Below are 288358 nucleotides of genomic sequence, written 5' to 3'. Positions count from 1 at the left end.
TAGAGTGTTTTGGAAGCAGCCGCAAGTGTCGCCACTCTTCTGCCGCGAACATAGCATGCCCGCAACTTCCTAACCCATACGTCTTTGGAATGTGGGAGTACCGGGAGGAAACCCACGCAGACACGCGGAGAACGTACAAGCTCCTTACAGACAGTGGCTGGAATTGAACCCGGGTCGCTGGCGCTGTAATAGACTTACGTTGACCGCTACACTACCGTGCCTACCCACATCTTAGACATACTGTGGACTCAGTTGATGCTGGAAAGACTTGGAGGCTATTTCTTAAAACTAATTGCTGTCCTCTAATGACAGTTGTCTCGTGGCTAAGTGAAGAAAGGTATTTGATTTCACTGAATATCATAAAAAGTTAATTTGGTGAGCATCAATGTAATATCTTATTTTTGGAAGTTCAAGTAGCCTGTCCTTGATGGAGCTTTTTCTCATTTTAGACATACTGCATTAACTCAAGGCTCTGTCCTCTCACTTCCTTGGTTGCCACTCTAATCTGCTCTCAATATCAATAACCTCCTCTATTCACTCGCTGCTTATTAATGTTTACGCACTTTGTTCTCCTCAGTGATTTTTTTTTGGACGGCACAATCTTTGTGCACATGCAGACATGTCAAGGCAGGCACTACCTCTCGATATTATCAAATACTGATGCCGCAACTGTGCTCATTAGACAGCCAGTCCATCAAAGTGCAAAGTAAGAAAACATGGCAACACAAAGAAATGTCAATGAAGGTATGAGTGTATAAGTAAAGAGAATGATTTAATTTATGTTTGAAACTATTATTTGCATTAAATAAAACTACTACAACCACAATAGGTTTCCATGAAGACTCACTATCATAAATGATGACAAGTATCAGCATCAAGTTGTGTAAAACTGTTTAAAATTGAATTGCTAATAGTACAATAACAGATATTAATTGGACTACATAGTATATATGACACAGAAATCAGTTCACGCACCCAAGCCTCCCCCTCATTTTTCTTCATCTTAACTCTCTGTCCACTGGTCCCTCATACACGTGTCCATTCTCTTCTCAAGTGTATCTATACATTCACTTCAAATCCTCCTTTGGGAGCGAGTTCCACATTCCAACCACTCATTGGTAAAGAAACTTCTTCTGAATTCCCTATTGGATTTCTCAGTTTATATTGATGGCCTCCAGCTCTCTCCCAGAAGTGGGAACATTCTCCCTGTATCCGCCTTTCAAAGACCTTTCATGATCTGATGTACTGGAAATGATTTTATGAATAGCCTCTGGTTTAAGCCTGGTTCCTGAGAACTGTAAGTTAGATAACCTCCTTCAGTGGGTGTGGGAACTGTCCCTAACTGACTATTACCACCTCTATGTTTGATGATTTACCAACTCTTTTTGGACCTGTTTAGTTGAAGTATTTGTTTTTCCAGTGTCATTAATAATGTGAGAAATGTATTAAATATTCTCATTATTGGTGTCCTGGTCATACGCTGCCCACTTTATTAGTGCTGCTCCAGATATACTCCTTGTGTAGAGGCACAAGAAATTCTGCAGATGCTGGAATCTGGAGCAATACTCAAAAAGTGCTGGAGGAACTCAGCAAGTCAGGCAGCGTCTGTGGAGGGAAATGAACAGTCGATGTTTCGGGCCGAGACCCTTCATCAGGACTGGAAGAGAAGAGGGCAGAAGCCAGAATAAGAAGGTGGGGGGCTCTTTGCCAACTGCACTGACTAACCACTGCTTATTACAAAGTCGAACTAGTCCCTCGTTTAAAGAACTAGGTTTGCGTAATTTCATTTTAAATTTATCACATGCATAAACCCTTTTGTAGCTTTACACCGAAGTGTGTGAGGCAAGGGTATTAAATAATGTAGGTTTTGTAAACAACAAGAAAGAGCTGGCGTTTGGCACCAGCTGCCACTTCCAAGTCGCCCACTGGGATAAGGAAACCAGGATGAGAACCTAACACTGTGTTCACCACAAGTGCCAAGGTTTTACAGCACTCTAAACCCCATGTTTCATCACCATTTAGGAAAGCAATAACAGCTTCCATTTTAATAGTTATATTTTGTATAATAAAATTCTATTGTGTAAATTGGCTGATGCATTTCTTATGTTGCAACAGAGGCTACACTCCGCAAAGTACTTCACTGGTTGTAAAGTGTCATGGGGTATCCTGAGACTCACGGTGGAAATCAATGCTCCTTCTTTCTTTCTTAGTGTTTACTGCTCAGCTGATCTGAATCCAGAGTGGTAAATCTGTTCTGACCATCTCTAGAGCCTTTAGTCCCTCCCTCTCCAATTCTCAAACTATCCAACTGCTTTTATAAATAATAAATACAACTGTTCAAAGAATATTCAGGAAGAGAAATGCAACCGCTTTAAAATTTCCCAATGACGTTTCTACCAAACATCTGGCTTCAGGATCCTGGAGTCCCACAGGACAACCTCAGAGGATTGGTTACCCTTCCTCTGTACCACTCCCGGTGTCCTCGGTCTCCTACCCAACCCCAGTGATGTCCAACGTGAGCTGGAGGAACTGCACCTCACCTCCCCACTGGACACACTGCAGAATCGCGACCACTTCTCCACCATTGTGGGGACACCCACGCCTCAGTGACTGCAGCTGTTCAAGAAGGCAGCTCACCACCACCTTCTCAAGGGCAACTAGGGATGGGCAATTAAACGCTGGCTCAGCCTAGGAAGCCCACACCCCTTGAATGAATAAAAGAAATAGTTTTTTCTCTTTCCTGATAACTTCAGATATTATTCTGCTTACGTGCCTCCCAAATATATTTTTTATTATCCTCTACCCTTTAATGCCACATTTCACCCATTTTGTTCCCTTTCCCATAATTCCCCTCCAGCCCCCATCACACATTTCCGTCCCTCCTCCCCCTCCTGCTTCCATCCACCCACCACCCACACGCTTCACCCACTGGATCATCAACCCCACCCGGTTCTATCTGCCCTTCATCCCTGCAGGTCAGGCAGCATCCGCCGAGGGAAATGAGCAGTCAACATTTCGTGCCAAGACCCTTCGAGAGAAGGCTTGAGAGAAGGGTCTCGGCCCGAAACGTCAACGGTTCATTTCCCTCCACAGATGCTGCCTGACCTGCTGAGTTCCTCCAGCATTTTGTGTGTGTTGCTTCAGATTTCAGCATCTGCAGATTCTCCTGTGCGCCCTTCATCTCTCTCTCAATGATTCCCGTTATCAGCTTCCTTAGTTATCAGATTCCAGCACTGATAGCCTTTGTGTTCCCACTTATTGGTATTGGTATTGGTTTATTATTGTCACTTGTACTGACGTCCAGTGAAAAACTTGTCTTGCATACCGATGGTACAGATCGATTCATTACACAGTGCAGTTACATTGAGTTAGTAGAGAGTGCATTGATGTAGTACAGGTAAAAACAATAACAGTACAGAGTAAAGTGTCACAGCTACAGAGAAAGTGCAGTGCAATAAGGTGAAAGGTCACAACAAGGTAGATCGTGAGGTCATAGTCCATCTCATTGTATAAGGGAACCGTTCAATAGTCTTATCACAGTGGGGTAGAAGCTGTCCTTAAGTCTGGTGGTACGTGCCCTCAGGCTCCTGTATCTTCTACCTGATGGAAGAGGGTTGAAGAGAGAATGTCCCGGGTGGGTGGGGTCTTTGATTATGCTGGCTGCTTCACCAAGACAGCGAGAGGTAAAGACAGAGTCCAAGGAGGGGAGGCTGGTGTCCGTGATGCGCTGCAGCCTCTGTCTCCACCTACACCCTCCCCCAAGCTGACTCTGCCTGCCTTTTCTCTCCTCGTCTGCTTCCAACTATCACCCACCTGCCTCTTGTCTCCCGACTCCACCCCTCGCCCTGCCCCTCCCCCAACTGGCTCCTTCTGCCCATCATCCCACACCCCTCCTTGGTCCACCTATCACCAACAGGCCCCAGCCTCACCCTCTCTCTCTCCTCTTTGTACCGGCCATCTTCCCTCTGCATCCTCAGTCCTGATGCAGGGTCTCGACCCGAAACGTCGACAATTCCTTTCCCCCCCACAAAAGCTAATCGACCCATAGATTTCATCCAGCAGTTTGTATTTTGTTTCACAATGTGTTGCCACCACTACTTGAGTCATTCAGTGGTCTGGCTATCTTCTCTCTCTCTCTCGCTCTCTCTCACTCTCACTCTCCCTCTCTCCCCCTTCTCTTTCTCTCTCCATAGCAGCTCCCTGACTTGTTGAGTGTCTCCAACACTTTCTGTTTTTCCAGAATCGACTTTAAGGGAGATGTGAAACATTCTTTTTCCCTCATAGAACCCCGTCCTAGAGTTTAAAGGTCAGTTCCTGAACTATTCCTGAAAATATTTAATCATTTTCGTTATAAAATTATTTTCTCATAACAGAAAAATCTGAAGATGATCCCAGATTGATTCTGAAACGATGTGTAGGATATAGCTCCATGTGGTACATTTACTTATTATGCAATAAATATGCAGTGGTTAAATTAACATTTTTATTTAAATTACATATTGTAACATTTATCTAATTTAATAGTCCCATTTTACCATCTGTGCATTTACTACCATTTGTACACCAACATAATTCACACCTGCCAGCCCGTAGTTGAGAATCCATTGAGAATATTTACTCTAAAGTGGCTCTATCGATCCTACTGCAATATTTTCGCACACTCCCAGAATTAAGGTTATTTTTTTCAGTGTTAAAAGGAGTTATTATTAACTATGAAGCAGAAAATTGTTATTTTCCTGCATTGAATCTAGCTGCTTCCTACCCAAATGAAATGATGGTGTATGATTGTGGAACCATCAAACTAATTTCATTAAATCATCCTGCAAAGTAGAGGCCACTTGGCCCATTCTGTTTGGACCGGCTCTTTGAAGGAGCTCTCCAAATAATCCCTCTCCTTGCATCTTTCCCCATGGACTGGAAAAAGATTCTACATCAAATACTTAACCAATTCCATTTTGATAACTAATGTTGAATTTGCTCCAACCACACTTAAGGGGTTGTGTACTCAATTGATAGCAACTCGCAGGAATTAGGAATTGGTTTATTATTGTCACTTGTACCGAGGGACAGTGAAAAACTTGCATACGGTTTGTACAGATCAACTCATTACACAGTGCATTGAGGTAGTACAGGGTAAAACAATAACAGAGTACAGAATAAAGTGTAACAGCTACAGAGATAGTGCCGTGCAAGTGGACAATAAGGTACAAGGCCATAACGAGGTAGATTGTGAGGTCAAGAATCTATCTTATCGTACTGGGGACATGAAGACGCTGTTGGAGTTCACATGGCATAAAAAATGCCGACTATTGGCCCAACATCCATTGCTGGAGAGCAGGAATTCCCTCCACCTTACAGATATGATTCAGTGTTACAGTCACCTTTCTCCCTAATCTCTTCTTCAGTGCTGTGACTTTGTATAGTGTGGAATTTCTGTCATTCTTTGCTACTGTATCGCATAATCCTCCAGCCTTTGGAAATGCAGCAGTGTGATTACACTGACATCTTGCTGCTATTGTTCAGCAAATGAGGGGAGGAAAGTACGGACCTTAACGGCCATTTAATGTTGCTTGAAGTCTTATTCAAACCTTGCAGCAGATGAAGTTCGAAGCAAACCAAGGAGTGACCTTCACACCCAGTGACAGTGCTGTCCAATAGTGCAGTAGATGCCACAGATCTCTAACTGGCTACAAGCCCATGGAGCCAATTCTCTGTGGTACTTGATGGACAAGTGTCTCAGGAGCTGCTGAGGTAGCTGGTGATGTGATTGCAGGTGTGGACTTCTGATCCCAATAGGACCTCTTTAACCTTGTATCACTCACTCAGTCTTGAAGGGTGATGCTTCTGCACTTCCCAGTTACACCTCAGCATTAATTTAACATTTCCACTGTCAACCTCTTTTGCACTTTCCTTGGAGAAACCTGTGCCACCATGTTGCCATGGTGACTGGGTGGGCCAGCACTTAGTGCCTCACAGCTCCAGCGACTCAGGTTCGATCCTGACTGTGCGGAGTTTGCACTTACTTGTGTGGGTTTCTGCGTGCGCTCTCTGGGTTCCTCCCACATCCCAAAGGTGTGCTGGTGGGTTAATTGGCCGCTGTAAATTAATCCTTAATGTAGGTAAATGGCAAAAGGAATCTAAGGGGAGTTGATAGACATGTGAGGGAGAATAAGTTTCAAGTCTACTGGGGAAAAAGAGAAGGGAAATGGGATTAATGGGATTGCTCTGCAGGGAGTCAGCATACACTCAGTGGGCTGAATAGCCTCCTTCTGTGCCACAATGAGTAAGTAACCAGTAAGATTTATGTACAGCAAAGTTTGCAGAATTTAAACAGGCCGATCGACCTTTACTGGCACTTATGCTCAGTGTAAGACCCCTTCAAGCCTCTTTCAGCTCAGCTTGCCAATACTTCCTTTTCTTCCTCAATAATTTCCCTTGAAACTCCCTCCGTGCTTCCCTGCTTCTCAATGAAGTTTTAAAGAGCCTGTCCAGTGAATTACAAGCCATTGACCATCATGGTTCCTGAGACACACCAATGGATCCATTGAAGGCTTGGCAAAAAAACCCTAGAATGCTGGGAGATACTCAGCAAGTCAGGCAGCATCTGTGAAGAGAGATAAACAAAGTTGCCACTAATAGGTCTGTATGCAATTTTTGTTTGTTAACATCCCCATGATGCATCTTGGGGTTCTTAATGCATGTTATTGGAGGAATTTTTACTCACTTACTCCTTCTTGGGTCTCTGTGGGTGACTGGGAAGGATGTCCATGTGGAAACACTTCCATCCAGGGATGGCACCCAAGAGCTGGATGTTCCTGAAGTTATTTTCAATGGGTACGGGACACTCTCTCCCCTCCCTCCCCAGAAAGATGGGCCAGCGTGGACATAGTGGGCCAAGGGCCTGTTTCTGTGCTGTGTGACTCTTGTTGTGTGCTGACTAACCACCAGGCCACCTGCTATTGGACAAGTCCAGAAGCCTAGGAGCCTGCCCAATTAAGTCCTGCAGCTCCCTGGGTTAACAGGCCTTAAGGACTTGAAACACTACAGGAGCAAATCAGTATGAAGTGTGAGGGAGAGCAATCGTCTCAATGCCTTTGCCATTGGAGACTGGAGCAGTAACCTCAAGAAGGGAAGGTATGGACGCAGTGATTTCAGCTCTCATTGGGCTACAGGAGTAGGGGTCCACTCACTCTGCAGAGGAAGATTCCGAGACTTTTCTCAGTATTCTGCATGCACAAAGATCCATCACCTCAAGGTCACCCGCATAATGGAGTTCTGCAGAAAATCACAGAAACTCACGTATTTCATGGAGTGCAACATTAAGATATCCATCAGCCTGTCATGCATTTATTGTGAGGGAAATAATGCATCAGTTGTCCGGAAGCAAAGCTAACAGACTAGCTGTAATGTTTTCTAACAAGTGTCATTTATAATTCCTCCCCTTGAACTAGTCCAAGCTTCTAAAGTGCTGCTTTAGCACTCCAAATGAGGTCCTCGTTCAATAAAAGAAATGACTCGCAATTATATAACACTTTTCACAACCACAGTGCATCCCAGAGCACTTCGCTGCCCACAAATTACCTTCTGAAGTGCACTCACTGTTGTTCCCGGGGCCAGTTTGTACACAGCAAGGCCTTGTGAACATCAGGTGATTGACAATAACTTCCTTTCCCACAGCACCTCCAAGAACATTCCAAGGCACTGCACATGTGTCCTCAACCAACAATTGGTGCCAAGTCACAGACCAGTGCAGATGATCAAAGACTTGGTCAGAGAGTAGGGTTTGAGGAGCAATATAAAGGGCTGGAGAGAATGGGAAGGTTTATGGAGGGAGTTCCAGAGGGTAGGGACTTGGCTGCTACGAGCAGGAATGGTAAAAAGTAAGGGTGACAAGAAAGGGGTATACAGCTGGAAGATGTTACAGAGATAGGAGGCACAGGGCCAAGGAGGGAATTGAAATCAGGGATGAATATTTCAAAATCGAGGGGTTACTTATTCAGGAACCTGCGGAGATCAGACTCCACAAGGTGATGCATGAACAGGACCCAGTACAAGATGTCTTTGAATAAAGCAACCTCACTGATTACACTGCAGAGGGTTGTGGACACAGCCCAGCATGTTACGGACACCAGCCTCCCCTCCTTGGACTCTGTCTTTACCTCTCACTGCCTTGAAGCAGCCAGCATAATCAACGACCACACCCATTCAGGTCATTCTCTCTTCTCTCCTCTTCCATCAGGTAGAAGATACAGGAGCCTGAGGGCACGTACCACCAGGCTCAAGGAAAGCTTCTATCCCACTGTGATAAGCTTATTGATCCCTTATATAATGAGATGGACTTTTGTCCTCACAATCTACCTTGTTGTGACCTTGCAGCTTATTGCACTGCAATTTCTCTGTAGCTGTGACACTTTACTCTGTACTGTTATTGTTTTTACCTGTACTACCTCAATGCACTCTCTACTAACTCAATCTAACTGCACTGTGTAATGAACTGACCTGTACCATCGGTATGCAAGACAAGTTCTTCACTGGACCTCGGTATGAGTGACAATAATAAACCAATACCAATACGCAAGAGATTACACCCACTTGGGCTCCAATCTCTGAAACTCAGAAGGCGATACAATGAATTGTTCAATGGTCACTTGAATCACCAAAGCGTAGGAGTCTATGGACCAAATGTGGGTGAATGGGACTCGTCCAGGTAAATAGTTGGCATGGATACGGTGGGCAGGGGGCCTGTTTCAGTGCTGGGTGGATCTCTGTCTCTCTGGGGTAAAGGGGAACAAATGGAGTTAAGAGAAACCATTTCTGGTGGGTGAGGATTCTGCAAAGGGAGCAGAGTATCTAAGGGTAAGAATCAGACTCTTCAGGAAACTCTCCAATATGCGGGGAGCAGTGATATTTGTAACTCACTTCTACGTGTTGAACCTGGGTCAGTCGTTAATCTTAAATCTTGGATCGATAGGTGTTTATCATTACAGTGCATAGGGAGTGCTGCACTATTAGAGGTGCAGGAAGGGCTCCCGTCTTCCTGGGTGTTGATTGTAGTGTGGCGGAGAACATTGGAGGCCGTGTCTGTTTTTATGCTGTTAGGTAAGGCACTATTCCCCCTTCCAGATGGCTCCCATTGTGCTTTGGCTAAACGTGGGTGTGAGGGTCACTGATTGGCTTTGATTTCATTGAATGGCTCATTTGTGTCCTTGGGTTGTTGTCCACGAAAGGCCCACACTTCTTCACAAGAACACAAGAACATAGGAACAGGAGTAGACCACTCAGCCCCTCAAACCTACCCCACCACCCAATATAATCATGGCTGATCTGCCCCATCTCCTTTTCTGTGCAAATTCCCCATCGCCCTCAATACCTAAGCCTGACATTCATTATTCCTTGCACTGGGGAGTCAAGAGCGTCCCTGAATGCCGCACTTCACAAAACTCGTAGGGCATGCAGCATTGATTAGATTAGATAAGATATCTTTATTAGTCACATATACATCGAAACACACAGTGAAATGCATCTTTTTTGCGTAGTGCTCTGGGGGCAGCCAACAAGTGTCGCCACGCTTCCAGCACCAACATAGCACACCCACAACTTCCTAACCCGTATGTCTTTGGAATGTGGGAGGAAACCGGAGCACCCGGAGGAAACACACGCAGACACGGGGAGAACATTCAAACTCCTTACAGACAGCGGCCAGGTTTGAACCTGGGTCGCTGGCGCTGTAATAGTGTTACGCTAACTGCTACACTACTGTGCCTGCTTCCTTGCAGGGTTCACACCTATTTGCTGCTCTCGGGGGAATAGCCTTATATCATAGGATTGGTGATGGGTGCTGGGCTCAGTGGGACCCTGGTGCTGTCGGCTGACACTGAACAATCAGGGATGTGGCCTCAAGTCCCAATCCAAAGACTGAGGCGCAACATTTCCAGGCCAACACTCTGGTGCCGTCCTGAGGGTGTGCTGCACTGTCGAAGGTGCTGTTGTTCAAATGAGAATTTACAGTAATGTGTTGGCTGTTCTCTCACGTGGATGTACAGGATCCCATGGGACTACAGTGAAGGAGAGAGGGGAAGTTAACGCTGGTGTCCTGGCGATATTTATCCCTCAATCCCCATTAGAAAGCAGATTATTTGATCCTTATCACATTATTGTTTGTGGGAGCCGACTGCATTCAAATTGGCTGCTGCTCTTACAACAGTGACTACACCTCAAAGGGGTGTGAGATGTCCTGAGAGAATGTGAAAGGAGCTATATAAATGAAAGTTCCTTTTCTTTCTCTCTCGATTTTGTTTCACGTGTGTGGGCATGGCACTGAAACTCTCCCCTAAAAGCAGCAGTATCAGACCTTACCCACGGTCAAGAGTCAACATAGTTTTACATGCTTCTTTTCCATGTTGGTCCTTGGTTCAGGTTAGTTGGGACGTCCTCTCGTAACACCTACGGCCATTTTAGTGACCAAAAATTCAACCAAAGGCAGGAGATGAGTTATTGAACTGAGAGAATCGCCATCCCCTGAGTCACTTACAATCCTCTGGTTTGAATATTGGGAATGATTGAACTGCAGCCAGTTGTGGTGCAGAATGCTCTTTTATCTCCGCATTTCATGTGTTTCTGTGAAATAAACCACATCCTTATTTTATCAGTTTTGGGGAAGTACCGGGTCCCAGTAGCAGTTGCTTCCCCCAGGAAATATTCACAGACACAAGCCATTATGGATAGATGCTCCACTGTGTACCTCTAATGACTGCACGGTGTCACTCTGAGCTACTTCAAAGTCAGCACTGTGTTATAATCGGAGTCAAAGTCAACTCAGCACTAGGTGTGGTCAAGCTGGGCTCATTTGGTAACCTTCAGGTCTCTTAATCCTTCACGTCAATACTGTGCTGGGGAGTAGAGCAGCAGTTAGACAGCTCCGGTGACCTGGGTTCAATCCTGACCTCTGGTGCTGCCTGTGTCGCCACCTCCTCCCTGTGACCGGGTGGGTTTCCTCTGGGGTGCTCCGTTTCCTCCCACATCCCAAAAATCTGTGGGTCAGTGGGCTTGATTGGCCAGTGTAAGTTGCCCCTAGTGTGTAGGTGAGTGGTAGAATTAGTTGGGGGTGGGGGTGGGGGGAGTTGATGGGAGTGTGGGGAGAATAAAACGGGTTAGGGTGGAATGAGTGTGAAAATGGATGCTTGTGGGTTGGCACAGACATGATGGGCTGAAGGGCCTGTGTACGCGCTGTACCTCTCTATGACTCTCTGAGTGCTGGCTGGTGGTGCCAGGAGGAGCTTTCTTTGCCATGGATTATAGTCTGACAGAGCACATTGGCCTTCCTTGCAGGATTTGTCTGCTTTTATGGTGTTGAACAAGGCACCTTAGCAAGACTGTGTTCCCAGTCCCAAGTGGCGCCTTTTCAAAGCAGAGCAGAGAGCTCCCTCAGTGACCCAGCCAACAGTTATCCCTCTGACCAACATTCAAAGCAGTGAACTGGTCAATCTCACTGTTGCTTGTAAGATCCTGGGAACAGACTTGCTACTGAGGGTAATGCAAAAGTAAAACACAGCAGGTAATGTAAGTCAGAAATTAAAACAATGTTCTGGGAACAACAGGACAGATAGCATCTGTGGAGAGAGAAAAACAGATCTTCAACATAATCTCTCATGCAATGGAAGGAGAAACTAAAATGAAGAGAAACGTGAGGAATAAAACAGAAAGACTGCAAATTTTACACCTGAGGGAATATGCTTCCCCAGTATGAACTATCATTGATGCAGCAGCCTGTAATTGTTGCAACATACTCCAAGCCAGTGGATTATTTCTGGTGGAAGTACTCATCAGTTACTGCGGCAAGATAAACAGAGTGAGTGGGAAGAGATTTGAACACACAGTGTTCTCTGCTTCTGTAATTTTGTTCCATTGAAGTCAAGGGAAGATAATTTTGGACACAGGGTTCAAGACCCACTCACTGCTATATCACACGCCTAACACACAAGGTCAGGGATGGATTTCTCCTGTAATGGGGACTCTGCTGCACAGTTGTACGTCAATCAGTTCTGAATGTTATCCTAAAACATTAACCCTGTTTCTCTCTCCACAGATGCTGTCAGACATGCTGAATATTTCCAGCACTTCCTCATTTATTTTTAGATTATCTCCATGACTTATTAGCCCATTAATTAATGGCATGCATTGCCAATATCTAATGGCAGAGGTGAAGGTATGCAGTGCATTCTCATTCATGTATAGGAGATGTGATTAACAAGTGCCCCTGACAGTAAGTGACATGACCCAAAAAGCTTCATTTGTATAAAAGACCGGCAGAGATAGATACTGCCATACAGACTGAGACATCGTGGCCCCAGTAATCAAAATACAATGGGCTTGGAGAAAACCTGAAATCATCATCAAAACATCTGCGTGCACAAACTCTCGAGATATTCGAGATATTTGACACATGAATGATAGAGAAATGGGGGGCTATGTGGGAGGGAAGGGTTAGATGGATCTTAGAGCAGGATAAAATGTCGGCACAACATTGTAGGCCGAAGGGCCTGTACTGTGCTGTAACGTTCTATGTTCTATAAAAGAGCATTCCCCTCACTTGATTGCATATTTCAGAATGCCATTTACAGCACTGGAGACCACCTTAAGTTGCTGGATTTTGATAAACACTTATGATAAGCATTCACCTGGATATATACAGACAAAACTTCTGCTATTCATGTATGAGAGAAATAACCCTGATTCACCTTCCCCATATTCCGACAATACCTCAATTGTTTTCAACTTTCATTCTAGTTCACAAATCCTTCCCCTATGTGTCCCATCTTCAGTTCAGTAATGGATGACCTCATGGGCTATGACCTCTGAAGTAACTGTGTTCCTGCAGTTCTGGCCTCTTAGTCATCATCTGCAGCCATATGTTTAGCTGCTGGGGCATTATGTTCGGGAATACCCCCCTCCCCCCAATCTTTCATTCTTCCTTTAAGACACTTTAAAGTTTAACTCTTGTGCCCTAATCTCATTTTATGTGGTTTAATGCAAAATTTCGCTTAATAATCCTTAATAGAATATTTGGGATGTTTTAGCATGCTAAAGGTGCTGTATATCCGCAAGAAATTGAGACGAAGGAATTCTCCAAATTAGAAGAAAATGTAGGGAAAGACAGGTGATTTACTGCCACCATGTGGCCACAATGTGTAGGGTGCCAGGCTTCAAGTTTAACTTTTGAGAAACTGGCATGGAAGTTTGATTAACGAAATGAAGAACAGATTCTGCAGAGAAAAGGATCAGTGCCTCCAGAGATAATTTTCCAGTGATGTTGATCCAGATAATGTCATTGGCATCTTTGCTTCTATAACTCATCTCCAAATTCCAAATACTCTAGGAAGTGTCTTGATTAATTTTGGTTATGTGTCCAAACGGCTACAAGTTCCTTCAAATGATGTTTACAGCTAAATAGCAGAGATATAATATTGCAGGGGGAACAAAATTCAGATTCAACTTGATTCAAAATAATTCCACGAGTAAGAGTTAAGTGAAAATAGGAAAGGGACGCAGGAGTAACCCTTGTGACCGCCCGTGCCTGCTCTGCCATTCAATAAGATCACTTCGCTGCACCAATCTCATATTTCCAAATTCCCTTAATATGTGAAAGATCTTTTGATCTCTATCTTCAATGCACTCAACAAGTGAGGCCCCACAGCCCTCTTGGGCAGAGAATTTCAACAATTCACGATCCTCTGGGTGAAGAAATTTCCTTCCAGTTCTGTTCCGAATGGCCAACTCCTTATTATGAGATTAAGGCCCCATTCCATCCCCACATTGACTCTGTCAAGCCCCAGAGGAACGTTGGACATTTCAATGAGATCATCTCTGATTCTTCTATGCCCTGGAGAGTACAGGGTCAGTCTGCCTAATGTCTCCACGAAGGACAATCCCAGGAATCAATCAATTGTAAGTACACCCTTCCTTAGGTCAGGAGCCTCTTCCTACACACGGTATTCCAGGTGTCGTCTCTCTAGATATAACTGAAGAAAGGCATCTATACTTTTGTATTTAAATCCTCTTGCAGTAAAGGCCAACATACTGCTTGCTGGACCTGTACCATAACTTTCGGTGATTTGTGTACAAGGACACCCAGATCCCTGCACCCAGAGCACCAACAATTTGCAGTCTCTCTTTGTTAAAACGATGCTCCAGTTCTCTATCAAGATTAAGGGAGGACTGGAGGAATGGAGTTACTTCAAAGGACATGAGGTCATTCATTACTAAACTGAAGATGGGATACACTGGGAAAGAGTTTGTGAAGTAGGATGAAATAAAAATACTCTATTATTTGGATGAAGTCAATAACTTCACATTTTGCTACATTATGTTTCATCTCCCATTGTCCGTATCCATCCAGTTGGCCTCTGCACTCTCCCCACAACTCTTGCTTCTTTTTGGAATTGGCAGCATTGGGAGGGAGAGGGTGGCAGGGTGCTGTGAAATTCAGCAATGGCAGAAGGCAGGGGCTAATTTGACCATGTGTTCTCTGTGGCCCCATCTGGTGGGATGTATAATGGACAGTCAGTCAGCTCACAGTCATTTTGTAACCTCACCATGGCTGAAGTTCATGCCTCCTCACTTGTGCAGCTCTCACCCTCTGTAAACCTTGGTCACTCCACTTCAAACAGCGAACAACTCTCTCAGCCTCTCAAAACCAGGGGTAGCCCACCCACCAACTCCAAACCCCAGAGAGCCCACCCAAAGTCTTTAAATCCTGGACAACCCACTCGCCATATGTAAACACTGAGAAACCCACCTGCCCTCTCTAAATGGGGCAATCCTTCCTCATCTCCACACCCTGGACAACCCACCCACCCTCTCCACACCCTGGGTAACCCACCCACTCCACCAACCCAAGCCATCACTGGGATCATTGCCACATCTCAGTGGGGCTGTGATTTGAGAATTAAACTGGTTACAGAAAGAAGATTGTAGGAAGAACGGAGAAGAAGGATCAGGATCAGTTTCTGGGTGATTAGTGCATGTTATTCTCCACTTCAAACTGTAGTGTGAACTGACGTCATAGATTCTAGTAAAGGAAATAAAATGTTCACTTGAAAAGGGAAAGCTAAAGCAATAGGGACAACAGATAAGTTGACAAAAATTGGCAGGACAGATATGAATAGGATGACTGCACAGGAACAGGACATTTGGCCCAAACCATCCATGCTGGTGTTCATGTCTGTCTCAAGTCTTCCCTCATCTTCCTCCACTTAAATCTATCAGCCTCACCCTCTACCCCCTTTCCTGATGTTTGCTCGCCCAGCCACCCCTACAACCACTGCCGGTTCCACATTCCCACCACTCTTTGGGTGAAGAGGTTCCTTTTGAATTCCCTATTGGATTTCCTGGTGACCATCTTGTGCTCTTCCCCACATGGAAACATTTACTCGGTATCCACTCCATCAAAACCTCTCAGAATTTTGAAGGCTTTTGTTGGGTCACCCCTCAGTTGCAGGTTCATTCCTGGTATGTTCTGGTCTTTGTAATCTGAGCCATCAGTAAGCACGTTACCTCAACGTTACCACATCCTCTAGGCAGTTACCCCTAGGTAGCCACACAGAAAGCACAATGTTCAGATCTTGCACTGACTGGTTTTCTTTTTGACTGCAGGTGTTAAACCAAATGACATCTCTTTTCTTTTCAACAAATAAAAGAGAAATAAACATGGGTGCAAAAAGAAATCATGAAAAACTGCTGAATTCATGAAGTGTGTGATTAATTATACGTATCCCAATTTCTCCTGTAGCTCGGTGCTGCAGTGAACAAGACACTTGCACTATATCTGTGGAACCAGGATTCAGTCCAACGTGATAAAAACGCTTTTGCACTTCTGTTTATAAAGAACCAACTTGAAATGTATTTGGCTGCCTACAACCGTGACTACACTTCAAAAATACTTCATTGGTTGCAAGGCACTTGGATCATGAATGGATGTACTTGACGCTGACACTGGTAAACTAAACACTAAGTGGTCCCATTCCCAATCCCCTCAAACTGAGCAGAAATGTTTTATTTAAATTAGACTTCGTTGCTTTGGTGATTTCAATATTTTGTCCACTCCTTTTATATTAATATCTTCCCATAAAATATCAAATCACTGCAGCTTACATTCAAAGGGAAATACAGTATATTCCCATATTTAGCCCTATCTTTACTTGCAATAATATCAAAGGCCTTGAAATTCAGCTGTGTAAACCAGAGTATACATTTCTGATGTATTCTTTTCTACTCTAGCCTGATTCATTGACCCGAAACGTTAACCATGCAATTCTCTCCATTGAATGTGACCCAGCCTGCTCTCTATTTCCTGCACTTTCTGTTTTATTTCAGATTTCCAGCACCTGCAGTTGTTGGATTTTCAATTAGTTTACATCTTCATCTGTTCAACTCCTTTGTCCTTTAGTCTAATAAAAATATGAGCCCATTTATTTTAATAGTTTCTTTCTCAATCTTTACATAACGTACTTTCCTAATTGCCTAAGTGTTTGCTGCTGCATTTAATGTTTAGTTGTCCCATGCCTTGGCCCATTACCTGTGTCATGAGCTTCAGAGAAGAGCTTCAGATGCTGTTGATGTGTTAATTTTGTAAGATTTCCATCTCTCCCAGTGGCAGCTTAAGAGCTGACAGCTTGGATTTTGAATCTGTTGCACAACTAAAGTTTTCCCCAGTTCTCCATTTACCTATAGAATCTTTCACGAGCGTTTGCTCAGCAGGATAGCGAGGCATTTCAGTACCATTTTTCAGAATGGCTCTTGCATTGCATTAACAGTGAGAAAGAGTTGGAGGACATATTGTTCTTAAATATCAGGCTTGTCAAATGGGTTAGAGGGCATGATCTACTCTTGTTCCAAGTTCAATATTTCATTTTTCATATTTTCCTACTACATAGATATCTTTATTAGTCACACATACATTGAAACACACAGTGAAATGCATCTTTTGCGTCGAGTGTTCTGGGGGCAGCCTGCAAGTGTCGCAACGTTTCCAGCGCCAACATAGCATGCCCACAACTTCCTAACCTGTGTGTCTTTGGAATGTGGGAGGAAACCGGAGCACCCGGAAGGAACCCATGCAGACACTGGGAGAACGTACAAACTCCTTACAGACAGTGGCCGGATTTGAACCCGGGTCGCTGGTGCTGTAAAGCATTACGCTAACTGCTACAGTACCGTGCCTGGCCATTGTAAATTGCCCCGAGTGTAGGTGGCCAAGAAGTAGGTCAATCAGCCCATCGAGTCAATACTGACCCTCAGTTATAATTATTTCCCTGTAACCTGTTCTCTCTCACACATCCTTCAACTTCACCCTGAATCTCTTGCGTCTGCCCTACACTAGGGTCAATTTACAGTGGCCAATTAACCCATTCCAACCAGCATGTGGGAGGGAGCCAGAACATCCATGTGGTCACTGGAAAAACTCCACATAGACAACAGCTGAGATTGGGATGGAACCCTGACACCAGAAGGACAGTTGCTCTAACAGCTGTGACATAGAGGTGCCCTCATAATCTGTTTTCTGCAGTCTTGGTACAGAATGTCACATTATAGACAACTCCCTATTTTAATCTCCGAGGCCAAAGTCACCAAAAGAGAGTTTCAGCAAAGGTGTCACAGTGTCCCACAAAGAGCGAGATCACAGAGAACCCAAATGCAGAACACCAGTACGAGACTGGAGTCGGGATGCTTCCTCAGGACCAAACACAGAACTGCAAACAGAAGGGATCTTGCCTCAGGGCTCTGAGACAGAGTCCCAACACAGAAAATGGGCTTTCTGGGAGAAACCAGGACTGCTCTAGAGTTGCCAGCTCTAAGCAGCCAGGAGACAAAGTATACCCTTAGACCAATAATCTGGCAGCAAGTGTTTGTGAAACCAGGGGTCTTATAATAGTCTCCTGATGGCACTCAGGTGTGTGTCATCAGGCAAATAGTAGTGCATGGAAACCATGTGCAGCACAACAAGGCCCCATCAATGAGGATAAGGGGCAGAATTGAGAACCAGCACTCGGAACCATGACAAAAGGTGGCAACACTGCCAGAGAAAAGACTCCCTCCTCCAGACTAGAAAGACTGCCCTAAATGAACCTGTTGTTCACAAGTTGTTCAGAGTTCTCTAACCACAGCCAGTGGGTTTCATTTATCAGGAGAGACGCAGGAGACTGCAGATGCTGGAATCTGGAGTAACAAACAATCTGCTGGAGGAACTAGTGGGTCGCGCAGCATCTGTGTGGGGGGGAATGGAACTGCTGATGTTTCAGGTCAAAACCCAGCATCGGGACCCTGCAACCCCACAGGATCTGGTGCAGGGTTTTGACCTGAAATGTCGACAATTCCTTTCCTCCCCACAGATGTTGCTCGACCCGCTGAGTTCCTCCAGCAGATTGTTTGTTACTTCATGTATCTGTACCTCTTTTGCTTGCAGTGCATATAGTTTTCAGATCAACTTATATTTTGATATATGTGATAGGAAATGCAAATTTACAAACGTCTGATGACACTTTTAGCTGTTACTGAAACCAGCATGATATTGAATGATTAAATGTTGACAATTTTATTGACTGCCAGTTTTGAATTTGCATCTCTTTCATGTTCATTCTCAGTATCCCTGAAAATACTTAGTAAATTATGTCCTGTTTTTGTGTTAAAACCATCATGATAATTAACTTATGTGGATTATCAGCAGGGAACATATTCATTGGAACAGCTGAGTCAGAAACTGACTCCCCATTAACCTGCAGTCTATTGTATTGTTTTAGTTCATTGCCTAATGGTCAGTCCCCTCTCCCTGTGGCTATATCAGTAGCTGATTCAGTGGAAGCTGATAAAACCCATAAAGTTGGTCTTTCCTGAGACAAATACATTGTCTGTCATTTCTGATGTGATGTCACAAGAGATGGTCAAAGATTGTTCCCCACCGCATTGGACAGAGGAACTGTAACAGCCACAGAAACTGACACTACCTCCATTACAGCCACAAATTCCTTCATGTCTTCTGCTGCTGTTAAAGTTATCTTATCGAACAGAGTAGGTGTCATTCTGGAGAGTTTTCTTGATAAATAATACTATTTACTTCTGAATTTGAAAGGTATAGTGTTGGAGATCTTGAGGCATTTATTACACTTAACTTTGGAATTGTCTCTCAAGGTGATATTGATCGAGGGATCTCCCTGGTGCCAGTGTGTTGAATGATACTGGTGATAAAATGTCTTTTGTCATCACTGATGTGTTCTACTTTCCTTTTATTTTACCTGTTAACATTTGAAAATGGTGCTAATAGGTACCAAAACTGTCACAGATTACAAGATTGAATCTATCTCACTGACAAAAGTAAATGGTTTGGTTTATACTTCTTGCAATGGAACAATTAAAAATCTATCAAAAACAGTTCAGGTGCCAGTTATGTAACATCACCAACTGCCTGTTCGATGATATTATACTGTTTGGTTCGACAGTCGTACTAACTATTGAATTCTCATTGAGCTTGTGGTTTGAACTCATTTAGTGCAGAATATTTTGGCATCATTCAAATCAGTGAGGTTGATTACACACTAGGCATTAACATCTTTGTTATCTTCAACTTTGCACTTCGTTGCTCCCTGTGATAATGCCATTAGTAAATATTGGCAACCAGTCATTCATGTCTTGATTCTGTCACTGATACCCTCAGACACACTCACTAATTGCTGAATTTCCATGTAGTGGAGTGGATACCATTCTAGGAACCAAGTGTGTTCAATGGTTCAGAATTATTCAGAAGAATTTGCCCTCTGATTTACAATTGCCATTCTGTTTTGTTTTTACCTTTCTCAAAGATTTATTTGGTGATTACAGCATCACATTATATAATACTTCAATGTACAACTTACATCAACAACTTCAAGTTACAACACAGTCATTTTTATCCAGAAAGCACTCCAGCCCCTGTGGCAACCATGGGTCCAGGAAGAACCCCACTATACCCGTGGATACCGCATGCTCCTTCTCCAGGGATACACAGGCACGGCCGTAATCCCAGAAGAGGGGCAGGCAATCGGCTCGGGCAGAACCCTGGACTGCCCGTCACCTATAGCCACTCTGTTTAATCCTTCGGACGATATTTGGGAAAAGCTGCCCGAACCAAAAGGGGTTTGGTTGTCAATGAGATTACATTTCTGTGACACCTAAGTTGTTGTTGGTGGATTCGTGTCCATGGATGTCACACCTCCTTGTTCATCAAATTCTCTGCTGTTGAAACAGTGACACTTAATGGCTCTGGTTTAGATTCTGTGACAGCTTTCCGTGTTTCAGTCTGAGCTGTGCAGATGTTATCAGATGGCATGTTTATCATTGTAAAGGCTACTTTAGACAGAACAGTTGAAAACATTTACTCTTTCAGTTCAGAGATTTTGTGATAAGTTGCATAGGCTCTGGAGAGATCTCCTTCATTTAATTTTGTAGACATGACTGAAGTTGACATATTAGATAAAACTCCAAGTAATTGAAGTTCCAATGCTGAATTTGATGCTTTTGAAGCCAATGATCCAAGAGAATTAAAGTTGATCTAGTTTTTGCAGTTAATCTGTCAGTGTGATTTATATTGACCTCCACAGATGATACCACTAAACCATTTAGATTCCATCCTTTCTCTGTTACTTCAGATTCAGGATGTAGTAGTTGATGCTGGAGTGTAGGAGGTGGACAAGATGCTGTGACCACGGGCTGATTTGTGGCTGTTGTGAACTCTGCTTTGCCTGTGGAGGATCTTTCTGATGTAGAATCCCATGGGGCTTGTGTTACAGTGTCTAAAAGCAAAAAACTGTAGATACCTGACCTGCTGAGGATTTCTGGCACTTTCTGTTTTTATTTCTGAATTCAACAACTTCCGATAACCAGCCTTTGCAGGGTGTGTCAGAACTGGCCAGTTCTGATGTAAGGTAACAGCCTTTCTCTCCCCACAGATGCTGCCTGACCTGCTGGGTGTTTCCAGCATTCTCTTTCACTTCAGGTTGCCAGTAAGTGCTGTGTTTTGAATCTCATATTTCCAGCAATCTTTTTACCTCTCTCTGCTTCTCACTCATCCCTCTCTATTTATACCTCCTTCGGACAGATCAGCTGAGATTTGTAAACTTTTTATCCCCCTCTCTCTGACAGCATCAACACCACTTGCGTTGCCTGGATTCTCTTTGTCTTAACCTTATCACAGGCATTCCTTCTTTTCTCTCCACACACCCCACCCCCTTCAATGGAACTTAAAACAAGCTTGTTTTCTCACTCTTCCCAGGTCTGGTGTAAGCTCATTGGCTTGAAACATTAACTCTATTTCTCTCTCCACATATGCTGCCTGACCTGCTGAGTATTTCCATTCTCTGTCTTTATTTCTGTTTTACAATATGCTGTGGTATACGAACTGGTTTTCCTGATTCTAATTCACCATACAAGAGATCTTTTATTTTTGTGTCTTTCTGTTGAGACTGGCATTGTTTCTGACAGGACTGCCAGTGCAGCAAACAAAATATAACTCATAGTCCCTGACCATTGAATTTTGAGATGGAATGGATATCAATTTAGAATCCAAGTTTATTGAAATATAAATATGAATCTGTGACAAAACATTCATGTCTAGACATAAAAATCTGCATCTGTTTGAATTATACATAAATATTATCAGCAAAACTTATCAAGAAAGTTTTGCATGGAAAATAATACAAACACATCCGTAGATTTTAATATCAAACATTAAGATCAATTGTGTTGACATCATATTTACTTATTAATGGCTAATTCACAGAAGTAAACATAAGGTGAAATTATTATCTGGATTATTTACAATGGTGTGAAATTTCTTACATTTGAATTCAAAATAATTTTCCAAATTCCAATTAATGTCATTGGCCATTTCCTCAAAACTTAGTTTAATAAAATCCATTGCACTGATTGGCTTTTAATATACCCAAGAAAATCTTATCAATAAAAAAACATTGATTGGTCAAACAAGTAGCATTCACTTCATGTTGAACTTTCATATCTCTGTCACTTGAAAGATCATATTGACCAGTTGCAATTGAAACAAGGCTCCAACCAACAGTTAACCAAAGGTTTAGTACTGGAACACTGTCCGTGTTATGCTATAATTAAAACTACAAGGACAGAAGAAGCCTTAACTGGCATGATAGAGCAATTCTGTCACATTTCTTTGATGGTGCGTCCCTTGGGTGATCCAGGAACAAGAACACCTCATTTCTTTGCTGTTCAGCAACACCATTCTGATTCCCCAAGTCTCGCTTTTCCTTCTTCGGTGCATTTTTGGGAGCTTTGTGTTCTGACGGGTCCAAGTGGAAGAATCCCTGTGCAACACATGGTAACTGGTGTGATCTCTTAGTTCTGAACATACAAGGACAAAACATTCACTTTAGGATCATTTCAGTGCAATAGTCTTGAACAAAACATTATAGTACAATATCGCCACCTTGTGATGCAGTGTATTATTGTGCACTGAAGAGAACTTGTTTTCAGGATTCTTATTTAGTTCTGTTTCTGGCAGACTGTTGTACTCTCTCCTTTTTCCACCAACATTCTTCACTGCACCTTTCTCTTCCAAGGGTGTTGACCCTCTTTCTCGGCCCAGTTTTCCTACCCAATGGGCCTTTGCTCATTTTGAACCCAGTAAGAGAACACCACCAAACACTCAAGCAATCCCAATCCTGTCTGCAACCATTGACCAGCCATGCATAGCACAACACAGACCACAAGCTGACATTCAGGGACAGGAACCCCCAACTCAGGGTCTTTTAGGTCAATTCATCACTTCTGCTATCACTCTGGATTAGATTAACTAACTCCCCAGACATAAGGATTCTTTATGATTATTCTGAACAGTGCTGGAAGCAGCTTGTGTCATTTTTATCTTGGTAATTTATATTTATTTTCTTTAAATGAAGTTAACTGTGTAAATAGTCCACCAGGCAAGGAACCCCAGCACTCAAAACCAGCCAACCTGTACAGCCTAGCTTTTGGTTGAGTTCTTTAATCAATTCTCCATACACTTTGGTTGATCTAAAGCACTAGGAATACAGAGTATAGGTAGTAAGCTACAGGAAAATACAAGCCTTCCAGTGTACTAGACCTGTGTAATATATTACCTGGTTGTCAGTGATACTTCCACTGTGCAACACCTTGTCAGTGAGCCTCATTATAAAATTCTAATGGGATAAGTTCACCTTTCGCCAGGTTTATGGTCCCCAGCTGGGGTCAACTCCTGACGCTCAGTTCCAATGAAGTCCATGGAACCAAAACCGAATTCAGCTCGCATGAAGGATTTAGTGCACCAGTTTTAATATGTTACACGGATGTTGTAATTTTGTTATCTTAATCATGTTACTTGCTTGTAAAATCTCCACTTTTATTATCTGAGCTCTGTTCTCCTGTGTTAACTCATAACTTTTGGTCCATTAAGATGAACCTCTCTCTGCTTTCTGAATTGCTGCCAATTTTGCTGTTTAACTGGACATAATTTTAAGTCAATGGCCTGTGTAAAAAGTAAGCACAGAAGAGATATGTTTGACATAAATGTCTCCAGTATGTCCTAATCCAATTATCCCCTTCCCTCTCAGTCCACCCCACCAAAAGATTACACTTGATCTTGCTTCCCACCTGGCAGGATACAAGAACTTTAATAGAATTAAAGACATTGATTTGATTCTCCTCTAGTTATCCAAGTAGCTTGTTTTAAGTGTGTTGGCTTCTGGCAATGAGATAACTCTGAATGAATCACAAAATACATGGCTTCATTACTGCTCAATGTTTCAATGAACCCAGGGGAATCACATAACCTCGTATCCTGCCATTATTTCTCACATGATCTGGATGTGCAGAACCATGTACAGTGTGGAACAGGGAATCCTGAGATGTCTTTTATCCAGATAATGTCCTGTGTTTCTCCACCCCTTCCATCTTGAATATATCAGCCTACAGAGGGCTCTGACAGCAGGCTGCTTGTCACCATATTACTTGCACTAAATGTACTTAGAAACCCTGCTCCTGAGCCCTGCTGTAGTCTCCTCCACTCTCAGTGTCTCAAAACTACTGCCCCGCTGAAAGCCAAACAAGCTCCAAGCTCTTCTAGAAACTGTGTCACATAATCTTTGATAAGTATATTACTTTGTTCCGGGATCCTTGGTTAAACACTCAAGTGATAATGACAAACCAGATTATATTGGAATCTAAACTCAGGCATACTGATGGGGTTATACAGCATATACTTGCCCATGAGTGTGGTCAGAGTCAAAGTTGAGTTTATTGTCACAAGCACAAGTACATGTATGCACAGGTACAATGAAAAACTTACTTGCAGCAGCATCACACCCACATAGCATCAGATAAGCAGCATTCACAAGAAAAACATAAATTAAGCACAATTTTTACAAGAAAGAGTCAATTAGAACAAAAAAAGGAGTGTGTGTGTATTTCTGTGTGTGTGTGTGTGTGTGTGTGTGTGTGCGTGCGTGTGTGTATGTGTTGGTGTGTGTGTGCGCGCGCATGTTTGTGTATGTATGTGTGCATGTGTGTGTGTCCATATCTGTGTGTGTGTGTGTGTGCGTGCGTGCGTGCGTGCGTGTGTGTGTGTGTGTGTGTATGTGTTGGTGTGTGTGCGCGCGCGCGCGCGTGTTTGTGTATGTGTGTGTGCATGTGTGTGAAGTCTGACAATGCTAACTGTGTGTGCAGAGATTGGTCTCCAATTCTCTTGGGCCAAGTCAAGTCCATGTGGTTTTCTGATCTGCTCAAGTCATCATTAAAAGAATTCCCAGACAGGCATCTTTCATTCCTCAGAACTGGTGGAAGCAGGACATTCCCCACCCTGAGGAAATGTGTGAGAAGTGGGAGTCAGCACCAACTTCTGTGGAAGACACAAGAGGCTTAACAATTATATCCACTTCCCAGTTGATACTAACTGTATAAAAACCATGCTCTGGAAATCATCCACACACCTTCCTTAGTACATGTCAAATATTCATCTGCGTTTCTTGCAAAATCACTCTGGGGAGGGTGACCATTGCAAGCTCTCTGTGCACATATCCACGTGATTGACTTCAGTATGGGTATATTTCCATTATGGCGGTTCCATTGGACCAGCCCCATTCTCTACTAATGGTGGGGGTGTTAACCTCATCAGAAAACACTGAAAGAATAAAGGTGAAGAGTTTATATCATCAGTGGTTAGAAAATGCCCCACAGAGAGACTGCAGCAATTCCTTATCAAATATTCTTATTGGCACTAGAAATGTGGCAATAAAATGAGGCTGAAAGAGAATGTACTGTGTGGGTATCGGCCAATATCTCCCATAAGAGAGATTCTAAACACCTTCTCTTGACATTCAACAGCATTACAATTGCCAAGCCATAAGAATTAGGAGCAAGAGTAATGCTGTGTAAGTATGCCAAATATTAGAGGGCATAGCTTTAAGGTGAGAGGGGAAAAGTTTAAAAGAGATATATGGGGTAAGTTTTTTAAAGAGAGTGGTGGGTGCCTGGAACAGGCTGCCAGGGGTGGTGGTGGAAGTAGACATGATAGTGGCATTTAAGAGGCTGTTTGACAGGCATGTGAACATGCAGGGACTGGAGGGATATGGATCACGTGCAGGCAGATAGTTTAGCTTCCTCAGGAGTCTAAAGAAATTTGGTTTGTCCCCTTTGACACTCACCAATTTTTATCGATGCACCATAGAAAACATCCTATCTGGATGCATCACGGCTTGGTATGGCAACTGCCCTGCCCGGGACCACAAAAAACTGCAGAGAGTTGTGGACACAGCCCAGCACATCACGGACACCAGCATCCCCTCCATGCACTCTGTCTATACCTCTCGCTGCCTCGGTGAAGCAGCCAGCATAATCGAAGACCCCATCTACCCAGGTCATTCTCTCTTCTCTCCTCTCCTATCAGGCAGAAGATACAGGACCCTGAGGGCACATACCACCAAGTTCAAGGACAGCTTCTATCCCACGGTGATAAGACTATTGAATGGTTCCCTTATACAATAAAATGGACTCTTGACCTCACAATCTACCTTGTTATGACCTTGCACCTTATTGTCTACCTGCAATGCACTTCCCTGTAGCAGCAACACTTTACTCTGTATTCTGTTATTGTTTTTACCCTGTACTACCTCAATGCTCTCTGTACTACCTCAATGCTCTCTGTACTACTTCAATGCACTGTGTAATGAATTGATCTGTACAATGGGTATGCAAGACAAGTTTTTCACTGTACCTCAGTACAAGTGACAATAATAAACTAATACCAATAATTTGGCATCATGGTTGGCACAGACATGGTGGGCCGAAGGGCCTGTCCCTGTGCTGTACTGTTCTGCTCGATGTTCTGAGTATGCAGGCCCTTGAGCTTGATCTGCAAATCACCTAGATCACGGCTGATGTTCTCCCTCGGTTCCATTTTCCTTCTCTATCTCTTGATTTCTCTCCTATGCGGAAATCTACCAATGTCTGTTCTGAATTTAATTTCTTGAGTTTATAGCTTCTGTGGGAGCCGCTTCTCCCTGGAACTAAAGGTGCAGTGAATTTTGCACACCAACTTACTCTGGAAATATATTACCATTCTTTCATTGTCACTGGGTCTGAAGCCCAGAATTCTTACCCAATGTCATTGTGGGTGTCATGAGAAACTGCAGATCCTGGAACATGGAGCAAAAAACAAACTGCTGGAGGAACTCAGCAGGTCGAGCAGCATCTGTGGCAGTGGGGTGGGGGGGGGGGTGGGCGGTGGAAGGAATTGTCGACGTTTCAGGTCAAGTCCCGATGCCTGAGAGGCGGACAGAGGAGTGGAGGGGAGAGGGCGGGAGGAGGGAAGAGGAGAAGGGGAGGTGGGGGACATATGTGGAGAGTGGGTGGAAGGGAGAAGGTAGGGAAGAGCAGAGGAAATGTAACATGGTTGGCAGGAGAGGAAGGGAGAGACCTGAGGCAGGAATATTTATTATTTCCGTTGGAATTTTGCACTCAAGTACCAATTTGTTTTGCTACCAGTTCCTCCTGACTCCACATCTGAAAAACACAAAGAGTAGAAAGGCTGAACTTGGTTTCTGCTGAAGTTCATTAGTGTGATGGGGGGATAAAGTGGTCGAACATTATGTCACTGTTAGTGTCTGTGTTGTCCAAGTGAAACTGTGCAGAATTTATTCTGATATCAAACAGGAGTCACAACCTCAATTCATGTCCTAAACTGACCACATGATACAGAACAAATATCACTCAGAAGTCAAAACAATCAATCAAGATAACAATCTCTGAAACCTAATATTTCCTTTCTTGACAATTTAGTTGATGCAATGTGGGATTAATGCCAATTAACTGTGTCTGTGGTGAGCCAACTTCACAATTCAATGAACCCAGTCCTCCTGCAGATAATCTATTGGAGTTCAATACCTGAGTGTCAAATCACAGTACAGGAGCTTGACCCCACCAAGAGTTCAGGTCTGCAGTTGGATTGCCTCCTGGACATTAAGAGAGGGTTTTGCCATTGCCCAGTGGGTAGTTTCAAAGGTATGGCCTCAGTGCAAAGTTAAATGTGTGAAGTCACAAACAGTCTTTCAGGATCCCAGTCACAATCTCACATTTGGACAAGGAGGTGTGCCTGCTCACTCCTACCATTTCCTACGGTGATGCTTCTTACTCCTTCTAATCTTGTCTTTACATATAGGAAGGTACACCAGGCACATGGAAGGTACAACAGGAAGATTCAATAGGTACTTTAATGGGACATTGCCCACTTCCCCTTCTACTGTCAAGAAATTGGGGCCCACAAGCCCATAATTTTCAATCCATTAAGATAAATGGCCAGAATATCGTGGATTCACAGTAGCTTCCCAATGGTCATCCCTTATAATGCAATTATATCCCATGTTTTTTTTAAATGGAGGCACAGTCCCATTAAATAGGCCTGTTAGTAGTTCTGCTAAGGTAATAGTTGATGAACCTCCTATAAATGGACTCGAACCTTCTACAAATACCTGCAACAGTAGATTCTGGTTTAGATGGTCCACAAGAGGAAGGAAACAAAATCCACTGCACCTGTGGTCCCAGAGAGAAGCAGCTCTCAAAAGGACGCCATTTGGCAACAGGTTTGTAGCTGGGACCCACCTCTTGGCCCCTTTATCAATCACGATGCAGAATTTCTGTAAAGATTTAAATTTAAATTTAAATTTTTTTTAATTTAAATTTTTAATTTTTTATTAATTTTAAATTTTAAAAAATTTTATTTACAGCGTGGTAACAGGCCCTTCCAGCCCAACGAGTCCGTGCCGTCCACTTTAAACCCAAATTAACCTACCCGTACATCTTTGCAATGTGGGAGGAAACCTGAGCACCCGGAGGAAACCCACGCAGACACGGGAGAACGTACAAACTCCTTACAGACAGCAACGGGAATTGAACCCCAATCGCTGGCGCTGTAATAGCGTCGCGCTAACTGCTATGCTACCGTGCCATGGGAGAAAATCAATGTCAACATTGCTTCAGAGAAATGTAATTGTTTTCTGAACCTAATGTAGATAACTACAAATTCAGCGTCCTTGGTATGATCACTGCACTGTATCCCCACTCACTTCTGTGTGACAAGGAACCCCTTCCTTTTCTACTCTACTGCGGCAAATGTCTTATTTACAGATTAACTGGGTTGGCAGCTTCCAGTGTCACGGGCTAAAAAGGATCAAGACCTCAAACCATTGTAATGTCACACTAACAAACACTGATTCTACAACATTACTAACTCATTTATTCCAGTAAATATGAGCTCTTACTTTTTTCCAGCTCTGTGGGGTAATTACATGCAATGCCACATGTTTACAACAAAGGCAGAAGGTGCATGGAAATACCACCACTTGCGGATCCCCCTCCAAGTCACAGATCATCCGGAAATATATCACTGCTCCTTCATCACTGTTGGGTCTAAACCCAGGAATTCCCTCCCCAGTCACACCATGGGAGCACCTTCACCAGAAAGAATGCAGCCATTCAAGAAAACAGCTCACCAACACCATCTCATGGGCAATCAGGGCTGTGCAACAAATGCTGGCCTTTGCAAGCAACGTCCACAATCAGAAAAATAAATTTTAAAAGTTCCAGGGAAAAATGGTTGAGAAGTCCAGGAACATGACACCGAGTGCTGTAAAGACTTCAGTGTGCCTGGGTGGTGGAGTGAGGACACACTCATCAGAATGAGGCATCTATCAAAGGACGGATTCAGGTTAGTTTATTGTCATGTAAACCAGGGTGCAATGAAATTCCTTCCTCATATGAAGCTCACAGAGTAAACAGTGTACATGGTAATAATAAATATAAAAGTAATTGCGACGTCAAGTGCAAAACAACAGATTGGTGCAAAGTATAATAGTGCAAACTGAAGCAATGCAAAACTAAATGCTAAATATAAGTATTTGCATAGACAGGGCCTGATTGGGGAGAGTCAATGTGGCTTTGTGCGAGGTAGGTCATGTCAAACCAATTTTATGGAGTTTTTCGAGGAGGTCACTAAGAAGGTCGATGAGGGGAAGGTGGTGGACGTTGTCTACAAGGACTTTAGCAAGGCCTTTGACAACGTCCTGCATGGGAGGCTGGTCCAGAAAGTTAAATCACTTGGCATTCAGGATTAAGTCGTCAACTAGATTCAATGTTGGCTTAGCGGGAGAAGCCAGAGAGTGGTAGTAGATGGTTGTCTCTCTGACTGGAGGCCTGTGACTAGTGGTGTGCCACAGGGATCGGTGCTGGGTCCGTTGTCGTTTATCATCTATATTGATGATTTAGATGACAACCTGGTAAACTGGATCAGCAAATTTGCAGATGACACCAAGACTGGGGGTGTAGTGGACAGTGAGGAAGGCTGTCAAAGCTTGCAGCGTGACCTTGACCAGCTAAGTAAATGGGCTGAAAAATGGCAGATGGAATTTAATGCAGACAAGTGTGAGGTGATGCACTTTGGGAGGACAAATCAGGGTAAGACTTACACAGTGAATGGTAGGGCACTGAGGTGTGTGGTAGATCAAAGGGACCTGAGAATACAGATCCATAGTTCCTTGAAAGTGGCATCACAGGTAGATAGGGTTGTAAAGAGAGCTTTTGGCACTTTGGCCTTCATAAATCAGGGCACTGAGTACAGGAGTTGGGATGTTATGTTGAAGTTGTACAAGACATTGCTGAGGCCGAATCTGGAGTACTGTGTGCAGTTCTGGTCAGCCACCTACAGGAAAGATATCAATAAGCTTGAAAGAGTGCAGAGAAAATTTACAACGATGTTGCCAGGACTTGAGGACCTGAGTTACAGGGAAAGGTTGAATAGGTTAGGACTTTATTCCCTGGAGCGCAGGAGAATGAGGGGAGATCTTATAGAAGTACACAAAATTATGAGGGGTATAGATAGGGTGAATGCATGCACGCTTTTTTCCCTAAGGTTGGGTGGGAGTAGAACTAGAGGTTATAGGTTTAGGGTGAAAGGGGAATCTGAGGGGAAACTTCTTCACTCAGAGGGTGGTGCGAGTGTGGAACGAGCTGTCAGCTGAAGTGGTAGACGTGGGTTCAATTGTAACATTTAAGAAAAGTTTGGATAGGTACGTGGATGGGAGGGGTTTGGAGGGATATGGTTTGGGTGCAGGTAGATGGGACTAGACAGAAAATCAGGTCAGTATGGACTAGATGGGCTGAAGGGCCTGTTTCTGTGCTATATGACTCTGTGACTCTAAAGTGACAATAACAGAATAACCGAGAGAGGCAGAGTTAAGAGTTCGAGAATATGGCAGCACCACCAGGAAGGGGACGTGAAAGAGGTGATTGGTTCAGAAGTCTGACAGCAGTGGGGAAGAAGCTGTTCTTGAATCTGGTCGTCTGGGCTTTCAACCTCCTGTATCTTCCCCTTGAAGGTAGAAGAGAGAAAAGGGAATGGCCAGGGTGGCAGGCATCCTTGACAAAACTCTTAGCCCTCCTGATTCAGCGTACTGTGAGGATTGATTGGATGGAAGGAAGTTGACGCGCCTGTCACGGGCTGGGCAGTGTTTACCGCTCCCTGCAGGTTCCATCGGTCCAGAATGAACCAAAAAGGAGTACGTCTGACCAAGACAGGTTTGTTCTTCCACGTCCCATATGTGGAGCAAAGTCTTTGCTGAAGACTTTGAAAAATATTTTTTGTGATGGATTCAGCTGAGTGGCTCCCAAGTGTTCCCAACTTTCCTGGCAGCCCTGGTGCAGTGTTTAAAAATGCACTGCAGAACTCTGACATTTTATGCAACCATCATGTTAATTCATAGGTTGCTTTTACTTCAATAATAAATGCAGAGCATTATAAAATATGAATATGTATCACTGATAGCTATGTCGCAGGTATTGCTGTTGACAATGGCCCCCTTTGTTAATATAATGCTGCCTTGCCACATGCTGCAATAAGCAGCCAGTGGAAGAGGTAATTTCCATTCTGATCAGTGGTGAGGGAATAGCTTGGGTTGGCCGCGAAGCTGTTTAATTACTCCAGAGTCCCTAAACCAACTTGGATCAAAATAAAGAGTGACAAACTTGATAAATGCAGCAAACCGTATCAAATGTTGTTTTTTGTGAGCGATGCTAAATTTAGATCCTGCTCCTGTTTTCAAATTTCCCCTATGCATTCTTTTCTCTGTCACTGTTGACTGGTCCGTGGGGCAGGAAGTGAGGAGAATCAACACGCATTTGCCGAAAGATTTAATTAACCCTTGTGTGACGCTGTATGCTTCACAGCTGGCAGTTGCATTGACTTTCTGTGGATCACAAGATGCTTTTAAAGCCTTTTATGATTATTAACATTGGAAGTTATTCAAATGGCTGGTTTAACGTTGGTTTGAGGTCATCTCCAGGTGCTCCCCAGGTTACGAACACCCAACCTATGTACAGCCCGTACATACAGGTGAACATTGGAGGGATCAGCGGGATGGATTTGCCGGCTGCTGCAGGGCTGTCAGCATCTTCTGCCAGGTGGGAACCTAGTCCACAGTGATATCATTGCGTCTTGCAGAGAAATCTGAACAGTTGAGTTAAACGTCCTGGTTTAACTACACGTTGCCCTTGGTTGACCAATGTTTTCATTTAAGTATATTGGCAGCGACAGCATTTCCGACTTACAAACTGTTTGAGTTACAAACAGTTCTCGGGAACAGAACCCTGTCATAACCTGGGGAGTACCTGTGAGGGTAATTCGGTAATATGTAGAGGACCACGTATCAAAATTGTGGTAGATGGAGCCAATGCAGCAAGAGATGATGGCACTGTCCACCTGAAACGGCAACTTGTTTTGTGCTACTTGTGCTTGAAGGCCCCTCCTGCCCTTAGATCCATGGACCAAACCCCTCTCCTTCAGTAATTTACTTAGGCTGCCACAGTCTCTGTGTATTTCACATGTGACGATTCCAGGGGAGAAACACATCCTCTGTGACAAGAGTGAAAGTCACAATAAGCTACACTTCCACAATCCTGTCCTGCTGCCTTCAGTAGATTCCGTAAGCAGAGCACAGCCACCACTAGCTGTGGGAAACAGGATTTCAAGGCACTTATACTTTTGTCAGTTCAATGACTTGTCACCTTGTCCCTGTTGAACTCTGATTGAGATTTTCTGGTTAAACCATGCCAAGGTTACAATTATTTTCACAGAGCAATGCTGATGAATCCTGATAGTTTCACAGGCATTACGAACACAGGAGCCAGGTCAACAATTAGATTCCAGCATTGGCAGTCCATTGTTTCTCTAGTATTACTGCTCCACTGCAAAATCTCTTCAAGGATGCCCACTTTGAAGAAGTTTTCTTCCTCTCTTCGACAGGAAGTTTGTGAGTCCCTCTCTCACCGCTCCCCCTCTGTGATCTTCTCTGCTCTCCGGCTCCTTGACCACGTGCTCACTCAGACTCGGTTCTGCAGTCACGTGACCTTCCTCGCTCTGTGTCTACACAGCCATCTTGTTCCATGTGGATTCCAGGTCCATTTCCAGGCCTCCCAGTTCGGCTCCAGCCTGGATCTCAGATACGTTCACTGTATCCATCGTTGCTCTGCTCTCCCCTCCTCCCCCACACCTGCCTATCACTATCTCTTACCTGCATCTACCTATCACCACCCTGTGCCCACCCCGCCTCCCCTCTTTTGTCCACCTATTGTAGAAGATAATGGGAAGGGAGCTCTGGTGAACAAAAGGTTACTCTCTCTCTCTACTGGTAAACAGCTTGAACCACCTGCTCGTGGCGTAATCGTAAGTCACTTATGAGGGTGTCGTGGTCGAGTAGTCTCTGAGATTACCTTCCAGTCCAGACATTCGAACAGTACAAGTAGCTACAGGGAATCCATATTCCTCCACAAGTTCCTGATCCAGGGTGGAGAAGGTTGCCCCTGTATCAATCAATGAGACTCCCTTCCCATTATCTTCTACACTATCACTGCTCTGCTTTTCCCTCCTTTTTATTGGGCTTCCCCTTTTCCTATCTCCAGTCCTGAAGAAGGGTCCTGACCCAAAACGTTGGCCGGATGCTTTTCTCCACGGATGCTGCCAGGCCTGCTGAGTTCCTCCAGCATCATTGTGTTTTTCATCTAGATCCCAGCATCTGCAGTCCTTTGTTTCTCTGACAGTTCAGCCGTTGAGCCTATGCCGGCTCACAGAGCAATCCCATTCCCCACTCATTTTCCCTGTAACCTACTCTCGTTCATTCCCATTAACATTCTTATTCCCACCGACTCATTTCCCACCCCCGGGGCCTCCAGATCCTACCACTCACCTGCACACTTAGGACAATATACATCGGCCAATTAACCTGCCAACCCACACTTTGGGATGCCGAAGGAAAGCAAAACACTCGGAGGGACACGACCTGGTCACAGGGAGAACATGCGAACTCCACAGACAGCATCAGAGGTCAGGGCTGAAGCTGGATAACTGGAGCTGTGAGGCAGCAGCTCTACCACTGTGCAGTTAGTTCATGGATACATGGTTAACTTCTGAGACTTTTAGAGCTGATGATTGTGTCACTATTCCGACCATTCAGCTCCCTCAAGCTATTTTACTTGGTGGAGTGCAGATTCCTTGCAATGTCACTCAGTAAGACCAGCATGGGACCACTCACATTCCCAGCTGTGCAGTCAATGATTTAAAGGATTAAAAATTTGGGAACAGACTCAAACCAGCTGTGCAAACTTACCCGGTCCAGGCAATCGACCCATTTTAATATGGATGCTAACTGACATTTTAGGCAGGAACTGCTCCAATGAATTTCAAGGGTGGTGGAAGCAGACACCCTGGAGAATTAACCTGAGATGTTCCACCCCATCCCCACCCTCCATAATGATCTCTTTCCCTGCCCTGACTTCAGGACTCAGCCTATGGGCGGTAACAACCAATGATGTAATTACAAAGCCGATGCAAAGCAGCTGCTGGTTAGAGAAGACTGTGTTGGAGGCCAACATTAAACATGACTGTACAGTGTGGGAGCTGATTGCAGCAAAGGCACCTTGTCGTTAAGCACAAAGTTGGGGAACCCAAGTGTTCGGATGTATCCAGCTTTCAAGGCACACTGAGCACTGGAGGAACTCAGTGGGTCAGGCAGCATCTATGGAGGGAAATGAACAGTCGATGTTTCGGGCTGAGACCCTTCATCTGGACTGGGATGAAGTCCAGATGAAGGGTCTTGACCCGAAACGTCGACTGTCCATTTCCCTCCATGGATGCTGCCTGACCTGCTGATTTCCCCCAGCACTTTGTGTGTTGCTCCAGGTTCCAACAGCTGCAGTCTGCTGTGTCTTCAAGGCACACTGGCTTGGTCCCTCTGTTATTATTATCAGATTTATAGGAAGTCAAAATTGCCCAGACTTCACTTGTTAACAGTAATCATTAACAAAAATTGCCGTAAACTGATTTTCATGCATAACAGGACCAGAGCAGCCAGATATAAAAAAGACTAGCGTTCTGTGGCAGATTTCATAGCCCAAGGCACCTCACAGTACTGTTGAGATGTAGTCACCGAGGTAATATTAGAGTTACACAGCAAGTTCCCACTAATAGTGGCCAGATAATCAGACTTAATGATGGTGATTAAAAGATAACTCTTGGCCAGGATCCTGGGGACAACTCTTCTGTTCTTCCAGTGCTACAGGATTGGGAGAGCTTGGATTAACATCTCATCTCTCTGATAGCACAGCACTGTCATCAAAAGATTTAGTGCCCCATTTTTGGACACAAACCCACAACCTCCTGACCTAGGTGCAGGGAGTGATGTGTCTCAGTGATCAGTGCTGGGCCTTGACACTTTATAATTTATATAAATGAAGGTACTAAAAGTACAGTTGCTAGGTTTGCTGATGACACAAAGAAAGGTGTGATAAGAGGACATGTGGAGGCTACAAAGAGATCTAGCTCAGCTAAGTGAATGGACAAAGATATAGAAAATGGAGTATAATGGGAGAAAATGAAATGATCCATTTTGGCAGGAAAAATAAAAATATCAAAATGGTGGGTGATGCAGAGGGATCGGGGTATTGGTGCACAATTGCAAAGGGCTACAACAAGTAATTAGGAAAGCTAATAGAAGGCTAGTTTTGTTGCGAGGGCAATTGAGTACAACAATAGGGAGGTTTTACTTCAGTTATATTGGGTGTTGGTGAGAGCACATCTGGATGTACGTTATTGGTCTCCTCACCTAAGGAGGGAAGAGAATGTGTTGGAAGCAGTTCAGGGAAGCTTTACTGGATCAGTACTTGGAAATGAGTGGATTGCCTTATGAGGACAGGCTGAGCTTGTGTCCACTGGACAGTGAGAGGGGACTTGACTGAAATACATGATACTGAGTGGTCTTATCATGGTGGATGTGGAGAGGACGTTTCCTCTTGTTGAAGAATCTGGAGCAGAGGGACACTGTTTAAAAATGAGGGATCACTTATTTAGAACAGGGATGAAGTGATTTGTTTCTCTCAGAAGGTAATGAGCCTTTGGGACTCAGGGTGGTGGAAGCAGCATCTTTGAGCATTTTTAAGGCAGAAATAGGTAAATACTTGATAAGAAAGTGGGATGAAAGGTCACTGAGGGCAGATAAGAATGTGGAGCTGAGGTGACAATCAGCTCGTCGACGATCACACAGAGCGGTGGCACCAGGATTGAGGGGCTGAGTGGCCTACTTCTGCTCCTAGTTCACGTGTCTGCATGCTCAGAGTCAGAGTGCTGCCAAATGAACCAACACTACTTTAGAGGGTTGATCAAAGTCCTTAGAGTTGGACCCTCCAGCCACAACCATTTCAGAGCACCAACCTGCACAGAGTGTGATCACTGAGGGACACAATATCTGATTCCTTTTAAACTTCAGGACAAAAGAGTGAAATTTATAGCTGTGTCTCAATGACATTCAGGCAATTTCGGCTCCTCCCTGTTGCATTGTTCGGGGGGGGGGGGGGGGGGGGGATAGGGGGTGGTGGGGGGGTGGGGTGGGTTCTGAAGAGTACATGGAGAACATGACCAGAGGCAATATGAGTAATTAAGGCTTGTGCTGTTGCCAGGAGCTCATTGCTTGAAAGTTGCACTGGAAGTCAACTGGATAAAAAGAAATCAGCAGGTATGTGCCTAAAAGTAACAGGACTGTGAGAAAAGGAGGAAGAATGGGAATAATTTGAACCAGCACAGCTATGATGGGCTGAATAATCTTCATCTGTGGTGCGTTACGCTATGAGATTTTGTGTGGGATTGCTGGGGAATTCTGAGAACATCATGAACATCTGGCCTGGGACTACTTGATGCAAACACTCCCTGAGGACAAAAAGAGAAAACTATTTCTGATCCTTGGGATTGTCACCTGTCATGCTGAGAAACATGAAATCTTCCTCCAACAAGAATAAAAATGAATAAAACAAGACATAATTTAAATGGAATGCAAGGTCCCGGTAGTGGCGATGCTCAAAAAGCCCCCAAACGCATGTCTTTTGTCAGTCCTTGGCTGGCAGCCCATGTACAATGCCGCATGGAACCATTCCAATTGCCAGATTGGCTTCAACTAGGATCACCAGTGTTATATCCTGGTCCCCGGTGAATGAGTTAATGTGCAGTGATGAGGCAAGCAAAGCAAGAACAGATTTCAGCTGTACACCACAGCAATAAATCTCTTCCTCGGAACAAAGCTCTTATACCCAGAACAGCCTGAGAGAGAGACCAATGATTCGGGAAGAAGCACCTTTGAAATTGATATCAATTGATTTCCAGGGAAAAGATCACCTCCCCCATTACAACAGGCCAGGAGGTTTGGGCCATTCAAATATTTATGGAGCTGTCAATAAATCACTGTAGGGGGGTGGTTATTCTTTGCAAATGGTCTCGAACAACATGGCTGGACTAATCTTTCCCACGAATTATAAAGACAGTTTAGAAAAGCCAGCTTCTTTCAAAGCTTTATTTATATTGACCGCACTTTGTTTGGAATTAGCAGTAATCTACCAAGCATTCTTTAGCTGGTCCATATAGCTTTTATATGTACCAGCACCTCAATTCTCCCCTTCTGAATCCAGAGATCTATATATTCAGGGAAAAAAAGCATTCAACATCTTTACCTGAAAATGCATTTTACAGGAACAGTTAAGCACTCTTATATTTCATTAATATTTTATGTACTATCTCTTTTCTTTTTCATATGAGGAATATGAACAAAACAGGCAAAGCCAGCATTTATTGACCATCTCCCATTGTCCCAAATCTTAAAGAGACTATTAAGAGTCAACCACATTGGTGGGGCTGGAATTCAAATGTAAGCTGGACTGGGTCAGTGGTCCCCTGGAGGACACTGACGAATTACATGGGCTCACTGATAAAACAATGAATTTGCTGGAAATCTGAAACAAAAGCGAAAAGTGCCAGAAACACTCAGCATGTCATGGAGCATGAACAGGGAGAGAAACAGATCTAATATCTCAGGTCACACATGTTTCATTTTCCCACTTTCCTAGTTCTGATCAGGGGCATTAACCCTCCCCAAGTGTTTATGACAATCCAGTAGTTTGAAGGCTTCATTGCTGAGATTAACTTTTTGTTTTAAATTTTGAATGTATTTATTTATTTGAATTTAAATTCCCCATCTGCAATGTCCAAGCCTCGAAACCACTACACTACCTGTAAGGCCACTACTCGCATGTAATAATTCAGTGTATATTTAAGTTACAGAAATCACGATGCTCTAATCATTTGGATGATATTATTACCACCATTCCCTGTATTCTCTGACCTTGAGACTGAGTGCTATAAAAACACGTTGTAAACAGCCCTGTAAACACAATGTATTCAGTATAACCTCCATCTATCATTGCTCTTTGGTCCCTATCATGGAGTCTGTTTTGAACTGCACCTCCTGTTTTCCTTGGATTCCACAGCCTGCCTGCCATATGAACCCCCGCTTTCATAAAATCCACACACACTACATCAAATGAAGAAGCCACACCAGCCTTCCTTCCCTTTCCTAAGTCCACACTCGCTCTCTTGGATTATCCATTCTAAATGATGACCCAATCTGTTCTTTGAAATCTGTTTCCATCTTTTACCCACCACTGATGTCAGACTGGTGGACCTGTAATTAATCAGTCTAGTTTAAACAATTAAACTGCATTTTCAGCCTTTATGTGCCACAGCCTGTAACCAAAGAGGACAGGGAAATGACGCTCAGGGCCTCTGCTATTTCCTTCCTGACCTGGGAAACATTTTGTCCAGGCGATTCAATCACTGTTAAAAATTGTAAACTCTTAGTATTCTCTCTCCCTCTGTTTAACTTAACAAATATTTCACCAACCACCTCCTAGAGTAGGCTGAGCTCTGTCAATTTTAAAAATACCTGCAGTTTCTGTGGGTAATGTGAAAGTCACTGCTCTACTACTGAATGCCAAGGGGTGGCGATCTAGATCAAATTTACAGAACCATTGGCAACACTGGCAGGAAGTTAGTGGTATAAAAACAGGAAATGCTGAAAATACTAAGCAAAGTCACGTCCCTTTGTCAGACCTGAAACATTAGCTCTGTTCCTCTTCCCACAAAAGCAGCCTGACCTGCTGAGTATTTCTAGCATTTTCTGTTTCTATTTTAGATTTCCAGCATCTGCAGTTCTGTTCTTGATTTTCAGGGAATTATTGACATCCTGGGTGTTCACTTCCTCCCTCTCACATCTGTTCCCATTGCCCAATCCCTCCTTCCTTCCACCCCTCTCAACACACTGCCAACGCCCAACTGGAGGAACTGCATTAGCTCAGTGGTGTGAATATTATTGCAACTAACTACAGGACAATTGAGTAGCAGATGGTGGTCCCAGAGACTATTAAGCATTAAAATCCGACACAACAGCTGCATCTGTAAGAATATTTTGCTGTGACAATAGTTTTAATTTTATTATTGTAACTGTTTGTAATGGCACAGAATAAAACAAAATGATGCTGCAGATCTGTTTAAATTAAAAATCATTAACTACTACAGATGATGCTGTAGAGCTATCATGGTAATCGTGTGGCATGAACTAGATTGTAATGGTGATGCCTGGACATTCTCTCTTCTCCCCTCTCCCATTGGGCAGAAGATACAAAAGCCTGAAGGCAGGTACCACCAGGCTCAAGGACAGCTTCTAACCGCTGTTATAAGACTATTGAATGGTTCCCTACTATGATAAGATGGACTCTTGATCTCACAACCTACCTAGTTATGACCTTGCACCTTACTGTCTACCTGCACTGCACTTTCTCTGTAGCTGTGACACTTTACTCTGCATTCTGTATTGTTTTACTTTGTACTACCTCAATGCACTGTGTAATGAATTGATCTCTATGAACAGTATGCAAGATAAGGTTCTCACTGTACCAACTGAGCAATATCTGGCACAGGATGTATTTTCCATTCATTCAAAATTCACAAGTGCTACATTAAGAGGGTATATTGGTACGTACAATTTTTTGATTGTAACTTTGTGAGCAGCTCTGATCTTGACCCTATAGGAAGGATGTGATAGCATAGGAGAGGGGTGCAGCGGAAATTTACCAGGATGTTGTCTGGATTGGAGGACTTGAGTTTTGGGGAGGAATTGGATAGGCTGGGCTTGTTTACCCTGGAGCAGGGTAGGCTGAGGTGTGATTGAAGCATGTGGAATTATGAGAGTAGATTGGCAAAATCCTGTTCCCATCATGGGGGTATCAAAAACAAGAGGTTATAGGTTGATGGTGAGAGGAAGGAGTTTTAAAGGGAATCAGAGAGGTACGTTTTTTTACACAGAGTGGTTGATTTCTGGAACACACTGCCAGAGAGGCGGTGGAATCAGATACAATTCCTACATTTAAGAGGCATTTAGGCAGACACTTAAATAGGCAATGCGTGGAAGGATATGGTCCTAATGCAGGCAAATGGGGTCAGTGTAAATGGGCAAAAAGGTCAGCATGGAGTGGCAATGCTTTTGATGTAATCTATGTGGATTTTAACAAGGTACCACATGGCACATGAGGCAAAAATGTGAAAGGCCATGGGATCCAAAGGAGAGTGGCAAAATGGATCCAAAATTGGCTCAGTGGTAGGGAGGGTAACGGTTGACGATTGCTTTTTGTGAGTGAAAGCCTCTGAGCTTAGTTCTGGTCCCTTGCCTTTTGTACTGCATGTGATGTGAGAGGTAGGATAAAGAAGCTTGCAGGTAGTTGTTGGCAGTGAGGAGGAAAGCTTCAGACTTCAGGAAGGTATTGGTGAACTGAACAGTGACAAATGGAATTTAATCTGGAGAAGTGTGAGGTGAAACATGGCAGGGGAATATATAACACACCAGAGGATGTTAAGACAGATGGAAGAACAGAGGTACCATGGAGTATACGTCCACAGCTCCTTAAAGTTGTAGGGAAGTCAGGTGGTTAAAAGGGCATAAAGGGATATAAGAACAGGGGTTATACCAAGACTACATACAACACTCTCAACCACGGCGAGAGCACTGCATACAGTTCTGGTCACCACATTACAGGGAAGTTGTAATTGCACTGGAGAGGGTGCTGAGCAGATTTGTGAAGATTTTGCTGGGACTGGAAAACTGTAACTTCGAGGAAAGGTTGCAAAATCTTGTGTTGCTTTCTTGGAGCAGAAAAGGCTGAAGAGAGACAGAACTGAAGTGTGTAAAATTATGAGGGGCCCAGATAGAGTAGACAGGAAGGGTCTGTTTCCTTCAGCAGAGGTCTTAAAACCAAAGGGCATAAACTTAAAATAATTGGCAGAAGGATTAGCGGCGAGAGATTTTTCTTCTTCCCGAGGGTGTTGGGGATCAGGAACTCACTGGGCAGGGAAGGCATAAACTCTCATCACAGTTGAAGAGACTGAGGATGTGTATTTTAAGAGCAGTTGTCTGCAGGATCATTAGTGCTGCAAAAGTGGGGATGAGTCTGCACAATTTTTTTATCGAACAACGTGGACAAGATGGGCTGAAGGGCTTCCTGAGTTGAACACTTTCCCTGATTTTTTTGATCTGTAGAAGTCCCACACGGTGGCACTGAGGACCAGTTAAAAATTAAAAGCCTGTATTTAAAACAACATCAACTGCCACAGGAGCATGGGCCCAGGGTTGGGGAGGATGCCGGCCATCAGGGCGAGGGAAGGGAGGGGGAATTGTGAGGGAGGGGAAGGATCCTGGGGGAAAGTGGACGTGAGGTGATGGGTGTGGAGGAGAAGGAGAGGGCAGATTGGAGAAGGGAGGGTGTGGAAAACCAAGTAGGGGAAACTGAGGGAAAGGGTGAACGAGGGAGAGCAGCTGAGGAGGAAACAGTGGGCAAGGATGTGTGTGTCTGCCCACTCTTTCCTCTGTGCGTGTGTGTGCGCATGTGCGCGCGCGCGCGCGTGTGTGTGTGTGTGTGTGTGTGTGTGTGTGTGTTCACATGCTTTTGTGTGTGTATTGTGCCAATGGACCAAGACCTTGTTCTGTCAAGCCCATGACTTAGCTGTTGTGCATAATCCTCTCCACATCACACACGGGCATCTTCTCATGAAGTTCTCAAAATGAAGTTCAGATCCTTCAACATCCCAACCTTCACTGATAACCTCTAGTCCTTTTTTTTAAATTTTAATTCATTTTTCAGGATCTACACTTTGCTGGCGAGATCAGCCTTTATTGTCCATCTCTAATTGTAAAGGTAACAGTGAGCTGTCTTCTTGAGCTGCTGCAGTTCCAGGATTTAGACCCAGCGATGTGAGATGTTTCCAAGTCAGGGTGGGGTACAACTGAGAAAGGGAACCCATGCATTTGTTGTCTTTGTCCTCACCACATACAAACACGTGTGCAAATGTATGAATAGCGCAGGGACTAGACCAATTGGCTGCTCAAGCTTGCTCTACCATTTGATAAGATCATGATTGATTCAACTGCAATAAACAACTCTACATTCCTATTTGCCCAGGATAATCTTTGCCCCCACCCCCCCCCCCACCCCCCTGGTTATCAAGTATATCTCTGTGTTTGCCTTAGAAATGTTCAAGGACTCTGCTTGAACTTAAGGAAAAGAGTTCTCAAAATTCATGATCCTTTGAGAGAAAAAAAAATTCACCTCATCCCTTCTTAAATGGGTGATGCCTTATTTTTTTAAATAGCGACACGTAGTTCTGGATTTTTCCACAAGAAAATCAATGTTGACAATCTCAAAGACCCTGCAAAGGAACCCTTCTCAATTACACCTCACAGAAAACCTGATGACTTCCAACCAACAGGACCCAGAAGGGCCTGGATTGCCCTTAAGTTCACCATAAATATCACGTGAAAAGACCCTAGCAGTAAATACCAAAACTGGTTTGATGAGAATAACCTGACATCCAGACTGACAACCCACAAACTCTTGGAGTGAAACCTTGCCTGACAACAAACTCACAACATAAAGAGCAGATAGTGGCTGTAAAAAGTGCAGGCAATCCAGCAGACACCAGACACCGTGACATATCCTTCAGCTCCTCAAGACCAAGCACACAAGGTCCATCCTGCTGAGAGACAGGATCAGAAGAGAAGTTACCAAGGGTAGAAAGGCATGACATGACCGTGTGGCTAAGCACAGCTCCAATCCCATATACAAGTTCGCCGACAACACCACTGTTGTTGGACAAATCACAGGTGGTGATGAGTCAGCATACAGGAGCAAGATGCAACACCTGGTTGAGTGGTGCCATAACAACAACCTCTTGCTCAACATCCATAAAACTAGAGAACTGATTGTTGACTTCAGGAAGGGGAAGGAGGGCAAACATGCCCCAGTCTACATTGGTGCATCAGCGGTGGAGAGAGTCAGCAGCTTTAAATTCCTGGACGTTAACATATTGGATGACCTGTCCTGGGCCCAGCACATAGATGCAATCACAAGGAAGGCACGCCAGCATCTTTACTTTCTTGGAAAGTTAAGGAGGTTCGGCTTGTCACCGAACACTTTAACAAGCTTCTACAGATGTACTGCTGCGAGTATCCTGACTGGTTGCATCATGGTCTGGTACGCCAATTCAAATGCACAGGAACATTAGAAGCTGCAGAGAGTGGTGGATCAGTCTTATAGCTGAGGGGTACAACCTGCCCTTCAGTCTGTGGTACGTACTTTCAAGCTTTTATATCTTCTGCCCAACGGAAGAGTGGAGAACAAAAGAATGACTGGGGTGGGAGGGATCCTTGGTAATGTTGGCTGCTTTCATGAGGCAGCGGGAGGTATAGACAGTATCAGAGGAGGGGAGGCTGGTTTGCGTGATGGACTGAGCTGCGTTCACAACTTTACATTTTCTTGCGGTCTTGGGCAAAGCAGTTGCCATGCCAAAGTGCGATGCATCCGGATAGGATGCTTTCTGTGGTGCGTCTGTAAAAATTGGTGAGAGTCATCGGGGACATGCCAAATTTCCTTAGCCTTCTGAGGAACTGGAGCAGTTCACAAGATCACAAGATAAGGGAGCAGAAGCAGGCCATTCGGCCCATCGAGTCTGCTCCAGTTGGTTGTTTTCACACACAGTTGGTGTGCTTTCTTGGCTGTAGTGTCAAAGTAGCTGGACCAGGACAAGTTATTGGTGATAGCTACACCTAGGAACTTGAAGCTCTCAAGCATCTCCACCTCAGCACCATTGATACAGACAGGGATGTGGGCTGCACTCCCTTCCTGAAGTCAATAACCAGCTCCTTTGTTTTGCTGACATTGAGGGAGGTGTTGTTGTTTTGACACCATGTCACGAGGCTCTCTATTTCCTTCCTGTACTCCATCTCATTGTTGTTTGAGATACGGTGGTGTTATCTGCAAACTTGTAAATGGAGTTAGAACAGAATTTGGCCACACAGTTGTGAGTACATGTGCAAATGCAGGGGCAAGCTCCAACTTATCGTAAATTCTTTGACTGAAGCATACAAGCAAATGGCCTTACCTTAAACATTTAGAGAACAAATGTTTTCCATCAATTTGGCCCCACTGCACAACACTGTCCACACCAATAAGCAAGACTCTGGAATAAGTGGATCAATCCCATATTTTGGTGGGCACATCTCAGAGAAGGCAGATATCAATGATGAAGTTTACTATGATCTCCACTGCATGAGGAAAAGAGAGTCTGAAGAAGATCTCAAACTCAGTCTAGCAGGTAACGGTGATGCCCACCCTCCTGTGTGCTATAGAGGCATCAACTATCTACAGTAGGCACCTCAAAGCACTGGGAAGGTACCACCAATGTTGTCTCTGAATCCATTCGCAGAATGAGAAAACCAACATTAACATCCTCTCCCATTTCCCAGACCTCAGACCCCAGGGAAATTCAGGCCCCGAAACAAAAACAGAGAACGCTAGCCACACAAACTGGTTCAGGGCAAATGGTACAAGAATTGTGGTGGTGGGTGGAACAGGGTCGATTCATGTTTGCTAGCTGCAGATGCAGTGATAAGTATTCTGCACGCTTTCATTCTGCCTCTTTTCACACTTCAGTTGGCCTCACATTGGTGCTGATCCTGTTCAAGTTACCAGGGCTTTGACTGAATTGCTTTTGGAATAATTGAACATAATCATTAACTGTAAAAGCAAGAATCACCGACAGCTTTTGTCATTGGTGGGATGGCATAAGGAAGGTAAATTCTTTGTTGCAGACAATAGGTAGTTGACCCACATCTCTCTAAACCTTTCCTATTCATGTACCTGTCTGTATGTCTTTTAAATGTTGTTATTGTACCCGCCTCGACCACTTCCTCTGGCAGCTCGTTCCATACACGTACCAACCTCTATGTGGGAAAAAGATGCCACCTCAGGTTCCTATTAAATCTTTCCCCTCCCACCTTTCCCTTCTCAGCCAGACTCGCTAACGTTGAATGTCGGCTTCCTGTCAGGATTGCCAATGCTTCAAGTATTACATTGTGCATACCCATTAGCTGTGTTCTGTAAGCTAACCCATCGAAGTCCTCACTGAATCTTCTTCAGCAGCACCTGTGCATGACTTCAGCAATCTGGCATCTGTGATACCCCTTCCCCACGGCAGGCACGGTAGTGTAGCGGTTAATGTAACGCTATTACAGCGCCAGCAACCTGAGTTCAGTTCCGGTCACTGTCTGTAAGGAGTTTGTATGTTCTCCCCGTGTCTGCATGGGTTTCCTCCAGGTGGTCTGATTTCCTCCCATATTCCAAAGGTGTACGGGTTAGGAAGTCGTGAGCATGCTATGTTGGCACCGGAAGCGTGGCCAGAACACTCTATGTAAAAGATGCATTTCACTGTGTGTTTCAATGTACATGTGACTAATAAAGATATCTTATCTTCTGTATTAATGGAGATGGCTTTTTACCATTGCCAACACTGCAGCAAGCTGTGCATAAAACCAAAGTACACAGACACTAAGTGTCACTATGTGCTCAGTTTCCACCTGGCCCCGGTGTTGCGAAGGATAGGCCTGACCATGTTGCCGTGCAATGTCCCATTCAGTTGGACATTGCTGCACCACCTGTCCTTTGTGGAAAAATTTTGACAAGTTCATCAGACGGTTGTCAGCACGGAACATCCTGCAGACACTGCAGGAGAAGGGTACGATGCTTCCTGTAGGATGATTCCCTGGGCAGGTTGTTAAAACCATTTGACAGAATGCCTCATCGCCAGAGCTCACCAACGAGCACCAAGGCCTCGCCTGGCTGGCAGTGAGAGAGGGACTCTCCCCGTCAAATTCTTTCTGCAAGGTCGGAGTCTCACTGCTAATGCATACTGCCCTTGGAATGGCTGCAATGAGGACGAGACGATCGACCACCTCTTTGTGGACTGTGTGCTTATAAAGGTCTGGAGAAGGATGCTAGGGTCCTCGTTGAGATTTGTTCTGAGCAGCTGCATAACAGAGGACATTCTGATTTATGGGCTGTTCCCTGCGACACATACCAAGATAGACATCAAGTGCTGCTGGTAGATCATTAACTCGGTGAAAGACACACTTTGTTCTGCCTGAACTTGTTGGTCATCTAGTATGACGAGATATCTGCAAAGGAATGCTGATGACTGGCACATTCCAGGCTGCAGGAGTGCGTGCTGAGGGACGCACTGAAGCTAGGTGCAGCTAATGCAAAGGCTCCATGGGGAAGGACTGCAGGCTAACATCCTTCTGCCACTGGACAGATCATATGCAACTAGAAATTCACCAATGACACCACTGTTGTTGCTAGGATCTCTGGTAGTGACAAGGAGGCGTACAGGAGTGAGATAGATTAGTTGGTTCAGTGCTGTCGCAAAACCAACCTCGCACTCAGCATCAGCAAGACCAAGGAATTGATTATGGACTTTAGGAAGAGGAAGTCAGGAGAACACACACCAGTCCTCATTGAGGGGTCAGCGGTGGAAAGGGTGAGCAGCTTCAATTTCCTGGGTGTCAACATCTTGGAGGATCTATCCTGAGCCCAACACATTGATGCAATCACGAAGAAGGCACACCAGAGGCTCTACTTCCTCAGGAGTTTGAGGAGATTTGGTATGTCACCAAAGACTCTGGCAAATTTCTACAGATGTACGGTGGAGACCATTCTGACTGGTTGCATCACACTCTGGTATGGAGGCTCCAGTGCACAAGATTGCAAGAGTTATAGACTCAGTCAGCTCCATCGTGGGCACAACCCTCCCCACCACTCAAGAGGCAGTGCCTCAAGAAGGCGGCATCCATCACTTAGGACCTTCACCATCGGTACATGCCCTCTTTTCGTTATTGGTATTGGTATTGGTTTATTATTGTCACTTGTACTGAGGTACAGTGAAAAGCTTGTCTTGCATACCGATCGTACAGGTCAATTCATTACACAGTGCAGTTACATTGAATTAGTACAGAGTGCATTGATGTAGTACAGGTAAAAACAATAACAGTACAGAGTAAAGTGTCACAGCTACAGAGAAAGTGCAGTGCAATAGGGTGCAAGGTCACAACAAGGTAGATTGTGAGGTCAGAGTCCATCTTATCGTATAAGGGAACCGTTCAATAGTCTTATCATAGTGGGGTAGAAGCTGTCCTTAAGTCTGGTGGTATGTGCCCTCAGGCTCCTGTATCTTCTACCCGATGGAAGAGGAGAGAAGAGAGAATGTCCCGGGTGGGTGGGGCCTTTGATTATGCTGGCTGCTTCACCAAGACAGCGAGAGGTAAAGACAGAGTCCAAGGAGGGGAGGCTGGTGTCCGTGACATGCTGGGCTGTGCCCACAACTCTCTGCAGTTTCTTGCAGTCCTTGGCAGACCAGTTACCGTACCAAGCCGTGACATATCCAGATAGGATACTTTCTAACTACCATCGGGGAGGAGGTACAGGAGCAGGAAGGCCCACACTCAACGATTCAGGAACAGCTTCTTCCCCTCTGCCATCAGATTTCTGAATGGTCCATGAACCCGTGAACACTACCTCGTTATTCCTTTTTTTGAACTATTTATTTATTTTTGTAATTTGTGTAATTTTATGTCTTTGCACTGTACTGCTGCCTCAAAACAACAAATTTCACGTCATCTAAATCAGTGATAATAAATGTGATTGTGAAGTCTCACACGTTGAGGAACTAAGTCCACTAAGCCTTGTGTAAAAGCCTCTCAAACAATAGAAGTTTTGTATCACTCAAAGGGGACCACATGGGTGACAATGGTGCTCTGTATACACGACATGCCCACACTACGTATGTAAAGAACTGATAACACTAAGAATGTATGGCCTGAATTGCACAATCAATGCAAAAGAATCCATACATTTTTTTTGTTTCTCTTGTGTATATTTTTATGAATAAGTTTCACTTTAGAAACAAAAGAACTGCCGGAGCTGTGGTACAGCCAATACCCAGCAGGTGGTGCTGTTGTAGATATTGGCTGAGTTTGACACAGGACAAAGAGGTCAGTCTCTCTGTGTTCTGATGGGGAGAGACATCCACCGGCTGATCAGTATGCCTGGGACTCGAGGCAAGTTAACTTCTAACAACAGGTCAGTTCAAGCGCTAGCACATTGTGAAGAGTGCTGAGTGCTCAATGCTGTTTCCACACTCACTGAATTGTGCAACTTGTGTTTGTCCACCATGTGTTGCCTCTAATGAGGATAGGACTGTTTCACAATTTTTCTGATGTTGTTCGAGATTACAAACCTGAAATTCTCAGCTTTAACGCCCTCATTGTTGGCACTTTGGTTGTTATTTTTGCTGAAAATACATTACAACTCTCAAAAAATATCATCTGAAAGAAAACATAATGCTGGCTTACAATCAGTTAACCAGCAGGAGAGAAAAATAACACAGATGGATGTATGCAGATGAAGAGCAGATATGTATTATTGCAACAATGAAGTAAAATTGACCTGAACGGCATACTGTACTTTGTTTTAGAACAGGCAACAAACTGTCAGTGTAGCGGTTAGCGCAACGCTACTACAGCACCAGCGACCCGGGTTTAATTCCGGCCACTGTCTGTAAGGAGTTTGTACGTTTTCCCCGTATCTGCGTGGGTTTCCTCCGGGTGCTCTGGTTTCCTCCCACATTCCAAAGACGTACGGGTTACGAAGTTGTGGGCATGCCATGTTGGCGCTGGGAGTGTGGCGACACTTGCGGGCTGCCCCCAGAACACTCGACGCAAAAGATGCATTTCACTGTGTGTTTCAATGTACGTGTGACTAATAGAGATATCTAAAATCTGTCACTATGATTAAACATCAACAGTTGAAAAAGCGGCAGAACCTTCTTTCGATTATAACAAGGATTATTACAATCCACGCAGTGTTTGTGTCTGGCAGTGCAGAGCCCGCCATCTGCTCTTTCAGACAAAAGATTTTGTATTCTATATTGTATTCTTCCCATTCCACACAGGAGACAGATGCAGCATTAGAGCAGGCTCGAACTCTTCGTCAAGCCCCTCCACGACATAACCATTGTTCTGTCTGTGTGCAACGCAAATTGGCAGACAAAATTCTGAAGGAAACTGGTACATGAACAGGACACTGACTAGTGCAGGCTGACACATTCCAGTCGCTACCCTTGAGTAAGCACAAGTTTGAGTTCACTGTGCAAGTCTAACGGCAGAACAAGGAGCCAGCATTTGCTCTGGGAATGCACAAAGAGGATTGATTCACCAGCCAGAGTGAGGAGGCAGAACTAATAGGTGATGGGAGGGGTTCATTGCCAGCAAGGTGGTGTTGCAGGAATCTTTCAGTACTTCATCTTTTAACGCTGTAGTGAATGGTTATTTTGAATGTGAAGCTCTATCTACTGAGTTATGAGAAACCCATATACTTGGATTTTATTGTCTATGAATTAATCTTCCTTTAATCTCACCTTGGCTGTTGAATTAACCTCAACTTTTCTCACATATGATTTTATTTGACATAATGTTGCAGATTTGTAACTTACATTCAGCAAAACAAAATTAAGACAGTCAAAGTAGTGTTTATTGTCATGTGCACAAGTACATGTGTGCACAGGTGCAAGGAAAAACATTTGCAGCAGCATCACAGGCACATCACATCAGATAAGCAGCATTCACAAGGAAAGCATTAAGCATAAATTATACACAATTTTTACAAAAAAAGAACACAATTAGAACAAAAAAAAGGTCCATTTTAGTGCAAAGTGGTCATAGTGTTGCTAAGGTTAAAATTAGGTTAAAAACTGAGCATATACACACGTCATCTCACACAACCTATGAAACTGGACTGTGCGAGATCTTCTTTGGAGGTTCAAAGAATGAGCAGTGATCTCAGTGAAACAGGAAAGACCCTGAGAGGGTGGATGTTCTCCCGCTAGCTGTGGAATCTATATCCAGGGGATATGGCTGCAGGAGAAGGGCTCAGACACGTAGCATTGAGGTAAGGAGAACCTCTTCATTTCATGAACTTGAGTAAAATGAAGGCACAGTTGAATTGTTTCAAGATAGTAATCAGCAGATGTCTGGACTTTTTGAGGATCTCAGCAGCAGAAGAGATAAAGAACTAGAAGATGTGATGTATTTAGACTTTCAGAAGACCTTTGATAAGATGCCACACCCAAGACCACTAAATAAAACTAGAGGACATAAGATTATGGGTATTATGCTGACAAGGACTAAGGATCAGTTAACGAACTTTTAAGGGCTGTGCAGCCTTGGTTGCCAAATACATTCAAAACAGAGATAAGGAATTTTTTGTTGATAGTAAGAGATTGATGGATATGGGGTTAGTGCAAGAAAAGGGCAGTGGGATAAAAATCAGCCATCATCTTACTGAATGGTAAGAATAGGCAGGATGGGCTCAATGGCCTTCTCCCATTTCTTATGTTCTTTAATAAAAGTCACTGATCCCAGGGTTTTTACATTCATATAAGCTCAACTCAGCACTGGGTATTTCCCTTTAACAGTGCAAAATAGGAAATGGTGGAAAGTCCCAGAGCCAGAGTCACGAGGTCAGACAGCTATATTGCATGATAAGGATATTTACCTGTCAAGGGTTCTTTCAAAGGATTGGTGCATTTGCAATTGGGAGTGGCAGCATTTTTAATGAAAATGTTAATATTTACACTGGACACTAGGATCAGTTAACATATCAGTTAACAGATCTCTGAAAAACAAGTTCTGAAAGATTCTATGTCCCACATCAACACAGGAAACCAACCAATCAAAGCGAGTCACATTGTGGTATGAAAATACATAAACAATGCCTGCTCTCACTCGCTTGTTCATTTTTACATCTTAAGCTCTGAGTGTACTACTGCCATTCCGTTGTCAACAGATAGAGCTTCTTTTGTACTATATCAGGACGTAGGTTGACATTATTCATGTTTTGAAATATTCTGGGCTTGAATGCTAACTGTAAGTGGAGCGCAGTGTGGGCGTATGTAGTGAGGGTTGTCCTGCTTTGGTTTTGCTTGGAGCCCAGAGCTGCTGCACTGTGAGGGTCATCCCTACGTGCTGAGGCACCTGAAGCTTGGTGCAGCCACTGTGAAGGCTCCGGGAGAAAAGGGCACAGCTTCAGGCAGTCCCGCCATTGTATTCTGAGGGGTTGTAACCTGTGCATAAAACTGTTTGCTCAATGAGTCACTGATAAACACTTTAAGAAGAATCTACCTGGGGAAGGTAAATGCCTTGTTTTCCTCGGCTGCCATGGTAAGGTCTGATCTGGTTCAAACAACACCAGAGCAAGTTAAGGCCCGCTTCAGTGAACAAGGCTAGGGCTGCTCATGGGCCTTGTTTGTGCAGGGTTAGGAGTTGGTTACAATTGGTGAAGCTTCCAGCAGATCTGAAACTGAAATCCAGAAGTGAGTAAGAGAAACATAAAAATGCAAGTGGATTCAATTATAAACTTCTCTGTCACGCAGCACACCAACATGCCTTGTCAGTGAGACTGGTTAAACTTGCTTGTGAAGAAAGCTGCAGAGAAAAGCTCATTCACTGAAATCTGGCCAGAGCCAGTACTTATGCAATGAAGTTTTGTATTTCTCTCAAACAGAAAGGACAAAGTCCTCTGTCAATAGGGAAAAGAATTCTCTGCATCAGAAGGTGAGTCACCACAGGCAACCAACTTTTGCAACAAATAAGATGGATGATAATGGATCAGGATCACATTCAACGACGCTGCCAGATTTCCTTGTTATTTGCAAGGAAACACAATTATCCATTTACATTATCATGAAGAGATAAAATTCCCACTACTTAATAATGTTTATAGTGTAGCGGTTGCTACCGCGGAATAAAACAAGACTCACTCGGAGGATTGCCAAACAGAACTGGTTTATTTTCCCGCCTTGCGCGGGCCCTTTAAGGGAGAAAACTCCCGCCCAAAAAACCGGCAATGACGTAAGTCCTACGTCATCAGGACTTTCCCGCGCGCGGGTTCTCCCCGTCGCTCGGAAAGACGAGGCCCGCTGCCATCTTGGGCCTCGTCGCTCCGACACCGCGCGACCCGGTTGCCGAGCCGGTTCGCCCGACTAGATGGTGAGTCGCCACACAACCCCCCCCAGAACCGGCGAGACAGTCCCCAAGGTCCGTGGGCTGTGCCAGCTGCCGCTTAGGGGGGCGGCCTCTGCGTCGCGGCGTGGCAACCTCGACAGGCTGTTGCAGATCCAAATGGGCCGGTTTGAGGCGGTCCGCCATGAAAACCTGTTCCCTGCCTCCAATGTCCAAAATAAAAGTGGATCCGTTATTCCGTATGACTCGGAACGGTCCCTCATATGGTCGTTGCAATGGCGCCCGAGGTGTGCCCCTGCGAACGAAAACAAACTTACAGTCCCGTAGTTCCTTGGGCTGGCAGGATGGGGCTTGACCGTGCCATGAGGTGGGAATCGGGGCCAAGGCGCCAAGCTTCTCGCGCAGTCTCTGTAGGACTGCTGGGGGTTGTTCCCCTTGGTCCCGAAGGGCAGGAATGAAATCCCCAGGGACAACTAGTGGCGCCCCGTATACAAGCTCAGCTGACGAAGTGCGGAGGTCTTCTTTGGGGGCAGTGCGTATGCTGAGCAGGACCCAAGGCAGCTCGTCAACCCAGTTAGGACCCTTCAGGCGGGCCATCAAGGCCGATTTTAGATGGCGGTGAAAACGTTCCACCAACCCGTTTGATTGAGGATGGTAGGCTGTGGTGGTGTGCAGCTGCGTCCCTAGCAGGTTTGCTAATGCAGCCCAGAGACTGGAAGTGAATTGGGTGCCTCTGTCTGAAGTGATGTGGGCCGGAATGCCAAAACGTGAGACCCAAGTTGTGAGCAGCGCTCGGGCGCAGGAATCAGTTGTGATGTCAGTCAGGGGGGTTGCCTCAGGCCACCTCGTGAACCGGTCCACGATAGTAAGGAGGTACCGGGCCCCTCTTGAAACCGGCAGAGGGCCCACGAGGTCGACGTGTATGTGGTCGAACCTCCTACGGGTAGGCTCGAACTGCTGTGGTGGGACCTTGGTGTGTCGCTGGATTTTTGACGTCTGGCAGTGCGGACAAGTCCTGGCCCACTCACTGACCTGTTTGCGCAGGCCATGCCAGACAAACTTGCTGGCGACCAGTCGCACAGTAGATCTGATGGACGGGTGCGCCAACCCATGTACCGAGTCAAAAACGCGTCTCCGCCAGTCGCAACGTCGCAAAGTAGGGTCCGCTGACCTGGACCAACCAAGAAATCTTGGAGCTGTAGACCCGAGACTGCAGTTCTGTAGCTGGGCAGTTCGTCGTCGGCTTGCTGTGCGTCAGCCAGGGCCGTGTAGTCGACACCCAAGGATAGGTTGTGGATGGTTGGTCTGGAAAGTTTATCAGCAACAATATTATCCTTTCCGGAGACATGTTGGATGTCAGTTGTGAACTCGGAAATGTAGGATAATTGTCTCTGCTGACGAGCTGACCAGGGATCGGAGACTTTGGAGAAGGCAAAGGACAGAGGCTTATGATCGGTGAAAGCGGTGAAAGGCCTGCCTTCTAGAAAGTATCGGAAATGCCGGACCGCCAGATACAGCGCTAGAAGTTCCCGATCAAAAGCGCTGTACTTCAGTTCGGGCGGTCTAAGGTGTTTGCTGAAAAATGCCAAGGGTTGCCAGCGGCCTTCGAGTAGCTGTTCCAGTACCCCACCCACCGCGGCGTTGGACGCGTCTACCGTGAGGGCAGTCGGGACGTCAGTCCTGGGGTGTACCAGCATCGTGGCGTCTGCCAGGTCGTCTTTGGCCTTAACGAAAGCAGCCGCAGCCTCGTCAGTCCAGTTGATGTCCTTGCCCTTACCAGCCAGCAGCGAGAACAGAGGGCGCATGATACGGGCTGCTGCAGGGATGAAACGATGGTAAAAGTTGACCATCCCAAGGAATTCCTGTAGGCCTTTGACTGTGTCGGGGCGGGCAAAATGGCGGATAGCATCCACCTTGGCGGGTAGGGGTGTTGCCCCGTCGCTGGTGATTTTGTGGCCGAGGAAATCGATAGAGTCAAGTCCGAATTGGCACTTGGACGGGTTAATCGTGAGGCCAAAATCGCGGAGGCGGGAATACAGCTGGTGGAGGTGGGAAAGGTGTTCCTGGCGGTTACGGCTGGCGATCAGTATGTCGTCCAAGTAAATGAACACGAAGTCCAGGTCTCGGCCTACCGCGTCCATCAGCCGCTGGAAGGTCTGCGCGGCGTTCTTAAGGCCGAACGGCATCCGAAGGAATTCGAACAGGCCGAATGGGGTGATAATCGCAGTTTTGGGGACGTCATCCGGATGGACCGGGATTTGGTGGTATCCCCTAACGAGGTCCACTTTGGAAAAGATGCGGGCCCCGTGTAAGTTCGCTGCGAAGTCCTGGATGTGAGGGATGGGATAGCGGTCCGGGGTGGTGGCGTCATTCAGCCTGCGGTAGTCGCCGCAGGGCCTCCACCCTCCGGTGGCTTTGGGGACCATGTGCAGGGGAGAGGCCCAGGGGCTGTCTGACCTGCGAACAATCCCCAGCTCCTCCATGTGACGGAACTCTTCCTTTGCCAGGCGGAGCTTGTCTGGAGGTAATCGCCGTGCTCGGGCATGAAGGGGTGGCCCTGTGGTAATGATGTGGTGTCGTACCCCGTGTGTGGGCCTAGAATTTGTAAACGAAGGTGCCAAAATCGATGGGAATTCGGCTAGGAGCTTGGCGAAATCGTCGCCAGAAAGGGAAATGGAGTCCAGGCGCGGGGCTGGTGGGCTGATTTCTCCCAGGGGATAGGTCCGGAGAGTGCTAGAGTGAACTAACCGCTTCCTTCGCAGGTCGACTAACAGGTTGTGGGCCCGAAGGAAATCGGCTCCTAGGAGTGGTCGGGCGACGGTGGCAAGGGTAAAGGTCCAGGTAAAACGGCTGCTGCCAAAGTGTAATTGAAGGGTACGGGTGCCGAAAGACCGTATCGTTGTACCGTTGGCGGCATTGAGTAGAGGACCTGATGGCCTGTCACGAGTGTCGCGGCCTGTCGGGGGCAAAATACTGACCTCCGCTCCAGTATCAACGAGGAAACGCCGTCCAGATTTCTTGTCCTGAATGAAGAGGAGGCTCTGTTGGCGGCCAGCCGCCGTAGCCATCAGCGGCGGTTGGCCCTGGCGTTTCCCTGAAACTTGCAGGGTGGGCGGCATCGACGGGCCTCCGCACCCCACCTCTGATGGTAGAAGCACAGCTGGTCACCCGTGTCGTCGTCTGCGTTCCTGGGGCGTGGCTGTTCGGTTGCTGGGGCCGGGCGAGGCGGGCGTTGGGCTCGCGGCCTGGTGATTTGACTGACGGAGGAACCGCTCTCGCGCTTGGCCCTCCACAGGACATCTGCCCGGGCGGCCACCTCACGGGGGTTGCTGAAGTCGGCGTCAGCTAACAACAAGTGGATGTCATCGGGGAGCTGTTCGAGGAAGGCCTGTTCGAACATCAGGCATGGCTTGTGTCCCTCGGCCAATGCCAGCATCTCATTCATTAGGGCGGATGGGGATCTGTCCCCCAGGCCATCCAGATGAAGCAGGCGGGCGGCGCGCTCACGATGGGAGAGGCCGAAGGTCCGGATCAAAAGGTCTTTGAAAGCCAGGTACTTATCTTCCTCCGGAGGCGACTGGATGAAGTCTCCAACCTGGGCGGTTGTCTCCTGGTCCAGAGAGCTAACCAGATGGTAGTACTTCGTGGAGTCGGAGGTGATCTGCGGAAGGTGGAATTGCGCTTCGGCCTGGTCGAACCAGACGCTGGGCCGAAGTGTCCAAAAGGTGGGCAGCTTGAGGGCCACTGCGTTGGCTGCTGCGCTGTCGTCCATTTCGCGGGTCCAAAAGCCGTTTGGACCGTCGGGGTCACCAATGTAGCGGTTGCTACCGCGGAATAAAACAAGACTCACTCGGAGGATTGCCAAACAGAACTGGTTTATTTTCCCGCCTTGCGCGGGCCCTTTAAGGGAGAAAACTCCCGCCCAAAAAACCGGCAATGACGTAAGTCCTACGTCATCAGGACTTCCCCGCGCGCGGGTTCTCCCCGTCGCTCGGAAAGACGAGGCCCGCCGCCATCTTGGGCCTCGTCGCTCCGACACCGCGCGACCCGACTGCCGAGCCGGTTCGCCTGACTAGACGGTGAGTCGCCACAATAGCTTAAACTTGCAGCTGCATGCCATATTCAACGGAACATAATCATGCAACCTGTGGCACACTGCCAAATTAAATTGGCATTTGGTAATTAAACTGGTTTCCTGATGTGAACTGGTACAGTTTTTGTTCCTTTAAAACAAAGAGCACTTCCCTCTCTCTTACCCATCTCAGCAATGACCCTAACAGCTGGTACTCAGCAGGGGTGGTGTTATATTTCCCAAAAATGTATCTTATTTATAATATATACAGTAAGTACAATTCGGGCACATCATTGTCTGTATTGTACCAGCAATTCAACACCTTCCCTTATCTTTCTTTTTTTTTGAAAATAAACTTTATTCACAACAAAATATATATACAAATGGTATAAACACAATACAAAACTCTACATTCTTAGTGTCATTTGGTCAATACATTCAGTGGTGTTAACACATCTTAACATTCAACACTTATTGCTCACAAGGCCCCCTGGGGTGATACACCCTTTCAAAGTTTGAGGGGCTTCCCCACTGGATGCAGCCCCCTCAGTGTTCAATAGCAGAAGGACTCCAGAATGCAGTCCTTCCCCACAGAGCCTTTGAGTTGGCTACACCGAGCTTCAGTGTGCTCCTCAGCACGTAGTCTTGCAGCCTGGAATAAAGTTGGCAGGATTCCCTTGGGGACATCTCGCTGTGCTGGAAGACCAACACGTTTCGGACAGACCAAAGAGGGTTTTTCACCGAGTTGATGATCTTCCAGCAGCACTTGATGTCTATCTCAGTGTGTGCCCCTGGGAATAGCCCGTAGATCAGAGTCCTCTGTTACGCATCCTTCGCCACACCCTCTTAGCAAATACACAGTCTGGAAAGAGGTGAGTAACCGTCTCCTCCTCAACACAGCCATCCCGAGGGCAGCGTGCATTGGGAGTGATATTCTGACCGTACAGGAAGGATCTGACTGGGGGAGCCCCTCTCACTGCCCTAATATTTCTTGCCCAAACACTTGAGAGGCTGTTACACTACATTCAACTCATCAGGATCCAATGGTGGCAGAGCTCTAGACTGAAGCCATTCACATTAAAGTGAAGTGGGGGGGGGGGGGGGGGGGGGGGGTGGTGGTGACAGCACATGCATTACATAAAGATCTTGCACATGTCATATCCAGCTAAACTCCTTTATATTATCCACGGTGGTCCTTGTGGGAAGTAGGGCAAAAATGCCTTAAAAACCCACGGAGCGGACCTGAATGCAGCTCCGGATCTGGTCACTTAACTTGAGATTTGATACAGTGGGATAGAATCATGCAGCATGGAAACTGGCCCTTCGGCCCACTGACTCTGTACTGACCATCAAGTGCCCCTTTATACTAATTCTACACTAATCCTATCTTGTCCTCCCCACTACAGTGTGGTGGACACTTTGAGATAGGGGTCATTGGATGGTATGTCCCATCTGGCTGCCATCAAATGCTCCCAATGGCCAATATTCAGGGCTAGTGCCTGTCCCCCCCATCTGCAGTGGATGTAAAGCAAATACAGAAGTACCCTTGTTAAAAAGAAAACTGGACATTTCCTTCCTGTTTCCTTAAGTTTAGTGATTCCCTAACTGACAGAAGATGCAAAAGGTAAACCCTGTCTCTGGAAACGAAACACTTCAGAACAACTTTTCCAATATTACACTCCTGCAGAGTGAATATAGGGAGTTAGGCAGAAGGTTAAAAAGTAGGACCTCAAGGGTTTTAATCTCTGGATTACCCCCAGTGCAACGTGCTAATGAGGGTAGGAATAGAGGGATAGGGCAGATGAATGCATGGCTGAGAAGCTGGTGCAGGTGGAAAGGTTTCAGGTTCTTGGACCATTGGGATCGCTTCTGGGGCAGAGGTGACCTGTACAAGATGGACGGGTTTCACCTGAACTGGAGGGGAACCAATATCGTGGGAGGAAGGTTTGCTAGGGCTAGGGAGTGTTTAAACTAGTCTGGCAGAGGGGTGGGACCCAAAGCAGTGAGGTGGCAGCTGGGCAAGTTGAAACAAATATAGATGCTAAAGCAAGCAGGTTCAGTAGGCAGGACAGACGGGAAAGACAGACCAAACTGCATTTAGTTTAATGCAAGAAGCCTGAAGGTAAGGCAGATTTGCTCAGGGTATGGATTGGTACATGGGACTGGGATATTATAGCCATAACAGAAACATGGTTGAGGGAGGGGCAGGACTGGCAGCTCAATGTTCTTGGGTACAGATGCTACAGGTGTGATAGAGGTGGAGCTAAGAGAGGGCAGGAAAGTTGCGTTTTTGATTAGGGAAAACAGCATGGTGGTACTTAGAGAGGATCTTCTTGGGGGATTGTCCAGTGAGGCTATACTGGTAGAACTTAGGAATTTAGAAATAAGGTGGGATGATCACTTTGATGGGATTGTAATATAAGCACCACCCCCCCCCCCCCCCCCCCCCAGCAAATAGTCAGCGGGAAGAGGAACAATTATGTTGGAAGATTGCAGGTGGCAGTAAGAATAATAGGGTTGTAATAGTCAGTGATTTCAACTTCCCTCATATTGAATAGACTGCCATAGTGCAAAGGATTTGGAATTTGTTAATTATGTCCAGGTAGGTTTTCTCAAACAGTGTGTAGATGGCTCCATAGAGAGGGGCATCACCCAACCTTCTATGGGGAAATGAGACCGAGCGGGTGACTGAAGCATCAAAGGAGGAGCACTTTGGAACCAGTGACCATAATTCTATTAATTTTAAATCAGTTATGGAAAAAGATAGGACTGGTCCGCACTTTAAATCCTAAACTGGGGTAAGGCAAATTTTGTAGGCGTTAGACAGGAACTTGGAAATGTTAATTGGGGGAGGCTGTTTGCAGGTAAAGGGACATCTGGTGCGTGGGAGGCTTTTAAAAGTGAGATAGGGAAAGGTCAGGGACAGCATATTCCTGTTAGAGTGAATGGCAAGGCTGGGTGGATTGTAGAACCCTGTTTGACGAGGGATATTAAGGCACTGGTCAGGAGAAAGGAGGCATATGGCAGGTATTGGCAGCTGGGATCAAGCAAATCCCTTGAGGATATGTAGGAGTACACAAGAGGGGTATCGGGAGGGCAAAAAGAAGACATGAGATAGCTTTGGCAGATAAGGAAAACAAGAATCCTTCGAGATTCTGCAAGTATACTAAGAGCAAAAGGGTAAGTAGGGAAAGAATAGGTCCTCTTAAGGATCAATCTCCTTATCTATGTGTGGAGTCATGAGAAATGGGCGAGCTGTTAAATGTATATTTCTCACCAGTATTTATCGTGGAGGTCATGGAAGCTAAGGAATTAAGGGAAATGAACAGTGATGTTTTGGAATATTTCTGCATTACAGGTGCTGGTGGTCTTAAGGTTATATTAAGGTGGATAAATCCCTGGGGTCTGATTGAGTGTATCCTAGGATGTTGTGGGAAGCTAGGGAAGAAATTTCAGGGGCCCTGGCAGAGATATTTGCATCATCTTTAGCCATGAGTGAGTTAATAGAAGACTGGAGGGTGGCTAATGTTGTGCCTTTATTTAAGAAGGGCTGCAAGGATAAGCCAGGGAACCACAGGTCAATGAGCCTTACATCAGTTACTGGAGGGAATTCTGAAGGACAGGATCCACTAGCATTTGGAAGTCTAAGAAATGATAAAAGATTGATGAGGGACGAGCAGTAGACATTGTCTACATGGATTTTAGCAAGGTCTTTGACAAGGTCCCGCGTGGTAGGCTAGACTGGAAGGTTGGATCACATGGGATCGAGGGTGAGCTAGCTAATTGGATACAAAATTGGCTTGGTGGAGGGAGACAGAGGGTGGTAGTAGAGGATTTTAATCAGATTGGAGACCTGTGACAAATGGTGTGCCACACACATCGGTGCTGGGTCCACAGTTGTTTGTCATCTATATTAATGATCTGGATGGCAACGTTGTTAACATGGTTAGTAAGTTTGCAGATGACACCTAAATTGGTGGTGTAGTGGACAGTGAAGGTTATCTAAGTTTATAACAGGATCTAGATGAACTGGGGAAGTGGGCCAAGGAACGGCAGATGGAATTTAACTCCGACAAATGTGAGGTTTGCATTTTGTTAAGTTAAACCAGGGCAAGACTTGCACAGTAAATGGTAGGGTCTTGGAGAGTGTTGTAAAATTGAGAGACCTTGGTATAGGTATATAGTTCCCTGAAAGTAGAGACACAGGTAGACAGGGCAATGAATAAGGCATTTGACAAGCTTGCCTTGATCAGTCAGGGCAGTGAGTACAGGAATCGAGACGTCATATTACAACTGTACAAGTTGTAGGTGAGACCACTCTTGGAGTATTGTGCTCAGTTCTGGTCGCCCAGCTATAGAAAGGATGTCATTAGGCTGGAAAGGATGCAGAAAGATGCACAAAGATGTTACCAGGACTTGAGGGCTTGAGTTATAAGGAGAGGCTGGATAGGTTGGGACTTGTTGCCTGGAGTGTAGGAAGTTGAGGGATGACCTTATAGACATCATTATGAGGAGCATAGAAAAGATGGATGGTCACAGTCTTTTCCCCAGGAATAGGGAGTCTAAAACTAGAGGACATAGATTTGTGAAAGGGGAAAGATTTAAAAGGGACCTGAGGGGAAAATTTTTCACACAGAGGGTGATGAGCTACCAAAGGAAGTGTAGAGGCAGTTATAATTACAATGTTTAAAAGACATTTAGACAGATACATGGACAGGAAAGGTTTAAAGGGACATGGGCCAAATGCAGACAAATAGGACTAGCTCAGACAAACATCTTGGTTGACATGGACAAATTGGGCCAAAGGACCTGTTTCCATGCTGTATAACTCAATGACTCTATCTATAACTCTGCATGTGTTATCTCAAACTGAGGTTACTTCAAACCGAGGAAACTCTAGGAGGAAAAATCTAGAAGAAGCACCAAGAAGAAGAAGCATGATTTATGCAAACATTGGAATATTTTATACACTTACCACAGATACATCTGTGCATTAGAAATACATCGTGTGACCCATTTTATATACCCTTCCATAACCTGCTTGTAAAGCAGATTTGGTGGGGATGACATCACACAGTGGTTTTCACCACTGGTTCCTTCCATAGGCCACACTTCATGTTTCACCATGCCCTCAGATGGCAACACCCAGTGATGAATAGCTCCTTCCATTATAAAACCAGTGGTTTTCAGGTGGAATACAGAATCTTCTTCATTGAACTTATGATATTGCTGGAAAAACCCATAGTACACTGAAACCTCTGTTATCAATTGCAGGCTAAATTGCATAAAAATAAACTGTATTAGCTGCCAATCTTATTCCTTGAATTGATTCCAATATGAAAGTGAGAGAACTTAATTTCAGAAGAATTGCAGAGAAAGGACACATACAGGTTCCTGAGTATTCCCGGTGTGTAAAACATTGTCAATGTACTTAGCACTTGGGATGCATTTCCAGGAGAAAGCAGTGGCTGTTCCTTGTGTTGACAGATCACTTGGACCTCATGGTCCCTGTCTCCATCAAGCTTGTCACCTTAGGGAAGTCTCCATGATGGCGAGTTCTGTAGAGCCAAACAAAACAGGGTTAGCTAGGCTGCTATGGTCACTCTTTCTACCCACTGGTTTGTACCACTTGCTCGCCCTCTGTCTGGATCCTCACTTTGTGTGTGTGTGTCCTCTCTCTCTTTCACTTCTCAGTTTTTATAGTACTGATCACCATGGGACATTTTCACTTGCCATTTGATCACAAGGCAAAGAGAAAGAAGATAGACTTAGAAATGAGCAATATTAAAACTACTGCTGATTTTACAGTTTCAACCTTCCTCAGAATCACCATTTCCACCAATTCTACAGAAAAAATTACCAATGTGAGTCACTTCTAACCAAAGTTTTGTGCAATTCTAAGGCTTTATACAATACAAAGTTAGATATCTTATGAGGAAATAATCTCACCCTGTGTAGCTTCTTGGAATGTTATTTGCAGATTAAATCTCTCTTCAACCTCTTTTGATCCAAAGATTAGAACTCAACCTCTTAAATATTTCCTCAAAATGAAAGTTCCTTTGGCCGAGCAACATTCTCATGGATTTCCCCAGCACCTGCTTATACGCTACCACATTCCACCCATATTGGTCTTGTTTCTTCCTCTAAGAATAATATAAATTGTGAACAGACTTGAGATGCTGTGGTATATACAAACTGAATCATGAACAGCTGAAATGAGGAACAGGAGTAGGTAACTTGGCCCCTCAAGTTTGCTCCACTATTTAACAAAATCACAGTTGATATGATTGCAACAACAATCTTGCACTCCTATCTACCAGTGGTACCCTTTCACCTACTTGCTTACCTAGAATCTATCTACCCTGCCTTAAGAATATTCAGCTATTCAGCTTTCATTATCCTTTGATAAGAGATCCACAGACTCATGACCCTTGAGAATCAGTTTCAACTTATCTGTCTTAAATGGGTGACTCCTTATCTTTAAACCCTGACTCCTTGTTCTAAATTCTCCCACAAGGGGAAACATCCACCCTGTCAAGACGCTGATATGTTTCAATTAAGGCCCCCCCCCCCCCCCAACTCTTCAAAATGCCGGTAGCTACAAGCCCAGCCTGTCCAACCTTTTCTCATAAGGCAACCTGCTCATACCAGGTACAAGTCTGGTAAACCTTTTACTTCAAGCATCTTTCCTTAAATGAGGAGACCGATACTGCATACAGCAGTCCAGATGTGGTCTCACCAACACCTAATGAAACTGAAACAACATCCCAACTTTGGTGTTCATTTCCAACCTTGAATTAAATAATATTATTCTGTTAACTTTTCCAATTGCAGTACCTTTATATTCACCTTTTGGAAGTCACGCGCTGGGTCACCCAGCACCCTCTGCACTCAGACTTCTACAATCTCTCACTATTTAGATTGAAGGCATTTTTATTTCATGTTTTCCTTCACGTTTTCCCAAATTATACTCTATTTTAATCTTTGCCTGCTCAGTTAACCTATGTCCCCTTGAAGGCTCTCTTTATAACTAACTTTTTACTGTTCTCTTTACAACTCACTTTCCTAACTCTCTTTGTCATGAATTACAAGGAAAAATTAAGAACCTAGAATGGGGTCAGCTTGGTTTCCATGAAAGCAGGCAAAATGAACAAGGCCCAGAAGCTGGCACAGTGAAATGTAAATAAGAACAAACACGAAGAGGGTCAATGGTCTGCAATTCAAAAGGACAGCTGGATGGGAGAGGAGGAGCAACTCAAATGACCCAGCAAAATCTCCTGAGAGGCCTATTTTTTCAGCCCTTGTCCCAGAACATCTAAAAAATTGATATAGTTTCACTTTCACCCGAGCTCCTTCAAGCCTGAATGTAAACAACTTCGTATTGCAGCTTAACCTTGTATGTTGTTCACAGATAAAAGCTGCACAGATATACCTCCTTACATCAAAGAGCAAAGTACAGGCGTTAAACATTCTGTGCTGCCTTGTTGGTTGACTTTGACTTCAGGAAAGCTGCAGCATATTGCAGCAAGAGTTTAAAGTAATATAGTATTATTCTCTTTGTCTTTAATATTTTTTCAGATCTTAACTATTTTTCACAGCTCAATTCCACTTTTAAAATAGAAAACTGCTTGGAAGCAAATGCATGATTCAGTATTTTTTGCATCAAGTATATTCATTAAACTAAATCCATGTTATTAGTACACATTCATCCTCTGCTGGGTTACACTGCTTTGGAATATTAGTTTGCTCTGAATTTCCAGTCTATAAGATTTTCTGGTACAGTTTTTAAAAAATCTATTCAGTGTTTGTGTCCTGGGAATAGTTCAGGATTTATTACTCATTCCGAACTAACCTTGAGAACGTGTTGGTAAATCACCTTCCTGAATAGCTGCAGTCCATCTAGAGAACAACGTTGCTGTGAAAGGGAGTTCCAGGAATTTAGACTCTGCGACGTTGAAGAAATGGTGGTGCACATCCAAGAGGGGATGGTGTGTGACTTGGAGAGGAATCTCACATGGTATGTTCCCATGAGCCTGCTGGTAGATGGTAAAGGTTGCAGGTTTGAGAGATGCTGTTGGAGTAGCCTGGGTGAGTAACTGCAGTGCATTTTGCACTGTGCATGGGTGGATGGGCTACTATTCAATCAGTCTGCATTTTGTCATGAATGATCTCTAAATCCTTGAGTGTTAGAGCTGCACTTATCCAGGCAAGTGTGAAGTATTCCATTATGCTCCTGACTTGTGTCCTGTAGATAATGGAGAGGTTTTCAAATGTCAGGAGCCCTCATCCGGGCAAGCACGGTAGTGTAGCAGTTGGCGTAACACTATTACAGCACCAGCGACCCGGGTTCAATTCCGGCTGCTGTCTGTAAGGAATTTGTACATTCTCCTCATTACTGAGTGGGTTTCCTCTGCATGCTCTGGTTTCCTCCCACATTCCAAAGATGTGGGCATGCTGTATCGGCGCCAGAAGTGTGGCGACACTTGCGGGCTGCCCCCAGCATATTCTACGCAAAGACGCATTTCACTGTGTGTTTCAAATGTACGTCTGACTAATAAAGAAATACTATTATTATCTTGCAACCACAAATTTACTTAGATGGCCCAATTGAGTTTCTAGTGAATGGTCACCCCAGGATAGTGACCACGGGGGTATCCTGACTGGTTGCATCATGGCCTGGTATGGCAATTCCAATGCACAGGAATGCAAGAGGCTATAGAGAGTTGTGGACACAGCCTGGTTCATCATGGGCACAGCCCTCCCTGCCACTGACAGCACCTACAGGAGGCGCTGCCTCAAGAAGGTGGCATTTATCATTAGATAGCTCTCTTCTTGATTCTACCGACAGGCAGGAGGTTCAGAAGCCTCAAGGTTGGAAACCACACCACCTGATTCAGAAGCAGCTACTTTCCTACAACCATCAGGTTCTTGAACCTACCAACACAACCCTAACCCCACCTCAGCAATGAAACACTACGGATCACCTCTTGTACTTGCATGGACTTGTATTTGATTGTGCCTTTTTTTTTGGAACCAAGTTCTTGATTTTACACATTTTTCCACTATATGGTATAATTTTATGCATAACTTATATTCTGTGTGTTGTCTGTACCTACATGCCTGTGATGCTGCTGCAAGCAAGTTTTTCATTTTACTGTACCTCACCGTACTTGTGCACATGACAATAGACTCATCTTGAATGAGCCTCACTGATCACATGCATGGAAGTCAAGTCTAAGTGTTCAGACTCTTGATCTTGCTTTGACATTTTTGTGGCTTGAAAGCTACTTGACACTTAGCAGCCCATGCTTCGCTGTTACTTTGGGTCTTGCTATATAAAGGTGTGAACTGCTTTATATGCTGAATACTTACAAGTAGGTTTAAGCGTTGTGCAGTCGTCAGTGAACATCTGCCCCTCCACCGCCCCCCACCACCATTTTGACTTAATTGTTGTCTTAAGAGCTGAACTGGTAGTCCCACATCCTGTAGTGATGTTTTAGGGCTGGGATTATGAATCTTCAACAATCTTGCAGGTGAGCAGCACAGACACTCATGCACAAGCAAGGCTTCCTAAAACACTTGAAGAGTAATTCCAAATGATTTGGATGGGAATTTGGCCAAACCTTTCTTAATGCCACAGTTTGTTAATCTTTTGCAAAAAAATTGCTTATATCTCTTACTTGCATTTGAAACCCCTAATTTTAAACTGTGAAAGTCTAATGATGTCAATGGAATACACCTCCACCTTTATTTTTTTCCAGACAATGACTGTTCTGCCATAACATAAAAGTCTGTAGTCTGATTTGCATAAATAAAATTTGGAAATTCCCCACCTCAGCTATATTAATAGGTTACAGGGAAAATGAGTGGGGAAGAGGATTGGTCTGTAAATCAGCATAAACTTAGTGGCCTCAAACATCATGAATGAAGTGCTTATGTCCAGATGAATCTGCCACCCCAACCGTGACTCCAGCCATTGTATGTACAGTCTCTGATACTCCCAGTCCACTTACATCTGGATTACTGGTGCTCCATCCATCTCTGCAACCCCTACTTGCTGACAACTGCAGGATTCTGATGCTCCCCACTAACCCTGTGGCAACAAGCCTCTGAACCCAGTCTTATGTTTTTAATGTTGCCAGGTCCTCAGTGAAGGGTGAATGATGGAAATTTCCAAGCACACATTCAGAGGTACAGAACAGTACGTACAGAAGGATGGCACAGTGGTGCAGCGAATAGGGCCGCTGCCTCACAGCGCCAGAGACCCAGGGCTCCTGTCTGTGTGGAGTTTGCATGTACTCCCTGTGATTGCGTGGGTTTTCTCTCACATCAGAAAGATGTGCAGGTTGGTTCTGTGTTGGGCACTGTAGCTTGTCCCTACTGCATGTGAGTGGCAGAATCAGGAGGGATTTGATGGGAAGGTGGAGAGAATAAAAATGGGGTAACTGTAATAGTGTAGATGGCTGATTGATATTTAGCACAGACCTGGTGGGCTGAAGGGCTTGTTTCCATGCTGTATCTCTCTATAATAATGCTACAGGATAGTCTGACAGTAATATTTGGCTGTATTTTGATAGATCAGAATCCTGAACTATTTTGGACTACCAATAAACTCATTTGTCCCATTTGTTCATGGAAAGTCGTGCTTGACAAACCTTTTAGAGCTTTTTGAGGAGTTAACCCAAAAGGTAGATGAGGGTAGGGCAGTGGATGTTGTCCATTTGGACTTTAGCAAGGCTTTGATAAGGTGCCACAAGCTAGGCTGGTCTGGAATGTTAGGCCCCATGGAATCGAGCCCTGGTCTGGAATGTTAGGCCCCTAGTTAGGTGGATTCAAAATTGGCTCGGAGGAGGGAAGCAGAGGGTGGTGGTTGAAGGTTGTTTAACCGAATGGAGGCCGGTGACTAGTGGTGTGCCATAGGGGTCGGTGTTGGGACCCTTGTTATTCATTATTTGTATAAATGATTTGGATGTGAATACACAAGGCTTGATCAGTAAGTTTGTGGATGATACGAAATTGGGAGGTGTTGTTGATCGTGAAGAAGGTTATCGTAGATTACAGGGGGGCCTTGATCAATTAAGAAGTGGGCCGAGGAGTGACAAATGAATTTCAATACAGATAAGTGTGAGGTGATGCATTTTGGAAAGTCAAATCAGTATGGGACTTATGATATGAATAGTAGGACACTAATGGAACAGAGGGACCTAGGAGTACAAGTGCATAGTTCGTTGAAAGCAGCATCACAGGTAGACAGGGTGGTGAAAATGGTGCTCAGCACACTGGCCTTCATCAATCAGGGCACTGAGTACAGGAGTTAGGATATTATGTTACAGTTATATAATTCGATGGTGATGCTGCACTTCGAGTACTGTGCACAGTTTTGGTCACCCTGTTATAGGAAAGACGTGGTTAAATGGGAAAGACTGCAAAAAGATTTACAAGAATGTTGCCAGAAATAGAGGTTGGCCAGGCTAAGTCTTTATTCCTTAGAACGTAGGAGAATGAGGGACGGCCTCATAGAAATGTTTAAAATTATGAGAAGCATAGATAAGGTGGATGGTAACAGTCTTTTCCCTCGGTAGGGGAGTCCAAAACTAGAGGGCATATATTTAGGGTAAGAGAAGAAATATTTAAAAGAGACCTCAGGGGCAATTTTTTCACACAGAGGATGGTAAGTACATGGAAGAAGCTGCCCGAGGAAGTGGTTGAGGCAGGTAAAATAGTGTTGTTTAAGAACCACTTACAGGGGCAGGGCTTAGAGGGATATAGGCCGAATGCAGGAAATTAGGTCTAGCTGGGTGGGCACCATGGTCGGCATGGACTCATTGGGCCGTATCCTTTCTGTTTTGCTCTATGACTGTATGACATAGGCAGATAGAAACAGAGATCTGGACCAAAGAAAATCCTGGAAAATACGACAAAGCAACATGAAGAAATATTAAGTTTTGGTCAATTTAGAACATCAAGATCCTCACTGAGTATAAATCAACTTAAAAATAAGCAGGCTCTGAGGAAAGATCAGGGAAGGGTGACCAAATAGATAGCTCTTTCAAAGATGTTACAGTACAACGAGCAGTGTCATACAAACTTCATCAATCCAAGCATCCAAAAGGTCTTCCTGTACCTGTACTTATCCAGGACACTGGAAGTATCCTGGAATTTCCACAAGGCAGTAGATGCGCATTCCATGGGTCTTAGGTGCCTTTCATGCCTTTGGTTTTCAGATCAACTCATTCAGCACATGCACATCACAGAACCATTGTAGAATGAAATGCACACACAGGAAAAACCACTTGGCTCATCTTCGCTGAAGTGTCCATGACAATATTAGTAAGCGTGACAACCGTGCATCATTTGGGGAGATGAAATAAATTGAGTTTTAAACTCGATTTTAATCGTGTGCCACAACTCAATTTCTGACATCCATTTGGTTTTAAATCTTGTTTCTCTATCCCCTCTATTTCTCAGTCCAGATGAAGGGTCTCGACCCAAAGCGTCGACTGTTCATTTCCCCCCACGAATGCTGCCCAGCCCGCTGAGTTCCTCCAGTGCCTTTTGTGTGTTGCTCTAGATTCCAGCGTCTGCTGTCTCCTGTGTCACCTACTGAATGATCGAGCAGGAGTGTGGCTCAAGCCCCTTAATCACATGCTGTCATTAGATGGTAGGTACGGTAGTTTAGCTGATTGCATAACGCTCTACAGTGCCAGTGACCCGGGTTCAATTCTGGCCGCTGTCTGTAAGGAGTTTGCACATTCTCCCCGTGTCTGCGTGGGTTTCCTGCGGGTGCTCCGGTTCCCTCCCACATTTCAAAGACATACGGGTTAGGAAGTTGTGGGCATGGTATGTTGGCGCCAGAAGCATGGTGACACTTGCGGGCTGCCCCCAGAACACTCTACACTAAAGAAGCATTTCACTGTGTGTTTCAATGTACATGTGACTAATAAAGATATCTTATCTTCTCAACTCTCACTGTCTTCTATCCTTTCTCAGGCTGCTCCTTGTTTAAAGTGCTGGACCAGCACCTCTTTCCCCCATCTTACTTGATTTCCCCACTCACCAAAATATGGTTTCATGCAGAGTAGAAGCAGAAGTCCAAGGAACTAGACTCTAATTAGCAACACCTTCTTTCCATGCTATTGTTCCATAGCTTCATGATTCTAAAGTCACTTTCTCTCCTATCACGCAATGTAGAGTGATCAGAAGTCTCAAAGTTCTGTACAAATTGTTTTGTATATTTTTTTAATAAAACTATACAGCTGTCACCATTTTTTCATAAGCAGAACTTGTGGCTAAGTGCAGGGATAACTTCATCATATGAAAAGTTCAACGCAATGCAGTTCTAACTTTAGTGTCGGATATTCTATAGAGCTGCGAAGATGACAAATTTTCTGACCCTGCAAAGCTGAATGCAGGTGCAGCTTAAGGGGTGCAGCTGGCTAAACGTTATAAATTTAGCTCTGAAACTTTACATGTTTTTCTGTCCAAAGTCCCTGTACTCCCACTAGATTTATGGGGACTTGGTTGCTCAATGTGATGAAGGTGGATATGATTCACCACCATCAACTGAGGTTTTCGAAATCTACTGAATGTTGCCGTGGAAGTTTTGTTACAAGAATTCTATCTCCAACTACTAAGCCTGGTTAAACAGCTTTTCCTGCCAATATTTGTACAATCAATACAATAAACTATTGAAATAATATATAATAGGCCTGGATTACCTGCCCTGTTCATTAGCAGTAAAGTCTGTTGAGTCTTGGATATTGAGCCTCAAATCTCATTAAAATAGATTTAGCTCAGCAGGATAAAAGTCCAGATGACTACTAGCATATCAACAGCACAGGAGTTAATGATTGGTTTCTGTGAGGAAAGGGAGGGAGGTGAAAGAGGTCACAAGGTCAAGACTGTCATTAGTGTTTCATATTAATAAAGACCTTTAACTTTTAAAGAAGATGGGACTGCTATGCTCCAGATACTGTTTCCTTGATGTTTATTGCATTGAAGGGAAAAGATACGTTGTGCACTTGCCTGCATTGACACTGTTCAAAGTCAAAGTCAAGTTTATTGTCATGTGCACAAGTACATGTAAGCACAGGTGCAATGAAAAACTTACTTGCAGCAGCATCACAGGCACATAGCATCAGATAACAACACCCACAAGGAAAACATAAACTAGACATAAATTATACACAATCTTCACAAGAAAGAAAACAATTAGAACTAAAAAAAACAAAGTCCATTTTAGTGCAAATTGGTCAGAGTGTTGCTAATACTATAGTGATTAGGGTTGTGCCAATTGGTTCAAGAACTGAATGGTTGAAGGGAAATAGTTGTTATTGAACCTGGTCATGTGGGACTTCAGGCTTGTGTACCTCCTGCCCAATGGGAGCTGTTAGGTAGGAGGCAAGGATAGCAAATTGAGAAGTGGAAAAGAGACATTAATTTGGAGGAGAGACATGATGCAGAGAGATGTTATGGAGTAAAGACATTTCTTCCTCTATCCTGACAGCCAACCATATTAAAATAGATATTCACTTCTGTTATCTCTGTGTAAAGCAACACCTGGATGAAAATTCTAAAGAAAATCAAACAAGGAGGATCCTATGCTAAGCTTTCTAGAGTTTCCTTTAATTAAATGGAAGGAAAGTTGTTCAGCCTCTTTAACAGTTGTAATCTCAACCCAACTGTTCCCTTTCTTATTTTCCTCCAGTTACTTATTCAAGAGCAGAAGTAAATTCCACCCTAAATGAGGAAATAACTTTGTTACCAGCAGGTTCAATCTTTCATTGCATCTCACCGAATCAGAGGCTGGGCCCAAAGTCTATTTTTTGGATGCAAAACTGAAACTATCACAGCAACTGATGGAGATGCCCTGGCTTAAAAGCACCAATGAAGCATTTCAGAATTATCATGTTCTTCTGTAAATTCATTTGTGCTCTGCAACATCTTAATCGGGTTACTGAATTGTGAAATAAACAGAATGTTGACTGAGAATCAAGTGTAAATTAATGAGGGGCATGTCAAGGCAAATTGGGTCTGGTTGGAGAAAGAGACATAAAGAAATCAGGGAAATGGCAGGTTACAGAGAGAGAGAGAGAGAATGAAGTCAAATGAAAAAGATCTTAAGAAATTTACTTTCACAAAATACACGAATTAAAAGAATACAGTCTGGAGTGAGTTTTTTTTTAAACTACATCCCATAACATAAAAAATATGAAATTCTGCTTTAACTAGACTTCAGTAAACTAACTTCCACTATCTTCAGTCATGGGGTCCAGAATTGGTTCCCACAGCTAGCATTTAAAATTGTCTCCATATTACCCCTTCCAACATGGAAACTCAGGACCTATTTGCCTGCTTGGTAAAATCCACTCTTAGGTATATTGAATGTAAAATCATTCTATCGTTACACAAAAAGTTACCTGCAATAACAACAATGACAACAACTTGAATTCATTAATCACATCAGTAGAGAACAATGTCCTGAACCACAACTGTTTTACTGTGGCCCATAATGGATGGAAAATTCTGCATTCAATGGGTCAGAAAGCATGTGTAGAAAGAGAAACAGTGTTAACGTTAAATGTTTCTCTTTCCACAAATGCTGTTTGACCTGCTGGGTGTTTCCAGAACATTCTGTTTTTATTTCAGATTTCCATAATTGGTTTTTTTTGTGCAAGTTTTAGCACATAACTTATATTCTAAATTGCTGGCTTTGTTTGAAGAAGATATAAGGTCACTCTAAATGCTTGACAAGCTTTACTTAATTTAACTGGATCATAAAGATATGCTGCAAGCTGTCAGGCTCAGTTTACCATGTAAAATGAAAGTCCAAACATCCCATATTGTCACTGACAATATTAAAAATGGGGTTACAAATTGAAATAGAAACAATTTTGGAACATGCACAAGAATGAATAAGAATAGCATATGACTCCTTCAGAATGATTCGATCGCTCCATTAAAATTACATAGCAGAAGAAATACACAAAGATAATTTAACCTTTCTTGACTTCCTTCATCGGATGTGATATTGCTGGAAAGGCCAGCATTTATTGCTCTTTCTTTATTGTTCTTGATTAGGTGGTGGCAAGCCTCTTTTCTTGAAACATTATAATTGCATGGGCTGTGAGATTGTGGCTTCAAGATTCTGACTCAGTGATAATGGAAGAGCAGTTAACATATTACTAATTAGTGATACATAACTTGTCTTAGTCAATGAATATCCAGTAAAGACCAAGAGAGTAAATTCCATAGAGATTCCACACCACCCACATGAACTTTGGTAGAACTTCATTCGCAATATGAGACTGTTCCTGTTTCTCTGTGTCGCACCAAGAGATTTGGAAAATGTTTGGAGAACTCCACCTTTCACAATATTTCTTATACAGTCAGCAATCTACTAAATTGTACTGGGGAATATGGAAATGGCATTGAAATTAAACTAATATTTTGTATCTACTTCATGGAAGATGACACAGAAAATGCAGAAATAGTGGAGATTTGCAGGTCTCGATTAAATGAGGAGCTCAAAGAAATTAGCAGTAATAAATTAGTATTAGAGCAATGAATGGAACTGCAAGGAGATAAATCCCCAGGACTTGATGATCTCCATGTCAGGGTTTTGAAGAAGTGGCTATGGAGATTGTTAAAGCATTGGTGTCACCTCCCAAAATTCTAGAGACTCTATAACGTCTCCCATAGATTGGAAAGGAACAAATGTAATCTCACTATTTAAGAAAGGACGAAGAGACAGAACACGGAACTGTGGATCAACCAGCTTGACATCAGTAAAGGGAAAATGCTGGAATATATCAGTAAAGAAATGGTAAAAGTGTGCCAAGAAAATAAAAAGTTAAATTGTGCAGAGTCAACATGAATTTATGAAAGGGTCTGAAAAATCTATTGCAATTTTTTGAGACTGTAATTAGCAGAATTGATAAGAATTGATGACATATTTACATCTTTAGGAGCCTTTGATAAGGATTTTAAACAAAAGTAGAGTGCATCTTATTGGGGGAAGAGGATAATCCATGGTGTGGATTAAAAGAAAGTGTATTATTTATAGGTTGGAAGGCTGTGACCAACATGGTGGCACAATGATTAGTGCTGGAGCCCCAACCGTTTCACAATTTCTATCAATAATATGGATGAAAGATCTATGTGTCATAAGTGCAAGTTCCCCAAAATGGGAACCCCAGATTCCTGAATAGGGAATGTCGCTTATTATCTGCACTCTATGCATCTTTTTTAATTATACCATAGAATACAGTTAACACAGAGCATGATTTTTATCTCCTTTTCTAATTTATTCATTTCCAATTCTGCTGATGACCCTTTCAATCTAAAATGACCGTAAGATATATATAGGAGCAGAATTAGGCCATTCAGCCCATCAAGTCTGCTCTGCCATTCAATCATGGCTGATTTTTTTTTCAACCCCAATTTCCCACTTTCGCCTGGTAACCCTTAATCCCCTTACCAATCAAGAACCTATCAATCTCTGTCTTAAATACACCCAATGACTCGGCCTCTTACAGCCCTCCATGGCAACAAATTCCACAGATTCACCACCCTCTGGAAGAAGAATTTCAGTTCTAAAGGGACGTTCCTTTATTCTGTGTCCTCGGATCCTAGACTCTCCTACCAATGGAAACATCCTCTCCACGTCCGTTCTGCCCATGCCTTTCAGTATTTAGTAGGTTTCAATGAGATCCCCCCTCATCCTTTGAGCTCCATTGAGTACAGGCTCAGAGCCATCAAATGCTCCTCATACATAATACCTTTCATTCCCGGGATCATTCCTGTGAACCTCCTCTGGACCATCTCCAGAACGAGCACGTCTTTCCTTAGATACGAGGCCCAAAATTGCTCATTATATTCCAAATGCAGTCTGACCAATGCCTTATAAAGCCTCAACGATACATCCTTGCTTTTATATTCCAGTCCTCTCAATATGAATGTTGACATTACACTTGCCTTCCTCGCCACCAACTCAACTTGCAAGTTAACCTTAAGGGAGTCCCGAACGAAGACCCCCAAATCCCTTTGCACCTCCGATTTCTGAATTCTCTCCCCATTTAAAAAATTGTCTGCACCTTTATTCTTCCTACCAAATTGCATAACCCCGCATTTCCCTGTGCTGCATTCTATCTGCCATTTCTTTGCCTATTCTCTGGACCTGTCCAAGTATTTTTGTAGACTCCCTGCCTCTGGAACACAACCTGTCCCTCCGCCTACCTTTGTATCATCTGCAAACTTCGCCACAATGCCGTCAGTTCCTTCATCCAGATTAACGTGTAAAGTGAAAAGTTGTGGTCCCAGCACTGATCCCTGCAGAACTCCACTGGTCACCAGCAGCTATCCTGAAGGGGACCCCTATATCCCCACTCTCTTCCTTCTGCCAGTCAGCCAATCTTCTATCCATGCTAGTACCTTACCTCTAACACCATGGGCTCTTATCCTGTTTTGCAGCCCCACGTGTGGCAGCTTGTCAAAGACCTTCTGAAAATTTAACTAAATAATATCCACTGACTCTCCTTTGTCTAACCTGCTCGTTACCTCCTCAAAGAATTCTAACAGATTTGTCAGGCAAGATCTCCCCTGTAATGATCTGTAGTGAAGCAACCTACTGTGGCAATTCCCTAATATTTCCAATATCATTTTACAAAAAGTTGATATCGAAAGTTCAAGGGAAGTTATTATTAATCCGGAGTTTTCAGGGAAATCTCTGGAAATGACTAAATAAAATTTAAGAATTTAAGGAGAAACTGTATTCGGGAAGATGATTCAAGAGGTTCAAGGTGAAAAAAAGGAAAGTGGTGGGACTGCCGAACCTAGAGCTTCCTAGATTATAAGGTCCATTTTGTCAGATACAGGGAACTTAATTCCACAAAATACCAAGTAGAATATATAATGTATAGCGCTGAAAGTAAAAGGGAAAGGAAGAAAGCAAAGATAGGACATGAAAAAATCTGCCAAATAAAATCAAAGAAAATCCAGCAGTCATTTATATGTAGCTAAAAAGCAAGGAAGAGTGAGGGTTGGGTAATTTATGTGTGAGGTTTTTTTTTGCATGCCACCCTTGCACAGAAGTCATGCTGATCTTCTCAGTGTCGTTCCAATTTTAGAGTATGTGCTGCCAAAGCATGCGGTGGTACTGCTGTTGATCTGGTTCTCAATGATTAATTTACAAAAGAAGGCGGGTGAAAGGGAGGTGGGGAGGGGGGTAGGGGGTTGATGCTAATGTGTTAGTTAAGGTAGAAGCATGTGAAATATTGGATTATTGGATGGGATAAGCATCACGTCAGTATTTAAGGGTTTAGCATTCTTGAAAGTGGATAAATTACCAAGCCTGAATAAAATGCAACCCAAGATGTTAAAAGAAGAATTGGAGGATATTGCAGACTCTGATCTTCTTTCCTCAAACACTCTTGCTGCAGGACTGCTACCGAAAGATTGTAGGACTGTTAATATTATACTGTTCTTTAAAATTGGAGGAAATTATAGGCCAATTAATTTAACTTCAATAGTAGGCAAATTATCAGAAACAATTCTGAGGGATTGCAAAAATCTTCATTTGGAGGGAATTAATCAATTTCAGTCATCATGAATCTGTTCAGGGGAAGTCCTGGCTGACTGAGAATTGGAACCAGGTTTATTATCACTGACATACATCGTGAAATTTGTTGTTTTGCGGCAGCAGTACAGTGCAAGACATAAAAATTACTGTCAGTTACACAATACATAAATAGTGCAAAAGGGAAATAGTAAGGTAGTGTTCATAGGTTCATGGACCATTCAGAAATCTAATAGCAGAGGGGAAGAAGCTGTTTCTGAATCGTTAAGTGTGTGTCCTCAGGCTCCTGTACCTCCTCCCCGATGGTAGTAATCCAAAGAGGGCATACCCTGGATGGTGAGGGTCCTTAATGATGCCTCCTTGAGGCACTGCCTCTTGAAGATGTCCTCAGTGGCAGGGAGGGTTGTGCCTCTGATGGAGCTGGCTGAGTCTACAACCCTCTGCAGCCTCTTTCAATCCTGCGCATTGGAGCCTCCATACCAGGTGGTGATGCAACCAGTCAGAATGCTCTCCACCGTACATCTGTAGAAATTTGCAAGTCTTTGGTGACGTACCAAATCTCAGCCTCTTAATGAAGTAGAGCCTCTAGCGTGCCTTCTTCATGATTGCATCAATGTGTTGGGCCTAAGATAGATCCTCTGAGATGGTGACACCCAGGAACTTGAAGCTGCTCACCCTTTCTACCGCTGACCCCTCAATGAGGACTGTTGTGTGTTCTCCCGACATCCTGTTCCTGAAGCCTGCAGTCAATTCCTTGGTTTTGCTGATGTTGAGTGCAAGGTTGTGTTTGTGACACCACTCAATCAGCCGATCTATCTCACTCCTGTACGCCTCCTCGTCGCCATCTGAGATTCTCTCAACAACAGTGGCGTCACCGGCGCATTGACAGCTGGACTTTGAGTTGTGCCTGGCCACACAGTCATGAGTGCAGAGAGAGAAGAGCAATGGGCTAAGCTCACATCCTTGAGATGCACCTGTGTTGTCAGCGAGGAGCTGTTATTACCGATCTGCACTGAAAGGATTCAGTTGCAGAGGGAGGTAGAGGCCCAGGTTTTGAAGCTTTTCGATTAGTACTGAGGGGATGACGGTGTTGAATGCCGTGCTGTAGTCGATAAACAGCAGCCTGATGTATGTCTTGTTGTTGTCTAGGTGCTCCAAAGCCGAGTGGAGAGCCAGTGAGATTGCGTCCGCTGGAGACCTGTTGTGGCGGTAAGCAAATTGCAGCGGGTCCAGGTCCTTGCTCAGGCAGGATCACAGTAGTCCTGTAAATGCTCCTCCGCCTCCCTTGACCATACCTTCGCGGTCCTCACCACCGCTGCTGTGGTCCTCAGTTTCTGCCTATATGCCAGGAGTAGAAGTACAGCCAGGTGATTGGACTTGCCAAAGTGCGGGCGCAGGATGGCACGGTAAGTGTTCTTGCTGGTGGTGTAACAGTGAGCAAGTGTGTTGGCTCCTCTGGTTCCGCAGGTGACATGTTGGTGGCAGTTGGTCAAAGACTTCTTCAAGCTGGCCTGGTTGAAGTCCCCTGCGATGATCGGGAAGGCATCAGGGTGCGCTGTCTTGTGAACGCTGAGCATGGTGCTCAGCTCCTCCAGTGCCAGCTTGACGTCTGCCAGGGGTGGAATGTACATTGCTACTAGGATGATGGCGGAGAACTCCCTCAGCAGACGACACTTGACTGCCAGAGGTTCCAGGTTGGGGGAGCAGGACTGAGACAGAACTGTCATGTCTGTGCAGCACGATGAATTAATCATGAAGCAAATGCCACCACCTCTGCCTTTACCTGATGCGGTGGATGGTGAAGCCTTTGGTCTGGAGCGCTGTGTCTGGAGTGGTGGGGGTGAGCTATATTTTAAGTTGTCTACGTGAATTTCCATGAAGCTTTTGACTTGCTACCACATGCCTGACTGGTCAAAAAAGTAAAGGCACATGTGATGCAAGGGAGAGTGGTATGTTGGATAGGAAGTGACAAGAAGCAGCGATGGACATTTTTGTGAATATTACCAGCAGGGTGCCACAAGGGTCAATGCTGAGTCCCTTGCTTTTCGTGTGTCTATTTATGATTTCAACTTAAATGCAGAGGCAAAGAAGTTTGCAGATGACTCAAAAATTGGCTGCATGGTTGATAGGAGGAAAGCGATTGACTAGGATATAGATGGTCTTGTCAGTTTGGGCAGAAAAGTAGCAGAAGCAAGTTAGTCCAGAGAAGTGTGAGGTGGTGAAAGAAGGCAAGGGAGCACTCAATAAATTGGAGGATGCTGAGAAGTGTGAGGAACAAAAGGGCCATGGTGTATATGTCAACAGATTCTTAAAACTAGCAGAATCAGTATAAAGAAGTTAAAACAGATATATGAGATACCTTTCTTTAGTAGTTGAAGCATGGAAGTTATGCAAAGATTGTATGTCACTCTTGAAAGGTCACAGCTTCAGGATGCTGTATAGTTCTGGTCAACATATTGCAGAAAAGATGTGATTGCACTGGAGAGGAGATTTATGAGAATGCTACCAAGACTGGAAAATTTTAGCTATGTGGAAAGACTGGGTAGGCTGGGGCAATTTTCTTTGGAACAAAGAGCATTCAGAGGAGAGGCTGAGGGGTCAATAATGAAGGGCATATATTTACAGTGATTCACAGAAGGATTAGAGGGGAGGTGAAGACATTTATTTTCACCCACATGGTGATGGGAGAATTCATTACCTGTGAAGGTGGTAGAGGCAGAAGCACTCAATATGTTTTAAAATTCTTGGCTGTGCATCTATTCTACAGCTGTGAAGGTGATGGCTTTTCAAGTGCTGGAAGGTGGGATTAGACAAAACAGCTGTTTTCAACTGGTACAGAAATGACAGGTCTAATGGCCTCCTCCTGTGTCAGAATTTTTCTATGTACGGATGAGTACCTACAAGATGCGTTTAACACAGAGTCTATTCGAAGGCAAACTGTGAATTTCCCCTTTCCTTCTAAACACTAACTTTAATAAACTTCCAATGATTTCTCAGACACAATCAGCCGTATGATGATATTTCACTTGCATTCAATGGCTCCTCTTCCAAACACAATATTTAATTAATGTTCTTTGAAATCCTTAATCGCTTTAAGATATCACATGTAAAACATATCACATGATAAAAGATGAGTTCATCTGTTTCTCTTTCTGACATGCACATGATATACATGTGACTCTCTCTCAAGATAAAAACAAGATTTTTATGTAATTTGCATAAGTTCTTGAATTCAAACTGGTTTAAGAAGAGCAGCAGGAAGACGAAGAAGAACAGCAATATGGAAGGGGACTCTTTATAGTCATCTTTTGAAGAAGAGACTCATTGTCCTGTGAATCCACTAAAAAAAATCAAACTCTGATAAATAGCATGTAACATTCGCAAGCACTAGGCAATAACAATTCTCCCTTGACATTCAATAGCAATAGTGTTAATGAACTGTTCCTCACCTCCAATTAACATCTTGGGGATCACAACTGAACCTGAAGTAATTACTGTGTCTGCAAGAGCTGATCACCCTGACAACTGCCTATCTGCATTTGATGAATAAACTCAGATTAAATCACCTTCCAAATCATATTTTTAAACTGAATTGAGCCAACAACACACAAAATCATGCCCTGTGTCTTTGTACCCTTGGCTACCCAACACACTAAAAATAAAAAAAATGTGCAGATGGTGAAATCTGAAAACAGAAAAGGCTAGAGACGTTCAGCGAGGTGAGTTAGCATCTGTGGAAGGGGAGAGAGACTTAATGATTCATATCTGGTCCAGTTCTGGTCGCCTCATTATAGGAAGGATATGGAAGCATTGGAAAGGGTGCAGAGATTTACCAGGATGCTGCCTGGTTTGGAGAGTATGGATTATGAGGCGAGACTAAGGGCTTTACTCTTTGGAGAGAAGGAGGATGGGGGAGGTATACAAAATATTAAGAGAAATAGATACACAGCCAGCGCCTCTTTCCCAGGGCACTAATGCTCAATACAAGAGGGCATGGCTTTAAAGTAATGGGTGGGAAGTTCAAGGGAGATATCAGAGGGAGGTTTTTTACCCAGAGAGTGGTTGGTGCATGGAATGCGCTGCCTGGGGTAGTGGTGGAGGCAGGTACATTGGTCAAATTCAAGAGATTGTTAGATAAGCATATGGAGGAATTTAAAATAGGGGGATACGTGGGAGGAAGGGGTTAGATAGTCTTAGGCATGCTTTAAAGGTCGGCACAACATGGTGGACCAAAGGGCCTGTATTGTTCTGTACTGTTCTTTGCTTCTTTGCATATCTGAAATAGCAAGACTAACAGTACAAATAATAACAAGCAGCACACTGGAATGTTCTTCCAAAGATAAAGGAAGCTACAAACTTGTTCCCAAAGCAATGAACCGCTTGCAGGAACAGGGGGAAGGAAGCTACATTTGTGAACACAAATGGTCCCAGAGGAAATGTAGTGACTAATAACAGGCCTATTAACCTTTGGAGGCAAATTATATGGATTAATTAAATATCTATATGGGACATTCTTTACCTGTGTAATTTTCCCAACTTTGCATTTGACTTACAAGGCTCAGATTAGTAATTGGGTTATTATTGTCACATGTACCAAGATACAGAGAAAAGTTTTGTTTTGCATGCTATCCATGCAGATCATTTCAAAACATAAGTATATCAAGGTAGTACAAAGGCAGAAGCAATAACAGAATGCAGTATATGTTAGAGAAAATGCAGTGCAGGTAGGCAATAAGATGCAAGAGCCACTACGAGGTAAATTGTGAGATCAAGAGTTCATCATTATTGTACAAGAGGTCCCTTCAAAAGTCTTATGACAGCAGGATAGAAACTGTTCTTGAGCCTGGTGGTGCATGTCGCATATATTCAAGCTTTTGTATCTTCTGCCCAATGGAAGAGTGGAGGAGGATGACCAGGTTGGGAAGGGTCTTAGATTACGTTGGCTGCGTTGCTGAGGCTGCAGAAGTGTAGACAGAGTCAATAGAGGGGAGGCTGGTTTTCATGATGGACTGAGCTGTGTCCACAATTCTCTGCAATTCTTGCGGTCTTGGGCAGAACCGTTTCCATACCAAGTTGTAATGCATCCAGATAAGATGCTTTCTATGGTGCAGCTATAAAAACTGGTGAGTCAATGGGGACATGCTGAATTGCCTTAGCCTTCTGAAGAAGTAGAGAACCTGGTGTGCTTTTTTGGCCATAGTGGTTATGTGGTTGCACCAGGACAAGCTACTGGTGATATTTACACCAAGGAACTTCATTTTGGTGATACTTACTCCTAGGAATGCTGGTCTCCAATTTCTGCAACAGTCACAGGAGACTCCAGTTAGTGATATTACCACATCAGACCTGGCTTCTGCTGCCATTGCTCTCTGGATTGATTTTGAAGTTGACCTTTGAGCAACACTCCCAGAGAGTGATTCTGAGAATGGATAGGATAGTTCCCAGTAAGCACTGCCAACAAACCATTCTCCAATTAAAAAACAAAGTATGTTGACAGCCTCAACTCCTGGAATTGCACCAATCTTGGGAGGCACTGTTGACAGATATTCCAAGTGCAGTAGAGTTAGCACTACATGCTGCTCTGAAGGTGGTCGTGTTGCTGATGTATCATCCTGTCTGTTTTTCACTGTACCTCAGTACATGTGAGAATAATAAACCAATTTACCAATTTTTCTTTCTGAATCTGCATTTGCAGGGGTGTGTAAAAAGTGATGGGGAAATCAACCAAAGTACATTGGGGAGGTGGAAGTTTTGAATTGAGAGGTTCAGAAAGCTATGCAAAAAAGGAGTAAGTGTTGTCCAAGAATTTCTGTGGATACTGGAATCTGGAGCAATACACAAAAAGTGATGGAGGAACTTAGCAGGTCAGGCAGCATCTATGGAGGGAAATAAACAGCCGATGTTTCGGGTCGAGACCCTTTATCAGGACTGGAAAGGAAGAGGGCAGAAGCCAGAATGTGGGTGGAGGGGGAGGAGTACATGCAGGCTGGGGATAGGTGAGTTCAGGTGATAGGCAAGTCCAGGTGAGAGGGTAGGAGAGGGCAGTGGACCATGGAATAAAAAATGGTGGAGGGGAGAAGAGGAGATGGGCAGGTCATCAAGGTGGGGGGAGAGAGCCACAGGAATAAGGGAAGACGGGGGTGGGGGGGGGGGGGGGAGAAAAAGAAGAGGTGGGATTACCGGAAGTTGGAAAAATTGATGTTGAGGCCATCGGGTTGGAGACTCCCAAGGCAGAATATGAGGTGTTGTTCCTCCAATCTGTGTCTGGCCTCAACGTGGCGGCAGAGGAGGCCGTGGATAGACATGTCAGTATGGGAGTGGGATGTATTGGTATTGGTTTATTATTGTCACTTGTACTAAGGTACAGTGAAAAACTTGTCTTGCATACCGATCGTACAGGTCAATTCATTACACGGTCCAGTTACATTGGGTTAGTACAGAGTGCATTAATGTAGTACAGGTAAAAACAATAACAGTACAGAGTAAAGTGTCACAGCCACATAGAAAGTGCAGTGCAGTAAGGTGCAAGATCACAACAATGTAGATCGTGAGGTCATAGTCCATCTCATCGTATAAGGGAACCAAGCAATAGTCTTATCACAGTGGGGTAGAAGCTGTCCTTAAGTCTGGTGGTACGTGCCCTCAGGCTCTTGTATCTTCTACCTGATGGAAGAGAATGTCTTGGGTGTGTGGGGTCTTCGATTATGCTGCCTGCTTCACCAAGACAGCGAGAGGTAAAGACGGAGTCCAAGGAGGGGAGGCTGGTGTCTGTGATGCGCTGGACTGTGTCCACAACTCTCTGCAGTTTCTTGCAGTCCTGGGCAGAGCAGTTGCCGTACCAAGCCATGATGCATCCAGATAGGATGCTTTCTATGGTGCATCACTAAAAGTTAGTGAGAGTCAAAGGGGACAAACTGAACTTCTTTAGCCTCCTGAGGAAGTAGAGGCGCTGGTGAGCTTTCTTGGCTGTGGCATCTACGTGATTTGACCAGGACAGGCTGTTGGTGATGTTCACTCCCAGGAGCTTGAAGCTCTCAACCTTCTCAACCTCAGCACCGTTGATGTAGACAGGTGCATGTGCACCGCCCCCTTTCCTGAAGTCAATGACCAGCTCTTTTGTTTTGTTGACATTGAGGGAAAGGTTGTTGTCATGACACCATTCCACTAAGCTATCTCCTTCCTGTTCTCCGACTCATCATCGTTTGATACGGCCTACAACGGTGGAATCATCTGCAAACTTGCAGATGGAGTTCAAGCAGAATCTGGCCACACAGTCATGAGTGTATAGGAAGTAGAGTAGAGGTCTGTGGACGGAACCTTGTGGGGCACCAGTGTTGAGAATAATCGTGCCAGAGGTATTGCTGCCTATCCTCACTGATTGTGGTCTATTGGTTAGAAAGTCAAGGATCCAGTTACAGAGGGAAGTATTGAGTCCTAGGTCTCGGAGTTTGGTGACAAGTTTGCTTGGGATTATTGTATTGAAGGCAGAGCTGTAGTCAATAAATAATAGTCTAACGTAAGTGTCTTTACTGTCCAGATGCTCCGAAGCTGAGCGTAGGGCCAGGGAGATGGCGTCCGCTGTAGACCTGTTTTGGTGATAGGCGAATTGCAGTGGGTCAAGATTGTCTGGGAGGCTGGAGGTGATGCGTGCCATGACCAGCCTCTCAAAGCACTTCATGATGGTGGATGTCAGAGCCACTGGTCAGTAGTCATTGAGGCATGTTACCTTGCTTTTCTTCAGTACTGGGACGATAGTGGTCTTCTTTAAACAGGTGGGAACCTGAGATTGAAGCAGGGAGAGGTTAAATATGTCCGCAAATACTTCTGCCAGTTGATCAGCACAAGATCTGAGCACACGGCCAGGGGTACTATCTGGGCCAGATGCTTTCCTCGTGTTCACTTTCCAGAAGACTGATCTTACGTCCTCAACGTTGATCACAGGTGCAGTTGCATTGGAGGCTGTCAGGGTGGGTGGTGATAATCCACTTCCCTTCTGTTCAAAACTCGCATAGAATGTGTTAAATTCATCAGGAAGGGATGCGCTGTTGTTAACTATGCAGCCCATCTTCGTCTTATAGTCTGTTATGGCATGTAAGCCCTGCCATAACTGGTCTGGGACTCTATTTTGAGTCGGTCTTGCCTCTCGGCATCCCTGACAGCTTTCTGAAGGTCACATCTCCATTTCTTGTACAGATCAGGATCACCAGATTTGTGTGCACCCCAGGGAGCCCCACGAGTGGCATCGGTGCTGTGTTTTTTTATATATAAAAAGGTAACACTAATGATTGATCCGGACACTAATGTAAAGGTTTGCACTGTTTTATTGTTGTATATAGTTTGTTTTTTATGATAAATAAAGTTTATTTTGGAACAAAAAAAAATAAATTGTATTGTGAAAGGTGCAAATACTGTGTTTCATCTTTCGGTTTTTTTATTAATCATAGAACGATACAGGCTCTTCGGCCCACAACCGACCTTTAAACCTCGCCTAATACTATCTAACGCCTTCCTCCCACACATCCCTGTGGAGATGTTTGGGGGAAGTAAGTCGGAGCTGCGGTGAAATGGAGGCAGAGCCTGGAGCGCGTCACCGCCAGACCCGTCCAATGATCGAGTGCACACGCACACAGCAAGCAAAACCGAGAGCGGCGAATGGTTTCCGGCATCCGCAGCCGTTTGTGCCTCTCTGCAGCTACTCCGTTTTCAATGTCGGCTCCGGTGTAAAGCGGCTTTCCGGGGAGCAGGGGGAATCACGTAACCGGCCGGGAGGATGTTCCGTCATCTCCGCAGTGAGTCAGTCGTTTTGAGCGCGGAGCGGCGTCGTCAGCGCCCGGTGATCGGGGTCGGTCTGACGGAGGGAGGGGACATGACGTCCTCCAGGGACCGCCCAGCTCCTATTCGTTTATTTTTACCTTTTTTTTTCCCCTGACGGTGGTGGAGAGCCGTTTTTATTCGGCATTGCCCTCGGCTGAAGGTTTCCACCGCCTGTCGAGAGCCCGTCCGTCCAGCAGCGGCCACCCCCGACCGCGGTTGTCAGATTCTGACCGTTGGCCCACGGCTCCCGCGCGCCCTCTGGCGGGCCGGGTACGCGAGCGCGCGCCCCCTGACGGCGGGAGGATTCGCGCGCCCCCTGACGGCGGGAGGATTCGCGCGCCCCCCGACGGCGGGGAGGAGTGGCGGTCGCTGGTGATGGACGGCCGGCCGCCCGACCGTTGTTCGAAGCTCCGCGTTCCTTCACGGCCCGCAGCACCGGACGGTGATTTCTTCTGCAGACTGCAGTTGTGCCAAACTATTCCGTCGGTGAAAATACAGCTGGCGCTGGGCTTGTTGACACTTTCTCCGTGGAGCCGTGTGGGGTCCTCAACGTTCTTCAGCTGCTGCGCCTCGGGTCCGTTCTCCCGCCTGGTCTCCATCTCCTCAGTCTCAGTTTTCAAAGCACGATAATTCCAAAGATTTATAACCCTTTGAACGAAGGAAATAGAAGCTGGAGTTGGCTTTTTGCACATGCTCTACCATTCCGTATGTGATTTTTTTTCATGAAAATAACGATGATGCTGGAGAGACTCAGCAGGCCAGGCAGCATCTGTGGAGAAAAGCAGGCGGTGAACGTTTTGTGTCAGGACTGAAAATAGGAAAAGGGGAAGCCCAATATATAGGAGGGAAGAGCAGAGCAGTGATGGGTGGACAAAAGAGGGGAGGCGAGGTGGTGATAGGTCGATACAAGTAAGACATAGTGATAGGTGTGAGGAGGGGAGAGCAGATCCACCAGGGGATGGGTCAAAGTTAAGGAGAGAGGAAAAAAATAGTAGAAAAAAGGCTAGGAAAGAGAAGAAGCAAGGTGGGGGTGGGGTGTTCATGGGGAGGTGGGGATTACCTAAATTAGGAGAATTCAATATTCATGCTGTTAGGCTGCAAGGTTCCAAGATGGAAAATGAGGTGCTGTTCCTCTAGTCTGCGTTTGGAATTCTCCTGGCAGTGGAGGAGGTCGAGGACCGTCGTATCAGTGATAGTGTGGGAGGGGGAGTTGAAGTGACTGTCAATGGGGAGATGCAGGTTGCGGTTATGGACAGAGTGCAGGTGTTCTGCAAAATGGTCACCTAGTCTGTGTTTGGTCTCACCAATGTAGAGGAGGCGACACTTGGAGCACTGAATGTAGGAGATGATATTAAGGGAGGCGCAGGTGAATCTCTGTCTCACCTGAAAGGACTGTTTGGGTCCCTGGATGGAGGTGGTGTAGGGGCAGGTGTTGCACCTGTGGTGGGGGCAGTGGAAAGTTCCTGGGGTGGGAGCAGGATGGGTGGGGGGGAGGAGTGAACTAGGGAGTCGTGGAGAGCGGTCCCTGCACAGGGCAGAAAGGGGAGGGGAAGATATGCTTGGTGGTGGGGTCCTGTTGGAAATGGCAGAGAATGATGTGTTGGATACGTAGGCTGGTGGGATGAAATGTGAGGACAAGGGGCACCCTATCCCTGTTGGGTCTGGAAAGGGTGGGGGTGAGAGCGGAGGTGCGGGAAATGGCAGAGATATGGGTGTGAGCTCTCTCGACCACAGTTGGAAGAAGCACCGGTTAGAAAAGAAGTAGGACATCTCGGAGGTTTTTTTTAACCTGAGCATCACTTTCCCATGCTAAGCCCATGTTCCAAAAGTCTATCAGTCTCAATTGGCATCTGAGCTTCCACAAGCCTCATGCATAAGGAATTACAAAAATTTGGTACAAAGATTCTGGATGAAGAAATTTCTCATTTCTTTCCAAAATGACTGCCCTCTGAGACAGTGATCCTTGGTTCTAGACAGTTGAGCCAGGGTAAAGATTATCCCTGCATCCACCTGGTTAAGCTCCACAAGGACATCCATTCGATGCAAAAAAAAATGAGGGAAGAGTGAACTAAAAATTTCCTTCTCCCATTCTTAAATGAACAACACTTTATCCTGTATTGTTATCCTTTATCCTGCAATGTTCAATAGCTCAAACCGAGGTTGCAGTTTGTCAGCATAAATCTCACTGATCAGTATCCAGTACATAGAATAGTACATCAGGTGAACAGGCCTTTCAGCCCACAATGTTGTCTGCTTCACCGCTAGGACATCAATGTAGGAATTTCTCAAGGGGGTGTCCCAGGCCCAGCTGTCTTCTGCTGCCTAATCACATTTTTCTTCCATCATAAGTGGTGATTTTCATTGACAAACAAAGCCATCTGCAACCTCTTAAAGAGAAAATGAAGTAGTTGGGGGTATAAGCTAGAAGATTTACTGGGTATCCTGTAATGATTGACTTGCCTCTTAAAGGCTGTCCACCATCTACAAGCCATAAAGCAGGAGTGTGATTGAAATATGTGTACCTTACTGGATCAGTATTATAGCAAGAAAAGCTTTGTAAATCAAAGACAAAGCAGTCTAATGGCAATGACTGTTAATCCATCCTCCACACAAACCAAACATTGTCTGTCGCCATTGCACTTTGTCTACAGTATGTACCATCCGCAAAATACTTTGTGAACATGTAACCTCATCACCAGGGAGGATAACACAAGAAGTAGGAGCAGCACCAGTCCATTCTGTCCCTGGAGCCTGCTCGTTCGTTGGCTGATCTTCCACTTCAATACTATTTTCCTACCCAACTCCATATCCCTTGATTCCTCAAATGTCCAGAAAACTACCAGTCTCAGTTTTGAATGTAATCAATGACTGAGCCTTCACAAACCTCTAAGGTAGAGAATCACAAGAATTCACCACCCTCTCTATGAAGAAATTATGGCTCACTGCATTCCTAAATGATCTACTCATTCTTTTGGGATTGTGACTTGTACTTCTAGACTCCTTAGCCAGGGGTAACAATCTTCCCAGATCTACCCTGTTGAGCCCTTGAAGAAATTTGTACATCTCAGTGAAGTCATGATATATTCTTCTGTGCTCTAAAGGTCCATCTCTCCTTGTGACAGACCCAGGATCCCATATGGTGACTACTTGGACTTTTTTGTTGATAAGGAGAACATAATTGCACGCCATCTCGAGGCGTGCTCTCACAAATGTTCTATATTGCAGAAATTCACCTTTACTGTGCTAATGTATTGGCGAGTTTATTTTTTTTCTCTCCTGAAAAGCACTAGGGTGACTCCATATCCACTCCCCCTCCAATAATTGGGCATAAAGTCATTCATAGTCACTGACGACAGCTTGTTTAATATGAAAATTACCCAACCATCCTGGCTGGCTGGTGTGTGACCATTTATCAATCCCTTCTTGATTGTGCATGTTTTTGTTTTTTGTCTCCCAAGGGTAATGTTGCACAAAGCAGATTGGAGAATTTGTAACTTGATGTACAAGCTTCACAGATTTCTGGAAAAGGCTGTTAAATCACTCATCCCTGTTCAACATTTTTGTGCATTTGTACTATTTTAGTTAGAGCTACAATGTATTTTTTCTTTTTATTTTAGGGGAAGGATTTTTCATTTGAAGAACTGGATACAATTTCATACAAATTTGTTGTATTTTATAAAGTATTACTACTTTACGCATAGGGAAAGGACCGTGAAACAGACATTTAATCTTCATAAAGAACTGATACCCAGGCAAGTGTAATTATAGAACATGAATAAGCATTGGCCTGTTTTAGTATGCCTTTGCAACTGGAATTTGAAGGATGTGATAGAGGGCAATAAAAGTTGATTGTGGTCAGGAATTGGGGAAGAGATGAGAAATAATAAATGCTGAAGGAGGTGTTGATTCTTCAGTACCCTCTGAAATGGCCTAGTCAGCCACTCATTTTAGAGAATGGAGGGATGGGCAATAATTGCCAGCCTACCTGGCAATGACTGGGCAAAGCAGTACCAGTGGTATAGATGTTGATAATCACAAAGTATTTAACTGAAGATAATGGGTCACCACAGGAAAAAAACTATAGTGAATCAAAATAATCAATGTTCCTTTTTGTACAAAAAATCATAATTTCAGCAAATAGTGCAAAATTTCTTGCTGTGATTTCTTGCTGTGAATTGTTCAAATCAAGTTTCAAGTTTATTGTCATGGGCATACATACCCAGGGTATAAATGCCATGAAAATTAGCTTTTTACAGCAGCAGAAGCAGAATACATTACAAACAAGACAGACATAAATTACGTAAACTTAAATTAACATAAATTATACACAACTTACACAACACATTACACAAAAATAATGTAACAACATTAGTGCAAGTTGAGGGAAGTATAGTCCGAGGTAGAATTAGGGTTTTTCAGGTCAGTTCAGAGCCTGATGGCAGTGGGGAAGGAGCTGTTGTTGAACTTTGAATGTGGATCTTCAGGCTTCTGTACCTCCTGCCTGATGGCAGCTGTGAGCAGAGGGCATGGCCTGGATGGTGAGGGTCCTTAATGATGGATGTTGCTTTCCTGACACACTGCCTCTTGTAGATGTCCTCACCTCATGTTAGTAAAGCTTTAACTTTTGGTGAATGTAAATGAATGCATGACCCCTACAGCAGGATGTCTTCCTGATGCAGCACCTTGACCCAAAACGTTGACCAGGCCTTTGCCTCCCATAGATGCTGTTTGCCCCGCTGAATTCGTCTAGCAGTTTGTTTTTTGCTCCAGATTCCAGCATCTTCAGTCTCTTGTGTCTTAGCTTTACAATCAAGTTTCAGAGAACTAAATTAATTCTGCACTTCATTATGTTACTTCACTTTTAGCTGTTTCACCGAAAGTTAAAGCTTTATTAAGATGAGGCGAGGACATCTACAAGAGGCATTGTAGATTCTTGTACATTGACATATCGAGGTCTTAAAAATGTCGCCTAATCCTCTTCTATTACTGCGTGCTCAAAAACTGAGCCAGTGTTACTTCACTAATTCTTTAACATGTACACACTATTGCATAGGGCATAGGAGAGGAGCCGTGAGAAAACATCGAGCCCTAGGAAAATGTCAAAGAAACCCGAGAGGAGGGAATCTTTGTGAGTAGGAGGCAGTAAATGTAAGTTTTATAGTTTGGCTAATCTCATAGCTTATTGTGCTTTATTGGACCTGGAAGCAAAGGTGACCTGGAACCTGGAAGCTTCCAGTAATTACTTGCAGGGGTATTTCAGGGGGATTGCTTGACTGACTAACCAATTGGAAAAGCTCTGAAGTTGTGTGCTGTCTTGTGTTGCAGATACTAAAGGATGTGTCCATTTCCAATGGAGACTGAGAAGTGGAAACCACTGCCTGTTATCCTAAAAATCTCACTGTTAACAGCATTGCTCATCATTGGATGGACATCTGTTGATCGTGAACATGTGTTCCCTTTCTCAGGTCTGCAGTTTATCCCATTTAGACACCATTTTCTAGACTAGTATGCTTTTGCACGTTTGTCTTCATATGTGTTCAGTAAATATGATGTGCTATTTTGATTGGTCAGTCAGCATCTATGGATAGAAAAACAGAGTTAAGGTTTCAGTTCAGTGACCCTGTGTCAGAACTAGAAAAGTGAGAATACAAGCACGTTTTGGGGTGGTGGTGGTGAGACCAAAGGAATGTCTGACAGGGTGGAGAACAAGGCCGAAAATATGGCTCTAGCTATTGAGCATACAACTGCAGATTTGTTGCAGACAGATAAGAACCCTATCACAAATGTTATTCGGGATTCATACTGAAAAGTCATGAAGTAAAACTTGCACAGTTCCTGAGTATCTTCAAAAAAAAATGGAATCAAGAAAAATTGCAGAACAATCAGCTTGCTGACCATGACAAGATAAAATATCCAATGTGACAGCATTAAGACCAATCAAGATGGTTTTAGATTCACATGAAATAAAGCAAATTAATACAAGTTAAATCTGATTTCAGAGCACAATAGCAATGAATAAATATGTACTTCTGCAGATAAATACGAAGAACTGTAGTTAATGTGTTGTGAGGAATCTGATATAGCAGGATTATTGAGGGCAGGCACGGTAGCGGAGCGGTTAGCATAACGCTATTACAGTTTCAATTCCAGCCTCTGTAAGGAGTTTGTACATTCTCCCCATGTCTGCATGGGTTTCCTCCAGGTGCTCCGGTTTCCTCCCACATTCCAAAGACATACAGGTTAGGGAGTTGTGGGCATGCTATGTTGGCGCCGGAAGTGTGACGACACTTGTGGGCTGCCCCCAGAACACGACACAAAAAGATGCATTTCATTGTGTGACTAATAAAGATATCTTTAAAAAAAATGGCTGCAGGAAAATCAGGACTGGGAATTGAATATTGGATGTTAACCATTTAGGAAAGATAGAAACGATTAAAAGTGCAGGGAATTGCTGTAGGTACTAGAAATGAACAATGATGGGGGAAGAAAAACTGCTGTAATCAATAATAATTCAGAAGTAGAAGGCATTTGGAGAATGATGTAGTTTAAAGATACCTATTTTTGTAGCAGGAGAATGCATCAAAATAGGAAAATGAGTTTTTAAAAAAATCCGTATTTCAATTACACTGAAGTTACTTGAGCAAAATAGTTAAATAAGGGTTATGATGGAATGGGGCTCCCACAATGAGTACAGGATGCAGGACACCTTTCTAATACTGTAGATTTCTGCATCTGGGCGAGCGTTGGAATATTGTGCGCATCATAATTGGAAAGCATGCAGTTGAATATATGGAAGTGTTTATAAACCTCAATGGCTTAGGGTCAGAGAATGGTGTTGTGAAGATGGTATGAAAAGGATTACAATTGTTTCTGGAGCTGTAGGTAAATTAGGCAGTTTACCTTTGTTAAGAGTTTATCAAGAGAAGGATATCCCTATATTGTGTGGATCTCGATGTTGAAACATGTAATAAGTTAATAAGCAAAAGATTCTAACAACACAGATGTTATTCAGATGAATCCTGCCACTATCCAAGATGCAAAGAATTAAGGTGGTGTAAGAATACAGCTTTGACAAGAAACAAAAGATATACAGAAAATGCAAGAAAGTCAAGTCTGCTTGTCAAATATCAGAACAACACAATTCACTGGATTGAAAGGCACTTTATGTTTTTGTCTTTTTTGTCATTTTCCTGCAGCAAATCTCAAGAATCATGTCTGGGACAGGAGGTTGCATGGATTGGAATCCATCGATAACCTAATAATGCTTAAAAGAAGAAATAGGTAAGCAGTTAAATGGATGCAGAACCACCGTTCCTCTGCAGTTGGGTGATATTTTTAGTCTGAAATGGCCTGTCCCTTATTTTGAGCCTGTGACCCTTCATTCTTAACTTCTAAGCCGGGGAAACATCCTTCTTGCAACTACCCTGTTGAGCCTTCCAAAAATTTTGTACTTTGCAATGAGATCACCCTTCATTTCTCTAAGTTGTAGAGAATAGAAGCCTGCCTTACTGAAACTCATCTGACGGACTTATCGTGCCAGGAACTCGTCTGGGGAATCTTCTTTACACTTCTTGTATAGCAAGTACAGATACCCCTATTCAATTTTTAAATTTTCACTATAATGCCACAGATTATTTAGGACATGTGTCCTTAATTTACAAAGCTTTTCTTATTATAAGAAAAAGTGGACTGATGACCACGAATAATGCATTTTGCAGTTCCATCCACACCATTTTGTCTTCATCAAAATCATCAACGTTGCGGTGCTCCACTTGTTCATAATAATCTATTCTGTGCATTGTTGGTTTCAAAACACCCCAGCAGTTCTGAGGATTGTATTTGCTCCAAAGAATCATTGCAAGCTATAATCAGTAATACTAAGCTGGATGCAATTAATAAAAGTGAAGAACATGAACATTTGGTGGAATCAACAGTTTGTTACATTTTGCATTGTCGATTATGTGAGCAATCATTAACAACATGGACCAAATAAAAGTTATCCTTGGATGTACGATATATGTCACGAAGGGCACTGGTGTTATAGTGAGACAATGGGGAAAAAAAAAGATTAAATGTGTCGTTAGAAGAGTTTCAGGGTGATGATTCAAGAAGAAACGAAGTTGTTATGGCAAGGCTTGAAAGAACATGCAGTAGGTAATGGATCTTCTGAAAGTGCCAATGCACTGTAGGCCAGCTATAACCAGTTTGAATGTTTCGAGAAATTTGCAAACTGCACATTATTTATCCTGTGGGGGAGGCAGCAAGTACACCCTGTGGCAGTGTAAAATTAGAAGTTGAAATTAATCATCAAAGAAGGTGGCTACATTCCTAAACATTTGTTTGATATGGAGCCTGTGGGCTTTTCTGGAAGAGGATGCTCTCCCACATATTCATCTTGAGGGATGAGAAAACCACTCCAGGCTTCAAGGAAAACTCCTCTTCTTGGAGGCAATGCCAAGGGTCACTGCAAGTTCAACCTGTCTCAATCTACAACTCAGAGAACCCAAGGCTCTGAAGGGATACTCAAAAGGCCAATTTCCCAGTGTTGTGCAAATGATGGCACTGCTCTTCCAAGATTATACCTTGTTATTTTTCCCATCTTCATCAAATACTATTGTGCAGGAAAAACTTGGACAACAGAGCCTTGCTCATCCACAGTGTTCCTGCAAATCTGGTTAACCGCGAGGACATGGCTGATAACATCCAGGTAGTGCTTTAGCCCCCTTAACACCATTGCAATGTTACCAGAATGTTGTTATGTTCAAGGCTGACTACCTGCAGCATGTAATGAAGCATGTCATTTTGGAGATGAGCGGCAGCAACAAACCTATTATTTTAAAAATCTGCAAGCAGTACCAGGTTGGCCATAGACAACATCAGTACCACTTTGGATAGTGTAACCCATGCAACAATGAACACTGTATGGAGGAAATTTTGACCAGAGTGCATACATGACTCCCATGGGTCTATGAACCTGAAAAGTCTTTGAGAAGACATTGTAAAATTGACAAACAAAGCTGCGTTTGATGAAGCAGATCAGGATGACAAAAGGTGATTGGAATCTCATGCCAAGGAGTTTGCAATGAGGATTGAGAAGCCACACAAAGTACCATTGCAACCAAAGCACCACTGCAAAAAGCCTTTCAGAGGCATTCTTCGACACTGAGAAACAATAGCCATCTTCAAAGATGACAGTTCTAATATGGAGCACAGGATGGGATTGGCCACACAATAAAAAATGCTGTGCTTTATTGTAAGGAACTTTATCAGATAAGCTGTCTAGCTTTCCAACATCTTTAAGCTTTGTTCATCAGCCACTCAGAAGTAGTCACAGGAAGCACCCTCCCCATCAACTTCAGTGTCACCACTGCAATCACCTAACAATTCTGTCTCCCATCTGCCCTGCTACTACCTTAGCATGCTAAGTGCTACTGCTACTTATGTATGAACATATTAATTAGGAGGAGTAGATCCCTCGGCTTCTTAAGCTTGTTCCATCATCAGTAAGGTTATGGTTGATTCGATTTATTACTTCAACTCCCATTCCTGCTTATTTGTGGAAACCATTCGTCCTCTTGCTTATCAAAAAACTGCTTCCACTGGCCTTTGAGGTACCTAAAGACTCTCAACCCTCCAAAAGAAAACAATTTGTCTCCTCGTCTTAAATAAGTGACTCCGTATTCTGTGGAAATAAGTGCTAGTTCCACATTCTTGCGTGAAATGAAACGCCCTCTTCATGTTCCCGCATCAAAAAACCCACTCAGTATTTTATCACTGGGTATGTACAGTATACCTTTATTATATTTTTAACAATTATATTTTAAATTGATATTATCTCATGCTTCTAATTTTTTTTAAGTGTTTAGAGTTTTATTTTGACCAAAATTCTTGTGCTCTGGAATGCAACTTGAGTTTTTGAGTCTAGTGGGAAAAGTCTACTTGTTTTATACATTTTTGCTTAAGGAAGCATTTTACTTGCATAAACAAAACTAAATACCTGTGGATCCTACCTTGGGTAAGGAGAACAAAACTCTGGCCTCATCAAGGCCCAGGAGAATTGTAATAAGATATATTTCCTCGGCTGAATGTGTTATCAAGTTTATTTTTTGTCCCTGCTGAAAAGCAACTGAGTGACTTTTATTTTCTTTTTTAATTATCAATCTTTGGCGAGCTAGTGAATTTGAATTCCATGAATGAAAGATAATCTGGAATTATTAAAAAAGCCATTGGAAAGGATAATAATTCTTCACCTTTCAATAGATGCTGCCGTCCATAGGAAACCAAGGAAGAGTGGGAGGCAGGGAGATCTCATTTTTTTTTCTTTTTCAATCTTTTTATTAGTTTTCAAATTAATACAGATTGATATATAGCATCAATATTTATGCATTTAATACAAAGAGATCAGGATAACAATCATAGCATATATTATAGAAAACAATAAAATATAAAAAAAACTGTTGATCCAATGATCTCTTAGTAAATGAATATGACATAAAAGAAAGGAAAGAGAAAGATTTATTATCTAAATTTTAAAAAAACCCAAATCAATAAAAAAAATTATAAACAATATAAACTAAACAAAAAAAACTTTTCAAAAGAAAAACAAACAACAAAAAAAAGGGGAAAAAAAACTGGGGTAAACTTTCTCAGTAGAAACAAAACAATATTATGTCGTCAAGTCCATTCCTCCAAGTTGGAAAGTTATTGAAAGGGGATCTACATCAGGTTAAAATATTGAATAAATGGACTCCAAATATCTTCAAATTTAAGCGAAGGATCAACAGTACCACTCCTAATTTTTTCCAAGTTTAAACATGATATAATTTGAGAAAACCATTGAAAAGTAGTAGGGGGTATTGGATCCTTCCATTTAAGCAAAATGGATCGTTTGACCATTAATGTAACAAAGGCAACCATATGGTTAGCGGAAGGAGATAAATGGCCAAACTCTATCCTTGGTAGTCCAAAAATTGCAGTGATAGGGTGAGGTTGTAAATCAATCTTCAATACATTTGAAATAATGTTAAAAATACCTTTCCAATATTTTTCCAGAAGAGGACAGGATCAAAACATATGTGTCAAAGAAGCCACATTTGGTTTACATCTATCACATATAGGATTTATATGGTTATAGAAACGAGCTAACTTATCTTTGGACATATGGGCCCTGTGGACTACCTTAAACTGTATCAACGAGTGTCTGGCACACATTGAAGATGTATTGACTAAATGAAGAATTTTCTTCCAAATCTCTATAGGTATAGATGTCTGGAGTTCACTTTCCCATTCATTCTTAATTTTGTCTAATGATTCTAGATGTATTTTCATAATTAAATCATAAATTATCGCTATCAAGCCCTTCTGATAAGGATTAAGACCTAAAATATTTTCCGTAGTTTCAATTTTGTAAGGTGTCGGAAAAGAGAGTATAGTAGTTTTTAAAAAATTTCTAATCTGCAAATATTGAGAAAAGTGTGATCTAGGCAAATTATATTTATTAGACAATTGTTCAAAAGATGAAAAACAGTTATCACTAAATAGATCCCGAAAACATACCATTCCCTTTGTTTTCCATATGGAAAAAGCTGAGTCAGCTCTAGATGGATGGAAGAAAAAATTAGATTGAATGGGACTTGACAAATTTATTCAATCCAAAAAATTTATGAAATTGAAACCATATTCATATTGTATGTTTAACAATTGGGTTAGTCATATGTTTACTTAACTTGGTAAGTGCAAAAGGGAGAGAAGCACCTAAAATAGAAACTAATGAAAAGTCAGGAACTGATTGTTGCTCAAGGCATACCCATTTGGGGCATTGAATTACATCAGAATCTTGTATCCAAAAAATTAAATATCTAATATTAATTGCCCAATAGTATAATCTAAAATTAGACAAGGCCAAACCACCATCCTTTTTTAATTTTTGTAAATATTTCTTACTTAACCTTGGGTTTTTATTCTGCCAAATATATGAACGAATTTTAGAATCAATTGTGTCAAAAAAAGATTTCGGGACAAAAATTGGAATCGCTTGAAATAAATATAAAAAATTTTGGTAAAATATTCATCTTAATCGGATTAATTCAGCCTACCAATGATAAAGACAGTGGAGACCACTTAGTAAATAATTGTTTAACATGGTTAATTAAAGGCAATAGATTAGCTTTAAATAAGTCCTTATGTTTCTTGGTAATTTTAACACCTAAATACATAAAATAGTCAGTTACCAATCTAAAAGGTAATTGGCTATAAATTGGGGTTTGCATGTTCAATGGAAAAAAGTTCGCTCTTATTAAGATTTAATCTATAGCCAGAAAAAACACTAAACTGATCTAGTAGTGACAGTACTGCGGGGATAGATTCATCCAGATTAGAAATATAAAGTAACAGGTCATCGGCGTAGAGAGATATCTTATGAATCGTCTGTCCGCGAGTAATGCCACATACATTTGAAGAGTCCCGAAGTGCAATAGCCAAGGGTTCTAAAGCAATATCAAATAATAAAGGGCTTAACGGGCAACCTTGTCTAGTACCTCGAGAAAGCCTAAACAAAGGAGATCTTTGATTATTAGTAAGTATCGAAGCCATAGGTATATAATAAATCATCTTAATCACAGATATAAATTTAGGGCTAAAATTAAATTTTTGAAGTGTAGTGAATAGATATTCCCATTTGACTCTGTCAAACGCCTTTTCAGCATCTAGTGAAACAGCACATTCCAGAATTTGGGACGAAGGAGTATATATAATATTCATTAATCTCCTGATATTAAAATGTAAATAACGATTCTAAGATCTCATTGTTTTAGCAAACAAATAAAGGAACAAGTTGGAAAAGAAAGAAAAACTTTAGCTTTAAAAAGAATACTGAATAAGTAAGAGGGAATAAGTTCTAGGGAAAAGAGCAAAGTAGTGAAATTGACTTAATTTCTCTTTTGAAAGACTGGACAGATTGTTTGCTGAACTGTAACATTCTTGGAAGGTACAGTCATTATTGGAGCATCTCACTGATACTAAACTTTAACTCTGTATTTCTCATTTTTCACAGGGATCAGCAGACGATCCAAATTTCAGCTGGTGTGGAAAAGCTAGAGGTGGTAGCCCCAACTCCACATGTTTTGCTCTTAATCATCTTGATTGTTACCTATATAATACGTCAAGAAAATTGTGAAGCATGGTCATTATCAGGTATGGGATTTCTTCCATATATTTCAGAAGACTATTTGTTCAATTAGTATAATTGTTCTCCATGAATACCAGTATGTATTTGATAAAATAAATTATTTATTAGTGATGTTCCATGTCCTTTTTGCTTCCACTTTGATGGTATTTAGATAGATTAAGTCTAAATATCCTGTTTCTGCTTCAGCTTTTTCCAATTTCTTCAGGTCCCAGAATTTTGCTTTGAATCCCTTTCTAGCAACTTATCCTGTCAATCTTAGCAATATGAAAATTAATTCACAATGAGAACCAAATCTGGCCACAAAGGAACTGCATAACGGCACGGTGACACTGCAGGTAATGCAGCTGTCTCCCTTTTCCAGCAACCCTTGTTCCATTCTGACCGCCAATGCTGTCGATGTGCAGTTTGCATGTACTCTCTGTAGCCTGTTTCCCTCTCGGTGGTCCTGTTTCCTCCCAAAGAGATGGTAGTTGTTAGGTTAATTAGCTGCAGAAAATTACTCCTGGTGTAGATGGCTGGTGGAAGAAGCAGTTTGATGGGTGTGTGAGAGTTTAAGTTGCAGGCAAGTGCTTGGACGAGTGGGATGGATGGAATTGTTCTGAGAATTGGCATAGATTCAATGGGCTGAATGACTGCCTTCTGTAGAATGTTGGACTTCCATCCTTATTCATTTATGAGATGTGGGCATACCAGGCAAAGTCAGCATTTACTGCCCACCTGATTGTCCTCAAGGACATGCTGAGTTCTTCAACCACCAGGTGACAATAAAGTCTATTTTTGTTGTGACTGATGGAACCTGCTTGCTACCACCAGATTGTTGAAGAAGGCAAAATGGAATCAACAGCTAATCTCTTTCATTTTGAATGGCAAATATCAACTCTTTTACAGCTCCGTTTCATGTATTGCCCTCAGATCTGATGTAAGGTTTTAATTTTTCTCCAAGGATTACAGGCTACCCACAGGTCAAGGAATAGAATAGTTTTATTGGCTCACAAAAGAATTGCAATAATTATAATTATTTCAAATTAATTGTATAAAACATATATACGACCAGTAACACATGACAGTTTGCTTTTCGTGGAATAGTGGACATGGGCAGAAAGGTGACCTTTTTGGTCCTCAGCTGATCAAGGTGTTAAGTCAAGACTAGCATGAAGGATTCATCTCAAAGAGCCGTCAATTATCTGCCTGTTTATTACCCACTGTGTATGAGCATAACTACCTATTTTGAAGGATTGGCAAATGCTGTCTGTCAATTACTATTCTAATTACCTAATCAATAAACAGATAAAAACAAACATGTACCCCAACCAATTTCTCCGTGATTAGGTAATGTGAATGTCATTCCCTTCATATCTCTGCCCTTATTCAAGTGGTCATGATGTGTCTTTTACCAACTTTCTATTACCAAGACCATACAACACTGGCCATATACTTGTCAGAGAGGAAGTGTGGTGGAGATTCACTGGACGGATTCCTGGGACAGGGGGAGTTTGCCATGATAAGAGATTGAGTACACTAGGTATTCTTTGCATATTGAGAGATGCTCTCATTGAGCCTTATATAATTCTTAGAGGTCTCAACAGGATCTTTGTAGGTGTAGATACGGTGCTTCAGTGGTAGTCTAGATGTAGATGTCACTATCTCAAAACAAGGGATGGGCCGTTTGAGACTGAGAAGAGGACAAACTTTTTCACTCAAAGCATGGTGAATCTTTGGAATTCTCTATCCTGGAGGGCTCTGGGGGCTCAGTCGTAGAGTTCATTTAAAAGAGAAATCAATGGATTTCTGGATATTAAGGGAATCATGGGATGTGGTCTGGATGATATCACTGAGGTAGAAGATCAGTCATGGGCCTGATGAATGGGCCAGATAGCCAACTCCTGGTCCTAATTCTTAAGTTTTGTCTAGTTATTTGGGTAATATTTTTGATTGATAACTATCTCGAACTTTATGATCATACTCCTAAGTAATCTATAATTCAAAACCTAACTTCCAGCATTTAAATTACCAAATTATCTTGTCTTGGAGCTTCTTTTATCATTTGGTTCTCTTGTGAGGCTCATCTAAATTTTTATTGGGTACTGCTTTATTGGTACCAAAAATAATACCACGGGTTAACTGGAGAAATAAGTATAAAGTCAAGAGAGATAAGAACAGCTGAAAACATAAGACCAGAGCAGAGAAGCAAGTACCAACACAGCTGACCTGTATATCATGCCTTTCACTGCCATGCAAACAAAGATCCACAGAACAAGCTGAGGAAAGCCCAGGAAACACTGATTGAATAATTTAAAGAGTGACTTGTGACTGTTGATGCACATCCATGTTGATTTAGGACCAACAACATGGATTGTTATATACAGTATATATATATATATTCAGATAACAGTTATCCTGAATACAAATGTATCTGTTTTACAAACTTGTGACCTTAGTACATCTCTCTACAGCTGTAGAAGTTCGGTCATGTACTCAACAGGTGGAGATAAAACAGCTCCCACCTTTGATGTCTCGTAAATAATCAACTGAGATCCTTGAGAGAACCAGCTACTGTTATTGCGGACTACACTGGACCCTTGAAGGCTGTGCTCTGTGACCAAATCAAGAATGGTTATGCTGCAGATTTGGGCTAAAGCTCTGGTATAGGGATGATGACTCAAGAAATTCAGAAATCCAGCCCATAGCTGTCCAACTTGGATAAACTGAGCTGAGGTTACAAGTCAGCTGGCAAGAAAAATGTACACAAATGTCTATTTGAATAGCAAACTTGTCGCCAGTAGGCTCAGGCACCAGTCCATCCTCTACTCCAGTGGCAAGCAGTACTGACTAACTGACCATGTTATGTCTCCTTTCATCAGTCAAGATGATGGACAACCAAGATGATAGCATTGTGATCAAATATTAACATTTAGATTGTTGAGCCATTTAAATACATAGAAACACTGACAGAATTAATACACTATCTTTGCTGCTGCTTGACAGATGAGAATTCAGCAATGGCGATTCAATAAAACTTTTAAATCAAGTTAGAAACAAGGTTATTTAACTGATAAAAACAAAATTCTGGACTTATTGAACATCTGGAAAGAGAAGCAGAGTTAATGCTTCAGGCCAATGTTATCATCAGAACAAATTCAACTTTATATGCAGAAACATATAAAAATGTGCATTAAGAATGGGAATCTTATTTAATATAAATAAATTGGAACATCATGTGTCTATAGAATCTAACGCACACAGCCTGTCGTAACAAGGAAATTCCACATTAACCCTAACTTTCCACAGTGTTATAAATAGAAATGTAGTTGTAAGTCTATGATAGCACCCCACATCTTTAAGTAGCATATAATATGCTTTATAATACAATGCCATGAATTTGACTCTGCCCGCCTAATAAAAAACTGAGTAGTTACATCGGCAAGGGAAACTCAACACCAGTGTTATGTTGCCTCCTGCTCCCCCGGGTGGATAAGAAGAGCACTCACCAGAAGCCTTTCTAATCTTTAGGTGCACATCTTGGACATGGAATTACAAACTTCAGAGTAGGAATATCAATATTTCTACATCTCTGGATAATTTGTAACTGGGAGGGAAACTTGAGCAAAAACTAACCTATTGGAAGAACTCAGCAGGTTGAGTAGCAACTGTGGAGGCAAGGGAAACTTGGGCTGCAACAGGATGGTCATTGCAGACAGCACAGATGCTTGGCTTAGCAGTCACTTAGCCTACACTTGGTCTTGCCATGTAGAGGATGCCACATCGCGAGTACTGAATCCAATAGACCAGGTTGGAAGAGATGCATGTGTATCTCTACGTCGCCTGGAAGGGCTGTTTAAGTCCTTGGAGGATGGGGAGAGAGGAAGTGCAGGGACAAGTGTTGCACCTTTTGTTGCAGGGGATGGGCAGGATGGGTTGAAAGGGAATCACAGGGAGAGTGGTCCCTGCGGAGAACAGAAGTCGGGGAGAGGCGAAGATGTGGTTGGTTGTGGGATCCCGTGGAGCTGGTGGAAGTGCCAAAGTTGATTTGCCAACTGCGGAGGCTTGTGGGGTGAAAGTTGAAGACCAGGGGAATTCTATCTCTGCTCTGTCTGGTGAGAGCTTGGTTGGTGGGGGGAAATGTGAGAGCAGACATGTGGGAAATGGAGGAAGTGCATGCAAGGGCTCCATCATCCACAGCAGGGTTGAAGCCATGCTTCCTAAAGGAGGAGGGCATATCAGAAGTCCTGGAGTGGAAACTCTCATCTTGAGAGCAGATGTGGCAGAGACAGAGAAACTGAGAGAAGGAGATGGCGTCCTTTATAGGAGACAGAGTAACAGGAGGTGTAGTCAAGGGGAGGGAAACTTGCTGCTTATATTTCCATGGTACTGTGCTTTAATTGGAAACAGGATAAGCAAAAATAAAATTCAATGGATAAGGCCTGAGAAGGGTTGGAAAGTAGCAAAGATAAATCCTGAGGGAGGTATTTTGATCTCTGGAACAATAATGTTGTGCTTCTGTGATCTAGTCCTTATTAGGAGTTCGAAAATTTGATTTTTTTTAAGTAATTGCAGAAATATATTTACATTATTGTTTTACTTTCAGGTACAAGAGATGACAAGTTCAAAAAGGTAAGAGTACATTACATTCTTTCACTATTGTACTACCAGTGAAAATGAATGTTCAGGTAATCAAGTCAAAATATAGCAAGCCCAGTCAGTTTCTTATTCTGTTGGTGCTAATAATACCTTCTTTCCTGTTAAATGAAAGGACTAAATTTGGCAAATATAAAACCATCTGATAGTGAGAGTATACTGTATCCTTTCAATTGATTATGGTCAGGTTATTTAGAATAACATCTTATGCATAAGTTAGACCTCCACTGCTCCCCAGATCCACAGATGAGGTGAGGTAGAAAGCCTAGAGTTATGACTGTGTAATAGACTGCAAATTGTGCAAAGAGTGAGAGTTTGGAGAAAACTGTCCTCCAGGAGAACCAGGACAAACTGGTGCAAGTTGACCCCATCTTTCTCCACCCGTTGTTGCTGCCTTGTGTAACATTTCAGGCGCAAATGATTTTCTGCCCAGCTGTCATTAAAATGATTTTTAAATTAATTTTAGTTTACAGATGTAGACTAATATTTGTGAAATTAATTAGTTTTTATTTAAACCCTTCACCATGTGTTTTCTACTCCTTTCAATACCAATTTTTTTTGTTTGGGGCTTCCACTTTTTTATCAGATAATTGATCTTTTTTTCTTGGTGGAATAGTTAAAACTAGTCATTTGTAGTGGGATTTTAATATATATTTGCTGCATCTGATTATCATAGCATCAGTTTATTGGTACACAATAGGGAGCATGATGTCAACAAAGCGTTCTGCAAATACCAGCTACATAATTAAAGCATCTCAAGCGCTGGATTCACTGGGAAAGCCTCTTTCTTGGTCAACTTCTTTAAGTGTCACACAACTATTTACTTTCCTCAAGAAACCAGTTTCTGCTGAAATGGCCTTACATATTCACGTGTGTGTGTGTGTGTGCGTGCGTGCGTGCGAGTGTGTGTGTATGGTTCAGAAAACCTGCTAAACTTGAACCAGTGACCAAGAAAACCAAATCACTTAACTGTTTTTCTCTCAAAAGCTACCAATAAGGAAACATCAGTTGCCACAATGCCACTGGTTAAATTGACCAAACAATTTTTCTTATGTTTCAGTGGTCATGATTTTTTTCAGTGGCCAGTGTTTGTATCAGAAAGCAGATTTGGGACTTAACAAATGAACCCTGTGATTAAAATAATATTTAAAAACAAAATCAGATCACTGTAGGTACTAGAAATCTGATATTGAAAAAACCACAAAATGCTCGAAATACTAAGCTGGGTAGGAAAGGTTAGGTGAACTCTGAAAGGCTATCGATCTGAAATGGTAAAATATGAGCAGGTGAGACAGCATTGGTGGAGAGAGAAACAGTGTTACTGTTTCAGGTCAGTGAGTTCTCATCAAACCCTCTGTCAGCATCTCTCCATAGATGTCACCTGACCAGCTGAGTGTCCCCAGATTTTTATGTTTTATTTGACATTTCCAGTATCTGCTGTGCTTTGCTTGTCAACTGGAAACATTTACTCTTTTTCTTTCCCAAAGACACTGCCTGACCAGCTGAGAATTTATAGCATTTTCTGTATTTAAATAAACTGACTTACAAGTAACTGGAGTAATTGTGCACTTACAGTGTTATGCTTTGCTATAAATTGTAGTTTGCATTAATAAAAAAATATCATTTCTGTTGAAAATCTGGCGATAATGTCACTGATTATCCTATGGAAAACAGAATTTTTCCTTTATTAGAACATAGGACATTACAGCACAGTACAGGCCCTTCAGCCCACGATGTTGTGCCGACCTTTTAACCTACTGTAAGATCAATCTAACCATTCCCTCCCACATACCCCTCTATTTTTCTATCATCCATGCGCCTATCTAAGAGTCTCTTAAATGTCCCTCATGTATCTGCCTCTGGCCAGCACCCCTGGCAGTGCCTTACACACACCCACCCCTCTCAGTGTAAAAAAAACTTACCTCTGATATTCCCCCCCGTACTTTCTTCCAATCACATTAAAATTATGCCTCCTCATGTGAGCCATTTCTGCCCTGGGGAAAAAGTCTCTGGCTGTCCACTCGATCTATGCCTCTTATCAACTTGTACACCTCTATCAAGTCATCTCTCATCCTCCTTCACTCCAGGGAGAAAAGCCTTAGCTCACTCAACCTATCCTCATAAGACATGGTCTCCAATCCAGGTAGCATCCTGGTAAATCTCCTCTGCACTCTTTCTAAAGCTTCCACATTCTTCCTATAGTGAGGTGAGCAGAACTGAAAGAATATTGTGAATATTCTTTAGAATAAGTGTGGTCTGACCAGGGTTTGGCTCTTGAACTCAATCCCCCGACTAATGAAGGCCAACATGCCAAATGCCGCCTTAACCCTATCAACTTGAGTGGACACTTTGAGGAATCTATGGACTTGGACCCCAAGATCCCTCTGTTCCTCCACACTGCCACTAACCCTGTATTCTGCCTTTAAATTTGACCTTCCAAAGTGAATCACTTCACACTTTTCCAGGTTGAACTCCATCTGCCACTTCTCAGCCCAGCTTTCCATCCTGTCAATGTCCCATTGTAACCCTCGACAACCTTCTACACTATCCACAACACCACCAACCTTTGTGTCATCAACAAACTTACTAACCCACCCTTCCACATCCTCATCCAAGTCATTTATAAAAATCACATAGAGCAGGGGTCCCAGAACAGATCCCTGCGGAACACCACTGGTCATCAATCTACAGGCAGAATACCCCCCATCTACAACTACCCTGTGCCTTGTATGGGCAAGCCAATTCCAAATCCACACAGCCGAGTTTCCCTGGATCCCATGCCTCCTGACCTTCTGAATGAGCCTATCATGGGGAACCTTATCAAACACCTTACTAAAGTCCACATGCACCACATTCACTGTTCTACCATCATCAGTGTGTTTTGTCACATCCTCAATCAGGCTCAGGAGGCATGACCTGTCCCTCACAAAGCCATGCTGACTATCCCTAATCAGACTTTGCTTCTCCAAATGCTCATAAATCCTGTCCCTAAGAATCTTTTCCAACAAGTTCCCTATCACTGAAGTCAGACTCGCTGCTCTATAATTCCCAGTGTTATCCCTACTCCCTTTCTTAAACAAAGGAATAACACTTGCCACCCTCCAATCATCTGGTACTACTCCTGTGGCCAGTGAAGATGCAAAGGTCATCACCAAGGGCTCAGAAATCTCTTCCTTCGCTTCCCATAATATCCTGAGATATATCCCGTCTGGCCCCGGAGACTTATCTATCCTAATGGTTTTCAAAAATTCCAGCACATCCTCCTTCTTAACATCAACATGTTCTAGCTTATCAGCTTGTTTTACGCTGTCCTCACAAACGTCAAGGTCTCTCTCACAGGTGAATACTGAAGAAAAGTATTCATTAAGAATCTCCCCTACCTCCTGCGACTCCAGGCACATGTTTCCTCCTCTATCCCTATTTGGTCCTACCCTCACTCTAGTCGTCCTCCTGTTCTTCACATACGAGTAGAATGCCTTGGGGTTTTCCTTAATCCTACTCGCTGAGGCCTCCTCATACCCCCTTCAAGCTCTCCTAAGTCCATTGTTAAGCTCCTTCCTGGCTACCTTGTAACACTCCAAAGCCCTGTCTGATCCTTGCTTCCTAAACCTTACGTAAGCTTCTTTCTTCTTCTTCACTGGATATTCCACATCTCTTGTCAACCATGCTTCCTTCACCCTACCATCCTTTTCCTGCCTTGTAATTACACACTGTAGAGTGAAATCAGAGACTTCATAAAATGTGCATTGAATCTTCTGTTTTTAAAAGAAAGTATTTTTCCAGTTGTATTAATTCCCATATTTAATTGTTTAATTACAGATTTTTTTCCTTCTTCTACTGGTTTTTCAACTTCCAATGATAACTGCTTGTGATCCAGGGGAGTATGACTATAATGGTGTCTGTTGTTCATTGTGTTCTGCAGGTAAGTGATGGCTAGTATTTTATACAATCATCACCTCAATGCAAACAGAAATGTTTTTCTTTAGCTTTCAAAGGTGGTGCAGGTAAGCTTTTGTTAAAGTCAAATACAGTAGCATGCAAAAGTTTGGGCACCTCTTGTCAAAATTTCTGTTACGTGAATAGTTAAGTGAGTAGAAGATGAACTGATCTCCAAAAGTCATAAAGTTAAAGATGAAACATTCTTTTCAACATTTTAAGCAAGATTAGTGTATTATTTTTGTTTTGTACAATTTTAGAGTGAAAAAAGGAAAGGAGCACCATGCAAAAGTTTGGGCATCCGAAGAAATTTGAGCTCTCAGATAACTTTTACCAAGGTCTCAGACCTTCATTAGCTTGTTAGAGCTATAGTTTGTTCACAGTCATCGTTAGGAAAGGCCAAGTGATGCAAATTTCAAAGCTTTATAAATATCCTGACTCCTCAAACCTTGTCCCAACAATCAGTAGCCATGGGCTCCTCTAAGCAGCTGCCTAGCACTCTGAAAATTAAAATAAATGATGCCCACAAAGCAGGAGAAGGCTATAAGAAGATAGGAAAGCGTTTTCAGGTAGCCGTTTCCTCAGTTCGTAATGTAATTAAGAAACAGCAGTTAACAGGAATGGTGGAGATCAAATTGAGGTCTGGAAGACCAAGAAAACTTTCTGAGAGAATTGCTTGTAGGTTTGCTGAAAGGCAAATCAAAAACCCTGTTTGACAGCAAAAGAGCTTCAGGAAGGTTTAGCAGAGTCTGGAGTGGTGGTGCACTGTTCTACTGTGCAGCGACACCTGCACAAATATGACCTTCATGGAAGAGTCATTAGAAGAAAACCTTTCCTGCATCCTCACCACAAAATTCAGCATCAGATGTTTGCAAAGGAACATCTAAACTAGCCTGATGCATTTTGGAAACAAGTCCTGTGGACCAATGAAGTTAAAATAGAACTTTTTGGCCACAATGAGCAAAGGTATGTTTGGAGAAAAAACGGTGCAGAATTTCATGAAAAGAACACCTCTCCAACTGTTAAGCACGGGGGTGGATCGATCATGCTTTGAGCTTGTGTTGCAGCCAGTGGCACAGGGAACATTTCACTGCTAGAGGGAAGAATGAATTCAATTAAATACCAGCAAATTGTGGAAGCAAACATCACACCGTCTGTTAAAAAAAAGCTGAAGATGAAAAGAGGATGGCTTCTACAACAGGATAACGATCCTAAACACACCTCAAAATCCAGAATGGACTACGTCAAGAGGCACAAGCTGAAGGTTTTGCCATGGCCCTCACAGTCCCCTGGCCTAAACATCATCGAAAATCTGTGGATAGACCTCAGAAGAGCAGTGCATGCAAGACCTTCCAAGAATCTCACAGAACTCAAAGCCTTTTGCAAGGAAGAATGGGTGAAAATCCCCCAAACAAGAATTGTTTTAGCTGGCTACAGAAAGCATTTACAAGTTGTGATACTTGCCAAAGGGGGTGTTACTAAGTACTGACCATGCAGGGTGCCCAAACTGTTGCTTCGGGCCCTTTTCCTTTTTTGTTATTTTGAAACTGTAAAAGGTGGAAATAAAAAAAGTAATCTTGCTTAAAGTATTAAAGGAATGTGTCATCTTTAACTTTATGCCTTTTGGAAATCAGGTCATCTTTTACTCGCTTAGCTATTCACAGTAACAGAAATTTTGACCAGGGGTGCCAAACTTTTGCATGTCACTGTATATGCCATAAATAAATTTTATATCATCAGTGATATTTGCATTATCATATGAAACATATATATAGCTGCCTTTCTCCCTTCTGTTTTGTTTATATTAAAGGTTTTTGGGGTGATACTTCTGAAAGGCAGTTATGTTTCTCATTCATATATGTAGCCAATTCTTGGAGGATTTAATGGTTAGACACGTTGAAACTCTCTAGTTTGGCACCCTTGAGACCTGAGCACCTAAATAACAAAGGTACCTTTGTCAAACTCCTACTTATTGACTATAGCTCCGCCTTCTATACCAGAATTCCAAAGAGACACATCTCCAAACTCCTAGACCTAAGACTCAGCACCTCCTTCTGCAACTGGATCCTTGACTTCCTGACCAACAAACCACAATCAATAAGGATAGACAGCAACACCTTCGCCATGGTTATTCTGAACAGAGGTACCCCGCAAGGTTGTGTCCTCAGCCCCTTACTTTACTCCCTATACACTCACGACTGTGGCCAGATTCTGATCGAACTCCATTTACAAATTCGCAGATGGCACCATTGTAGTGGGCTGGATCTCAAACAATGATGAGATGGAGTACGGGAAGGAGATAGAGAGCCTTGTGGCATGATGTCAAGACAACAACCTTTTCCTCAATGACAACAATACAAAAGAGCTGGTCATTGACTTAAGGAAGTGGGACAGAGTACATGCTCCTGTGTGTATCAATGGTGCTGAGGTGGAGAAGATTGAGAGCTTCAAGTTCCTAGGTGTAACTAACACTAATAGCTTGTCCTGGTCCAATCATGTTCACGCTATGGCCAAGAGAGCACACCAGCACCTCTACTTCCTCAGAAGGCTTGGGAAATTTGGCAGTCCTTGTTGACTCTAACCAGTTTTTATTGATGCGAACAGCTTGGTATGGCACCTGCTCTGACCAAGACTGCAAGATATTGCAGAGAATTATGGGCACAGCACAGTCCATCACGAAAACGAGCCTTCCGTCCGTGGACTCTGTCTACACTTCCTGCTGCCTTGACAAAGCTGCCAACATAAAGACTCCTCCCACCCCAGACATTCTCTCTTCTTCCCCCTTCCATTACCCAAAGATACAAAAGCTTGAAAACACACACCAACTGGCTGAAGGACACTTGTATCCCACTGCTGTAAGACTCTTGAACGGACCTCTTGTGCAATAAAGATGAATTCTTGAATTGCTCAGTCTACCTTGTTATGGCCCTTGCACTGTAACTGTCTACCTGCACTGTACTCGCCCTGTAACTGTATCTGTAACACTATATTCTGCATTCTGTTATTGCTTTTCCCTTTGTACTACCTCAGTGCATTTATGTTTTGGAATGATCTATCTGGATGGCATGCAAAACAAAGTTTTTCACTGTATATCAGTCGTCGTCGTCGTGGCTATCCCTCGAGGTTGAGGATGATGGTCTTCATTCTGTTGATCTATTTATGGGCTGTCAAGTGGCTTATGAGTCCAATCTTGGGAGAAGTAGCCCACAGAGCAAAGAAAACCTGTGCATGTATTTGTTTAACGTGTACTTGATGTTGCACTACAAAAAGCACATGATACTTCACAAATCAACCAACTAATTCCAATGGCATGGAAACCACGAGGATTGGAGCTGATGGATTTGTTGCAGCCTTCAGCCGCCTTCACAGCCGTTGAGTTCGAAATAACTTTGTCCGCCTGTTCCACCATTGAGGTCTTGGTTGGATTGTTCTTTGTCAGGGACCATACCATCGACCTTACCGCCATGTGTGACCCTACCAGGAGCATAGCTCCAGATGCCATCGCTCTCGGGATCTCAGGACCACACAAGCTTCTCCACCATGACCAGGTGACAATGCACGGAGAAGTGTATATCAGTACATGTGACAATAATAGACCAATTACCTCCCTTAAGTGGCTTCCCACTGTGAACCAGCAGCTGCAAGCATCAATAAAAGAGATTGCCTTGTCAGTTTCCAAAGCAAATCCCTTAAGTGACCGCCTGCTGTGAACTGGCAGCCTACAGAATAATGTCCTTGGTAATCTAGTTCAGTTCTTCGCACACTTTTTGTTTTTAATTTTTTTCACATAAATTCTGTAAGAGCATATTTTTATTCCGTATTTCAAGTTCTGCTAATACAGAAAAATTTTGCTCATGTAAAATGCTAAAACAGGTGCGCTGGTGGCTGATTTGCAAAAATGTCCATGCGGGACCACAGCTTCAACCTGTACTTTGAATAGTATAAATTAGTGGTTAAATATTTAAATAATGCTTTTTTTTCTATCCACGTATTTGCAATATCTTGCCAAAGTATACTTTGGAGCATTAATTTTCAGCTTTATGGTCATAGATTAAACAATTATGTGGAGGGTTCTCCCTGTTAACATATTTGCCAAGATTTTACAGTCTTTTGAATGGAGAATTGTTGCACTCAGGTGATCTGATTCACTTCAGTGCCTTCTACAATGCTGTGAACAGGACAAAATAGACAGTGCTCTAGAACCAAACAGCATGAAGAACCCTCACTGAGCCACACTGGTGGTTAAATTGGAGAATCCTGAAAATGGCCACAGCGATCACCATTAACTCGTGCCCTAAAAGTGCAGATGATGCACTGACCCCTTGCTGCTTGCACATTTTGGGGATTTCTGAGTCAGACCAGTGCTCTCCAAATAATAACTACAGGCATCAGCAGCACAACTTAAAGCAAAACTGAGAAAGACAACGGCATAATAGAGACAGTTAAAAGGGCTACATGATATAAGAAAAGATTTTTTGAATATATGCAGCACTAATTAATATTTGAAGGAATGAAAATTAAACTTTAATGGGTTAAGGGTTTCTATGGAAGTTACTATCACTTACCATAGTGGCTTGAGAACATTACTTCTTCCATATTACAGCAACTCAAACTTTTGCTGGTGTTGTTTATTGGGGAGCTATCTCTCAATGAAAGCAGATATCAGTGATGAAATTCACCATGTCCTTCAGTGCGCCGGTGTAACCTTTGGCTGTCCGAGGAAGAAAGTGTTTGAAGATCAAGGCCACACACCTGGCTTAGACTATGTGCTGCAAGAACGTCAAAGCACTGGATGTGTCTCTGAAAAATCCTCCAAATTCATTGGCAGGATAAACAATCTGATATCAACTTCCTTTCCCAGGCCAACACCCCGAACATTACAGTTAGTGGATGGCCATACATTTGCAGGTCCAACACTAGACTCCTGAAACAAATTGTTCTGTGGCAGTAAGCAAAAGAGGCTTGTCAACAATTTGTAAAGTCTCACAGACTAATGGGAATCCCTGGCTTGTGTCTGCTCAAAATGGGGAAGGAACATTCAAGTTTGAATTGAGAGCCTCAGGTCTATGCACACACAAGCCCAGTGTAAATGGCAGAAGGAGCACACCACCGCTCAAGCTATGGACCCATCCGCCCAATCACAAACATCCTGCCCGAATTATGGGAGAGTCTGTGGGGCTCACATTCGCCTTATCAGCTACCTCTGAACCCACAGAACTGAGTTTAACCAAATCATCCACATTATTGAGAGACTGCAAAAGAAAAAGACCCCAACCTTGCTGTGCTTATGCAAACAATCTCCCTGAATACATTATTGATATTCCTGAAATCCTGCTATTCCTGCTGAAAAACAATAATGGTTCTCAAGTAGGTTTTTTTTGCAATAAACTGCATTCTAACTGATTTCTTGAGAGCAGGATGAGCATTGTAATTCCTTGTCTCTTTTCCGATGCACATGTTTTGTTTTATTGCAGGCAGTTTTGTATCTAGACACTGCACTGTTCTGACGGGCACAACATGTAATCCATGTACAGCTGGAGAATATATTGAACATCCCAATGGACTAGAGAAATGTTTTAAGTGTAAAACCTGTGATCAAGGTATATATATAATAATATTGATAGAAAATATGCTGATTTGATTAAGCCATCATAGTCAGGGTTTCCTCTTACTCTTACTGATCTTATACGTGCAATATTTACCAAGTAATATTGATGCCTCTTATTGCTGTGACTGCGTCAATAGTGAAATCATGAGCTCAACTTCAAACCTGATATGGGATTTTCTGCCATTAGAATCTTGCTTTGGGACCTAGTTATGATGTGCTTAAACCTCAGTGAAAATGTCTTAGGCGAGAAGTTGCTTCATTTTCTTTCCATGTTTTTAAAACTACATTTTGTGTCGCCCCTTCACTCTTTGTGAAAGTTGACATGTTTCGACGTTTAGCCCAGCCAACCTGATCTCTGAAACCAGTTCTCAAAAGGACATATCGTCTATTACAAGCAGTGCTCATTCAGCTGCAGGTGAGCACTGCACTGAAAGAATGAATGCAGAAAGAATGTGGAGTTGGGAGAGTGCTTCCAGGGAGTCATTGGGAGCTGGACCAGGTGGTGAAAAACAGAGCTGGCAGGAGGCATGATCTTTGTGCAAGGGAGCCACTGTGCCCTTTCAGGACTACAGACATACTTTTGGCAGGGGGTTGCCAGGAAGGTCTCTGTAAGGACACAAATGCCTGTACTTGAAGCTTGGAGAAGTCTTCAACTCATGCCTGCTCCTCCCATGGTGTGAAGGAAAAGTGGATGAAATATACTCTTGCTGTGACCTGGGTAATACGTCAATGAGCAGCAAAGTCTGAGATGGGGCAGAAGTTAATGACAGCATCGTGGAATGATCTTGAGCCTAACAAGCAGAGAGTGACCGCTTCTGGTAAAGTAGTCAAAGCGACACATGGAGACAGTAGTTGAGGTTGCAGCAGTTTGTAGATCTTATTGAGGACAGAGAATGCAATTTGAGCCCATTAAACAGCAGGGGAAATGATTAGTAAGATTTGGTTGTTCTGTGAGGAAATAATTCACTTTTCACACCAATGAATTTCAAGGTCTCCAGTGAAATTGTTGTTGTCATTTCGAGTAGTTGACACTAGAAACAAAATAGCACTGGGGAAACATTATTCTGGTGCAAAAATGTTAGGAGTTAAACTTCCACACAGGAAAGAACATTTCTTCTTTCCCAGTGCCAATATCTCTGTTGTTCATCAATTAAATGGGCATTACTGTTGCATGAAGCTATCTTGATATATTTTGAGCAGTCATTGGTGGGAAGAGGGCATAGCCTTGACCGACATTTGGAGTCATAGAGTTGTTCAGCACAAAAACAAGCTGTTTGGCCCACGCTGTCTATGCCGACCATCATGCCGATCGATACTAGTCCCACTTGCCTGCATTAATTCCATATCCCTCTGTGCCCTGCTTTTTCAAGTACCTGTCCAGATGCCTCTTAAATGTTGTTACTGTTCCTGCCTCCACCACTTCCTCTGGCATTTCATTCCAGATATCAACGACTCTTTGTGTGAAAAATCTACCTCCCAAATTCTCTTTATACCTCCTCCTTCACACCTTAAGTGTATGCCCTCTGGTTTTAGACACCCTTACCACAGAAAATAGACACTGGCTATCTACCCTATCTGGGCCACTCATCATTTTAAAAACTTCTATCATGCCACCTCTCAGCCTTCTTTGTTCCAGAAAAAAGACCTAGCCTATCCAATTTCACCTGGTAACTCAAGCCTTCCCATCCAGGCCATATCCTTGTGGATCTTTTCTGCACCACCTCTAGCTTAATCACATCCTTCCCATTGTGTGGCAACCAGAACCGTACATAGTACTCCAAGTGCGGTCTAACCAACATTTTGTACAACTGTAACACAACATCCCATCTCTTACACTGTGCCTTGGACGATGAAGGCAAGTATTCCGTAAGCTTTCCTCGGCACCCTGTTTGCCTTGTTCCCATTTTCAAGGAACGATATACTTGTACCCCCAGGTCTCTCTCTTCAACAGCACTCCCCAGGTCCCTGCCTTTCACTGTGTAAGCCTGCTGCTGTCTGTAAGGCGTTTGTACGTTCTCCCTGTGTGTCTGCATGGGTTTCTTCCGGGTGCCTCGGTTTCCTCTCGTATTCCAAAGACGTACAGGTTAGGAGCTGTGGGCATGCTATGTTGGCACTGGAAGAGTGGCGACGCTTGCCGGCTGCCCCAGCACATTCTCAGTAACGCAAAAAGACGCATTTCACTGTGTGTTTCGATGTACATATGACTAATTGATAAATATCTGTCTTGTATCTTATTTCAACTTCCCAAAATCCATCGCTTTGCACTTGTCCAAGTTAAATTCCATCTCCCATTCCTGTGCGCACCTTCCCAGTTCATCAGAACTGTATGAGATATTAAAGGGTTAAATTATGAACAGAAATTACATAAATTTGATTTGTCTTCCCTTGGATTTGGCAGTTGAAGACTAACTTCATTAAAGTCTTTTTTGAGTCCCTTTATTATTTTAAAGTAGATACAGTAAAGTTCTGATAACCCACTATTCAGTTGTTCGGAAATCCCGACAGTTTAGCAGCTGGGTCTCCAGGTTCTGATTCCCACCTACCATTTAGCACATTGTGTCCCCAGTTCCTGCGCTCCCTGCAAACTCATTGGGACTCTAGTTCCCATGTTCCCTGGAAACTCATGAGGCCCTCTGTCCTATGCTCCCTTGAAACCCGCTGGTAGCCCGTTTCCCACGCTCCATTTAAACATACCAGGTTTGCTGGAAAATTTATTATATGACTGTGTAATGTCCAAAAAATATGAATTAAAATTGTTTTAGAGTATTAATTGGAATAAGATCCAGTAGTCCAATAAATATGCCAGTCCAACACCACCATTGTCAGAGTGTCAGATTAATGGAGTTTTACTGTATGTAGAAGAGAGAAAGGTATAATTTTCTTCTGATATTGAAATCTAGAAAATGGGACATAATAAAGTTAGAGTTGATACATTTAGCAGTGGAATCAGGAAATATTTCCTTCCATAAGGGTGGTGTGAATATTTAACTGCCTCCAAATGATCTGAAGTTTATCAAAAGATATGGAGGAAAGCAGGTAGAGATGTAGGGAAAAATAGGAACCATAATCTGAAGCAGCTTGAAAATTGAATGGACAGCCCTTTTTTATTGTCTTCCTCTACTGCTGGAGAACTGGGTAAGATTTTCAGTCGTAGTCAACAAATTTGCAGGAAAAGAATGCCAACAAAAATGAAAGGAGGTTAACCCACCAGCAGAGGATGAAGGATAGCCCTGATAGAACATAGAACAGTACAGCACAGGAGCAAACCCTTCAGCCCATGATACTGTGCCAAAATAATTAAACTAAAGAAACCCAATCCCTTCTGCCTGCACATGGTCCATATCCCTCCATTCTCTGCATATTCATGTGCCTATCTAAGAGCCTCTTAATCGCCTCTGTGGTCTCCATGACCACCCCTGGCAGCGCATTCCAGGCACCCACCACTCTCTATGTAAAACAACTTGCCCCGCACATCTCCTTTGAACTTTCCCCCCCTGACCTTAAATGCATGCCCTCTAGTATTAGACATTTTGGCCCTAGGAAAAAGATACCGGCTGTGTACTCAATCAAAGCCTTTCATAATTTTATAAACTTCTATCAGGTCTTCCCTCATCCTCCTACGCTGCTCCAGAGAAAACAACCCTTGTTTGTGCAACCTCTCTATATAGCACATGCCCTCTCATCCAGGCAGCATCTTGGTAAACCTCTTCTGCATCCTCTCCAGAGCCTCCACATTCTTCTTTTAATGGGTCAACCAGGAATGAATGCAGTACTCCAGATGTGGCCAAATTGGAGTTTTATAAGCTGCAACATAACTTCTTGACTCTTGAACTCAGTGCTTCGACTAATAAAGGCAAACATGCCATATGCCTTCTTTACCACCCTATCGACTTGTACAGCCACTTTCCAGGAGCTATGGACTTGGATCCCAAGATCCCTTTGTGCGTCAGTGCTGTTAAGGGTCCTACCATTAACTGTAAACTTTCCCTTTACATTTAATCTCCCTAAGTGCAACACCTCACACTTGTTCAGGTAAATTCCATCGGCCAGTTCTACGTCCTATTCTGCAGCTGATCTATATCCCACTGTATCCTTTGACAAACTTCTACACTATCCACAATGCCACCAATCTTTGAATTGTCTGCAAACTTACTAACCCATTCATCCATGTTTTCATCCAAGTCATTTATATACGTACATACACATCACAAACAGCAGAGGTCCCAGTACGGATCCCTGCAGAACACCACTAGTCACAGACCTTCAGCCAGAATAAGACCCTTCGACCACAACCCTCTGTCTTCTATGGGCAAGCTAATTCTGAATCCTAACAGCCAAGTCACCGTGGACCCTGTTTTAAAACTTTGAGATAAGGTCAGGGAAGAGAAAGGAGCTCAGCTGGGAAAATCATGATCTAGGGTCAGTTTGGGTGGACAAAGAAAGAGCAAGGGACAGATTGGTAAGAGTGTCTACAGACGACCAAATAGTGTCAATGTAAGGCATAGTTGAAATCAATAAATTAGAGGTGCATGTGGCAGGGGAAATAAAATAATCGTGGTGCACTTAAAGCTACGTCTAGATTGAGAAAGCTAAATTAGCAAGAAGTGGGGAGGACAAAACCATGGAGTATAAAAGAAATGGTTTTCTATTTCAGTACATTGAGGAACCCAGGAGGGAACAGGCTATTTTAGATCCGGTACTGTGTAATGAAAATTAGTAGTCTAGTAGTTAAGGGCTTTTGGGGAAGAGTGATCATGAGATGACAACATCTTAAATAAGTATTGAAAGTGATTTAAATCTAAACAGGTCATTAGGTCTAAACAAAACAATCAATACAAATATAGAGCATGAGTTGGCTCTGGTAAATTGGGATGTTGAATTAAAAGTTAGAAAATTAAACAAGCAATTGCTAACAAAAGAGTATCAAAAGCAAGAGGACATAAATTTAAGGTGAGAGGAAGGAGTTTTGAAGTGGGTCTGAGGGATAAACTTTGTACGCAGAGACTGGTTGATAGCTGGAATGAGCTGCTAGAGATGGTGGAATCAGATACAATTACTATATTTAAGAGGCATTTAGATAGACACTTAAATAGGCAAGGTGTAGAAGGATCCAGGGAAAAAAGGTCAGCATGGATGTGGTGGGCCATAGGGCCTGTGGTTGTGTTGTATGACTCTTTGACTAATTAATATACAATATAGAAAAAATGTCTCCCTTTGAGGCACAAAAATGGTCCAGGCATAAGTAATGAGGCATTAAAGAACATAGAACAGTACCGCGCAGGAACAGGCCCTTTGGCCCACAATGTCTGTGCCAACTATGATGCCAAAGTAAATTAAACCTATCTGCTTGTACATAAGCCATACCACTCCATTCCCTGTTTGTTCATGTGTCTGTCTAAATGCCTTTTAAATGCCACTATCATTTCTGCTTCCACCACCACCCCTGGCATCGCATTCCAGGCACCTACCACTTCTGTGTAAAAAAACTTACCCTGCACATCTCCTTTAAACTTAACCCCCTTTCACCTAGTATTTTTTCTTGATATTTCTACCCTGGGAAAAGTCTCTGACTATCTACCCTATCTACTCATAATTTTATGAACATCTATCGGGTCTCCTCTCGGCCTCCAACATGCCAGAGAAAACAGTCTGTTTGCCCACCTTCTACTTATAGCTAATACTCTCTAATCTAGGCTGCATCCTGATGAACCTCTTCTGCACCCTCCCCAAAGCCTCCATATCTTTTCTGCAATGGGGCAATCAGAACTGCACACAATCTTCCAAATACAGCCTCACAAAAGTTTTTTACAGCTGCAACATGACTGTGTGACTCTTATACAATGTCCTGACTGATGAAGGCAAGCATGCCCTACACCTTCTTTACCATCCTATCTACTTGTATTGCCATTTTTAGGGAGCTATGGACTTGTACCCCAAGATCCCTCTGTACATCATTGCTCTTAAGTGTCCTGCTATTTATTGTATAATTTCCCCTAACAATTGACCTCCCAAAGTGCAACACCTCACACTTGCTTGGATTAAGCTCCATCTGCCATTTATCCACCCATATTTGCAGCTGATCTATAATCCTATTGTACCCTTTGACAACCTTCTTCACAATCCACAATTCCACCAATTTTTGTGTCATCAGCATAAAACTATTATTAAATAAAAGGAATAGGCTTGTAATGTGGCCAGAAAGCCATGAAGGTGAGGAATGGGTTTTTTTCTGGAATTCGACAGAGGACGATATAGAAATTAACAAGAAGGCAGCAAGCAGAGTAGTAGATGCAGAAAATGAGACATAAAACCTTATGTAAAAAGGAAGCAAAATAGCAAAGAATAATCTGGATCATATATATGTTGAGACAGGATAATTTATGGACTTGGTAAATAAGGAAATGTTAGATAAATTAATATTTTGTGCCTGTTTTCAGAGAGGAGGACCCAGAAACCCCCCAGAAATAGTGGAGAACTATTGGTCTAGGGAGAATAGGGAGCTGAAATAAACTAGTGAAAAGTAGCACTGGAGAAATTAATGACGCTGATAACCAGTAAGTCATCAAGATTTAATGACCTGCATCCCCAGATTTTTAAATAGTTGGATGTTAATGTAGGAGATGCACTGGTTGTCACACAGACCAATTAGCTCGATATCAGTAGAGAGGGAAATGTTAGAATCTGTTAGTAAGAAAGTAGTAATAGGGCACTTTAGAAAAGAATAATTGGATTGGGTGGAATCAACAGGGATTTGTCAAAGGGAAATCATTTTGAGGTTGTAACTACCGGAGTAGATAAGAGAGAAGCAGTGGAGGGGTATATTTTTATTTTCAGAAGGCCTTTAAAATAGTGCCTCACAAAACATTGATAAGCTAAATTGGAACACATGGAATTGTGAGTAACATACGGGCATGGAATAAGGATTTATGAACAAACAGTTGGAACAAGAGGGTGATTTTTCTGGTTGGGAGGCTGTGATAATTGTGCCATAGGGATGAATGTTCACCATCGACATCAGTAATTTGGATGGGGGGATATGATGTAATTGACTGGAAACATTAATTCTCTATGTCAGTCCACATATCAGCTGATCTGCTTAATATTTGCACCAATTCCTGTTTTTCTTTCAGTTTTCCAACATCTGCAATTTTTGCTTTTTGAGCGATATGTCCAGATACAAAGCAGGTGGCAGTGTGAGTTGTGAGGAGAATATGGAGAGGCTTTAGGGGATACAGACAGGCTAAGTGAATAGGCAAGACATGGCGGATGGAATATAATGTGGAAACAAGTGCAGTCATCCACTTCAAATAATAATGGAAGAGTCAGGTATATTTCAAATGTTGCTGAAGCTTTCGTAAGACCGTACCTGTGATGTCATTGTACAGGTCTGGTCTCTTGACCTAGGGATGGACATATTTTTGAGAGAGGGAGGACAACAAGAATTCCTGGGATAAGGATTTGTCCTATAAGGAAAGACTAATTGGGCCCATGTTCTCCAGAGTTTAGGAGAAGAATGAGAGATGATCTCATGAAAACATACAAAACATTAAAAATTCTTACTAGGGTTGACAGGGTAGAAGCAGGTATAAAGTTTCCCCTTGCTGGGGTGTCTGGAACTTGGGCACATCCACTTTAAGTGATAGATTTTTGGATTTTGAGGGAATTGAGGGATATGGGGTTAGTGCAAGAGAGTGGTGCTGAGGTAAAAGATCTTTTTGAATGGCAGAGCAGGCACAAGGGGTTGAGCAGCCAAATCCTGCTTCAGATTTGCACCTTCTGTCTAAGTTGAAATAGAAAGCAGTTCATATTAATTCTACATGGATCTCATAAATGTTTTCTATTTACAGAGCTGGGACTTCAGATTAAACAAGAATGTACTTACGTTCGCAATACGATATGTGAGCCCAGGGAAGGATATTATTGCATTGACAACTGTCAGTTGGCCAGAAAGCACACAACATGCCCACCTGGTCAAGGAGTTAAAGAGAAAGGTAGGTTGTTGGAGTGCCTTTGCTAAGTGCTGTCCCCAGGGCAGGACAGGGGAAATCGAAATCACCGGCACCAATGGGAGTTTGTCCCTGGCTGGATGGCTGCCTGTTGCTCCCACCTGCCATCTGCAGCTTGTTGGATGTATTTCTGAGTCCTTTGCACATGTTTAGAATGGTCTTTGGATTTGTGTTTTAAGAAGCTGACTCATCCCACTATCTATTTTTACCCACTATTGGGCAGTCTTGACTTTCAGCCACTATTGTCCAATTTATTGCTTGACTGCACTCCTGACCACACACAGTCTGAAATTCCTCTCCTCCTTGGTCTGCACCAGTTCTTTGTTGAACAGCTCAATATGATTATTGTTCTGATGTTCCCTTGGCTACCCTCTTCTCACACTGTTATTCCAAAGCCTGCGCAAGTTCTTCTGCTGATATAGAACTCCCACACTATTCCTCCATTATTATAGCGTGCACTTGTTCCTTTCCTGTGCTCCCCAGGAGCTGGAAGTGCTATTTGTACAGTGGTGTGACCCAAGCAGTATGGGTGAACTTCTAGGCCTGAGTAACTGACAAGGTATTTGTAGATGTTAAAACAGGTTCAAATAATTGTGCACCTAAACACTGAGAACTACTCAGTGAAGTGGATTCCCTGCAGGGTTTGTCATTTTCAACATGCTGCAGGTGATAACTGATGGAAGTGGTAGTCCAAAACTGCAGGTTTATTTTGTTCAAATTTAAACATTGTTTAAGTGCAAGGAAAATTAACCATTTTTAACTGGAGTGCATGAAGAAGTAACAAGAGCTTTCTAACACCAGTATTACAGGCTCTATACCAGTTACCTGAAATGACATTGATTCTTTTATTTTTCAGGAACACATTTGAAAGATACAGTGTGTGGGGAGTGTCCTGATGGAACATTTTCAAGCAGTGATTCTTCAACAGAAGAGTGTAAGGAATGGACAGTGTAAGTACTTTAAAAACCCATAGTCATCGATGTTCAGAAAAGTCCTTGTTGATTTTTCTCATTTCTTCCTGTCATTCACAATCTGCCTTTCAGAAACAATTAATCATTTGCTCTAATGTAATGTTAACAAGTTAGAACATAGTTGAAATCCTGTCAGTTGAAAATGCTGTCCTGTGCTTTCTCTACGATCTGTTTCACTTCTTTGATTGCAGTAAAAGAGACAAACCTGCTGACCCACTGGTTACAAATGTGCATCTGCTAAGTATCTCCCTCCTTTTGCCCAGCCCTTGGTGGCAGATCTTTCAGTGAATTGTCTCATTGTCTAGATCTTCCTTTCCGTATCCCAAATATCAGTCACTCCCTTCAGGAATACCTGGGGGCTTTTGCATTTGGGTAGCAAGCCCCCAGATAGAACAATTATAATGACAGACTCATTTACTTCAGAGAGTTTGCTGGTCCTTACAGAGCTTCAAAAGACTGGAAGTACTTTTCTTCATTCCAAAGTTTCCACACCACAGAAAAATTGCAGATCCAATTTTCGTTCCAATTGTGTTCTTTTGTGTAAAAATTGTGTATAATTTATGTTTTTCTTGTGAATGTTGTGTCTCTGATGCTATGTGCCTGTGATGCTGCTGCAAGTAAGTTTTTCATTGCATTGTGCAGACATGTATTTGTGCATATGACAATGAACTTGACTTTGATTTTAACTTCAGCTAAATATTAGACATTTTAGGACCATGAATTAAGTTCTGCATGGTTAACCGCAGTTAACAGCTGCTCATTGTAGTCAACCTGCACATATAATTTCAATTAAGGTGATGCATTTCCATTTTGGGTATTTCTAAGTAAACTTGAAATTGAAAACCTAAATCATATGTTCTCTGCATAACTTAATTTAAGTGTAATTATATTTAAGCATAATCATGTCAATTGAATTATAAAAATTCCTTTAGCAAATATATTTATACAAGCATATTCTTTAACAAAAAAAGTGTTGTATTGTTGTTGTACACAAAACCTAGTCCAGTTTTACTCAAGACCATGGGGAGAAGGGAACTAAAACTGATGTCCAACATGCACATCATTGCATGTTAGGTCCAAAGTCCTGCAATCTTGCAACATGGCTGAAGCTCAGAACTCACTACCTGAACCAATGAGAACACTTTGAGGCAATCATGCCCTCAAATGTTGGGTAGGTTGTGGGAATGGGCACTATAGACACTCTAACCACTAATGAGGTTGTGCTGTTGGAGGTTGAGATACAGGGCAGGGTTCATAATGATCTTGCCTGTAATTCCATGATTTATTCTTTCCTTTAGGTTTCCACTATAAAGTTCTGAAACAACTCTAATCCATATTAAAAATGATGTAATGTCTGTCACTGTGGTAAATGTTTCTTTCACTTCATGTCAACTTCCCCACTGACTTTGACATCCTCCAGCTGTGTGACACTGCTCTCAGTTGTTCCATTCTTAACTTTCCAATGACAAGTAAGCAATCGACTGTACTGGCTTCCATTAGCATTCCTACTCCATTACCTCTGATGTGCCCCGTGTATTTATCTTTAGTCAAATATTGTACACTAACCTACATGCTATCCCTTGACAACAAGTTTGTTAAGTGTGTTCAGGAAGGTTTCTTAACACAATATGTAGATAAGCCTGCAAGAGGAGAGACTGTGCTTGATTTGGTATTGGGAAATGAACCTGGTCAGGTGTCAGGTCTCTCAGTGGGAGAACATTTTGGAGATAATGATCATAATTCTATCTCCTTTACAATAGCATTGGAGAGAGATAGGAACAGACAGATTAGAAAGGCGTTTAATTGGAGTAAGGGGGATTATGAGGCTCTCAGGCAGGAAATTGGAAGCTTAAATTGGGAACAGATGTTCTCAGGGAAAAGTAGAGAAGAAATGTGGCAAATGTTCAGGGGATATTTGTGTGGAGTTCTGCATAGGCATGTTCCAATGAGACAGGGAAGTTACAATAGGATACAGGAACCATGGTGTACAAAGGCTGTAATAAATCTAGTCAAAAAGAAAAGAAAAGCTTACAAAAGGTTCAGAGAGCTATGTAATGTTAGCGATCTGGAAGAGTATAAGGCTAACAGGAAGGAGATTAAGAAGGAAATTAGGAGAGCCAGAAGGGGACATGAGAAGGCCTTGGCGAGCAGGATTAAGGAAAACCCCAAGGCATTCTACAAGTATGTGAAGAGCAAGAGGATAAGACGCGAAAGAATAGGATCTATTAAGTGTAACAGTGGGAAAGTATGTATGGATCTGGAAGAAATAGCAGAGGTACTTAATGAATACTTTACATCAGTATTCACTATGGCAAAAGATCTTGGTGATTGTAGTGAGGACTTGGAGCAGGCTGAAAAGCTTGAGCATGTAGGTATTAGGAAAGAGGATGTGCTGGAGATTTTGGAAAGCATCAAGTTGGATAAGTCGCCGGGACTGGCTGACATGTACCCCAGGCTACTGTGGGAGGCAAGGGAGGAGATTGCTGAGCCTCTAGTGATGATCTTTGCATCATCAATGAGGATGGGAGAGGTTCTGGAGGATTGGAGGGTTGCGGATGTTGTTTCCTTATTCAAGAAAGGGAGTAGAGGTAGCCCAGGAAATTATAGACCAGTGAGTCTTACTTTAATGGTTGGTAAGTTGATGGAGAAGATCCTGAGAGGCAGGACTTATGAACATTTGGAGAGGTATAATATGATTAGGAATAGTCAACATGGCTTTGTCAAGGGCAGGTCCTGCCTTACAAGCCTGATTGAATTTTTTGAGTATGTGACTAAACACATTGATGAAGGAAGAGCAGTGATGTAGTGTATATGGATTTCAGCAAGGCATTTGATAAGGTACCTCATGCAAGGCTTATTGAGAAAGTAAGGAGGCGTGGGAGCCAAGGGGACGTTACTTTGTGGATCCAGAACTGGCTGGCCCACAGAAGGCAAAGGTTGGTTGTTGACGGGTTGTATTCTGCATGGAGGTCAGTGACCAGTGGTGTACCTCAGGGATCTGTTCTGGGGCCCTTACTCTTTGTGATTTTTATAAACGACCTGGATGAGGAAGTGGAGGGATGGGTTAGTAAGTTTGCTGATGACACAAAGGTTGGAGGTGTTGTGGATAGTGTGGAGGACTGTCAGAGGATACAGCGGGACATAGATAGGATGTAAAACTGGGCTGAGAAGTGGCAGATGCAGTTCAAACCAGATAGGTGTGAAGTGGTTCATTCTGTAGGTCAAATATGATGGCAGAATATAGTATTAATGGTAAGACTCTTGGTAGTGTGGAGGATCAGATGGATCTAGGGGTCCGAGTCCATACGACGCACAAAACAGCTGCACAGGTTGCCTCTTTGGTTAAGAAGGCGTACGGTGTATTGTCCTTCATCAATCGTGGAGTTGAATTTAGGTGCCGAGAGGTAATGTTGCAGCTATATAGGACCCTGGTCAGACCCCACTTGGAGTACTGTGCAACGGTGGTGGAGGTGGATACGATAAGGTCTTTTAAGAGACTTTTGGATAGGTAAGATAAAATATTTATTTATTAGTCACATGTACATCGAAACACAGTGAAATACATCTTTCTGTGTTACTGAGAATGTGCTGGGGGCAGCCCACAAGTGTCACCACTATTCCGGCGCCAACATAACATGCCCACACCTCCTAACCTGTACATCTTTGGAACGTGGGAGGAAACAGGAGCACCCGGAGGGAACCCCCGCAGACACGGGGAGAATGTACAAACTCCTTACAGGCAGCAGCGGAATTTGAACCCAGGTCGCTGGTGCTGTTATAGCGTTACGCTAACCGCTATTCGACTGTGCCGCACCGTACTGTACCATAGATGGAACTTAGAAAAATAGAGGGCTATGGGTAAGCCTAGTAATTTCTAAGGTAGGGATATGTTTGGCACAGCTTTGTGGGCCAAAGGGCCTGAATTGTGTTGTAGGTTTTCTAAGTTCTGAAATATTCAACCAATCTTCCTTCGATGTTGGATCTTTTGTAAAATCTCTCCTTGTTGACTAAAGTCAATAGTGAGAATATTTGCCAGCTTTATCAGTCTGGTACGTATTTGACTCCAGAGCCACAGCGATCTGGTCGACTCTGAACAGCCCTCTGAAATGTCCCAGCAGATCATTGGGTTCAAGGGAATTAGGATTGGGGATAAATGCCGGCCTTCCTATTGGTGCTTTTTGCTCTCAGGCAGTCCCTTGGCGTTGAGGATGGTTTGTTATCTAAACTTTAGCTAACTCATTCCTTCTTTCTGTTTGCATCAGGACCGGACATTTTTGACTGCCATCCCTCTCTTCCTTTTTCATTCATTTTTTATGCTGGCCTTTTGGGCATGTCCCAACATGCCAGACTGTACAAATTTTCTGGACTTGACAACATTAGCAACACATCACACAGACAAAGGAACTTAACTGCCCCTTAATGGCTACATTATTTCATCCCATCAGGTTTTCTGTTTTACTTGGAAATTTTTTGTTTTACTTAACATTGTTTATGCAGAAGTTGGCACTGGCACAGTGGATGCATCTTACCCTAGGTTGTTCAAGTCCAAGTTCAGAGACTTCATCCCCAGAATCTCGGCTGACATTCCAGTGCGGTGCCGTGAGAGAGATGTCACTCCAAGGCCTTGTCTGCCCACTCAGGTGGTGGTGAAAGATCCTGTAGATCATTAGCAGTTGACCTCTTCCTGAACTCTTCATAATACCAACTTAAACTCTGCTGGGGTTACAATAAGATTTGAATAACAGATCAATTACAACAGATTTATTGTAATTGAACTTGAAGCAACCGTTGTAGATGCTGGCACTGATTTATTTTTTTCTGTCTCTTCCCCAGATGTGAAAAGCTCAACCTTAAACAGGTTGAACCAGGGAGCACTGAAGCTGATGTGAAGTGTGGAAAAGTGCACAACCCAGCAATTGTAGCTTCTGCCGTCTCTGTTTCTTTGATTGGAATTGTTGTGATTGCCACCGTGACAGGTTATTTTTCTTGGAAACACAGACACAAAACACGTATGTGATTGATTTACTGTGTGCATCTTCTTATCATTTTCGACTTCAAAAATTGTTTTCAGCTAGATTGAAAATAACCTTCACTATTTTACAAATTTTACAATCATCAAACTACTGTGAGAATATTAATTTAACTTTGATCTTTTTGAAAGATCTAAAATTACGAGTTCTGCTTTTTGCCATCATTCCCATATCAGGAAAATGTTTGAAGCTGAGAGGAATCATTCTCAGCCTCTGTGTTGTGTTTCACTTAGAGCTGAGGTTTCGTTCACACGTCCACACCATTACGTCAACCTATATTCACCTCCAGCACTTAGCTGTGTCTTGCATCAGCTCACCCTTTGCTGAAATCCTCAGTAACCTCTTTACAACATTTCTACCTTTTTATTCTGCTGCCCTGCTTGTTGATTAACATCAGCTCCTGCTGAAAGTGCACTTCAACTTTTAAATAAGAAAAATAAGATAAGAGATCTTTATTGGTCACATGTACATCAAAACACACAGTGAAATGCATCCTTTGTGTTGAGTGTTCTGGGGGCAGCCTGCAAGTGTCGCCACGCTTCCAGCGCCAACATAGCTTAACCGCAACTTCCTAACCCGTACGTGGGAGGAAACCCAGAGCACCCAGAAGAAACTCACACAGTCACGGGGAGAACGTACAACCTCCTTACAGACAGCGGCAGGCATTGAACCCGGGTCGCTGGCGCTGTAATAGCATTACGCTAACCACGACACTACCGTGCCTGCCCCATCTTAATACTTGCTTTCAAGTCCTTCCCTGGCCTTCCCCAACCCCAATCCCTTCCTCTCAACCTCATGCAGGCTGCAGAATCTCCACATTCCTGATCATCCTGGAATTTACTCTCCACCATTCCTCTAAACTCTGGAATTTTCTCCCTGAGTCCTTCCTCCTGTGAGGTCCTCCAACAGTGCTACCTCTTTGATCCAGCTGATATTTGTGATTCATCGTCAAATGTGTCAGTAATTTTGCCAACACTCCAATTAAGTTTTTTGGAATATCATTCTCAGTAAATTCTTTGAGAAAGCATTCCTGTTCTGATAAATTGGCCTGTACTTCAGATGCATCTTGAGAAAGTGGCCCCAAGTTTAAAAGGAGTGGGGTGGAGGGGAAATGGTGTGCATAAGCCCCATACCAGGTAGCACATGGAGGGAATCCATGGAGGTGAACACCTGACCAATCTGAAGAGCAGGGTTTCATTTACAGTGAAGTTCTGAGAGTTTTCCCGAATACCTGAACAGATGCACTACCTGGAATGAGGGTAAATGCTGAAATTTGGCTGCAGATGCCACATCAGGAAATCTAAGGAAGCAGTATCTGGCACTTAGGAGGCAATCAAGCGGAGAATCACAATTTGCAGATACGATGGAGGTTCAAGGAGAACATTGAGGATCAGAGGAGTGGAGATGAAATAGGTGATCAGGGCACACAGATAAGATGATGGTTGGGGAAAGGCAGATACATATGGGGTCAGGGACTTCTAATGTGATTGTGCATCTAAGGATGCACAGGTGATTGACCATGTTGCATGTGTGATTGGGGATTGATGGCTACAGATGGACCCAGAAATCAGGGCTACTGTTCTGATCAGGATTGGGGATTGGTGCTGTTAGAGAATTGGTAAGTTGTAGAAGTGCTTGGGATTGGAAACTGCATTTTCAATTATGGTAGATGGATGGGATCTGGGAATCAACAGTGGTTGGAATTCTTTAGATTCCCCTGGGTTTCTTTGCAGATCTTGGGAGAAGATGTCCTTATCCACTGGCCTGCCTGTGGTTCTGAAGGACTCTGCCTTTTGTAAACCTTATCACTGCCCATTCAGGCCTGTTGGGCCCTGCTGCTGTAGTTCTACCATCAGACCTCAGAGATTGCAAACCTTGTGGAAATCCCTCTGAGATTTTGCATATCCCAGTGTCAATGTTATAGGAACATCGCTTTTCCATTTAAAACTGGTCCCATCTGGCTATGATGGGATCTTTCATCAAGCTGAAATGAGCCAAAGGTAGCAGTTGTGGTGGGAACACATCAAGGTCAAAGTTGAGTTTATTGTCAGATGCACAAGAACATGTGTGCACAGGTGCAGTGAAAAACTGACTTGCAGCAGCACAGGCACATAGCATCAGATCTGCAACATTCACAAGAAAATCATAAATTATGCACAATTTTTACAAGAAAGAACTCAATTAGAACAAAAAAAATGAAGTCCACAGTAGTGCAAAGTGGTCATAGTGTTGCTGTACTGAGGTAGTGATTAGGAATGTTTCTTCGGCTGGTGAGGTCGCTTTGGCTAAACATCCCTCCCACACATCATTGATGCTAAATTATGCTGGAATGTTATTGTCTTGTAAAACACCTAATAATTGCAGATAGTGAGGAAGGTTGTCAAAAGATATGGCATGATATCGATCAGGTCTCCAATTTGGGCAGAGAGTGGCAGATGGAGTTTAATCTGGACAAGTGTGTTGTGTTGCACTTTGGGAGGTCAAATGCAAGGGGAAAGTATAGAGTTAATGACAGAGCCATTGATGTACAGTGGGATCTTGGGTGCAAGTCCATTGCTCACTGAAAGTGAAAAGTGGTTCAGAAGTTGTACAGCACACTTGCCTTCATCATTTAGGGCATTGAGTATAAAATCTGCTAAGTCATATTGCAGCTGTATAAAACTTTGGTTAGGCCAGATATGGAGTAATTGTATACAGTTTTGGTTGCCACATTACAAGAAGAATGTGGAGGCTTTGGAGAGAGTGCAGAAGAGGTTCACGACGATGTTGCCTGAATTGGAGAGTATTAGCCATAAGGAGAGGTTGGACTAAGTCGGATTGTTTTCACTGGAGTGTCAGAGGCTAAGGGATGAGTCTTTTTCCCAGGATGGACATGTCAGATAGTAAAGGACGTTGCATTAAGGTGAGAGGGGGAAAGTCTAAAGGAGGCAAGTTTCTTCAAACAGAGGATGGTAGGTATCTGGAACATGCTGCCAAGGGAGGTGTTAGAAGTGGATATGATAGCAACTTTTAAGAAGCATTTAGACAGACACATGAACAGGCAGTGAATTGAGGGATATGGACTGTGTGCCTGCAGATCGGATTAGTTTAGATTGGCATCCTGGTCAGTGCAGACGTCGTGGGCCGAAGGATCTGTTCCTGTTCTGAACTGTTCTATGATCTGCATTCTAATTTCCTGTCAAAATATGGCAGAGTGAATGAAAAATAGAGGTAATTCAATTGAACATACTTATAAACTCACATTTTTGTTTTTGGCAGGTGAGCAAAATGGAGCAGTGAATCAGGTAAAAATATAATAGTTCATCATTAAAGGTCATGTGTGGTAACGTTGAAAACTGAATGCAAACAGGTTGGAGTTTAATTCAAATAATTTATTATGTTTTCTCTGCATATTCTTTTTACCTGGAAATAATGCGTAAGTTCACCGGTTCCAAAGCACGTCGAAGGGTAACATCAGCTGATAAGTGCCCTACAGTTTGTAGTGCTAAATGTTTAAGTACGTAAGATACAAATTACAATCTCATAAATAATCTTATTTCATGTGTGGTAAATGAACCTGGTCCACATGTATGTATTATTTTGCTTCTGATGTCCATCCCATAATAATCGTAGAGTCATAAATTAACACAGCATGGGAACAGGCCCTTAGGCCCGACTCTTCCATGGTGTCCACCTAAGCTAGTCTCATTTGCCAGCATCTGGCCCATGTCCCTCTAAACCCCTCCTGAACATGTACTTATCCAAAAAAAGAAAGTAGCAGCAAACGTGGGGATCAAAACCATGACCTTGAGATTAAGAGTCTCATGCTCACTGACTGAGCTTGCCGAGCTGTGAGAGTGGTTTTTGGTCTGGGGTGCCCGGTTAGTGAAAATCCATCAAATCCCAACTCTTTCAGCAAGTGGATGATGAGTGTCAGCATTAACTCTGACGCAATGCAAACTGCACATTGTTCCACTAGTGATTTTGACCTGGATCAGCTTACATGGTATATCTGTGCACTTAGCCTGATGGAATAGAGTCATAGAGCACTACAGCACAGTAACAGGCCTTTCAGCCCATCTAATCCATGCTAGCCTGGTTTTCTGCCTAGTCCCATCTACTGCACCCGAATTATAGCCCTCCATATCTCTCTCGTCCAAACATTAAGTGTTACAATTGAACCCACATCCACCACCTCTGCTGGCAGCTCATTCCACACTCGCACCACCCTCTGAGTGAAGAAGTTCCCCTCAGACTCCCCTTTCACCCAAAACCTATGACCTCTAGTTCTAGTCTCACCCAACCTCGGGGGGAAAAAGCCTACATGCATTCACCCTATCTATACCCCTCATAATTTTGAACACCTCTACAAGATCTCCCCTCATTCTCCGGCACTCCGGGGAATGAAGTCCTAACCTATTCAACCTTTCCCTATCACTGAAGTCCCAGCAACATCTGTGTAAATTTTCTCTGCACTCTTTCAAGCTTATTGATATCCTTCCTGTAGGTAGGTGACCAGAACTGCACAATACTCCAAGTTTGGCATTACCAAGGTCTTATACAACTCCAATATAACATCCCAATTCCTCTACTCAGTGCCCTGATTTATGAAGGCTGAAGTGCCAAAAGCTCTCTTTACAATCCTATCTACCTGTGATGCCACTTTCAAGAAATTATGGATCTATATTCCCAGGTCCCTTTGATCTACCGCACACCTCAGTGCCCTACCATTCACTGTGTAAGTCTTACCCTGATTTGTCCTCCCAAAGTGCATCACCTCACACTTGTCTGCATTAAATTCCATCTGCCATTTTTCAGCCCATTTTCCCAGCTGGTCCAGGTCACTTTGCAAGCTTTGATAGCCTTCCTCACTGTCCACTACACCCCCAGTCTTGGTGCCATCCTCAAATTTGCTGATGCAGTTTACCACATTATCATCTAAATCATTAATATAGGTGATAAACAACAACAGGCCCAGCACCGATCACTGCGGCACACCACTAGTCACAGGCCTCCAGTCAGAGAGACAACCATCTATTACCACTCTGTGGCTTCTCCAGCTAAGCCTATGTTGAATCCAATTGACTACTTCATCCTGAATGCCAAGCGACTTGACTTTCAGAACCAGCCTCCCATGCGGGACTTTGTGAAAGCCTTGCTAAAGTCCATGTAGACAATGTCCACCGCCTTCCCTTGATCAACCTTCCTGATAACCTCCTCGAAAAACTCTACAAGATTGGTTAGACATGACCTGCCATACACAAAGCCATATTGACTGTCCCTAATCAGGCCTGGTCTATCCAAATACTTACTGTATGTATCCTGTCCCTCAGAATACCTTCCAATAATTTACCCACAGCTGACATCAGGCTCACCAGCCTATAACTTCCCAGCTTATTCTTAGAGTCTTTCTTAAACAACAGAACAAAATTAGCTATCCTCCAGTCCTCCAGCACCTCACCCGTGGCTAAGGACGTTTTAACTATCTCTGCCAGCGCTCCTGCAATTTCCGTACTCGCCTGGCACAAGGTCCGAGGGGACACCTCGTTAGGCCCTGGGGAGATATCCACCCTAATTCGCCTCAAGACAGCAAGCACATCCTCATCTGTAATCTGGATACGGTCCATGACCTCATTACTTTTTTTCCCCAGTTCTATAGACCATGTCTGTCTCTCGAGTAAATACAGATGCAAAAAAATCCATTTAAGATCTTCCCCGACTCTTTCGATTCCAAGCATAGATGACCACACTGATCTTCAAGAGGACCAGTTTTGTCCCTTGCTGTCCTTTTGCTCTTAATATAGCTATTGAAACCCTTGGGATTCTCTTTCGCCTTGTCTACCGGAGCAACGTCATGTCCTCTTTTAGCCCTCCTGATTTCTCTCTTAAGTGTTCTCTTGGATTTCTCATACTCCTCAAGCACCTCATTTGATCCTAACTGCTAATACCTGATATGCAGCTCCTTCTTCTTTACCAGGGCCTCAATATCCCTCGCTAACCAAGGTTCCCCAAAACTGTTAGCCTTGCCTTTTATTCAAGCAGGAACATACAGATTCTGCACTCTCAATATTTCACTTCTGAAGGCCTCCCAATTGCCAAACTTCTCTTTGCCAGAAAACAACCTATCCCAATGCACACCTGCCAAATCCCTCCTGATGCCCTCAAAATTAGCCTTCCTCCGGTTTAGAATCTTAACCCTTAGACCAGTCCTATTTTTCTCTGTAATTATCTTGAAAGTAGTGGAATTATGATCACTACATCCAAAGTGTTCCCCAACACTCACCTCTGTCACCTGCCCTGTCTGATTCCCTCAGGGGAGATTCAGTATTGTGCTCTCTAGTTGGGACCTCTACATATTGATTAAGGAAACTTTCCTGAACACATTTGACAAACTCTATCCCATCCAGTCCTTTCACAGTATATGGGAGTGCCAGTCAATATGAGGAAAGTTAAAATCACCTACTATCACAACTTAATATTTCATATAACTGTCTGCTATCTGTCTACAAATTTGCTCCTCTAAATCGCGCTGACTATTGGGAGGTCTATAATATAGTCCCACTAACGAGGTCATCCTTTTTTATTCCTCAGTTCCACCCAAATTGCCTCGGTCGGCGAGCCCTCCAGTATGTCCTCTCTGAGCACTGCCGTGACATTTTTCCCGATAAGTAATGCCACCCCTCCCCCTTTAATACCTCCCCCTCTCTCATGTCGAAAACAACAGAACCCTGGAACATTGAGTTGCCAGTCCTGCCCCTCTTGCAACCAAGTCTCTCTAATGGCTACAACATCATAATTCCACATGCTGATCCATGTTCTAAGTTCATCTGCCTCACCTACAATACTCCTTGCATTGAAATAGACACAACTCAGAACATTAGTCCCACCACGCTCAATCTTTCGGTTTCCAACTTTGCTTGTGGTCATAACATCTACTTTCGGCACAGCCTCTCCACTTGCTGCCCTACCGCTGTGACTCCCATCCCCCTGCAACTCTAGTTTAAACACCCCCCATACCCCCCACCCCCCACCCGAGTAAACCTTCCCACAAGATTATTGATCCCCCTGCAGTTCAGGTGCAAACCATCCCATTTGTACAGATCCCACCTGCCCTGGAGGAGAGCCCAATGATCTAAAAATCTGAAGCCCTCCCTCCTGCACCATCTGCTTAGCCATGTGTTAAACTGCACTGTCTTCCTATTTCTTGCCTCACTCACACATGGCACGGGTAGCATTCCTGAGATCACCACCCTGGAGGTCCTGTCTTTTAACTTGGCACCTAACTCCCTGAACTCACTTTGCAGGACCTCATCATTTTTCTGCCTATACCATTGGTAGCAATGTGTACCACAACCTCTGGCTGCTTACCTCCCCCTTAGGAACGCTATGGACTCAATCCAAGACATCTGACCCTGGCACCCAGGAGGCAACATACCATCCGAGAGTCTCATTCTTGTCCACAGAGCCTCCTGTCTGCTCCCCTGACCAATGGATGCCCTATTACTACTGCTTGCCTGTTCTCCCCACTTCCCTGCTGAGTCAGAGTCAGACTCAGTGCCCGAGACCTGACCACTCTGGCTTTCCCTGGTAGGTCATTGGAAAAGGATATACTTGTTATTGAGGGGAATGGCCACAGGGGTACCCTGCACTGACTGCCTGTTCCTTTTTGCACTCCTGACAGTCACCCAGCTACCTGCCTCCTGCAGCTTAGGTGCGACTGCTTCCCTGTAAGTCCTGTCTATCAGACCTCAGTCTCCCAAATGATCCGAAGGTCATCCAGCTCCAGTTCCTTTACATGGTCTGAAAGGAGCTGCAGCCAGATGCACCTCTCACAGATGTCGTCAGGGACACTGGAGGTCTCTCTGCCTTCCCACATCACGCAAGAGGAGCAAACTACTGCCCTGGATGTCATTCCCACTGCTCTACTGTGCAATAATGAAGAAAGAAGTCCCTTCTCAGTTGGTCAGTCCCTCCCTCCCCCCCCCCCCCCCCCCCCCACTTCCCGCTCCACCTCCCCTCCCCCACCCCCTTAAATCTAAGCCTTAATTTTTTAAAAAATCTGTAGCTGCTGGAAATCTGAAATATAAACAGAAAATACTGCAAATCCTCAGTAGGGAAAGGCATTGTCAATGTTTCTGGTCAAAACCCTGCATCAGGACTGATCACACCATACACAAATAAATCACCAGTTTCAAAATGTGATTTTCTAAAGCAGCAAGTTTAATTACTTGTTTTTCTTTGTAGGTTGGCACTGCAGAAGAACAAAGTACCATGATCTGAAATGGGGAAGAGTCTCATGCAAGGTATTGGTATTGATTTACTATTGTCACTTGTACCAAAAAAACTTGTCTTGTATACTGATTGTACAGGTTAATTCATTACACAGTGCAGTTACATTGAGTTAGCACAGAGTGCATTGAGGTAGTACAGCTAACAACAATAACAGTACAGAGTCAAGTGTCACAGCTACAGAGAAAGTGCAGTGCAATAAGGTGCAAGGTCACAACAAGGTAGATCACGAGGTCAGAGTCCATCTCATCGTATAAGGGAACAGTTCAATAGTCTTGGAGTAGAAACTGTCCTTAAGCCTGGTGGTCTGTGACTAGTGTTGTTCCACAGGGATCCCTACAGGGACCTCTGCTGTTTGTGATACATACAATTGACTCAGATAAAAACATGGATGGTTGGGTTAGTAAGTTCACAGACGATACAAAGATTGGTGGCATTGTGGGTAGTGTAAAAGATTGCCAAAGGATACACTAGGATATAATCAACTGCAGATATGGGCAGAGAAAAGGCAGATGGAGTTCAATCCAGCCAAGTGTGAGGTGTTACGCTTTGGGAGATCAAATGTAAAGGGACAGTACAGAGACCCTTAACAGCGTTGATGTACAGAAGGATCTTGGGGTCCAAGTCCATGGCTCCCTGAAAGTGGCTGCAGAGGTTGATAGGGTGGTAAAGAAGCCTTATGGCATGCTCGTCTTGATTAGTTGAGCCACAGAGTTCAAGAGTCAGGAAGTTATGTTGCAGCTTCATAAAACTCTGGTTAGGCCACATCTGGAGTATTGCATTCAATTCTGGTCACCCCATTATAGGAAGGATGTGAAGGCTTTGGAGAGGTTGCAGAAGAGGTTTACCAGGATGCTGCCTGAATGAGAGAGCATGTGCTATGGGGAGAGGTTGTTTTCTCTAGAGTGGTGGAGGCTGAGGAGAGACCTGACAGAAGTTTAAGATTATGAGAAGCAGAGATAGGAAAGGCAACAACTAACCAAATCATACAATATCCTCTCGCATTCTGAAGCTTTCTTCCTCACTGTTAACCTAGAGTTAATTTTTCTATCATTTGCAAATTTCCTTAAAATGCCCCCCAAGTCCTGTGGAAGCCTATCGAAAATGGCCTTTCAGAAACATGACCATGTGTCAATCATTACCCTTTGCTTACTGCCACTGAGTTAGTTTTGAATCCAATCTGCTGCTCTTTCTGGGAACCATGGCATTTACTTAGGTACTTCAAAGGTTTTGCTAAAATCTATCCATTTTAAACCGAGCATTTTTGCATGTTTCATTAATCGTGCATGCCTGCATTATCATTTTTCTCCAGCTTCATTTAATTATATATATGTTCTATTTCTAGACCTCTGCATGGAAGTGTGGAGGTTCTCTTCTGTTCTCTTGTTATCTTTGCCCCTGGGTATTGATCTATAAAAGTTACTGCTAATTACCAAGAATTACCAGGCGTTGTACGTGTGAATGTCACATGACCAATAGCTTAACGGTCTTAACGGAGCTTTCCATTGCTTCTTACTAATCAGCACGTGTAAATCAGTTCACGTTCACTTCTAAATCATTTATAATGTCGGGCTATGTTGGTTTTCAATCTCCTAGTCTGTATTATCATTTCATAAAAGTCACTGGGAACTGTATTGTGTCACTTATGTGTATACCTTCTGATTCAGGAAAAGGGAGCCAAAGTTCATCAGAAATCAGTTTATCCCACAGCAAAAATGATGTAGACAGCTGGAATAGGAGATCTCTCTGGATTCTATTTTGATGAAGACTATCAGAAGGAGGAACAGGAGGCCATTCTGCTCCTTCAGTAGGATCATGACTGATCCAACGTTCCTCAAGTCTTTTTTCCTGCCTTTCCTCAATCCTTGATTTCTGTACTGATTGGAAATCTATCTCTCTCAATCTTGAAAGTACCCAAGATCTCTGCTCCCACAGCTCTCTTTGGCAAGCAGTTCCGAAGACTCACTGGAAGAAGAAACACTTCTTCATCTTAGTGTCAAATGGGCTCCCTCTTCTCTGAGACCATGCCTTCTGGTTCTGGACTCTCATGTGAGAGGAATCATCCTGTTCGAATTTGCCCTGTTTCTCCCTGATGTTACGTTTCAGTTAGATTGCCTGTCAGTCTGCTCAACTCTAGCAAGCCGAGTCCCAATCTGTTTAACCTTTCCCAATAGGACCATTCCTCCATACCTGGATTCAAACAAGTGAATCTTCTTTGAAGTGCCTCCAGTAAAATTATATCTTTTCTTAAAGAGAAGGACCAAAACTTCATAGGATTCTAGATGCACTCTGACTAGTGCCTTGTACATTTACAAAAAGATCCCCCTGCATTTACATTCTAACCCTTGGAATAAGGGCCATCATTTCATGAGCTTTCCTTATTACCAGCTGCACTTGCATGCTGGTTTACAGTGTTTTCTGCACAAGGATCCCTGAATCCCTTTATGCTGCAACTTTCTGCAGTCTCTCTTCATTTAGATAATACCCTTTTCTTTTCTTCCAACTTCCAAAATGAACAACTTCACATTTTCCCAATTCGACTCCATTGCCAACTTTTCACCCGTTCACTTAACCTGTCAATACCTCTCTGTAAACTTTTGTATCCTCATCACAACTTGCCTCCTATCTATTTTTAGTTCTTTGCCAATTTGGTTACTGTATATTCAGCTCTTTTCTCCATGTCCCTAATATATGTCATAAGCAGTTGTGGTCCCAGCCCTGACCATGGTGGTGCCCCACTTGTCACAGGTTGCCAACCTGAAAGTGACCCCCTTCTCCCCACTGGTTGCTTCCTGCCTGTTAACAGTCCTCCATCCATGCCATTACCTTGCCTCCAACACATTGGGTTTTATCTTGTTGCTAAACTTTTCATAAGGCACCTTGTTGAATGCATCCTTGAAGTCCAAATTCAACACATCTTCTGCTTCTGCTCCATGCTCCCTCATTGAGAGTTCCTCAATAATCCTAAATAAATTTGTCAGAAATTATTTCCCCTTCATGGAACTATGCTGACTTTGCTTGATTAAATTATGGTTTTTCCACTGTGCTGTTATTACATCCTTAATTCATCAATTCTGCCATTTTTTCCAACAACAGATGAGGTTTATCCACATCCAGCTACCTGCTTTTCTCTCCCTTTCTGTTGAACTGGCTGTTGCATTGGCAGTTCTCCAGTCCTCTGGTTCTTCTCCAGAACATAAGGACTTGTGGCAGATTGCAAGCAATGCATCCACTACAGAAATGGCCACTTCATTTAGCACCCTAGATACAGGTCGTCAGGGACTTCTTAGTTTCAGGCCCATTAGTTTGCCTGGTACTATATCTCCGTGATGGCGATGATATTTAAATCCTCCCAAGCATTATTCAATATTAATGGAATTTTCATAGTATTTGCTATTTTACAGCATTTAACATGTCACAAAGCCAAATATCTATTTAACTGCTTTGCCATTTCCTTGCTGCCCATAACTATTTTCCCAACCTCATTTTCTATATTCACATGGACCACTCTCTTTTATATACTTTGAATAACTCTTGTTATTATTCCTTATTAGTTTGTCCTCAGTTTATTTTCTGTTATCTGTAATATCCTCCTTTGTTGGATTCTGTATTTATCCCAATCTTCAGGTCTATAAGTAACTTTTGTTTCCTTGTATGATTTCTCTTTCAACTTAATACTCTCGTTAATTTTGTTGGATAGCCGTATTCCATTATCTCTTGCTTAGAATCTGTCCTCCTTACTCGGATGTAATGTGTCCGTGACTCATCAACATAATCCACATGCACCAAATTCATGGGACAACCAGAAGAAGAACTGTCAAAAACAATGCAGACAGAAGTTCATTGGAGTTGACATTAGTGAAATTGGCTGGCCTTCAATACACCAATAAAACAGAAAAACTCTTCAGGTAAACAACCTCTGTGGAAAGAGAAACAGAGTTAATGAGTCGTATTGAAAACCCTGTATCAGATCTGTTCTGACAAATGGCCTTCAACCTGAAATGTCAACTTTACATCCCTTTGCAAAGATGCTGCTTATTTGCTGAGTGTTTCTAGTATTTTCTGTTTTTTGTTGCAGATTTCCAGCATCTGTAGTTTTTTGATTTTCCTTCAATGCACTATTTATTTATAGCTTAATTTATGAATCCACAGTTTGACATAACTCTTCAGAATATTCGCAGTGTCTGACATATGACATTTATTTGAAGGTAACCAAGAATACCCTGAAATGCAGCCTTCAAGCCACCTCAAATCTTTTCATCCAATGTTGAAAAGTTCAGACTTTGCCATTCTGTCATTGAACGTGGCCCAGATCTTCCATCTGGTATCTTCAAATAATCATCCTTCAGATAACCAGCAACGAAACACTAAAGAACTCGTATGAAAGGAGAAAATTGATTTTGCGAGAAAACTTGTACAGATTTTTATAGAAGAATTTTTAAATAAATTTTTAAAAGGAAGAAGGTGACTAAGATAAGTTGGGACCTCTGGAGATTGAGGCTGGCAAATTAATTTCAGGAAAGCTGAGACCAACCAACAAGTGATGGGAGGCAGTGAGAGCTCCTGTACAATCTCCACTTCACCTCAACTTTGCCAACTGGACCAACTTGCCTTTTGAAAGGCCACAGCTTGCACATTTTCATGTATAGTTAAGAAATTTAACATTGAGATTTAACAATGTATATGTGTACATGTATAGACCAGGCAGCATCCGTGGAGAAAAGCAGGCGGTCAATGTTTCGGGTCAGGACCCTTCGTCAGGACTGAAGGTAGGAAAAGGGGAAGCCCAATATATAGGAGGGAAAAGCAGAGCAGTGACAGGTGGACAAAAGAGGGGAGGTGGGGTGGGCACAAGGTAATTCAAATGAACATTGAATTCTCCCACTTTAAGTAATCCTGACCCCCCACTTCCCCAAAACACCACCACCACCCCCACCCCGCCCACCATGCTTCTCTTCCCTTTCCTAGCCTACCTCTCTTTTCTCTACCCGCTTTTTTTCCTTTCTCTCCTTTGACCCATCCGCCGGTGGATCTGCTCTCTCCTCCTCCCCCACACCTGCCTATCACTATCTCTTACCTGCATCTACCAATCACAACCTTGTGCCCACCCAGCCTCCCCTCTTTTGTCCGCTTATCACTGCTCTGCTTTTACCTCCTATATATTGGGCTTCCCCTTTTCCGATCTTCAGTCCGAAGAAGGGTCCTGACCGGAAATGTTAACTGTCTGCTTTTTTCCACGGATGCTGCCTGGCCTGCTGCGTTCCTCCAGCATCAGTGTTTTTCATCTAGATTCCAGCATCTGCCGTCCTTTATTTCTCTTGTGTAATGTATACTGTAAATGTGCTGTATTGCCTTTATTTAGATGGAAATGTTTATGTACTTACTTTGCTATCATAAAACAACTATTGAGACATTCTAACTCAGTGAGGGTAAGTATCCTGTATGCCGTAACCATCTTATACACCTCTCCTACTGCATTCAGGGATCTGTGGACTTGAGGTCATCTCAACCCTTTTCAATTCATTTATCTGCCCACATGTGTTTTTATTTATAATTTGGTGTACGTGGTCCTGCAGGCCAATTAAAAATGAAAAGCCTTTGCTTCTAACACCGGCAACTGCAGGGGTGGAAATGTGTGTGTGTGAGGTTCTAATTTTTGGACAGGTTGAAACTCTCTAGCAGGCACCCTTGTGACCTAACTGATATAGGACCACAGAAAATCTGGACGACAGAAGTTGCCCCTGATAATTTTCCTCTGAGCAGAACTTTTCTTTTTAACTCTACAACTCTGGTTCATCAAAGAGTTCTAGAACTCTCCATATCCCAAAGTGACTGTAAGTCAGAAACACCTTTTGACACCCACAGTGCTGGAATTGCATGTGGTCCCATCACCACCTGCACTGCCCCTTTGCTTCTTGCCAATTTTCCCCTTCCTATCCAGGCAAGTGTGAGGTTTGGGAGGTCAAATGTAAGGGAAAGGTACACAGTTAATGACAGGACCCTGAACAGCATTGAGGTACGGAGGGATCTTGGGATCCAAGTCCATGTCTCCCTGAAAGTGGCAATGCAAGCAGATAGAATGGTAAAGAAGGTGTCCGGCATGTTTGCCTTCATTGCTCGGGGTGTAGAGTATCAGAGTCAGGAAGTCATGTTGCAGTTTTACGGAACTTTGATTGGGCTGCACTTGTGTGCAGTTCTGGTCACCCCATTACAGGAAGGATGTGGAGGCTTTGGAGAGGGTAAAAAGAAAAGGTTAAAAATGTCTGCAAATACTCATGCCAGCTGATCCACACAGGATCTGAGGACACAGCGGAAACTGCATCCAGGCCAGACGCTTCCTGTGGATTCACTCTCCAGAAGGACGATCTGACGCCTGCTATGGTGACTGTGAGTCCAGGGGCGTTGGAGGCTGTCGGGGCAGGTGGTGTCATTTCATTGCCCTTCTGTTCAAAACATGCATAGGATGCACTAAGCTCATTGGGAACGGATGTGTTGTCAGCGACAGTGCCCGACTTCGTTTTGTAGCCCGTTACAGCATTCAACCCTTGCCACAACTGACAGCTGGGCTGGGACTCTTATTTTGGACTGGTATTGTGTCTTGGCATCTCTGATAGCTTTATGAAGGTTGTACCTCGAAGTCCAGTCTTGCTCAGGGTCACCCAATTTGAACGCCACAGACCTGAACTTTAGTCGGGTGTGGATCTCTCGGTTCATCCATGGTTTCCAGTTGGGAAACACCTGGATTGATCTCGCTGTATGACTGTCTGTACTGGATCCTCATATTTTAGTTTCTGTCTGTACACGGAGAAGGAGCACAGCCTCATGTCTGTTTTACCAATGTGCAGGCAGGAATGGATTGGTAGGTGTCTTTAATGGTTTTGTTGCAATGGGCGAGAGTGTTTGGGCCCCTGCTGGGACAGGAGATGTGCTGGTAGTATTTTGGTGGCATACTCTTGAAGTTGGCTGGTTGAAGTCACCAGCTATGATAAACAAGGCCTCGGTATATTGTCTCAGGGCTGTTGATCATGGAGTATAGTTCATTGAGTGCAGGCTTCACATCCGTCTGGGGTAGATGTAGATGTAGACTGCCGTCAGGTTAGCCAAAGTGAATTCCTGTGGCACTTCACCGTTAGATATTCCAGGTCTGATGAGCAGGAACTCATTGACCATCACATCCGATCACCATGAGGACTTGATTAGGAAGTAGACACCTCCACCACTTACTTTGCCCGAGGACACCATACAGTCTATCTGGTGAATTGAGAAGCCCTTGAGCTGTATGGCACAGTAAGGTGAAGCCATGTGAGCCATGTCTGTAAGACAGCAAACACCAGTCTCTCAGTTCCCTTTGACAGATAAGTCCAGCTTTAAGTTCATACATTTTATCTTCAGTGGCCTGGACGATTGCCAGGAGTGTGCTGGGGAGGGTGTACTAGAAACTGTGCTGTTTCAATCTCGCCTGCAGTCCAGCTCTCTGACCATGTGTCCTGAGTGAGTGACTGCTTCTGGTTGGGCCCAGGGGTCCTGGTGCGGAGGGAGCTGAAGCAGAAGGTAAGTGGAAGCATTCAGTGGGGCCTTGACAACAGGCGCTCCCACGGGTCAGACCTTCAGTTGGGTTGAGTCTCAGGACTCGGCCTCTGGTGCTCCCGCGAATCGGGTCTTCAGATGCGTTTGGACTCGGCGTTGCGCGTTCCCGAGGGTCAGGCCTTCATCTCAGTTGGGCCTCAATGTTGGCTCTCGATGTTGGGTGCTCTACTCGGGCCTTGGCATCAGGTGCTCCAGTGGGGACCAGGAGTTGGGTCTCGTTGTCGGGGGCTTCATGGAGTTAGGCCTCTGGTCAGGCTTCCACGTGGACGGGACCGTCCTTGGCCTCGTTGGTCAGGCCCATTCGGGTCTGGGACTTAGGACGGTAAATCAGTCACTCCAGGAGGTCGGAAGATCACCATACATGTAAGCAGATTGAAAAGATTGTTAGTGATTCTTAAGGTCATAGAATTTAGGTTTTAAAGCATAGAGTGATTAAAATTGGTGGAATGGATCAATCTTGCAAAGAGTCACCACACTTTAGGGCATGAGCTGTAAGGAGAGGTTATACAAACTAGGATTGTTTTGTCTGGAGCATCGGAGGCTGAGGGGAGACCTGATAGAAATTTATAAAACTCTGAGCGGCATGGATAGGGGAGACAGAATCTTTTTCCCAGAGTAGAAGTGTCGAATTCCAGAGAACACAGCTTTAAGGTTGTGTGGGGGTGGTTAGGGTTAGAAGGGGATGTGCAGGGCAAGTTTTTTTTACACAGAGTGGTTGGTGCCTGATTGCACTGCCAGGGGTGGCAGTGGAAGCAGATACGATAGTGGCTTTTACACAGGCACATGAATATGGAGGGATATGGATCATGTGCAGGCAGAGGGCATTAGTTTAATTTGATATCATGCTTGGCACAGACATTGTGGGCTGAAGGGCCTATTCCTGTGCTGTGGTCTATCCCACCCCATCACTCCCTGTTCCTCGACAGGGACCTGTGTGCATCTCGACTCACACACTGGGCAGAGCCCACAGAGGAGGACGGGGATTTGGAATGAGATGCTGGAAACACTGTTTCTCTCTGCACAGATGCTGCCAGAGCAGTTCAAAGTTAATGTTTCAGATTGATGACCATCAGAACCAGAGAGGTTTTTAAAATAAGCCGGCATGTGTGAGATTGGAGAGGGGGAGCAGAGAACAAGGCAGTCTCTGTGATAGGGTGGGGACTGTGATGCACGTGGTGTTACTGGCTGAAGGAGGGTGATGAACCTTCTGGAGATGTGGAGATGAGTAATGGCAGAGAATTGAGGAAATTCACTGCTGCAACTGTGAGGTAGAACTTGCTGGAAATACCTAGCAAGTCAGGCACGTCAAATTGGTAGCAATGCAGCTGGCCAGTTCTGATATAAACTGGAAAGGTAGGATATCTGAAATTGCTGATTTCAGTGTTGAGAGCCGAGGGCTGTAAAGTGCCTCGTCAGAAGGTGAGATTCTGTTCATCAAGCTTATGTTGGGCTTTGGTGGAGCAGAGTGAAAGAAGTCAGAGTGGGAGTGGGATAGAGAATTAAAGTGACAGGTGACTGAAAACTTGCAGACTGACATGATGTCCTGCAAAGTCGTCATCCCATTTGTCTTCAGTTTCTCCGGTGTGGTGGAGAACACATCATGAGCAATGAATGCACTAAATTAGAAATGCAAGTGAATTGCTGTTTCACTTGGAAGATAGTCTGTGTCTCCAAATGATGGGAAAGGAAGAGGTGTTGCATCTCCCACAGTTGCAGGGAAAGTGTCAGGAGGAGAAGTGAGAGTTGGTGGAGATGGGAGAGTGAAGCAGGGAGTTGTGGAGAATTCAGCCCCTTTGGAATGCTGAAAGGGGAGGGGAAGATGTATCTGATGGTTGCATCATGTTGAACGTGGTGGACGTTATGGACCAAATAACCATTGGAAGTGAAGGGTAGGGATTTATTTGCAGTGCTTCTGATGGACAGGCCTTGAGCTGAAGACACCCACAGACTGATTAGTGAACCTGAAACCTGAGACTGAAAGTTTTGTAAAGTCAATTTGTGGAAATAAGGTTAGTTCCAGTGCTGTTTCATTGTGTACAGTATTGTTTTCACATTCACTAAACTTTGCCTCATCGAAACTTCAGTGGCCGGATCCGAGTTCACCAGCATACCCAGATAACAATCTCCACTTGTTTCAGTCCAATAACACCAAGTTCTGAATTGCTATTTTTGTATTAAAATACTTTCAATCTCACCTCTCCTTGTTAAGATCATAGTTATGTTACTGGGCTGACAGTGACCTGTAGAGCCCTGTAATCAAATCCTACCCGGGCAGCTGACATCTGGGGTATATGAGATCAATTAAGTAAATCAGCAATTAGGAAGTCAGTATCAGGAGCTTTTTACATGGTTGATGTAGGCACCATAGGCTGGCTGAAACCTGTGCCTCTGTCCCTCTTTATAAGTGTAAGAAAGGGTAACATTGCAGCAACTTGGCAAGGCATCTTTGACAATGTTTCTTGTGGATGCTGCATATCACAGCAGTAATGCTTCAGTAGTGAGGTGCATTAACACTGAAATTGGTGGATGAGCTGCCAATCAGACAGACTTGCTGAGTGGTGAGCTTCGAGCGTTGTTGGACACTCAACTCGCAGGTGGAGAGTATTCGGTCACACTCTTGAACTTTGTCCTGGGGATGGTGGAAACTATCTGGATGGATGAATGTCACCCTCCACAGAATACCTAGCCTCTGAGCTGCCCTGAAAGCCACAATGCTGACGGAACTGATTGAGCCCAGGGCATGATGCTGAAATAGTCCTGCACCGCTGATCTGGGGCAGAGATTGTTGACCTCACCACCCATAACCATTTTCCTTTGTGTTAGGTCTGACTCCAGCTTGTCCAGAGCTTTCCCTTTGATTCCCTTCCACAAAATTTACTGGGGCCCTGATGCCACACCGGGTCATGTACTACCTTGAACACAACAGCTGTCATTTTCACCTCATCTCTGCAGTTCAGCTCTTTTGCCCGTGTTTGCAGTTAACTGGTGTCAGTGAGCAGGTTACAGAAGAGTAAGTAATGCCAGGTAGCACTTTGACTGGTCCAAGGTGAGCCCAAACTGAGCATCAGTGAGCAGGTTGCAGGTGAGTAACTTTCTGCAGGGGCAGAAAAGGAGAATATACTCCTCCCAAGATGTGTAGTATGGAATAGATGAATAAACCTGTTACAGTAATATTGCTGAACAATAGTGCTTATAGTGAAAATGCTGAACAACATCGACCATAGTAAAATTGCCAGTTTTCGTTCCAGTGACCAGAGAGCGGAGAGTGCCGGAAATTGACGAGGAGCGAGTTTCTTTTTCTTTCTCGCATTCGGGATAGCGGCGAGTGACTGCGCAGGCACGTGACGTCACTCGGAAGCGCGCGGGCGATTTAAATAGCAGACCATCATATCCAGCAGGCAGCGTCGGAGCGGGCAGCTGAGTGAGGGGGAGCAGAGTGGGTTGGGCTTTGGCTCAACGGGCTTCGGCGAGAGCGGGTGAGAGACGAGACTAATAGAGAGGGGGTAAGTTATTAGTTTATTTGTTGAACTCAGTGATATTCAGCAATATGCATCTGGGATTGGTCTTATGTTTGGAGTGTCAGATGTGGGGACCCTGGGAGACTACCAGACTCCCCGATAACTACATCTGCGCAAAGTGCACCGAGATGCAGCTCCTCAAGGAACGGGTTGAGAGTCTGGAGCTGCAGCTCGATGACCTTCGGTTGGTTAGGGAGAGCGAGCAGGAAATAGACAGGAGTTATAAAGAGTTTGTAGACAGCACCTCTGTGGCGGTCCCCCTCAAAAACCGATATCTCATTTTAGATTCGGTTGGAGAGGATGACCTGATAGAGGAAGACCTCAGCAACCGGGACCTTGGCACCGTGCCTGGTACTGTGGTCCAGTGGAGGAAGCGAAATGCAGTGGTTATTGGGGATTCTATAGTAAGGGGTACAGATAGCAGATTCTGCGATACCGACAATGAGTCTCGGATGGTGTGTTGCCTCCCTGGTGCCAGGGTACGGGATATCACGGACCGGGTCCAGAATATTCTGAGGGGAGAGGGTGAGCAGCCAGAAGTCTTGGTACATGTAGGTACCAATGACATAGGTAGAAAAAAAGAGGTCCTGAAGGAGGAATACAAGGCATTAGGGAGAAGGTTGAGAAGTAGGACCTCAAGGGTAGTAATCTCAGGATTACTACCTGTGCCACGTGTCAATGATAGGAAGAATAGAAAGCTCTGGCAGATGAATGCGTGGCTGAGTGACTGGTGCAGGGGGCAGGGCTTCAGATTTTTGGATAATTGGGACCTTTTTTGGGGGAGGCATGACCTATTCGCTAAGGATGGGTTGCACCTAAACTCCAAAGGTTCCAATATCTTGGCGGGAATGTTTAATTTAGTTGTAGGGGAGGGTTTAAACTGATCTGGCAGGGGGGATGGAAACCAGGATGTTAGGTTACAAGATGATAAGGTAAGGGAGGAAGTTTATAGAAACAAGTCCAATGAGGATGGCAAGAAGGACAGACAGGTGAGAAGTCAGGATAATTTGCTGAATAATAGAAGTACAACAAGTCAGGATGTTAGGATACAGAACGTTAGGATAGGGGATGAGGTATATAGGAACATGTCTAAGGTAGTATGTAGTGAAGATGGTAAGAAGGATAGACAGGTGGAAAGCCAGGATAATCTGCTGAACAATAGAAGTACAACAAAATTCATAGCAGATACCGGACTAAACGTACTATATTTAAATGCACGTAGCATTAGGAATAAAGTAGATGACCTAGTGGCACAACTACAGGTTAATAAATACGACATTGTGGCAATCACCGAGTCATGGCTTTATAATGGATGTGATTGGGAACTGAATGTCCAGGGGTACACAGTGCATAGGAAGGATAGGCGGGTAGGCAGAGGGGGAGGTGTGGCCATGATGGTTAGTAGTGATATAAAATCAATAGAAAGGAAGGATATTGGGTCAGAGGAGGTGGAATCCTTGTGGGTGGAGCTAAGAAATAGCAAGGGTAAAAGGACAATAGTAGCAGTCATATATAGGCCCCCTAATAGCAGTCAGAAAGTGGACGATAAGTTGCAGTTTGAGATAGAAAAAACATGCCAGGGTGACAATGTGAAGATAATTATGGGGGATTTTAACATGAAGGTAGACTGGGAAATCCAGAATGGCGGTAGTACTCAGGAGAGTGAGTTTGTGGAATGTCTAAGGGATGTTTTTCTAGAGCAACTTGTTGAAGAGCCCACCAGGGGATCGGCTGTTTTGGATTGGGTGCTGTGTAATGAACTGGAGGTGATTAGGGAACTAAAGGTAAAAGAACCAGTGATCACAATATGATTGAGTTCAGTTTCAAGTTTGAGAAGGAGAAGCTGATAACTGGTGTATCAATATTTCAGTGGAACAAAGGAAATTACAGTGGTATGAGAGAGGAGTTGGCCCTAATTGATTGGAAGAGTAAGCTGGCTGGAGGGACGGCAGAGAAGAAATGGAAGGAATTTCTACAGGAAATAAGGAAAATGCAGGATAGATATATTCCAAGAAAAAAGGTTTTGAATGGAAAAAAGGCACAAATGTGAATAACGAGAGAGGTGAAGGCTAAAATAAAAGCAAAAGGGGCAGCGTACGAAGAAGCAAAAATTAGTGGGAAAACAGAAGACTGGGAAGCTTTTAAAAACCTGCAGAGAGAAACTAAGAAGGTCATTAGGAAAGAAAAGATGAATTATGAAAGGAAGTTGGCGGATAACATTCGAGAGGATACTAAGAGTTTTTTTAAATACATAAGGAGTAAAAGAGAGACGGGGTTGATATAGGACTAATTAATAATGGTGCAGGAGCTATTATAATGGACGATAGAGAGATGGCAGAGGAATTGAATGAATATTTTGCATTGGTCTTCACCGTGGAGGACATCAGCAATGTGCCGATTAGTCAGGAGTCTCTCAAAATGGAACTGAATTCAGTTAAGATTACTAGGGAGAAGGTGCTAGGAAAACTAAATGGGCTAAAGACTGATAAGTCTCCCAGACCAGATGAGGTGCATCCCCGGTTTCTGAAGGAGGTGGCTTTAGAGATAGTGGAGGCATTGGTGATAATTTTCCAGAAATCGATAGATTCCGGCATGGTTCCAGAGGACTGGAGGGTCGCAAATGTAGTTCTGTTGTATAAGAAAGGTGGGAGGCAGCATAAAGGAAATTACAGACCTATTAGTCTGACGTCAGTGGTGGGAAAATTATTGGAATCTATCCTCAAGGATGGGGTTACGGAATACCTAGAGGCGCAAGGCAAGATAGGTCCCAGCCAACATGGTTTTGTGAAGGGAAGATCCTGCCTGACCAACCTATTGGAGTTTTTTTTGAAGAAATCACAGGTAGGGTGGATAAGGGAGAGGCGGTAGATGTTGTGCATTTAGACTTTCAAAAGGCCTTTGATAAGGTGCCTCACAAGAGACTGATTAATAAGATGAGAGGTCATGGAATTACGGGTAGGATAACAGAATGGGTGGAGCATTGGCTGGTTGGCAGGAAGCAGAGAGTGGAAATAAAAGGATCTCGTTCTGGTTGGTTACCGGTTACTAGTGGTGTGCCGCAGGGGTCGGTGTTGGGACCGCTCCTTTTTACCTTGTACATTAACGATTTGGATAATGGAATAAATGGTTTTGTGGCTAAGTTTGCGGATGACACCAAGATAGGTGGAGGAGTAGGGAGTATTGAAGAGATAGGAAGGTTGCAGAGGGACCTAGACAGTTTAGGAGAATGGGCAAGGAAATGGCAGATGAGATTCAATGTTGAGAAATGTGCAGTTGTACACTTTGGAAGCAGAAATAAATGGGCAAATTATTATCTAGGAGGAGAGAAAATTCAAAATACGGAAGTACAAAAGGACTTGGGGGTACTCGTGCAGGATACCTTAAAGGTTAACCACCAGGTCGGATCGATGGTAAAGAAAGCGAATGCTATGTTGGCATTCATTTCGAGAGGTATAGTGTATGAAAGTAAGGAAGTGTTGATGAGGCTCTACGGGGCACTAGTGAGGCCTCATTTGGAATATTGTGCGCAGTTTTGGGCCCCACATCTTAGGAAGGATGTGCTGACGTTGGAGAGGGTTCAGAGGAGGTTTACGAGGATGATTCCAGGAATGAAAGGGCTTACGTATGAGGAGCGTTTGTCGGCTCTTGGACTGTACTCACTGGAGTACAGAAGAATGAGAGGGGACCTCATAGCGACATTTAAAATATTGATAGGAAAGGATAGAGTAGATGTGGCTAGGCTGTTACCCTTGGTGGGTGAGTCCAGGACCAGAGGGCACAATCTTAGAATTAGAGGGTACAGTTTCAAAACAGAGATAAGGAAAAATTTCTTTAGCCAGAGGGTGGTGAATTTGTGGAACTCCTTGCCACGTACAGCAGTGGAGGCCAGATCAGTGGGGGCATTCAAGGAGGAGATAGATAGATATTTAAATAGTCAGGATATCAAGGGATATGGGGATAAGGCCGGAAATTGGGATTAGAATAGGTTTTTTTTCTCTTTGCCCCATTCCCCATTTCTCATTTCTTTTTTCCCTTTCCTTGGAGCAGACTCGATGGGCCAAATGGCCTGCTTCTGCTCCCTTGTCTTGTGATCTTGTGAAAATTCTCCAACCTTCACTGTTCAGCCCTGGTCTGTCTACCTTCACAATCTCAAAAGCACAGAAACCTACATATGCTGCAGAGAGCTTGACCATTAGGTGCCCTTAAAGCCTCCTACATTTTCCACCCAGATATCAATGAACATTTAGGACCTTCAAGCCCTTGAGCCCTTTGGTTAGGTCACAGATGAGAGCCATCACCACTCTATTCAACTGCCTTAGTTCCATGAGCTTTTGGAGTCAGAAAAGTGTCCCTAGTCTCGAGTCTGATTTGAAAGGGTTAACAAGGTGAACAATACTATTAACTGCTATTGTCTGATTCAGATCTGCAGTTACTACTGACGAGATGTAGAAAATATTTCTGAATCAATGCCACCTCTGTCCAGGAGGGGGAGCAGGTGTCCATGCAAAAGATCCCAAACCATTGCTAAGATTGTCTGTTGTTCCTGTCAGAAAGATTAACATTTGAACATACTCCTGTTACAATCCTAATCCCAATATGTATGTTTCCTGCTTTTCCTTAAATTTTTGCTGTGGCTGATTTTTAATCTCTTGCATAAAAACTCCACGTGGGATTCACAGGTGTATTAACAATTCAAAATGGAAGCCAAGCCATGTATGGTACATTTTATGAAGGAACTTTAAGAAGAAGGTCTAGAGATGGGGCTCTTTAGGGAGGGAATTCCAGAATGTCGGACCCAGGCATGGCCATCAGTGGAATGAAGGAAAGTGGAAATGTTCACAGGCTAGAAATTAATAAATCAAATAAAGTAACCCTTAACTTCTTCCTGATTGCTTAACTTGAGAAGGCAGGATGTTTTTATACTACAGGATAAATCTGCAATGCTCAGTCTTTGGGTGAGAATGGAGATTCCATGGAAACTGGCTCAACTGGGAATAACGATGGCAACAACCTGGATTATCTCAGGACAGGAGAAATCGGACAAGTTTTCCACTACCGACCTCTGTTAACTTCCCCGCGTTGGAGAGTGTGTCTTAAGGCACAGATGATGGGGTCCTGTTTGGCTGAGACAACCCCTCCTATGCACGATCCAGTGATGCAGCAGTTAGTGCTACTCCCTCACAGCTCCAATGATCTGGGTTTGATCGTGAGCCTGGGTACTGTCAGTGTGGTGTCCACACATTCTCCCTGTGGCTGTGTGGATTTCTACCCAGTGGTCAGCTTTCCTGCCACATCCCAAAGACATCCCAGGGAAGAGGAACTAAAACTAGTGGGCGTAGGTTCAAGGTGAGAGGTGAAAGATTTGAAAGGGACCTGAGGGGCAACTTCGTCACATATGGGATGAGCTGCCAGAGGAAGTGGTTGAGGCAGGTACATTAACAACATTTAAAAGACACTTCGACGGGTACATGGACAGGAAAGGTTTGGAGGGATATGGGCCAAATGCGGGCAAATGGGACTAGCTTGGTGGTCAGCACGGACAAGATGGGCTGAAGGACCTGCTTCCATGCTGTACGTCTCTGACATGCTGGTAATTAATTGGCCATTCACTGTTACCCCTTAGTGTGGGTGGCATAAAGAACATGGGGTGGGGGGGGGGGTTGAAGTGCAAAGAGAGCGAATAAATTGCAGAGCTGCAAAGGAAAGAAGGGGAATGGAAGTGTTCTGCTGGGAGCTGGCATCAACCTTTTGGGCTGAATGGCACGTTCTGTCTTGTTATTCAAATGCTCTTCTACTGAATTAACCAAAGGCTGTTCTGGTGCATTGAAGGCAATGGTGAACTTTGTTTATGATGTCTGCCTTTGCCGATCGATGGCTCCCAATGTATGGGAAGTGGTCTGTATTTTCTAGAGTCTTGCTGTGAATGTTATTGTCAGAAGACAGTGTGGTGCAGCGGGGCGCAGGCTGGGAGAGGACTGTTGTCTTATGGGTGCCAAGTGTAAGGCCAATCCCCTCATATGCTGCCATAAGTAAGCCAATGTTAGCACGTAAACAGTGATCCTAACCTACGGGTCTACAACAGAGCCAGCTTCGATGAAACAAGCCTGAATCGTTGCCCAAACAACTTTTTTCTGTCTTTCTCACTGCAATGTTCCATCTCACCACTAACAAATCTCCCCTGGGAACGGAACTAATTTTCAGAGCCGATGCAAAACTCTTCAACCCACGGCAACATCGCTCCAGAACCAAGGTAACCCCAACCTCAGCAGTTGAGCTGCAGTATGCAAACACTGCTTGTGCTTATGCACGCTCTGAGACTGCGCTCCAAACCATCGTCACTCCGAGTACCAGGAAGGTCAAAACCATTGACTTCAATTTTCTTCATCACATTCAGTCCTGGCTGCCAGTGTTATTATTGCATGGGATCGTCCAAGAAACTGCTTCAAGGAGTTCTATCAAATCCCGATCACCTGGAGGGGCCCATCTTTCTAAAGAAACACGCAAAATGCTGGAGGAACTCGGCAGGTCAGGCAGCATCTATGGAGGGAAATGGACAGTCGATGTTTTGGGTCAAGACCCATAGATACTGCCTGACCCGCTGAGCTCCTCCAGCGTTTTGTGTGTTGCTCCAGATGTCCAGAATCTGCAGTCTCTTGCTTCTCCGTCTTTTAAGGGGTTCTCAGTTGTAAGGTAGGGGAGCAATGTAGCTAATTTTCACACCAGACCAGATCATAGAGGCAAAAAATATTCTTTGGTCACCAATGCTTACTACCTGCCAGGGTATCACAATACAGATGAATCCACTCCCGAACACTCAGTTCCATGAGCATCAGCAGAGGCGAGTCCAACAAGCCAGCAATACTTTGCATGGTAACCAAACCTTGATTCTCCCCTTGTTTCTCGGAGATGACTGCATTATAATGAACAATTTCCATTTCCTCAGCAATTAATTGCCGCCCTTCTCTCGCGACACCCCATGAAAATGTTGCAGAAAAACAACAACCTGAAAATTGTTTCAGTGGTTTATTTTTTATTGGTCAGGATGTTCCAGGAAGTAGAGAGAGAGCTGCTGAAAAACTAATTGTACAGGATTGTAAACAGGATGTTAAATCTGTGAAAAACAGGCTAATGGCAGTGACATCTGCATCAATTGTCTCCCTTAAGTCATATGGCATCCAAGAAAGTTTATAATATTCATGAACTGTGGTATGTAACATTGTGTGCATTTCTTTACACAGGATTTGCAGAGGTAGCTTCCTTGTACACACACTAAAATCTGAAGAACAGGTGCACAACAGAAATAAGGTGGCCTCTACTTGATTATATACAAAATTGATAGAGACAGAATCTGCCAGAGTCTGGACAGGAATTCGTACAATTGTGTTTGTGTAACAATCCTGTTGGTGTCTAGTACTGCTCAGTGAGGCTTTTACCTGCTCTCAATGTAAGTTGGTTTGGGCAGTGTGACTGCTGTAACTGGGGTGGGCAGTGGGAGGTCACATCTCGCTGGAGGACTACTGGTAGTTCCTTCACCAATTTCAAGACATGGAGTTGCAGGCTGCTGATAGCTTGATTGGCCGATTACCTGGTATCTAGGTTTACATATGTATCCTTCAGTGCAGCCCTAGGTTGTAAGGCTCAGTGGATGGATACCAGACTGTGGAAAGGCAGCATAACCAATCCTCGTCTGATCCTGCCACCTGAGTTGGAAACCCTGTTAGTTAATTTTTCCTCAGCTCACTCTGAATTGTTAGGCGATCTAGTGCAGACCTAGCTGAGATCAGCCCACCTGACAGAGATGGTGGGGGCTTTGTCTGGGGATACAGGGCATGGACCTTCCTGGTCTCTTTGCCTCAGTTCTGCCCTGGGCAATGCAGACACCAGGTGAGTCAACTCCTGCCTTGGTAAACCTTCACACTTCTGCTCTTCAATGAGCTCAAACTCAATTACTCAACATGTTGCCAGTGCCCAAAACTGCCAGCTGTGTGAGTTTATTTAACACTCCAGATAACTTTAAAACTGCATTGTTATTTTACAGATGGAAAATGGATTGATTTTATAGCTGGAACACGTGACATCATAACTGGGTTTTATTCTGGGTAGCAAATCTACAGACCACAATTACCATGATAGTAGAGAGCTTTTTCCATAGAAATCAAGCAATTGTCTAGTGAATACTTTGGAGCAAGTTGGGGATAAGAAGGTTAGAGTGAGGGAGGTTCAGGTGCAGACAGAAGCATGAAATATCTCCCTCAATGTTGGCTTGTGAATTACATGGGAGATACCACCCAAAGAAAGAGCTATTGACTACTAGTAGGCTGTGCTGTGGAGGCCCAGCATGTTTAGCAGTGAGCTGACCCTTGGGATCCATCTCTTACTGAACAGCGTGGTCTACACTACAGCAGAAATGAAAGAAGGTTCAAAGAGTCTCATTCATGTTTTGCTAAATCCCCTTTCTTCAGGATGAGCTGCCGCTGCCAAGGTGCCAGTTTTGACTCGTCGTAACCAAGAGTGCGCAGTTTCTCAGACTGCTCCTTAATTTTCTCCTCCTCAATCCTCTTCAGCTCCTCCTCCTCTTTCCTAAATCACAGGTAATCTGTTACTCAGTGATACGAACAACCATCTCCGAGAAAGATGCATGAAAGATATATGCATTCATGCATGAATACAATTATACAATGCATACAATAAATGCGTGCATGCATGCAATTACGCAATGCATACAATAGAAGCATGCATGCAATTATACAATGCATACAATAGATGCACGTATGCATACAATTACAATGATTATAAGGCAGCAGATACAATTACGACGTACAACATTTAAAAGGCATTTGGACAGGTACTTGGATAGGAAAGGCATACAGGGATACGGGCCTAAGGCAGGCAAATGATAGACAGAGATAGTGTAGCGTTTAGCGCTGCGCTATTACAGCACCAGTGATCAGGGTTCGATTCCCGTCACTGTCTGTAAGAAGTTTGTACATTCTCCCGTGTCTGCGTGGGTTTCCTCCCACATTGCAAAGACGTACGGGTAGGTTACTTGGGTTTAAAAATGGGCGGCATGGACTTGTTGGGCTAGAAGGGCCTATTACCACGCTGCAAATAAAATTTAAAAGAAAAATCACGGTGAGCATGGACGTGATTTGTTTCTGTGCTGTATGTTTCAATGATTCTATGAAATGGGTCTGAGTTCCTTTTATTAATTTCTTTTGAACAACATTGTTGTGAAGTAACTTAATACCCAATACCATTACCATCAATTTTCTCACCTCCTCTCCCAAAAGATGTATGGTTTAAGACTTCACCTGTAATGATTGCTCTCTGGTGCCTCGTTCAAGTCACTACAGTTACATGTAAAAGTTTAGCTGATTTGTAAATGGCAGCTTAGCTTTGGGCTGAAAAGATTGAGTGACTTTGGGCATCTGTTTCCCAACACTCTCCCTCACATCGTATTTATAATACCATCGAAGGATGCTGGCTCTCAGAGCAATCCCACCAGTGTCCTTTCCCCAATTATTTCCCTGTAACCTGCTCTCTCTCTCTGCCCATCAACTCCCCTCAATTCTCCTGCCATCCACCTCTGCTAGGGACAGGTTACAGTAACCAATCAACCTATCAACCAGCACGCCTTTAAGATGTGGGAGCGCCCAGGGAATCCAACACAATCACAAGGAGAACGTGCAAACTCCACACACACAGCACGAGAGGTCAGGATCTAACCTGGGTCCCTGGAGCTGTGAGGCAGCAACACTAACTGTTTCACCATCACAGTAACCAAGCTTCCTGGAGCATGTGGTTGGGTCTATCACAGACCAAATAACAGACTGAGTGCTGAGATTAGTCAGTAACCAGTCACTGTATCATGGTTATTGTATTGAATGATGGTTGACATGGCAGATCATGAACTAGCTGAAGTTACCCTACTTACAGTGGAAAAATTGTAACCTCTAACCCAGCTATTTTTTCCTATATATTCAAAGTTTCTGGGCACATATTCTCTAAGAGATAACTTTGGCAACAGGGAACCTGGCTGATTTTTTAGCTCTTGCTATTATGTACCTTCGCACTGAACAAAAATAGTTGTAAATCTGGAGTCATTGACCTTAGAATCATAAAATAATGAATTAAAGGGTTCCAAAGGGTACCGTGGGCAGGCACGGTGATGTAGTGGTCAGTGTAACACTATTACAGCACCAGCGACTCGGGTTCAATTCCGGCCACTGTCTGTAAGGAGTTTGTACGTTCTCCCCGTGTCTGCGTGGGTTTCCTCCGGGTGCTCCGGTTTCCTCCCACATTCCAATGACGTACAGGTTAGGAAGTTGTGGGCATGCTTTGTTGGCGCTGGAAGCATGGCCACACTTGCGGGCTGCCCCCAGAACACTCTACGCAAAAGATGCATTTCACTGTGTGTTTCAATGTACATGTGACTAATAAAGATATCTTATCTTATCTTATTAGCACAAAACCACAAACAAATCTTTTTTGTGTGTTTATATGTTCACAGTTTATTGGGTACAAGTTATGGTACAAACTACCTGTGAACTAATCACAAAAAAATCCAACAAAACTGAATGTGGCTCTTCATCCTCCCTCGACTGACTGTTGGTTATCTGCCTTGTTAATGGACTGTGGGTCAGTGGGGCAGGCAATGAAACCCTGTCCGAGTAAATCCCAAAGGGAGATTGGACCTTTACTATAAATAATTTTGTTCTGAGTCTTACACCGGCACAGAAAATTAGTAAAAGAACACTAACCTTTTCTGCTCCCTGGAAGAAAAGGGAAGAAAATAAAATAGAAGATTAGCTCTTGCAAAATACTTCAAATTGCAGTAAAATGTTGGACAAATGCTTCACTTTGAAATTCCTGCATCAAATACCTTTCCTCCTCCAGTTTCTTTTTCACTATATCTCTCCTCCATGCGGGCAGGCTGGCTAAACGAGCTGCTTCCTGCTCCTCCTGCACAGAAGAATTGGATAGATTAGCATCTCCCTTGCTGATTAAGTCATAGAATCTCACAGCTCAGGAGGGGACCATTCGGCCCATTGTATCTGTGCTCCTACTATTCTCTGATCTTTCTCTATTTGCATTCCTTGTTTCCTTTTTCAAGTATTTATCCCAATTATCTGCAGAAAGTGATGATTGGTCAACTTCCACTGCCCTTTCAGACAGCACGTTCCGCATCCTCACAATTCTCTGCATCGTAAGACTTCTCCCCTCCACCCCACAATCCCCATGAACAGTTGTTCTCTCTGTCTTTGCAAATAATTAACGTATCAGACACTTAAATCATGACTCCCATTCAGAAGGAAACTTCCCTCAGTTCATCGAAGCACCTGTTTTATCACTATCTCACCCCATTCATCCATGAATATTTCAGCGACATTTCCCACATCATGACAGTGATGATACCTTGGAAATATCTGGACTACCTTCGGGTGGGGTTAGGAGACAGGTGACAATTGGGCCAGTCTGTGCAAGTCCAACACAGTCCTCATTGTAATGCCATGGTCCCCAACCCTTCAAACATAGATGCAAAATCTGAGAGTCCCATCTCGGCAGGCTGTGCATTGCGGTGGATACTGGGCCCACACAGTGTCTCATCGTGGCGCGAGAGCTGATTCTTTGTATATTTAAATTTAGCTCTACACTGCACTTGGAATCAGACCATTCAGCAAGAGTTTCCCAGGAGACTCTGCAGTGAAACTGAGGCTGTAACTGCCGCCCCCCTTGAGGTGAGTGACACCCTCAGTAAGTCAGCAGTTGGAGTGCCCTCCCCTTGACCTCCAGACCCTTGGCCAATCCTGGCTCCACCTCCAGTCTTCCTGTCCAAATCCCAGCTCCTTCCCTGCACCTCCTAATAGTGGGTCAGAACTTCCTGACCCACACCATCCTCCACCCTCTTTCTCAACTGCTGACCTGTTGGCAACTTTGTTACTGAGTCAGCTTTATATTTTACGCCAATATCATTGCTGTTTGCTGGATTAGGAATACCTCCTGTGTCTCCTTCTACAACTTCAAGACCATAAACAAACTTCAATGGCTGTGAGAAAGAAATGTTTGCATTCGTTTAGCACCTTCAATGTGTTTCCAAAGTACTGAAAAGCTGATAGAGTGCCTCTGAGATGCCGTCACTTCTGTTATCTGTTCATCAGTTTTGGTTTCAATGACACGGTATACTGTGTAACTGTTGTGTGTTTGAGCTTTGATCCAGGTGTAAAACTCATGGTCTAGTGGGCAGCAGTGATCCCTGCCCTCCCACGTGTCTGAGACGAGACCACCTACAGCAGGAATCTCTAGGCATTGGAAAAACTCCTCTGATTCTGTCTCCACAAAATCCTCCAAACTCTCTGGAAGAGTAAGTGGATCTATGTCAGGGTCTTCTCCCAGGCTGATGAACCCAGCCCTGAGCCCTTAATTGTGCTCAATGGGCTCCATAGGGCAGATTCCCAAAGCAGACACACTATTCCGAGCTTGTTCATGGGAAGAGATTGGCAGGTAGATGGAGGAAAGGATTCAAGGATGTTCTCAAAGTCTCCTGGAAGAAGTGGATCATCCCCACTGACTCTTGAGAATCCCTGGCCCATAAGCTCTCAAAGTGGAGAAGGATCATTCAGTTGGCATTGAGAACCTCAAGATCATACGTCAGGAGCACACGTGCTCTGTGTAAGAAGTTTAACACGTCAAAAACAACCCAACTGTCAGGTACCTCCTGCCCCATCCATGGAAGAACCTGCAGTGGTCTCATTAGCCACTCAGAACCCACAAAATAGGACTGGAGATAAGTCATCCTTGAACTGTCTTCGAAGAAGAAGTTGTTCCCCGGTGTTCTTTGAGTAGGTCCTGCAGCACAGTAACAGACCATATATGGTGGAGTGAGTTTTTCAGATTGCAAAATGGAAAATTAAAAATTCCTTCAAACGGATCATCAAATTAGAAGATTCTAATGTCAAAGGTTACCATTTGGGAAAATCTAGAAACAACTTGCCTTTCATAATCTTTGGCATGTAACACAATTGTCATGTAGTAAACACAGCAGTTAATTAGCCCACAGTGAGCTCCCACTAACAGCAATGTGGTCAGTGAGCAGATGTTCTGATGCAGTGGTTTAATTGGGGGAGAAGTGTTGGGTAGGGCACTGGGACGATCCATCTGTCCTTCCTCAAGGCAATGCCTTGGAGTCTCTTCTGTGCATCCAGGGTAGACTGGGCTTTGTTTCATTGTTCCCATGTGGAAGATGGTACCATTGATGCTCCTCAATGAAGCACTGGAGCTTGGGGCTACATTTTGAGTTCAAGTCTTTAGAGTGAGGCTGTAACTCTAAACCATTCACAGAACTGCAGCCAAACTCTAAACTTGCCAATGTTAGACCCACTCCCTTTGGAGGTTGGTTAACAGATCTGCACACAAGATCTGGTTTTTACTGGTAATGTGGAGTTAGGAGCATAACTTGGGAACACGCCCGCACAATGAAAACATCAGCAACTCTTAATATTGACATCAGAAGGTTACAAATTGACGACACATTTATCACAGCAAACCTCAACACATTTCTCTGGGTTTTGCCACTATGTTTTCCACTCCACTGCCCATCTCGTCTCCCTGCCCTGTGTTGACACCAAGCTTTCTTACATTGGTAACACTTCTATCCTCAGCATAATTTAATAAATAATGTGGAGGACCCAGGAGACTGTATGAAGACTTGTATACAGGAATGTTTCAAAAGTTAATTCACTATATTCAGTAAATATATTAAGAACATATAATGCAATTTAACCAAATTCATTGTACCTTTATTTCAAGCATATATGAAATCTAAGCCCCTGCAGTGTTTTCAATGACCTAATTAATAGGAGCACTATAATTAATGAGATTGCTCTGAAAGATGAGACCTCGGTGATAAGCCATTATCCTGTGAGTACTGACTGACTCAACCTCACACTGCAGTAGCCAGACTTGGACAGCCCCCACTGTATTTTGATAGATTAATTGACAGTAAGATAAGCTGGGCTTTCAATAATTAATTATTCCCCTGGGAATTGCAATAATGTAAAAAAAAAGACTCAAGTGTCTGCCATGAGTGGGTTGGTGAAGGCCACCAGATAGGCTAGCTTTATTTCGAAATGAAAGTTACAGACCATGTTTATGTCGTGACAGTCACTTTGTTACAAGGCACCATGAAAACAATACCTCCTTCCTACAACTTCAGCAGGACATCTTCTTTATAGAATCATAATTGTTAGTTAAATGAAGGCTCTACATGCTTTCTGGAAATATACATTTTTGTTAAACAGCATAAAAACTACTTCCATTTAGAACAGCTAAAACATCCTAAGTGCTTCACAGGAGAGTTGTCAAACAAAATTAAATGAGAGACGCAAGAGGGTACACCAGGGCTGATGACCGACAGCCTGCTGACAGGCGTTAACGGATATCTTAAAGGGGGAAGGAACAATGGAGAGGTTTTGGGAGGGAACACCAGAGGTTAACTGAAGGCAATGGCTACCATTGGCGAAGCAAATATATTCAGGGATGTCCAAGGGTTCAGAAATGAGGGAAAGCAGAATCAGAAGGTTATGAAGTGCCCAGCCAACACGGAGACATCCAACCCACATCATAGTTCTCTTATTTATGGTACATCTTGATAAAAAAGGTATTTGTAAGCTTCAAAAAATTACCCAGAGAAATCCCAAACCTCATGTTCTTCTGTTCTGTAGAGAGAAGACACAAGAAACCGCAGATGCTGGAACCTGGAGCAAAAACAACCAAAGTGCTGGAGGAACTCAGCGGGTCAGGCAGCAGGAAATGGTCAGTTGACGTTTCTGGTTGAGACCCTTCATCTGACCTGATTGAAGAGTCTGCAGCCAAAACGTCGACTGTCCGTTTCCTTCCACAGGTGCTGCCTGATCCGCTGAGTTCCTCCAGCACTTTGTTTTTATCTCCTGCCACTCCATGGAAGGTTGCTTTGAGTAACAATGCCGCATCAGTTGTTACGCAGATGCTGGCTTTTGTTCAACAGTCACACTCTTGCCGTTGAGCCCACTCCAACGACTGGAGGTTAACATTTAGAACTCCGTTGCCATGCTGAAGGAGCGCTGCATTGTCAGGATCCCATCTGTCAGATGACAGATTCAACCAAGGTCCTGACTGGCCTCTCTTGCGGACAGAGGCTGCTGTGCCATTATTAAGGGCACTGTCCAATCCCTCAAATAACTGTTGTAGCTTAACAGGATCTTTGCTGCTTTAATATCTTCTGATATCCTTTAGTCCATTTAAGTTTGAACACTTCAAAGAATGTAGTCACAACTTTGCAAGTAAACAAATATTTCTAAGTAAGTATGCCAATCTGATGCCCATCTTTGTTCATTATACATTATATGCTAGTGATAGGAATCTCATAATGAAGTGAAAAGGATGGGTAAAAAGGATTGAAATATTGCCCTGTTGTATCTATACTGCTGTGCTGATAATGAGAAGAAGAGAAACATTATGATTCTAGGACCTATGTGGCTAAATCATGGCAAAGGTGGAGAAGTCCATACACAACTCATAGAGAAATGTAATCATTCACAGATGTCCCAGAGATTCCTACAAGAAGCTCCATAGAACAGCACCAAGGATTTCTGTCAAGCCATTGGGGTATACCAGCTCACGTTTTAAAGAGGATGCGATTGTTCCTTGTAGATATGTGTCGACTGACCTATTGAAAGAAAGAAATTGTTGGCGATTATTAATGAAAACCAAATTGTTTCTCCAAATAGTTTGAGGTGTGGTCAAGTACCTATTCTCTATATGATTTACAACTCCAGGAAATCCAAATAAATGGAAACCACTGGTAAAAATTGGTCTGGCACATCTCTGAACAGATTGCCCAGTTATTGAGGAAGAGTTTACTTGGCCGGAAGTTCTCTGGAAAAGAGATCCCCGACATTTCATGTTCTTTTAGGCAGGATGTTCTGCTTCATGTTCTCCACTTTCTTTCCTACAATTCCTCTGGTAAGACAGATATCCTTGAGATCCTCTTCCCCTTCTATGAACAGTTTGACTGAGGCAATAGCTCCAAAATGTTCCACCTTTTCAATGACCTCTTCATAGATAGGCTTGTTGAGGTCCTTCCCTTACTCTGCTCCTGCCGATAGAGATGGTCCTTCTCCTTGCATATCACAGAACTTGAAGAAATGATGCATGAGAAAAAACTTACTACCTTGTGCCTTTCCTCTCTTGAAAAGCAAAGACTGAGATGGAATAAGAGAGAAACTTCTCACCTGCACAAACTGAATCTGATCAGGTTTGTGTCGGGTTTACGGTCAAGGGTTCACGGTCATATGAACAACATAAACAAAGGAGAAAAGCATTTTTTTAATTGCAGGGACGGTAAGTATGTGGAACACATTTTCAATGCAAAATGTGAAATGAAGATCAAATCTGTAGAAAAGACCGACCAGGTTCTTATTAACAAGTGAGGTCTAATATCCACTAATTTATTGACCCCAGTCACCGCCAACCTGTACAATATAAAATGTCCTGAGTCGAGGTGATGTGCTGCAGTCATTGAATCACTGATTGTGTTGACTTCAGGTAACCACCAACCATATACAATACGATTCTGATGAAAGATCATTGACCCCAAACTATTTTACTCTCCACAGGTGCTGCCTGACAAGAACATCTCCAGAACTTACTGTCTGTGTCTTAGGAAATAGGATGTGATGCTAATAGAATCAGTGCAACAGATAATCCTGTCAGCAAACCTCACTGTGCTTGAAGTTGTTGTTAGCAATGTTATAGATCACCACATTAGCTAAAGGTGCTCTTGCAACCCATTGATGGGTAGCGACAAATGCCCACCCAATATTGTAGACAATATGTTTCAGGCCATGTGTGTGCCACGAATGTCTGGAAATAGATGAAGTGGTCTTTGTCGAGGTTTGTCCTGAGTAGCTATGTAACACAGTAGTTTGTGCCCCAGAGGCCGTTCCCAGGGACATACGCTGAGACTAACATCGATTTCTACTGGAAGAACACTAACTTGGTGTAAAATGCACTTTGGTCTGCCTGAAACCTGTCGATCTTCCAGTATAAGGTGAGGTCCGCAAGAAAATGCTGCAGACTGGTACGTTCCGAGATGTAAGAGTACGTGCTGAGGGACCCACTGAAACTCAGTGCAGCCACCGCAAAGGCTTAGTGGGGAAGGAGCACATTGTAGGGTCCTGCCGACACTGGACACTGAGGGCTGGGCCCTGTGTAACAGCCTCTCAAACGCTTCACCGATGGAAAGTTTAAAGAAAAAACATCAGTGGCATCGATGCATTGTAAGGGAATGTGAATTGTTGGGCACAGTGAAGGTAGCTCCTGTACTTATTATGGATAAAGCAAGTTTTGTGGGACCAAAATCATTGCATTGAAGCCAAAAATCATACCTGGGGGACTTTTTTTTTGTTACATGTGATGAATCATGAATGACATACATTGTTGCTCTGAATAAAATCTTTTTCTCCAATTTTCTCTCTCACTGACAGCCTTTGCTGTTACCAGGATAACTGGTAATTGGTTTATTATTGTACAGGGCTACAGTGAAAAATGTTTTGTATGCCATCCATGCCGATCATTTCACAGCAACAGTATATTGAGGTAGTACAAGGGAAAAGCAGTAAAAGAGTGCAGAATAAAGTGTTACAGTTAAAGAGAAAGTGCAGTGCAGGCCCTTCAATAAGGTGCAAGGGCCATGACGAGGTAGATTGTGAGATCAGGAGTCCATCTTTTTGGACGTTCAATAGTCTTATAACAGCAGGATAGAACAAAGACAGCAGCCTTCCCTCAATTCCATCTTTTCTAGCCAGAGTCACAGGATATCCACCTTACACTGAAATCTTGCCTGGTCATCCCTTCTGGCTCTAGGGATCCTAAGATTAATTAATTGATCCGGGGTAAAAAAAAGGGAAAATGTTGCAATTGTTCTTTGAATCCTCCCCTCTCTATCATCCAAGTTGTTGGGGAGAATGTCCAGGGGGCCAAGGTCCCATGCATCTAGCCTGCTGGTGGATGTGTGACAAGGTGGAGGACCCTCCCTCTCCCCCTCCCCAGTCAAGGACAGAGACCGTGTCTTACATTGTGGGCCTGGGAATCATTAATATAGTTGGAATGGAGGTTCCTGTGGAGGCACAGAACTCCACTCCAGCTCCATCAGGAGAATCCCGAGTCCTTCCCGGACTGAAGGAAACAGTAAATAAATTGTTCTTTAGCTCCTGAGGGAGTTGTAATGAATTTATATGAAGGTAACCAAGTGCCTCAAGATGAATCTTGGACTGTTTAAGAAACTCAGTGGGATTCGAGCCTGTTCACAGGTGGTGAAGTCAGGAATGCAGGTTGTCCTGGGAACGGGGCCAGTCATAGTGTGCTCAAGGCAGCAGTTCACCTGCACCCCCCATCGCTGACAAGAGTGTGGAATGTTAAAGCAGTTACAAATCACTCTGCACAATAAAGTTACTGTGCTCACGCATGGCCCAATCTGTTCTCAGGACCTTCAGCCCCCGGGCTCAGCTTCTTACGCATTGTTAACGTTTGGAAGCAGCTGTACACAAAAGCAGCCAGGGCTCTTTGTTATGAACAACAGAACATAGTGGAGACTTAGCCAGTTATCAAAGGAAAACACCAGATGGCAGCAGTGACACTGGTTGCCTGGACTGGAGCGAAGGGTACAATTGGTGAGTTCGACTCCGAACCTACTAACAGAAAGGAAATAATGCATGTGTGTGTGGGCATTGGGTGAGGACAGGTGCAAACTTCCCGATCTATAGCAAATGAACGCCTTCAAGCCTCACTCAGTTTGCTTTGGAATGGCCATAATTTTCCCATTTAAAATGTTTTTGTACCTTTGTATCTTTGCACCTTACACCCCACAAAATCTAACTTGAAACATTGTGCAGACATCTTTATAAGGCTCAAAGTAATTTTTATTGCTCAACTGTATGGACTTGCTTTTGGTCAAAGGAAAACTTTATAAAGTCAAGTTGAATCAGGAGAAATATCTTGATGTGGTACAAAAGTTACTTGAATGATGTATGATTAATCTTACACTTGACACACTTTAATAATCCCTAACTTTATATTCCAAAATGATCCATTTGACATACTTTCAAAAAACAAACATAATACATATATTTAAAATATTAATCAAAGGTCAGCCTTCCAAATAAAGAGACTTTATTATTTTACTTTATTTTACTTTATTTTACTTTATTTATAAATAAAGCAAACTTCTAAGCAATTCAAAACATGCAGTTCTGCTTAAAATCAGAATAAATTTGCAGTCAAATTATGATTTGAAAGCAAAACTCCCAGGAGCAGAAATTTGTCTTTGGCTGTTAATGCTACACACTTGTGAGAGCATTGGCCACTGGTTACTTTCATCTTGTGCATTCAGTTCTACTTCAATGGAATGAAGCGTGCAGACAGCAGTCCAACCAGAGGCCAATATTTGGTACCGACAACTAAAGACATATCTCTCTCTACAACTGTGCCTTAAATAAAAACAGACAGAATTACAAGCATGCAAAAAGGTACAACACAATGCAGATGCTGAATGCAAACACAGGAGGCTTCTATTTCACTGCTCCATTAACTTAGGTTCCTCATTTAATCCAATATAAAACTTCAGCAATGCGTCCAAAGTAAGGAATGAATGAATCATTCATTGTGGAAAGGAAATGATGAGTGGAAAACAGAGACAGGGACATGTATAGGAATCCTGAGGATTTGCACATCGGTCTAATTTATGTTACAATAATTGCATTAGTGCTCTTTTTTCATTTTATTAGTTTCCTTTGCCTCAAAGTCCTCCTTTCTCCTGCCTCTCTCCTATGCTTAGGGAGCAGGGATCTTTTGTTGCCTTTGACTGTGAGTTTTGACAAGCTGGTTGACATCAAAGTGTATTAGGAACAACACTAACCTTATTCTCACCTGAAGCTTGCAGAACTGAATTACTGGAGAAGCCTCTTTGTCCTATTAGTCATTATTCTCAGGAATGTGCTTTCATGAAGAAGGTCAGGAAGGGTTGTGGTGGTTTTTGTGGAGATTCAGCTATTGAAAAATCCATGACCAGATGCCAAGAGGTGCACCAATGCTTGGTGCAACTTTACAAAGCCTCAATTGGGGTAAAGACGCAGTTTGGAGCCCTCCTATCATTGTTTATCAGGGAGCTGGAATCAATGTAAAACCTTGAAAAATCTAATGTCATGTAATCTACACTGGAAGTGGAGTGAGACGCCTAGAATTTATGGTGTACTGAATTTTATTTAATTAATCTGTATTCATTATGTGAACGGCAACATTTAGTTTGTAATGTGGTGTACCTTTACACATTTTATGGATCAAGTATTTTTGAAACAAGTACTATATTTTTATACATCCATGCTATTTTTATATTCTTTTCAGCATCCATTGAGTGATGACATACACGACCAAACCAGCACTGCCATTGCGTTGGTTAGGAAGAAAAGACCCTACCTTTGCTGCATTTCACAGGGGAAGCCCTCAGATCACAAGGTCTGTTTCATTTGTTGGTCAATTAGTACGTCAAGAAACTACACCACAGCATTCATATCAAACTTCAACAATTACGGTAGTTTTCTTTAAACATGACAGATATGCTACTGTTTAAAAAAGTAAATTCCATTTGCACTGGATGGAAGACAGGATAATACCATTAGACCATCTAAGCTGCAAGACACATATGTTCACCAGATAGGGAATTCTGCAAGGCAGAGGCTTTACATGATTACATTGAGGTCCCTTTACCCAAAATGTGACCACTGCCTCAATGGTATAAACTTTAGTTGAGGTATCAAATCCACCAACAAAAACAGAAGGAAATCAAACTAGGAACTATCTGATGTTTGAATACTGAGAACAGTAGGCAAGTATACAACAAACACCGGCTTGGACTTTCACAAATCTTGAAGAAAAGAGAGAAGTTCGATAACTATCCCCTCACTTTCTATCAGGGTAACAGGAAGGTGCACAGAAGGGAATGCAAGTGAATCTTGCAAAGGGCTCAAGCCTTTGCACAGTGGGTGAAACAGTTCTCCAATCTCACGCCACCTGTTGCTGTGAGTCATGTGAGGACACTGACGGAACAACCAGTCAGCACAACAGATGAAAGCAGGATGGATTTCCACCACAGCTTTCAGGTGATCCCAGGGACTGCAGCAACGTGGGGCTAAGGGATGGAAGACCAGAGAGTTGTGATGAGATTGTTTTCTCGAACTGAGGGGAGGTACATAGTGGAGTTCCATAAGGTTCTGTACCAAACCTGAAACAACACACTGTGGAAATTTGTAGTGGACATTGAACAGTGGGGACTCTACTTAGAGGGTTTAGAAAGGTAGGTCACAAATTGGGAGAATGGTGTGGACACAGGGATGCAGTGGATTCAATGCAGAGGTGATACAGGTTGGTAGATAAACTGATGTTCTGGCAATTCTGACCCTCCTCCCAATAATTTCCCAATGCCCTCCCCTATCCCTGGGCCTTCTCTGTCACAACACCACCTGACTCTCTCCACCTGTCCTGCAGTCGTTTCCTACAGAAACCTGCCCATTCACAGATCCTGCAATTTCCTGTACTTGCTTACCAGAATCTGAATCAGTCTGTCTCTGAAATTATATCAAGGTCCACCCATGGGGCTTGAGCCTTTCTCTCCTGCAGTGCTACATCTGGCTACTCATTTCTCCCACTGTAAATGAGAAAAAAAACAGCAAATGTTGGAAATCTGAGATAAAAATAGAAAATGGTGGATACACTCAGCAGGTCAGGCTGCATCTGTGGAGAGAGAAACAGAGTTACATATCAGATAAAAGCCCCATTTGTCAGAATAGGCTCTGACCTGTATGGTTAACTCTGTTTCTCTCTCCACAGATGCTGCCTGACCTGCTAAGTACATCCACCATTTTCTGTTTTCTCTTTTATTTCATTTCTTCTACCGCTGCCTACCCAAAAAAGACCTGTTGCGGCTTTCTTCTATACATGACTGGGTGGGTGAGCTGACTCATGACTCTGTCTAGATTCAGTGGGATGCTGTGTGGAATCAGCATTCCACTCACTTCAGACAAGCCCACCTGAGTGGATGCTAACCCAATATTCAAAGGTCAGAAGTCTGGTCTCTGCACACTAGCACTCTCTGGAACACAGTATATTAATTGATTAGAAAGTGCGACGTAACACTACGATGAGGTTTTTAACTCTTATAAGAGGTCATGAATCTTATTTCCAAATGAAACAGGAATAAATAACTAGGCCTCATTTGTTTCAGACCACATCTAGTTATGTGTTTGCAATCAAAGCAGACCAAAGAGAGGAAGACAGACCAAGACTGTCTTTTCAAGTTCACTGTGACCATATGTGATGCCTAGTTACCAAGATAAACTGGCAAATTAATAGGAATAGTGGTGGATTAGAACAGCTGCAAAACTGGTTTGCCCAAGAAATTCTCACCAAACCAAGAACAAAGCGCATTTGTATGAACATTTTAGGGTGAGACTTAGCAGGTTAGAGACTTCTCTCAATGACAGGGGCTTTGTACACGTCAAGTGAACATAAAACTGGATATTTTACCACTGGTACTTGGTTTATCCATACAATGACAATTTAACTGTATGTTTCAATTAGTGTCTGGTAATAGAGTTAAAAATCACTGCAATATGTTTTTACTTAAGGTTAAACAAAATAAATTTTACAACAGTTTAGGATGGTTTTTATAACTTAGCTCAATGCACCAGGTAACGGATATAATAACACATAGCAATGGATCAGCCATTCAGGAGTAAGACAAGAAATTTCCTTAAGAGGGTAGTGAATCTTTGAGTTGTAGAAGCTTGGTTGCTAAGTATGTTCAAAGCAGAAGTTGGTAGATATTTGGACATTAAGGGCTAATGGGTTATTCCAGGGCAGTGGCACTGATGTAAAAGATCGACCATGATTTTATTCAATGCTGGGGCAGCTATCAGAGGCTGAAGGGCCCAGGCCTGCTTCTACTTCCTGTGGTCAGACTGCTTATAACCACATCTTCAAACCTTTCCTGAGCATTTCTACCATCATATCTAATCTCCCCTTCTTGAAAATTAACTGCCTCTTCCGTTACCTCATGAGCTACCTGATGCAAGACAAGAGCACCAAATATCAGTTTAAATATCAAATAACTCTGCTTCTTTCTCCTTCCAGAATGAAAAACTTCGATCAATATATCGACAAATCTCTTTGTTACAGAATTCTCCAAGTTCAGAGATGAGTTGAATTGAATCTTTTCTAACTTTGCCTCCTTCCATCTGTTCATCTGCAGTATTATCACTGACAGGGAAACTGTTTGAATTACTCATAAATGACTCCTGTCGAGATATTTCTGTCATCTTCATCTCTGCCTGCTTGTTCTGGGAGGTTGCACTGTGCTGGTGAGTACTATCTAATTCAACTCTATCTCCAAAAAACTGTTGCTTAATGTCTTCAAATCCATCGCTCCAATCTCGCTTTCCAGACTCAATCTCTTCCATGACTACTCTGTGAAATCTTCGAATCAGCTCCCATCGGTGGCTTCCCAGGCGATCAAACATCTCGTAGCAAAGAAGGTGGCGAAATTTCCGCTCAACTCGAGTCATGTTCATTTCCAGTAACTGGAAGTACCCAAGCATGAAGAGGTCAAGGCTCAAGCTGTTGTAATCAACAGGTGCGCCATTTACATGAGGAAGAAAATGCTCTGGCCAATATATCATGTGATGTCGACTCAATCGTCTGATTTGTCGAGTTGGAACCTGGGAGATAATTGTCCTCCAATGGCTTATCAGCTTCCCAACCACCTGCCTCTGCTTCATGAAGTAGAGAAGTCGATCATCATCAGTTCGTCCTCTCATTAGTTCAGACTGTAACTCCGAAGTATTATACAAAAGCCCATCGTGGTGCTGAATGTCTTCAAAATCCTCTGTTAGAGCACCTGAAATATTTGACCTCATTTGGTTTTGCCTGAAAGATTCCACAAATGTCCACTTCTTCCAGTGTTCGAGGAAGAGGAACACAATTCGTTCCTTCCTCATGTCTGTGTACTGCTGCACGTAACTGAGGTCTGTCTGGACTGGAAGGCTTCTGGTCATGAGGTCTGGACTGAATAAAGTCTCGTCATCTATAGATAAACACTGGTCTACATCATTCTTGCAGCTATCTATTGAATACAGTAATGGCATGTGCACTGGGACAATTAGTGGCTCTTCAATCATCCCTGACCCAAGCTTGCCCGGATACGGTTGCACTCTGCAGTCTGACTCCGTGTTTTTGGACACATTGGCATGAAAATTGCGGGATTGTCCCAGAACAGTTTCCATACCCTGAGGTCCAACAGGCAAAGATCTTTTCCTTTTGTAAACCCTGTGTTGTGCATCATCAGTCATTTTTGATTGCAGCTGTAGCTCGTAGTTTGCCTTTATGTTTTTGACTGACACACCACACTGTAGGATTTCTTTCTGAACCTCCTCTCTGGTTGAACTGAATGACTGCGACCTTCCTATGTACATATTTGTCTCTTTGGTCAAGGAATCCTTCTCTGGCTCAGCCACTGGAGCCTTGTGTTGGTTATGGGAAGACATTATATCAAAAATATTTACCTCCTTCCCTCCTAAGGTGGCCAGAAGAACAGCCATGCTTTTCAAGAGGATAGAAATCTTGTTGCACCAGGCAGGCAGGTCGTCTGCCTGACCGTGGACCTGCTTTGGGTTGACGGTAAAATGTTCATGTGCTAATGTTGTAGACACGGGTAGCAGTTGCTGAAGCTCAAGCTCCAGTTGCTCTAGTTCCGTCTCCACTTTCTGCACCTTGTGCATAACCTGGAGGTTTTCAATTTGCTTTTCTATACGGATTATATCGTCTTCTGTCATCAGTTCTCCAAATGGTCCCAGAATAGCATTGTGTGCATGGGAGTATTTCCACCCCTCAGGCTGGTAATAATTACTGTCGTGAAACTGCCTCAGGAGAAAACACAGGGGAAAAATATCTTTCTGAGCAAATGGGAGACCTAATTTTCTCTCCATTGATAATCTTTCACAGGGTTAGTGGTGCAATATGATTATATAACATGCATCTGATTTTAGTTTCCATTTTTAGCTATGTATTGTCTAATGTAAGGTAATTTACCATATAAATTAAATTTAAAAATTTGAACATTACTGTAAGTTAACTTATTAATCTTTGTACAGAGTGAACTGTTGTTGCCTGGAGTTCCATTAAAGGTATTTTATCCCTTTTGAGTTAATGTTCCATCAGCAAGATGTTCAATTGATGATAAATTTTGCCCTTAAAAACATTCTTTGCACCACTCACCATGTAAAACCATTTAAAGTTGCAGTACCCTTTTTGTATTCCTACAATCATGCACAAGCAGACAATATTTCAATTCGATTAAAATTTGGTATGTTGCAAATATGGCAAATTAGTTCAGGCAATACATTCAGATGATGTAGTGTATAAAGTGATCCCATTCTGTGAGGTGAATTCCAACGTTCACATCTTTTCAAAACAATGCAGTTTGGTCATTGATGCTTTAGGGCTTTCATTGTGCCTCCAGGTAACAACAAATTGATAGAATCTATGGTCGTATTCCAAAGAGAATCATTCAGTACTACTCTTGATCATCCTGAGAATTTTCTATCAGAAAATGATAGCATTCTATAACAACGTGAAGATATAGAATGACGAACTGTACTTAACTCAGTATTGGAACGGAGGGTATAGGTGTCAGCCTTTGGAAATTCAGAGGCTGAATTAAAGAGACGTAGATTGCAAATTCGGTTTAGGGACAGTCTCTAAGTCTCTGAATCATCATTTCCTTCATCCTGTCGATACACTTAACAGAACTTGTAACAGGAGTTTTTTGAACGACGTGCCTGATAAAGCGTCCAAGCATTGTTATACTGCCTTACAAAGTGCAAAGGTTGCTTCTCATGGACAATGGGAAACATACAGTGCCACCACAGATTCGCTTGTGATATTTCACATTGGCCTGAGCGAAGCAAGCTAGAAAATAAGGCAGGAGGCAGAGAGTGCCTCACTGACTTGAGCTGACATTAGATGTAAGCCTGACTCAAGCCCAGCAAAAGCCCAGAACTTCCAGGGCAGAGAAAGGTAGTAACAAAGCAAATCTATGTTTCTGATCTATTATCCTGAAATGTGTGCTCAAGATACTTGGTGATGCTAATGGACAAAGGTCAGGATATCCACCCACAGAGTTTTTTATATGCTAAGTTAAATCTTCAAAGTAAAATTTAGCAATAGCATTCTCAAGTGAATAATAAACCTTTTGGGCAGGATCTTATGATATAATCAAAGCAAACCCCACTGTATTATACATTCACATTTCTCTCACTTCTCCACTGTAGTGCAATGGTCAATGCATCTACTACATGGGTGCTTAGTAGTTCAATTTCAGAGGTCAGTTTAGTTGCTAACATTTTTCACTGCATGTACTTGATTCTGCTAGTGCCAGGTTTCATGGGGTTTGAGGGGCCTTCATAATAGTGGCGGGAACACAAAAGATGGAAGGCCATATGTACCACAATATAAAATGGATACTGCAGCTTTATTTCAACAACACCCCAAACAGCATCAAACCATCAAAATTCATGCAATGCAAACACATACACACACAATGTATTTTGGAAAAAAAACATTAAGAAAACAAATGCTTAGGTATTATGCCCTTGCACCTGGAAAGAGAATGTGAAGTAGACAATGGACAATAGTGGAATGCAACTTGATCTGCACTTTCCCAGATTCTCATCTGATGTTTCTAAATCCCTGCCGAAAGCAGCCCCTGTCTTTAGAATTGCCAGGATTGACCCAGAGTCTCCAAGAATTGAAGTTTAATCTGCGAGAAAAATCATCAAATTTCTTATCCCATTTTCTTTGCACCATATTGTTTTGGTTGGTATTAAAATATCGAAAAAGTGGGGAAATAATCTGTTTGACAAATCCTCTTGCAATTGCAATTGGCAGCCTTGCTCCTTTTACTCTTAACCCTATCTAATGTATATTTACAGAAACTAAATACAATTTTTGCTGAGTGTCAGTAATATACGAAATTAAGTTTAAGGAGGAAGATTCTTAAGCAAGGACTACCCTGCTGGAAGGGTGTTAGGCAACTCACAAGCCAATGCACGGCTAGGTCGTGAAACCATGTTCACTGCATCAGCAAGGTAATCCCCTGCAATAACGGTGATCCATTATTGAAGTTTACAGCAAATAAACAACTTAGATTTTTAAAGAGGGTTAAATTACAGCACCTATTATGCAATGTACACTCTAGCTACAGAGGTCTGAAATCCCGTCCCATGAAAATCTGAAATCATGAAGACTTTCTAATTTAGTGACCCCAAGTTATTAAAGCATCATAGTCTTGTCTACTTAAAGGATCATTAATAAAGAACATAGAGTCATACAGCATGGAAACAGGCCCTTTGGCCTAACTGGTCCCATTTGCCCGCATTTGGCCCATATCCCTCTAACCCTTTCCTATCCATGTATCTGTCCAAGTACCTTTTAAATGTTGTTAACGTACCCGCCTCAACCACTTCCTCTGGCAGCTCGTTCCATATACTGGACCACTTTCTGGGTGAAAAAGGTTCCTATTAAATCTCTCCCCTATCACCTTAAACCCATGCCCTCTAGTTCTTGATTCTCCAACCCCAGAAAAAGACTTAGTGCATTCACCCTCTCTGTCCCTCATGATTTTATACAGCTCTATAAGATCACCCCTCATTCTCCTACACTCCAATGAAAAAGTCGCAACCTGCTCAACCTCTCTCCATAACTCAGTCCCTCGAGTCCTGGCAACATCCTCGTAAACCTCCTCTGCTCTCTTTTCAGCTTAATGGCATCTTTCCTATAGCAGGGTGACCAAAATTGAATGCAATATTCCAAATGAGAGTTCACCAACATCTTGTACAACTGTAACATGACATCCCAACTTCTATACTCAGTGCCCTGACTGATGAAGGCCAGTGTGCCAAACGCCTTCTTCACCACCCTGTCTACCTGCAATGCCACTTTTAGGGAACCATGCACTTATATTCCTAGGTCCCTCTGTTCTACAACACTCCATTCACTGCGAAAGTCCTACCCTCATTTGTCTTCCCTAAACACAACACCTCATACTTATCCGAATTAAACTCCAGTTGCCATTCCTCCTTTACATAAAGATATAATCAGATTTTTATCCATTTATTAGATTACTGAAAAAGCAACACCTGAAAGACAGAATGCTGTGATGTTTGCAAGGCTAATCTGCTGCACAATGATACCTTCCCCTAACTCACCCACCTTTGGCATAGCCTATAAGGACATAGGGAGCAGCAGCAGGTGAAACAACCCATCAGGCCTGCTCCACTATTCGATATGTCATGGCTGATCTGATCCTGGCCTCTACACCTTTGGTTCCCATTGCCAAAGTATTCCTGTCACACCACCCTCCAGTGCTTACCTAGCTTCCCTTAAATGCAACTGTCCACTCGTCCTCTAGCCAGCTCTACAGACTAACCACTCACAGAATAAGAAACATTCTCCTAAACTCTTCATTGGATTTGATAATAGCTACCTCATTTCTGGACTCCTTCACAAGTGGAAGCCATCAGGGTGGAGATTTCTTCCTGTTTTATGTGTGCTAAATATCCAATGGAGTGCCGTATGCTTGCTTCTCAAACTTGTTTTCTTTGAAGCCAATGGCATGAATTTTATAAGTGGAATTCAACGTGCAGGAGTAAATACGTCACATATTTAGTGTGACCACAGAAAGTACATTTCTACCCCATGTAACTGATTGCTACCATTCAGAGAACCCTGGTCTTTTCAGTCAGTCTGACAGTGTGGACCATCCTAACTTCCATTCCCCAGTTTACGTTGAGCTAAACTGACTTGGAGGCACAGATGATGGAATAATTATTCATGCCACAAATGGCAGGGAAACACAAGATCAGCCAGTGTTCCCTATCAGATCACATAGAAGGTTGAAAGCCTGTTGTATCTCATGCTACTGAAACATTCTGCTTCCCCCTTGGCCCATCAGGGCTCAGCCTCGTGGGTTACCCCAGCAGCCTGTCCACACTCTACAACTTATATCCCCTCTGTTCCTCTATCCTCTCGTCTACTGAGTGTCACTTGTCCCCTTACTCACTGTGCAAGGCCTAACCAACAGCCCGAATTTCACCTGCACTTTCATCCATGCTGTCAAGCTCCTTGACACTACCCATGTCACTCAAAACCACAACCATCAACAACAACAACAGCAAGCATTTATATGTCTCCTATAGCCTAGTAAATGCCCAACAGCATTTCACAAGCATGTGACACCAAGCCATATATGTTATTAGAGCAGGTTACCAAAGACTTGGGCAAAGGGATAGATTAAAGGAGGAAAGTATTGTGTGGAAGACACAGGATTATGCATCCTGTGGAGCTCATTGTCTTCCTGGAGAGCTGAGACTCTGAGCTATAGCAAAGATGCCATTAAGTTGGAAAGAGTGCAGAGGAGATTTATGAGGATGTTGCTGGGACTCAAGGGACTGAATTATGGTAGAGGAGAATCACATCCACCCGGGGTCTGAAGACATCAGCTTGTTACTTCTGATTGGTTCCCGATGAATAGGCAGGGATGTCGCCCTGTACCTGCCACAGCTGAATGCTGATGGAACCCACTGGTGCACACACATGGGAAACCACCATTCAGGCCTGTGCTTTGTGATTATATCCCATTCGACGAGCATCATCGGGAGGTAAAGGGACAAAAACATGAAAGGAAGAACATTAAACTCAAATTATTGAAACAAAGGTTCTGGACAAATAAGGAATACATTAAAAATAGAACAAAAAAATGCTGGATCAACCAACTTATCCCCACAGCAACCCTGGCCTCACCATCAGAGGTATTCCTTTGTCCTTTCCAACCCTCCCCTATCCTTTCTGCCACGTAAGGCCAACTTGTTTTCTCTCTTTTCCAGTTCTGATGAGGGGTCTTCAACCTGAAACATTACATCCACAGGTGCTGCTTGAATGTTTCTAGAATATGGTGTTTTTCTTTCAGATTTGTGGCTTTTTTTGATTTTCAGGGAATAAATCGAAATGATAATAGTTGCAGAATAAAGTAAGATCTTTTCTACGTTCATTATCTACTTAATCACCAGGACATCGTGTGACTTCAATAATTGTTATCATTTCAGTTGGCTTCGGACTGTATCTGCCACCAATACATCAGCAGTAGCCCACACCACCCAGCAGCAAACCAAACTGCGATTTTAAACACTGCCCTGCAACAAGTTGAAAAGATATGGAGAGGTATTGAACACCTCAGGGCATTTCATTGCACTAAAGCTGCCATATAAATGCAAGTTGTTATTGTTGTACCTGAGTGCATTGTTTTTACTTCTGTTGCCAGCAGATTTTTCCACAAAAACATACCTCAGGTGTTATTATTAATTAAACTAAGCAAAAACATTTGGACCAGCGCCGGTGACCAAGCCGGCACTAGTGTTTACCCGGCATTGGCAGCCAGCAAAACCGTTCTCAAGGTTGTTGTTTTTAATGTGGATCAATCTGTTTTCATACACGCCAGCTTATTGATGATGTCTAGAATGGGATCCGGATCACACTCACTCTCCCCTTTGGGCCTCTGGCTTCCAAGATGGAAGGATTTTATTTTGGCCACAGAATCATTCCTCTTTAAAGTGACTTGGAAGCTTGTTGTCCAAGTCTATGAATATTGCAGGGAAGTTGCACGGATGGTTTCCAGATCACACTAAGCAAAGTGAAACTATAAACTGGCTTCTAATGAACAAGTTGACAACTATGCCACACTTATTGCACAGAGGAAATTCGATCCATTGCTATCAAAATGTGTGTCTGTCTCTCACACTGGATACTGCTTCAGGCAAACTAAATATTTTTACCTTTATATTAAGCACCAGTTTCAAGTAAACATGGGTAAGTTTTAGTCATCGTCCAGTCTGATTCTAGATCAGTGGTCTATATACCCTTTAGAATTGGGAACCTTTGTGAATCCTGAGTGTTCCCAGGACAATGTAAAGGTCCCAGATATCCATGGCAAATGTAACACATGTCCTGAGATCACCTCAAACCAAAACTCTCCCTGGGATCCCCTACAAATGTTAATACTCTCCCTGGGACCACTTGACAAACATTAACACACTCCCTGGGATGGCCTGGAAATGTTAACACACTCCCTGGGATGGCCTGGAAATGTTGACATGTTTCACAGAACACAAGTAACAGCTTCCAAAGAAAAGCCATAGCTACTTATCCATTGCTTAAAACATTTTGTATGAGTACAGATCAACAGAGATAGCCTGATATGGGAGCAAAGTTATGAAGCTGACAACAGCTGGACAAAAATCTGATGACATCACAGAGCTCCTTGGACAAGGCCTTCAGACAGAAATCCTTTCCTCTGAACCTATTGTACCACTGATCCTTCAGAAGAAGTGAACACCACCAAATAACTCTAAGGGCTAAATTTCTGCCCGGATTCCCAGCTTGTCTGTCAGAAACTTAGTATCTTTCCCGACTTTCTGTGATTCTTTTACTGCAACTACAGGGAATGTATTGGAAAATCAGGAAAAAAAATTTACACTGCACAGAACAACAAGTGGAATTAATGTAGGAGTCGCATAAATAGGTGGTTGATGGTTGTCACAGACCGGGTGGGTTGAAGGACTGTTTCCATGCTGTATCACTCTATGATACTATTTATGACTCCAATAAAACAGCCGTTTATCTCCAGTCCACCTTTTACATGGACATGTATTGTAGGTAGAAGCATAAGGGTCTTGTAGTGAATATAATTTAAGTGTACCTTTAAGAACTGAGTGTATTATGTGGTATCACTTGATACATTGTTGTTCCAGACACTGCCACTCAGTTGAGAGTTACTTCCTTCAATAAAGGGTGTCTGTTGACGGCTCTATCCACTTGCTTTTGCAAGCAGCAATACAAACGAACCTAAAGACACTGCATATTTAATCTCTCTATCAGAAATTTCCACATTAATTCCCTCTAATAGTATTCAAACAAACCACCGCAATATTTATCTCTTGCAAACCTTTGCTAAACAACCTTTGTATGTTGCATTCCAACCTCCTCATAGAGCTTCAAATTAACATCAGCACAGACTTACACCAGCCAAGAGTAAATTCATCTGGTGAAAATCAAAAATCTCCAGACACTAGAAATCCGAAATAAAGATCAGAAAATACTGAAATACTCAACAGGTCAGGCAGCATTTGCAGAGAGAGAAACAGAGTTAATGTTTCAGGTCTGAGGAATGAAGGGTCTTTGACCTAAAACATTAACGTCTCTTTCAAGAGATGTTGCTTGACGTGCTGAGTTCTTTAGCATTTTCAGTTTTTATTTTTTAGTTCATCTAGCATTCATATGCCAATCACCACAATATGTAGTCAATATTGAAGTAAGTTTATTATCAACTGTTTTACAGTAAGAAGTCATAAGTACTGTTACGGACTCAGTGAAAGTCCCTTAAGATAGAGAGTGTGTGTGTGGGGCGTGCTTACGTCAATAGAAGATAAAGGACGTAATGATGTTGTTGAAGAGGTTAGAAGAAGAAGAAGGAGAGAGAGAGAGAAGGGAGAGAGACACCAGCCTGCTTGTTTTCTCTATCGATGGATGAGAAACAATAACTGTGTTTGCCACTGAAACCCATGTATGGAAGTTGGAAGTAATCCGGTGGAGTTCACTTTGTTGCTGACCTGTAGAAGGAAACAGGTATTTGTGTGTGGACGACCATGGTTCGGATGCTTTCGGGGTGAGGAAGTCACTACCGAGTAAACACTGAAGTGTCGTTTGGGTTCCATCGTGGAACATTTGGATTTCGTATGTACTCTCTCTCTATGTTTTTCTACATCTACATCTTATCTTCAGACAACGGTGGTTGTTGAAGAAGCCCTTGCTCATGTTTCACCTTATGGCTTGCGGAACTGAACTTTAAGAACCATTCCGGAACTGGGAGTTTTGGACTTTGCCACCCACACACACACACGAAGAGTTTAGTTTTGGGGTTAACGTTCGAGGTTTAACATTTTTGAATTCTAACATACTAACATTTTTACTTTTATTTTACGTATTATCATAAGTAGTGATTAATAAAATAGTTTTTAACACTGAATCATGCTCAGTGTGCTTCTTTTGTTGCTGGTTCGTGACAGTACTAATCACAAGTAACTCCACTTTCTTTGTAAATTGATGACCTTTAGTTGCTGATATGTTTGTTGCTCCTGTTCCAGTAGGCATTGCCTTACATTTCTTTACATTAAACAACATTATTGTTCCTTAGACTAACTCCTTAATAGTTTTCAATCAGCTCGATTGGTTGGGGTAAACACACTACTGTGTTAATTCTTGGGTTGTGCCAGGATAACATGGATTACAAGACATTGTAATATGTCACAAGGAATGCTGTAAAAGCAGCTCAAAACTTATTCCATAATTTCTTACATTGTAAATCATGAAAGCAAGCGTGAGCTTATATTCTTACATCTACTATATTTTAACTAAGTATTTTTTCACACTTCTAATGCCCAAACATTGTACATTTTGATAAACATAATAGCTCTATCAAATCCTGAGGAGCTTATGTTTTCTGAATGATTCTTAAACATTGGATTTTAGATTGGTTTCCCAAGAGATCCTCTTACAAAAGCACAATGTATGGTCAGGTACATCTATATGTCACAGAGTTACAGCTGATGCAATGCATATCCTGAGAGGATTGAATGTCAATAATTTACAACTGGAACACGATGCAAGTAAATACGTCCTAATATTTCTGAGGTTCATTTAGAAAAAGGCATAAAATGGAAAAAGACATGCAATGTTGTGAAGATTAGTGGGAGACCAGAGAGATGGGAGATTTATGGACACCAGCATAAGTGAAACAATTTTTAAGGGGGAGAAAGAGTACGAGAATTCACCAGCAAATAATATAAAAACAGATAGTAATTGATTCCATGGATAAATAAAAAGGAAGAGAAAAGCTAAAGAAAGCTTTGGTCCTTTAGAAGATGAGATTAGGAAGCCAATACTGGAAAACAGAGAAAGGGAAGAGATTCTAAATAATTACTTTGTATCAGTCTTTTTGGTAGCAGATATGAAAAACATCTCAATAATAATAGACAATCAAGGGGCTACAGAGAGGGAAGAACTTACAACAACCTCTGTCATTAGAAATAAAGTTCCAGCCAAACTAATGGGGCTAAAGTTCGATGAGTCCCCTGGACCAGATGACCAACATCCTCGTGGCTTAAGGCAAGTGGTTGCCAAGATAATGAATATGTTGGTTGTAACCTGCTCATATTCCCTTGGTTCTCCAGAACTTCCAAAGGACTGGAGCGATGCTAATGCAATGCCACTATTCAAGGAAAGAGGGAGACGGAAAGTAGCAACTTATAAAGTAGTAGGCCAAAACTCCATCATTGGGAAATGCTGGATTCCATTATTAAGGAGGTTTCCATTATTAAGACATGTAGAAAATCGTTGGATAATCAAGTAGAGTTAACATCAAAGGGAAAGTAGATTTGACGAATTTTCTCGCGTTCCTTGACAATGCAACAAACAGGATGAATGAATGGGAACTAGTTGATGCAGTGTATTTGGATTTCCAGGAGGCATTTGATAAGGTGCCACATAAAAGGTGATTGCACAAGATAAGAGTGCATAGGGCTGTGGGAGTAAATATTGACAGGGATAGGGAAGTGGCTAATTAACAGTTGAGCAAAATGGATAATATTTGATTGGCCTTCAGTAACCAATGGGATACCACAGGGACTTGCTCTGGGCCCTCAATTATTTATGATCTACATTAATGACTTAGAAGTAGCCAAATTATTTGAAAATACAAAGACAGGTCGGTTGTGAGGCAGATACAAAGGGATATTGATAGGTTATGTAACTGGGCAAGAAGTTGGCAGGTGGAGTATAACGCTGGAAAAGGTGAGGTTGTCCACTGCGGAGGTAAGAATGAAAATGGAAATTACTATTTAACTAGGGTGAGTTCTGGTACAAAGGGATTGAGGGGTCGGAGTGCATGTAATACAAAGGGTTGGCATGTAGGTACAGCAAGTAATGAGGAAGGCTAACGGAATGTTTGACTTTATTGAGGTACAAAAGCAGAGAAATTTTGATGCAAATGTACAAGGTGGTGGTGAGACCATACTTGGAATACTGCAAACAGTTTTGGTCTCCCTACTTAAAGAAGAAAATATTTGCATTGGAGATAGTGCAGAGTAGCACCAGCAAGTTATTTCCTGTGACAAAAGTATGAAGAGAGCTTGTGTAGGTTGAGCCGATACTCACTGGAGTTTAGAAGAATGAGAAATGCTCTTAGTTAAATATACACGATTCTGAGGGGCATTGACAGGGTGGATGCAGGGAGGATGTCCTAGTGGGGTATCTGGTACTGGGGTCATGGGCTCAGAATAAGAGGTCCCTATGAGATAAGGACATGGAGGAATTGCTCTTTCCTGAGGGTCACGAGTCCATGAAATTGTCCAGAGAACAGAGAAGGTGCAGTCCTTGGATATATTCAGTACAGAGATTGGCAGATATTTGAGCCACAAGGGATTCTTGCAGTATGGGGAGAGAGCAGGAACTTGATGTTGAGGCCAAGATTGAATCAGCCATGATCTTATTGAATGGTGGAACTGATTGGCCTACCCTTGCTTCTGTTTGTTACATTGTTATGCAAAGTTCAGTACTTCAGATATCTCGCCACTGAAATATTACATACTGCACTGCAATCCAATTTGGACTCAAAACCAGCTATGCCAAGCAAACATTAACAAATCAATTCTCCATTGATTGCCCTATGGTCCATACATTTATCATGTGCCTTGATGATGGTTTGCCAATAATTTGAAGTTTTTATTCATTGCATTAACTGAAAAACAAAACAATGAATTTTTGGAAGTTTGTGACAATTACACAGATCAAATTGGTGTAGGTCGGTAAAAAACGATTGAGCAAAGTTATAGTTCTGTAAAGGGGCCACCTTGAAAATAAATCAGTACCAAAAACAGGACCATGGGCCAGAATTTCCTTCAAAACTTTGGTACAACTGCAGTGTATGAGAGGGATTATGCCAGTTTTAAAGAGGAAATTTTGTGTAACTGGCTTATATAGGCTTTACATCGAAACATCATTGGACATGAACTTCCTGAGTGTCCTCAAGATGACAATGATTTTTGTTTGGTTTTGGACTTTTTTCCTACTGAGGCATGGTTAACTTAACCTAATAAAACTCTCATCAAAGCCCAGTGAATCTGGTACTGTAATGTTCCCCTGAGGTCAGAACCTGGTTTGGGATCGCAAACCCCATTGACTTAACCGCTGCTGATAAACTACAGGGAAGCTCACATGCTGCAGGAACATAGAATCGCTGCTGGCATCAACACCAGAGACTAAGCAAGGACTCTAACATAAGAACTCTGGGACAGGAGGAGGCCATTCAGCCTTTTCCACCAAGTTGTGGAGTTGTATCACAAGCAGAATCTGCAATAGTGACTCCTGTACCTAGCGGAGAAGTGATTGCTCAAGTTCAGTCTCTGCTGGATACCAAACAGGCGGTCAGCGCAGAAGACAGCCATTTGGTCTGTCACTGAGCTGCTGGTTCAGTGAAAGAGTTTATCCACTTGCTCTTAGCTCTGCAGTTTTCATATCTATCCAATTTTCTTTCATGAATCACCTTTGAATCTGCTTTCATCACATTTAATGGGTATCAGAGTTAAGTGATTCTAATAAACAAATCTTATCTTATCTTACCTTTCCATACTGTGAGTTGCAAGGCTGCAGAGTTTACTTGCAGGGTTAGTGGTTTAGTCCAGAGCAGTGTCAATATTCCTTATTTGTTGGACCGGAATAAAGGAACAGTGGTTGTAACGATACAGAAACAAGGCAGATAAAAGTCTTATGGACCACAGTGAACAGGAAAGGCTGACACAAACAGGTTGGGCCAAATGATCTATTTCCATGTATAATCTCCACATGTAACTGGAACTGACGGGCATAGACTTGACAGGCCAAATGGCCTCCTTCTTATGTTGTAAGGAGATATGAATACAATTCTGCAACATCAATAAAGGAAACATTTGACAATTGTATGAGTTTACTTGGCATAACTGTGACCAATCCACTTCAGACAGGTTTGCCCCCTTCACTATGCATTCTGTAGCCTCCAATTTCAAATATATTTTGGTGCCAACAATTGAATGAAACTTAGGTTTCTCAAATCTCGAAGTTGATCAAAACCACAGCAGAGAGGGCAGTTAAATATACAAATGAGTAAAGGGGGTGTTATTTCTTAAAAACTCACTTTTCGTTTCTGTTCTTCCTCCTCCTGCATCTTAACCTGGAGTTTCCTCACCATCACCTGCCTCTTCCATTCTGGTATCGGCACTCCCTGCTCGTCGTGAGTCGGTACAAGTGACTCAGCGTCGGCCACAGTTGCCTGCACTGATGCAGCTCCATTCACACATGTTTCAGTCGGACTAGCTCCCTTGTGCTTCACATTTGTGTTTTCAGGCTGCAGTGTAAGAAACAGAACAGGGTAAGGTTCAGTGAGGCGTTGAGCTTTTATTGGATTTCAGATCAACAATGGCCATTTTATGTTTCGGGTATACTCACAATATTCCCAGAGCTTGAGAAGACCACAGTACTCCCCTTGCTCTGAGAAGTTGGCTTCAGATTTTTCCCAGCTTTGATCTCAGCCAGTAACTCAGCATTATCTCCAGTTGGGGACATCATATTGAAGGACTTTGTACCTGTGTGCATCAAATAAGAAGTCTTAGATGAACAGAAGACACTTTGCAAGCTGCTTAGTATTTTTTATTTCAAAGATATTACCTATTCAAGAAATATGTATATACACTGAACATTCATACACCACTATCTTCAGTATGAGCCTCGTCATTCCATTGACATTGTGCCAATGCAACATCAGTTTCTCTTCACATTCACTCGTTAAACTTCTCTGGCCATCTTCTCCAGGTTCCACTGGGGAGCGACAACACCACACCAAAGCTCCCTTATCCAAGTGGTTCTCTCCCCACTCGCTCCACAACAGCAACTGGGCGGGGGGGGGGGGTGGGCAACAGACATATTTTTTCCATGAAATATACCTTATTCATAAATTTTCATAAACTGACAGAGATTTCAGATCAAATTCTCAGGAATGCAAATAGTGTGGTACTCAGCAAGCCACAGTTCCACAGAAGGGAATGCAAATCACAAACGCTACATGACCCAGCACAATGAAACAGCTAAACACCTCTCCGTACTTTCTTTTTTGGGATAGAATATAGAACATAGAACACTACAGCACAGTACAGGCCCTTCTGCCCACAATGTTGTGCTGACATTTTATCCTGCTCTAAGATCTATTTAACCCTTCCCTCCCATATAGCCTTCCATTTCTCTATCATTCATGTGTCTATCTAAGAGTCTCTTAAATGTCCCTACTGTATCTGTCCCCACAACCTCTGCCAGCAGTGCGTTCCACGCACCCACCACTCTCTGTGTAAAAAAAACTTATCCCTGACATCTCCCTTATACCTTCCTCCAATCACCTTAAAATTATGTCCCCTCTTGTTAGCCATTGTCGCCCTGGGAAAAAGTCTCTGACTGTCCACTTGATCTATGCCTCTTATCATCTTGTACACCTCTATCAAGTGGGATGTGGGTGTTGCAGGCAAGGCCAGCATTGGTTGCACTCTCCAAGGTCCAGGACTACATGTTGAGGGATGCGCTGAAGCTGGGTGCAGTCACGTCAGAGGTTCTGTGGGGAAAGACCACGGTATAGGGGCGTCCCACCACCGGACACTGGGCTGGGCCGTGTGTAATAACCTCTCAACCGTATTGAAATGAAAAGCTGATGCCATGGTTTAGAGTAGAGAAAGTTGGAGAGATCCTGGGAGGGAATTACAAAGCAGAGGTTCAGGCAGCAAAAGCCACAACTGGTGATACAAACTGTACCAATGTTTTCTGGCTACTGCAGTTCCAAAGTATGGAAGCAAAGCAGCCCTGTGTGCACACCTGATTCATACAATGTTGAAGTGTAGCAAGCTGTGCCTCAGCAATGTTTATTTTACATAGTTGTATACTGATTTTATTACATGAACATATCAGTATTTGTACACAACCTCTCTACCATCGAAGGCCAGACTATTTAGTGGGAATATCAGCAACTAGACCAAATGAATTTTATGAAAACCCCAGGACTGCTGCACCATCTCCAGCAATGAGCTCCTCAGCCAAGTTCCGTTTTCTGACTATAGTCTTCACCCCATTTATTTCTGTACATCTAATGTAAGCAAGCCACAGTTCTCTATTTACACAGAGAGTGGTGGGTGCCTGGAATGCACTGCCAGGGGTGGTAGTGGAGGCAGATACGATAGAGGTGTTTAAGAGGCTCTTGGATAGGCACATGCATGTGCAGAGAATGGAGGGATGTGGACCTTGTGTAAACAGAAGGGATTAGGTGTCATTAGCTTACTTAGTTCAGCACAATATCATGGGACGAAAGGCCTATTCCTGTGTTGTACTGTTCTAGGCAGGCACAGTAGTGCAGCGGTTAGCATAACGCTATTACAGCGCCAGCAACCCGGGTTCAATTCTGGCCACTGTCTGAAAGGAATTTGTACGTTCTCCCCATGTCTGCATGGGTTTCCTCCAGGTGCTCCGGTTTCCTCCCACATTCCAAAAAGAGGTACGGGTTAGGAAGTTGTGGGCATGCTATGTTGGCGCCAGAAGCGTGGCGACACTTGCGGGCTGACCTCAGAACACGCTACACAAAAGATGCATTTCACTGTGTGTTCCGATGTATATGTGACTAATAAAGATATCTTATCTACGTTCTATAAGTCATATGACAGACCAGAAGGGGAGGTAATAAAACTTGAGAAGGCGAATTTCAATCCCTGATTTGTGGAATATCAAAATGTCTGAGAAAAAATAAATCAGGCCTTAACAGCATAAATTGAAGCTTTAAGCAGTAACTTGTGGCTGTTGAATACTCACAGTACAGCAAGGGGCACATTGCCCTGCTTGGTGCATTTATGTGTCTGGATAGGGACATCAGAGAACTCACTAGACAGACTCAGAACTCACTGCTGTCTGTTCTAACACCTGCCGAAGCCCACAGGCTGCTGAGACAGGAGCTGCTATGTCCAGTACTGAGCTGCTGATGGCCACTCAGTGGGTGCCGAGGTGGTGACATCACTGGTGCTCCTTGGAGGTCCTGGCATGGAGGGTGGGTTCGGAATCTTGAGGCACGAGTTCTGTCAGTGTTCCACAACAGTTGAAAGCTGCTGCCTGTAGCTCCTGCCAATGGCAGTCAGGGAGCGAAGGTGCGGTGTGTGACTAGTGAGGTGACTGGGTGCCAGAGGAACATCAGACATGCACACAAGTGAGCAGTCCAACTTCACGATGTGACCTTACCCAGGTTAAATCACTTTTATGCACCATTTGCACACAAAAGGCAGATGCGAATTGGTCCATGCCCACACCCATCTCCTGCCTGGCTCTTCCTCCGATGCCTTAGTAGGTCTCCCGGATCCCTCAGCACAAGAGATCTTCCTCCTGGCATTTCGCTCAGGTCTTACTCATTAAACCTAGTGGCTCTCACCCTCTCCCTTGCAGTTTCTTTGACCCCCCCATGGCAACCGCAGTCTGTGTTGCAGGTGCCCTGCTGGCTTGGTGAGTGTGTCTGTAAAACTGACTCCCTTTGGCTGACAGATTGGTGCACAGCAAGTTCTCAGAATATACACTGAGCTTGTCCTGTCAGAGACGATACAGGTCCTGCTTCAGAAACGGTTCTGGGTATAAATCTCCCTCACACTGTTTCTAACATATGCTTTGGCCATTTAAACAGCAAAGGTTTATCTTGCCAATAAAGGGTGAAATCTGATATCAAAAATCCAATTTCCAGGTGAACATCACAAAAGCAAGATGTACTGTGACATTTCTATGTGTACTGTCTAATTAAGTTGAGACATCAGTGCTCCTGAAATATTGGCACTTTGAATAATATTTCCAAAGAAATCCAGAGACACAAGAGATTCTGCAGATGCTGGAATCTGGAGCAACACACGAAAAGTGCTGGAGGAACTCAGCGGGTCAGGCAGCATCCATGGAGGGAAATAAACAGTCGACGTTTCAGGCCAAGACCTTCATCAGGACTGGAAAGGAAGAGGGCAGAAGCCAGAATAAGAAGGTGGGGGGAGGGAGAGGTGATAGGTAGAAGAGGCCAAGGATTGAAGGAGAAGGAATCCAGTACGAGAGGGCAGTGGACCATGGAATAAAGGATGGGGGAGGGGAGGAGAGGAGATGGGCAGGTCATCGAGGCAGGGGAAGGGAGCCACAGGAATGAGGGGAGACAAAGGAACTGGGGGGGGGGGAAGGGTGCGGTTAGCGGAAGTTAGAGAAATTGATGTTGAGGCCATCAGGTTGGAGACTCCCACGGCGGAATATGAGATGTTGTTCCTCCAACCTGCGCCTGCCCTCAACGTGACAGTAGAGGAGGCCATGGATAGACATGTCCAAAGAAATCCACCTGGGTATGCAGAAGAACCTTCCTGGCCCAGAGCGTGGTGAGAATGTGGAGCTCGTTCCCGCGGGCAGTGGCTGAAGTGAATCGTAGTTAAAGAGACATAGGAGCGTGCGGGTGCTGGAATCTGGAGCAACAATCTGCTGGAGGAACTCAGCGCATCAAGCAGCATCTGTGGGTGGGAAAGGAATTTTTGACAATCCCTATCCCCCACAGATGCTGCTTGACCTGCTGAGTTCTTCCAGTATTTGAGAAGAGGCAAGAGCAGTACATGAGGGAGAAGGAGAAAGAGAGTTAAGCTGATAGAAGTAGATGTCCCCACCCACCCGGGACATTCTCTCTTCTCTCCTCTTCCATCGGGTAGAAGATACAGGAGCCTGAGGGCATGTACCACCAGACTTCAGGACAGCTTCTACTCCACTGTGATAAGACTATTGAACGGTTCCCTTACACAATGAGATGGACTATGACCTCACGATTTACCTTGTTGTGACCTTGCACCTTATTGCACTGCACTTTTTCTGTAGCTGTGACACTTTACTCTGTACTGTAATTGTTTTTGCCTGTACTACCTCAATGCACTCTGTACTAACCCAATGTAACTGCACTGTGTAATGAATTGACCTGTACGATTGGTAGGCAAGACAAGTTTTTCACTGTACCTCAGTACAAGTGACAATAATAAACCAATACCAATACCATAAGGAGAGACAGGAGAGGAGTGGAGTGGAGCAGACATGCCGGCATGGACTGGTTGGGCCGAATGGCTGTTTCTGTGCTGCTTATCTCATAAACTGTGGGAAAGCACACATAAAAAGTGCTGGAGGAACTCAGCAGGTCAGACAGCATCTACGGTCACAGTCCTGATGAAGGGTCTCAACCTGAAACGTCGACTGTTTATTTTCCTCCATGGATGCTGCCTGACCTGCTGAGTTCCTCCAGCAGTTTTTGTGTGTGTTGCTCCTGATTCCAACATCTGCAGAATCTCTTGTGTCTCTGCAAACTGTGGGAAAGGATCCTTAGCATTTCAAAAACATCACATACTGAAACTTAGTATTTTAAATCTTAGTTCATCTATTAAGGGCTTTACATTAATCAGTGTAAGGAAACAGTGCAAAGCAAGCAATTATCGTTGACAGTTAACAGTTAATACTGGCCCTAATGGCAGCTACACACATTTATAAAGCTGATAGTCCTTGTTTGATTGTGTTAATGAATGTGCTAATCCATTTAAAATAAATAGCCCTTGCTAAAAATAATCAGCAAAGGAATTTTATGAACACAGGTTAGTGTGTCCATTACAAATATCACACGGTGCTATTCAATCCATGGATAGTGAGCTGTTGAATGCTAATTCAGGGAATGAAATGTATGTTAAATAGCTTAGTTACTGAACGAGTGCAAGCCTTCAACCCAATTTAACCAAAGCTCATTAACATGAGGATTAAAGAAAGCCTTCTGGTAAAAGGTAGCAAATTTAAACCACTAATAGTTCTGGATTGATTGCCTTTTGCGTGAATGGTAAGTTTGAAGCTTTTGTCATCTGAACGACCCAACAGAAACTGAGAAAGGGTTTGAAACATATTTAACAAATCCTGTCACTAGACTTTCAAAATAACCGTGTTAAGTGACAAGAGCCCCAACTTTAGTTTTGCAAACTACGATTCAAGTAGATTTTTACTAACACAATGTAGCTTGCCATCATGGTACAAGAAAACCCCATTTATACACACCGTCAAATACCTTGCCTTCAGATTGGTTTTTCAACTGTCAACTCCGTGTTCAAGCAGTTTCTAGACAGACTCATTCCTAAATACGTCGGAATATAAGGCGGGTGTCAACAGAGCTCTAGTTATTGTACAATGACTAATACAACACCCAGAGGAACAGGAGAAGTCATTAGGTGGAGGTTTATGATCCAATCTATTTAGAGTCAACAGTAATTGGAACAGGCATTGAATAGCTGCCAGCTTGCAGTGATGCTAAGCTGCTGTATAAATTATGCGTACATTAGCTCTGTGACAGGTGTGTCTGAAGTGAATAGTTCTGTGCAGAAGGATCACTTTAGTTTTGCTCTCCATGCTTTTGGCACTATGGATCAAGGATCCTTAAATTCTCAGGAGAGCACTGCAGTGAATCATTAAACATCCCCTTCTTCTCACTGCTGACGCCACTCCACGTAATCAGCCCCTTTATCACAGGTGCCATCCTATATCACACACTGCCAAGATTTCTTCGGTTCAATTCCTGATCTGTGATGATCTGGAGTCAAAAAGTCATAGACTTATACAACACGGAAAACGAGCCCTTTGACCCAACTCGTTGATGTCTGTCCAATCTCGTCCCATTTGCCTGTGTTTGGCCTCTAAATCTTTTCTATCCATGTACCTGTCTAAATGCCATTTACATGTTGTAATTGTACCTGCCTCTGCAGCTTCCTCTGGCAGCTCGTTCCACATACCCACCACCCTCAGTGTGATACAGTTTCCTCTCAGGTCCCTTATGAATCTTTCCCCTTAAATCTACATCCTCTAATTTTAGACTCCCTTACCCTGGGAAAAAGACTGTGATCACCTACCTTAACTATGCCGCTCTTGATTTTATAAACCTCGATAAGGTCGACCCTCAGCCTCATACGCTCCAGGGAAAAATGTCCCAGCCTATCCAGCCTCTCCTAATAACTCAGGCCCTCCAGTCCTGGTAACATGCTTTCTGCACCTTGTCCAGCTTCATGGCATTAATCTAGATGACACCATACTGAGTAGCTTTATTGATGTTAAAACTGGGCCAACAATTCTGGACTTGTGGTGAGTAGAGGGTGCTTGGGAGGAAAAATGCAAACATGGATGATAATTCCCAAGCTTCTCCACCACTGAGTTTTTTCTTCATGTCATTACTGGGCGTATTGTAAGCTAATTGAGAGGAGACTGAGCAGAGAGGCTGACAGACAACTCTAACATGATTGTGCTGTTCAATTGACAGGGTGGTACAAAGATAGGCTTTTCTGTATCCCCATCCAAGAGCTTATGGTCACTGTCCGGAGGAATGTGCATGTGGGAGTTTGGAGCAGATCTGGCCTAGATAGTTGAAGCACAAGGACAAGCCACCACTGAGGTGAAAGCCCACTTGGTTGGGGCACCAAGCCATCCTCAGCTGTAGGTTGCTTGTACCCCAGCCAGAAAGAAAAAAATTAAAATATTTTTAAGTACAATTCAATGGACATGAGGGTTCAGCAGCTTAGAGGCTGTGCTACTTTGCTGGCAATCTTCACCATTTGGATTCAGAGATACAAGTTCAAATCCCATTATAGCAGCTTAAATTCAGCTAACAATATATGTGGAATAAAGGACTGGGACCAGATAATGATGATGATAAAACTGAAAACGCCCAACTGATTCACAAATATCAAGGCTGTGTGCTTAACCTCCTGCTCTACACCCCATACACACACAATTGTGCGGTGAAGCACAGCGCCAATGCCACATACAAATTCACTGATGACATCACAGTTGTTGGATGAATCATAGGTGGTAATGAATCAGTGTACAAGAGCAAGATAGGACACCTGGTTGAGTGGTGCCATTGGTATTGGTTTATTATTGTCACTTGTACCAAAGTACAGTGAAAAACTTGTCTTGCATACCGATCGTACAGGTCAATTCATTACACAGTGCAGTTACATTGAGTTAGTACAGAGTGCATTGAGGTAGTACAGGTAAAAACAATAACAGTACAGAGTAAAGTGTCACAGCTACAGAGGAAGTGCAGTGCAGGTAGACAATAAGGTGCAAGGTCACAACAAGGTAGGTTGTGAGGTCAAGAGTCCACCTCAACGTATAAGGGCTCGCTCAATGTCAGTAAAAACTAAAGAACTGATCGTTGACTTCAGGAAGGGGAAGGAGGGTGAACATGCACCAGTCTACATTGGTGGATCAGCAGTGGAGAGTGTCAGGGTGCTGAGCCCAGTACATTGATGCAATCACAAGACGTGCCAGCATCTTTATATTCTCAGAAAGTTAAGGAGGCTTGGCATGTCAGCAAACACTCTAACAAACTGTTGCATCATGGTCTGGTACAGCAATTTGAATGCACAGGAATGTAAGAAGCTTCAAAGAGTAGTGGACTCAACCCAATACATAACAGGCAAATCCCTCCCCACCATCAAAAGTATCTACAGGAGGTGCTGCCTCAAGAAGGCAAGATCTATCATCAAAGATCCCCACCATCTGGGCCATTCCACCTTCCCGCAGCTACCATCGGGCAGGAGGTACAGAAGCCTGAAGTCCCACACCACCAGGTTCAAGAACAGTTACTTCTCTTCAACCATTCAGTTCTTGAACCATCCCTAATCACTACCTCAGTATCGCAACACTATGACCACTTTGCACTACAATGGACTTTGTGTTTTTGTTCTAATTCTGTTCTGTCTTGTGTAATTTTGGGTAACTTATGCTTAATTTATGTTTTTCTTGTGAATGTTGTGTTTCTAATGCTATGTGCCTGTGATGCTGTTGCGAGTAAGTTTTTCATTGCCCCTGTGCATACATGGACTTGTGCACATGACAATAAACTTGACTTTGACTTCCACTAATATCCTTCGGAGCGGTCCAGTAGAAGAGTGGCTTTCTCCCTGTGACCACATGGAGCTCCTCCCACATCCCAAAAACATGCAGATTGGCAAGCTCATTGGGACTGCAAATTTCCCATGGTGTGTACGTGAGTGGTAGGATGTGGGGGCAGTTGATGCGAATGGGTCAGAGGGAAGTAGGTTCCAGGAATATGAGCTGCACGGACTCAATTGGCTGAAATGGTCTCCATCCATGTTCCAAGGAAATATGGAAATATTAAAGGAAGTCTGGTGCCTTTATCTGTTCTGGTCCATATGTGATTCCAGACCCACCAATGTGGTTGACTCTTAACTGCCTTATGCAACAACATCCCTTCACTCAAGGGCAATTGAGGATGCCCAATAATTGTTAACCTAGCAAGCAACACCGACAATCCTTGAATAAATAAAACAAGAGACACAAGAGACTGCAGATGCTGGAATCTGGAGCAAAATACAAACTGCTGGAGGAACTCAGCAGGTCAGGCAGCATCTGTGGAGGCAAAGGGATGGTCAACGACTGATGCAGGGTCTTGACCCGAAACGCCGACCATCTCTTTGCCTCCACAGATGCTGCCTGACCCATTGAGGTCCTCCAGCAGTTTGATTTTTGCAATGAGTAAAACAATGACCAAAGGGAGTGGCTCAGTTAGCAGTATAACTCACCTGCCAGCTCCCACAGCTGACCAAGGTGCCAGCCTTTGTTCAGTGGTAGCACTCAGATCCCTGGGTGAGTGAGATGTGAGTAAAGAGCCTCTTGCAAATGATCGAAATGGAACAATTTAATGAACTGTGACTGTATGCAAAGTGTTTGTCACACCCTACCTTACAATAGTGATGTCACTTGCTTGCAAGAAGCTTTAGAATGGCCGGAAATCATGAAAGGTGTTTTACAAATACAGGCTTTAACCCGAGCCAAATTCTTGAAATATATTGTGTATCGTACAAAAATACAGTCAGTTTATTCCACTGCAGTCTCAACCCTCACACTTCTATAAACCTGCTGTTAGTACACAACTAAATAATTCATTCCTTAACCACTTTCAAATGCGATATTCAAAACAACCTGGTACCTGACTTAATTTGACAAGAAGTTGCTTTAGTTGTACAGAATAGAGCTCATCAATTATTTACTTGTCCAAAGATTGCAAGCAGCAGCCTCTATCCAACCATTATTTGAAAAGTTAATACAGAAAATGCTGGAAACACTCAGCAGGTCAGGCAGCACCTGCAGAAAGAACATCAAAGTTAATGCATCAAACTTAATCAAGAGACCTGATGCAGGACTTCGACCCGAAGCACTGACAGTTCCTTTCCTCCTACAGATGCTGCTCGACCCGCTGAGTTCTTCCAGCAGACTGTTTGTTGTTCCAGATTCCAGCATCTGCAGCCTCTTGAGTCATCAAAGTTAGTGATTGAGGCTGAAGACCTCCCGTTCAGGATTGAGATTAAGGATCTCTGACCTGAAATATTAGCTCTGGTCCTCTTTCCACAGACGCTGCCTGACCTGCTGAGTGTCTTTAGCATTTGCTGCTCGTATTTCAGACTTCTAGGATCTGCAGTTTTTTGATTGTCATTGATTAGATCTTTTAGTCATGGAGTCATACGCCACAGAAACAGGCCCTTCGGCCCATCGAGTCCATGCTGACCATTAAGCACCCACTTACACCAATCCTACACTAGTCCCATTTTATTCTTCCCACATTCCCATCACCTCCCCTCAGATTCTACACACTAGGGGCAATTTACAACAGTCTATTAACCAACCCACCCACACATCTTTGGGATGTGAGAAGAAACTGGATCACTGGAGGAACACTGAAGTGCGTTGAGGACTGTGTGCCAAACAGGACAATACGGGTGTTCCCAAACCAGAAACCATGGATGAACCGGCAGATCCACTCCCTATTGAAGTCGAGGACTGCTGCATTCCAATCAGGTGACCCTGACCTTCACAAGAAATCGAGATAAGATCTCCGTAATGCTATCAGAGATACCAAGAGACAATACCAGTCCAAAATAGAGTACCAGTCCAGCCTTCAGTTATGGCAGGGCTTACATGCTACAACAGGCTACAAAACGAAGTCAGGCTGCATCGTCAACAACAGTGCATCCTTTCCCAATGAGCTTAATGCATTCTATGCATGTTTTGAACAGAAGGGGATTGGTCTGTCACCACCCACCCTGACAGCCTCCAATGCACCTGAACCCTTGGTCTCCGCTGAGGACATAAGATCAGGCTTCTGGACAGTGAACCTGCAGAAAGCATCTGTCCCAGATGGTGTCCCTGGCCGTGTCCTCAGGTATTGTGCCGATCAGCTGTCAGGGGTATTTGCAGACATATTTAACCTCTCCCTGCTTCAATCTGAGGTTCCCACCTGTTTTAAGAAGACCACTATCATCCCGGTACCGAAGAAAAACAAGGTAACATGCCTTAATGACTACCAACCAGTGGCTCTGACATTCACCATCATGAAGTGTTTCGAGAGGCTGGTCATGGCACACATTAACTCCAGCCTCCCGGAAAACCTTGACCCACTGCAATTCGCCTACCACCGAAACAAGTCTACCGTAGATGCCATATCCCTGGCCCTACACTCATCTCTGGAACATCTCGACAGTAAAGACACCTACGTTAGACTATTGTTCATTGACTACAGCTCTGCCTTCAATACCATAATTCCAAACAAATGCATCACGAAACTCCGAGACCTGGGACTCAACACCTCCCTCTGCAACTGGATCCTTGACTTTCTGACCAACAGACCGCAATCAATGAGGATAGGCAGCAACACCCCCAGCACGATTATTCTGGTGCCCCACAAGGCTGTGTCCTCAGCCCTCTACTCTACTCCCTATATGCTCATGACTGTGTGGCCAGATTCTGCTCTAACTCCGTCTACGAGTTTGCAGATGATACCACTGTAGTTGGCCATATCTCAAATAACAATGAGTCAGAGTACAGGAAGGAGATAGACAACAACCTTTCCCTCAACGTCAGCAAAACAAAAGAGCTGGTCATTGACTTCAGGAAAGGGGGCGGTGCACATGCACCTGTCTACATCAACGGTGCTGAGGTCGAGGAGGTTGAGAGCTTCAAGTTCCTAGGAGTGAACATCACCAATAGCCTGTCCTGGTCCAACCACGTAGACGCCATGGCCAAGAAAGCTCATCAGCGTCTCTACTTCCTCGGGAGGCTAAAGAAATTTGGCATGTCCTCTTTGACACTCACCAACTTTTATCGATGCACGATAGAAAACATCCTATCTGAATGCATCATGGCTTGGTATGGCAACTGCTCTGTCCAGGACCACAAGAAACTGCAGAGAGTTGTGGACAAAGCCCAGCACATCACGGAAACCAGCCTTCCCTCCATAGACTGTCTATACCTCTCGTTGCCTTGGCGAAGCAGCCAGCATAATCAAAGACCCCACCCACCCGGGACATTCTCTCTTCTCCCCTCTCCCCTTAGGCAGAAGATACAGAAGCCTGAGGGGACATACCGCCAGGCTCAAGGACAGCTTCTATCCCGCTGTTATAAGACTATTGAACGGTTCCCTTATACGATGAGATGGACTCTTGACCTCACAATCTACCTCGTTACGACCTTGCACCTTATTGTCTACCTGCACTGCACTTCCTCTGTAGTTGTGACATTTTACTCTGTATTCTGTTATTACTTTTACCCTGTACTACCTCAGTGCACTGTGTAATGAATTGATCTGTACGAACGATATGCAGGACAAGTTTTTCACTGTACCTCGGTACAAGTGACAATAATAAACCAATTCCAATACCAATACCCCAGATGCTCACAGAAAGAACATGCAAACTCCACACAGACAGCACTGACTGAACCCAAGTCACTGTAGCCATGAGAAAGCAACAGTAACCACTGCTCCACATTGTCGCCCTGAGCCATTGAACCATTTAGATTGGCAGGATATCTGCTGCAAAAATAACAAGAGGATCCCACCCAGAAATCAGTGAGTCTGAATGTAAATATATTCCATAAGCCTCTAGGATGTTTCCAAAGGGTTTCAAAACTGCAAAGAGTTAGCACTCTCTGAGTGAAGAAATGACTCAACATCCCAATCCAAAGTGACAAGACCCATTCTCCTGAGACCATGATCCTTAGTTCTGGTTTTAGAAGTACTCATTGCACACATAATTAGTTGAAAAGCCCAGTCCCCAAAAGATTGGGACCATCATTCAAACTGGATTCAGGGAAGGAACTACCATTAGGATCCGACAAGACACATTTTATTAGACTATCCATCAGATATTACAGCTGGTAATGTTAGGATGACCTCAATGGATGTATTAATTATTTACAAAGGCCAGAGGAAGGAGGAAAGGGAACAAAGAGACTAAAAAAGGAAAATTTTGTCGTAGAGGCAAACAAACCTGTTCAGAAGCAAAATGCATTGAGTGTCTACATAAGGCAGGGTGGCCAGTTTTTAACTGGTAAATGAAAATGGCTTTTCTCCTTTTGTGATCTGTATTCAAGCCCAAGAGGAGGAGACAGCAAGAGCAAAAACAACAATGCCATGCATCTGTGTAATACCATTAATGCAGAAAAATATCCCAAGACACATTATAGGAAGTTAATAAATAAACTGTGACAATAGGCCACAAAAGCAGCGATTAGGACAGGTGACCAAAACGCTTAACCAAAGAGTAGGTTTTAAGGAGTTCTTAAGAGGACAGGTACAGAGGTGGAGAAGTTTGAATGGGGAATTCCAGCAATAATTTACATATCACATGAATGATGTTCTCTAACTTTATCCAATTGAAGAGCAAACCCAGTCATTCCCAGAACTTTCCTTCTTCCTTTGCCTACATTGTTGAAGAAATTCTGCTATCCTATTCCACTCAACATGAGATTGGGTTAAAATTGAACCGCACTGGCACACCTTGGCCGAGGCAATCATGATCTAAAATAAATACTGGTCCAAACAATGTACTTCCTATGTGGACCTACTCACCTGCATTTACCCTAGGCCTGTGCTAAACCAAGGTCAAATGTTCTAGTGGACACTTCAGAAGTTACATTGTGCATCTGGATAGGGAGATCAAACAGCTGTAGAACTTCGGCATACTGTGTTGTATGAGAAACATTGTATAAACTCACTTCAAACAAACAACCTCTCCTTCAATCATTATCAGTGCATCAACATAAATCTCCTGGGAAATTCATCACCCTTTATTATTGGTATGGGTCCTTCTAGTTTTTATGTCAGATGGTTTACACCCGACAACTTTTATTTGCAATAATGTCCAGTAATGGGACACAGGTACATAAGGTCACTGTGGGAAGTGACATTGTAAATGCCTTTAAGAAAATTGTTATTTTGGTATTTAGCAACATAAACAACAGTAATTTATAGAAAGGTTTTTGATCTGACTCTCTGCCAGAGCACACCAAGCCCAAACTTATTGTCCTGCCTTCTTCCCTTGACCTAGAACTTCCAAAACTTTAATTACTCGTTCACTTTTCCTTCAGAAGGTGGAATGGTTTGTGCCACAGCCTCTCTTTGTGCAAAAGTACTCCAAGCTCCAACCACCATTAGCGTAAAGAGGCTTTTAATCTCTCACAGCACTTTACAATTGATGTCTTTTCACGACTGACTCCCAAAATTCCAAAGAAATCCTAAGGACTGCCCTTCAAAAGACATTTACAGTTTCACTGGAAATCATTCAAAAGGAAATCTTTACGACTTATCTATAATCTCACTATATATCATTCCTCCCTCAAAACACACAGATAATATTGTACTGTTTTATATGAAAAATCTTTTAATCTAAAAAGCCTTTACAAAGAAAATAGTTTCCATGCATAGGTCAGATCTTTTAAAACATTTTGGTTATGTTACATTTGAAAAAAACATATCACAACATGTAACAGAAAATTCATTTTGAAATACTCCAACGCAACAAACTAAAACCTAATCTTCAGTTACCTACTGACTGCAAACATAATTCTTACATTGCAACGACTTAGTGAGGCAGTTGGAACAATGCATGCACACCAATCATTGAGAAGAACATTGCAAAACTTGATAAGAATAATATTGGCCAACATTCCACATCATTCTGTCACAAAACAAAAAAATTAGAATATCTACTTTGATTTCCACCCACCTTTGGTACAACAGGAGACCAGAACAGATTGCGTTAGCTCAGTGTTTCCTTTGGCTCTGGTGACGTGTACTCATCTGGTTTTACTGCCTTACTGAGGACTGACTAACACGAGGTACAACCACGATCAAATTACTTACTCTTCATTAACTTCTGTCCTTTGCCTTCTGGATGGTGCGAAACATCTAAGAGAGGAGAGGTAGCCACGGCAAGGGATTTGCCGGTTCCGTGCACACCGATCATTGAGAGAAACGTTACACAATAGGAAATCACATGGCAAGAGGCAGGAGATGCCGTGATCCAAAGCAAATGATGACACGAGGGAGCATTGTTTGTCAGTACAGTGTGGAGAGAGCAGGCAGCAGCAATGGAACAAATATACAACAGGAGAGAGAGAGAGAGACAAGAGACATGGAAGAAAGAGGGAAAAACAGTTAGAGAGAGCAAAGGCAGAGAAACATAAGTTGCAAAATTGATGAATTTTTGGAGAGAAGTGAATGTATTAAATAAATTTTATTTAACCAATAAACAATATTTTCATTTCTTTGCAAATTCCATCTTATCTTAACCTTTTTGACATTTCAGCAACAGTTGCCACTGAGTTATCTGAGAGTGATTCAATGGCATCGCCATGGGCCATATTTCCATAGGGACCTCTCTGGCCCTCTCATTGCCCATGGTTTTCCAGTCCTCCCCTTGCCCACTTTGTACTTTTTGTCCGTTCCTCTTGCAGACGAGGGAAGCACAGGCTGAGATGGATGGTGATGGACAAAGTTACACTGGAATACAAGAAACTGATGCCACTAAATCCACTCAGTCTTTTAACTCAACCTATCCTCGGATCTATGATGGTGCTGACCCTTTGGTGCTGACCTCAAGATCTGACCCCAAGACCCAGCAAAAAACAAAGAGAAACACCAGTGAAAATATCTTACTCAACGAATATATACTTCTACTTTGCTGATTTAGTGCCCTGATGTGTGACCGCCGTGTTTACATTCGTCAGGGAAACTGGATAAATTTCTCTGGGTGCAGAATGAAACTGGACAAGGGAAAACTACTGCTTCTCCTGGTAAGAACTTCTCATAGCTGCATCTTTCATGAATTTGCAAATCAGCCATTGTGAGGAGGTGGCATATGGTGTCTCTTCATGCCATGGCACTGCCTATCCATAAAATGTAAATATCCAGATGCTTGGCATCCTTACCCAGAATGCCAATGTACCATCTAGTCCCCGCACCAGGGTAGGATCATCTAACTACCCTTTGAGATTCCATCTGTCCCCCTCCCCCTCCCTCTCCCTCTCATGTCTTTATGACCTCAAATTTTGCTTTGGGCCTACAAAATGAGTCACGATCCCAAGGTTGGAATCCTTGGAGTACTCCAAGACGCTTTTTGCATGACTGACAGTGGAGGAATTTTATAAGCAAAAGAACTTACACTTAACTGAAATTTCCATGACCTCTGGATGCCCGTCACTATACAACCATTACATAATTCTGAGGCGAGTCCAGTGTTACCCATGACAGATGGTTTATGCATAGCAAGCTCCCACAAACAGGAGTGAGGTAATATCGGTAATCTTAATAATGATGGTTTGGGGATGTGAAATAGCCATAGGACACCAAGCAGATCCCTGCTTTGAATAGGCCCTGTTGTTTTTTTTAACCATCTGGTGTTAGTTGGGGCAGCAGTTCAGAACGAATGAACTCAACAACCCTTGGGCAAAAATACTGGGAAAATATTCATTTCTTTGCACTTGTGGATAACAACTAAAGTTGGGGTTAGTTCATAGAAGGGTGCTTCTCGTGAGTTATTGAAGGCAGGTGAATCAATTGACCCAACACCTTCAAGAAAGAAGAAAATTGGAAATAAATTTACAAAGTCAGATAAAATTTGCCACATTCGAAACGCTTATCACCCCAGCTGGTCTATAGTGGAGCTTACACTCTATTAAAGAGCCCTACCTCATCTAAACCTCTCAGCATATCTTTCTTTCCTTTCTTCCTAATGTACTTATCAGCAAGTATATGATTTCATATTTAAATCATTTTTTTCATAAACTTCCTTTTAGATTTATTTTCATATCTAAGATCCCTGGTTGTGGACTCGAGTCTATTTGTGCAATACTAATGCTATGTGTATTATGAGATTTATAACATCTCATTTCTGGTTTTAAATTTCAAATCTTATTTTTATCTTTTACACTTCCTTTGAATCCTTTTCTCAGTATTGAAACTAGAAATGAACAGAGGACACTAAATATAATCCACAGCAAACTTTGTGCAAGGCTTCCTGGCCTTTCAGTTCCAGAAAGAAGTCCGATATTTTATTGGTGCATGTCTTATGGTCCTGAAATATGCTTCACTTCTTTTAACAAATCTGAGTTTTTACTTCCCTTTGCTCTTCCCTTCCATATAACACCATCATTTCCCGATACAATTTAAAGAAATTTAACTTTTAGAAGTATAAGATTCACAAATTTCCATTTGAAAGGTAAATCAATATTACTTTGCAATAATGCTTTGAGCTTTGAAATACTGTGCAGATTCAACATCATGTGTAGTATTGAGTGTGTGTAACATGAAGCTTCCCCACAGTTATGGAAGGAGGGTGGTTCAAAATATATGTTACTCATGCACAACTTCCGGGCAAGGCTGGTCCTGCCTATTTTAGCATCAACACTGATTTACTCAAAGCAAAGCACCATAGCAAATAAGATGAATGATTCACCTCACACCTGCCTGCGGATTTCAGAAATGGAACAGATGACTCAGTGAATGCTCTGTACTTCAAACCATCAGGCTTCCCTTGTTTTCCTTAGTTTAGAAGAGGGACTGTATCACTTTTTACTTTCATACTGTATCAATTCTATCTTTACCTAAATATAGAAAGGAGTACTCTACACAGTAAGTACCTCTGGGTTATTCTTCTTTAAGTAACCAAAACCCCATCCGCATTTAAGTATATACATAGCATTTTAAGTATGTACAAAACCTTATTAAATTGGAGAAAGTCTCACCAGTCTTACCTTTGCTTCATTATATAATGTGAATGAGCACTGTATACTGATGCTCTGTGATGTAGTGTGAATGGGCATTGAGTACAGATAATGCACACACTTCATACCATGTTAGATTGCCAGAAATGAGAAAGTTCCAAATAGCAAAATCCTTTCTCTAACTGCCTGGTAGAATGCCTTTCATTTACAGAAGGGGTTTCATCTTCCCATCCAATAAAATAAATTTACATAATATTAAAAAGATAGTCCCCTTTCTTCCTTGTTCTTGTCACAATTTAGCAACATTAGCTCTGCTAAAATTGGAGCTGGCATCAGATAGGTGTCCAATGGTTGCAGTGGGTCACAGGGCCTGTTTCTCTATCATGTCTCCCTATGACACTGTGACTCTAATTTTTGGGTCCACTGGATCCAGTGGCATCAGGCAAGTTAGCATCCCATCTGAGAGGACACAGAAGGTGTAACAGCAAAGTCCCACAAACAGGAATGCAATAACGGCAGAGATCAGCTATTGTTTTACTGATGTTAGTTGTAGGATGAATATTCGCCAGGACACTGAGCAGAACGTCCCTATTCTTATTTGAAACACCCTCATGGGAAATATTATGTCTGATTAGACAACAGGGTTTAATTCTCATCAAAAATTCTCATCCCTACAAGGCAACTCAATCCTTCATGGGTACGTCTGTCCAGATTTTACACTCAAATCTCTGGAAAGGGACTTGAATTATGCTCCCCCTTAGAGCTACTCGTTAACCCATACAGGCATCTTCTTAGGAGATATTATACTATGTTACATTCTTCAAGAACGTTCATGGATAATAGTTTTCTTCTGGGAAACACTTTTTCTGTTTTGTGATTCTGCAATGTTAAATTATTGTGGCAAAACAACAAAAAACATTGAGTGTGATTACTTCAGAAAGAACAAGTTTAGTATTATGGTTATGTTGGTTTTAATCAACAGGTCTTTACAGAATTTCAAGTGGTGGCAGCGTACCCAGGCCAAACACTTTTCTTAACGAGAGGCTGTTTGATCCCACATACTATTTAGTAGGGTGAATCTCATTGCTAAATTTTTGATTTGAACTGATCTGAATTTTATTTTGTTCAGACTCAGGTTAGATCTTTAAAATAGTCTCCATTTTGGCCTTTCTAAAATAAGACAGGAAGATGCATCTGGTTAAAGCCTGGACCCCACACTTCCTTCCTCCATAAACATTAAGACGCAGTTAACCCAGCTACTTCAAAACTGGGCACGTGTTTGCACAGAAGATTGGAATAGTTAACTGTATGGGTGTGGGATTGGAAGATATAATCAACTAATGAAATGCTTAAACCTCATTTCATTTTAAGGAAAGTTCAGCAATGAACAGGTTTCTTAATTTGTGGAATTACACAGCACTTAGAGTGCTTATGTACCATGTGATCCTTCTCACCCCCTCTTTCATCTCACCCCATCTGCATCATTTTCCCTTCATGTACCTTAGTGCAGGCTTAGTGCAAGTTTCACATTCTAACCTCTTGTTCAGTAAAGATGTCTCTCCTGAATTCTTTATTGAATTTAGTTTTCACGCTTCTAGTTTTGGACTCTCCCATGAGTGGGAATATCCTCTTTGCACCTGCCCTTAACATTAAAGTCCTCACCACTCAACCATTTCTTCCACAATATCTGCCCAATTGGGCAAAGACATGAGCAAATACTCACTTCCTGCAGATGATGAAGGTCTTCGCTGGTTGCTGCTGGACACTGTGTTCTCTGTTGGCAATGGAGGTGGTGGTGGAGGAAGGGGGTTTGACACAGTTTCTGGGAGAGGGGGAGGGGGTGGGGGAGCGGGTATTTCACTGATGGGTTGGTTTTCTGGAACGCTTCCATTCCTAAGACCCGCCTCTGGTACGAGAGAGCCCTAGGATAAATAATTAGTGAACTGTGATTAAACATTCTGATCAGAATTGCTGTAAGTCACAGAATTAGTGTTCTTGCAAAGTTTACTATCTTTTCCAAAGTGAAGCAATTAGTATTTTGTTTTTGCCAGCCTGATTCTATCCCAGTTCAGAGTTGTCCACAATCCTTTCTAAATGAGACTGCCCCTGACATAGAACACCAGTCAGCCCATCAAGTCTATGCAGGGTCTCAAAGCACGCCCACTGGTCTTGTTCCCCTATATATTTCCCTGTAACCTATTCTCTCTCATACACCATCAACTTCCCTCTGTTTCTCCAACATCCCAACAGCACTAAGAGGTAATTCACAGCAGCCAATGACCTACCAGCCATGTGCGAGGAAGCCCAAAGTCACAGGAAGAACAAGCCAACTCTACACAGACAACACCAGAGGTCAGGTTGAAACAGGGGCAACGGCACTAACAGCTCAACCACTGTGACACCCCAGGGTGAGGACTGTCTACAGGGAAGAATCAAGCTTCCAGTTTAATTCTCCACCTCACTCTCACTCTGACCTTCCTGACTGTCGCTCCCCTGCACTGTTCCAACGAGCCAAGTGAATAACGTCTGATCTTCAGTCTGAGGCCAATGCGATTTTCAGGACTCAATATCACTTTCAAGTGCTTCAGGCAAGTTGCTTTTTCTGTTTGTTTCAGTACTGGCCAGTCTCTGCTGTAAGGTCACCCAGCTGTAATTGTATCTTGGGTTGTGTCCCTCCACAGACACTACCTGAACTGCTGGACATTTCCGACATTCCCCCCCTGGTTGCAGAAACAGCTGTCACCTACATTTCACAGCTTTGAAAAAATCCCTTTTTTTTTCTCTCTCTATCTATAACCTCACTCATTAACCAGGTAGTTCTATAAACACTGGGATCACCTCACCCTCTAACATATTTCCTTTACCCTGCCCATCCCTCCCATCCTCTCTGCAACTGAAAACTTTTTTCTTTTCACTTTTGCAGTACTTATGAAGGTCCTTTAACCTGAAACATTAGCTCTGTTTCTCTTTCCACAGATGCTGTCTGACCTGCTGAGTACTGCCAACATTTTGTTTCTTTTTCAGATAAATAATTTCTTCATATGTATAATTGGTGTATGTAATATACCGGATACCTTTTGTTAAGAACTTGTTTGTACCAGATGGTATAAATCTGCTACATTGTTGTATCAAGACACTGTTGTTCAGTTGTGAGTTATTGCTTCAGTAAAGAGCGTTCTTTTTCAGCTCTACATCTGTTTGATTGCTTAAGTCTGGCAGTAACATAAAAGACAGCCAGAGCCATTACAATAACGGATGAAACTCACCTCCTCATTAGGCGCCATCTGAGAGCTTTGCTGTGTGTTGTTTCCAAGGGACTTGTAATAATCAGCCGTGCTGGGTTCTTTGTTGAAACTTCTTGACTTTCGGTTTGATTCAACCCTCCTCAATCTGTCTGGATTTATTTCATTGGGATTTAACTGTATGTTGAAGTAAAGAAGACAGAAGTGATGAATGAAAGAAGAACCAACTACTGGTCCACAGAAATAATTTACTATAATGTAATTGTGTAGATTCAAACAGTAAAATTAAAATTATATCATTGGATTAGCTGCAGAGTATATATTTAATGATTTCAATTTGGTTTTAGGAAGTAGATCATACTACATCAATTGTCTTCTACTTCCTGAGATGATAGGTTGCTTTGAAGAAAGTGACACTTCAGAGTGGCATCTGAAATAATCAGTATTGGTTTATTATTGCCACATGTACCAAGGTACAGTGAAAAGCTTGACTTGCATACCATTCATACAAACACACAGGACTGCAGTGGTTCAAGAAGGCAGCTCACCATCACCTTCTCATGGGCATTAGGGATGGGCAATTAACTGCTGGGTCAGACTACATCTCTTGAATGAACAACAAAACAACCAGGTTCCCTTTCCTGAAGATCCTGTAGATTCAAGAGTATGGAGACATCTCAACCTTACACCTGAAACAGATTTCTTCAACCTGAAGGAAGTCATTAGCAAGTTGGATTACTAAATTCAATTTCTTAAATGACCATAGCAACATTTCAAATCACGACTGCTAGGGCAATACATAACCACACTACCCTGATACTCTTTAGAAGTGACAGCTCATGAATACTGAAAGCCCCAAGTAACAGGGCAAATGGAAGAAGATTGACTCCCTCATCAGCAGCACCATACCAGAGAAGGGTCAATGAGGTATGGCCAGGGCTTCAAGATTATATGTGGTATTCCTAATGATTTGACCAAGGTGTGTTTGCTGGGATTGTCATTTTCTGTTTATTATGGAATTTCAGTTAGCATTTATTTTGGAGGACCTGCTTTTGTGTTACAGTCTCCTCTTTTAGATGCTTTTATAGCAGCCAGACCTTTCTTTAGGATTATCCTGGGAAGAACAAAAGGAGCTTGCTCTGCCAAAGCGATTTCTGGCTCGTTCTCCTTCCACCTGTTCACTTGCCTTGTACTCCATTGTTTGAGCTTTCATTCTTGAAATGAAAGCAGGATTATAGAGAAGAAAATATATCGCGCATATGCAAAGGGCCATTACCCTAGTTTCAAGTTGGTTTCTGTATTCACACATAGCATTTACGTCACTAATCAAGATTACCACTTCTGGAAAAAGCCCTTTCAACCAATTCTGATATCTCCTCATTGATGAAGTGGGGACTGGGTGACACTGTGGTGTAGCTCGTAGAACGGCTGCCTCACAACACCAGAGACACAGGTTCAATCCTGACCTCTGGTGCTGTTCTTGTGGAGTTCTCCCTGTGGCTGCATGGGTTTCCCTTCCACATCCCAAAAAATGTGCAGGTTGGTAGGTTAGTTGGCTCCTGTAAATTGACCCTAGCGCATAGGCGAGTGGTAGATTCTGGGGAGCACTGATGACAATGTGGGGAGAACAAAAAAGTGGGATTAATGTAGAATTAGTGTAAATGGGTGGTTGGCATGGACTTGGTGGACGAAAGGACCTGTTTCCATTCTGTAACTCTTTGTGACTAATTTCTAGGCCCACTGGATCCAGCAGCATCAGACAAGTTAGCATCCCATCTGAGAAGACTCAGTAGGAAACAAATAAAACGTGACCATAATAAATCAGTAAAGAGTGTTCATGAGAAACCAATTTTTTAAAGCTGTTAGATAGTGGAACAAGTCATGCAGGGAATTGGAATCAAAGGGCGAATGCAGGGTAGATCTCACTGAGATAATATAGTTTACTTCTCTGTATTTGTACAGTTTGACAATTGATCACCAGAAATGGGGAAGCTCCATCAAAAAACACAGATGTTAAACCAACTTTGGAATAGGATGTAACCAACCAACTTGAACTCCATTGTTCCACTCCCTTTATCCCAATTATCAGCATATCATGTCCACAAAAAGTCAGGAGATGCGAATTGTACATCCTAAGCCTCGGGAGGGAGAATGTTTTGGTTATATTGTACCCTGATATGTTAAACCCAAAGTCATCTGGAAGGGAACAACTACTAACTATTTCCTCATTTCTAGATACAATACAAATCTACAAACTTTAATAAATAAAAAGGAAACAAAAATAAAAGGTTGAACAAAATCCTAATCCAATGCACATACAACTCAATCATTGCAAAACCACCTAGTTGCAATTTAGAGATTAACTGTCTCAGAAAAACACTGCAAGTCAGAGAGAAATGTGGGGAAGATTTCAGAACTTTTGCCTCTCAATGGAAAAAAGCAACATTCCCTTGTGGCCCCACAGCGGCAATGCCTGAAAATTGGTGGCAAATAAAAAGCCCCAGGAGGAGAGCCACCATGACAAATAAATACATTATATAAACCTAGACGAAAGAGGTGTTACTGCTTTGCAACTATTAAGCTTCACACATCTCGTGTGCCCCTTTGTGTCCTCTGGGTTGAAATTGTCCATGCGATTAACAAAATCAGAAAACTATCTGATGTAAAGTCATAGAGTCATACAGGCCCTTCAGCCCTACTCGTCCATGACGGCCAAGATGCCCATCTCAGCTCGACACATATTCCTCTAAACCTTTCCTATCCTTGTATCCATCTAACTATCTTTTAAATGTCGTTATTGTATCTGCTTCAACCACCTTCTCTGGAAGCTCATTCCATATACCCACCGCCCTCTGTGTGAAAAAGTTGCCTATTAGATCTTTCCACTCTCACCTTAAACCTGTCCCTCTAGTTCTTGATTCCTCAACCCTGGGAAAAAGATTGTGTGTACTCACCCTAGCCATGCCCCTCATGATTTAATACACCTCTATAAGGTCACCCCTCAGTCTCCTAGGCTCCAAGGAATAAAGTCCCAGCCTGCCCAACCTCTCCCTATAACCTGGTCCCTTGAGTCCTGTAGATCTTTTCTGCATTCTTACAAGCTCAGCTTTAGAATCTTGGTCTGGGAAAGGGTCGGCCACTTGGGCCTCCCTGCCTGCCCTGCCATTCAGTAGAACCTTTAACCTCAGCACCACTTTCCTGCACCAATCCCAAATCCTTTGATTCCTTCAAAATCCACAAATCTGTTGATCCTTTCTTCAAATCATTCCATAGCCAACCCTTCATGCTTATTTCAAGGATCTGCTACCCTCTGGATGAAGAAGTTTCTTTTCATCTGTCTCAAATGGCTAACCCCTTATTTTGAGACTGTGAACCCTGCTTCTGGACATCTCCAGAAGAGAAAATGTCACCTCTATATCTACCCTGTCAAGCAATGTAAGAATTTTGGTGGTTTCAATGACATCCCCTCTCATTATTCGAAACTCTTGAATGTGGAACCCAGTAAGTTTCTAAAATATATCCCACTATCATGTAAGGTACACACACCAGGACTGGGACCAGGACCAATATTGTTTACCCTTCAATCTCTTGTCTTGCTATCCTTCTATCCTGCTTTGAAAACTGACAACGGGCCAAGAACCCTGCTGATCACATTGCCCCTCAATTGATAACTGTTCTTGCATGGCTTGTGGTTCAGTGTTGGACTGTACCCACGATCATCACATTCTCTTCTGGCAAGCACTTTCTGAGTAACACAGTACAGGAGGTCTGAGTGAAGTGTAGTGGTTATGTTATGGCTCTGTAATCCCAGACTATTATTCTGTAGGTATGGCTTTACATCCAACCAAAGCAGCTAAGAATTTAGAAGATAGGAACATAAGAAAATAGCAGCAGGAGTAGGCCATTCAGCACCTCAAGCCTGCCCTGCCATCCAATATGATCATGGTTGATCTACCCCAGGCCACATCTCCTATTCTGTGCCAGCCCTCAATTTCCTTATCTACCTCCTCTTTAAATACCATTAATGATCTGGCCTCCACAACCCTATGGGGTAGAGAACTCCAATACTACGAATGTTAACTGTAATACTCCATGCTTTTTCTTAAAATCTCCATCTGGTTTCTCATACCATTCAAGGACATTAACTAATAAAGCCATTCAATTGTCCAGAAGGTAGCTCACTACTACCTTCTCCAGGTAATTAGTGAGCTACCTTCTGGACAATTGAATGGCTTTATTAGTTAATAAAGCCATTTATTAACTGCATGAACAACAACATACAAAGCTGTTTCAAACATAGATGTCAAATTTCCTCCCATGGAGTGTGTAGGGGACAGGAATATCTGAGCAAGTTTTGAAATATGCCTGGATATGGACAAAGACAAGGCAGAAGCATTTGCAACCATGTACAGCCAGAAGAGCTGACTAAATAAAACATCCTTGCTGCTTCCTGTGGTCCCCACCAGGTCAGATGCCGATCTTCAGCTGATTTGCTTCACTCCGCGCCATATCAAGGAAGGGCTGAGAACAACACTCCAGGTGTGGTCCTGAAGACCCTGCACTCCAGAACAAGCAGTGTCTAGAGCCTAGCCGTACCAGTACAGTCACAACACTGGCATCCACTCAATAATGTGGGTAATTCCCCAGCTATAGCAAGTTTACAAAGAGCAGCTCAAAATCAATCGGGTTAGGTCCAACTGATTCAGTCTACTCTGCATCATCAGGAAAGTGATGTCATCGACAGTGGTCTCAAGTGGCATGTACTCAGCAGTCACCTGCTCAGCGATGACCAGTTTGGGTTTCACCAGACTACTTGGCTCCAGATCTCATCACAGCCTTGGAGCAAAGGGCCAAATTCCAGGGGTGAAGGGAGAGTGACTGCCTTTGACCGAATGTGGCATCAAGGGGAAAACCCTCCAATGCCTGGCATTGGAGCCATACCTAACACAAAGGAAGATGGTTGTGATTATTGGAGGCCAATCACTCTTACGCCAGGATATCACTGCAGGAGTTTCATGGTGCAGTGTCCTAGCCCCAACAATCTTCAGCTGCTTCATCAATGACTTTCCTTCAATCATAAGGTTAGAACAGTTGCTAAAGATTGTACAACATTCAACTCTATTTGCAACTCTTAACAAATGAACGAGTCAGCGTCGGCATGCAGCAAGACTTAAACAACCTTTAGGTTTGAACTGATGAGTGAAATCTGTGCCACAAAAGTGTCAGGCAGTCACTACCTCCAACAAAGGAGAATCTAACCACCTAATCCTTGATATTCAATGGCATTACCATCATCAGGTCCTCCACTATCAACATCCTGGAGATCACCATTGACCAGCAACTCAACTCGATCAGCCATAAAAATATGTAGTTACAAGAACAGGTCAGAAAATGCTAGAAAAATCTCAGCAGGAAACAGTTGATGCTTCAGGTCGAGGATCCTTCAGCAGAATTGATACAGTATACTTCCAAAATACACACCATCCCGATTTGGAAATACATCACCTTTCCATCATCATTACTGGAGATGAATCTTGGAACTCCCTCCCCAACTGTGAGAGTACTTTCACCAAAAGTACTGCGGTGGTTCAACAAGGCAGTTCAAGGGTCAGCAATGATAGGATCCCCAGAAAATGAGTACAAATAAACTCAGTAGGTTGCATTTTTGTATATCAGTCATATGGTTATTGAGTTCAAGTCACACTTCAGAGGGCTAAGCACAAAAATCTCGGTTAACACCCTGGTGTAGGAGTGAACGAGTGCTGGGCAGCTGGAGGTGATATTTGAATGTGACATTAAACTAAGGTCCCACCTCTCTCTCAGGTGCAAGTAAAAGATCACCTGGCACAATTTTCAAAAACAATGAGAGTGCAAACCCCTGGGTCTTGACAATAGTTACATTTCAATCAACATCATTCAAACTGATTGACTATTACTGTATTTGCTTCTGGAATCTTGCTGTGCACAATTGGTCACCATGTTTCCTACATCACAACACCAATTATTCTGCAGAACTACTTCATTGGCTGCAAATTATTTTGAGGTGAACTGATAGGTGCTAATAGAAATCCCAGTCCTTTCTCCCCTTAGGGGACCAAAGGCTTCAGGGATCAAGAACTCCCTGGTGGAACTGTATCCTATCCAAGCCAGCACACCACTTCCTTGCTTCAGCATCTCTAACCTGTAAGGTGTGTCTTAATGCTGCAGCTTCTGCACTGCTGCTCAAGTAAGCTCCAGTCTAACAATGATAAAGTGGCAGTACAACTGCAGTCAGAATTTGACCTGCCAGAAACCTCCTGAGGTGGTCCCTCGGGATCAAGGATGACTTGTTTCCACTTCGGTTTTGTAAGTTCAAAGGCAGCTGACAATGTCAATGTAGGAAGTGCAGACTCTTTCACAAACGGGGCAGGAGGTATCTGACAGGACAGGTAACTTGTGAGGTGCTACAGTCCTTCCACCAATTACACCGGGCTTCTGTGTGCTCCCAATGCATGGACTCAAGGTTCTCGATACTATCTCAAATGCTCCTTCTCCACTTTGAGCCGTCATGGGCCTGAGATTCCCAGGAGTCAGTAGGAATCTTGCATTTCTTCAAGGATGCTTCAAGCACATCCTTGAACCTTTTCCTCTGTTCACTTGATAATCTCTTCCCATGACAGAAGTGTAACTTACAGTATAACTCCAGTCGGTTACCCTGCCTGATCAGCAAACTATGAGGAAGCTGGGGAGGGAACCAAAGGTGTGTCTAAACAAATTTTGAAATCTCCCCAGAGCTGTTCACAATGTATGGAGTCTGTGCACGAGTCCAGATTCACTCACTGAGGTTTAAGATGTAACATGGTATATCTGCAAAAATACTAGCTCCTTCCTGCACAAATCAAACACTGGTGCAAAGTTACTGGCATTCGGATGGTTACTGCCAATGTTACAGTTATTATTACAAATATGCAAATTACATTTCTAAAATATTCCTTCTTTCAGTGTTTCCTCTCCCACAATATATAAAGCAGAGGAGGCAATTTTATGTCAGAGAGCAAAATTTTGGCCGAGAATATAAGCTCATAAAGCAGTGTCCCATTGCACACTGTGAAAAGGTGCCTCATGTGTTTGGTAATAGCAATCAAATACATGACAGTATAATTTATATGATTAAGGCCTCAGGAGAGGACAAGTTTCAAGCAAAGAATTAATTGAAGTTAATTAGCATATGGATTAAATATTCATGAATTAATTACTATAGATTCGCACTGCAAACTGAGAAAACAAAAATCACATGATATATCACATGGTCCAAGCACCTAGCCAATGACATCCTTTAAAAGCCGCCGTAGAAAGGGTTCAATGAGATGCAATAAAACTGTCGGTCCTAAATCCCAGTTGTTTTGCAATGTCCCACCAGTCTTACCTCACTCACCCAGAGGAGGCTTCAGGATCATTGCTGCCAGATTCTCAGAGATAGTCAGCGAAGTGGAAGATTCAGTGGGAGGGAGAGGCTCAGGTGGTGTGAACTAGGGGTCGAGCTCGCACAAAAGATTTAATGATCTCATTTAGTCTTCGGAAGGAGGGGAGTCAAGGCAGAGGATTTTTGGGAGAGTTCCAGAGGGAATGGGAGTTAAAAGGTAAAGAACATCTGTCATGGAGGATGAACAGGAAATAAAAAGAGTGGGTGGCAGAATGTGTGGTGGAAGTGGTTCACTGCAGTAGGTCAGGGTAAGAGCAGAAGCCCTTAAAAGTGAGGGTGACAATGATTCATCAATGCATGTGATATCAGTGGATCCAGCTGAGGGGAGGGATGAGCGAGGGAATACCACCAGCCACAGCAGTCTGGTTGGGCTTGAGCCTGCGGAGAGGAGGAGGAGGTCAGCAATAGTAGGGTATGAAACATAGGGCTTGGACTGATAGAGGAACGAATGAGAGTTGGTGACCATCCAATCCGTGAGCACCGTGAGCACCAGGTGGTGCTGCTGCCTCACAGTTTCGGTGCCACTGTGTGTGGAGTTTGCACGTTCTCCCTGTGATCCTCTGGGTTTCCCCCGGGTGCTCCAGTTTCCTCCCACGTGCTGGTTGGAATGTTAACTGGCTGCTGTAAATTACCCCCAGTGTAGGTGATGGGCAGGAGAATCGGGGGGGGGGGGGTGGAGTTGATGGGCATGTGGGAGAGAAGAGGTTGCAAGGAAATAAGTGGGGGAATTGGATTGATGGGATAGCTCGGAGAGATGACACGGATTTGATCGGGTGAATGGCCTCCTATATTGTAAGAAATTTGAGAATGACCAGCACAGAGTCAGGTCATATTGCAAAAATGAAAATAGATACTGTTGGCAATGGAGCAGAAGTGGGAAAGAAGTTCAGCCTGAGGTCAGTCTCCATGCCGATAGGGCCCCTGTTGTCTGAATGGTATCTCCCCTCCACAATACCCTCCTGCTTCCCACTGAACCCTTGCAGTCCAAACCAACACACTGGGCTCCAACTGGGAGGTCCTACCGTCCAACCTCTGTCCCCACCCCCCGTCCGTCACTCCCCTCCCCACCCAACCATTGACCTTGCGGGCCCTGGCCTCTGTTGCAAACACCACAAACTCCTTTGCATGCAGAGGAAAATGAGCAACAAAGATCAGATAGTGTGTCACGCAGTGGCCACAATGCACACCTCTCATGGTGCAGGTCAGATACGAGGCGTAAATCTTTGTTGCTGCGGCTTCCTCCTTACTTTTGGCTTGTAGCAAAGGGTTTAGCCCAGAGACACCTCTAATGCAGTCAAGATGCTGGAGGTGGCTGTTGTGACGATTACCGCTGCAGATAAATTAGCAAAAAACATACCTTGCAGTGAGTGGGAAAGGATGAGGTTGGAGAAGGGAACGAAGGACCATTACAAGGTCAGCTAGTCTCATTCTCAGACCACGGCGACTGTCAGGAGAAGGAAAAATTGTTGGACTGTGATGGAAGGGATGAGTAGTGAGAAAGGTCGGATCAGAATGGTGACACAGCTGATACAGATCACTGAGCTCAACCCTAATGAACCACTTCATAAACTTGACTTGTATTCCCTTGGGATTAGAAGATTGAAGGATGATTTGATGGAGTTGTTTAAAATACTAAAATGATTTTGTTGGTATAAGTACAGAAGAATTATTTCCATAGAATCAAGAATAAAGGAGTCATTCACTTAACATTGTAGATATTTCCTTAAGGCAGAGAAGGAGGCCATTTGGCCCATTGAGTCTATGCCAGCTCTCAGAGTAACCCCATCACACCCATTCCCCTGTAACTAATTCCCTCCCACAGTCCACCTCCGATTCTCCCACCAGGGGTAATTTACAGGAGCCGATCAATTTATCAGTGCCTCCTTTGGGGAGTCGGAGGAAATGAAGCACCCAAGGGAAATCCGCAGGGAGAACTCGCAAACTACACCGGGACCAGAAGTCAAGATTAAAGCTGGGTGACTGGGGTCGGGAGGCAGCAGCACTACCTGCCGCACTGCTGGGCCACCAGTCAGCCTTTTTGGAGGGAAACCAACAGGTAGTTTTCCACAAAGACTGGGAGAACTCTGGAACGCTGCTCTCATGGAACGTTGTGGATGCCGGCTGACGTCTGGAGCTTCCAAGACTGACAGACTTTTGTCAGATCTTGGAGGGACTGTGCAGCTAAGGCTAATAAATGGAACGAATGCTTGGGAAAGCTTGAAGGGCTGAATGGCCTTCAAGTACTGGAGGCAGCTCTCTGGATGGAAAAACTGGAGCTGCCTCCATTCCTGATGTTACCTGTGGTTTTGGGTTCAATCAGACCCCTGACAGATAAAATATGGGGGCAGGCACGGCAGTGTAGCGGTCAGCATAATGCTTTACAGTGCCAGAGATCCAGGTTCAATTCCGGCCAACGTCTGTAAGGAGTTTGTACGTTCTCCCAGTGTCCGCGTGGGTTTCCTCCGGGTGCTCCGGTTTCCTCCCACGTTCCAAAGATGTACGGGTTAGGAAGTTGTGAGCATAATATGTTGGCGCCGGAAGTGTGGCGACACTTGCGGGCTGCCCCCAGAACGCTCTACGCAAAAAGATGTATTTCACTGTGTGTTTCGATGCACATGTGACTAATAAAGATCTTATCTTAAATCATTAATGCTACTATGATTTAACAGTGGTGAATTCCTAAGCTATTTCTCAAATAGAGGTGTATGGAGTGTTGGCCTTCATTAGTCGGGGTATTGAGTTCAAGAGCCGTGAGGTGATGTTGCAGCTCTATAGAACTCTGGTCAGACCACACTTGGAGTATTGTGTTCAGTTCTGGTCGCCTCATTACAGGAAGGATGTGGAACCTTTACAGAAGGTGCAGAAGAGATTTACCAGGATGCTGCCTGGATTGGAGAGCATATCCCACAAACAGAAACATGATTTTCAGTTTGGTTTTGTTCACTAGGGGCTTGTTGAGATAAACCTGATAGCTTCACATTGGACCTTTTCCAGCTGGAAGCCAGAAAACCAACGAGCCAACTTCTTGCATTCTACATCTATTCCAATATGTTAATGCAAGCTCCCAGTGAGAGATGGGTTGGATATTGAAATGTCTTTGCCTATTTTTCTGATGTGAAATGGGTGCAAAGCCTATTGATTTCAAAAGGGTTTGAATGAAACTGGTGCCTCAGCTAAACTGGTTGCAGTTTTTCATTGGTCATCCCGACAAGCACAACTTGGATCACTGTGTGATGAGTTCCACAGAATGAGCATGTGTGTGGGCAAGGAGCAAAGACAGAAATGGGCTGGGGGCTGATTATCCCCCCGCTGCTCCAGTGCCAAGCATCAGGACTAATCCACAGTGACCACCGAGGATAGCTCAGGGGACGTTTTCAGGGGAAGCAGAAACAAACCTGCTCATAGTATTCCCTTTATTTAAATATACAGTATCAGAGCCAATCCCTTTCTAAAGGTCAAGGCTGATGAAAAGCTCTATTGCATGCAGAATAAGCAGCATTCAAAGGGTTAAATCATCAAGCGTGGCTTTGTGTGTGAAAACAAATACAGCTGTCTCCTCCACTATATCCAGATCTCCCCAGCAAAACAATAAACTGAAAAGAGGAAGCAGGTTAAAAAAAAGATCTATACAATGCCTTTCATGATCTCAGAATGTCCAAAGCATGTTACAATCAGTGGAGTACAATAGAAGTCTAACCTCTGCGATAATGTGGGAAACATAGAAGCCAATTTTCACACAACAAGCTCCCTCAAATAGCAACAAGATCATTGACCAGGTAATCGGTCCCCTACTCTGCTTCACGTTGGTACCAAGGAACTTTTACATCCAGTGTGAGGACTGATAGACATAAACACAACCTTGTCCCGTCACCGGGATACCAAACACAAGCAGTCCCCTGTCATAGTTCGATGCAACAATAATTTGTAAAAGGGAATTTGCAGTTAGGCTGAATGCAGTGGTGAAAGTAACTTACATTTCTAAGTGGCATTGGCTGGTGAGTTTCTTAAAAATGACCTCACACAAAGATTAGGCTCTTTTCAGTTATCTGTTTCGTAAGGGTTATGTTCCTGAGAACTGTCTGTAAGCTGATTTCAGAAACATTCATTTTCTATCGTAACCCATATCGCATCACTTTACATACACTTGCCATAAATCTTGCATTTCATTGAATAATTACCCTAACACTACCCATAATTAAACTAATGGAATAAATACTGTATCCAGTCATTAATGAATGCCACAAAATATTTTGTTGTTACCATCTTGTAAAAAAGCTTTAAAAATGTATGGGAGAATTTGCGTAGAGTTGGATTTCTGTAATTGAGGTCATCTGTAACCTGAGGAGCTCCTGTATTTAAAGTGAGGTTAGTGACCCAAAGAGAGAGTGAATCAAATGTGTGGCTGTCCCTTCTCCTCATCTTTGGTCCAGTTATAGGGATTGTTTATAAAATGGCGCAGCGATACCAATAGGTTGAAGTAATTCTGTCCCAGTTTTACAATCTGATCAAAAGGGTAACAAGGATAATAGTTAGATATATGGGTCACTATTTTATCCTGTGATCAGGCACTTTGGGCTCTCAACCTGCTTAACAGTATTGTTTTCACATTATATCTTTCCCAATCTTTTCTCCACATACCCCAGCAAATGGTTTCAAGCATCAATCAAATTCCCTTTTGAGAGTAGCGATTAAATTTATCTCCCTTCTTCTCTCAGGCAGTACATTGTAGGCCAAACCTTCACTCCTCTTCACCTCACCTTCCTCTGTGGAAAGGTTATAACTTGAATGCATGGCCTTGATTTTATAGCAAATGCAGATAAGGAAAAACAAACAGACTAGATGTTAAAACCATTCCAATAAGCCAACATTATCAGGAGTGGGAGTGACAGCTTGTCACCTGCCTGACTGCATTTTATTCTTTAGTCAGTGTTCAGGGCCACTGCACAATCAGCTTTTACAATAGGGAACCTGATTTTGAAGGACAATTTGCATACACCTGCGGATACATCTATTAAAGAGGCCTCCAGCCAGGTGTCACGTTCAAGGTAGGATGCTGAAGTGGCTGTAAATTCAATGTCGATCCACTATAACCCACAAGTTCCAGTAAGAATGAGCTGTTCACATGAAACACATTGGTACATAAGTGTACAACATGACATGTTAAGCGGATATTCTGTGCTGGGAGATTGTGCCAACTTGTAATGTGTCCTGCGTTAGTATCTTGGACCAAATTCGAAACAGATGAGTGAAAAGAGCCTAATCTTTGTGTGAGGTCATTTGTAAGAAACTCACACTTAGAAAGGTAAGTTACTTTCACCACTGCATGCAGCCTAACTGGAAGTTCCCTTTTACAAACTATTGCTGCATCAGGCTATGACAGGGGATCCATGAGGCATTTCTAGGTGCCTGATTCTCATGGGCATGGGGCGGGGCGGGGCGGGGCAGGGCGGGGCGGGGTGGGGTAGAAAGGCCTAATTTTGGTTGAGCCTCACGTCCTCAGCTGAGACTGCACACACTCAGAATGCCACCTCTGTCTCTTAATCCCTTTCCATTTTTATGCCCACTTAAATGAAGGAAAGGTCCTCCAATAAACCCAGATCAACTAAAGTCATTCCCCACTCAAAAGCACACACAATCCTCATTTTTACTCCAACATGCAGTTTGTTAAATGGAGCGACTTATTCAATCAAATTCCACAAACTTTGGTAAAATAATTGAATGCTGAGAGTCCAAAGGCTAAAATTCTGACTAATAACAGTATGATAGAGAAATTTTAGATAAACATGGGGCATTACATGAAGCAGCAGAAAGTAATGCCTCTCATTAACTGCAGTCTTTGCTGATATCCTAACTGAAACATGTCCTGTTGGCCAAAGAAAATCTACTAAATATGAAACAAAATTTCCTCTGAAGCCTAATGTTACTGGGGATGTCTTTGAATGACAAAGCAAAATTGGGAGTAAGGACAAAGATTTCAGTTGGATGGGCTGGAAATTTCTGACTCCTATTTAAGATACATTTTTTTTCCTTTTTAAGCTGTCTCTAATCTAACAGAACTCAGAGACAGATATCTCCACATCAAATATAAGCAACGGCCAGGTTGAAACAAAGAGCAGGCTTGAAAAATGAAACATTCTACTTACCTGAGGTTGCATAAGCACGGCCAAGAAGATACAGATGCTACCCCAAGTATGAGGATTGCACTGTAGCCCAGAGTTGATACCTGACACACCACCTACACTCTGGCTAGCTTCTACTGTTACCATGACCTTTAATAAATTATATAAACCTATCAGCTGAAATGAAAATGACATCATTCACTGTCACTGCCCAATCGAGTTCCTCTGTTTCTGTGTGTGGGTTTTATTCTTTATATACTGAACAATAAGTAATGGTTAGATTATTGTCTCTGAGCTTGCTAAACCTCATTGATGGCTAAACATGTAGAAACCAGGTTCAGAGAGTAGGGAACAAAGGCCCAGTAACAACAAATTAATATGAATGTTTACAAAGTACTGGATGTCTTTTGGAAGTTGAACATCTGTTAAATGCCTGAAACGACTTTTCTGAAAAGATCTCAAAGAAGATCGATCGGTGTCCCTTCATGTCGCAGTTGAGAAGTCACCTGACCACTGCAGACAAGACCACTGGAGTCGGGAAACCTCCCTGTTTGATCTCTGGACAGTGCTGCGTGGTGACATGAGCCAGGGGTCTGAAGGATGGGGGACAAAAAGCTGTCAGGAATACCACTTCATTCCACTGCAGCGCCTCCGCCTGCCCCAGGGTCAGAAGTCTGTAGGTTGTGTCCCACTGTGAAGCTCAGGCACATTACTCCCAGCTGACCCCTTGGAGCAGTGCTGTACTGTTGGGGGTGCCATCTGATAGCTGAGACATTAAACTTCACGGGCTGGCAGCAGGAGACGTAAAAGATTCTACTGCACTTCTCAAAGAAGGACAAGGGTGTACCTCTGGTGTCTTGGTCACCTGACCTTCCATAAACAGATTGTATGGTCATTATCATACTGCATTTGTGGGAGCTTGCTGTGCATGCATTGGCTGGCAGGTTTCCAATATTTCAACAGTGATTCCAAAGTTTATTTCAGTAGCTCATAATGCTCTGGAAATTCTGGTGTTGTGGAAGGTGCGACACAACGCAGATCTTTCTTTCATCTGGAAACTGGGTAAGGAATAGTGAAGCTCTGCAGAGGTGTCCTCATGGTTGAATGGTCTACCACCGCATATTGTACTGCTTGCCATGTAAAGAATGGCAACTTGGATGAGGTATTGAGATGGATGGTGGCGCCTGTGGAAGGGCAGGAGGGGAGGACTGCCTTAGAGAGGCTGGGTTGGTCTGCTTGAAGCAGCCAATAGAGACAAATGCTGAGTAGCATCCCTATCATTTGCCTTTGTGACTTCAGTGCTCTCCTTGTTAACTTTCACTCGCCATTTATTGGAAGCTCAACTAAGATGCTCAGACAACTTACCCCTCTCAGCCATCCATCCTATCCTCACCAACCAACAGTGCTTATCCCCACCCCAGCTCATTGAATTTTCGCATCCTAGTTATTGCTCTGGAGTCCAACCCACCTTTGCAAAAGTCCCTCACGTGGATTTCATTGCTCCAAGTTCTGGTGCCTTTTCTTCTTCCCCATCACATGATGGAGAACTCAAAGCTATGGAACTCCCTCCCTAAGGCCAACACTTTGTTACATCTCTTTATCACTCTCAAGAGCTTGCTACCTTACATCTTCAACTATGACTTCTCCTCATTACCCTCTCAAGTTCTTGGGAAGTAGCTGGTCCACCTTTGCAGAGTGCCTTTTTCTAGATGCAAGTAGATAGTGTTGATGACCACCACAACTACATCCTTGATACAATTAGTGCTTTACTAACTAAACCAATGCCTACAATGTAGTCATCATCCATTGCACAATACAAACAGTGAAACTGCTGTGACTGAATATTCACACAGGACCCTGTTTAAAACACTTGCATTGTTTGCTTTCTATTTGTTTCTGCAGTAGAATTATTTGTGGAACTGAGACAACATTTCTCTCAGTGACAAGGATGTGCTGTACTATATTAGATTGTTAAAGAAGGCCAATTTTTTCTGTGCTTGATTTAATAAGGAAGAAAGACCATTCCTTATATAATGCCTTTCATCAGAATGTCCCAATTGTACCCAATGAATACTCACTCTAAATGTACTTCATTGAGTATAAGTTGCTTTGGGACATTCTGAGAGAAGGTATTATGTAAATAAATCTGTTATCCTTATTAAAGCCATCTGTTGCTCAAAATACTGGAAAGAGATAATCATTTTTCCCATCTAATACAGCAGCAGATTCCTGCCACAAAAGGTTGCCTCAATGTCTCAAGTCATTCCACAGCAGCCATTTTGTGCAGAGCAGTCCCCACGATCCCACGAGCAGCCACGTGACAATGACGTTAACCAAGGGATAAATATTGGCTCGGACACCCAGCCCTTCTTGATGGGATCCATTACATCTTCTTGGTTATTGTCTCACCTGCAGATGGCAATCTGGCCAAAACGCTCTGGTTCAAATGCAAATGTGTGACTTACCGAGTCACAGTTGGCACTAGAGAGAGATAGGCATGGACATCTAGGGATTACTCCAATTTGGCTGTGGTAGGACTGATATAAACAGACTCACAGAGCAACCTGTACTTTAGTTGAATGAAGAATACTGAGTAGACCATGAAAGATGCTCTCTGCTGTTATGTGATTGGCGCAGTGGGATCCTTCACATGGCCCAGATTGTGCTCCTTTTCTTCCAGCAGATCCAGAGAGAACAACTGACAAACATTAACACACGTGTCAGCGTATTCTGGGCTAGCATGTCCGCGAGTCACCTCCTCCACCACACCGACTGAGTCCACGGGGGGATCTCAGTTGTGCAGAGGCCAGATACATTTATTTGCCCCCTTTGCTCTAAGCTGGCCACAGCTCAGCCCCAATCAAGTCACTGAGCTGAATGGAAAGGGTTAATGAAGGTTTGTGGCTTGCGTTGTTTCCTTTACTTTATTAATATTAATGTTATACTGAACTTCTATCAGTTAAATTTGCTTTTAAATAAATTTACCAATTTTAATTTGCCACTATTTATTTAAATCTACCTTAACTTTATTGAATGTCTCTGATTATCAGAGAAATGTAGAGACAGTTAAGAGCCATGAGGGTGATTTGGAGGGGGTGGGGCTTCTACACCCCTCACCTGAGGCCTGGTTGGCAGTGGCGATTGCTGTAAACAAGACCTCCAGCCCAACTGGACCTGTAGAGGCTGTGTGAGGTTAATGTAGCTGTGGGGATTGCATGGGGAGGTGAACATGAGGTGTGATTTGGCCCAATAAGTAGACACGGTTACACCTTCACTCTCACTTAAAAGGTCCACTCACTATCATATGTTTGTAGGGCAAATAGCTGTTGTTCCATGCTGCTTAGTATGACATTTTCCCCATTGGTTCACAGAGTTATACAGCACAGAAATAGGCCCTTCAGCCCAAGTCATCTAAAGTGCCTTCCTCAGCTAGTCCCATTTGCCTGCATTTGGCCGATATCCCTCTAAACCTTACTTATCCATGTACCTGTCCAAATTCTTATAAACATTGTAATTGTACCCGCCTCTACTACCTCCTCTGGCAGCTCGTTCCATATACCCATCGCCCTCTGTGTGGAAAACTTGCCCTTCACTTCTCCTCTCACCTTAAACCTGTGCCCTCTCGTTTTAGACTCCCCTACCCTGGGAAAAGGACAATAACTATCTACCTTAGCTATGCCCCTTATAATTTTATACATCTCTATAAGTTCCCTCATCAGCTTCCTTTGCTCTGGGGAAAATTGTCCCAGTCTATCCAATCCCTCCTTGTAACTCAAGCCCACCAATCTTGGCAGCATTCCTGTGAATCTTTTCCACACCCTCTCCAGCTTAATCACACAATAGGTGTTGCTTATTTATGACAAATATACTAGGTTAGCATTGATCAAAAAGCACACAATTACAGATGGTGGACATCTAAATAAAAACGGAAAATGCTCGAGATACTCAGCAGGTCAGGCAGCATCTGTGGAGAGAAACAGTTAGCATTTCAGGCCAATGACTAAAGTAAATGCAGAGAGAAAGAAAGACTTGGGTTTATATAGCACATTTCAAATCCCTTTCAAAATGTGCCTTAGTTGTTGAAATACATTTATGTTTTACTGTTTTTAAAAATAATTGAAGAGCTGGCACTGTGGTAATGTACAAAATACAGCAGTCAATTTGTGGACTGCTAGCTCCCACAAAACAGCAATTTAATAATCAGATTTAAAGATGTTGAAAGAGGGGTAATTGCTGGCAAGGAGATTGGAGATCATCCCCATGCTCTCCTTTGAAATGAGATCACAAGATTTTTTTTACGTCCCCCTGACAGTGGACAGGGCCTTAGTCTAAGATCTTGTCCAAGATAGCCCAGTGCTCCAGGACAGCTGGTTTTTCTGCACAAATCTTAAGAGATGGATTTGAACCCACAACCTTCCCAACCACAGCAATAAGAGTAGGAACTCTTCCCACTGACCCCACCCCCACCAAACTGCTGGGCTGTTGAAAGGAGCTTGATATGTTATAGGTTTAATTAAACTTTAAAAAGAAATATCTAATTGTTTGCCTTATCTTTTATTTTCCCTCAGTAATCACTCTTGCTCTCTGCATTTGTTTTGCCCCCAACTTTGCACAGCTTTCTTCTCTAATGACCTAATTTGAAGGTATCTTTTTTCCCTAATAATGAATTGTCACCAAATACTTGGAGAAGGGAGCTTCAATTTTTAATGAGTTGATAGCAAGCTTGGAGCCATGATCAAAATCACAAGGGAAATACCAAGCCACGCAGAAAACAGATAATTAACCCGAGGACTAATCTGACCAAACATTGTTTTCAAGTGGATATTTAATCAAGTAGAGTGTTTGCAAAGAAAGGGGTTTGAACAAAATGCACCCCTTCTCACTAATCAGATTTTCTTCTCTCATTTAAAAAAGACATGCAGTTATATATTGTTTCAAAGTACAGAGAGTAATTTAAATGCAGTCACAATTGTAACTGAGAAAATCTAGAAACCAAACTCTGCAATGTCCTAATGCATAATGAGGAATATTTTCCAAGATGTGCAGGAGAATCCTGCTTTTCTTTGGAATATTCCATGGGATCATTGCATCAGCACTTTCTGACCACAATCCCTTTACCTCACAAAACGTTTTTGACCTAAAACATCATCACTGTTTCTCTTTCCATGGATGCTGCCTGACCTGCTGAGTGTTTCCAATATTTTCTGTTTTTATTTCAGACAAAGACAAAATATTTCCTCTTGTGGAAGGTTCCTAAAGAAGTGCTCACGATATTAGAAGTGTGGTCAGAGGGACCTGGGTGTCCTTGTGCATGAATCAAGAGGATTTGAGAACAAAAATTGCTGCAGCCCTGGTGAAAGTGCTCCTGGAATATTGTGTACAGGTACAGTCTCCCTACCTAGGATATACTTGCAACAAAGGGAGGGCAGCAAATGTTCTCCAGATTGATTCATGGGGTGGCGGGTGTGTCATACGAGGAGAGATTAAGTGCATTGGGCTACACTCACTTGAGTTTACAAGAATGGGAGGTGATCTCATTGGAAAGCACAAAATTCCTCCGGGGCTCGACAGGGCAGATGCAGAGTCAATGTTTCCCCTGGCTGAACTGAGTCACAATCCCAAAATAAGGGGTTGGCCATTCAGGACAGAGATATTTATCCACCCAGAGGGTAGTTAATCCTTGGCACTCTTTACTCAAGAGGGTTCAGAAACTGAGTATATTCAAGACGGATATCAATAGATTTTAGGATATTTAAGGAATCAAGGGATGTAGGTTAATGCAGGAAAGAGATACTGAGATTAAAGATCAGTCTTAACCTTATTGAATGGTAGAATATGCATGAGGCAAAAATTGCCTAATCCTGTTTCTGTTTCTTGTACTCTGGGACTGGAAATGGAGCACACCTCTTTATATAAAGTAGAAGTGAAATCTGGAACTCTCTCCGTTTAGAACATCTTGGATTCAGGATCAACTGAAGTCATAAATACTGAGATCAATGGATCACCTTGACAGAACTAAATGATAGAACAGGTTCAAGAGGCTGAATGGTCTTCTCCTGTCCCCTTGCTCCCTGCCAGTATTACTCCAGGTTTCTTAGACATCACTAATGGAGCAGAGTGGGGCTGTTGACTTCAACACACACGGAAAGGCATTGGAAGTAAGACAGGGAAAGTAATCTAGAGTCCTGCATTCAAATCCCACCACGGCAGCTGTGAAATTTAAACTCAATTAATAATCTGGAATTGAAGAAATAATCATTGGTACTGCTACCAGGCTTTTGTTGGTTAAACAAAAGATCTAGTTCATCAATGCCCTTTTGGAGTGGTAATCTGCCTTCCTTACCCAGTCTGGTCTACACTTGACTCCAAACCCACCAATCTGAATGACTCTTGGATGTACTGAGCAAGGGTCTAGTGAGCCACAACAAACGGGATGTGCATTAAATGCTGGCCTTACAAGTGACATCCAGAAGGTGCCAGGGCCAACTTGTCCTCACAGCTCTGGGCACAGCCCAACACCTTAGCCTCGTCTGTGGAGGAAAAAGATGTAACTAGAAGCTTTGGTTCAAGACCCTGAATCCATCCTGATTCAGGGTCTTGGCCTGAAATATCGACTTACACCTTTTGCCTCCACAGGTGCTGCTTGACCCACTGTGTCCTGTTCTGGATTCCAGCATCTGTAGTCTCTTCATACATTAACCTTGTCTGCTCTCTCAGAGATAAAACACCTAGCACTGAGACACTTCCTCTGATGTGCCTTAAACAGGTGATAGACAGAGACAGAGGTGATAGACAGACCTTTGAACTATGTTTCTGAAATTCAGAGCATGAATATAGCATGAAGAGTTACCACAAACAACATGGAAAGAATTACAACATTCTAATACTTCTGTTCCAAGATTAGGAGGGATCACTCCTGGTGATTAAAAGGCAAAAAAAACTGCAGATGCTGTAAATCTGAAATAAAAACAGAAGATGCTTGAAATACTCAGCAGAACAGGCAGCGTTTGTGGAGAGTGAAACAGAAGTAATAGTTCGATCATGATCTTTCATGAAAATAGTTCTGATGAAAGGCCATCGACCTAAAATATTAGTCTGTTCCTCTCTCTACAGATGCTGCCTGGCCTGCTGAGTGTTTCCAGCCTTGTTTTTATGTAGTTCTTCCATGTTCCTTGGCCAAACCAGTAGCTTGGAGTTAACTATGGACTAGTAGCTGGTGACTGGATAAATAGATCAGAGAGATGTGTATGATTCTCAATATAGGACTTGAGGAGTTTAAGTTCAAGTAAATAAATAAATCTTTAGCTTACAAAGACAAAAGATAATATCGGGAATGGGGATCCTGAGATTATTGGACTGATGTAAGAATGCATTTGGTTCACTCTTGTCGGGGAAGGAAATGCACCAGCCTTACTAGACTAGCCATAAGTGACTCCAGACCCACAACTTGTTAACCTTTCACTGCTTTCTAAAATGGCGAACAAATCCCACAGGAATGGTAATAAGTGCTGCCTTAGATAACAACACCCACATCCTGTGAATTAATAAAGCAAATCTATCATTGTATAATGGTAAATTATTATCACATTACTCTCTGTGGGAGCTTACTGTGCTTGCTCATTACAATGGTAACTATGCTTCATTAGCAGTAAACATTGGGATGTGAAAGGCACCATATCAATGTAAGATGACATTGCTGAACTGATTTTGTTCACAAGTGCAGTCTTGAAAGATAAACACAAACAAAGCAGCAAAAGCAAGCTAAAAAATACTTCTCTACAGATATAGATGGGACAAACAGCCAACATTCCCGGGGTGATTATTAAAAGGAATGAATTACTTTGTTACATTAAGATAGTCTTCAGCACCGGGTTTGACGCTCATTAAACAGTGAAGGTTTTCCCAATTGGACAGGTTAGTCAGTACTCCTCGATCAGTAAATAACAGCAATCAGAGAGCGGGTAATTGTGATCTCACACAATGGGGGCCCTATGCTTCCTTCAACACCTAATAAGTTTAATCAACGCTGAAGGGTTTGACACGAGCATTCAGCTGCAAAATGCATTTGTGATTGCTGCTTTTATAATTAGTTTAATTGCAACATAACAACATCTCTTGTTAAGTCTGCTCACAAAGGAACTAAGAAATCGGAGTAGGGTAGGCAACACAGCTCCCTCAATTCGCTCCACTGTTTCCGTAATTCCTTCAGACAGAAGAGGAGGCCATTATGCCCATCGTGTCCATGCTAGCTCTCAGAGCAACCCCATCAATCCCATTCCCCATTTATCTCCCTGTAACCCATTCCCTCTTATGTACCTATCAACACTGCATTGATCCTCCCATCAACCACCTGTACTAGGGGCAATTAACCTAACGACAAGCATATATTTGGGATGCAGGAGGAAAATGGAGCACCCAGGAGAAACCAGTGTGGTCACAGGGTGATCTTTGGTTTGGTTTATTATTTTCACGTGTACCAAGATACAGTGAAAAGCTTTTGTTTGCGTGCCATCCGGGCAGATCATGCCATACATAAGTACATCAAGGTAGTAGAAGGAAAAGCAGAATGCACAATATAGTGCTGTAGCTACAGAGAAAGTGCAGGTAAACAAATAAAGTGCAAGGGTCACGATGAGGTAGATTGGGAGATTAAGAGTTTATCTTTAGCGTATGAGAGGTCCATTCAAGAGTCTGATAACAGCGGGTGAGATTGTAACTCCACACGGACAGCACCGGAATTGAATCCGGGTCACTGGGGATGTGGGGAAGCACTAAACTGTGCCTCCTGTGGCCTGCTCACCTTCCCAAGCCTTTCGCCACATCCCCTGGTTCCTCAGTGACGTGAGTGGAAGGAAGAGGAAGAGGTTGCTGCTGGAAGATCATCAACTCAGTAAACGATGGATTTAGGTCTGCCCGAAACGCGTTGGTCTTCCTGCACAGTGAGATGTCCGCGAGGGAATGCTGCTGACGGGCACATTCCGGGCTGCGGGAGAACTTGCTGAGGGATGCACCGAAACTCGGTGTAGCCGATGCAAGGGCTCAGTGGGGAAGGACCACAGTCTGGTGTTCTGCTTCTGGACATTTGAGGAGCTGAGTCCCATAGGGAAGCCCCTCAAACAATGGAAGGGTGTATCACCCCAGGGGGCCACATAAGTGGCAATGGCGCCAGGTAAATAAATCTGTTCATGTCTTAACCAAATGGCACTAAGAATTGTAAAGAGTTTTGTTTTGTGTTAATTCTTTTTCATATATATATTTTATTATGAATAAAGTTTATTTTTTAAGTAAAAAGGTATTGGCTGCTGCTGGAAGGTCGTCAACTCGGTAAAAGACCCACTTTGGTCTTCCTGCACAGCGAGATGTCCGTGAGGGAATGCTGGCGACTGGCACAGCCCAGGCTGCAGGAGTACGTGCTGAGGGATGCACTGAAGCTCGGTGCAGTCAACGGGAAGACTCAGTGGGGAAGGACTGTTGTTTAAGCTCCTCCTTCGCCACCAGACATTGAGGGGACAAGCCCTGTGCTGAAGCCCCTCAAACACTTGAAGTGTTTACCATTGCAGGAGATCACATGAGAAGCAATGGAGCTCTGTGAGCAGAATGTGCTCACACTACAAAGGTATAGAACTGATTTTGTTCACAAATACTGTCATTAAAGATAAACTCAACCAGAGGGTGATGAACCTGGCAAATTCTTTACCACAGAAGGCAGTGGAGGCCAAGTACTGAAGAGATTTAAGAAGGTCACGTGTGGAATATTGCCTGCAGTTCTGGTCACCTGGGTACAGGAAGGATGTCATTCAGCTGGAAAGGGTGCAGAAGGTATTCACGAGGATGTGACTGGAACTATAGGGTGCTTGAGCGAGAAGGAGAGACTGGATTGGCTGGGATTGTTTTCCCAGCAGCAAAGGACTGACAAGATCTCAAGAGGACCCCTTTTATACAAAGGTAGCAGTTGTGTCTTCAGCGCTCCCTGAACCTCTCCACTTCTCTCCCCATATGGGATGGTCGTTAAAACCGTCTCTGCTCCGGGTTTGTCACCTACCCTGTAACACCTGTGTGCAGTGGCTTGCCCTGCATATACTGTGACGACTGAACTGGCTCATTCAGTACCTGTCTGGGACTAGTTGCACAGGAAACAAATACTTCGCTTCTCTCTGTAAGTTCTTTTGTTTAATAAAGCACTTTGTTGGTTTAACTTAACAGCTATTCTCCAGCTTCTTCAACAGAGATACATTTATATCCTAACATCGCCCTATAAGGCTTGGTGACAAATCTTGTAACAATCAGCCCCTGAAATGCACCTCCATTATAAGTTGGTTTTATTGCGTATTTACTGACAGAACACTCGTGGGGACCACTGAGAGAGTTTGCAAGGAACAAATCTTCACAATGGGAGGGTCGAGCACACATAGGCAGTGGGAAACAAAGATTTAATGTACTGCTGTGGAGTTACTTTATCCGCTGTCTGAAAGGATTTAAAGTAAGTCTATTAACTCCGGTATTAAAATAGCTTTGATCTGAATATACCTAGTATCTGACCTTGAGTTATCAAACGCTGCCTGAAAGGATGCTGGAAGCGGATTTAGGTGTAATTTTCATTGCGTGTGTACTTATAATGGAAAATAAAATTGGAGGGCTGTGGGAAAGGAAACGGCGAATGAGAATAAATGGATAGTTCTTTCAAAGAGCTAGGACCAGCACAATGAGCCAAATGGCTTTCTGCTCTGATTCTGGGAATGGCTGTAATAACTCCCAGAATATCATTTTTCACAGTTTATTTGCATTCAACGTCATTTAATATCACCAACTGCAGCCACCTGACGGAGCACACTGCTTTCTGTTTTGCCTCTGGTCATCTTGTAACTGGTGTCTACTTAATGTCATCTATTCTTCAGTGTTACCCAGTCAGCAACAGCCATAGCGCAAGTCCTTCATCTCCAGTCACCGATCAAGACATGCTCTGGGTATGGTTTCATGAGGGCGACTTGGCATTGTCATCTGTAACTTCAGCTCCACTCTGAGGAGCCTCCTGTATAAACCAATGGTCCCTCCCATTGGCCTAGTTGTTCTCTTTCAATGACCGGTGGTATTGGTTAAACCAGGCATTTGTGGCATAATGGGATCGGTTTAGATTGCCATCCTGGGCAGTGCAGACATGGTGGGCCGAAGGGCCTGTTCCTGTTCTGTACTGTTCTATGTTCTCATTGTAGAAAGTTAGAACTGATATGGCACAGAAGGAGGTCACTGAGATGATGGCTGCTCCAAGCAGAGTAGTTAACACCACATTGAGGGTGCTTGGATACTCAACCTCTGCACCATTCCCATTGCCATGACACTTCAGCAGCTGTCAATGTGCTGGGACAGCCTCCTGCCCAGCACCCCACCCCAACTGACACCAGCATCTCCTGCAAAGTGACCGTCTCACAACCCAGTCACTCCTCAGCATGTCCCAGGGTTTGCCCTCTCTCCCGAGGGTATCCGGCAGACACTGGTTTATCATGGCACCAGACCCAGCTGGGCTGCATCAATGCTATCAGGACCACACTCTTGCTTGTTTCAGGAGTACATTGCCCAACGTTTCAGGAGCACACCGCCCAACGTTTCAGGAGTACACCGCCCAACGTTTCAGGAGCACACCGCCCAGCGTTTCAGGAGCACACCGCCCAGCGTTTCAGGAGCACACCGCCCAGCGTCTCAGGAGCACACCGCCCAGCGTTTCAGGAGCACACCGCCCAGCGTTTCAGGAGTACACTGCCCAGTATTTCAGGAGTACACTTCTCAATGTTTCAGGAGTACACTGCCCAGTGTTTCAGGAGTTCACTGCCCAGTGTTTCAGGAGTTCACTGCCCAGTGTTTCAGGAGCACACTGCCCAGTGTTTCAGGAGTTCACTGCCCAGTGTTTCAGGAGTACACTGCCCAGCCATTCTGTAAAGCTCTCTCCTCTCTGTCAATGCGACAGGTGACATGGACATCCCAAGGTTTCGGAAACCCTTCCGGATGAATTACCACTGCATGTCCCCCCCTTGGCCAACGAGCAAATGTCTGGGTCCAGAGGCTACATCCTTCTCATTTCTCTTTGATCCCCTATAGGCCCTATCCAAATTCACCTTGACCCCGGGACCCAGCCACTGCTCTCACAGGACTGCTCCCTCCACCTCCTGCACCCATTAGTTATGGGGTGAAGCAAGTGGTTAAAGGACTGCACTAGTAATCCAGATGCTTGGACGAACAGTCCAGAGACCTCAGTTCAAACCCCACCACTGGCAAATGTGGAGTTTAAATTCAGTTAACAATCTGGTGGTAAAAAGACAACTAGCCTGAGGAAGAGTGGCTACGTGTGGCAGTGGTAACCATAGAACAATATAGCACAATACAGGCCTTCGGCCCACCATGTTGTGCCGACCTTTAAACCTCGCCTAAGACTATCTAGCCCCTTCCTCCCACATATCCCTCTATTTTAAATTCCTCCATATGCTTATCTAACAATCTCTTGAACTTGACCAATGTATCTGCCTCCACCACTACCCCAGGCAGCACATTCCATGCCCCAACTACTCTCCGGGTGAAAAACCTCCCTCTGATATCTCCATTGAACTTCCCTCCAATTACTTTAAAGCCATGCAACAGAAAGTAAAAGGTAATGTTTGGAACAAGTCAACATTAACTCATAACTCCCCGTGCGCAGCCGTGCCTGATGACGTTCAGCTTCCTTCTTATTTGGTTGGTCACAACTTATTAGGGTCGTAGAGACATGGAGCTGTGCAGCACAGAAACAGGCCCTCCGGCCCAACTTGTCCATGCCGACCAAGTTGCCTCCCTGAGCTGGTCCCATTTGCCTGCATTTGGCCCATGTCCCTCTAAACCTTTCCCATCCATGTACCTGTCCAAATATCTTTGAAACGTTGCAAATGTACCCGCTTCTACCATTTCTTCTGGCAGCTCGTGCCATACGCCCACCACCCTCTGTGTGAAAAACTTGCCCTTCAGATCCCCTTTAAATCTCTCCCCTCTCACCTTAAATCTATGGCCTCGAATTTTACTGGCCTGTACAGCTGCATAGTTACCAAGAGAAGATTTGGTCTGGTTGCCACATCTTAGCAGTGTGGAGAAACAGAGGGATCTTGGGGTCCATGTCCATAGATCCTTCAAGGTTGCTGCGCAGGTCGATAGGGTTGTTAAGAAGGCTTATGGAGTGTTGGCCTTCATTAGTCAGGGTATTGAGTTCAGGAGCCGCAAGGTGATGTTGCAGCTCTATAGAACTCTGGTCAGACCACACTTGGAGTATTGTGTTCAGTTCTGGTCACCTCATTATAGGAAGGATGTGGAAGCTTTAGAGAGGGTGCAGAGGAGATTTACCAAGATGCTGCCTGGATTGGAGAGCACGTTTTATGGGGATAGGCTGAGTGAGTTTGGGCTTTTCTCTTTGGAGAGAAGGAGGATAAGAGGTGACTTGATAGAGGTGTACAAGATGATAAGAGGCATAGATCGAGTGGACAGTCAGAGACTTTTCCCAGGGCAAAATGGCTAACATGAGGGGGCATAATTTTAAGGTGATTGGAGGAAGGTATAAGGGGGATGTCAGAGGTAAGTTTTTTTACACAGAGAGTGGTGGCTGCGTGGAATGCATTGCCGGCAAAGGTTGTGGGAGCAGATACATTAGGGACATTTAAGAGATTCTTAGATAGCCACACGAATGATAGAGAAATGGGGAGCTATGTGGGAGGGAAGGGTTAGATAGATCTTAGAGCAGGATAAAATGTCGGCACAACATTGTGGGCCGAAGGTCCTGTACTGTGCTGCAATGTTCTATGTTCTATGAAGGGCCCTCACCTCAAGTTTCTTTGGTGTTTCGTTCCCGACGTGCCGAAGGTTACTCCTCATGTGCACATACATTTCCGCAGAGGGCTCTGCCGCTGGGGGATGCGGTGCCGGGTAGCAGGGCGGAGGCGGCGGTGGGTTGGAGGTCGCTGGCGGAGACGGCGCTGGGAAGGCAGGAGGTGGCGGAGGAACTTTGTCTCCGGACGCCTGGGTTTCCTGAGGGCTCGCCTCTGGATTCAACATGTCCATGTAAGTGTCCATGTCCGTAATCGTTGATGGTCCTGGGAACAAGGAAGTTCAATCAGAATCCAAGGAAAACATAGGAACTATGGAAGGAAAACATGGGAACTATGGAAAAAAACCAGGCTATAACACTTTTGTTGTAAGGGGAATCCACCAGCTGTGTTAATGTCTCTTAGGATGAAAGGACACACACTAAATGCCATGCAATAGAAGTAACAGTTGCTAGAAATACTCAGCAGGCCAGGCAGCATCTGTGGGAGAGAAAAGCAGAGTTAATATCTTGGACATGAAACATTAACTCTCTCTCTCTCTTTCTCTCATTCTCCACAGGTACTCCTGGCCTGCTGAGTATTTCTTGTATATTCTGCTCGATTTCAGATTTTTATCATCTGCAGGTTTTTGCTTTGATAGTTGTGCAACTTGGAACGTTACAGGTGATAGCCCCGCACACAGACTGCTGCCAACCAACGGCTCTCTGGATTATGTACTACCAAGCTGAGGAACTCTGGGAAACATTCTGAGCCGGCCACCATCTGATCTGACATTGTCATCAATCCAACTGCAGTGCAAGGTCTGGGTGGTGAGTGGCACTGGGGTAACGTTACTGTCGAGGAAACGACTGTTAATGAGTCACAGAGTTGTACAGCATAGAAACAGGCCCTTCGGTCCACCACGTCTCTGCTGACCATCATGCCCCTCCATACTAACCCCATGCCTGCATTAATTCCATATCTCTGTCCAGATGCCTCTTCAATGTTGTTACTGTTCCTGCCTCCACCGCCTCCTCTGGCAGCTCATTCCAGATACTGACTACTCTTTCTGTGAAAAATTTACCCCTCAGATCCCCTTTAAACCTTCTCCCTCTCACCTTAAACCTATGCCCTCGAGTTTTAAACATATCCCTACCATGGAAAACAGACTCTGGCTAGCTGCACTGTCTATACCTCTCATAATTTTATACACCTCTATCATGCCAGCTCTCAGCCTTCTCCGCTCCAGGGAAAAGAGTCCCAACCTATCCAGTCTCTCCTGATAACTCAAGCCCTCCAATCCAGGCAACATCCTTGTCAATTGTTTTTGCACCCTATCTTTACTGCTGTGTGGCAAAATAAACCCGTTAACTAGACCTGGAATAAAAAGCTAGTGTCGGCAGTGATGTTCACCACTGAGCTTCATCCCAACAAGCGATGTGTGATCTGCTGTGACCTTGGCGATTAGCTGGCATAACAAAGATTCAGCTTCAGAATTTGGCTGAGAATGCTTTGGAGTGAGCTGAGGTTGGGAAAGGTGCTATATAAATGCAAGGCCCTTCTTTTCTTTCCAGATGTAAATGGCGCGGGGGGGGGGGGGTGGTGGGGGTAGAGAAGAATGAAGTCAATGGAAGCAACTTGCCCACTACAATGAGGTATTGAGTATAGGAGTCAAGAAGATGCATCTCTGTAGAACTCTGGTTAGGCCACATTTAGAGTATTACGTGCATTTCTGGTCACCTCACTTTTGGATGAATGTCGAGGCTTCAGAGAGGGTGCAGAGGAGGTTTACTAGGATGCTGCCTGGATTAGAGGGCATGTGCCATCAGGAGAGGCTAGACAAATTTGGGCTCTTTTCTCTGGAGCGACAGAGGCTGAGGGGTGATCTGTTGGAAGTGTATAAAACTATGAGGGGCCTAGATAGGGTGGACAAGCAAAATCTTTTTCCCAATATTGAGCGATCCAATACCAGAGGGCATGCATTTAAGGTGAGGGGGGAGGTTCAAAAGAGAAGTGAGGGGTAAGTTTTTTTACTCAGGGAGTGGTGGATGCCTGGAATGCATTGGCTGATAGGGTGGCGGAGGCAAATTCATTGGGGGCTTTTAAGAGGGGCTTGGATGAGCACATGAATGAGAGGAAAATGAAGGGATATGGGCAATCTGTAAATAGGAGGGATTAGCTACGTCGTCACAACATTATGGGCTGAAGGGCCTGCTCTGAGCTGTTCTATGTTCTTCTTAACAATACCCAGTGAGAGGAGGAGAGGAGGAGTGCCTGACGTCCCATTTATGATCAGTGCCAACTTGCCTATAATCAATTAGCCATGATTAATGATATGGAAGACCCGGCTTGAGGAATTCAGTGGCCTTCTCCTGCTCCTAATTCATACGTTTGTAAGTCAGCCTCGCTCACCAGAGGTCCACAGCTGGTCACCGAGTGACCGGTCACAGAAAGGAGGCCGGAGGTGAGCAGTGGGAATTGGGATGGATGCATTAATCAAGGTTCCTTCCTCTGGCAGTCCACCAATGAACCATGATCTTCTCACATCAAACTGCAGACACAGATGTGAACTGAGGAACGGGTCCCCGTCACGTGTCATTGCCTTCACTGGAGGAGGGATAAGGGAAGAAATCCAGCAAGGAAAAGCGAAAGAAGCCAAAGCCCTTTCACAACAACGCTGCTCAGAGGAACACATTTCCTTTGTAATTACTGAACACTTAAAGCCGAGCCCAAGGATTGTTCTGATTTGAAGTCATCGCTATTTGAAGTTGCATTCAGTTTTTATGACTTTCAGCAGCTTTACAAATTTTTGGTGCTGGATGTGAAGATCTTCATTGAGAGGTGTCAGGTCAGAATGAACCCTGTGGCCCTGGGCTCCATCTAGTGGGACTACTTGAACACTCAATTGTCATATCCCCTCTGTGGGAGAGTCTGATTGGAATTTGCAACTTGCCTGCTCAGCCTTAATACTTGAAGCAATGACTGTAAAACCTGACTAACAATTATAACGTGTGAGAAGGCCAGCACCTTAACATGGAGTTAACTCGAATGGAAATTTTTCTTTAAAAATCCCTCCCATGCTGAGTTAACAAAATCGTTTTGTAACATTCAAGTTGCTCACAAGCATAGAATAACCCAAAGAATGATTGAGCTTGTAATGTTTGTCACTACCACTAGATGGGGGCAGAGCTTCACTAACTAACCCAAGGAGCCAGTCTGCAGGTCTGTGCTCACAGAGGTTGGCCTCTCACTCTGGAAGTCCACAGTCGGTCCACGGTGGCAAATCATAGCTACCATCAGGAAGGAGGTACAGAAGCCTGAAATCCCACACCACCAGGTCCAAGAATAGTTACTACCCTTCAACCATTCAGTTCTTGATTGAAAGAGGCTGCAGAGGGTTGTAGACTCAGCCAGTTCCATCACGGGCACAGCCCTCCCCACCACTGAGGACATCTTCAAGAGGCGGTGCCTCAGGAAGGCGGCATCCATTACTAAGGACCCTCACCATCCAGGACATGCCCTCTTCTCGTTACTACCATCAAGGAGGAGGTACAGGAGCCTGAAAACCCACACTCAACAATTCAGGAACAGCTTCTTCCCCTCTGCCATCAGATTTCTGAACGGTCCATGAACACCACCTCGTTATGCCTCTTTTGAACTATTTATTTATTTTTGTAACTTATAGTAATTTTTGTGTCTTGCACTGTACTGCTGCCACAAAACAACAAATTTCACGACATATGTCAGTGATAATAACCCTGATTCTGATTCTTGAACCAACCTGCACGACCCTAATCACTACCTCAGTATAGCAACACTATGACCACTTAGACCACATGCACTACAAAGGACTTTTTTTTGTTTCAATTGTGTTTTTTCTTGCATAATTTATGTCTAATTTATGTTTTTCTTTTGAACATTGTGCCTCTTATGCTATGTGCCTGTAACACTACTGTGAGTAAGTTTTTCACTGCACCTGTGCACACATGGACGTGCATGGGGCAATAAACTCGACTTGACTTTGACTTGATTCAACCATCAGACTTCCCTGAGGTAGAAAATTCCAAAGATTCACCACCCTCAATGGAAAGGAATTCTTCCACACCTCCCACTTGGCTGAAGACTTCCCCACCAGCCCAGATTCTGAAAGCATATTCCCTTCTTCCCTGGTTCCAGTCCAGCCAATCCCTTGAAGTCCTTTCTGGAGTCGCAACATTTTGCTGAGCCTCACCTTGTCCCTTGCTCTGGCCCTGCCCAGTCGGACTGCTCCTCTTCTCCCTGGTACTGGATTGGCTGGAGTTGTACGAGTCGTAGTTGGACAGTGTGCTGGACGGCGAGCCCAGGTCGGTCCCCGTCTGCTGCTGAGACGAGATGGTGGTGTTGGGGGACGACATTCCCGAGTCAGGTTGTTTGTATTCGAGGTCCATGGACGGGTCTCGAGACAGGACCCGGTGCTCCACACTCTGAAAGGAGACAGAGGGCTGCGTTAACAGAGCGAGTGCAAACCTTGTTGCTCCCATTCAGTCCTGCTTGCTCTCTCGTACTGAATATGGACAAACTCTTTAAGCTTCTGCTTAAACAATAATATTCCCATCTTCTCCAAAGTCTGATTTGGCTCCTGACCCACGTTGTAGACTGTCCCCATCAAATGGGAGAACCTGAATTCTCCCCGGGCCTTTCATTAACTCACATTGGGCCGGTTCACCAACTCACACTGGGGCTGTCCATATCTGTGTGTGAGTGTGAGTGAGTGAGTGAGTGAGTGAGTGAGTGAGTGAGTGAGTGAGTGAGAGAGAGAGAGAGAGAGAGAGAGAGATATGAGCTTCTGACCAGTACACCCTCAGGAACACATAATGTCCCTTCAGAGCACTTGGCAAAATGACTGTGCCTTCTGGTGCTGGTTTTGAGGATACCTTTGGACTATCTTCATCCACTAACACCTTCACTGATGAAGTTGCTAGAATTTAGCAAGTAATCTTGTTAATGTAACTCCAGTGGGCAAACAGCCGAAGGGCTGTGGGGACAGGTCCTGAGCATGCTGATTATCACAGGTTTACTGTCGGTACAAAAACGGTCCTCTACCCTTTGATGCCAAACGGACAGAATGTGGGAGATCTATTTAATAAAGTGAAAAACCGCAGACCCTGGAAATATGAAATGAGAACAGGGAATGTGGGAAATATTCGGCAGAGCAGGCAGCATCTGTGGGGAAAGAGAACAAAGTTCATTGACTGGCAACATTACCTCTGTTTCCCCGTCCACAGACACCACCTGACCCGCTGACTGTTTCCAGCATTTTCTCTGTTTATTTGGGAGACACCAGGTGTGATCCTGCATTGGTGATGCGTTTAGGTAGTGAACACCCTGACGTCCACCAGAGGAAGAAGATACAAAATTACTGTGCCCCCTATCTGCCCCTCCCTCACCATCAGCCTCGGTATCTCAAATCACTGATGGGTGTGACCAGCACAGCTGAAGAATCATAATTCAGCCTCACAGGTATGGACCCAGGTCGGGTCACCCTGGTCTGTGGAAGTTCATCCAAACACAAGGTGCTTCTGTCAGGAGCAGAACAAAGAATAAATGGGAACAATCTTGCTGCATTCCAGAAGTACCTATTTGTGGCATTAATCACGGGGACTCCTTCATAGATAGGTAAACCCATTGATGATTCTCCCTTGGATTTCTCTTACCATGTTCTCCACTGTCTTGAGGTACTTGGCGCATTGACTGTGTCCATTGTACTCAGCCAGGTCTGCTGCTGTGTTGCCATCATTATCGCGAATACCCAGATCAACACCATTGACCACCAAGACCTGGCAACACTGTATTAACAAGAGAAATACATTTAAAACAAAACATAATAAATGTTATTGCACTGACTGCTACAGCTGGAGAAAGACAGAGATCAGTCCAGTAAGGTGACCATAAGAACTGATCCACTTTCACCACAAGGACTGCCTTGTAATGCTCAATACTGCTAGTAAACTCACAGAGTCATAGAATAGTACAGCATGGAAACAGGCCATTCAGCCCAACTCATCCATGCCAACTAGAGGGTACTCAATGTTAATCCCATCTTCCAGCCCCTGGTCCATAGCTTTCCAGTGAAGAAAGTCCCCCACGTATTGCCTCTAAATCTCTTCCCTCTTACCCTAAATCTGTGTCCTCTAGTTTTTTTTCTACCTCTGGTAAGGAGAAAGGTTTCCTGTAGTCAACCCAGCCTATACATCTCATCATTTTATACCCTCTGTTGTTGGAGTTATACAGCAAGGAAGCAGGCCCTTCGGCCCAACCGGTCCATGCCGACCAAGGTGCCCCATCCAAGCTAGTCCCATTTCCCAGCATTTGGCCCATTGTGTCCCCTCGTAACCCCCTCCACTCCAGGGAGAACAGACCCAGCTTCTCCAGTCTCTCCATATAACTGAACTGCTCCATTCCAGGCAACATCCTGGTGAATCTCCTCTGCACCTTCTCCAGAGCTATCACATCCTTCCTTTAGTGCGGTGACCAGAACTACACACAGTGCTCTGGCTGAGGTCCGACCAAGGACTTATAAAATTGGAGCATAACATCTCTATCACTGTGCTCATTGGCCTGACTAATGAAGGTCAGTATCCCATATACCTTCCTAACCACATCATCTACCTGTGTTGTCACCTTCAAAGATTAATAAACTTGTAATCTTAAGGTCTCTCTGTTCTTCAGTACTCCCTGAGATCCTACCATTCATGTATTTCCTAGCCTCATTACTGCTCCCCAAATGCATCGCCTTACACTTGTCTGGATTAAACCCCATCCGCTATTCCGCAGCCCATTTCACCATCACATCGCTATCTCTCTGCAGCCTGAGACTACCTTCCACACCATCAACTCCTCCACCAATCTTTGTGTCACCTGAAAACTTACTGACTATGCCTCCCTCCCTAGTACTGTGACGTCTAAAAATATACATTTTATGATATATCTTAAGTGAATCAGAACTGTTTGGGTCATTCTGTTTTTACCAAACATTACAATTCCCTGTCCATCAGGTGCTCCTGTACCCACTGACAGCCAACTTCTTCCATCAGAAGCTTTATGTTCATGACAGATCTTAGTTCTGTCTTTCTCTCTTGTTGCTCTCAATAAACCAACTTACACGCATCCTCCTTTCAGGAGAAAGCAGGGAAACAAAACAGAAAATGCTGGAAATACTCAGCAAGTCAGGCAGCATCTATGGAGGGTGGAGCAGAACTAATGTTCCAGGTCAATGACCTTCCATCAGAAGCATATGCTGCCTGACCTGCTGAGTATTTCCAGCATTTTCTGTTTAGCAGATAGAATATTATCTGTTGAGGTAATCATCAGAAAGGAACTTACAAACTAGTGATGTTTATGGGCAGTTCAAATTTTAAGATAAGATAAGATTTCTTTATTAGTCACATGTACATCGAAACACACAGTGAAATGCATCTTTTGCATAGGGTGTTCTGGAGGCAGCCCGCAAGTGTCACCACGCTTCCGGCGCCAACATAGCATGCCCACAACTTCCTAACCCGTACGTCTTTGGAATGTGGGAGGAAACCAGAGCACCCGGAGGGAACCCACGCAGACTCGGGGAGAACATAAAAACTCCTTACAGACAGCAGCCAGAATTGAACCCGGGTCGCTGGTGCTGTAATAGTGTTACGCTAACCACTGTACTACCGTTAGATGAAGGATAATTGGATGTGGTTGGCTTGCCAAACCTGTAGAAGATTGAAAGCCTTCAGTTCTGTTGCAATGAACATAAACTCAAGAAATAAAAGTACCCTGTTCCATCCCACTATACCTACTGGCTGCAAGTGTAAGATGCTGTTTGGCAATTGTGGGTTGAAGATTGAAGATCATAGCCAATCCTGTATGTGAGTCTTGTGCTGGGAGATTCTGATGTTCATGCCAACAGATACTTTCACCCACTCTATGCTCTGTGCTTTTGTCATTTTTGTTCTCTATTGTATAGCCTCTGTTGTCTCTATATCTGGCTTTTCTCACACCTTATCTCTCAGCTACTGACAGATCACAATAAGTCAAACTTCCTGCTCATAAGAATCTGCACAGACAGATGAAGTATCATGCACACTGGAAGTTGGTTTTATTTTATTTTTAGTTGAAAAGTAAAGATTATCTGATTAGGGGCAGGCACGGTAGTATAGTGGTTAGCGTAAAGCTATTACAGCGCCAGTGACCCGGGTTCAATTCCGGCTGCTGTCTGTAAGGAGTTTGTACGTTCTCCCCGTGTCTGCGTGGGTTTCCTCCAGGTGCTCCAGTTTCCTCCCACATTCCAAAGATGTACAGGTTAGGAAAGTTGTGGGCATGCTAGTGTTGGCGCTGGAAGCGTGGCGACACTTGTGGGCTGCACCCAGAACACTCTATGCAAAAGATGCATTTCACTGTGTGTTTCAATGTACATGTGACTAATAAAGAAATCTTATCTTATGAGGTTGCATCAATTATCAATGATCACATTTTCCACATATCAAGTGTCTTTATGCTTTGGAACATCAGACAATTCCTTATTTTGGGATTCTGTTCAGTTCATTGAGAGTCATAGAGTCATACAGCACAGAAACAGGCCCTTCGGCCCAACTTGTCCATTCCAGCCAAGATTCCCATCTGAGCTATTCCCATTTGCTCATGTTTGGCCCATATCCCTCTAAACCTTTCCTATCCATGCACCTGTCCGGGTACCTTTTAAATGTTGTTAATTTACCTGCCTCAACTTCTGGCAGCTCGTTCCATATACTGAGCACTCCGAGTGAGAAAGTTGCCCCTCAGGTTCCTATCAAACCTCTGGGTAAAATCCAAAGCTTCCAGAGGTTGGTATCTTCAAGGGTGAAATTATTGTCCAGAGCCAGTGGGACTAAAGACCCACCAGGTCAATCCTGGCATTTACACTGGTGTTGTACCTTGTGTAGGTCTGGAGATGAGTGCGCACTCCCAGCTCACTTCAGCCTACCACTGGCAGCCTTAAGATCTGGCTTCTTTCCCATATTGCTCAACAAATGCCAATTGTGCATGAAACAGATACGTCTGGCACTCCCACAATGCCGCGGCAACAAAGATCTGCATTTACAGTGTGCCTCCGGACACAACCTGGTTCTGCCTCACGGCACAAAGATATAGTCAATGGTTGCTCCTTTGTTCAGGAAATTGGAAACCTACAATCAATGTTCCATGTGATGTGCACATCACCAGAGGTTGCAAAGCACGTCAGGCAGTGGTTAACAAATAAAGCCAGCAGGAGGGAGCTATGATATTTTTGGACACATTGCCCAGCCAGGTGTCTCAGACAATCACACCAGACTCGACTGCACCCCTCTCTGGTGTCTCCCTGCAAGCCCAGAGCTAGGCACTAGGCAGACCATGAGAAGGGCCTCAATCAGTGTGGGGGAGAGTATTCAGCATGGCCAGAGAATTTTCATTACAGAAAGAGATACACCCATGTCTTTATCCAGTGGAAAGGGGGATTCCCCATACCTTGTTCAAACTAGGCTTACAATTTCTATTGAAGTGACAATGTATCGTGTACAGGAACAGATCTGAACCTGGCAACCTGAACCAAGCCTAAGAGACCTTGTTGTGAGTGAGAAAACAGATTCGATGGGTCTCAAAAGCAAGGACTCTGAACACAGTCTGGCAGTAAATGATTTAATTACAAAAGACGAGCGTGGGAAAATCTCACTGGGGATAAAGCGCACACACACACACACACACACAATGAACTAGGCAGACACAATCAAGGAAAACCAATATGATACCCGCCACCCCTTGACTCAGTGCAGGCATGGCTCATTACTGCTAGGGACACTAACTAAAATGCTCCCAACCCTTTAACAGTGCACACCTCACCAACGATTTCTCCAGCACCGTGCCACGGTACTCAGCCTGGAGTGAAGCAGGGTGGTTCCTTGAAGATGGCAAAGAGAGCGAGCCGAACACACATGGCGCCCTTTATAGTCCTGGAGGGCTGGGGGGTCCAGCCCAGGTAATTTACAGGGGGCCAATGGTCAGGTGTGCGCTGATAGGTGGGGTGGAGCCAAACCTTGATTGGCAGTGGTGTGTCTTCCGACCAGGTAGTGGGCAGTGTTGTCACGCGACAGCCTCGACCCTCCACAATACAGACCTGTCTATCTGTGTCGGCCTCAGGTTGGGCCAGGGGCACGTCCGGATAGAATATTTGGGTCAGGCCATTGCCATATCGGTTCTGGACCCTATCTATGTCAGGGTGATTTGCTCAGTATGACTGCACATGTCCACTGTTCTACACCAATAGCAATGCAAGTGCAGCAGAACCAGTCCTGTTATCCACTCTCCTCCGGGTCAGGCCAGCTGAGGTGTGGATAAAAAATGTACCTAGGTCTGATTGAGTTTTAGTTTTACACCTGAGTGAATCTCCAGCATGCACTGTGACTCATCACACCCTCTGCCGTGATTCCTGGTTCCTACCATGGTAACACAGGGGTCAAACTAGAGCAGTAATGTGCTCCATGTCACATTCTGCAGGGATGATCCACCCACTCAATTCTGGATAAGCTTTGGGTACTGGGAACAGTTTGGTCTCCTCCTCTGGGTTGCTTATCCTTGCATTGGATACAGCTCAGAGACAGTTCATGAGGTTGATTCCTGGGATGAAAGAGTCATCTTAGGAAGAACAATTCAGCAGGTGGAGCAGGTACTCATTGGGATTTAGAAGAATAAGTAATGTTCTGATCGAAATACATACGATTCCCGGTTTAACAGGGGAGGAGCTGATTCCTTGCGGCAGAATCTAGAACGAGGGGAAGGATTTCAGAGTAAGGGAACGCCCATTTACAATGGGGTTGAGGAGGAATTTCTCTCAGAGGGTTGGGATTAGAATTCTCTACGCCGGGGAGGTGGAGTCATTGAACATATTCAACGCTGAAATAGGTAGATTTTTAGACTAATGGAGAATCAAGGGTTATGGGCAACAGGTAGGAAAGTGAAGAAGGTAGGACAAGCTTGAGGGGCTGAATGGCCTCTCCTGCTCCTCTTTCTTTCTGTTCATTCCACATATAATGTATTTATTTCCCAATACTATGCTTCATCTCACCGAGATACACAGTGACGTGACGTGCTTGGAATTTTCTTTTTGGCATCTGCTTCCAAAAGAAAGTCTGCCTTACCAGCGTTACTCCACTAGAAATATTTTGTAACTTGAATCTGGTCAATTATTGGTATTGGTTTATTGTTGTCACTTGTACCGAGGTAAAGTGAAAAACTTGCCTTGCATACCGATCGTACAGGTCAATTCATTACACAGTGCAGTTACATTGAGTTAGTACAGAGTGCATTGAGGTAGTACAGGTTAAAAACAATAACGGTACAGAGTAAAGTGTCACAGCTACAGAGAAAGTGCAGTGCAATAAGGTGCAAGGTCACCACAAGGTAGATCATGAGGTCATAGTCCTGACACCTGTTGTTGGAGGACATGGTGAGTCATTTATGAGATCGCAGCAGGAAGTATAACACAGAAAGGGTGAGAAGAAGGATTACACAGATATACAGAGCTCACATGGTACAGACCATAGGAGGGAAGACTTAGGAGTACCTAGAGCTGTGTCATCATTGTTGCTGATGGAGGGAGCCTTTGTTCCACTTCCTTTGGGTCAGGGAATGCCAATGCCAGTCAACACCTAATGCTTAATTCCAGTTTTCCTTGGTCTTTCTATACAATAGTTCTGATGTACTATCTTCCTGTGTAATGTGATTTTGGGAGCAATCATCAAATGACAAAAATTCCCCATTGCCGCCAGTACATCATCAGCCGACCAAGGGAAAGGTTGCTCAAAGACCAAGACCTCAAAGCCAGACATCAAGCTCATGGTTCACCAGGCAGCAGTGATCCCTGCCCTCTGTGGGGCTCAGAGATACGGACAACCTACAGTAGGAAAACACTGGAGAAGTACTATCAATGCGGGCTCTGCAAAATCTTCCAAACCCATTGGCAGGATGGGCAAACCAATATCAGGTCTGTTCCAGATTAAGGCTAAATCAGAGGTTGTGGGTAGGAGGATGTTTATTCACAGCCTAACATCCCATAGGATCATAGACAGGGGCCCTTCAGCCCATCATATCCATGCCAACCTTTTTGCCTATCTAATCCTATTTGCCGGCATTAGGACTATACACTTCTATGCCTTGCCTGTTGAAGTGTCTGTCTAAATGCCTCTTAAAATATTAAGAGCTACTTCACAGAGCTAGCTCACAATGAAACACAGGATTATTTCCAATGACATCTATCTATTGCTCAGGTCCTCAAAAGAAAAGGCACTTTCTGCCCACCCCAAACCAGCTCTGGTGGGTGGGTCACATTGGTACCAAACACCCAAAACAAGGTCGACTCTAAGTTATGTCACAGCAAGAGATTTCCAGGATAGAGGAAATTTGTTCTCCTGGAAAAAGATGCAGCCTCCTCCCAGTCTTGAGGAAATCGCAAACCTGTGTTCACTCAAAGTGGGGAAGAAGCGACTAGGAGAGTGCTGGGCACCTCAGGTGGGAGGATGTGGAGATGATCTTCACATAACATTCTGAACAACACACCACCTGTGACAGAGACTGCACAGAGCTCTTCACCAATCTCAGAACGCACTGAGCTAGACTGTAGCAAGTCATCCTCAGCCCCAAGGGACTGCCTCAGAGAGGAAATCTCTCTTCTCCCCTCTTCCATCGGGCAGAAGATACAAAAACTTGAAAACACGCACCACCAGGCTCAAGGACAGCTTCTATCCCACTGCAAAAAGGCTCTTGAATGGACCTCTTGAACGTTAAGATGAACTGTTGACCTCATAATCTACCTCGTCATGGCCTACCTGCACTACACTTTCTCTGTAACTGTAACACTACATTCTGCATTCTGTTATTGCTTTTCCTTTATACTACCTCGATATACTTAAGTTTTGAAATGATCTGCATGGATGGCATGCAAAACTAAGTTTTTCACTGTATCTTGGTACATGTGACAATGATGAACCAATTCCAATTCTTGTGTAATTGATCAAAGTAACTTTGGGTGCAGAAGGATCCAGAGCTAAGCCAGGCAGTGCTGTCTGTGGACCTTGAACCTTAGAGGGATTGTAGCACACACTTGCTGAAAGGTTTACATTGTCAGGACATATAACAGATAAGATTTCTTTATTAGTCACATGTACATCGAAACACACAGTGAAATGCATCCTTTGTGTAGAGTGTTCTGGGGGCAGCCCGCAGGTGTCGCCACGCTTCCGGCGCCAACATAGCGTGCCCACAACTTCCTAACTCATACATCTTTGGAATGTGGGAGGAAACCGGAGCACCCGGAAGGAACCCACGCAGACACAGGGAGAACGTACAAACTCCTTACAGACAGCGGCCGGAATTGAACCCAGGTCGCTGGCGCTGTAATAGCATCGCGCTAACCGCTACACTATCGTCCTTGTTCCTAAGCAAAAACAATCTGCTGGAGGAACTCAGCAGGTCAGGCAGCATCAGTGGTGGGGAAAAACACAGTTCATGTTTTGGGTCAAGACCCCTTATTTGCACTCTGAAATCTGGTCTATTTCTCTGCACAGATGCTGCCTGGCCCACTGAGTTCCTCCAGCAGGTTTTTCACTCCACGTTCCAGCTGCAGCCTCGTTTTTTCATCCTTGTTTGGAATTCCAGAGTAAGAATTTAACAATTTAGACCTGGCCCCCTTGAGTTGAAAACAGAGAAACATTCAGCAATAGCAAAATGGAAAAAGATCGGAGAAAAGTTCTGTACTGACTGCTTTCACTTTCATCAAATTCTTTTCTTCAACAAGGATTCATCAGAGCAAAAGAGTTGGACCTCCAAATCACTAGATTGTAAACCATGTGTGGATGCTTAATTGCTTTGTCTGATGTTCCTGCCTTCACTGTTATAAACAAATTAGCACTTACCACAAAAGTAGTGGGGAGGAGTATGTTGTTATTCACACATGACAATCCCACCACACTACTTCATTAACACTCAAGATTACATCCAACAATAGGCGCCAGTTGCTCAGATCAAACATCAGTTTCCGCGTAATTTGTATTTCATTCCTTGTGGTTCTTAGACCAAGCACTTGGTATGTTGACCAAAAGCTGGGAGAATGCCCACTGCTGCACAGATAGCACAGATGATACCCGAACCCTTTATTGGGTACAGTCCATGGCACTGGTGACAATTAAGTTTCCAGACTGTGTCTCAATATCTCCTCCCTCCATTGAAGGATGCAGAAAACAGGGAAACTAAACAAGCTTCAGTTTGTTCAATGAATGTAATGAAAACCACTAACTTTATTGAAGTAACAATACAGCACACTGCATGCTGAGCGGTAATCTATGAATTATGTTTCTCATCTCTCAAATCTTCCATCTTATTTTTCTTCTCCTAAAGCCTGTAACACACATTGGTTCCATGAGAAGCAAAAGTCCTCCAATAACTTAGTTGAGAGTCTATTCTACAAATGTGTGTTGCTGGACTATTTGAGTGTAATCTTCTTCACCGGGCTACAGGGTCTCCATTCACTATTGACATTAATGTGCAGCGATAAAGAGAATGAAACGTGAATTATATCTCCGCTTTGAGAAGGTAGGGATGTTATTTCCCCATAGCTGCCCTAATGGGGACTTATTTAATAATTGGGAACTCAATTTGGGAATTCCCTTCCACTGCATCATCTAATGTATTTACGAATTAAACTAAGAGAGGGTTTTCTGTGAGAAAATTATTTCCATATATCCTTATGCAATAGGAGGCCATTCAGTCCATTGAGTCTATAGAGGCTCACAGATAAAACCACTCCCTTCAACATATGTGACTTGACATTATATCCAGCTAACCTTAATTAAGTCTGAGTAATCCTGAGTAAAAGTATTCTTAAATTTTAACTAAGCAGAATTAAGTTTGGACAAGGCACATGGGAGAATACTAAGCAAACATAATGAATCTTCGGAAGTCGAGCTGTTTATCCATTAACGACCCCTCTATCATCCTGTGTGAATTACAATTCAGGTGCGTGCAGTGTTGTGAAACTTGCCTCCAGTTCTCCGTTCTCTGCAGCATCGTGTAGTGGGGACCCACCCCAGTTGTCTGTGGCAATCTCACCTCCGTGTAACAATAGCCAGCTGAGAACCTTGGCATGTCCTTTACTGGCAGCAAAGTGCATCGCTGTGGCCCCTTCACCATCCTGGTCCAACAGGCTAATGTCTGAAAAACTCACCTGGATGGAGGAATGGAGAGGAAACGTTAGCAAGTGAATGGACAAAGTCAGTTTGACATCTCAGGTAGAAAGTTGTAATAAAATCTCACTGATTTTATTATGACATCTTTATTAGTCACACATATATCGAAACACACAGTGAAATGCATCTTTTTGCACAGAGTGTTCTGGGGGCAGCCCGCAAGTGTCACCACGCTTCCGGCGCCAATATAGCATGCCTGCAACTTCCTAACCCGTACGAATTTGGAATGTGGGAGGAAACCGGAGCACCCGGAAGAAACTCATGCAGATACGGGGAGAATGAACAAACTCCTTACAGACAGTGGCCGGAATTGAACCCAGCTCACTGGCGCTGTAAAGCGTTATGCTATCCACTACACTACCGTGATCATGCCTTGGAATCCAGGAGAGCTTGGATTCAGAGTTAAAGTAATCGTTGTATAACACAGCAATTACAAACTTCCCCATTTCTCCCCCTAAGTCATTGTTTTATTCAATCTTTTCCTCAATATCTAGGCTTCTGTGACCACACGGTGCCTTGGCTAACTGGTCAGGAAGTAAGGCAAAATGATCCCATGCTGACAGTCCATAAACAGCCACTCATAAAGTCATACACTTATACAGCATGGAAACAGGCCCTTCGGCCCAACTCGTCCATGCCGACCAAGTTGTCTACTGGAGCGAGTCCCATTTCTCCGTGTTTGGCCCATATCTCTCTAAACTTTTCCTGTCCATGTGCCTGTCTAAATGTCTTTTAAATGTTGTAATTGTACCTGCCTTTACCACCTCTTCTGGCAGCTTGCTCCATATATCCACCACCCTTTGTGTGAAAAAGTTGCCCCTCAGATCCCCTCTCACCTTAAAGCTATGCCTTCTAGTTTTAGACTCCCCTACCCTGGGAAAGGGACTGTGTCCATAGACATAGCCATGATGGGAAATGGAGGAGTAGCTCAGCACAGTGAGCAGCCTCTCTGCTGGGAAGTTGATAGATCAGGTACGTACCCATATGGAGTTACACTTCTGCATTCTGTGATGTCCTGTACTGCCCGTTCTGAATTCTCACTGAGAAAACTATAGAGATGGAAGAATGACTTTCTTTGAGTCTTGTGAGCTTTTGATTCTAGGGAAAGAAAGGTGATTGGGACCACCCAGGAGTGTGAAGCTGAGGACAAGATTAGATCAATGTCATCTTACTGGAAGACTGGCTCTATGCTCCTGTCTTTAATGAGTAAAAAAAAGTTTCACTCATTGACTAAACTGAGCTCACCATCAGGATTCGGCACCTTGAGGATTTATTTTATACTCTCTATTCAGAGGAAGGAATCACTCGAGTCAACAGCTCCTCTTGAAGTAATGACAATTCGTTTTGCATTTCAAGACTTGAAGGAGAAACTGATGTCTCCCTATTTGCCCAGAGTGGAATCTTTCACTATTCCAGCACTCCCAGTGGATGTAGGCAGCAGCCCAAGGCACAGGTGAACATTGTATTCAAATGGCAGTGACAATTGAGACTCCATAGTGACCTCTCAAAACACTTGTGCTTCTTCCCCATCAGGCTTGTTCTCTCTGCACTAACTTGACATCCCTCAACACATTATATTTAGAATCCCAGTCCCTGTTTTTATATTCCCTCCATGGCATCACGCCACCCGACCTCAGCATCCTCCAGCCCTCTATCCCCTTCTCCTAACACTCCCTTTCTCTGCATCCTTTAACTCGCTCTGCTCTACCACTGGTGCCCCAGACTTCACTGCCTGAGTCATATTCCACAGAATTCCCTCTCTCCACCTGCCCAGTTTCTTCAAAGACCTTCAGCCAAGTCTTCAGTCATTCCTTCTAGTTCCAATATCCAGTTTCCCAGCCATGGAGCAGTCGTTTTATTCAAGGCATTATTTAATGATAGCTGTGAACAATTTGGTGATGTATTCTAGATTGAAGGTTCATCTGAGAATGCGTTAAGAATCCATAAGTTAGAGCACCAAACCAAGCAATCTTATCAGCCCAATGCCACCCACCAACAGCACGACTCCAGGGGTATTACTTACCAGCCAGACGATTACAGTATTGTGTCCCATCTGGGCTGCTGAGTGGAGAGCAGTCATCCCATCATTGGCTCGTATGTGTGGGTCTGCTCCACATTCTTTCACGAGATGCTGGACGGCCTCCAGGTGGCCCTCCTGGCTGGCCAGATAGAGGGGAGTGGCACCATTTTTCATTTGTGTATTTACAACACTGGAACAAGAACAAAAAGCATTACTCATAAAGTTTGAGCGATCGATGTTGGAAACAGAAGACCATTCTGCTCACTGGGACTTTGTGGTGCAGTTTCACGGCAAATTTTCATTCTCATTTCCTGCTGTTTTCTCCCCACTTACAATATCAATCCCTGATTAATTGCAAAACCAGATGTGCTCATAAACACTGCAGCTGAATTCCTCACAATGGCCACTTCCAATCATTGTGTCCTACCTTAGTGGTAGGTTAACATGAGGGAAGAGTGGCCTCATATTACATCTACCACAGCACATTCTTCAAGAGTAAAGAAACCCAAATGCCCTTTACAAAGTGGCCAGATGTGTATAGAGGGCACCTCCCCATGCATGTTGGACACAAGTGCATTCATTAAACTCCAACCCAACATTCAGAAGGTGTATGTTCACTCAGGATACCCAGAGTGGCACCTAATCCCAATCCTGCTGACTATGAGGAGGGAATTCTACCAGTAAACCAGTGCCCTCTCTATTTGGCAATATATTCCTCAATGAACCCAGTACTAGGGAACCATATTCTAATCCTAGCTCCCAAAAACTGTGTGGAGCTAGGCTTGAGCCATTCAAATGCTGATTTATAGGATTATATTTCAAAGTTAAGATGATCTGTGGCTTTAAAGGGGGTGTGTAGTCAATAGTGGTCCTATGCTGCCCTTACCCTAGTCCAGGTGGTTCAGGCAGGTGTTAATGCTCCCCTTGAGTCTCCTCCCATGCACATTATTTCACCTTGTCAACCTAGCCATCTGATCTTTCTCTCTCACATGTTGATCCAGCTTCCCCTTAAGTGCTTCAGTGCTGTTTGTTATATCTACTCTGTGTGGTGGCTGGTTCCACACACCATCCAGGGACTGACTGAAGGCTTTGTTTAATTCCCTTATAAAGGAGATGCTTTATTCTTCTTGAAACTTTTTCAATGGTGACTGGAACATTTCAAATGACATTTGCTGAGGGACATGCTCAGGTTTGGAGCAGACACTGCAAGGGCTCCATGGGAAAAGGCTACTGTTTTCACATTGAAGAGGTTGGAGCCTGTGTATAAATGTCTTGGACTTTTTGCTCATTGGTATTGGCATTCGTTGGTATTGGTTTATTATTGTCACTTTGTACCGAAGGTACAGTAAAAAAACTTGTCTTGCATACCGATCGTACAGGTCAATTCATTACACAGTCCAGTTACATTGGGTTAGTACAGAGTGCATGAACGTAGATGGAAATGATGACAGGAAACACACGAGTCTGCAGACCGCAGGGACTTGGAGCAATAAACAATCTGCTGGAGGAACTCAGCAGATTGAGCAGCATCTGTGGGGGGAAAGGAACTGTCAACATTTCAGGACTAATGTAGTGTTCTGACCCGAATCAGCGACAATTCCTTCCCCCCCCCCAACAGATTGCTGCTCGACCTGCTGAGTTCCTCCAGTGGATTGTTTGTTGCTAAACGAAAATGATGTTGTGCTCTGCAACCAGTGACATATGAATAATTATAGTTGCCAGTTTAATGAATAAGGCATATCTCTGAGAAAACAAAATTGCAGTGATATTTACACTGTACTTATCTGATCGAATGGCCACTAACTGAGACTCAGCACCCACCAACTATAATCGTCTTACACACTGAAACAAATTCTCAGCTGGAGACCAGGTACATCCCAGATGGCCCAGATGAGAAAATGATCCTTTTAGCCTGGTTGAGCTTCTGCTGCCAGGTAGAGATAACAGATGAAGAAATAAAGCAAATACTTAGAAATACCTGACTATGACCACTCACACCAAACAGACCCTCTCCTCGCGACACTGCGTATCTCTCTGAAGGTTACCCACTCTTTGTGCAAAACAGAGTATTTAACCTTCCAGTGGTATAGAAAAGCCCTACTGAATGTGTGCTCTGAGCTGGAATGTGAGGGAAGAATACTGGAGTTGAAAAATCGGTCTGTAAACTCTCCTGTTTTACATGCTCATTTATTGCTGAAGTTACATTGTTTTTGCATCAATAAGTTGTGTTTTGGAGGCATTCCAAGTTACAGTGTAAAGACAGCCAGTAGAGAAAAGTGCAGTAAAATCATCCAACAGTTCAGGAGAGCACCAGATACAGTGATTCTACAAACCTTTCATGCAAGTGTAAAGCAAACCTGCTTTGCAGATTACAGCATCCACCTGACAGACCTGCTGAGAACACAGGAGGTTGGATGTGGATCTCAGTTGGAGGTTTGCCCTCTTGAAGTGCAGCTTCAAAAGGAACGGAGAAGATTTGAAACCGCATGGGGGACTTCCTTTGCCAGCTTACTGCCGAGGCAGGGACAATGGAAACCCCACTCCAGTTGCTGCTGTTGAGGATAGCAGAAAGATTGTGCAAAGAAGACATTAAAAAATGCTTCAGAAGTATATGTGGATCTACAATATTTTGTACTTTAAGAGATGGAGGGTTTGGAGAGCTAAATATGCTTTTTGTAGACCACTCTGCATTGTACAATAATGTACTTAATGCATTACCAGCTTAAATGTGGTATAAACTATCCCTGTGAGCTTGCTGCAGTGAACTGATTTAACTATCTGTTAGTTTTGTATATGTCTGAGGGATATCTCTCATCCCACAATTCACCAATTCATTCAAAATTATAACCTGCTAACCCGTTCATTTAAAAAACCTACAAACAGCTGAATGTTTCAGCAGGAAGAGCATTAGTTATCATGTCTGCTGATAATGAGCACAGTTAGATTAATAATTCAAGGCAGTAACGGAAATCAGTCCTGTCCTGAAACTGTGTCGTATTGTGCTGGAGCACTGACCCCTACACTGGCTTCATTCATTACGACAGCAAGCAAGAGATTTCGGCTTGCAGAACAAGGTACTCAAAAACATTCCTTGTGTTCCCAGCTCTGTGAAATAATCCTTATACAGCAAGGACTCTGAGCTATCAGCGAGAGCCTTGATTGGTCAGCATGTGACAGCAATGAATGATCAATCAAACAAGAAGAGCTCTGAATGGTCAGTAGGAGCTTTCAGTCAATTAATTAATCAGTAGTTTTTATTGAATGGACGTTCAATGAATCAGAATGGTACCAGTCAATCAGTGATGCTGTAACATGGATTTTGTTTAACCAATAATAGCCCTGACTGGTCAATCAATCGCTCAATCAGTACTGGCATCAAAATGGCCAATATATCCTCGGCACCTCCATTACATCCACTCTCCCATCACCATAAAATCTTCCTCAGTCAGTACTGGTCTTCCCCTTCTTTACTGAACACCTTTCCTCCAGGAAGATTAATTGGCCAATCCCACCCCCATGCTTCAATTATTGCCACGAGAACATATTCCAGTATGGTAATCTGTGATTGCAAATCACCAGTTTCATTCTATGATGCTAGAGGAACTCAACAGGCAGCATCTGTGGAGAAAAGCAGGTGGTCAACGTTTTGTGTCAGGACTGAAGATAGGAAAAGGGGAAGCCCAATATATAGGAGGGAAAAGCAGAGCAGTGATAGGTGGACAAAAGAGGGGAGGCAGGGTGGGCACAGAGTGGTGGTAGGTAGATGCAGGTTAGAGATAGTGATGGGCAGGAGGCAGGTGCGGGGGAGGAGGGGAGAGCAGATCCACTGGGGGATGGGTCAAAGGTAAGGAGAGGAAAAAAAAGGGGCTAGAGAAAAGAGAGAGAGGCTAGGAAAGGGAAGAATGGAAGAGGCGTGGTAGGGGGGCGTGGGGAGGTAAGCGGTGTGGAAATTACTTAAAGGCAGAGAATTCAATGTTCATGCCATTAGGCTGCAAGGTTCCAAGATGGAAAATGAGGTGCTGTTCCTCCAATTTGTGCTTGTAATTCTCCTGGCAGTGGAGGAGGTCGAGGACTGACGTATCAGTGACAGTGTGGGAGGGGGAGCTGAAGTGACTGGCAACGGGGAGATGCAGATCACTGGAGGTGGTGTAGGGGCAGGTGTTGCACCTGTGGTGGGGGCATTGGAAAGTTCCCGGGGTGGGAGGGGGGGAAGGAGTAAACTAGGGAGTCATGGAGAGAGCAGTCCCTGCGAAAGGCAGAAAGGGGAGGGGAAGATATGCTTGGCAGTGGGGTCCTGTTGGAGATGGCGGAAGTGGTGGAGAATGGTGTGTCGGATACATAGGCTGGTGGGATGAAATGTGAGGACAAGGGGGACCCTATGCCTGTTGGGTCTGGGAGGGAGAGCAGAGGTGCGGGAAATGGCAGAGATGCAGGTGCGAGCTCTCTCGACCACAGTCGCAGGGAAGCCACGGTTAGAAAAGAAGTTGGACATCTCGGATGTCCTGGAGTGGAAAGCCTCATCATGGGAGCAGATGCGGCAAAGGTGGAGAAATTGAGAAAAAAGGATCACATCCTTGCAAGAGGCAGGGTGGGGGAGTTGTAATCGAGGTAGCTGTGGGCATTACTGGGTTTGTAGAAGAGATTCCAACATCTATGGTCTTTTGTTGCACAAGTTTTATTCACCTATTTGCGCATGTGCAAATTAAACCTGTCTGTAAATCTGCTCCCACCTAACCCTTCCTGCTCCAGTGCTATCGAATACTCTCATTCCTTAATACACCTTCTTCTATCAGCTGTAGACAGTACCCATCCCCCTCCCAATTTAAATACTTAATCTGTAACAGCATTGAGCAGGTAATCTATCAGTCATCAACAGCAACCAAAGGACAATCAATCTGTGGGCAATGTCAACAAAAGGCCAATTTTTCACTCAGTAATAATAAAATGAAGTCAGTAACTGTAATGAACAGTAAACATCAGCAACAGATAAATCAATCAATTAACTGAATTGGGTCTGAATTGGCAGTCACTCAAACAATGACTTGTACTGAATGGCAAATCATAATCAATACATCAGCAATGAAAGGACAATTAATCAATCAGAAACAGCAATAAGTAATCAATCAGAAATGGCATAGAATGATTTATCAATCAATTGAAGCAGCATTGCCATTCATTCTTATAAAAACACTCAATCATCAACCAATCTAACAATTATAATACTAATTGTCAACTGATTTAACTGAGGAAAAACATTAAATGGGCATTCAATCAACCATCAATTGCACTATATGTTTAATCAATCAGTAACAACAAAGACTGGTCAGTCAGTAATCATTGAATCAATAATTAATCAATAATTTTTGCCAATATTAACAATACTGAATTCCTAATTCAGTATTGTTAATAATTCAATAATCAATATGCTACCAGCACTGAATACTTAATCGATCTGTAATATTAAACAATCAGCAAAAGGTAGAATGGCCAAGCAGTAGTGACATTGAATGCTGAATCAGTCAGTCAGTAATAGCACTGAATATTCATTCAATCAATAATAGCATTGGATGGTTATTCAATCTATCAGTGACACGATAAAATGCTCCATCAATCAGCAGAAGATCCATCAATTAATCTGTAATAGCACCAAATGATCAATCAATCAATAACAGGATTGAATGATCACAGGCATTCAGTAACACCAATGAACAGTCTTTCAGTCAACCAATATCTGCTCTGCACAAGCATTTCCCACTAATACTATCCACAGACCCACCCATCCTTCCCCCTCCTTCTTCCTCCCACCACCCACCCACCCCACCTCTCCCCCACCCCCACTGAGGCTCAACAGGCTTAAACATATCTCTGCCTCAAGCACTCAACATGATAGAGTTTCACATCCTCATCACTCTTGAGTAAAGAAACTTAACCTGACTTTCTCACTGGATTTATTAATGACCCATTTTTACAGTCCATGGTTTTAGATTTCCTCACAAGCAGAAATGTTTTCTTTGGTTACCCTATTGAATGCCTTCATGTTTTAAAAGAGATTCAACAGATCAGCTCTTTTTTTTAAGAGAAAAGAGCCTTCTTGATAGTTATACCCTCTCAATTCTTACATCAAATAGCTATATAAAATGTGATTTTTGTTGGAAGTGTATTTTTCTAACTTAACTGGAGTTTACATCTTCTGACTGTGGTGTATTTCCGAAGTGACAGGATTTCCTGGAACCTCTCACCTTTTGAATTTTTCGAGGTGGATCAAGGATTCCCTGAACACCCTGACGTACATTCTTGGGGATGTGTTTCTAAAATATTGGACCAGTTACTTTTAGCTGGTTCTCAGAGCAAATATTTTAGCATCTCCATATATTAGAGAAAGGAAATGGATCAGATAAACTTTTTTGTGTTTTGGAACTTGCTAACAGCCAAAAGTCTTTTCACCTGATGCTTATCCATTCAATGGAAATCTGTCACCTGAAGTGACAAAGAAATTTGGTATGTCCCCTCAGCCTATCAGAGAAAGTCCCTTCGTCCTATCCATCCATCTATCTCTTACCCTCTCTGCGACTTCAAACTAACTTGTTTCCTCTCTTGCCCAAATCAGATGAAAGGTCTTTGACCTGAAACATTAACTCTATTTCTCTCTCCCCAGATGCTGCCTGACCTACTGAGTGTTTCTGACATTTTCTGTTTCTACCTCTGCACTGTCTGGTTGGACAGAGCCCACCAGGTCAGAGTGAACTTCCACAGATGTCCATGTGGAAGTCAGACATTACCCAGTCAATGTGCTTGTACAGCTCACTGAGCTGCTGGAAGCTGGGCTGCCCTGGACCACACTGGAAGGAACAGCTCAGGACAGGATATGGATGGCCACTGGGCTTGGAGCAACAGAAGAATCCACTGTTTTGTTGAGGTTGTCTCTCGAGGTGATTGTTGGCCAAGATGCTGAGAACCTCTGTAAACAATGAACCTTGAACAGGCAGACAAAGGATGGTACCACTGACAATCAACATTCACCTAATAATCAGTCCAGATTGGGTGCTCTAGGAGGGACCAGAAGACACAACCTCTGAGCCAATCTGACTCTAAGCTCACACCTTACAAAACATTCACGTGAGCATTCGCCAGCTGCCAGAATCCCTACTGAGAACAGGAAGTTTGAGTTGTTTACTCTCCAATATTGTTTGATTCTGAGTCGAACCTGGGTCGTCCTGCATCCTTTATTACCCCAGCTCACACAAAGCTATAAAAGCATTAGCCTCCTCAGTGCTGCATTTTCCATTCTTGCAGAGAACTGATCAGACCTTTGTGATTTTTATAAATGACTTGGATGAGGATGTGGAAGGGTAGGTTAGTAAGTTTGCTGATGATACAAAGGTTGGTGGTGTTGTGGATAGTGTAGAAAGTTGTTGTAGATTACAACAGGATATTGATAGAATGTAGAGTTGGCAGATGCAGTTCACCCAGAAAAGTGTGAGGTGATACACTTCGGGAGATCGAATTTGAAGGCAGAATACAAGGTTAATGGCAGGACACTTAGCAGTGTGGAGGAACAGAGGGATCTTGGGGTCCACGTCCATAGATCCCTCAAGATTGCTGTGCAGGTCGATAGTGTTGTTAAGAAGGCGTATGGAGTGTTGGCCTTCATTAGTCGGGGTATTGAGTTCAAGAGCCATGAGGTAACGTTGCAGCTCTATGAAACTCTGTATAGACCACACACTGGTCGCCTCATTATAGGAAGGATGTGGAACCTTTAGAGAGGGTGCAGAGGAGATTTACTAGGATGCTGCCTGAACTGCAGAGCATGTCTTATGAGGATAGGTTGAGTGAGAGGGAGCTTTTCTCTTTGGAGAGAAGGAGGATGAGAGGTGACTTGATATCGGTGTACAAGATGGTAAGAGGCATAGATCAAGGGGACAGTCACAGACTTTTTCCCAGGCGAAAATGGCTAACACGAGGGGCATAATTTTAAGGTGATTGGAGGAAGGTATAAGGGGGATGTCGGGGGTAAGTGTTTTTTTATACAGAGAGAGGTGGGTGCGTGGAACGCACTGCCTGCAGAGGTTGTGGGGGCAGATACATTAGGGACATTTAAGAGACTCTTAGACAGACACATGAATGATAGAGAAACGGGGGGCTATGTGGGAGGGAACAGTTAGATAGAACAGGATAAAATGTCGGCACAACATTGTGGGCCAAAGGGCCTGTACTTTGCTGTAATGTTCTATGTTCTAAATGGCACATGCACGAGCCATTGCATCATTATCACAGGAGTGTTAACCTGGGTCGGGGAAATCACTTTTAATTCAAGGGCATTTCTGCCCTTCTTATCAGGAGACAAGGAATGCAGTTAGTTTGAGCACAAAGGCACACGTAACAGGGATCCAATGATCCAACAATGTAGCAGAACTCCCAGGCTCTTTTGGGTCAAGTGCAACTTCACCGGTCCAATAATTCTGTTCCCCTAACAGCTGCCTGAGTGGTGCCACCAGTGGAAGGGACACAACTGGCCTGAGAGTGATGGAGAGAAGCAGAGACCTCATCTAGTTTTGGTGGATTAAAATATACAGGTTGATATTGGCCTGAAAATGTTGACTGTGCACTGAATGCAGATGTTTTGGAGGTCTCCATCTGGAAACCCATGCCCTAGTGTCCCCACACAACTATACCCATCGCTTCCACTCACTCATGCCACACCACGCCCTCATTGCCATGAAAGGGAGAGCTCTTTAATAGCACTGCTTTACTTCCCAGGAGTCAGCTGCCTGGTTAGTCAGTCACATTTTAACATCACTTAGGGGGAGGAAACCACAATAGTGATGGCTTAAAGCAGGGCTGTCCCAGCTTCATGTGGTGATTTGGAGTTGGGGCAAATTGTGGCATCTATTCTACACACCAAAAATGGGTAAAATCCAGTTTCCGGGCAAGTCTTCCTCACAGTGTCTTGTGGTCACCTTGGCAATCAGCCCAGGGTTGGACAGAAAACTTCATCTCTCATCATCTGCAAGTACTGTTATTGTTCTCTGTGTGTAAACCTGGATGGGTTGATGTTTGTAGAACTTCAGTTGCGAGCGGATGAGTAGAGAGAAGGGCATAAGTCTGAGTGGAGGAGCTGAGAGTGATGGAGAGAAGCAGAGACCTCATCTAGTTTTGGTGGATTAAAATATACAGGTTGATATTGGCCTGAAAATATTGACTGTGCACTGAATGCAGATGTTTGGCATCCATTTTGACTGTCCAGAGGAACAGGCGATGACGGTTCTGTACTATTCCAAAACTTTTCCTTTAGCCACAAAATCATAGAGATTGTGCTATAATATTCTGAATGTCACAGTTAACCAAAACTTTCAAACCCCGGAATAGAGACAGAAATTGTCAGTGACCTGTGTGGGTTACCTTGGGTTATAAACTATTCATCTGCTTTAAATTAATGGCACTTACACCATTACCACTTGCAGAATTAAACAGCTACTGCAGAATGGTGATAAAATTGTTTTCTTTTCTTTCAGTTTGCTGCTGTGACAATCCTGGTGGTTTTGTATTCCTTTACGATGCTGAATAGTTATTATTACAATTTCTGATAACACTGTGGAATTACTGCTACTTAAATGTTATCAATGGAAGCAGAGGGGTCAATTTATTGAATAGGGAAATGTTAATCTGCTGTGTTGGCACCTGTCACCCCGGGGATTTTCATTTGACCATTGATGAATGCAGCAGGAAGGAAGAGCCAGTATTGATACAGGACCTATCATGTTGGCAGGACACCAGATTAATTACAGTCTGAAATGCTGTCACTGTAATGTCAGTAAACTTGGCGTCCACTTTGCAAGGTCTTACACAAAGCGGGGAAGCAGAAATGTTGTTTGCCCGGTTTTTGCTGGTTATTTGAGGGAGAAATATTGACCAATGTACATAAGGGGTTCCCATGTCTTCTTCACAAGATGGTACAACAGATTTTTGCGTGCACACAAAGAGGCAAATGCAAGATGAAGAATTGATAACTTGGGGTCATATTCTGGGGATATACAGTATGTTTACCCACTTAGGGCAAATAAGGGCAACATTTTTCAGGGAGTTAAGATTGTTTGGAATTCTTTCTAGCTGTGGCTACCCCATCATTGAGTGCGTTCAAGGCTGTGATTAATAGATTTCTGAGATCCAGAGATTTGAAAATAGATCAGGAATGTGGAGTTGATGTGAATGCTCATTCATGATCAGTTGAATGGCAGAGTAAACCTGAATGGTCATAAAGCACACTCATACTCTTTTGTTTTTTCTTCTCTTTCCTCCTAGGTCTTCTATTATGGTAGCTGCCAGCAGTACAAAATGTGTCTCAGTTTTATGCCTTATTGAAAGATGGGGTCTCTGACAATTCATCTATACTGACACTTATTAACAGCTGTAAGTCTGGTGTTCCACTGAGTGGACACTGTTTCATGCCCTCACTTACTTTTAAACAACATCCTTTGACACAAATAGGTTCTAACTTCACAATTTTCACTGTGTTATACGGCAGACCTGAAGAGTGAGTGGGAGATGGGCAGCTTGCAGCTGCTCAGAGACTTTCAAAAGTCACCAAATGAGGTGGGGTAGTCAGGGACAGTTTGAAAGTTGGCAGAGGGTGGGGTGGAAGGTTCGGTCGTGATGCGGGGGTCTTTACCACAGCCACTTCAGCAAACAATACGACATGTAAGATGTTTTATCCAAGAGTTTCAAACCTGCAGCTAGCCTAAATAATTGTTAAAGAGCCAACATTAGTGACACCCAGCTTGCTATCTTATAGATTCAACTATCTTAATCATCCAAAGTAGAATGCACAATATTCACAATCTCACCATTATACAATCAAAAGGCAATCACCATTTGGGCCTATTTAGTAATAAGTGCAACTTAAATAAGTTTTGCTTGTGATGTACTGCCAAATGATCTCCAAACCCAGCTCGGGCACTTTGATACGTTTTAATTAACTCCTAACATGTTCACCGCATGAACTTAAATGGTGCCAAGTGAATTAATGTGATCACACACTTGTTTGCACAACTTTTGGTAAACACAAGGCAGAGAGAGAGATGCCCCACTCAGGTTTCCAGACCCAGTAACTGAAGCTGTCCCATCACAGCTGCTCGAAGGAGCAGAAATAACTGATCATTGAATAATTAATCTAAATTCTTTGAGTTGGGGGAGGGACACAAAAGCAAGATTAAGCTAAATAAGCTTCACCAGTAGTGAATTGAAATAATTCCAGAAATCTCAAGCCTTATTATATCAGCTGAACTGCTCGAGGGTTTATTCACAAAAGTGTTGTAAAAGGATCATTTTATTCATCTAGTATTGTGGGTCTTTGAGACAAGTACTTTATTCTGCCTACTGCTTTGGTACAAAATCCCCACCACTCTTAGTTGCTTCAGTAATCTATCTGTTCCCTGATTCACCGTGCTCACCAGCAGACTATTCCACTGTGGTTTTGAGCTGCACTTTTCACATGAGATGTTTTCATATAAAATCAGAGCAGGTGGTTTATTGTGATCGAACCAAATATCAAAAGAACCATAGAATTGTTACACCATAGAATGAGGCTGTTCAGCCATCAAGTCCATGCTGATACCTTGAGAGAATAATGTAGAACATGCATACCTTAAAACTTGCTGCATGTTATTGATGAACTATGCAAATATTCCTTCTATTTACTTTGGATGAACAAAAGATTATTTATAAGTGAATTTAAATTTCATGAAGAGCCTGGTGGGATTTGAACTCACATTATTATTCCAGGCCTTGGAGTTAATAGGCCAGTAATTTAACCACAGGAATACTGATATAATAATGCAGATTGTAATGTGCAAACCCATTTGATTCTGTTGTGAAGCCCAAGAACCAATGACCTTGCTTGCAACTGAAACTGGAAGTTTGTCATTTTTAGCCTTAACAAGTGTGCTGTTAATCCTATGACTTTCATTCTTCTTGCTTCACAGAGATTTGAAAGGACTTGACTTGTTGTTTGTAACATTGCTGTGTCCAGGAACTTGTTAGCAAATTGGCTGCTACTGTTCTCATCTCAACAGGTGCTGCACTTAAGTAAGAATCAAAAAATGCTTTGGGACATGCTGAGGTTCTGATAAGTTTTAATAGTTTATGCAGCTGAGTTCCCAAACCCATCCAACCAAGAGGAATAGTAACTCTAGTATGGATTTGGATAGGTCATTTGGTACAGTCACATATTGTACCCCCATCTGAGAACAGTCTCACCTAGCATCTGTCCACTTTGGATAGCAATTTGCAGACACCCTGTTGGATTTTCTTGTCCACAACCCTGGGTCTTAGTCCCCAGTTCTAACTGAGCTACAGTCAGCTCTGATTGGGACTTGAGTTATAGATGGTCATAGAGTACAGAAACAGGCCCTTCAGCCCAAGTCCGTGCCAACCATCAAGCATCAATTTGGACCCCAATCCTACACCGGTCCCATTTTATTGTCCCCTCATTCCCATCAACTCCCCCAGGTTCTACCACTCACCTACACAATAGGGGCAATTTACAGAGGTCAACTAACCTACCAATCCCCACATCTATGGAGTTGGAAGGAATCTGGAGTACCTGGAGGAAACGTACGTGGACAGTGTGCAAACCCCACACAGAGAGCAACAGAGGTCAGGAGTGAATGCGGGTCACCAGAGCTGAGAGGCAGCAGTCTATTAGCTGTGCCATGGTGCTGTATTTAGGATTTTACTATGGCTCAATGAGATTTTAACATGATAGTGCTATTTCAGAAGAGCTGTAAAAGGGTTAATGAATATCTAAAAGTGGCTTAAACTGGCAGATGCTCTCCGCTGTAATCCAATATAGGGGATCCAATAGTATCACTAGGAACACCAGAATCCCAAACCAAGCATAAAGCTACCGTGAGTCGATAAAATTACCGTGTCCATAAAATTCTTGTTCTTATAGCTCATCCAGAAGACAAGACAGCACTCCCAAGCACTGCACTGGGCAGGCACAGTAGTGTAGAAGGGCAGGCACAGTGGTGTAGCGGTTAGCATAATGCTTTACAGCGCCAGTGACCCCGGTTCAATTCTGGCCGCTTTCTGTAAGGAATTTGTATGTTTTCCCCGTGTCTGCATGGGTTTCCTCCAGGTGCTCTGATTTCCTCCCACATTCCAAAGACATACGGGTTAGGAAGTTGTGGGCACGCTATGTTGGTGCTGGAAGTGTGGCAACACTTGCAGGCTGCCCCCAGAACACTCTATGCAAAAGATGCATTTCACTGTGTGTTTCACTGTACATGTGACTAATAAAGATACCTTATCTTATCTTTGTGCTCCAGTCTCTGGATTAGAACTTGAACCCACAACCTTGAGATGGCCACACACCAAGTCAATGCTGACATGAAGATACAAGCTGGGGTCAAAATGAAAGTTGATAAAAAGATGTTTTAACTGCTACAGTATTTCAAACAGCTACACTTCTGTGTATTATGAGGGTCGACAGACTGACGTGAAATAATCCTCATTCAACTGTTAACATTCGATCCTGGTTTGGTGAGAAAGCTGAATTTCTCATTTGCTCAAGCAGCCCCTTCACTGTCGAAGCATCAAGCAATTTACATAACCAAAGGATGAACAAAAGGACCAATGTTATCACTCCGCACCACAAATGCTCGGCAGCCACTGAAAGCAGATTGATTGGCAGTGGAGTGCAACAGTGGGAACACTGATGCCCAACAGTAACTGACAATACCATTTGGTTCCTATTGTAACAACATCATTGACTCTTTCCTTCCCGATACAAAAGCTTAGAAGTTACTTTCAGTTAAAGACATCAATGCACTCTGTACTAACACAATGCAACCGCACTGTGTAATGAATTGATCTGTACGATCGGTATGCAAGACAAGTTTTTCACTGTACCTCAGTACAAGTGACAATAATAAACCAATACCAATAAGGTAGGGTGTTGCATGGCAGGACCCAAAGATAGACTCAGTGCACCTTGAGAAACACACTGCAAAATTATCGCATTCAAAAATCCATGTGATAACCCCATGGAACATTGGTCTTTGGAGTGCTTGGAATTAATAATAAACTGGGCTAAATTGCAATGAGATCCAGTAATTTGACCCAGATTAGGAGAAAGGGATAATAAAAAGGAACTTCCATGAAATTGGGATATTGTTTTAAAAAAATCAGTCATTGAACCACCTTTGTGATGCAGGAAAAGAGTCAGCTGAATTTGTGCACAGAAAGCTCCCACAAACAATAATACAATGATCATCGGATCGCCTGTTTTTGTGATCTTGGTTAAGGGATTGGTATTGGCTAAAACAAGAGAGAAGTCACTTGCTCTTTTTCAAAATAATGTCATATGATCTCTTAAAGCTAGATGGGGCCTTGTTTTAAAAGTTCTTCTGACAGCCAGAGCAGCCTTCTCATTGTACAGCACTGGTCTTGTGCACCATGAAGCCACCTCCATGATGAAGAATTGTATTAATTTATTTCTACCCCCCCCCCCCCCCACAAGGATTTGCCTTCCAAATCAACTCCCAAGTACAAGTCCACAGATGAAGGGAGTCATTCCATGATTTTGGGCTTTCTTTCTTCATCTGATGTCAATGGAGTGACTAAGGAAGGGATCTTTGAAATGCAAGGAAAGACACCTGAAGCTCAAGGTATTTGTTAATGTGTTACAGACACATTCATCGTTAATCTCCCAAAGGATTCTCCTTATCACCCTTAGTAACATCAGTGGAAACCCTGGAGAGACAGGGCTGGGCAATCTCTGGGAGTTTTGCCAAAATCTAACCAGGAGGTTGGAGAACCTTCATCAAAATCCCTCAGGAGTCCAGACAGGAGAACAAAAAAACAGGAAGCATTCTCTCTGTGTCTCACTGGGTGAGAACCTAATCTTTCCACAAGAAAAATAATCTAGAAAGGAGAAGGAAATCAGTCCTCATCCAGAAGGAGCAGATCAGTGAGCCAGGACCAATTTGTACAGACACCATATATAATCAATATTTAAATCAAATGATGTTTACTGCAAGGTTTTGCCGTACTTTGGGGATTCCTGTAAAATCCTCAAGCCTAGCTGATCAGGCCACATAAAGAATTCAGTGCAGCAAAGAAAAAATAACAGGCTGGTGTCACTTGTGAGTTGGTGAATTATTTTGTTTTCATTATTAGCAAAGCAGAGGGCAACAAGAGTGCTTGTTGACAGCTGGAATTTTCCAGCTCAGCATTTCACACAAACATTCCACCAATGTACTCTCTCCTACATCCTCTGCCCCTCACACATGCGCCCTCTGACAACAAATTCTCTCCCTCTCAGACACATGAACACACAGGCACACAAACAGTCCTCCCCCTTCCTCATCGAAGGAAGGATCTACTTGCCGAGTCATTGAGTATCCTTGAGTCTGAGGTAGGTTCTTGGTGGACAGGGAAACCAAGCATTATAGGGATCAGGCAGCAAAATGCAGTTGAGGACAAATATTAGATTAGCCATTAGAGCAGGTTTAAGGGGTCATATGGCCTACTCCTCTTCCTATGTCTGTGATGGTCTTCTTTCACACACACATGCACACCAGCTGATAATCCCCTCTCTCACATGCACATTCTGACAATTCTCTGAATGCGCGCACGCGCACACACACACACCTCCTGTCTCGCTCACGCATAAAATCAAATCCATGCGGTGCCAACTGAATGCAGTATCCATGGAATTTGGACTTCACGGAATCAAGGGCAACAGTATAGTTTTGTATTTAAGGAATTAAATAAATGAAATGAAGACAGGCAAAGCAGAGCAGATAATGTCATAGAGTAACTGAGTTACACAGCGCAGAACCTATGACGTGGATAAGATTTAAGAAAGTTCTGCTGAAGGAATGAGCAGTTAGACTCCAAATTGTGAAGCAGAACCATAGAAGTAATAATCTCTGGATTACCACCCAAACCACAGGTAATTGGCATCGGGTCAAAGGAATCAGAGAGTTGCACGCATGGCCCAAAGACTTTCGTGGGAAAAATGGGTTTCAGTGCATGGGACACTGACTCCAGTACTGGGGAAAGAGAAAGGTGTACTGGTGGGAAGGGCTTCTCTTGAATTGGGCTGCAACAAACATCCCACTGAATCTAAAAATAAGGGCTGTGGATATAGCTTTAAATAGGTGGGGAGTTGGGTGGGAAGTGGAGAGGAAGGTTCAAGTGAGGAGAAATATAGAAAGTTAAGGACAAGGCAATACCGCAGGGTAGCATAGACCACACAAACAGAGCAAGGAAAAATGGTGAAAAGGTAAAATGGAAGGCTCTTTATTTGAATGCATGTTCATGTCATTAATCTATATTAAGAAAATCATTGGTCCTGGTACCAACTCCTCGATCTTGAATGTACTCATTAGCTGAGCTTCCACAGCCCTCTTGGGTAGAGAATTCCAAAGATTTACGATCCTCTGGAGGGTGACATTCCTTATCTCCGTCGTGAAAGACCAAACCTTTATTATGAGTCTATGACCCCTGGTTCCAGATTCTCCACTTGAGGGAAACACCATCCTTTCATCTATCCTGTCACGTCCAGTAAGAATATTTTATGTTTCAATGGATCCCCTCTCTCAAGTTCTTTCTCCCTCCTGATTCCCTTATTCCTTCATTCAATGGTGTCCAAAAATCAATGTTACTGCTTTGTTCTCCACTTTTAATCTTTAATAGGACAACTAGGATTTGAACGGATCTCACATTGCAAGGTTATACTTGTAGTTATACTTGACCAGACTTGGCTCACCTCAGAAACAGAAAGTGAACTGTGCAGATACTGTAACCAAGGTTTTGATTCAACCGCAGTGCAGCAAGCAATTATCCTCAGCCCATCTGGATCCTTCCATTACTTACTTGGGACATTGTCCAAGCAGCAGTCGGAGCGATGGAAGGTCACCTTTGGCTGCAGCGTAGTGCACGGGAAGGGCTCCGGTATCTGTAGCTGCTTTTGGGTCACTGCCCCCACCTTTCAATAACCACTCTGTGATACTGTGATGCCCAAACCACGATGAGAGGTGCAGAACTGTAGCCCCAGAGCTGTCTTTGTCCTGCAGAAATTGTGGGAAAAATAAATCCATCAGTACCTCAGATTCTTTCCAGAATGGTTACACAACACTTCAGTTAAAATGCGTGGCCACTGCACTTTGTGGATGATATTGAGGCTTCAGAAAGTGTGTACAGAAATCTGCAGAACCTTAGTTAACATGCTGGACTAAGAGAATAGGAGTATATAGACTTGAAGAGAAGGGATTCTGGTTGAGATAACATTTTGTTTTGATTAAGTAGTCAGCAAGCACCCAGGGTCACAATTTCTAATGTATACAATGCCAAGTGTAAGGTAGAAATCAAGAAATAGACTTTTTCCAAGGCAGGGTCAAACCTCTAGAAGGAGCTTCAAGAACCTGAGGTGGATGGTAATTCTGCAGAATTCTTTTAAGGGAAAATTGGAGCTGTTTCAATCTGGGACAGAGACCAGCTTACACTAAATGCAGCATAAAATTATTAAGGTCAAAATTAGTTTTAATTATCTTTGGGAGTGAAATGGAATTTCCAAGAATACTTCCTCCCAAATTGGCATGGGTTTTTGGCTGCTTTTTCCCTGGATCTCCTGGTTTTGAGTGAATGCACAAGGCATCAGAAATCCGTGGAATAAGTTGGATGAATGAGTGTCTTTTCCTGCCTTTGCATGTTTGTAAATCCAACCAAACTCGTTGAACACCTCCTTACTATTGACTCATGATCTACTCAGCCAATGCAAGTGTCAAGTGTGATGGTTTAGCATTTGGGAATTAGCACGTGATCCCTTCACCTTCGGGGTCTGCAGAGACTGACATAGTGGAACTCTCCCCCTCCTCTGTCCAACAGGCCCACAGAAGCTACTGTTCCAAATGAAGCCCCATGCATGCTCAAGGACTAACACTTTGTCTTAAGACTGGGCACAGTGACTGGACTCAACAATTTCAGGTAAACAACCATTCCAGTGTCTGCAGCATCTTTGTTCTTTGTCTTCTCCTACTTACACTTCCCTAAACGTACCTTCTGTTCTGCACAAGCCTTAATAACTCTCCTTCATTTGCATCATTCCATCTTTCCTGCCTTTCAGCCTATCAGAGGTCTTCCCTTTTGTTCCCTCCACCCCATCTCTTTCTCTGCAACTTAAAACCATTTTTTTCATATTTTTTAATAACACAAGAGGCCATTTGGCCCTTCAAGTCAACGCCAACTCTCAGAGCAATCTAGTTTTCACCATAACCTGTTCTCCCCAGGTTCCCATCAGCTCCCCCAGATTCTACCACTCACCTACACACTAGGGGCAATTTACAATGGCCAATTAACCTACCACCCTGCATGTCTTAGGGATGTGGGGGAGAACCTGGAGCACCCAGAAGAAATCCACGTGGTCACAGGGAGAACGTGCAAGCTCCACACAGACAGCACTGGAGGTCAGGATCACTACTTCTGATTAGAGGTCATCATCCTGAAACTTTAATTCTGTTTCTCTCTCCCCAGATACTGCCCGATCATATCAACTTTTCAAAATTTTCTACTTTATCCTGCACAAGATCAGTTTGGATATTCTGCATGATTATTGGTCCCACACCCACAGCACTGTTCAACCCACATTGTGGCAATTTACACCCAACAGCATCAAGAATAATTTGCAGTGTCTCATCTCTTCCCAAATGGAAACATTGGAAAGGATTTTATTAAAGAACCAAAAGACTCTGTCCACAAACTGGTCACTCAGGCCACCGTTACCATGGCCTCACCACCAGCCCCCCGTCAACATTTTGAAATTTCACCAATTGCCTCCAAACTGCATTCATTTTCTTGGGCACATAGGAATGAGTAGATGTGCTTTAAGGGTATTTTAATGTCTAAAATTTTTAATTTATTGAAGGAACTGACCAAGTGGGAACATTATCAAAGTATTTTTTAGTGATTTTAATTCAGAATACTCACAGATGGGGGAATAGGAGGTCCTCATTAAAAATACTTCTTTTTGGTAATAAACACCTTTTTAGCTTTCTTTTATAAAAGGGCACCAGTTTATCACTATTAAGCACATCACAAAATACTTCCTAATGGATAGAAAATTACTACATTCTAAAATGCTGTCCAGTAGCACTGACTGATGAGGAAACTTTTATGTGTAATTATTCAAATAAACATTCTCGGAAACCTAAACGGCAACCAAGCCAGTGCAGTTTTAGGTGTATTTAGGCTGCAATAGCCTAATTGGTTTTATTTATTCATTTTTCAGCATCTGGGTGTTACTGGCAAGACCAGCATTTATCCTGCTTCCCTTACTAGCCTTGAGAAGGTGAGTGCCTTCTTGAACTGAAACAGTCCTCCTGGTGAAGGTTCTCCCACGGTTCTATTGGGTAAAGAGTTCCAGGATTTTGACCCAACAATGATGAAGGAATGGCAATTATATTTCCAAGTTTGGATGGGGTGTGGCTTGAAGGGGAACAGAGTTAGTGATATTCTCATATGCCTGAAACTCTTGTCCTCCTTGCGGTAGAGTTCATGGGTTTGGGAGGTGCTGTCAGTGTAGTTTAGGTGAGTAATCTTAGTGCACTTGCTTATGGCAGAGGGACTGGATGCTTTGGGTGGAGGATGGGATTCCTATCAAACAGGCTGCTTTATCCTGAATGGTGCAGCAGCACTCGTGCATGCAAATGGAGCATATTCCTTCACACTTCTGATGTGTGCCTTGTAAAAAGTGGAAATATTCAGTGGTGTCAAGAAGTGAGTCACTGGTCACAGAATACACAGCCTCTAACCTTCTCTTCCCACCATATCCATGTTACTGGCTCATGTTTAGTTTCTAGTCAATGATGGAGCAGAATGCTAATAATGAGAGACTCAGTGCTTATAATGCCACTGAGTGCAAAGGGTGGGTGCTTGAGATGGAGATGGTCATTGTCTGGTACTTGAGTAACACGAATGTTACTTGCCACTTAGCTCATATCTGAACGTTGTCTTGGTCTTCCTGCATGCAGGCACAGGCTGCTTCAGTTATGGAGGAATTGCAAATGGAATTGTACAGTCATCAGCCAACACCCCCACTTCTGACCTCGTGATGGAAAGGAGGTCATTGATGAAGCAGTTGAAGATGGATGGGCCCAGGACACTTCCCTGAGGAACTCCTGCAGTGATGTCCTGAGGCTGGTACGATTGACCTCCAACAGCCACACCTTCCTTCCTTTGTGAGGGGCATGACCCCAACCCTTTGATGCCTATTGACTTCAGGTTTGCCAGGGTTTCTGAATGCCATTCTCAATCTAATGCTGCCTTGATGTCAAGGTCAGTCACTCTCAGCTCGCCTCTGAAATTCTGCTCTGGGTTCACATGTGGACCAAGGTTGCGATGAGGTCTAGAACTGAGCGACCCTTACAAAACCCAAACTTAACGTCAGGGAGCAGATTAATGGTGAGTAAGTGGCAATTGATAGCACTGTCAAATGGGACCCTACATCACCCTGCTAAAGATTGAAGGTAGACTAGTTGGGTGGTAATTGACCAGACTAGATTTGTCTTATCTTTGGGACTAGGATGGACATAGGTAATTTTCCACTTTGTTAGGTAGATGCCAATGTGGTAACGGTACTGGAACAGCTGGCAAAGACACATGGTGAGCTCTGGAATGCACATCATCAGCACTACAACTGGGGTGTTGTCTTGTCCCAGAGCATTTGCTGTATCCAGTGCTCTCAGCTACTTGCCCTCCAGGTATTCCCAGTGATTTCTGCAGCTGTCAACATGGACCCTCTGTTGTTGACCAGGCCTCATCAACCACAGGAGTCCATTGCTGATACAAAGCTGGGCCACTCTGTTGGGTAGAGAAGGCCACACAATTGGAGTGGAACTCTTCCCCTCCACGCCGTCTGCCTCCCCCAACTCTCCCACCAGCACTGGGCACATATGCAGACACAAAGACAAACCCTCACCAGTCCATGGTGGGCTTTATGATGACCTGCTACAGTTTTAAATTGCCGTATCCCTACCAGCCAGCTCTGCATTTTAGTGTTTGTAATGTGTTGATGAAACACTGTTAACTTTGAAGGTAATCTACTTTACCTATATATAGACTCCTCCAAATCCACCATAATACAGCTGACACTAAAGCAGGACATCGGTTAATGGCTGGATTACACAAAGCAAATTAGCCTCCAAACCCACTATTGTTTTGTCACTCCCTCATGTGTGTATCTACCAGAAATAGCACAGGTGTTACCCTCAATCTTTCACTTTAATGTGAAGCAGTTTATAAAGTAAAACAACATTGACATGGTCACCCACTGCCGCAGCCTTCTCAAAACCCCAGTCTAGGGATGATTTCAGAAACCACTTGTTGGGATTGTGTTGCTCATGTTGAGATTCCAGTTCATTCAATCATGTAACTGTTACATCAGCACTGCCTTTAAATGGGTTATTAATTGGTCCATCAAAACACGCTCAAACTTTCCCTCAATGCTCGGTTCCTCTTTGTAAATTGCTTTGGAATCTTTTGCTATGTCCTAGGTTCTGCACAAGTTGTTCCGTACTGAAATTGTTTCATGTTCAGTGGCTCTGCATCTCAGGACTGACCTACTTCTCGCATCTGGCTTTAGCTGGATATTAATTGAAACAGAGGGCATGCTAATAAGTTCTCTGTCTGTCTCTCTCTCTCACACGCACACACACAGACCCAGCACAAACCTACTCCAAGTTCCCTAGACCAGTAATTCACTCGCAGTATTCCGCAGCTGAAATTAGTTTTGACTGTCCAGTAACACAGAAGGATTACATTGTGCTAAACAAATTGATCATTCGCTTATATTTTCCCTCCTCAAATTTCCAAAGCATCAGCCAATAACAGAGTGAATTGATTTTCCACGCTCAAAATAAAATTCAGAGGGTCATAGATATACAGCATGGAACCAGGCCCTTTGGCCCACCAAGTCTGTGCTGACCATTGAGAACCCACTTGCACTAATTTTACATTAATCTCATTTTTATTCTCCCCACATTCCCAGATTCTACCAACATTATCGGGGCAATTGACCTGCCAACCTGCACATATTTGGAACATGGGAGGACACTGGAGCACCTGGTGGGACCCCAGGGAGAACATGCAAACTCTGCACAGACAATGTCGGAAGTCAGGATTGAACCCAGGTCACTGGAACAGTGAAGTCGCCACACTCCCTGCTACCCCACTGTGCTGACCTTTGAGCCAGTAATTAATATTAATTTTTGGGGATTCAGATCAATTATGCTATCACTTTGTTGCCCTGTGAGGCAGAAAGGTCAGTGTCAGAAATATGTGCACTGGGGAATGAGGACTTTAAATAAAGAGCATGTAAAAAGATAATAAAGAATATGACAAGACCTCAAATGGATCCCAATTAATTTTGTGCTCACCACCTGACCCCAGAGGGACATACCAATTGTTTCAATTGCTGGACTATAAATTGAATTCAGGGACGCAGCGTTCCGCAATTTTCTATGCATATTAAACAAAATGTGCATCAGGAGCAAATCTCGGCTTTTCCCAGACGATGGGCAGACTTCTGATGTTCTCCCTCTGTAACATTCCTGCTTCTTTAATGACTTCCCTCAGTATTTCCCTCATGAGATGAGGACGCACTTTTGAACCACCGGAAGCTGTGAAATTGCCTCACCATTAGTTGAGGGTTCAATCCCCACATAATCTGTACTGCCACTCCCTGTGGCAGTAATGAAGAGCTGGTGTATTGTCAAAGGTAGAATCATAGACTTACTATGGCACAGGAGGCCATTCAGCCTATCAAGTTTATACTAACTCCTGGTGGAGCAATCCCATTAGTTCCTCGCCCTGCTCTTTCGCTGTAACCCAGAACATTATTCTCTCCCAAGTGTCTTTTCAGTTCCCTGATTGACACCATATCTACCGGCTCTGCAGACAGCGAGTTCCAGGTTATAACGACTCTATATATTTTTTTTCCTCTCTCAGCTTCCCTGTGTCTTCTGTCCAGGTTTTTACATTTCTTTTCTCGGTCCTTGAATCATTCACCAATGGGAACTGCTTTCCTCTCTTTATCCTATTTAAATCAGTCACAATCTTGTCCAAAAAATCCCCTCTCCATCTTCTTTACTGCAAGAACAACCCCAGCTTCTCCATTCTAACTTTATGGCTGATTTCCCTCATCCCTGGAAGCATTCCAGTAAATTCCTTCCTGCCAGAACTACTCTGGCATCTTTCAGATGAAATGTCATCCTCCCTTGTAGGAAATCATAAAACACCCAGTGGTAAGGAAGACCAGAGAATTCTCCGTGACATCCTCCCCAACGTCCCTCAGGCAGCATTGGAAAAAACAATTAATCATCGAAGCATTACCTCATTTCTATTTGCAGGAACTTGCTGTGCACAAATTGGCTGCCCCCATTTCCAATTGTGACCACATTACTAAAGTACTTAATGAACTGTGACTTTGGGAGATTGTTAACAGTGTATTATGATACTTCTTATGCACAGGCCTAGATTTACATTGCGATGCTTTATTGGGGATTGCTGAACACTATTAACTTGTTTGCACAAGGTGTTAAATTAGCCCCTACTATAGAAAGTCTTCCACTCAGTTTCTTCCAGTTTGCATTCCCACAGAAGATGCAGATTCTGCTTCCCTCGGCCACTCTGACCTATCTGCCTGTGTCCTCCTGCACTGTCAAAACAAGGCCCAACATGAACTTGATGAACACCTCATGTTCTGTCTGGCCACACTGCAGCCTTATGGACTCAGGATCTACTTCTGTAACTTGTTTTCCCTGTTCGTATCGCAATTGGCTATTCCTGCCGGAAGTCATCCATCTGTGTTACTGACTCATTTTTTTTCTCTCCATCAGCACAGCCTGACTTACAGGCATGCCCTAGCACCCCGCATTCACAACCTTTTACACTCTTATGTTTGTATTCTCACTCTCTAACTGCCACATTAACCCATCATCTTAATGACCTCGACAACTTTATTCCCACGGCAACCCTGGCCTCACCCTACCATAGATGTCCATCCATCTTCTCTGCAACCTTTCTCTCTTTCCCAGTTGTGACGAAGGGTCTTCTTCCTGAAACCTTAACTGTTTCTCTTTCCACAGATGCTGTCAGACCTGCTGAGTGTTTCCAAAACTCGGGTTTTTGATGCTGGTATCAGAGCAGAATAAACCAATACACAATCCCTGGGAGGAAAGCTTTCCCACCATGTGCACACTGTGAACCCACTTCTACTTGAGGGGGTGGGGGAAGGGAGACTTTGAGAATCAGCATCTCCGCAGCACAGAAAGCAAGCTACTGGAAATCTGAAATAAAACAGAAAATACTCAGAATACTCAGCTGGTCAGCCAGCATCAACGAAACAATGAAAGGTCGTTGAGCCAGAACATTAATGTGCTTCTCTCTCCACAGTGGCTTACCTAACCTGTGAAGCTTCGCCCCACATTTTCTGCTTTCTTTCTGACAGTGTAGTGTTCCTAGATGTGTGTGTACGTGTGCGTTTTCTATGTTCTTTCTAAAATGCTGGCTTGGAGTCAGATTTTGAGTCATAGTACAGCACAGAAACCAGGCCCTTTGGCCCAACTCATCCATGCTGACCAAGTTGCCGAGCCAAGCTAGTCCCATTTGCCGGTGTTTGGCCCATATCCCTCTAAACCTACAGAGTCATAGAGTAAATAGAGGCTGATTCCTCATAAATATCAACTGTAGGCTGTGCTGCTTTTAAATCATAATATCCCACGGGAAGTGCAATAACACAATATCTCACGAAATCCAGCAAGTGTTCCACACAACACTGGTAAATAGTGCTTTCATTAGCTTTACCTGCTTTTCATATTTCTGCACCATTTCCTAAATTGTAAACACCTCAAAAGGATCTCATTGGCTATATAAAAATTGTGCAGCCAATGTGCAGCTTAAGAAATGGAAATCTTTCTGACAATAAAACAAAAGAATCTGAGCCATTTTAATAAATGAACCTTTCCCAGGTTGATTTGTTTTCCTCTCCCTTCCCTCTGCTCAGCCAGATACAGGGTGCTAATGTTGAGGAAGAGAACACTTTCTCCTGAGTCACCAAGGTGAGCAACTAATAAGGATAAATATCACTCTACACTACCCCAATAACAAACCAACTCTCCCAATAGACAGCTTCCCATTCTCCACACTACTCCAAAGGAGAGTTGAATTAAGGCCATTTGTTGCTGTCAGCTGCAGTCAACACCATGCCTCCACACTCATCACCCTGGGTCAGTTTTGATCCTAGGCTCACGAAGTGAGAATCCAACCCAGAGAGCCTCAATTTCCCCACTCGCTCTTCCCCCTGTGCTGTGCCAGCTTTGGGTCACACAAACTGAGGCTCAACTGGCAGCACCCAACAGACTCTGGATAAAAGTCGTGAGTTCAAGTCCTACTCCGGGGTCAAGCACAGAAGTTGAGGTGAACACTGGGGAAGTGTTGGACTGGTGCAGGTGCTAATGAATGAGGTGAAAGTGAGGTGGACGTAAAAGATCCAAAGGCACTTTACTGAAGAACAGCAGCAGAATTTTGCTTGGTGTTATTACCATTATTTACTTATTGATTATCTTTAGATATTTTCTGGAGTAGGGGAATGCTGGAATCTAATATGAAGGAAGTGGTAACATTTATTATTGGGGAAAGGCACCCAGAAAATAATAACAGAGTTGGGCAGAGGTGATATGGATTTGTGAAAAGAAAATCATGTTTGTTAAAGCTGTTTAAGATTGTATCGAGCTGGTATAGTTGAGAGCCAATAGATGTGATGTATTTGGAGTCTGAGAAGGCCATTGACGAGGTGCCACACAATTAAGCTAAGTTACAACATATGGGAATAGGAGTAAAATACTGTTGTGGATAAGGATTGGTTAATGGTCAGAAAACAGAGAAACAGTCGGTCATTTGGGAGGCTGAGAGTAGTGGGGTGCCACAGGGGTTGCTCATAGTTTATATCAGCGATTTTGAGGACGACATCAAGAGCACTGTATCCAGGTTTGCTGATTATACAGTGAGGTAACGAGGAAGATGTGGAAGAGCTTCATGTGATAAAGGCAGATTAAATGAATGGGTGAAGACATAGCAGATTGAATAGAATGTGGAAGAAATATGAAGACATCCACCTTGGCAGCAGAGATTTTTTTTTAAAACAGGTGATGATGTTCAGAAGGGCCTCAGTGTCCTTGAATATGAATCACTAGAAGTTAATGTGCAAGCATTTAGGAAGGCGAATGGTACGTTGGCCTTTATTGCAAGAAGATTTGAGTACAAGACTGAAGATGTCATACTGCAGTTATATAGGGCTATGGTGAAATTGTACCTGGAATATTGTGCACAGGTCTGGTCTCCGTCCCTAAGGAAAGATATATTTGTGATAAAGGGACAGAAATGAGGGTTCACAAAATCGGTTCGTGGGATGGCAGAGTTGTTCGTTGAGAGGAGATTAAGCAGACGGGGCCTATATTCTCCAGAGTTCGGAAGAATGACAGGATATCTATTAAAACATAAAGTTAATATATGGATTGACAGGGTGCAACTGGCAAGAAGATTTCCCCTGGCTTGGGTATCTGGAACCACAAGTCATGTTCTCAAAGTAAGGAGTCAGCCATTCAACGTAAAGATGAGAAGAAATGTCTTCAACCAAAGGCTAGTGTACCTTTGAAATTCTCTACCCAACAGGGCTGTGGAAGCGCAGTTGCTGAGTACATTCAAGACACAGATCAATGACCTTTTGATATTTATGGGAATCAATGGATAAGGAATTAGTTCAGGAAAGTGGCACCAGAGTAAAAGATCAGCAATGATCTAATTGAATGGTGCGAGGGGCCGGATCATCTGCCCCTGCATCTATTTCTGACCTTCTTACATCTTGTATGTTTGGTAATCTGAGGCAATGTTGGTGCAGGGAAATATATTGTTTTCCCAGTGGCATCAAGGACTTCCAGTGAAACATGCTGCAGTGTAAAGCTCCCCGGTTATACAGGAACAAAGGTGGGCCAAGCAACCCCTCAATTATAGATCCAGATTGGTCTGTATGTCAGTTCCAAACACCCACCATGGTTCCAAGTTAATAAACTGATCTAATAAAAAAATCACATCAATCTCAATTTTGATTTTTTCTACAGACTCCCTGCCTCAGCATCTTGTGGGAATAGAGTATGAGATTTCCAGACAAAGAAACAAAAGGTAAGAAGTCATCATTAATAAATTCATTGAGGAGTTCAGGAGAGACTTCTTTTATCCAAGGTTTGGTTAGAAGCTGGAGGACACTACCACAAGGTAAATATCATTTATGTATTTAAGGAGAAGTCGGAGCAGGACATGAGGAATGATGGAAGGAAAATATTGATAGGATAAGGGGAAGGAGGGCAATAGGAGGTTTTTGTTCGGAACAGAACACTGTTGGACAAAGAAGTCCGTTGGTGTGCTGCAAAGTCCTCGTCATTCCATTCTATCTCCAGGTGCACAGGAAAATGATTCAATTATGTTGCCAAACTTTCCTTGGAAATGTGCAATATCTCCACTGCCTTGTGGAAATTCCTGGCCAATGCCTGCCCAAATTGGAGAAGGAATGTTTAGGATGGAACAGAGAACCTCGTGATCGTTAATGGGGAGCACAGTGGCAGAAGTCTCCAACTCCCAACCTACCCAACCAACTGCCCCAGGAAACAGTTCCTGCTCCACTGTGGCAAACTCCAGGTCCCATTTTGGCCTCATCAGCTGTGTCGGAAGCTACAGAATTGGAGCAGAAGTAAGACATCCATGACCCCAAGGACTGCCTATAAAGGAAGTCTTTATATAAGGAGGTCACATTCTTAAAAGTGCAATAAGTGGTTCAAGGAGTGAATTCCAGTATTTAGGGTCTTGACAGTTGAAGTCACAGTTGATGAAGGATGATCAAGAGGTCAGAATTAGAGGAGTTCAGAAATAAAATCTTGGAGGAGATTACAGCAATAAGCAGGAGAAAGAGTATGGAGTAATTTGAAAACAAGGCTGAGAGTTTAACTACATGAAATAAGGGACAAGGGAACAATTCATAGAACATAGAACACTACAGCACAGTACAGGCCCTTTGGCCCACAATGTTGTGCTGACATTTTATCCTGCTCTAAGATCTATCTAACCCTTCTCTCTCACATAGCCCCCCCCCCCCCCCCCATTTCTCTATCATTCACATGTCTAAGAGTTTCTCAAATGCCTTTAATGTATCTGTCCCCACAACCTCTGCCGGCAGTGCGTTCCATGCACCCACCTCTCTCTGTGAAAAAAGACTTACCCCTGACATCCCCCTTATACCTTCCTCCAATCACCTTAAAATTATGTCCCCTCGTGTTAGCCATTGTCGCCCTGGGAAAAAGTCTGACTGTCCACTCGATCGATGCCTCTTATCATCTTGTACACCTCTATCAAGTCACCTCTCATCATCCTCCTCTCCAAAGAGAAAAGCCCGAGCTCACTCAACCTATCCTCATAAGACATTAACTAGTTATTAACCAATAGAAGGACATTGCACAGAAAATAATGAAAACAAGTTTGGGAGTCAAGGAAGGGTTTGCGGGGAGCTGGAGGAGTCATGTGGAGGAGGGCAGGCTGGATTATACAGGTCAAGGTGAGGAATCACAAAGAGAAATGCAATCTAGAAGGGAATTCCACGGAGGAAAATGTAGTCCCAGAGAAAGTAACATAAGAATCAGAGGGAAAATAACCCAGACGCCAACGGAAAACAACAGGGGTTGGCACGAAGGAGCGATAGGACCCGGCACTTGGTTCCCCCCATGTTCCATGCAGTGTCAATCTTACGCTTTGCAAAGGTCGTGGGCTTGTTTTATAAACCAAGCAGTTCCCCACTTAAATTAATTTAGCAGAAGAAACGAATTGGAGAGTAACCCCCAATTCTTGATATAACCAATTGCTTCTAAAGTCCATACAGGTTCTGTCAGCCTCGGTTAATTCTACGTATTACATATTTTTAAAAAGTGTTTCCCAGCACAATAAAAAACGAGTGTACAACACATTGAAGGGTCTGGATTTCTCCACAGTCACACTTAGCAACCGCCCGGTGTATATTTTTACTGCGATCGACACTGTAATAAGCTGAGGGATAATTGGGAAACATTATAACGGGTGGGATCCCATTACTCTCACAGAGGGCGAACTCTCTCTGTGGTGGGCAGAGACCTTCCGGAGAAGTGTGTTCATCTTTTCCACATCTAGCGGGTGTGGCGGTGATGGGATTCCAGCTCTCTCCCTCCAGACCTCACTCCCCCGACCCTCACCACCTCCAACACGCCCTGCCTGCACCCACTCCCCCCCAGCCCAGAGTTACTGCCCTCACCCGGCCTCGTCCCTCCCCCCGTCCCACAGACACCGTGGTCCGAGGCAAACCCCGCCGCCCACCTGGACATGACATCCTCCCGCAGACAGCAGCCACTGCAAACACGCCAGGTTGCCGGTGGCCGCCGCGTCGTGCGCCGGAGTTGCCCCGTTCCTCGCTCGCTTGTTCCCGGGGAGTTTCGCTTCTTCTACCAGGTACTTCAAGACATCGAGTCTCCCGGAGCGGGCGGCGTGGTGCACCGGAGAAGCCCCGAGGTGGTCGGTCACTTTCTGCAGGACGGCACCCTGACTTTGCAACGCCCGCAACGTTTGCAGGTCTCCGTTCTTGGCAGCGACCAGAGAGGGGTCCAAAACCATTTTACACACTTGTGTATTTGTTCAAACCATCAATTCCGGATTCCCTTCCGCCGCTTCACTTTTTATGCGTGACCATTTTACTCTGGCGCCTGCTCCCTTCCGAATCCCACTGGGTCCGTACCATGCTGAATATTTAATTACTGGAGACCTGAATAATCTATGAGAGAGGCGGTACCAGTTAAACCCAGCAACAGTCAACAACCCACGGCTCAGCCCCAGTGTTCCTTGTCCTGAGTTTGCTAGGACCCGCTCCGATCTGAACGAATCAGACAGCTGTAAATCGCACTGAGTTAATGGGAATTCCTGCTCCTGACAAGTGTTTAACGTTTGGGTTTGACTGAATCGACCCTATTAAATCGCCATTTTACGTTGCACGCCTTTAAATGGTTCGGTTGTGCTAAAAATGAGATTTATTCCTCAACTGTAAGTTTGTCTCCAGTTGGAGTCAGAGTTATACAGCACGAAGTCAGTCCCTTCGGCCCAACTGTCCATGCCGACCAAATTGTCCACTGAAGATAGTCCCATTCGCCTGTGTTTGGCTCCGAACTCCTATCCATGTACTTGTCTAAGTGTCTTTTAAACGCTGTAATTGTACCCACCTCTACCGCTTCCTCTGGCAGCTCCTTCCTTCTACCCACCACCCTCTGCATGAAAGGGTTGCCCCTCCGATCCCTTTTAAATCTTCCCCTCTCACCTTAAACCTTTGCCCTCTAAGTTTTAGACTCCCCTACCCTGGGAAAAAGATGGGGTGACCATCCACCTGATCTATGCCCCTGGTGGTTTGATAAACCACTATAAGGTCAGCCCTCAGCCTCCTATGCTCCAGGGAAAACTGTCCCAGCCTATCCAGTATCTCCTTATAATTCAAGCCTTCTAATCCTGTTAACATCCTCACGAATCTTTCCTGCTCCCTTTCCAGCATAATGACACCCTTCCTATAGCTGGGCGACCAGAACTGCACACAGCATTCCAAGTGTGGTCTCACCAACGTCTTGTACAGTTGTAACATGATGTCCCAACTCTTGTACTCGATACCCTGACTGATGAAGGCCAGTGTGCCGAAGGCCTGCGTGCCGAAGGCCGTCTTCACCATCCTGTCTATCTGTGTCTCCGCTTTCAGGGAACTATGTACCTGTAGCCCTAGGTCACTCAATTCTACAACACACTACATAAATCCCACAGGAATAACGTGCAGGGTCTTTTCCCCCATCAAATCCCCTTTGCCTTTCCCAATGACCTTTGCGGATCGACAGCCCTCCCAGTACTCTGCGTTCCCCCAACTCTGCACTCGTGTGTATCCCTTACATCTGCTCCACTGTCACCAGACACCAGCTTCCTAAACTCAGCAGCTTCCTCATTAAACAGCTCTGTTTCTCTCTCTTCCTTCTCCTCAAATTTTCTGGAAAAGACTTTCCTCTTTGCCCATGTTTTTTTTACCTGCCCTCAGTATTGAAGCCCTTCTGTATTCTGGGGCAGTAATGCTCTTGTTACTGTAATGCAATAATGCTGGTCTTGGTATATACTTTTGCACAGTACTAAGAGTAATAATGGTCTATGGCCTTACAGTCCAAAAGCAAAATACTGCAAATACCAGGGATTTAAAATAAATCCAAAGAAGGTTTGAAACACTTGGCAGGTCAGGCAGCATCTGTGGAGAGAGAAACAAGGTTAATATTCCAGACTGATGTCGTCCATCAGCATTCATCAGGAGTTAACTGATAAAAGATCATTAAAAGGCTCTGTTTCTCTCTCCACAGATGCTGCCTGACCTGCTGAGTATTTCCAGCGCTCTCTGTTTTTATTTTACATTTATTTTAATCCAATAATGGTATATGGATAATAATGGACTTCAGCCAAGGGTAATCTTCGATGTTAATAGTGTGGTAATCAGGGGCAATAATTATCTCTATTACTGTGGTAAAAAGTAATTCTGAACTGTATCATTGTGTTACAAAAGATAATAATGGACCTTTGCACTATTAACACAATGGTAATAATAAACTGTTCCCCAGTTACAGAAGGATAATAATAGACTTTAAAGCTTTGGTAAAGAGTTAAACACAGGTTTTGCAATGTGGTGTACATGGATAACAATGAGCTTCAGTGCTGTGGTCTAATGTATAGAACCACGTTACTATAATCACAGTTAAAACTGGAACAAGATCAAATCCTGTGGGTGTTGGAAATCTGAAACGAAACCAGGGAATACAGAAACTGTGCAATAGCCGGGGGTGGTGAGTGTTGTAGGAGGGGGAGATAGTGGGGGCAGGGGCAGGGGCAAGTGCGGGAAAGAAAATGGAAACATTCAGTGACAGGGTGGAGGGAGGGAGAGGGAAGGGATGATGGTGCGCGACGCACGTGCATGGTTGACATTAAGGTGAGGAACGAAACAAAAGGTGGATCCAGAGGAGCTTTGAATGATTGCAGCAGAACTGTTCCGGGGGGAGAAACAGCCTGCTGCCCCTCGCCTGCTGTCCAATAAAGTCGGGTTGAAGGGGCATGTGGTAGCAAGGGAAGGGTGGAGGGCAAGGTCAGGTCCATCTGTGGAGGGCAAGATTGGGTCCATCTGTGGAGGACAAGGTCAGGTCCATCTGTGGAGGGCAAGATTGGCACCGTCTGTGAAGTGCAAGATCAGGTTCATCTGCGAAGAACAAGGTTGGGTCCATTTGTGGAGGACAAGGTCAGGTTCATCTGTGAAGGACAAGGTTTGGGTCTATCTGTGGAGGACGAGGTTAGGTTCATCTGTGGAGGGCAAGGTCAGGTTTAGTTGTGGAGGACAAGTTGGGTTCAGCTGTACCCCCATCTGTAGGCAAATAGCTGCTAATTGTCACCATCAGGATTCACATGTGAAGGGCGACCCTTTGGGTATGGGGGTGCTGGGGTGGTAGCACTGGAACTTACTCAACATGACAAGAGAATTTGGCCAGGAACAAATGAAATAGTGGACGATTACCTCTATGTATTCACTCTTTGGTCTTAAATACCAATAGCAAGGCTAGTGTGCTTTGCCCATTCACATCTGTCCTTGGGAATGTGGGAAGCTGCTTCCCTGCACCATTGCAGTGTGTATGGGTAAACTCCCAGTACTCTGGGTAGGGAATTCCAGGATTTAAACCAATCAACAACCCTAGTGCAATTCTCCCAGCAGGAATTTATGTTTGGATTCTTATAGCAGCTTAACATGGCTTCCAGAGCATAATGGGATCATTTGTGGGTGGGAGGGGGCAGAATAAGTCCCACCCACAAGAAAAACAGAAAATCTTTGACAGTCAGCTGTGTCCCTGAGCTGAGTCAACTGTCAAACTGCCAAATACTAATAATGTTACTGAATATTTTTGATTTTCAGAAACATTATAAAAACTAAAAACCTATTAAAACTTAATAAAATGTTGATAAACTTAAAATATTGAAAAAAATGAAAGAAAACCCTAAAAATTTAAAAACATTTAAATACTCCCAATTGAATTAAAATATTCAAATTAATTAATATTTGCCTTAGTCCCCTCAGGCAGGTTTCAGTATCAATCCTGCTCTGTATTCAGTAAAGCAGTGGTAAAATATGGGGAACTAAACTGATCATGCCTTCTCTGGGAGAATGTGGGAACAAAAGGCAGCATTCCTGGGATCATCAGGGACTGGAACACAAAATCCTGCCAACCACTCCCAGTATGATTCAGAGTTCTGCACTGCATTCAGGGCTAACACACAAAATGCTGGAGGAACTCAGCAGGTCAGGCAGCATCTGTGGAAGGAAATGAACAGTCGATGTTTTGAGACCCGAAACCCCAACTGTCCATTTCCCTCCACAGATGCTGCCTGACCTGCTGAGTTCCTCCAGCATTTTGTGTGTTGCTCCAGATTTCCAGCATCTGCAGTCTCTCTTGTGTCTCTGTATTAAGAGACTGTCTTGTTGTTATTCCCCAAGCCAGGTTCAAAATGGGATGCATGAGAAGCCACAGAAAGCCAACCACAACCTCAGCTCTCACACAATCGCAAGTTGCGGAGAGCTACACAAGGAAATGCGAACACATCTGCACAAAATCTAGTCCCTATGGCAATAAGTTCTGAACAGAATTGTTCCCTGGATGAGTTTGTGATAAAATCAATACACCATCTGGATGCAGTACAAATGCAGCATACAAGCTAATTCAGTGAGGTTGGTTGAGGGTTAAACCTGGCCCTGGATACTGGGCGAACCCCCCACCCTTCTTCAAAATGGGACCATGAGATGATTGCTAACATCCTACCAACAAGACAGCCTCTCTGACAGTGCAGCATCTCACATTGGGCGTGCTCGACTGGATTTTCTGTTCCAGTTCCTCGATGGTCCCAGGAATGCTGCCTTTGTCCCCAAGGAAAGTGGGATCAGTTGCATTTCCCCATATTTTACCACTGGTTTACTGAATACAGGGCAGGATTGATACTGAAACCTGCCTGATCTGTGTGTCTCACCCTTAACCACCATTCGCACCAAGTGCATTGGTGTTACTGAGATTTACTTGCTGAACACAGTGGACAGGAAACTCTGTCTGTGGGCCATGGTGGTCACAAGAAAAGGGTCCAGGTTTCTGGACTGACTTTAAAGCCTCAGCCTACCAGGAGAGAAATGTGGGAGGGACACATGGCAGTACTGAATGAGGAACTGCTGAAATAACTGTGGTGCTTAATGCATTGTAAATGGTGCCTTACTGGCTGACTCCTACACTACTGTGTGACGCTTACAGTGTACAGACTGTCCCCAGGTAACAAACGGGTTCTGTTTTACAAACATCCAAAAGATTTTGTCCGTAAGGCGGAAAGTACACAAAAATCACTTGATATGGTAACTATACCTCCACAGTGTTGTAATGAAAGGCTTCAAAAGCACATAGATAAGAAAGAACAATTACTAAAAGTGTAGAGAGAGAGGAAACTAGTTCTGCCATTCATAGGAACAAACATATGTATGTACGGTGGACTTCTGAATTCAATATTTTGGGAGCACGTTTGTATGTAGTAGTCTCCAGAAGTTGGGTGTTCGTAACGGGGTGGGGTGGAGGGGGGGGGCAGGGAGCTGCCTGTATAGGAATCTGCTTCAGATGGTTTATATTGTGGGTTCGGGGTGCTGTGGTGGGAAGGGAGCGAGTATGGAGGGACATCCAACATGTGGTGTCCTATCCTCTCCCTGCTCACTCTCCCTTTCTTTTTAGACCCCTTCTTCCCTTCATTTTGCTCAGTTATCCAGTTTTTTCCCCCACCCAGATCTCCCTCACTTTCAGCTGCAGTGTTCCCTCAACAGCAGGGTGGGCAGGGATGGGGGAGTGTGGGAGCTGGGGGCGGTAGCCTCGAGTAACTAACCAGTCCAGCACACCACAGAGCTGCCTGGCTGGTCCTGGTCTGTGACCACCTGGAATGGAGAAGGAGCACTTGAGACAGCAGTGAGAACCTTGAACCAGCTGCCAGAAGTTCACAAAACTCCGGCATAAACAATGGACAGAGTGCACCGCCTCCCAAATGAGCCATCTTTCCACGGTGCCCAGAACCCAAGGCTCCACCTGTGGCAGAGTCTGCCCGTCTCTCATTGGCCTCAGCAGCACCTCAAAACCCACAGAACAGGAGTGGAAGCAAAACTTTCTCAACCCCGAGAGACTGCTGAAGCAAGAGTGGTTTGGTCATGGACAATATTAGTTGGTGCATCTGTACACCAAACCACGAGCACAGCACAAGACATGGGCTGTTCCAATGAACAGGCTCCTTGTAGGTAATACATGTAGAGGTGTCGTTTAAGAGTCATACCTTAGGGGCGGCACGATAGCATAGTGGTTAGTGTAACGCTATTACAGCGCCAGCGACCTGGGTTCAATTCCCGCCGCTGCCTGTAAGGAGTTTGTACGTTCTCCCCATGTCTGCGTGGGTTTCCTCCCACGTTCCAAAGACGTATGGGTTAGGAGCTGTGGGCGTGCTATGTTGGCGCCGGAAGAGTGGAGACACTTGCGGGCTGCCCCCAGCACATTCTCAGTAACACAAAAAGACTTATTTCACTGTGTGTTTCAATGTACATGTGACTAATAAATAAACATATATCTAATGAGAGATTATTGCTGTTTCAATCAGGCTGATAAACAAAGAATACATCTGTTCAACACTGTGTTAGCTTCATAAATACATTAAGACACAGTATTGTTGCATTGAAGTGGCACCAAGGCTGGATTGAATAGGCTGCAGTGGAATGGAGTCAAGAGCACTCATGTCACAGCTAAGGTGGTCTTCAGAGTGTTGCACACTCTGCCTCTGGTAAGTTCACCTCTGTGCTTGACTCTCACGGGCTGTGGCCTTGGGTCTTTGAATCGTCAATGACCTTTACAGCACCGAAGAACCCACATACATTATTGCTGTCAGTGAGTGCACTGTCTCTGTCCAACACAGGGTTGTGTTTACTGGATTTCTGGGTATCTTGGGTTTTCTCACTTCAGATTCCTGATAGGAATAAAAGTCCTCCTTGGTTTTATCAAAAGCTTCCACGGTCAAAGGTCATAGTCCAACCAAATTACAAGGCCTTGGGAGATGACAGTATCCCCACTGAAATTCTCGAACTCCCTGGTAGAAAGCTTCAGCCACAAATCCACAATCTGTGTAAATGCCAAGGGTGATGCACTCCCTAATGTTCACCACTGAGTGGCAGTGTTTCCCAAGAAGATGAGGACATTAGCCCTCTTTTCCCGGAGACCACCCCAGGAACTATTGGAAATGTGTAATAGATAGGCATTGGAAATATCGTCGGGGCAAATTTTGTATTTTGGAATAGAACTTACTGTTAACCTGTCCTTTCTCTGACAGAGTGCTTCAAGAATTTTCATTAAGAATTAAGGAAAGCTTAACTTCTTGTTGGGATCCACGTGTAATATTTTGCCAGAAGTATTTTCCTTTCAAAAATTATCAGTGACCCATCCATCATGGCTGTGGACTGATTTTACAGCCAGGCAAACATGCTTTAGAAGACTGCCTCCTTGCTCTGAAAGATTTGCATTTATCTAGAACCTTGCACAACTTCAGAATATCCCCAGTCAGTTTACAGCCAACAATGTGCTTTATTTGAAGTCCAGTTTTTGGTGAATTAGGAAAACCACAAGTGGTTCATTTATAGCAAGCTCCCACAAAGAGCAATATACTCACAGCCAGCTAATGCATCTTTCTGGTATTGATTGAGGGTTAAATACTGAGGGAGATCTGCTTAGATCCACTTGGATCTACCAGAAGGAAATGTCATGACTAGGATCATCCAAACTACATGCTGAAGTCCAGGCTTCCACTCAGCAGAGCCGGACCCCAGCATCTACTTCACCAGGTCTAGCAGAGCAGCACCAACCTGAGAGACCTTGCAGCCCTCAGGCTGGGGAATCATCCCACTGAACCTGTACCTGGTTAGATCTGGAGCAAAGACAACAGTCACAGAGAGAAGAGTGGGAGAAGTTGTCTGCCAGGAGAAAGGTAAATAGAGTGTTTTATTTGATTTAATTAGTTAGTTTAATTGTTTTAACTGTGTGCAAGTGTTTGTGTGTGTGAACACATAGATGTGTGTGCATGTGTGTATATCTATGTGTATGTGAGTGTGTGTTTGTGAGTATACATGTGTGTGTATGTGTGTGTGTGTACATGTGTGTGTGTGTGCGCACGTGTGTGTACGTGTGTGTCGTTTGTGCTTTCCATCTTTTTATTAACTTTAGTAATTTTACTCTTTACAACAATATTTTTGTTTTTCGCAGGTCTCACATGATTCAGAATGTGCACAACAGTGAGAGCATTGATGGCAGGTGAGGCTGGGGGTGGGGCCTTACCAACATTGTGTCAGCTCCCCGGGAGGCTCTGGGCTGTGCTGAAGGGAAGCTCCGGGTGATGTGCAGTTTACTGGGACTGAGGGTCTGATCCACCCCTCTTTCTATACAAGATGATGGATGCTCAGCACTGAGATAGGCCATTACGTACAAGGCTCTAACCTCATCAATCACTTAACTCATACTGGAGGTTGTACCTGGTCCTACACCCAGGAGCCTCACTCAAACCCTCATTCACATCATTTTACATAAAACTGCGGACAGAGAACTGCAGTGACCTCGCAGTCGCTCAGGCCTGCATTGTTGCAGCAGAGAGTCACAACCAAGAGACACATTACCCTTTAAGCATAGAACAGTGCAGCACAGGAACAGGCCCTTTGGCCCATAAGGTCTGTGCTGAGCTAATTAAGCTAATGAAACCCAATCCCTTCTGCCTGCACATAGTCCATATCCCTCCATTCTCTGCACATTCATGTGCCTATCTACCAGCCTTTTAAACACCTCTGTCGTATCTGCCTCCACCACCACCCCTGGCAGCGCATTCCAGGCACCCACCTCTCTCTGTGTAAAAAACCTGCCCCACACATCTCCTTTGAACTTTCCCCCCTCACCATAATATATGCCCTCTAGTATTAGACATTTCAACCCTGGGGAAAATATACGGGCTGTCTATCTACGCCTCTCATAATTTTGTAAACTTCTACCAGGCCTCACATCAGTTTCTCCCGCTCCAGAGAAAACAAGCCAAGTTTGCCCAACCTCTCCTTATAGCTCATGCCCTCTAATCCAGGCAGCATCCTGGTGAACCTCTTCTGCCCCCTTTCCAGAGCCTCGACATCCTTCCTGTAATGGGGCAATCAAAATTAGTCACACTTCACCTGATGAACACCCTTTACTAGTCAAATGCAACGAAGGCCCATCCACTGTGGTATCGTCAGTTCACAGTAAAAAATCCTTTATATTACAATACTGCCAACTTGTCACTTACGTTGGTCAGTGCAACCTTTTCCAATTCAAATGTTCTGACTGTGACATGTTCAGAACAACCAAATCTCTGCCCAGACAAGTGTGAAAACTCTTCCATTTGTCACTGGCTCTGAGAGGGTTAATTCTCTCTCAGTTGTCTCCGCATGATGTCATCTGCAGAGAAGCCTGTGCCTGGCCCTCAGCGCTTGTGTCAGCACACTGTACGTCAGGTCCTCCTGTCCTGACATGTTCATTCAGCAAAGTACCTGCTCCTGGTGCACTTGCTGTCTGCACAAGGCATTAGTGGGTCTGCTGGTCTGACGGGTGGTGTCACCCTGCCTGGTTGCGACACCTTTTTCTCCTCCTCTGTTGCCCCGGAGGTTGGTGACCCTGATACAGCTCTGCATTAGCCAGCATTCACCTCCACCCTCACTGCCCACATTACTTTGTATGTCATCCAAGACAGAAAGTGATTTAAGTTCAAGTGCATTGTTGCCATAGAACAGAGAACAGTACAGCACAGAACAGGCCCTTCAGCCCACAATGTTGTGCTGACATAGCTAATCCCTCCTACCTACAGATTGCCCATATCCCTCCATTTTCCTCTCATTCATGTGCCCATCCAAGTCCCTCTTAAAAGCCCCCAATGAATTTGCCTCCACCACCCTATCAGGCAACGCATTCCAGGCATCCACCACTCTCTGAGTAAAAAACTTAACCCTCACATCTGTTCTGAACCTACCCCTTCTCACCTTAAATGCATGCCCTCTGGTATTGGAACGCTCAATAATGGGAAAAAGATATTGCTTGTCCACCCTATCTATGCCCCTCATAATTTTATACCCCTCCAACAAATCACCCCTCAGCCTCTCCCGCTCCAGAGAAAAGAGCCCAAGTTTGTCCAACCTCTCCTGATAGCACATGCC

General features: G+C 43.6%; 2 protein-coding genes and 1 pseudogene across 4 annotated transcripts; 1 reads left to right on the top strand and 2 right to left on the bottom strand.

Annotated features, from left to right (window-relative positions):
* Nucleotides 1-75504: 75504 nt before the first annotated feature.
* LOC127583549 (uncharacterized) lies at nt 75505-75604 on the bottom strand (annotated as a pseudogene).
* An 8753-nt stretch (nt 75605-84357) lies between these two features.
* On the top strand, nt 84358-139270 carry LOC127583299 (tumor necrosis factor receptor superfamily member 14-like). 3 transcript variants are annotated; one of them, XM_052039133.1, is made up of 15 exons: nt 84358-84822; nt 88465-88599; nt 89901-89995; nt 90173-90312; nt 92044-92128; nt 97899-98038; nt 102619-102644; nt 106488-106590; nt 112079-112204; nt 120060-120203; nt 121075-121168; nt 126023-126198; nt 129478-129503; nt 134443-134501; nt 138696-139270. In XM_052039133.1, the coding sequence occupies exons 4-14, from the start codon at nt 90183-90185 to the stop codon at nt 134476-134478; spliced, it is 1086 nt and encodes a 361-aa protein (XP_051895093.1). In that variant the 5' UTR covers nt 84358-84822; nt 88465-88599; nt 89901-89995; nt 90173-90182; the 3' UTR covers nt 134479-134501; nt 138696-139270. The 3 variants fall into 3 exon arrangements, with proteins under 3 accessions (XP_051895093.1, XP_051895094.1, XP_051895095.1); XM_052039134.1 differs by lacking the exon at nt 89901-89995; XM_052039135.1 differs by lacking the exons at nt 88465-88599; nt 89901-89995.
* A 13353-nt stretch (nt 139271-152623) lies between these two features.
* Nucleotides 152624-278728, bottom strand: espn (espin). The gene is made up of 14 exons (XM_052039432.1): nt 278362-278728; nt 265795-265988; nt 248917-249103; nt 246689-246871; nt 237318-237449; nt 235856-236087; nt 231644-231912; nt 204257-204409; nt 202714-202912; nt 183324-183460; nt 183013-183222; nt 156475-156554; nt 156353-156364; nt 152624-154172 (listed from the first exon to the last, which is right to left on the bottom strand). Exons 1-14 carry the CDS (start codon nt 278653-278655, stop codon nt 154022-154024), a joined length of 2433 nt encoding a protein of 810 aa, XP_051895392.1. The 5' UTR covers nt 278656-278728; the 3' UTR covers nt 152624-154021.
* Nucleotides 278729-288358: the final 9630 nt, after the last annotated feature.

Source organism: Pristis pectinata, chromosome 26 (assembly GCF_009764475.1).
Source record: "Pristis pectinata isolate sPriPec2 chromosome 26, sPriPec2.1.pri, whole genome shotgun sequence".
NCBI lineage: Eukaryota > Metazoa > Chordata > Chondrichthyes > Rhinopristiformes > Pristidae > Pristis > Pristis pectinata.
This window is presented reverse-complemented; position numbering and strand designations above follow the sequence as displayed.

Bases quoted from the DNA above. Each gene is read 5' to 3' on its own strand.
- LOC127583299 (XM_052039135.1), top strand. From the start codon at position 90,183: ATGTGTCCATTTCCAATGGAGACTGAGAAGTGGAAACCACTGCCTGTT. The intron at 120,204-121,074 runs GTAGGTTGTTGG...TTTATTTTTCAG, and splicing joins TCAAGGAGTTAAAGAGAAAG to GAACACATTTGAAAGATACA. The intron at 126,199-129,477 runs GTATGTGATTGA...TGTTTTTGGCAG, and splicing joins GAAACACAGACACAAAACAC to GTGAGCAAAATGGAGCAGTG.
- espn (XM_052039432.1), bottom strand. From the start codon at position 278,655: ATGGTTTTGGACCCCTCTCTGGTCGCTGCCAAGAACGGAGACCTGCAA. The intron at 236,088-237,317 runs GTAAGAGAAATC...GTCTCCTTTCAG, and splicing joins TCAAGACAGTGGAGAACATG to AGTGTGGAGCACCGGGTCCT. The intron at 183,223-183,323 runs GTGAGTATACCC...CTTACACTGCAG, and splicing joins TCTCAAGCTCTGGGAATATT to CCTGAAAACACAAATGTGAA.